Genomic DNA, 283,824 nt, shown 5'->3' on the forward strand with positions numbered 1-283,824 from the left:
ATGATCGTTCAAAAAATAAAATTTTGGGGCACCTGGGCGGCTCCATCGGTTAAGCGTCCGACTTCGGCTCAGGTCATGATCTCACGGTTCATGAGTTCCAGCCCCGCATCGGGCTCTGTGCTGGCAGCTCGGAGCCTGGAGCCTGCTTCGGATTCTGCAATTCTCTCTCTGCCCTTCCCCCACTCGCACTCTTTCTCTCTCAAAAATAAAATGTTAGGGGTGCCTGGGTGGCGCAGTTGGTTAAGCGTCCGACTTCAGCCAGGTCACGATCTCGCGGTCCGTGAGTTCGAGCCCCGCGTCGGGCTCTGGGCTGATGGCTCGGAGCCTGGAGCCTGTTTCCGATTCTGTGTCTCCCTCTCACTCTGCCCCTCCCCCGTTCATGCTCTGTCTCTCTCTGTCCCAAAAATAAATAAATGTTAAAAAAAATAATAATAAAATGTTAAAAAAATTTTTTTTACACAAAAAAAAAATTGTAAAAAAATTTTGAAAACTAAGAAAATGACAAAACCCCTGATCCCCTGTGCTGTCACCCTGAATGGACTGGGGAAGGTGCTGAGTAAAGGGGCTGAGGGAAAGCAAATGAGTTCCTTGCCCCCAACCCATCAGGGCATTACACTTCCCACCTTAAGGACCATACTCCACTGAGAGATGGAGTTAGCCAGGCCAGGCTGGTTCTGGCCCACTAGCCCCTGGAACGAGGAGGTTCAGAACCTTTCAGAACTCAGAGAACTAGACCAACCTCAAAAAATAACAGTCCTTTGGGGTGCCTGGGTGGAGTGTCCCGACTCTCCATTTTGGCTCAGGTTATGATCTTGCAGTTCGTGAGTTCGAGCCCTGCATCAGGCTCTGCACGGACAGGGCAGAACCTGCTTAGGATTCTCTCTCTGTCCCTCTCCTTCTTGTGTGCATGTGTGCATGCTCTCTCTCTCTCCCTCTCTCAAAATAAACAAACATTTAAAAAAAAAAAAAAAAGTAGGATCCCCTGGGTGGTTCAGGTCATGAGCCAGGTCATGATCTCACCGTTCATGAGTTTGAGCCCGAGTCGGGCTCTGTGCTGACAGCTCAGAGCCTGGAGCCTGTTTTGGATTCTGTGTCTCCCTCTCTCTCTGCCCCTCCCCCCTCACACTCTGTCTCTCTCAAAAAATAAATAAACATTAAAAAAAAATTTTTTTTAAGTCACAGTCCTTTAAGAGGAAAGGCCATGATTGTTTCTATTCTTTAGATTTTATTTAAAAAAAGAAAAAAAAAGTAAAGTGCATCTCATTAAAAAAAAATATAAAACCCACATAAACTCAGGGCCCCTGTGTTGGGCAGTGTCCATATACCTTAGAATGGGGGCAGGCAAGGTACAGGGGATGGACTCTGGGCAGGACTAGGTTTAGGGGGGAGTCTGGGGTAGATGTGGGGAAAAGGGACACAGGTTTGCAGGCTGGGGTGGAGGAAGGCAGGCTTCCGAGAGAAAGGCGTCCATCGTCACAAACTCTCTCCCGGGCTCGCGCTGCCCCCTCTCACACGTGGCCACAGCCTGATACAGGCTGGAAAGGTCCAGCAGGTGAGCCGGAGCCCAGGGCCTTGGGAGGGCTGCGGGGGCGGTGTAGCACCCCCCCCTCCCCCCGGTCCCTGAGGTGATGGGATGATGGCTGTAATGGGCCGGCCAGCCGTCGAGGCAGGACGCACGGAGCCCGAGCCGGCCCTTGCCTCGGCAGAGACCAGGGGCAGCCGGTGGCGGCAGGCTAAGGCAGAAGGCGGAAGAGGCCAGCCGGTGGGGGTGCCCAGCTCTGTCTCAGACCACCACTTTGGGCGAATTCCCACGCCTCCGAGGCTGAGGCTGCGGGAGGGGCTGCGTGCGCGCCTGGGGCTCCGGGCTGTCTCCTCCTCACTCCTGTTTCACATTTTCCGTTGTTTAAACAAAGGGCTCAGTTTACACAGGGAGCGCTCTTCTGTCCATCGAGACAGGCCCCCATCTTCAGCTGGGACCTCCGGGGCCGCGGCTGTGGGTCGGAGGGGGCCTCGCTACGTGGCCCGCTCCATCGCTCACGAGGGTCGGGCGCCACAGTTGTGTTCCGCGAGAAGCGGAGGCCCGGCTGACCCCCTCTGAGCACTCACGGCCTCTGAAGCCAAGGTGGACTCCTCTAGAAGTCAGCTCTCACACCACGGAGTCCCGGATCTCAGAGCCCAGGCGGACCCGGGGCCGGGGGCACACCGGGGACACCTCCACAAAGCTGTCCTGGATGCTGAGCGGCCTCTTCTCGGACTCCGTGAAGACGCGGGGCCCCGGGGGGCTGTCTGACAGGGCCTGGTAGCCTCGGTGGTCGAGAGGGGTGCTAGGGGGGCCTACGCCGTTAAGCGGCCGGGTCTCAGGTGGCAGCGCCGTAGGGCGGGTCTTGGGGTGCACACTGGCACACTCCCCCTGCTTCAGGAAGACTTTCATGCCGCCCCGGTGCCGGTAGAGGAAGAATAAAATCAGGAGCACCACAGCGAACACGAAGAGCGCGCACATCACCAGGAACTCGGTCCAGTAGGACTTGTCCGCACCCCAGCTGGCCTTGCCGCCGGCCGGCGCGCTCACCCGCGACGTGCTGATGACGACGGGCACGCCGCCGCTCCGGTCTGCTCGGTCCGCGATCAGGTCCTCTACAACCTTTGGGCAGTAATTGGCCACCAGCTGCCAGAAGCCCTCCTCCAGCGACCAGCACTGGAACACCCCCAGTTCCTGCTGGCTGCCCACCAGCAGCAGGTCCCCAGTAGGTAACACGCGGCAGGAGGCCGAGGCGTTGACGGGGGCCCCGTCGTGGAGCCAGAGCCGGGTGGCCAGGTTGGAGAGGAGGGGGCAGGCCAACGTGTTCACCGTGTTGGGCTGAAACTGGACCCGCTCACACGGCTTCTCGCCTACAGACAGAAGACGCACGGGGTGAGGGGGGGCCCGGCATCCACGGTGGCCCCGAGCTCACCCGCCTCTCCCTGGACTGTGATCCTTGTACCATGATGGAAAACTCGGGGGACTCTGAGTCTGGGACGTGGACAGAAGGAAGGGCATTTATACCCACCGTTGCCTGCAGAAGGCTTCTCAGCGGACTTGGCCCCCACCTCTCCAGCTCGGACAGGGCAGTTTACCTGTTAGTACAGGAGCCGGAAACCGGGCTGAGGACGTGTTGCAGAGGCCCCTGGCGTTCGCCCCCTCAATGTCCTGGATCCACGGCCTGGGGACCAAGAGACAGTCTGGGATAAGCCAGGAAACCACTGTGAGCCTGCATCGCCCCTCCCCGGACCCCCCCCCCCCCCCCTCAGTGCAGCCAGGCCATCACGTGGCCCTGCAGACCCAGGCCTGGCCAAGGGCCTAGGGAGGCTCAGGGACCACCAGGACCAAAGCAGGAGTAAAAAGGCAGCTTCCCCATGCTGATTCCCCACCTGCAGGTTCTGAGCCAGCACCTCCTCTGTTTGTTTATACATTATCTATTCTAAATACAAGTTACCGTCACACTCCCCTGAATTACGAAAGCAATATGAGCTTTTAGAAAACATAAAACGTAATAAAAAATAAAAGTCATTCTTTTTTCTAACCTGTTATAAAAATTTTTAATGGTTTTATTTATTTTTGAGAGACGGAGACAGAGCACGAGTGGGGGAGGGGCAGAGGGAGAGGGAGACACAGACTCTGAAGCAGGCTCCAGGGTCTGAGCTGTCAGCACAGAGCCCGACACGGGGCTTGAACTCGCAAACCTTGAAATCATGACCTGAGCCGAAGTTGGACGCTTAACTGACTGAGCCACCCAGAAGCCCCTTAAAAGTCATTCTTGATATACTCAGAAAACCTAAAAACTCAACCAAGTACAAAGGCTGAAAACACTACGGAAGCCACACACAACCCACCATCTGGTAACCGTGATGGGGAGTATTTGTGGTGCATCCTTCCAGGTGGACATGTGTGTACTCGTATGTGATTCTCTGAAATATAAAATCGGCACCAGGTCTCCATGTGTGTGAAGCAAGGTCACTACAAGGGGGACAGATTCCATCTTTATTTAAAATACATGTAGGGGCACCTGGGTGGCTCAGTCAGTTAAGAGCCAGACTTTGGCTCAGGTCATGATCTCGGGTTTGTGGGTTCGAGTCTCACATTGGGGTCTGTGCTGACAGCTCGGAGTCCGGAGCCTGCTTCGGATTCTGTGTCTCCCTCTCTCTCTGCCCCTCCCTCCCTCACTCATGCTCTGTCTCTGTCTCTTTCAAAGATAAACATTAAGACATTAAAAAAAAATAATAATAAAATAAAATACATGTATTTTGGAGCGCCTGGGTGACTCGGTTGGTTGGGTGTCCGACTGCGGCTCAGGTCATGATCTCACAGTTTGTTGAGGTTGAGGCCCACGTTGGGCTCTGTGCTGACAGCTCGGAGTCTGGGGCCTGCTTCGGATTCTATCTTCCTCTCGCTCTCTGCCCCTCCCCCACTAGCGCTCTCTCTCGCCCTCGCTCTCTCTCTCTCTCTCCCCCTTGCTCTTAAAAAAACATTAAAAAAATTAAAATAAATAAAACACATGTATTTGTATTTTACATATATAGAGAAAAGTCTGGGAGGCTATATTTCCATCAAAATCTCACTGGGATTCTCTCTAGGTGGTGGGATTAGCGACAGTTTTTATTTTGTTTACGCTTCTCTCCACTCTTTAGGTTTTCCGTATGAACATTTTACAACCTTAGTTCTCTTGAAAGCCATTTTTAATGGGTTTTGTTAACGGATTGTTGCGTAGCCCTTATTTTTTGTTAAAGAAAAATTTGCACGCTAATTTTTCATTGCTGCGACACTTCCACTACCGAATGGGTAAGGCAAACATAATTTCTTGCCTAAGCCAGAACCCTTTTGAGAGTCAGAAGGGTAATGTTTAAAAAAAAGAAAAAAAAAAGGAGGGCCTGTGGAAGGTGCTCTGAGGCCAAGGGCACAGGATGGACAAGTGGGACAATGGGAAGGGCCTGCAGAAGCTCTCACCTGGAGGCCGCCTCAGGTTGGTAGAGGCTGACGTGTCTGCAGCTGGAACCGCTCCAAGCACAGTAGGGGTCCCGGGCGAGGACACAGTCCCCACAGCTCTGGTACAGGCTGCAGTTGGCCACAGGCACCTGGACTACGCCTGAGTGGGAGGCAGCGTAGAGCAGTCCCTGCACAGACACGGGGCGGGGGGTGAGAGGCGGGCACGGGCGCCCGGGGCCGCCTCGCACAGCTGCACCTGGCTCGCGTGCCCACCAGAGCCACTCCCCAGGGGGCCTCCTCTTACGCCCCCGGGCACCCCACTTTCCGTTGGCTCATGCCACGAGACTGGAACTTTCCATCCTGCAGGCGCCAGGGAGAAGCTGGCTGGGGCCCGCTTATCGGTAATGAGGGGCACCCGGACGTGCTCCCCGGGCTCCTCCTCCAGCTCACCCTGCTGGCGTCCAGCAGCAGGTTCTGCACGGGCTGTCCTGGCGAGAAGATCTGGAGCTCCTCGACGATGTGCACCCTGGGGCCCACGCCCACCGCCTTGTGCAGCCGGCCATCGCCTGGAACACGGACAGCGCTCAGGCCCACAGCCCCACAGCCGCGTCCCCCGAGCCCGAGCCCGCCCCGCCGCGGGCACTTACTGGTGCCCAGGAAGAGCACGTCGTAGGTGTGGTGCAGGCCGGCCACGCGGTGCACGGCCACGCGCTGGTAGCGGGCGCGGGGCTGCAGCAGCAGCAGGCGGCTGCGGACCTGCCCGTCCATCAGGAAGTGGTCCTTGAGGAAGTTCAGCACACGGTCTGGGAGTTGCAGGGACGAGCTGATCTTCCTCTCCCGGGCACTGTCGGTGATGCACTGAAGGAGAAGGCGGCGGCGTGAGGCCGGTGCCGCTTAGAGCGGCCAGCCGGGCGGGAACCGCGTGGCCGCCGCCGGGATTGCCAGGCCCCGCCCCCGCGGTGGACGGCAGGGCCACCCGCCCGCCCCGCAGACGCCGCTGCACGTCACCCGCGGTGCTGCAGGGAGCCAGCACACCGATCGGGAGGCCCCGGGGCGAAGCCTGGGTGTGGGGCACCCAGGGGCCCTGGCCGGCAGGGTTCCCCTCCCTGCCCAGGCCCCTCGCCCTCCCCCAGGCCTCAGGAAGCATGCCACGCTTCTGCGGCTTCAGCAACCTTTCACCAGTGCCGGAAGGAAGCCTAGGCTAACCAGGGTCTCCTAGTGCGGGGGGCATGAAGGTGCCCTCCCAGGGCCCCAGGTGCCCACGACGGTGACGGCTCGGGGACGCCCTCCGTTGGCTCTGCTTCCTCCTCTAGCTTTCCTATTCCCTCACGGTGCTTCCTGAATCACCTCCCTTATGAACCCCCGGCACTCAAATCCCTGTTTCAAGGTCCAATGGCAACAGGCTGCCATTATGGGCAGCCTATTAAGCTGGATGGAAAGAAGGACGATATCCCCACGGCCGGGCCGCGCGTCACTCAACAGCTAGAGGAGGAGCTCACAGCTGGGCAGGGGAGAGACGCGGGTGCAGGGACAATGACAGAAGCGTGCACTAAGCGTCCCGATGGGCACACACCTGCTCACTCTAGATAGGGCTACGGCATTCCAGCATTCGTAGCCACGTGTAACCCAGTAAGACAAGCAGGCCTGGCTCTTGTCCCCACGTTCAAGAAGAGGAAACAGGCTCAGAGAAGCCCAAGGAGCCCAGCACGGTGTGGGGACCTTTGTCATCCGCACCCCACCCGGGTGCAGAGAGCAGCACTTACCGCTCCGGGACGGGGTGTGGGCACTGGGTGGGTCACAGTGTACCACTGCTGTGTCTCCCGGTTCACCTCCTTGTACAGGCCGTTGAAGGCCTTCTGCACGTCTTTCATGGTGAAGACACACAGGGCGGAGCCCTCCGTGGTCCCCCTGTGCCTACCGTGGAAATGGCTGGATTAACCCAGGAGCCCCGGGGCTCCGCACGAGGCCGGCTTAGCCCCAAGGCCGGCTTTGGGCCCCAGTCCCGTCACCCCCCAGCCGTCCCATCTCTGATTAGGTCCCCGGGGGCCGTACCACTGGGATGTGAAGACCCCATAGAAGAGGGTGTCCCGCCAGTCCTGGGGGCTGGGGCTCAGCGTGAAGACGTCCTGCAGCACGTTGAACGGGAAGCCGTCGTCGGGCCGCGAGCAGAGCAGCTGGGCCTTGAGGAAGGACGTCCAGCGTTGCTGCAGGACCCGCTCGCCGCCCTCGTCACCCTGGGGGAGGGGGAGAGACACTGGGCTCAGCCTGGGCGGGGGCTGGGAGGCAGGGGGAGCCTGGTGCCCCTTGCGGCCCCTCCCCAGTGGTAGTGGTAGCTGACCCAGACCCTGGGAAGGGCAAGCCACGGCTGGGGCCGAGTTCCATTTAAAAGCAAGAAGCGGGGCGCCCGGGGGAACTCAGTCGGTTGAGCGTCCGACTTCGGCTCAGGTCGTGATCCTGAGGTTCGTGAGTTCGAGCAACGCACAGGGGCTCTGCGCTGACAAGTGCGGAGCCTGCTTGGGATTCTCCCTCTCTCCCTCCCCGACTCGTGCTGTCTCTCTGTCTCAAAATAAATAAAGAAACTTTAAATATACAAAATAAATAAACCAAATCAAGAGGACTTGACGGCAATGTCCAGGAGGCCGGCCGAGTAAAGGACAGTTCCCTCACCGTGGAACAGCCAGAAACAGAGCGGGGTCTGCCTACACGCAGGGAAAGAGGTCACGATTCCCAGCAAACACCTAAATACCCGCATTACAGTAGAACTCTTGCTTTGTAAGCGGTGTTTTAATAACGCAAATACGTATATATTTACGCATATACAAAGAAAGATTCCCAAGGGGCGTTCTAAAACGTTAACAGCGTGGTCACTTGTGGTGAGGCAGCAGGGTTCTAACGCTAACCCGGTCCACATCTAGTTGTTGCGTACCACGCTCCTGAGAGCTTTCTGTGGATGGGTTTTACCCAGAGCTTTCTGTGGATGGGTTTTACCCACGCAACATCACTGAACAGACGAGGACGCTGACTGAGAGGGCACGGGACTTGCCCAAGGTCACAGGACCCAGTGGGGTTTGAACCGAGGCAGCCTGGTTTGAGACTATGCTCTGGATCGCGATGGTCCGCTGCCTCTTTACCTTGTAAGTGACTGTTGTGCACACTTTTCTGTATTTCCACATTTTCTTAAATAGGAAAAAAACCATTAAGAGCTATTCTCATTTAAAAGGAGAGAGAGGAAAGCAGTTAGCCAAGCTGTTCCTCCTGGAGGACAGGAGATGCCATCTCCTGGCGTTTCCTGATCCTGTACCCGAGGAGCCTTTGGGGTCTCCGGGGCGGCCCGTCCCTCACCTTGCAGATGCGGGCGATGCGGGACACGATGGTGTTCTCGAAAAACTCAAACTCCTGGCCAGTCTCGCTGAAGAAGAAGTAGATCTTGTCATCGTCCCCCTGCAAACTGCCCAGGCTCTCGGGAACGTAGGCTGAGGCCACAAACGCTGGGTCTGGGGGCCGACGGGGAGCACGGAGTCAGCCCGGGCATCCCGGACAGGCGGGAGAGTGTTCTCGGCCCTGCAGGGAGAGCGCGCCCCTCCCTGGGCTCCGGGGACTGCCCACCGGGTGCGTGGGGAGGACTTCACCTTGGAGCCAGTTGAGGGAGCTCTCGGTCTTGGTCGGGCGGAGGCTCTGGCTCCGGGAGATGGCCGGGTCATTGCCTTGGAAGCTGCTGACTGTTCCAGTGTACAGCTCACCGTCTGCCAAGAGAATGTTCCCATGGGAATGGCCCCTCGGCACGGCCCCTTCCGCCCGCTCAGGGCCCGGAGTGACCCCAGCACTGCCCACCGCGCCTGAGGTGGACAGGGAAGAGAGCGGCAACTGGGAACAGCCAAAGCAAGGGCAGCCAAGGGTCGCCCCGTGCCCCCTGGGAATCAGCATGGCGTGAACCCACCAGCTCAGGCCTGGGGGCCACCCCCCCACCCCCTCACCCCCCCCCCCCGCCCCGCACATGGAGCCTCAGTGAGCCCCTCCTGCCACTCTGCCCCCACCACTCACCAACCACCAGGGCCGTAGACTTGAAATTGGGGTCAAAGGGACATCGGCCCTTGCCATCCTCCAGGAGGATGTTCCCCGCCTCGTCCTGTGCCAGAGTGAAGTTCTCCACACTCTGCAGGGAAGCAGACAGGAGAGCTCAGGGGCTCACCAAGGAGCCTGCGGCCCCGGAGGGAAAGGAGGGAGGTGTGCCCCAGAAGGCAGCTCTGTGGGGGGAGAGGTGGGAGGCAGACCACCCTCATCTCTGCACCGGGGGCACAGTGCTGGCACCGCCTGGCAGTGGCCCTGTGTGGTGGGCCCTACCGGCCCCAGGGGACACAGAGGAGACTAGACGGTACTCGAAGGGGCAGCAATGTGATTCACACCCGGGCACATCTGACTCCCGTGCTGCAACCCGCTGCCTCAAAGTGCCGCCCTCCGCCACAGGCGGGTGAAAAGCAGAAACGCAAGAGTGTGTGCGAGGAGGGGTGCATGAGGTGGGCTCCGGAGCTGAGTGAGGGCAGGGGACGGCTAGAGGAAGCAAGAGGTGGTGTCCTGGGTCAGCCAGGGTGCTCACAGGCACCCCTCCTTCCCCCTGCAGGCCAACCCGGCCACCAGATGTGGGGCGGGGCCTCAGGGCTCTCAGAGCCCACTGTTCCCTAGAAGCTTGGCCCTGGGTCCTGCCCTTGACCAGGGATCGGTGCTGGAGAACGGCTCCTGGCGCGGAGGGGGACACTCACGATGTAGGTGCACACGGGGCTGAAGGCTGCTGTGCCGCAGGTGAACAGGTGGCTGCTGTTGAGCGGAAGGAGGATCTTCACGTAGTTTTGACAGTCGCGCTGGGGGAGGAGGGAGGAGGTTGTCAGGCCCAAGCATGCCACCAGGGGGCACCGCCAGGCCCTCACCACCAGTTGGTGGGGGCGGGGGCGTGGTGGGTAAAGCCTCTGCTCTCGGGTGCGCCTCAAATCCCAGAGCAAAAGAGAACCCAGCAGCCTCCCAGGGCAGGGTAGACTGAGGACCACGGACAGTGTGCACTGGAGGGGAACCCAGGGGCTCCACTAGATCTGTGTTCCGGAAACTTCTCTCCAGCCCGAGAGTGAAGGCACAGGATCCCTTCCTCTTGCGCTGTCTCGGCCCCTGAGGGTCTTCTTTGGAACCTCGGGGAAAACCTCTGGTCCTCCCCACCACCTCGTGAGGAAGCCACAGCCCAGAGCAGGACCCTGGACCCCAGACTCGTGGATTGCCTCTGTAAGGGTGTCTGACGGGTGTCTCCGACCAAGCATCCTGTCGTTCCCCCAAAACTTCCTCCTCTCAGACCTCTCCCCCTCAGCTGTTCAGGCTCCAAAGCTCACGGCCGTCAGCCCCAACTCATCCCTCACACCTCCCATTTCCCCACCAGGAAATCCTGGTGGCTCCATCTTCAAAATACATCCAAAATTTGACCACTGTTCACTCCCTTTACTGGTACCACCCCGGTCTGGTCTCCCTCCCTCTGCCCCTGCCCCAAGGAGACCACTCTCCACCATGGCAGCCAGAGGGACTCTTCCTTTTTTCTTTTTCTTTTTTTTTTTTTTTAAGTTTATTTACTTTGAGAGAGAGGGAGAGAGAGCAGGGGAGGGGCACAGGGAGGGAGGGAGAGTCCCAAGCAGGCTCTGCACTGACCACGCGGAGCGTGACACGGGGTTCTGTCCCATGAACCGTGAGATCGTGACCTGAGCCGAAACCAAGAGTCGGATGCTTAACCAACTGAGCCGCTCAGGTGCCCCCAGAGCAACCCTTTCAAAACAGATGCCACCATGTCACTCCCCTGCCCAGCCCTTTGGTGGCTCCCCAAACACCTCGCTCAGAGTAAGTCCAGTCCTGCCCCTTGTCCAGGAATCCCACAGCTAACTCCCTCAGCACTGTCCAGTCCTGATGCAAATGTCCCTTTCTTAACGAGCTGTGGCCTGACTACCTGTTCAAGCGGCTCAGTTTTGCCTGTTGCTCTTTCTTCTTTTTCACTGTTACATTGCCAGTGTCTAAAAGTACTTGGGCGCAGGGGCGCCTGGGTGGTGCAGTCTGTTAAACGTCCAACTCTTGATTTCGGCTCAGGTTGTGATCTCAGTTCGTGAGTTCGAGCCCCACATTGGGCTCTGTGCTGACAGTACGGGACCTGATTCTGATTCTCTCTCTCTCCCTCTCTCTCTCTGCCACTCCCCCGCTCATGCTCACTCTCTCTCGAAATAAATAAATAAATTTAAAAAAGAAAAAAAGGGGGGGCCACTGGGGTGGCTCAGTCGGCTGAGCATCCGACTTGGGCCTAGGTCATGATCTTGCCATTCTCCAGTTTGAGCCCCAGGTGGGGCTCTGTGCTGACAGCTCAGAGCCTGGAGCCTGCTTCGGATTCTGTGTCTCCCTCTCTCTCTCTCTCCCTCAAAAATAAAAATAAACATTAAAAAAACTTTTTTTCGAACAAAAAAAAGTACTCGGGCATGGACCAAGTGCTTAATAAGTAAACGTTTGTCAAATAAAAGAAGTCACGGGCAGTCAGGACTTGAACTTGTGTCTGAACTCCACTCCGGTGCTCTCTCCCCTTCACCTTAGCCACCCTCTGCTGCACGCAGGGTAGGGAGGTCTCTGGGAATAGTGGGGAGCCCTCCAGGAGAACTCCCAGGCTGGACCAGACCCCATACGCAGTGGTCTGGCCAAAACCCCACCAGGATCTGTCAGCTCTGCTCCATCACACCACCTGTGGGGGGACAGGACTCCCACCCGACCCAATTGTTGCTCTTGCTGGAAGCTGACATTTATTTGGCACTGATTAGGTGCCAGGTGCCTCTTATGTATCAGCTCGCTGAATCCTCACAGCAAGACCTGAGATAGGTAGGCATCACTAGCCCCACTTTACAGGTGGAGACACTAAGGCTCAGAGAGGCAAATCTCCTCATTCAAGGTCACGGAGATAACAAGGACAGGGCCAAACCCAGGTGCGGCCACCTCGGAAGCCTACGCTCTTTCTATCACAGCGGCTCCCACATCCTCCCTCCGTGCCGGGTCCAGTGCACCTCTCCAGCCTTCCTTCAGCCCAGGTGGCCTCCAGGTACAAGCTCACCTGTGGGTCCTTGCCCTTGAAGCTGCACTGCTGTTTCCTGTCTGCATCTGCGCTCCACAGCAGCTGCAGGAAGAAAGAAGGGGAGTGTGGGAGGGGAAGTGGAGGATGTACGTGCCCAGCACCACCACCACCACCCCCCCACCCGTCTGCATCGTCTTCACACCCAGAGGGTCAGTTTTTCTGTTTTCCCCTCTGCCATCCTCTGCCCAGCCTGGCCAGCCCCCGGCATCATCTCACCTCCTGGTACTCCCCGCCTGGCAGGAAGCTGGAACTACTGTTGAGAGCAAAGAGAGCCTCTCGGGCACCCACGTACAGAGTCCTGCCATCCCTGCTCAGCAGAAGGGCCGTGTAGTTGGAAATGTTTTCAGCTTCAAATCTGAGGAACGGCCGCTTTTCAGAGCCTGGGAGAGGAAGACAGACATAAACCTGGGGGCCACACCTCCCACGAGAAACCTCTTCTGCCAACCTCTAGGACGGGCCGATCTGACGGTGAGTGAGCAACGCAGCACACGGCAAGGGGCTGGGGACAGGGGGTCAGGCTTAAGGGGGAACGCCATTCCTGGACTCTCCAACATTATAGAAGAAACAAAGGCACGGAGATGAATGTAAAAGAACATTTATCATGGCACTGTCCCTATGAATGAAAAATTGGAAACAACCTAAGTGTCCAACCACAGGGGACTAGATGAAAACACATCACTGTTAATACTCCACTCAATGGAGTATTATGCAGCTGGGAAAAATGATGTCGTGTTAGAAACACCAGGAAAACAAGCAAACAGAAGCATACAAGAAAGTCATGGTCAGATATGAAGCAAACGAAGATAGAGCACGTAACAGAACAAAAGAGAGGGAAGGAGGTTGAACACCCGCCTTTGAGTGGCATCACACCCAAGGAGAAGGATCTACAGGGCACAGCCCACCCCTACCCCTGCAGCGAACCTGCCCCCTGCCCCTGCAGCGAGCCTCATTTAAAATGGCAGAGGGGGGCGCCTGAGTGGCGCAGTCGGTTAAGCGTCCGACTTCAGCCAGGTCACGATCTCGCGGTCCGGGAGTTCGAGCCCCGCATCAGGCTCTGGGCTGATGGCTCGGAGCCTGGAGCCTGTTTCCGATTCTGTGTCTCCCTCTCTCTCTGCCCCTCCCCCGTTCATGCTCTTTCTCTCTCTGTCCCAAAAATAAATAAGCGTTAAAATGGCAGAGGGATGCAAACATGGGGCACCGGTCTTTACCTCTTTGCTCCCACTCAGTCACTCGTGGAAGATTCGGGATTTTAAATAGAATGTAAATTGTCACTGACCCTGACCTCGGGAACTTGAGTGAACAATAGACACACGGTGATGCTGGCTGCCAGGGGAGTTAAGGGAAAAGTGGAGTCTCTATCTTCTTCTGAGAGCGAAGAGGGCCGCAAGATAATGCCAGTGGTTAATGCAACAAGAAACTGAGGCTCAAGTATAAAATTTTTCGGGGCGCCTGGGTGGCTCAGTCGGTTGAGTGTCTGACTTTGGCTCAGGTCATGATCTCGTGGCTTATGAGTTCAAGCCCCCACGTGGGGGCTCTGTGCAGACAGCTCCAGAGCCTGGAGCCTACTTCGGATTCTGTCTCTGTCTCTCTCTGCCCCTCCCCCACTCATGCACTGTCTGTCCGTCTCTCAAATATAAAAAACATTAAACAATTTTTTAATATAAAATTTTTCTTTAAGTTTATTTTATTACTTTTGTAGTAACCTCTACCCCCAATGTGGGGCTCGAACTCACGGCCCTGAGATCAAGGGCCGACTGAGCCAGCCGGACACCCCGAAGTATGATATTTTAAATTACAGAAGTAACCCAATACGGTGGTAGAAAAACAGAGGAGGTGAAGGGTAATGGGATAGAGAAGGCCTTATTTTTCTCAGCAGCCAATCAGTAAATTAGACAAGCCAAGAAATAGTGGTGTAAGGCACTTCACCACGTGGAGGAAACCACTGTATTAACAAAAGGTCTAAATGACGAAAAGGTGTCCCTTTCTCCAGGCCTGGGGCTGGGGAGGACAGAGGCATTTGCTGCTTTTCACGGTAAGTACTTCCCATACTTAAAAACAAATTATGTGCACATGTCCTGGATATAAACTTTAACTCTTTCTCATTGTTATAAAGTATGCAACACAAGGAAAGATTCTAATGATCTCCCACCAAGTGAAGATGAAGGTTATAGAATAGTATGCCTAGTTAGAGCCTATTTTTTTTTGTGTGGGAAAAATATAAACAGAAAAAAAAAAAAAATCCAGAAGGATGAACCACACAGGGTGCTGAAAACTGGTATCCCTGGTGGGAGTAGAGGTAATTTTCTTTTCCTTTTTCCTTCTCATTTTTTGGATTCTACAACAAGCCGGTTCCTCTTGTGTAATGGGAAAGAAATAGAAGAAAAAGAAAGAAACACACATACCTATCCAACCAGGGTACCGTTTGTGCTTTGAGTGACTCATGGATTTGAAGAGAAATTATTCTAAAAATTCTAAGCAGCCGATAAGAAAAGAAAAACAGGCAGAACTCAGCCACCCTGCCCAAGCTCAGGTATCTCCTAACTGACCAGTCGGTTATGACCACGCACGCAAATATCGTCTCGTGAAGCTGAGGAAGCAAAAAATGCAACATGCCAACAAAGCAGTTGTGAAGATGGCTTTCACGTGGTGAGTGTTTTTACATACCCCCGGCCTGGCTCCACAAAGGGCAAGAAAATAAAGAAAAGGACACAGTGAAACAGAAACACTAAAATCAGGAGTAGGGAGAACGCACACATCTGAAGAAAACACCTAAGCCAGAAAGTAAGGGCATAGTCACATAAGCAGGTCCTGAGAGATCTTCACAACAGCTACTAGGGATGGGGTGCCCATTTAAGGCTGAGCCTCCTGGTGGCCAGGGAGAAAAGGGAAATGAAGTTACCTTGTTCTCACTATCCAAGAGGAGGTACACATAGCGGCCTTTCTGGAGAAACTAAGCTTTCTGCCTCACCACTAATGCTAAAGGAAACCCTCAGGTGGGACGTTCCAGCAAAGCTCACGGGACATGGGATGGATAGCAGCCCGCCAGCAAACAGGATGACGGAGTTCCCAAGGCTGCTCCTCACAATGGCTCCTGGTGAGGGAAGGTGATGACACAAGGTGGCCAGTGCAGGAACGTGTGTGGCTCTGCAGCTAGGAGTCTTGTCATACAGCAGAGTCTAAACTGGGGCGGCACTGGGAATTCATGGGGTAAGTCCTGCCTCACGTCTGGTGTCCAAACTCTGGCACTGAGACCGCAGGACAGCTATGGTCCGGAGAGGTCAGGGCCTCTCTTTGAACTCTCAAGTCCAGAATCGCCTGAGACTCTAGGTTTTTTGCCTCAAATGCCCAACTCCTCATCACTTACCAGCACTCTACACACTGGGAGACCCAAAGAAAGTTTCTAGTCCTAATCCCCCAGTTCTCCCAACCATGAAATTTCCAAACGCAACAGGGTCCAATCATGCGGCTTGTATCGTGCGGTGATGAGCCTTTAGGAGCCCGACATTTCCACGCTCTGCTCCTAGGAAGTCACGCCGGTAAAGGGACCCCTCCCACTGGCCAGCAGAGGCCTGCTCCCACTCCCGGGAGGGTGCAAAGTCGCCCAGGTCTGACCTCCAGGTCCAGGCCTGCTCCAGAGGTGCTGCCGCCGCTGACCTGGAATGGCCTGAGAACGTGCATTTACGAATTGACTCCCAAAGACCATGAAGGATACCACGTAGGTCCCCTGTCGGGCGGCGTAGGCGGCCTGACCTTTAGCGGTCCCCTACATTTCATGGGGATAACAAAGAAAATACAACCCCCAGCGGTCTCACGAGGAGTCAGAGAGTCGAGGGCAAACATCTTCCACGTCCCCTTCATGGTTTTCTGAAAGCAAGGGCTGGCTCAAATTTGCCAACGCTTATCTGCCCTCCCAGGAGGCTCGTTTCCCGCGGGCGGGGCCTGGAAGTCTAGGCAGGAGGCTGTGCTTGGAATCCGTCCAGAAACAGAAACACCAAAGGTCAGAGATAAGGTTGCCGTCCAGGTGGCAGCTCGGCCCCGCTCCGGCCTGGAAGGGAGAGGAAATCTGCCAAGGGTCACGTAGACAGAGCGCAGCCAGGCTGGAAGGACAGCCAGGGCGCCAGCTGCTCGAGGACCCGCCGGGCTGCACCTCCAGTCATGTGGGGAACACGGTCATGGAAATGGCAGACAGAAAATGCCTTGACATGTGGGTGAGGGGCCCCCTATACTATCCATTCCCCTTCTGGGCATTCTCCTCCTTCGTCCCCCGCCCTGAGCCTCTCACACTCAAAGCCATGGCGTCCTGAAGGCCTTGCTTTCTGACGACCTCCCACTTGCCCTGTGGACTTCGTCAGGGCTAGTCAGTGGGGCTGCCTCCCCAACTGGGAGCCTCGACGAGACAGAGATGAAGAGGACAGACTCAGGGGCGCCTGGGTGTCTCAGTCAGTTAAGCGCCCAACTTCGGCTCAGGTCATGATCTCACGGTTTGTGGTTTTGAGCCCCACGTCAGGCCCTGTACTTCCAGCTCGGAGCCTGGAGTCTGCTTCTGATTCTGGGTCTCCCTGTCTCTGCCCCTCCCCTGCTTGTGCTCTTTCTCTCTCTCTTGAAAATAAATAAAACGCTGGGGGGCCGGTTATATTATTAAGGCCAGATTCTTGCCACAAATAGTGTAGTTTTAGCTACAGACTAAAGTCTGCTCTAGTATTAGTAAGGGATATTATTTTAATTTAGGAAAAAAAATTAAAAAGAGAAAAATAAATAAAACATTTCTGGGGCGCCTGGGCAGCTCAGTCAGTTGAGCGTCCGACTTCGGCTCAGGTCACGATCTCACGGTTCGTGGGTTCGAGCCCCACGTCGGGCTCTGTGCTGACAGCTCAGAGCCTGGAGCCTCCTTCGGATTCTGTGTCTCCCTCTCTCTCTGCCCCTCCCCCGCTCACACTCTGTCGCTCTCAAAAATAAAGAAAAACTTTTTTTTTTAATTGAAAAAAGAAAAAAAAAAAAAAAGTACAGACTCAGGACTCAGAGACCTGGGTGCCAATACTGCCCCTGTCACATAGGAGCCACCTGCCACCAGGATAAGCCACTTAACATCTTGGAGCCTCACTTTCCTTATCTGGAAAATGGGGATAATAACCCCTTTCCTCATAGGGTTGTTATGAAAAGAAAGGAGACCGTGTGTGTAAATAACAGACATAATAACCCACGTCTACCGAGAGCTTTACTCAGAACAGCCCTGCACACGTTAGCTGAGTGTTGGCACGGCGTCTGGCACGCGATCAACACCTGAGTGGGTCAAAACCAGAATCCAAAAGCCCTGCAGGAAAATCCAGCCCAGCAAGAGCTGCCAGAGGAGCAGGGCTGTTTGGGAGAGTTGGGCCTCCCTCGTCCTCGAGGGTAAAAACAACTCACACGGGGTGGTTTCTAACCTAGGTCTGTCGCGGTCACTTGGGGGTCTCACCAGGGACCAAGGGCTCTGTAACCGGACCGGTGTACGTGTTGCATGCATGAGCTGGTTCCCGCCCAGGTGCCTGGGGTCACCTCCAGAGTCACCGCACAGACGTCTGTCTGTGTGGGCCCTGCCTGGGCTTGCCTGTGTGCATGTGTGTGTGCGTGTGTCTGTGCACCCGACCACCAGGCTTGTCCGTGCTTGTGTGTTCGCTCCGGGCTGCTTTTGGTGTAGAGGTGACTGGCAGGGTGTTTGTGTTCTCCTTTCCCTGGAAGCCTTAACCATACCTCAGGGTCAGCCTTAGCTTCCAGGCTGTTCTCTGTGTGGCAAAGAGAGCGTCCCGTGTGCTCTCCTCGGCCGCCTGTGCTACTCAGACATCCTCTGCGTCCTCTACCCAGCGGGCTAGTCCAGGACGGAGAAAGCTGGGCTGCCTGAGGCTGTGGCCGGTCTCCCCGGACGGGGTGAAACCTCTCCATCTACCCCGGGCAGGCCCGAGCTGGTGGCTTCTCCAGGACTCCGGGAAGGTAGGATGCTGGAGAGGGCATGCTGGACGGGGCCTGAGGGAACTACCTGCAGGGCCCCCGCTCCCCTACCCCTGGGGCCTGGGGCTCTCAGCAGGAAGTGATGCTGGAACGACTCAGCCCCCAGCCTCAGCTAGAGTTTCTTCCCTTCCCTGTGACTCAGCCGGAAGCCTGGAGCTCTCTGAGGTGAGACGGGAACAGGGTTCGGCCCCGTCCCCACCTCCCCACCCAGTCCAGCCAGCGAGCTGCAGCAAGGCCATGACTCAGAGCACCACCCTGTCTTTCTCTCCACGGTGGCTCCTGGCACCACAGCTGACGCTGACCTGGCCCTAACATCCTGCCCTCCACAGGCCCCGGCAGGATCAGGCCAGGGGACACCAGCTCCTCTGCGGAGTCAAGAGCCGGGAAGGCGCCCCCCCCCCCCCCCCCCCCCAGTGCAGGGAGGTGGCTGGCTGCCCCTCAGCTCGAGTCACAAAGTCCCCAGAAAGGGGTCCGGGCTCCGGGCAAGTCTCCGAGAGCCTCCTAAGAGGCTCTGCTGGAGCATCTCCTCCCCAAGATGTCACACTGGACCCTTGGACCCGGTTCCAGTTGTACCCGCGGGGGCACCACCCCTAGGGCGGGAGCGCTGACTCTGCAGCAAACTGGGGCACGTCCAACGCCCTGGATGCACATCCTCCCTCCCTCCCTCCCTCCACACCGCCCGGTGCTGTGCCAGGGCTGCCTGATGGACTGGAAATGGAGGGCCCAACCGCTGTCACCAGGCCAGTGCCAGGGCAGAGTCCCCAACCAGGGAAGGATTCCTCTCAGCAGGGGAAGAGGCGTTGTGTGCCAAAAGTTCTCCCCATGCTGAGGAACTAAGAAAGAGGTAAGAAGTCAAGGGAACCTAACCTAGAAGCATCCCATGTCCCTGGAGCAGGCACTTAGGGAAGCCCACTTCCCAGATGGCCACTGCTGTGGCTTCAAGCGAGTAAGCCAAGAGCTCCTGCCAGAATCACCAGGTGGCCCCTAGCCCCTCACAGTCGACCCCCCCCCCCGACTCCGCACCCCCCTTGGACCCATCTAGCCACTAGAGCCCTCACCCAGGACCTGTCTGAGCTGCCATCACCTGGGGAGCTTGACCTCCGCCAGGACCAAGGTCAGCTCCTCCAGGCCTGGGCTCAGGGACTGGCTCTTCTGGAACACCCCTCTCGCCTGACTGCTCCAGGGTCCGCCTTCCTCCTTCTGAAGAAGCTGGGACCACCAGGTATAGACAGCCTCAATCTCCCACTGCCGCCCCATCTCCTCAGAGGCCAAGTCCTGTGTCATCAACCGCTCTGCCGCTCAGAAAGCAGATTTTGTTCCTTCAATATCCCTCCTAAAAATCTTTGTGCCTCCCTCCTCCCTGTCACGGCCAAACTCCTGAAGGGAAGAGCCACCCAGTGCTCACCTCCCACTCACCCCTTGACTGGGAGCCAGGCCTCAACCAGCTCCACGCTCGCCAGGGCCCAGTCATCACCCCGCTGCCAAACCTCAGACACTGAGGGGGCACGGCCTCCGCAGCCCCCCGGCCTCACGGAGGTCCCCTGTTCCCCTGGTGTCAGCCACACCGGCCTCAAGGGTCACTTCCTGTCTCCCTCACACTCCTTCTGGGCATCCAAGAGCTAATTTCCTGGAGCACCTACTAAGCATTTCAGACGGATCAGTGCATGAGATCCTGGCAAGGCTGTTGTGACGTCGGTCTCACCACCTGTGGCTTTCAGATGAGGGTTACAACTGATGTGACTGGCCCGCGGTCAGCCGGTCACAAAGAGTGTGGAGCTGGGATTTGAACCTGGGCTAGCAGCTCTAGCGTTTGTGTTCTTAACCTCCCTTCAGCCCCTCCAGGGTTTCCTCTTGAATGTTCCCGTTCCCTGGGGTCTGCCCTTGGCCTCTAGGTCACACAACCACACCCATCGCTTCAACAACCCGGACGCTGGCAACCCCCAAATCTCTCCACCCAGGGCAGATCTTCCTCCAACACGCCAGAGCCCGCTGTGTGGGAGCCCCGCTGTGGGCACCGTCCACCACTGCCCCCTTCCAGACGCACTCTTGGGCCTGGCGTCTTGTATCTCTGTGGGCATCACTCACCCAGGGGAAACCCGGGCAGGTTCCTTCCTCCCTCTCCCATGGACATCTGATCCATAATCGAATCCTGCCCATTTTGACTCCTCAATATTTTCCACATCTATCCCCCTTATGACCCTTGCTCCCATGGTCCTGGATCAGGCCACCACCCTTTCCCACCCAGGACACAGCAGCCCAGCCTCCATGCTGCAGCTAGAGGTCTCTCTGGGAACTGTCACTGTCCTGTATAAAGCCCTCAGCTGTGCCCCACTGTCCAAGCCCCTCATCACCAGCCCTCACCACGTCTCCTTCCCCTGCTGCAACTCAAGGTCCTGTGTCTCCTCTCTCAGCCAGCCCCACCGCCTGGAATGCCCTTCCTGCTCACCAACTCCTTCTCTTCCTGTGAGACTCAGCCGGGTTTCACCTCCTCTGGGAGGCCTTCCCGAATCCCCCGCTGGGCGAGGGCCCCCTCTCTGTGCCCATCATTTCCTCTTCCCACCTCTCAAGGCTCCACCGGTCACATCGTTTGCTGATGGGCTTTCTGTGCCGGTCTCCTCCACCAAGTTGAGAGCTTCCTGAGGCTCAGGACGGTCTTAGTCATATTTGTATCATCTGTCCAGGCAGGTAAGGCCCAAGCTGTTCAATGAACATGCGACTGAACAAATGACTGACAGAATGCTAAGATCCGACTCAGGGTACTCTGGTCCAGGGAAAGGCCCTAGATTCAAAGAGGGCAGCCTAGAGGTCCTGAAGCCTCTCGCTCACAGGAGTGCTGTCTGCGAAGCACTTGCCCCTGCTCTGCCCCCTCCCCAAAGCACTGACCACTCAGTCCTGCAAGCTCAGGGCCCGGACAGAAGTGCGGCGGCTGAAAAGTGCCACAGGGAGGCAAGAGAGAGGTCACAAGGGCTGCGTAGGGAGCCTCGATGCCCACGTGGGAGCTCTGACTTTCATCACTGACCAGCTGTGCAATCCGAACAGGGACCCGCCGTCTCTGACAGGGAGCCCTCACCGCAGCTGCTGCAAAGACCACATAAATGCAGCACGTAGAAGTGCCGAGCCCTGCTCCCAGGTTAGGGGGTCACAGTCAGGACTGACCCTACCCGTGCCCCCAACTCTTCCTACCGTCTTCCTTCCTCCCCACCCCTGCTCTGACTAAACACCCAGCACTCTGGCCACCTCAGACGCCCACTGATGCAGGAAAGAGGAGACGAGGGCAGGTGGGGCTGCAGCCGCCTGGAGGCAGGAGTCCCTCTGACCAGGTGGCTCCAGCTCAGCCCCGGGTGCATTTCGCTAACTGGAATGCGGGCCCAGCCTTGCCAGATCTCCAGAAGAGCTGGAAAACTGGATTTTTACTTAAAATGTCCTGAGCTTTATTTTTTTTTTAATTTTTTTTCAACGTTTTTTATTTATTTTTGGGACAGAGAGAGACAGAGCATGAACGGGGGAGGGGCCGAGAGAGAGAGAGACACAGAATTGGAAACAGGCTCCAGGCTCTGAGCCATCAGCCCAGAGCCTGACGCAGGGCTCGAACTCACGGACCGCGAGATCGTGACCTGGCTGAAGTTGGACGCTTAACCGACTGCGCCACCCAGGCGCCCCAAAATGTCCTGAGCTTTAAAGATCAGCAACTAATTAAAATTTCCTACAACACTTGGAGGCCAAAGAAAATCTATCTCCAGGCTGGCTCTGGCCTGCTGACCCCCCCTCCCCCACCAGTTTCCAAACCTGTGTCTCAGATGTTTGCCCCCCCCCCGTCTCCTGCACACAACATTCCTGGCCAGGTGTGCTAAGCGGGCTGTACTTGCAACTGTGGCCACACCATCAGGGGCTCAGCCCGGGCCCTTGCTCCCATCCAGGGAGTGACCTCAATATATCTCTTTACCAGATGGAAATACATAACCTATCAATTATTCCAGGGCTGAGCCTGGGCCATTTTGCTGCTTTTGTACACTTCACAACTGAAGTACTGGAGAGAATGTGGTTCTCGAGTCAGAGAGCTGTGGCCCAAGGCTTGACCCCAAACCTTTCTAGATGCGTGACCCTGACGACGTGAGTTGGCTTCTCCAGGCCTCAATCCCCTCATACGTGCGAGATGGAACATTACCACCTCCAGAGCCCGGCACACAGCGGGTGCTCCGTCCTGGGAGCGTTCATCAGTGGATGAACAAGGCAGGCCAAGAAAGAGGGGGGCTCATTTGGCCCCTGTTCAAGAGTTATGATAACATGAGGGGTTTCTGTCTACCACCCCCACTGAAAAGCCCTCACCACGGGCCGCCAACCTCTCCGGACCCTACTAAATGTCAAAATGGTCTTTTCAGAGGACCCATGAGTCAGACCAGAGAGATCCCATGGAGAACAGGTCAGATTCCAGGGGGGCAGAGCCACATGCCTTGGACAAAATACTTCACCTCTCGGAACCTCAGCTGTCTTATGTTATAAATAGGGATAACATCACCTATTGTGTAGGTGACACAAGAAAACTAAAAGCCCGGTGCCCACAGTAGCTCTATACTTATTACCTTCCACCTTCTTCTAAGCACTAAACTCTGCAGCATACACACGAGGACGCCAGCTGTGCCACCTGAGGGTGGGGGGTGGTCCTGCCCCATACTGTGGAGATGGTCACATAGGAGTGGCAGCTAGAAGATGACCAGGGAGACTGCACAGGGCTAGGCAGAGAAAACGCTTGCCTGTGGCTTTGAGAATGGCTGGAGATGGAGTAGAGCCTTTACGGGACCTCGGGCGTCTGTCCTAAGACAGCTACCACAGTGTAAGCCACGCTCCATCCTGGACAGACGGGGGCCCGGACGGGAGGATAGAATGCAAGGAGGAGGGGTGGGGAGGGCTGGGGAGGGTCCGGAAGAAGCTCCTCTACCCACCAACCCCAGGGAGGGCCCCATCAGAGGCCTCTCGGCCAATCCTGAGATCCTGGGCACCCATGGCGGTGTGGGGGTCGGGCCACGGCCTCTAAGAAGGGGACAAAGGAAAAGAGTGATTGACAACCTAACCCGAGTCCAGCCTTTTCTCCAGGCTCTGCGTCATCCTGCCTCCCTTGTGTGGAGGATGAACGTGCAGGTGTCTCCAGATGTGCCCCCAAAGTTGTGCAAGCTTAGAGTTTTGCTGGGCTGGCATACAGGCATTGCAACACTCTGCTGAATGTGGGTTATGCACAGGGCAGCGTGGAAGCGGTGAGGGGCAGGGGGCAGGGAAAGGTGCGGTCCGGCCCCAGGCAGGGGAGGTGCTTGGGGCAAAGAAGAATTTCAAAGAGCTGAACCAAGACACTTGAAAAGTGCCCCCAATTCAGCAGGAACCCGCCGGCCCCACACCAGAGGGCAGGATCTGCACTATCCCATCCCCTGGCGAGGGTCTGCGTGTAGGCCGAGCTCGGGGTCAACGAAATTGATGCAAATAACCTCACCAAGCAAGGCAGGCAGGGAATTTCCACCAGAGAAGAGAGGCCGCTACCTTCTTCCCGGGGACACAGCACGTGCCAGGCATGGTGCCAAACGCTTTCCACACGTTATTTCGCGGAACCCTCCCAGAGCCCCGTGAGGAGGGTCCTGCCGTGACTCCCAGCCTGCCCCAGGTGGTGCAGTGAGGAGCCAGGCCAGGCTTCGAGGCCGGGCTATTAGCGCCCATAGTTGCAGCTCTTTCCACTTGGCTCCGAAGGGCCATGAACACGCCAGGCCACAGGCCACAGCTGAAGACAAACGCTCATGTGGAGCTGAGGCCACATCAAGGAGGGAGGCCGGTAACCGGCTGGCAGGACTCTGATAGCAGCCTGCACCGGGGGCTTCTCAGGGCAGCCATGCCCCTGGGGGTCCGCTCCAGGGTCAGAGGGCAAATGACTGATCTGTGCCAATGCCCAGTTCCTCGGCTCAATGGCGTTTTGTTGAGCGCCGTCTGCAGGCCTGTGGCTTTATTTATTTCCAATCTGGTTTGGAAACACTGTGTCCAGAGCTTTCCAGACAGGCACTTCTGGGGCAGGAGGAAATTAATAACTCCTTTTAATTGCCCAAAGAAGGGAACTCAATAAGACTCGTGTGAGCCAAAGGAGAAGGTTTGCTTTGTTCCTTTCCACATGGCCAGGCTGCACTGGCCTTGCAGCTCACACACCGGGGCCATCATTTCCACTCAGCATCTCTCCTCTTCCGAGCCTTCGGTCTTGGAACTCCAAACCGCAGTTTCCAGCGCAAGAGAACCAAAATTCCACACCCTCCTCTGAAGCATTCCTTCCACAGAGACAAGTAACTTCCTCTTAAGGCCTCTCTGCTCGTCCAGCTGGCCCTGGAGCCCCCGGTCCTCCTCCCCCTCCTGACCACTGGATGAGACCACAAATGGGGGATCCCCTCCTTGACAGTCCCAGGAATCCGCTGTAGATCGACAGTAATGAGGGTTCCGTCATCAACTGGATGCTCCACTTCTGGAGGTTTTGTTCCAAACCATAGACATAGCCCACTGTCTCTAGGCATCTGGGCCCTCGGGAGCGTGGGTGGGAATTCAGCAGGAGAGGGCAGGTAGCAGGGGAGGGGGGTGCGGTCTCTACTTCCATGCCTGTCTCCCGGTTCCGTGAAGGAGTCCCCATGGTCACCATGGGCCTACCCAGGATAGGCACACCGCCAGGAACATCTAACAAGCCCCGGGGGATGAGGCAGGAAACTGCCTACGGCCATGCTCAGAGGGGGAGTCCGTTCAGTCACCGGGGCATTCCTCTCTGGGGCTTCCATCCCGGGTGGGGTATCAGGGGCCAGGAGGACGTCCAGGGAGGCCAGCGCTCCGAGCTGTGGTGCACATCGGTGGAGTGTGGATGTGTGCTCACAAATTCAGGTGTAGAGGTGCTGCTAACCTATTCCAGGGCTTTGGAGGGGGGCTAGAAAAAGAGGTCCCCTCGGGCAGACCCAGCCTCAAGAACACAGCAGGACGTTTTTTTCTCTAGGGTCCGCAGCTTGGAGAGCAGAGTATCGACTGCATATCTAGGCCCTCCGAACTTCTCACGGGGGCACCTTTGTGCGGTGCGTCTGCGCCAGTCCTAACAGGTGAACCTGCGTCTCAGTCCCCTGGGAGTTCGGACTTTAACATACGGGTGTGTGTGTGTGTCGGGGGGGGGGGGGGGTGACACAGACATTCCAGACCGGAGCACCGAGTGACCTGCGTAGGGGGTGCTGGTGTGTGACAGGAGCCTGGCAACAGTCAGATTTGTGGAAGTGGCTCAGGGCTGGGAGCTACGTGGGGAACCACCACCAAGTGTTCTAGCTGCTCTTCAGACACAGATTCTCTCGGTTCCCACTCAGAGCTCACCGATCCTGCCTCTCAGTTATCCTCTGAGCGGTCCCCGTCCAGTTCCAGAGCTGGACACCAGACCTGCTGCAGTTGATATGACTCTGTGAGCCAGCTCAGGGCCATAAGCGGAGTCCATCAGAGTATCTGTTCTAAGGGTAAAGGCAATTGTGGCCATAACCCAAAGTGGCAAGGCCGTAGGCCTGGGTCCGGATACACCTGTTTATCCTCACTTAACGAGACACAGCACCCAAGGGACTGTGGTCAAACTAACAAACCAGCGCCGCCCCCACCGCAGGCAGTCACCTGCCTCTGTGCAGCGTGTACAAGAATGAAACCTGTGCTTAACACTTGACAATAACAACGACTAACACTTACTGAGCGGTTTCTATGTACCAAGCCCTGTCCTGAGGACTTTTCAAACATAAACGTATTTAAACCTCACGACTGTGAGGTATGTGCTTTATTATTATCCCATTTTAAAGATGAGGAAATCAAGGCCCAGAAAGGTTCAGTAGCTTGCTCAAGGTCATATGGTTACTAAATGGCCGAGAAGAATTTGAACCCAAGCTATCTCCTGGATACCATCTTGCAATGTTTCAGACAGGGTTACTGAAGGCCAGGAGACCCTGACTTAACCTAAGTGCTGACTCTGCTACTCTTCCCTTTTGTACACAGAATGTTTTCAGGGGTGGGGATGCCATAAAGAGAAGAAAGTCTGGTACGCTTCCAATCTGTAACCTCTAATTTATATGCCTTTTATTCAAATTCTTCCAATGTGACAACAAGTTAAAGGGCTTAGAGAAACAACATTTACTGAGCCCCTATAAACCTTGTGCCCACAGAACTCACCTAGTATTACGAAATCTCCAAGATAACCTTGCAAGGTACCTACGACTGTGCCCATTTTGCAGATGACATAACCCGAGCACAGGAATAAGGGAATTATTTGGCCAATATTAGAAATGAACTTAGAATCCAGGTCCCTCTGATTTCAAAGAGGAGTTGGAGAAGTAGATCCAAGGGGGTAAGAAGAGGGAACAGCCATGGCTGGCAAGGGAGGGGGCCACTGAAGCAGGCGTGAGCACCAGGTGTGGGACCCCACCAATGAGGATGGTACTCCCAGAGCACTCCAAGGAGGAGTCTCTCCCTGGGTTTGGGTATCTCAGAGCTGACCCCATCCCTGGGGTCGCTCCCAGGCCCCCGGAAGGGTTCCCACCCTGTTGGGGCCGGGACTCCCGTCCCGCCGCAGCTGAGGAGTCCTGCTGCGACTTGCTGGGAATACCAGAACCCCAGTGTTTATGGGGCGGCAAGTACGGCCCCCTCCACCCCGCGACGCCCTCGGGGGCGGCCCAGCGGCTGGCTCTGGTCAGCATCAAAGACAAGCAGATGGGCAGGCGGACCAGCGGGTAGCCAGCACCGGGCGAGGGGGGGCGGGGAGCGAAAAGGTTGGCGGGGGGGACGGGGGGCCGCCGCCGCCGAAAAGGGCGCCCTACCAAGGGGCGAGCTGGGACAACAGAGCTGGAGAAAGACCCCCTCCCCGCCCACCAAAAGGGAAGAAAGGGGCCCGCGGCCCCACAGCTGCCCTCTCTGTGCTCTCTCCCTCCCCGCAGCGCTCCGAAAGGAGGAGGGGTCGTAATGGACCCCCAGCCTCCGACAGGCCCCCTCCTCCCTCCCTCCTTTGTCACGGCAGCCTCCGCACTGGCACCTCCCGGCCGCCTCCCCTCCCTCCGACCCCAGCCCGCGCCCCCGTGGGGTCGCCCCAGCGCTCACCCAGCGGCAGGCTGATCCGAGGGGCGAGCGCCCGAGTCGGCGGCGGCGGCGGCAGCAGCAGCAGCAGCAGCAGAAGCAGCAGCGGCGGCCAGGGCGGCAGCGCTCTCCGCTGGGCGGGCGGTCGGCTCCCCCGGCCCATCGCGGCGCTCCGGACAGCGGGGAGCAACGGCGTCCTCGGGGCTCCGGCTCAGGTGGCTCGACTTGACTCGCGGGTGGCGGCCCCGCCCCGCCGTAGACGGCCCGGGTCTCTCGACCTGGGCGGGGAGCTGCGGTCACGTGGGCCGCCAGCCCCCTCCCCCCCACCCGGCCCCTCCCGGACGGAGCCAGCCCCCGAGCGGAGGGAGGGGCCGAAGGAGGAAGTCGGGCGCCCGGCCCGGCCTCTCCCGCTCCGCTCCCGGCCCAGCCCGCCCCGCCTCCCTCCTCCCACCTCTCACCTCCCACCTCCCCGTTCCCTCCTCCCTCCCGGCGCGGGAGGCCCGAGCGGCGGCCGCGTGCTGCGCCCTGCTCTGTGCGCCCCGGGAGCGTGCTCCGCGCGCGCGCGGAGCAGAGCGGACCCCTCGGTCCCACCCGGCCCCCGCCCCGCGGGCCCTGCCGCCGCCGCCCCACCCCCTTCCTGCTTTTCCACGACCCCCTGAGCGCGTGGGGTTGGGAAAACGCGTGGGTCTCTCCCTGGGCGCCTCCCGAGGGTCGAGCCTTGGTCTCTCCTCACCCCCCACCCCCGCGCTAGTGCTCCTAGCACCCACTTGCCCGTGACCAAAGGAATCGGCCGAGCTCGTGCTGACGACCAGGCCGGTTGCTTCCGAGTCTAATTTCTGCACCGGTCAACCCACCTGGGGTCTTGGCAGGGCGGTCACTACAGGCTCTGCGCCCGCTCTAGGCACCCTGCGCGGCCATCCACGTCTAGGATTCTGCCCACACGAAGCCGCATCTCGGATGGGGGGCGGGGGGGGCGAGGCAAGATTAGCCTAAGTGGGGTAACGGGGAATAAGGTAGTGCCAGGGGCGTCTGAGCTCCTCCACAGCCTGCACGTTGCCTGGGAGGGGAAAAGACTCCCTCAGACTGGAGTGGAATCCTACAGGCACCCACTGGGAAGAGGCAAGGTCCACCCACCCGCAATCCTCCTGGCTCCTAACATCCTCAGGGATGGAGCTTAGTTCTGCCGGGACCAGGGCTGTCAAGCTGCAGACTGGGCCTCCCAGTGGGTCCTGGAATCAACTTAAGGGGTCCCTATTAGCATCAAAAAAGAAGCGGATGGGGCACCTAGGTGGCTCAGCTTTAACTTCTGACTCTTGATCTCAGCTCGGGTTTCGATCTCAGGGTCCTGAGTTCCAGCCCTCTTTTGGGCTGGGGGGGGAAGGGGGGAGAAGAAAAGCAAATATGGAAGTGCAATGATGACGGAAGGGATAAGAAGGTGTGGGGAAACGTGTTTCACCTTTTCCTAAATGTGCACAGGATCACAGCAAAATGGAATTCTTCCTGTACTTCAGGTCAAAGGGAGTTTGAAAACCTCCGCCAGGCTGGTCATTTCCAGGGCAGTGGTGCAGGTTTCTCCAGGAATTAGCTGGAAAGTTCCTCTTCACCCCCTGCCCAAACTAGCTTCCTCAGAGCCACCCGCTTTTGCTCTCAGCCCACCCCCAGGGCTCGCCGCACCCTCTCCCACAGGGTGGCTGTCAGGAGATGGACACAGTACTCACACAGCACCAGGTCTCCTCTCAAAGGCAGCCCTTCCTCATGCCCCGTGATTTCTGTACCTCCCATCATCCCGACACCCTTCTGTGGACATGGTCCAGGCTAACAGCACCCCTTTATAAAGGGGCTTCCAGCACTGGACACAGAATTCCACACGGGGCGTGGACAGCACCTACCACTCGGGGCTCTAGCATTGCCCAAGCCTTGGACACTTCACCTCTATTAATGGTGTCAGTCTGTCTGTAGCCAGTTATGTTATGTCCAAGCTTCTATCTGCAGCCACGACCTCTGTCCCGAACTCCAGATGGCCTCAACATTTCTACGGGGCTGTCTTGTCTGACAGGCATCTCATATCCAGCATGTCCTACACTAAGCTCTCCCCCTCCCCAAACGGGCCCCTCCTATATGAGCTTTCTCCATCTCATTTAAATTTTTTTATATTTATTTATTTTTGAGAGACAGAGACAGAGCACAAGTGGGGAAAGGGTAGAGAGAGAGGGAGACATAGAATCCCAAGCAGGCTCCAGGCTCTGAGCCATCAGCAAAGAGCCCAACGCAGGGCTCGAACTCACGAACCATAAAATCATGACCTGAGCTGAAGTCGGGACGCTCAGCCGACTGAGCCACCCAGGCACCCCTCTCCATCTCATTTAAAGGAACTCCATCTTCAAGCTGCTCAGGTTAAAAACCTTAAACTACTTTCTTTCCTCTGGTTCCTCACACTTGACCCCCTAGCAAGTCCATAATCTGACCATTTACCACCTCCCCAGGGGGTGGGGGGGTGGCAGTCAGCACCCTCTTTCTCTTGGATACTCTGAGGTCCTCCTAATGGCTGCCTCTGCTTCCACCCTGGTTCCCCTGCAACCTGATCTCAACTCAGCAACGAGAGTGAGTCTTTCGAAACCACAGTCAGGTCATGGCACTCCTCTGCTCGACACCCTCCAGTGAGTCCCCGTCTCGCTCAGACTAAAAGCCCAAGACTTAACAGTGGTCTCCAAGGCCGTGAGTCATCCTCACCCCCACCTCGCCACCATCTACGCCAGGCCCGCCCCCAGGCCAAGCACTCAGGGTAGGACCTTGGCCCTGGCTACTCCCTCTGCCTGGAACACTCTTCCCCCAGACAGCCAGTGACTGAGTCCCTTGCTTCCTTCACATCTTTGTTCAAAGATCACCTTCTTGGAAGAGTCTGAACTTCTCCCCAGATTCCCTTGACCCTGAGATTTTTTTTTCCAAAGCGCTGATCACTCTTGTTTAGTGTTTCCTCATTGTCTGGAATCCTCAGCTGCCCCCACTCCCCAGCACCAAGAATGTTGCCTGAGGAAGGCAGCGGTTTTGCTTATTGAGCTAGTTATTTATTTTTTAAATTTTTTTTTTCAACGTTTATTTATTTTTGGGACAGAGAGAGACAGAGCATGAACGGGGGAGGGGCAGAGAGAGAGGGAGACACAGAATCGGAAACAGGCTCCAGGCTCCGAGCCATCAGCCCAGAGCCTGACGCGGGGCTCGAACTCACGGACCGCGAGATCATGACCTGGCTGAAGTCGGACGCTTAACCGACTGCGCCACCCAGGCGCCCCTTGAGCTAGTTATTAACTAACACGGCCCAAGCAGTGCCGGGCATATGGGAGACCCTCAGTAAGTCGTGGCTACATGAATGAATGAATGAATATGACCTAAGAGTCACGGAATACTGCTGGCTCATGTCAACAAACCACCAGAGCTACTTTTTTGATATCAACTTTGCTCTAGTAAAGAGTTCCCCCCAAACCTCAAATTACGCAATTTAACATTTTCAACCTAAGCACAGGACTTCATATGGATCTCCTTTAATTGTTTAAAAAAATTTTTTTAAGGTTTATTTATTTTTGACAGAGAGAGAGAGAGAGACAAGAGTGTGAACAGGGGAGGGGCAGAGAGAAAGGGGGAGACACAGAATCTGAAGCAGGCTCCAGGCTCCGAGCTGTCAGCACAGAGCCCGACGTGGGGCTCAAACTCACGAACCGAGAGATCACGACCTGAGCTGAAGTTGGATGCTTAACCGACTGAGTCACCCAGGCGCCCCCCTTTAATTTTTTTTTTTAAAGTTTGTTTATTTATTTATTTAGAGAGAGAGCACGAGCAGGGGAGTGACCGAGAGAGAAGGAGAGAGAAAGAGAATCCCAAGCAGTCTCTACACTGTTGGCGCAGAGCCTGATGGAGGGCTCGAACTCAGGAAGTGCAAGATCACGACCTGAGCCAGACGCTGAGCCAGACGACCGAGCCACCCAGGCGACCCACATTGATCTCTTTGAATCTACTGGTTCTGGTCCAGATTTCATCCTACTGAGGTCATCTTGTGCATTAACTCTGTTATCACACATTTGGATTCTCTTTTCAGTTCGGAATCATCTGTAAATTTGATAATAACTTCTTAGCCTTTATTCAAGTCATTGATAAAAAATATTGGGTGTCGTGATGCCTGGCTGGCTCATTTGGTGGAACATGAGGTTCTTGATCTGGGGGTTGTAAGTTCAACCCCCATGCTGGGTGTAGACACTACTTAAAAATAAAATCTTAAAAAAATATATTGGGTGAGCAATCCTAGCACCCAGCTCCTGGTTCCTAAATAACACTCATTTATAAAAGGTACTGGGACTCCTTGGGGAAATGAATGGGAAAGTACAAGGCGAGCCTGGGACATTTCGTTGGGCTAGAAAGCAAGGAAGTTATTAAAGATTAATGGGATAGCGTCAAAAAAACTTTGACCCCGCTTGATGACTAAACTTGAGATAATCTGAAAATCAAAAAGCATACTGAAGTAATGGGTTCTAATGCATCAAAAGAAAACAATCCATTAGTCCACAGTGAAACTGAGGAAAACACACAGAGAGAAAAAGAAAGGAAGCTTGTCTTTACAAAGGAATGTTAGCTGATGAAGAAGAATAGACTTCAGAAAAATCTTGATTCAAGCGAAGGTAATCAATGGATGCTAAGCCATCGGGTGGAAGGTAATCAATGGATGCTAAGCCATCGGGTGGAAGATTGTTAGCAAACCGCGGGTTAACAAGGTCTCAAAGTCTGTCGTAACAGCGACTTTACTAATTACGGAAGGGAAATTGGATCTCTGAGGGACAGCACTGGCTGCCACCATCCTAACCAAGCGGTCTAAAGTAGCATCACCAGTAAGGCGACTAGCTGACACAGTTTCCCCCCCAGCATGATGCGGTAAGACATGCAAAACATTAGCAGTCCTCGGAGCACATCGGTCAATGCTGATACATTGATGATACATCCAGCATCTACATTCTAGGTTGGACTCTTCCAAAAGGTCAGTCTGGGGACACCTGGGGGGCTCAGTTGGTTGAGCTTCCGACTTTGGTTCAGGTTATGATCCCATGGTTCATGAGTTCCAGCCCTGCGGCTGTCAGTTAGTTCAGGGCCTGCTTCAGATCCTCTGTCCCCTTCTCTCTCTGCCCCTCCCCCGCTCATGCTCGCTCACGCACGCACTCTCTCTCTCAAAAATAAACCTTAAAAAATTTTTTAGGGGCACCTACGTGGCTCAGTCGGTTAAGCGTCCAACTTCGGCTCAGGTCACGATCTCATGGTTCGTGGGTTCGAGCCCTGCGTCGGACTCTGTGCTGACAGCTCGGAGCCTGAAGCCTGCTTCAGATCCTCTTTCCCCCCTCTCTCTGCCCCTCCCTTGCTTGTGCTCTGTCTCTCTCAAAATAAACTTAAAAAGTTTTTAAAAATAATGTCAATCTGGTGAAAGACAAAAAAGACAAGGGGACTATTTTAGATTAAGAAACTAACAAGACATGGGAATGCAAACTGGTGCAGCCCCTCTGGAAAACAGTATGGAGGTTCCTCAAAAAATTAAAAATAGAACTACTCTATGACCCAGCAATTGCACTACTAGGAATTTATCCAAAGGATAAAAAAATGCTGATTCAAAGGGGCACATGCACCCCAATGTTTATAGTAGTGCTATCAACAATAGCCCAAGTATGGAAAGAGCCCAAATGTCCAACAACTGATGAACGGATAAAGACGTGGTATATATACAATGGAACACTACTCGGCGATGAAAAAGAATGAGATCCTGCCATTTGCAACAACATGGATGGAACTGGAGGATACAATGCTACGTGAAATTAGTCAGTCAGAGAAAGACAAAAATCACTCATATGAAGACTTTAAGAGACAAAACAGATGAACATAAGGGAAGGGAAACAAAAGTAATATACAAACAGGGAGGGGGACAAAACAGAAGAGACTCAAATACGAAGAACAAACTGAGGGTTACTGGAGGGGTCCTGGGAGGGGGGGATGGGCTAAATGGGGAAGGGGCACTAAGGAATCTACTCCTGAAATCACTGTTGTACTATAGGCTCACTAATTTGGATGTAAATTAAGACAAATAAAAAATTAAATAATAATAAAAAAAAGAAACTAATAAGGCATGATAATCCATGAAATATGTGAAACTGATGGGATCTTGAAAGAGAAAAACAGAACGCCAAACAGAATCGGGAAAATGTTACGAAGCACCGTGTGTCAGATATTATGGCACTAGTGGTCACTTTCTTAGGGATGATAAAGGCATTGTGGTTTCAGGAGACTATTATCATCCTCCAGAAATGCCTGCTGAGGTTTTGTAGAGGTAAAGTGTCATGATGTCTGCAACCTACTTTCACATGATTCAGCAAAAATAAGTGTGCTGTGTGTGTATGGGTGGGTGTTAGAAACGGTGTGACTGCAACTGTCACAAAGTTTTAACCATTAATTAATATAGAAAAGTTACAGGTGTGGGGCGCCTGGGCGGCTCAGTCAGTCAAGCATCTGACTCTTGATTTCAGCTCAGGTCATGATCTCACAGTTCGGGAGGTCGAGCCCCATGTCAGACTCTGTGCTGACAGTGCAGAGCTTGTTTGGGATTCTCTCTCTCCCTCTCTCTCTGTCCTTCCCCCTGGAGTGCTCCCACACATGCTCGCTCTCTCACTCTCTCTCTCAAAATAAATAAATTAAAAGAAAAGAAAAGAAAAGAAAAAAGAAAAGAAAAGAAAGGTTACAGGTGTTTGTGTATTAGTGTTTTGGAAGTTTTGGGGGGGGGTGGGAACTGGGTAAGATGGGGCCAAAAGCAGAGCCCAGCACCACTACAGACCTCTATCAGGGTGAAACTGATCAACATCCTTTGAGGGCTGAACAAAGAGCTGTGTCCTAAGTGCCCTCCTTCGCCCACACTTCTCCATAGTATCCACAAGAGTATTATGAAAAAAAATTGCAAGAAATCTTGCTGACATCAAAGTACCAACTACCTTGGCGCAGCATTTCCTTCTACCGTCTGCCTACCATTCTAACCCAGAACAGGGCCTGGGCAGCGGCACGTGCTCAGTTGGTATTCGTTGAGTGCCCAAATCCCCGTGTCACCTAGCTCCCCAAATGGCAGCAAGGCTGGTTTGCCCTAGTGTCTTGGCAACACAAGGGTTGTCTGCCTGTTCTGCTCATCCCCGAGGAGAGGAGGCAGGGGCTAACGAGGCCTCGCCGGGTGGTTAATTATGCCCTGCTCACGGCTGCCGAAATGCTTCAAGTACGTCTTATGCCAACTGGGTGGCAAGCCTCTTGGGGAGAGTGACCAGTCTTGTCTTTGGAACCCCCACCGCCTAGCACGGCGCTCTGGTAGGGCTGACAAAATGAGGGGCCCAACTTTGGCCCGGAGATGTGTCCTCCAATCCACACCCCACCCTCAGCTCTCGTGGGCTTCCCTGTCTTCCGTCAGCGTGCTAATTTGTTCTCCCCAGGCTGGAAAAAACAGGAGGACGATGGACTGAGAAAAACCTCATTTGAGCTGACTTCCTGTGGGCTCAAGAGTGGTTCCCAAGCCAACGCTGTGTCTCCTGCTCCCCTATGCCACTCTTGGACGTAGGCGAGTCTTTCTCGGCCAGTACATCGGTGTTTATAAAGAGCTCAGGGGCGGCTTGGAAAGACAGCATAAAAAGAGAGAAGAGAAAAGCAATGCTTCTGTGTAGCCCCCCCCCCCCCCCCGCCCACTGCCAGCAAGATGAAGTCGTCAAGCCTGGACCTCTCTTTCCCCATCCGCACTCACACAGCCCTGGCCCTTCCTCTTCCCATCCTGACCCTGTTCCCTTCTCTCTGCCTCTGTGTTTCTCCCTCCCTCTCAATCTCTCCCTTTCTCGCCCACGCTCTAGCACACAGACACACACACACATACACGAGAAGGACAAAAACGCACAAATGAAAGGTAAACTGCGCGTGGGAATACACACAAAGGGGCCAAACAAAACTCCTCTATGGTGAGAGATGTTCGGACAAGGGGCCACGTGCCTAGTATAGGCAGACGAGGAAACTTTAGGGATGACCCAAATATTCTCTGTCTCAAGCTGGGTGCCGGTATCCCAAGTGTATACAAATGTTAAAATGTTTTGAGTTGTACACTTAAGATGTGTGTGTTTTCCTGTAAGTTCATATCTTACACCTGTTCTCATGGAGGAAAAAAATCACAAAGAGGCCAAAAGGTTAAACAAAACAACTTGGGGGGGGGGAGGGGGCACCTGGGTGGCTCAGTCGGGTTAAGCGTCCAACTCTTGATTCTGGCTTAGGTCATCATCTCACAGTCATGAGATCAAGCCCCGAGCTGGGCTCCACACTGGGCATAGAGCCTGCTTAAGAGTCTCAGTCTCTCTCTCTCTCTCTCTCTCTCTCTCTCTCTCTCTCTCTCTCTCTCTCTCTCCGTCCCTCTCTCAGAAAAACCCCAAGTCACCTGTAGGATCAAGTGGGGGAAGAACAAAGTGAGAAGAGCGACAGAAGAGGGAGAAAATGAAGAGAAATAAGAAAGGCTACAAGAGAAGGAGGAAATAAAGGGAAGCCCGGGGAAAAACACAAAGCGAACCAACCCACGTGCCCACCGCCTCTCTAACCCGCTCAGCACAGAGGAAAACGGCAGGTAGGCACAGGGCAAGCGCTGGCAGTGGGGTGGTCAGCCCAGGGCGCAGCCGGCTTCCCCAGCAATCACTGTTCATTAATCACCTATCGGTACGGCGCTTGCGCAGGTGCAGGCGGTCCACGACCTCGGGCACCGACGGCTCCCGCCGGGGGCCCCCCACCCCCGTCCCCACCGCGGCCAGGCCCGCCTGCTCTCATTCCCACCCAGGGCAACCTTGCTTTCCAGCTCCCACAATTCTGCCCCGGGAGTCACTGCTTTGTTTGCTGGCCACGGGGAGGGGCCTCCCGCCAAGCCCAGTGGAGCCTGAACCCAGAGGTCGCATCCGCCCCTCCCGGAGCGGCACCGCGCTCCGCCCCGTCCTGGGTTCCGCTGGCAGGCCGCCCGGCCAGGCCTCACAGACACGCACTGGCTGCGGCCCAGCTCCCCGGGGCCTTGGCCCCCCGCCACCGGCCCCTCGTAGCCCTGGGCCCTCCTCTCGTGCCAACCTGCAGCTGCAGCTTCCCCACCCCCCACCCCTGCCGGGGCTGGGCACCTCCCCGGGGGCCGGGCAGCGGTTCAGCTGCGGCATCAATACGTTTGGATGAGGAAGCGACACCAGCCGGCACACCCTGCGTGTGCTTTCAAATCTGCCAACGACTCCAGCTCCTGGGGGCTGGGAGCGTCCTCCCGGGCCGCAGCCTCTGCGGCTGAGGCCACTCACAGGGTGGGCGCCAACACTGCCTTCGGATCCCCTAGGCAGCCTTTAACCAGAGTCTGGCAAAAAATGCCGGTTGGGCCCGTGGCCGTTCCCCGCTCCAGTCGGACCCCTCCACCGGTGCCTGGGTCTCTCTGGCGCCGGTTAAGCGCTAGAACCCAGTGGCCAAGCACGCCAGCTCTTCTGTCCCAAGGAGAATCTCGGCCCCACCCGTTACCCTGTGGGCTGTGGGCACGGCCACACCCCACGCCGACGTCTCTGCACCTCGGCTTCCTCCTCTGTGAGACGGGAGCACTAGCAGAACCTCACGGGGCTCGGCGGGAGAGCGAGCACACGGAGTGACCGGCAGCGCGGCACTCGGTGAATAATCTGCGAACACAGCCAGGCCTCTTATGGGGGCGGCTCGCCTCGGTCTACCTGAAAGTTGGCACGACCTCGGTCACTTTTAACCACCTTCTGTGCCCAGGCCCGAGGACCCCCTTTCTGGCCTCTCCCATGGGGCTCAGCTGCCTCCTGCAAGCCCAGAGCCGAGGCTGCACCTCTCGAAGGGGGAAGGAACTGGCCCGCCCAGCCCAGGCCCCGGCCGCGCCGACTGTGGCAAAAAGCCTGCCACCCGCTCCGGTGCCAGCCCCGCTGGGGCCTGTTGGGGCCTGAGTCGGCCACTCCCTGGGAGGGGATCCCCTGCCCCACGGGGCTGTGGTGCAACCAGCAGGGCTCAACCTGTCCCAGTCCTGACTCGGTAGAACATGAAGTTGCCACTGTCGCTGCCCTGCCCCCGACAAGTTCAGGAGGGGCTGTGTGCCTGTGCCTGCGGGCCTGCTCACACAGGGGGCCCGGAGGGCCTGGGGGACGCTTGGTACCTGCCACCCGGAAGGGGCACAGGGACCCTCCTTCTCTGAAACCACTGTGGCCACTCATAGGTGGGAGGTAGATGTTCTAAAGATCTAGGGAAGTCTGGTTTCCAGTTTGACTCGTCAGGCCTGGGGCCCCTCCCTTCCCCAGATCCCAAGAAGTCAGGAATCCATTTCCCCATTTGCAACCAAGTTCTTCCTCCTTGAATCCCACTCTGGGCTCCAGACTGCTGGCCACCGGCCCACGAAGGGAGAGAATGGCCCGGGCCAGCGCCCTTCCTCCACCCCAGGGAACTAACCTCCTTTCCAGAAGCCTAAGGCTCTCCCTTCCCAAAGATGAGGGGCTCTTTGACCCCTGTGGTCTCCCGGTCGCCTCAGGTCACCCAGTTATCCCCCAGAGAGACGACCTTGCTCTTGGTTCCCGTGCTTCCTGCAGGGTGGACCGAGGCAGGCAAGCCCACCAGGGTGATGCGGGATGGACCCGTGGCTTCCACGGATTACCTGCAGTTCCAAAGGCCGAACCATTGCCCTGCTTTGCCCGGGGGGAGGGAGGTGGACCCACCCACCACACCCTAAAGCAGTGGTGTCAGGAGACAGCATCACAGAAAGCAAGATCCGCGCTTGGACAGTTATCTTGCATACCAGTCACCCGGCCCATGACCCCGGCAAAACCATTGATGCATTGTGAGTACGCCCTGGGCTAGAGTACGCTATGAGGCTCCCAGGGGGCCCAGCTTGTCCCAAGCAGAGGAGGGCTTCTGAGGGCCCTGGGCCTGGGGCCTGGACCACCCAGCTGCGTAGGCATTGCCCCAGCTCCCCCAGCTGTGCTTTCCACAGGGACCCCATAAACCCCCTGAATGAGAGCAAGACCCACCTTGATCTTCCCAGGAGCTTGTTCTATAAGTGTTGCCTTAGTTCTTTCATTACAGCTTATGAGCAGCAAAGCAGAGCGGGGGGGCCCCTTAACCCCAAGGGTGGGCTTCAGGGAGCTGAGAACCCCAACAATGAAACGTTGTTTCTGGTGAGAGGGATCAGAGCTTTCCTCTGATTTTAAAAAGATCGCTATTCCCTTGGGGCACCTGTGTGGCTCAGCTGGTTGAGCCTCCGACTCTTGATTTTGACTCAGGTCATGATCCCAGGGTCGTGGGATCGAGCTCGGTGCTGGGCTCTGCCCAGAGCATGGAGCCTGCTTAAGGTTCTCTCTCTCTCTCTCTGTCCCTATCCCCTGCTTATATTCTCTCTCTCTAAAATAAAACAAAATATAATAATAAAAAATCCCCCTCCCCGCACACAAAAAAGAACCATTTCCACGAGATGTGCTAATCTGCAGACACAGGGACCTTCCAAAACCAGCCTTTATCAGGTAAGAAGAAATTATATCTCATTTTGAAGTAGTTTTATAACTTTGACACGAATTGTTTGGCAAACTATTCCCACGTGAAGCCAAGTTCTACCTATAGTTAGAATTGCAACCAGGGTTTTGTCTCAAGGTACAGCCATCCTCCTCTTGATAATATAAGCCACTGTCCCTTTCCCTTCCTCCTCTCTCCCCTTTTCCTTCCCTCTTCCCTTCCCTCCTTCTTTCATTCACTCAACAAAGTATTGCTTGTGCACGTGCTACTTGTCAGCGCTGATGACACTGAAGGAAACTGACATGGTTGCTGCCTTCATATTGCTTACAGTTTACCAGGATCCCTTAAACTGTTCTTTCCAGGGAATACCCATCCTGGTCCACATTTGTCCAGACACTTTCACTCACTCCTTCCTTTGTCTCCCAACAAAGGTATCAGCCAGGGCCCCCTTGGCAGAGCCCCAGAAGTGCTCCCAGGAGGCGCAGGCTAGACTCCTGGATGTTTTCAGCTGATTTCTGGAGCTGCCCCTCTGGGCTCCTGCTGCACTGTGCTCACTTTTCCAAAAAGGCACTCACTGTGCTGTGGTGAAACGCTCACCGGCACATTGCATCCCTCTCTCGCCACCTCTTCGACAAGCTTTCTGAATGTAGGGGCCAGGCCTGCCTAACTCAGGTTTTTAATCTCGAGCTCCAGCGCAGAGCTCAGAAGAGCGGGTACCCAGTAAATGTTTAATAAATGAACAAATCAGTTTTCTGCTCTAGCTGACTGCCTCGAATCACTTCCAAATGATTCATTCAAGTGTTCCTTCCTGGATCTCTTTTCCCACCCTCCTCTCAGGCTTTTCAAAGGAAAAAGCACCTCACTGATGTGGGAAGTCTTACTTCCCTGCTTTAGGGCAGCCAAAGGGTTTCTTCCTCATCTGTCTGAACAGATTTGTTGGCTTCAAAAGACATGGTGTTTTGGAGAGCTGCTGAATGCTTGGCTCCTGGAGGTTTATTTCAGGCAATCATGTCAGATATCGCATTAAAACAAGAGCCCAAGGCACAGGACCTACATGCACGAGGTAGAGAGCAGTTCTTTCCACTCTCCCCAAGGCTCTAGCCTCCGTGGTCCATCTTTGGATCACCTGTCAACAAAAGCTTGAGCCCTGGGTTGCAAAGACCCATATCCCAGATTTCCCTGAGCTTCAGTAAAATAACCACCAAAGGCGACAACCACGGGCCTGCAGGTCAGGATACTGGGTTCAAACGGTGACCTTCCCAACCCACTGTCATCCTGGGAAGTAATTTAACTTCTCTGGGTCCAGTTTCTTTTATGAAAATGAGAGCATGGAATCAGATGGATTCCTAAACCTCTTCCAGTTCTAAAGCATCAACGGGGGGGGGGGGGGGGGGGGCACGCCTGGCTGGCTCAGTCGGTGGAGCATGTGACTCCTGATCTCAGGGTCATGAGTTTGAGCCCCATGTTGGGTATAGACATTACTTAAATAAACAAAACGTAACAACATAAAAATAAAAAAAAAATAAAGCATCAATCGGAAACATAACTTTTTTTGAATCACGAGCTTCACCGCTCTTGTGGCATTGGACGCTTACCAGAATCCTGTGACTCCTAAATCGAATTACCTACTCACATTCGTGTTAGGACACGTGAGCAGTGGGCTCACGACCTTCCCCAGGTGATCCAGAGCTCCTGGGTCTTTTTGCCAGACCAGAATGACGGCACAGTGGCCACCAGAGCCGCCTCATTTCCAGGATCCCAGCCAACCGTCTTTCCTTCCTAACCCCCACATCCACGTGTCACTCAGAAACAGCCATGACAAAAACCCTAACTCAAAGGCCACTCGACTTCCATTCTGAGGAGGGACCCGGGCTTTTTCCAAATCCCAAACGACTTCCCTCCCGCCAGCGCTCCGGCCTCTCTTTCCATTCCAGATTTGGGAGCAGGGAGCAGGGGAGCAGGAGTAAGACACCGATTAAAAGGCCTCCGCGCTAAGGCCCCAGGTGGCCATGGGAACGAGGGCCCAGCCTCCGGCGCTGCCATGGCAACGCGCTCCCCCAGTGGCCGGCGCCAGTGCCCATCAGAGCGTGCAGGTGGCGCCCTCTCGGGAGAGGGGCCCGGCGGGAAGCGGGGGCGGCGGCGGCCTCTCGGTCTCGCCCGGGCCCGCCCCCTCCCGGGCCCGCGGCTCCCCGCCGCCCCGCCCCCTGCGCCTACCTGCGAGGGTCACGGCCCCCGCGCGACCACCGCCCACGGCAGGGCCACCTCTGTGCCGCGGCTCCTCTTCCCGAATCGCCCTCGAGCTCGCCCCGCCTGCCCGGCCGGGCCGACGCACTGCCCGCGGACGCGGAGTGACCCCCCGAACACCTCCGTCCCGCGCGGCGTCCCCGGAAATGCGGGGCCGCGGCCAAGCCCCGCCCCGCCCCGCCCCTGTTTATGGGAACTGTCCGGAGGCGCCCTCGGGGGATCGCCCGCTGCCCAGCGGGGCCCCGCCACTGCCACGCGCCCCGGGGCGGGCGCGGTCACTCTAGACTCGCCGCTGTACCCGTCTCCCCCGGTCGGGATGCCTCCACTTACAGCTCGTCAGCCCAAGGAGGCCGCGGGGGCTTCGGGGGCCGCGGAATTGCGCCCTCCCTGACCTTGGGAAGCCAGGCCTCGCTTGTCCTGGGCCCCGCCGCCGGGGACGGGCTCACTAGCTAAACCGACGGGCGGGAGTTGGGGTCCTAGATCTACTACCAGCTAACTGGCTGTGTTACCTAGGACGGGATCCTTAACCTCTCTGAGTGGGCATCAGTACCGTAGAGACCTCACAGGGTTGTGGTGAGAAGTGCATTTATGTAGGCACACACCTGGCGCATGGTCAGCTCTCAATAATGGCAGTATTGTTTCCAACGAGAGGCAAGTGAGAGCCCGGCGCAGAGCCACCCTCCACGAAACCACCCACGTCTCTGCCCGCGGTACACACTGCTCGCAGCGTCCCTTGACCTGCCTTGGGCCACGCTGTGAAAGGGAAACGAAAAGAAACGAGATCTGCAGGAGGGGTGAGAGATACAGTTATAAATATCCAGCATTTATCAAGTGACCTTGGCTCGTCCCTCTCCAGCCCTTGCATCCTGGCTGTCCTGTCTTCCAGGAAAGCAACAGCAGTTCTCAGGGCGGTTCCTGAAATAACCAGTTCTGGGAGTGTAAGTGGCTGAGCCGGCCAGAGCTGGCTGGTCAAGGGGATGGGGAAACAGGAAGACAAGTGCCAGCCTTTCCCCCTTCAGGTGAGGCCAGGCCAGGCCTAAGTGCCTGCGCACTGCTCCTCTGACCTCTTCCCTTGTGTTCCCTCAAAGGGACGGCCGGACTCCCGCCGACAGTGCCCCCCCATAAAAAGATAGAGTGGTTATTTTGTTGTCTGTCTACAAAAGTGAACACATATTTACTGCAAAGATGATGGAAAACAGAAACACAATGAAAAATACCCATAATTTCACCTGCCCGGAGACCACCAGGGTTAACATTTTCTAAAGTTTTTTTTTTTTTTTTAAGTTTTAGAGTGAGAGTGTAAGTGGGGGAGAGGGGCAGAGGGAGACAGGGAATCCTAAGCAGGCTTGCCGCTCAGCCCTGCGGAGCCAGACCTGGGGTTCAATCCCATGACCTTGGGATCATGACCTGAACCGGAATCAAGAGTTGGTCACTCAATCCACTGAGCCACCCAGGCTCAGATTTAATTTCTATGTAATAAAGATTTAATTTGTATGTAATAAAGTGTACAAATCTTAAGTCTACTGGTGTTCATATTTTGGTGACTATCCTAGCTCTTTTCTATGCACAGTTTACATTTCAAACTTTTAGTAAAAGGATTATTCCGTGCATAGTCTTCTGTGATTTCTCCTAGGATGACAGTATATCACAGACACTTTTCTCTAACATTAAAAAAAAAATCCTTGCATATTTTTATTTATTTTTTAAATGTTTATTTTTGAAGGAGAGAGAGACAGAGTGTGAGTGGGGGAGGGGCAGAGAGAGAGGGAGACACAGAATCTGAAGGAGGATCCAGGCTCCGAGCTGTCTGAGCACAGAGCCCGATGCGGGACTCGAACCCACGAACCGTGAAATCATGACCTGAGCCGAAGTCGGATGCTTAACCGACTGAGCCACCCAGGCGCCCCGACATAGCTTTATTTTTAATGTATTCTATCATGTGAATGTAGCATACATTTTTAACCAGGTCTACTACTGGGTATCTATCTCCTTTCCAATTTGTTCATTTTGGTAAGTAATGTGCTATGAGCATCCTTGTCAATAAACCTCTATATACTTCCTCAATAATTTCCTTTTGTCTTGTATTCTTCCTTCCTCCTCATAGTCTCCACTTAGTAGTAAAACGTGCTGCATTTATAGCGAAGGTAGCACAGTTCATTTGTGCAAGACCTTAAACCGTGTTCATTAGTCTTAGGAGCGCTGCCTTCCCAACAAGCTGGGGGGCGGGGCAGGAGGAGGTGCTAAAATCCCACCACCGGCACCAAGAGCATTTTGCATCCTGCTGAGCCAGGGCCCCGCGGAGGAGTTCCTGGAGTCTAGGCCTCCCCCATGGGGCCTCAGAGCCCCGGAGGGCTTAGGCAACGGTGACCCATTTGGTCCCCAGACCAGCCCTGAGCCCTCAGGAAAGGGATCCTCCCCACCACCTCCCCTCCCTTCCTTTTCTGTCTCTACCATCCCTTCTAACTTCCTCTCCCTCCTCCCTTTTCTGCCCCTTCTCCCCATCCCCCTTCCCCGCCTCCTCATCTCCAACCTTCTTCCAGCCTTCTAATGAAAAAAAGGGAAAAATCTTTAATGCATTGAGAAAAGACCTTATCTTTAATGTTAGTGATCCGCCTGCCCCGCTCCCACTCCCTTTCCTGGCTGTGGGACCTCAGGTGCAGAAAGCCCTGAGTTAATCACCTCGGTTCCCAGCACAAGGTCCCCATTGGTCGGCACATGGTCCCTTGATTAATGTAGCTGTTCATTTCCTTTTATCCGCTGCACTCCTCCTCCCCCTCCCTCCCCTCCCCACCCCGCAGGCTACTAAGGTGTTTAATATACATGCCTTTGTTCCTATGCATTCTTGCAAAATGTATTGTAGAATGGTATGCATATGCTTTTTAAGAAACTTTCGTATTTTGAAATGATCATAGACTCACAGAAAGTGACAAAAATAGTACACAGGGTCCTGTGAACACTTCCCCCAACTTCCCCCGATGGTGATGTTACACAGCTGTAGTATACAAGACCCAAACCAAAGAAACTGACATCCATATAATACTGTTAAATAGATGACAGACCTTACCATTCAGTTCTCACCAATTATTATAACGATCTTATTTGCGTGTGTGTGCGTACGTGTGCATAGTTTTACACTATTCGACCCCATGAATGCCTTTGTGTAGTCACCACCACAGTCAAGATACAGAACTGTTCCAGCACCACAGAGGATCTCCTTTCGTAGCACACCCTTCACGGTCACATGCCCTCCTCCACTTGGTCCCTGAGCCCTGGCAACCACTAATCTCTTCACCACCTGTATAGTTTTGTCATTTCAAGAATGTTATATAAATGAAACCTTTTAAGAATGGCTTTTCTTACCAACCATAATGCCCTCACGATACATTCAGGTTGTGTTATATATTGATAGTTCTTTCCTTTTTCTTGCTGAGTAGTAGTCCATGGCATGGGTATTCCAGGGTGCAACTATCCACCCCCACGAAGGATAGTTGGGTTGCTTCCAGTTTGGGGCTATTACAAATAAAGCTGATTTGAACGTTCACGTACAGGTTTTGTATGAAAACTTCATTTCTTTGGGATATATGCTCCAAGGCTGCCACTGTCTTGTGGTAAGTGAATGTTTAGTTTTACAAAAAATTACCACGTTATTTTCCAGAGTGGCTGTACCATGTTACATTCCCATCAGGAATGTATAGAGGTTCCAGTTTTTCGACATCCTTGCCAGCATTTGGTGTTATCACTGTTTTATTTTTCAGCCATTTTAATGGGTGCATGGTGACAGCTCGTTGTGGTTTTAATCTACATTTCCCCGATGGCTGATGATGTTGAATGTCTTTTCATTACTAATTTGCTATCCATATCTCTTCTTTGGTGAAATGTCTATTCATGTCTTTGGCTCACTTCCACTTGGGTTGTTTTGCATTTTTAATTTACATAAATGACATTTTGTTATATACCTCATTCAGTTTCTTAGTTTTTTTATTTCTCAGACCCATCCATGCTGCTGTGGGTACATCTAATCGATTGCTCCTAGCTGCTGCAGGGTACCCCAAAGTATCCATCCACCTTTTATCTGTGTATGTCCCCAGGAATGGACACCCGAATTGTCTACAACTCCCCGACCCTGAAAATAACTCTACAGTGAATGTCTTCTTGCTTCTCTACCTTACAAGAATCTCTTTGACATCATTCATAGGGTATGACTTGCTCTGGGGTCACAGGCCACCCTCTCCACAAGCTCACCAGCTGAGGACCCCTGAGACCATACAGTATGTCCTCATTGGTGTGGGACTGCTTCTACTCAGCATGATATTTTCGAGAGGTCCAGGGTTGTATCAGTAATTCATTCTTTTATATCATTAAGTAGTATTTATTGTATGAATACTAATTTGTTTCATCTATTGATGAGTATTTGGGTTGTTTCTTAGTTTAGGAGGTATGGGCTCCTATGACTAACATTGCTAACAACTGTTTTAATTTGTATTTCTTTTTTTTTTAATGTTTATTTACTTGCTTGTTTATTTTTAACATTTATTTGTTTTTTCAACGTTTATTTATTTTTGGGACAGAGAGAGACAGAGCATGAACAGGGGAGGGGCAGAGAGAGAGGGAGACACAGAATCAGAAACAGGCTCCAGGCTCTGAGCCATCAGCCCAGAGCCCAACGCGGGGCTCGAACTCCCGGACCGCGAGATCGTGACCTGGCTGAAGTCGGACGCTTAACCGACTGCACCACCCAGGCGCCCCAACATTTATTTGTTTTTTGAGAGAGAGATAGAGAGCACAAGCAAGGGAGGACAGAGAGAGGGGGACAGAGGATCTGAAGCAGGCTCTGTACTGACAGCAGGAAAGCCTAACACAGGAGTTGAACTCACACACCTTTAGATCACAGCCTGAGCCAAAGTCAGACGTTTAACCGACTGAGCCACCCAGGCGGCCCTGTGTTTCTTGGATTTCTAATACATCTTAACATCTCCTATGTGTATTGCCTTTTATATTTCTCCTTGTGTAAATCACCTATTTACATCTTTGTTTCCCCCCATTTGAGTCCCATCTTTTTCTTATTGACTTGCAGAAGTTTGTGGCATATTCTGAATCTAGACATTAGTCCCTTGTCAGCTTTACAGATTTTATTTTTAAGTAATCTCTAACCCCCACATGGGGCTGGAGCCCAACCCCAAGTTCAAGAGTTGCATCTCTACTGACTGAGCCAGCCAGGCGCCCCCTCTGGTCAGCTTTAGATGTCACAAACATATTCTCCCAAACTTGCCACCTGTTAACCTTGTCAGTGGATCCATCATCGGGCAGAAATCTTTAGTTGGGATTAATCGAACTGATCCATCTTTTCTCTTTGCAGTTTCTGCTTTTGAAATTTCAAGAAGTTCATTCCTGCCCCAAGGTCACAAACATATTCTTCAACATTTTACATTGTTAACTTCAGAGTTCTCTGGACACAGTTAGGCTTTTAATCCATATGAGGTCCGCTTTTTTCATGTGATGCTAGGTTTGGAATTCAGTTTTATTTTTTTCTGCCAAGGGAACCACGTTTCCCAAAGCTAGAGTCCCGTGGGCCTCAAACTTGAGCCTCTATCAAAATCAGGAGAAAGCTTGTTGAAGCACAGATTGCTGGGCCCCACCCAGCTGATTCAGTAGACCTGGGGTGGGACCTGGAATCTGCATATCTAATAAGTTCCCAGGTAATGAGGTGACGCCACTGGTGGAGGCAGAGGAAGCACACTTGGAGAACAACTGCCCTCCACAGAAAACCTTGAACCTCATGGATCCCCATGAGGGGATCACTGGCATCCCCACAGTGGCCTACTTCTTGACTGTGTTCCGTCCTGCACTCCTCCCCTACCTTCCCCAGGTCTCCCCGGACGTGGGACTCCATCCACACGTTACGACCACATCCCCGTGCTCCTCCTGAACCACACTCTTCCAACCTCTGGCAAAAGCCTTAAGGTTGTCCGCCTCCTTAAGGTTGGCCGCTCCCTTGTAGTCGCTGGACACTTTGGCACAGGGCTCCCCATCCTTGTTTCCAGCTAAAGCCCTGTCTCTGTCTTGGGTGACTTCGGCGTCCACATGGAAGATACGTCCTACGTCTGGTTTCTCAGGTCTCCAGGGACCTCCCCCACCTCACCCCGACACCACCTCCTTTTTACCATCGATAACAGCTCCATCACCAAGATCCCAAAGCCAGGCATCTCTCTCCCTGGCCACAATCTCTGTTCCTTCCAACTTTCTGCTTCAACACGCTCCCTCTCACCTTTTTGGGACCTCACCAGCATCTCTGCCTTCTCCCGACCCATTAGCCTTTCCCCTTTTCCATTCCCTCCCTACCCAACTTAGATTCACCATTGCAACAACCTTCCCCAAGCTCCCTCGCTGCCATATTTTCACCGCTGGGCCAAAGCCCTGCATCGGCTGTGGGCCCTACCTTCCTGCTACCTCTTCCTGAGCGGTAGCCAGGAGCTTCATTCACAGGGGAGGCTCCGCTGCCAGTCCAGGGGCAAGTGCACGCTGCCCGCTGTCCTACTGGGTTCTCTGCTCACTTCTCTGTGCCGCCGTCTACAACGACACCTCTCCCTCCTCCCCCTGCTTCCAACGTGCAAAACAGAAGTCAGCAGAGGGGGTCTCCCTTCTCTCTTTCCTATTTGCAGAGAGCAAGACCCGGACCACTTTCACGAAGAGGGTGATGGTCTTGGGACAGAGAGCACGCCAAAACCAGGTTACGAAAACTGCAGCTATTTTAAATGTCCAGGCACAACAGTCAGTGCTTTTCAACACGACCACGCAAATCCAATGGCTATAGGTACAGATACACTCGACCGTAATATGCAAAGTCTAAAGCTGAGGCCCTTCCTGAATGGGAGAACCAGCTGAGGGCCCTCCTGGACGCTGGGTAGGCTCCCTCTTCCTCCAACCTTCTTCAGGACTTTCTCTCCTGGCCTTTACCCCACCACTGCGGAGGAGCCCTACCTTGGCTGCACTTTGCCATCATTGGGAAGCTGGCTACACCTGCAGTCTGCCTATCTATCTATCTGCCTACATATCATCTATCTATTATCTATCTGCCTATCTATCTATCTATCTTTCTATTTATAACTTTTCTTTCTTTCTTTCTTTCTTTCTTTCTTTCTTTCTTTCTTTCTTTCATCTATCTATCTATCTATCTATGTGTTTGTCTATCATCTATCTATATTTCTATTATCTATCTATCTATCTATCTATCTATCTATCTATCTATCTAAAGTAAGCTTTACGGCCAACATAAGAGCTTAAACTCAAGACCCCAAGATCAAGAGTCATATGCTTTACCCACTGAGCCAGCCAGGCACCCCACCTGCAGACCATTTAAAGATGACTCCTTGGGGGCAGGCCCACATCAGTCTTGTCTCAAGCTCCTGGATGACCCCAGCTGACAGCTGAGATTGACAAGCTGCCCTATAGGAAATGCTCCTCCTCCCGGCATCCCCTCCCCTGTTCTTTGTGTCCCACGCCCACTCTCTCCACTGGTTTGTTCCTAAAAGCTTTTCAATATGCCCAAATCTCTCCCATTTAAAAAAATAAATACACACACACACACACACACACACACACACACACACACACACAAATACTCCTTGACTTCCACATTGCGCTGTGAGCCCCTTCCCACCCCAGGGCTCTTACCTAGAAGGTTCTCTTCTGGTCTCCAGCTGGACCTAGACTGGTAACTCCTCGTTCAACCCTTAGCACTGCTTTAGTGTGTGCGCAGATCACGTGGGAGAATTCGCGTTAAAACGCGGGTTTAGGCACCGCAGGTCTGGGGTGGGAAGGCTCTTCATTGTGCTCAACTTCAAGTGGCAAAGCTTCGACCCCTGCTCACATCCTCTCCTCCGGAAAAGCTCCCCGGACCTCCCTAAATTAAACCTGCCCATCAGATGGGATTAAATCCGCTCCCCCCCGCCCCCCTCCCCCGTCCCGCTCTGCTGATCTGTTTCTCCCAGCACTTATCTACGGCGTTTGGTAATTGTGCTTGGCATTGTTTGTTCACAGTCTACTCCCCCATGAAACGAGCATGGGGCATACCGATCTGGGTATGCTGGTGTCACCAGAGCCTCATACAGTGCCTGGCACATGGCGGGCCCCCTACAAACCTCTGTAGGATGAGTGAAGGAATACATTAACCAGTCAGTCAAAGGGGGGACAGAACTGGGGTGCCCGGGTGTCTCAGTTGGTTAAGCATCCGACTTTGGCTCAGGCCATGATCTCACAGTTCGTGCGTTCAAGCCCCGCGTCGGGCTCTGTGCTGACGACTCAGCCCTCTCTCTCTGTCCTTCCCCCCCCCTTCTCTCTCGCTCTCAAAAATAAATAAACGTTAAAAAAATTGTTTTTAGTTAAGAAAAAAAGTGCAGAACTGCTCCTGTTCTCACGTGGGGCGTGGGGGCCTCCAGGGGGCCTTTTGCCCTGAGCTTGTGGGGCTGCCTGTTCCCCCTTTCAACACCTCTCCTCCCCCTGGGCCTCTTGTCCCCGAGACCAGGAACTGAGAAAGTGGGCTACATGTCTACGTCTCCAGGGGTGATCTGCCCATTACTGACCCCCCAAAAGGAAAACAGGCGCAACAAATCCTTCTAGTTCCTTGAAGACGGATCTGTTTCTCTGTTGTTGTTCAGTGCCGTGTTCAAAGGGTTAAAGCATTTACAGAAAGGGAGGGACCTCCCTCTGGCCCTCCCTGACAACTCTTGAGATGCTCTGCAAAAGGTCAGATGTTTCCAGCATCTCAACAGACAGCCTGTGTCTGTTTAAAGGGAAGACAACGAGTTCCCGGCCCTCCGCCAGCCTTCGCGGGCAGTTCTTGCCCGGTTCTGCAAGGCAGCCGGCCAGAAAGCCCTTCCTCCCCCTCGAGATGGCCATGGGCAGACCAGAGTTCTCCAAACTCCGGCCTGGAGTCCCGCCAGCCTGCCGAAGGCTGGCATCCGACCAACAGGGCACACACACCAACTGCTTGGGCCTGTGATGCATCAGGCATGATGGGGGCAGGGAGGCAATTTCCTGTGGACATTGAATATTTTCAGTGGGAAGGACTGTATTCTGACCCTGTCATTTAGCGACGAGGCTCGGGCAGTGGTGGCTGTCATGTAGTATAGAAGATCCTGGACCGGGAATCAGAAAACCTGTGTTCAGGGGAGCCTGGCTGGCTCAGTCCGTGGAGCATGCGACTCTTGATCTCGGGGTCAGGAGTTCAAGCCCCCACAATGGGTGTAGAGATTGCTTAAAAATACTTTATGGGCGCCTGGATGGCTCAGTTGGTTAAGCATCCAACTCAGTTTTGGCTCAGGTCATAATCTCACGGTTTGTGGGTTCAAGCCCTGTATTTGGCTCCAAGTGGGGCATGAAGCCTACTTAAAAAGAAAGAGAGAGAGGGAGGGGAGGGATGAAGGAAGGAAGGAAGGAAGGAAGGAAGGAAGGAAGGAAGGAAGGAAGGAAATCTGTGTTCAAAATCCCAATCCAGTTCTGGGACCATGAGCTGTGGGCTCTTGGACACAGAGTGGGTCCTTTCTATGTATCTGTGTCCATTAGTAAAAAGTGGGTACAAATACCCTCTCACTCCTGATAGCTTGCTAAAGGTCACACACAATACAACAAAGGTTTCCTGACTCCTGGCCACCGGTCCCAGGTCCCTCTAGAGTTGAGCAGATTACTTTGAGCATTGATAGAAAATAAAAAGTAGCTAAAGACACATCTAAATGACCTTTGGCTTTTGTTACTTAATCATATTCTTTTGTAGAAAAATTAGCATACAAAAAATTCATATCTCCATTCCCTAGAGTTAATAACTACTACTCATATTCTGGCATTCGTTTGTTCATATTTTCAATGTATAGAGTATATACTTTCAGGCTTTTTTCAACAACAAGATCATAGAATATATAGATTTTTAGATACGCATCGTTCTTTTCTTTTTTTCTAATTTTTTTTTTCTCAACGTTTATTTATTTTTGGGACAGAGAGAGACAGAGCATGAACGGGGGAGGGGCAGAGAGAGAGGGAGACACAGAACCGGAAACAGGCTCCAGGCTCCGAGCCGTCAGCCCAGAGCCCGATGCGGGGCTCGAACTCACGGACCGCGAGATCGTGACCTGGCTGAAGTCGGACGCTTAACCGACTGCGCCACCCAGGCGCCCCCGCATCGCTCTTTTCTATACAACATTTCATTGGACAATTTACAGCATTTTTTGTCTAGACATAGTGAGACAAACAAAGCATTCTATGATTTGTTTAATCCCCTCTCGCTAGACATGTAGGCTGTTTTTAATTTTTCGTCATGAGCAACAAAATTCTACCTTTATTCACTTGTTTTATTTTCTCAAGATGAATTCGTCTCAGTGGACAGTGGAATCAAAAGGTCTATTTTTTTTTTTTTTTCTTTAAGTCATCTCCACCCCTGGGACGCCTGGGTGGCTCAGTTGGTTAAGTGTCTGACTCTTGATTTGGGCTCAGGTCATGATCTCACGGTTTGTGGATTTGAGCCCTGAGTCAGGCTCTGCTGACAGTGCAAAGCCTGCTGGAAATTCTCTCTCTCTCTCTCTCTCTGCCCCTCCCCCCAATAAATAAATAAACTTAAAAAAAAAGTAATCTCTACCCCCAGTGTGGGGCTTGAACTCAAGACCCCAACATCATGAGCCCCATGCACCTCCAACTGAGCTGGCCAGGTGCCCCTGAAAGATCTATATATTTTTATTTTTTTAATGTTTATTTATTTTTGAAAGAGAGACAGAGCATGAGCAGGGGAGGAGCAGAGACAGAGGGAGGCACAGAATCCAAAGCAGGCTCCAGGCTCTGAGCTGTCAGCACAGAGCCTGATGGGGCTCGAACCCACGAACCGTGAGATCATGACTGTGCTGAAGTCAGATGCTTAACTGATTGAGCCACCCAGGTGTCCCAAGATTTTCTTTTTCCTTTCTTTAAAAAGATTTTTTTTTATGTTTTTATTTTTAGAGAGAGAGACAGAGTGCAAACAGGGGAGGGGCAGAGAGAGAGGGAGACACAGAATCCAAAGCAGGCTCCAGGCTCCGAGCTGTCAGCACAGAACCTGATGCGGGGCTCAGACTCACAGACCACGAGATTGTGATCTGAGCCAAAGACGGACGCTTAACCCGCTGAGCCGCCAGGCGCCCCTATTTTTAAGGCTTCTGATGCATGCTGCCAGATTGTCCTCTAGAAATGTCACGATTGTTGTATCTTAAAACAACATATTTATATATGAAGACTGCTCTTTTCACTAGAAAACTGTTCTCTTTAGGGGGCCTGGGTGGCTCGGTCAGTTAAGCATTCGACTTCAGCTCAGGTCATGATCTCACGGTCTGTGAGTTCGAGCCCCACGTCAGGCTCTGCGCTGACAGTTCAGAGCCTGGAGCCTGCTTCGGATCCCGTGTCTCCCTCTCTCTCTGCCCCTCCCCCGCTCATGCTCTTTCTCTCTGTCTCAAAAATAAATAAAAACTTTAATTTTTCTGGTTTATAATATTTAATTTTGTCCTACCGTATATGACATTTCATTTTTGTGAAATGACTATGTATTTCTTTAAAAACACTTGTGAGGGGTGCCTGGGGCTCAGTCGGTTGAGCATCCGACTTTGGCTCAGGTTCTGATCTCACCGTTCATGAGTGCGAGCCCATCAGACTTGCTGCTGTCGGTGTGGAGCCCGCTTTGGATCCTCTGTCCTCTCTCTGCCCCTCTTCTGCTTGGGCTCTCTCAAAGATAAATAAAAACATTAAAAAAAAAAAAAAAAAGAATGTCTAATTTTATTTTTAAGTAATCTCTAATCTCCCCACCCAACATGAGGCTCAAACTCACAACCCCGAGATCAAGAGTCGCATGCTCTCCTGACTGAGCCAGCCAGACACCCCCAAAACGACCATTTTCTATGTCACTTTACATAATCTACTTCACTCTTTTTAGTACCTCCATAGTATTCTGTTCTCTGGATACAGACCACTAACGCCTGACATGTGGGTTAATTCTGATTATTCACAAAATACCTCTCATAAGGGGCACTTGGGTGGCTCAGTCAGTTGAGTGTCCAACTCTTGCTTTCGGCCCAGGTCAGGAGCCCAGGGTGGTGGGATAGGAGCCCCCCCTCGGGCTCCACCCTGAGCCTGGAGCCTGCTTAGGATTCTTTCTCTCTCCTGCTCTGCCCCTCCCACCCCCCAAATAAATAAATGGACTTAAAAAAATATACGCTCTAAGCTACAGCTAGACTGTTGCAACATTTATGGGAAAGGAAGTACTAATATTTCTTTTTCTTTTTTCGGTTCGTCTCTGGCCGTGCAGAGCCTGAGCGCGGCACCCAAGGGGCCCGTGCACACCCCCCGGGGGCGAGTGAATAAGCCGGGCGCGCCTGCACCCGCACCCTCGCCAGGACACGCGGCAGGGGACGGGCGGCCGGCCGGGGCCGGTGTGTGTGCAAGGGTGAGGGCTGGGATGGGGCCCCCGGAAGAGCAGGGCAGGGAGGCATGTAGGCACCACACTCAACGGGGGCGAGATGACCCTGACTCATAGGTCCAGGCGTGGAAGGTAACGGCCGGGAAACTCCGGGGCTTTGAATGAGTTCTGACTCACTGACGTCTCACTTCTCGGTTCTCCTCCAGCGTCTCGCTGCACAGTCTCCGGGAAGGGCTTGTGACGTTAATCACTGGGATCCTGAGAAAGAGGAGCACTGCCCAGAGACAGGGGGCCGAGGGGATGATAATGATGGGCCTCATTCATAGAAGAAGTCCAATCAGCCCTTGTTACGTTAATATTTTGAACGCCCCCCCCCCCCCCCAGCGGCTGACTCCGATTGTACCTGCGGGACGTCCCCCTGAGTGATCCGACTGAAAACACCGATCACGCACTTCATAAGCACTCTTCCCCTTCCTTTATTTCTACTCAGGGGCTGTCTTCCATTCCTTTTCAAGATGAAAATGACTCTATTTATTTCTTTTTCTGATTATAAAGGAAATGCTTGCTCATTATAAAAAAAAAAAAAATCAGTTCCAAAAAGCATAAAGAAGAGACTGAAAAACCACTCAGAAGGCCATCCCCAGGGACGCCACTATTGGCATTCTTCTTCTTTTTTTTTTAAGTTTATTTATTTATTTTGAGAGAGAGAGACAATGTGAGTGGGGGAGGGGCAGAGACAGAAGGAGGCAGAGACTCCCGGGCAGACTCTGCACCCTCAGCGCGGAGGAACCCGATGTGGGGCTCGAACCCACGAAGCCGTGAGATCATGACCAGAGCCGAAACCAAGGGTCAGATGCTTAACCGCCTGAGCCACCCAGGCGCCCCAGGTCCCTGCTGGCATTCAAAGCACATCCTTCAGGACGGTGCCTAGGTGTCCCTGCACACCCACGCAGGCTTATCTTTGCCAAGTTCCCAGTCAGTATGGATCTCTGCTGTCCTTTGAGAAGTTTCCATGCACGCCATCACATGGGCACAGCTGGGAGCCTCGCCTCCCTCTCCGGCTGCAGGATCCAGCGGAAAGCCAGGGCAAGACCTCATAAGCCCTTAATGAGCTTAATAAAGGCACCTAAAGATGCCATTACGATTTTAACAATTTAGACCATGAAGAGCTCCACCCCCCCGGCAGCTGGAAGTGAATCCACGTACAGATGCGCGTGGTGAGCCGGGCGGTCGGGTTGGAGTCCGACCAGAGGGTTCTGCAATGGAGTTCTAGACCCGCCTTCGCCCTTTCCTGGCGGCTGGGTCCCTTCGCCTCCAAGCCTGACCTGCCGCCAAATATCCGTGAACCTGAGAGGGCAGAATGCTAGGTACTAAGTACTCTGTGCTCTTTAGAGGTCCTGCTCTAAATCTAAGGCCCGAGAGCAGAAGAGAAAGTGGGATGTCCCAGCCATGGAAGAGAGCAAGCGTTTTAGAGTTTCCCTGGCTGAGACCTAAAGGTAACGCCTGCATCAACAGAGTCCTAGAACAACCCAGAGCCTACGAGAATCTCGGAGATTAGAGTGCTACCGCCCCACACCCCAATGCAGTGAGTCTGAATATACGCACATCTGTAACATGACCCAGTGGAACAACGGGTTTGAGTTGTGAGATGAGGTACCAACGAGGCAGTGCATTTATTTGAAAGTGCTTTGGGAATCTGAAGTGCGTTCATACCCGCAAAGCTGCCTCCACAGAAGTGCGGACGGGAACAGACACCAAGACCTTCATCCCAAGGCGGGCCTCACGGTTGGTGACAGCTACAGGGAGTACCCGACTGTCCACTGCTAGGCCCAGCTCTGGAGACGGTGGAAGGAAAGACAGAGAGGCCCTCCCCTCAGGGGGCGTAGATTCCAGCGGAGAGGCAGACGAGAAAAAGGGAGACAGGGGCGCCCGGGTGGCTCAGTCAGGGTTAAGCACCCAGCTTGGGCTCAGGTCATGATCTCGCGGTCCATGAGTTCGAGCCCTGCATTGGGCTCCTCTGCTATCAGCACGGAGCCTGCTTCAGATCCTCTGTCTCCCTTTCTCTGCCCCTCCCCTGCTTGTGCACACACGCTCTCTCTCTCAAAAATAAAACAAACATTAACAAAATTAAAAAAAAAAAAAGGAGGCCATTTGCAACTACGTGGATGGAACTGGAGGGTATTGTGCTAAGTGAAATTAGTCAGAGAAAGACAAATATCATAGGACTTCACTCATATGAGGACTTTAAGAGACAAAACAGATGAACATAAGGGAAGGGAAGCAAAAATTATATAAAAACAGGGAGGGGGACAAAACATAAGAGATTTTTAAATACAGAGAACAAACAGAGGGTTACTGGAGGGGTTGTGGGAGGGGGGATGGGCTAAATGGGTAAGGGGCATTAAGGAATCTACTCCTGAAATCATTGTTGCACTATATGCTAACTAACTTGGATGTAAATTTAAAAAATAAGTTAAAGAAAATACAAAAAAAAGAAGGGAGATAAATCAGAACAAGAAACTTTGAGAAGGGCGCTTGGGTGGCTCAGTCAGTTGAGCGTCTCACTTTGGCTCAGGTCACGATCTCACGGTTCATGGGCTCGAGCCCCGCGTCAGGCTCTGTGCTGACAGCTCAGAGCCTAGAGCCTGCTTCAGATTCTGTGTCTCCCTCTCTGTCTGCCCCTCTCTCATCGTGTGCTCTCTCTCTCTCTCTCTCTCTCTCTCTCTCAAATAAATAAACATTAAAAAAAGAAAAAAGAAACTCTGAGGGACGGAGGTGAGTCCTCTGAGGGTCAGAAAACAGGATGAGGTTGAAAGTGAGGGACAAGGCAGGGGCTGGTTCAGAGGGTGACAAAGAAGGCCTCTCTAAGGAGGTAACATCTAAGGGCTCAAACCTGAGCGACAAGGACAGCCACGTGGACACCTGGAGCACACTGTGTTCCGGGGCAACAGGACAGCAAGTGCAAAAGCCCTGAGGCAGGAATAAACTCCCGGTCGAGGACCTTTCTTTAAGGTTCTGACCGAGAGCTGCCGCGCAGGGAGGGGGGTGGGCAGCCCGGGGTTGCGGTAGGGGTGAGGCAGAGGGAGACAGGCCCCAGTTTGTGTTACGCTAGGATCACCCACCACCGGGTCTGAAGCTCCGTCTCCTACAGGCAGTGTTGGGGGCCCCAGGGAATTGTTAGGGCTTGCAAGGGCTTTCTCCATGAACCGGCACAACCTTCTGAACATCCTTGCCAGGAAAACCGAGAGGCAGAGAGAAAGACAGGTTGCCTCGGGTTGCGGCTCCATTCTTGGGCTGGCATTCAAGCCCCAGGCTCTACCCCCAGGGCCACCCCACCTAAGGAGGATGGGAGGGGGGCTCACTGAAACCACAGAGCTGGAGGGAGGGCCTGGTGTCTCAAGGCTTCCTGCTTCAGCCAGCCAAACTCCAAGGTTGGGCTCTAAAAAGGAAGTGCTTTGCCCAGCTGGGCCCCGTCCTGCATCACCAGGCCCGGCCCTCAGCCCTCGGCTGGCAGGGGCGGCGGCAGGGGCAGGGGCAGGGGCAGGGGCAGGGGCAGGGGGGAGGGGTCAGCTCCCGGAGCCCAGCCAGCCAAGAGCAACCTGATCGAGCAGGAAACAGGCATTGAGCCAGACAAAGCTTCAGCCGAGCACCTGGAGCCTTTGTTCCCTTTATTCCTGTCGCAGACTTTCCCAGGCACCTGCGGCTGGGCCTCGGGAGCACCTGGGCCCGGAGGGGGCTCCCACGGGATCTGGTTCTCCCACCACAGGGAGTGGTCCGACTAGTGATCCTGAGGGAGGTCTTGCAGGGCAATAACAAAAACAGTGACAATAGCGTCCACTTACAGAGCTCTTACTGCAGGCCGGGTGTCATTTTTCTTACCCCCCCCCCCAACACCATGAGGTACGTACTGTCATCACCCCCATTTTACAGATTCGGCAATGGAGGCACAACAGAGACCAAAGCCACAAGTGTAAGGAAGTGAAAATAGTAGAGGGACGCTGGGGTGGCTCAGTCAGTCGAGTGTCCGGCTTCAGCTCAGGTCATGATCTCACCGCTTGTGAGTTGGAGCCCCGAGTGGGGCTCTGCGCTGACAGCTCGGAGCCCGGAGCCCGTTTCGGATTCCGTGTCTCTGCCTCTCTCTGTCCCTCCCCCGCTCACACTCTGTCTCCCTCTCTCTCTCAAATATAAATAAACACTAAAAAAAAAAAAAAAATAGTAGGGACTTGGAATCAACAAATCCCAGGGCTCACTGGCCTCTATGACCTTGGGCAAGGCATTTACACTTTAGCAAGCCTGTCACCTGCTGTGAGGATGAAATGATCGGAGGCAGGCAAAGCCGCTGGTGCACGCTTCCTAATCCAGACGCGTCTTTCTGTCCTCCCTACTTCCTATAGCTCCGTGACCTGGGCGTGTACTGCTGAGCCTCAGTTTCCTCATCAGAGAAACTAGGTGAATAGTGTTACCTAAGAGGGCTGTTGAAAGCCTGAAGCGCCTCTGGCAGGAACGCCTGATTTTTCAAAACAGCCACACTCCTGGGACCGTCCGAGGAAGACGCCATCGTCCAAAACTTCCCTCTTGCTCTCTACCGAAATAAACAACAACAACAACACAAATAGAAAAAACAGCCTTAGAGCCATTCCCCCTGCAAAACAAAAAGCCAGTATTACGCTGCTGGGCTCAGAAGATTTTCTCAGGAGGAAATCCAGAAGCGACAGCTTAAGCCATAATTCTCTCTAGATCCACACCCTGAACAGACGGCCTCACCCACAGCAGCCGGGACAAGAAGGACAGTTGTAGGTTCATGCAAAGTGTAGGGGAGATCCACCCGAGATTCCACCACCCAGACACACACACACACACACACACACACACCTTCCTCTCCTATAAATCAGCCTGTATTCATCAAGTTCTCGTCTTCAGCAAGGGCACCATGGGCATGTACCGTCCTTGTCCTCAATAACAGGGAATAATCACAAAACGTATGTGCAGTCACTGTCATAAACACACATCAGGGTGGTGGCCCCAGCTCTTCTGAGTGGCCACGTCTGTTTCTCTCATCCACACTTTGGGGCTCAACTGCTCCTCTCTCGTCCAACTCCGCCATTCAGGTAGGAGCTGCCGATTATTCTACGTGTCTGCCTCTGGCCACGGTGGTTGGTGCAAGAAACAGGCATGAGATCCAGAAAAACCAAGCCCTGTTGAAGTTTTTGTCAGGATTTTAAAATCGGAGCTGGAGGGGTGCCTGGGTGGCTCAGTGAGTTGAGCGTCCGACTTCGGCTCTGGTCATGATCTCACGGTTCGTGAGTTCAAGCCCTGGGTCAGGCTCTGCGCTGACAGCGCGGAGCCCGGACGGAGCCTGCTTCGGATTCTGTGTCTCCCTCTCTCTCTGCCCCTCCCCCGCTCACACTCTGTCTCAAAAACGAACAAACATTAACAAAAGAAATAAAATAAAATAAAATAAAATAAAATAAAATAAAATAAAATAGGAGCCAGGGAGGAAAATCCTATTCCTCTTGGACTAGCGAGCGCAAAGGATGTGAATCTGGGCTAGCTGACAGTCATTTTTTGGGTGGAGAAAGCCAGTTTGCAGAAGCAGGGATAAAGACATCAAAGAGAGAAGCCATGATGAGCGGCAGGGCGTCCTGACATAATCCCAGGTTCCTGTTGTCCCTGAAGCAGGCTCAACCCTTCCTGCCTATCCCCTGATGGTGTGGTTCAATGAGCCAATAAATTCCTTTCTGGCCCTTCCAGCTCGAGAGCCCTGCCTAATCCAAACAGCAAGCATCCAGTGGTAATAAACACAACAGTTCAGTAGGACAGATGTCACAGGCGGGACTTGACGATGTGCCAAGTGAAAGTTTTGGGCAATCGTAGCTGTCAAATCAGGGGTGCCTGGCTAGCTCAGTTGCTGGAGTGTGGGACTCTTGATTTTGGCTCAGGTCACAGTTTCGCAGTTTGTGGGACGGAGCCCTGAGTCTTCTTGTCGTGGAGCCTGCTTGGGATCTTCTCTCTCCCTCTCTCTCTGCCCCTCCCCTGCTTGTGCTCTCTTTCTCTCTCTCTCAAAATAAATAAACGTAAAAAAACACAATAAAATGGGGTGCCTGGGCGGCTCAGTCGGTTAAGTGTCTGACTTTGGCTCAGGTCATGATCTCGTGGTTCATGGATTGGAGCCCCTCATCAGGCTCTGTGCTGACGGCTCAGAGCCTGGAGCCTGTTTCGGTTTCTGTGTCCTCCTCTCTCTCTGCCCCTCCCCTGCTCGTGCACATGCATTCTCTCTTTCTCTCTCTCTCTCTCTCAAAATAAATAAATAAACTTAAAAAAATAAAATCTTTTAAAAAAAGCTGTGAAGTCACACAAGATCGCCTCATTCGTTCAAGCGAATACATACTTACCGAGCCCCCACTTGTGCCAGGCATAGTATTAGGCGCTGGGGATATAACCGTATATGGGGCGGACTAGATCCTTTTCCTCACTCTGGAGTAATCAGAGGGGGCTTCCTGGAGCTGGTGAGGCTCCAGGGCCTCACTGAGGCATGGTGAAACCTGGACGGGCTGAGAAGGGCGGGGAGAAAAGCATGAGTAAAGCCACGGAGGCGTAAGACTAGCGGCTACAGCGGGCGCTCACCAGTGTTGGGTGCGTGGATGGGAGACGGACGGAAGTCCCCCGGGGGAGGAGCGGGTCACCGGGCAGGAGAAGAGCTCCTCCCAGAGAAGGTAATGCTGAGGAAGGGAGACCAGACCAGACCAGGGCGGACCTCGCCGCAAAGCAGGGACTTCGCCCGGGTCGCACCACACGATGCCCCCCACCTCCACCCCCGCGTCTCTGTTGTGGTTGCCACACCCACGCTCTCCGTGGCCTCGCCGGTGGGACTCTGCCCAGCGGCCCATCCAGCACCACAGCCACCCGAGGTCATGCCCCAGACACCACCGCCTTCCTGGCTCCTGGGCGAAGCCGCCAGCACAGCACTCCCGCCCAGCCTGTAATTTAACGTGACCTCCTCCCGGCCTGGCCGCTCCCGGCCTTCTGCACCCCAGACGTACCCGCTGCAGGGAATGCCCAAGTGGGAGAAGAGGCCTGGTGCCCACCTGGATCCCCGGGCCCGGGCTTCGCGGAGGGGGCTGCGGGCCGTGTGGCAGACAGTGCGGGGCGGGCTGCGGTCGCCACGGTTGGCTTTGCAGCCGAGGACCGGGGAGACCACGCCCCCTGGTGGCCAGGAGCCACCCCGCACCTTGGTCTTCCCGCGACCTCTACAGTTTGCGCCCTCCCTTCGAAGTCGGTGTTTTTCGTTGTTTTGTTTCAAGAAATACCTTTCTGAAAAGCTGACAACCCGAATAAATCCTTTAAGTTGGACGGGTCGCCATGTCAAGGAATCTCATAGTAAGAAGCTGTCTTAGATTTTTCCTGGGTTGTCTGGAAAAAAGCTGCCTTAGATTTCGCCAAGCCATAGCAAAATGTTCTGATTCTAATTTCTTGTGCACTGATCTGCTATGGCAGGGTGATGTGATGGCTGGCAATTGTCGTTCCCGCTATCGGCCAGGTCTGTGAAGAATCTTCCCAGGTGCATGTGTCCCATGAGGCTATGGGACACGCCTCCCAATTTTTTTTTTTTTTGGTAATTCTGACAGCCCTCTCGGGGCAAATAGATGCCTGGTCTGTTCTTAACAAAGAGCCCCTCTCTACATGTTCCTCGGCTCTGACCCTCAGCTTTCCCCTCCACAGTGTTGGTTCACAGTGGGGGTGAATCTCGGACTGTCAGTAATGGTAACTTATTCACAAGCATTTTTGTCTGTGTTACGTAACGCCCCGTAGTAGGTCTTAGTTCTTATTGGTGGTGGTGGTGGTGTGGTTTGTGGAGGAGGGGGATGGTGATTCACAAAAACTAGAAGACAGACCTTGGTCTCAGGGGCCTGTATCCAGGGTAGACATAACATACACACATGACACAACCTGCAAACAATCACAAATGAACAGCAGGGGACAAACTAAATATACGTGTGCTGACAGCAGTGATCGGAGTGCTATGACGCTGGTGGCGGGACGCTTGCCGGAAATACGGCTCGAGGGGAGTCTGGACGATTGCCACGCCCACAGACTGAGCCCTTCTGGGGGCTAGAAGGATGCCAAGGAAGAGGCCAGCATCTACCCAACTTTGGAGATACAGCCATCACGCCCCCAAGGCATGGTGGCGCTCTTGGCACCTGCTTTCTGTTCTGTCCTTGCGGAAGACCCTGCATTCCCACCCACCTCCCTGCTCCTGTCGGGCTGCGACGTGATCACACAGGAACCCCACCAGGGATCACACTGGCCCACTTACCCACCTCTTACTGCCCCTAGCTGTGGGCATCAGAATGTCCGTTGGCAGTATGACCTCAATGAGGGTTTCTTGGTTATGCCTTTGTTCTGGCCTTGACTCCACCTTAGAAGGGAACAAACCAAGTCCTTTGGATCCCCAGGGCCATGAAGGCTCCCATCCTCAGAAGCCAGGTATCCTGGCTCTCGCCTGCCTGACACCTGGGCAGAACTGATGCAGGCCTACACATGGATAGGGCTTCACGAGTGGCTACCAGCTACTCTGAATATTCTGGAAGTTTGTCCCAGTCATTGGTGTTCAGTACAGAGGGCACGGATTTTGAAATGCAGCATATGAAGCGGTGTAGTCCGAGGGCACGAGCCATCCGTCTTTAACCGCATCTCAGACTAGGAAGGTCATGAGTGAGGAATGTTGGATGGGAGGATGAAGGGATTCCACCGGGCCTGTCCATTCTTCACGAGCAATTTTTCAAAAGACAAACAGAATCCTAATTTCTTCACTTGCCACACAATTTGGGAATACTCAGGAACCAGGAGGTTGCCCCGTGAATAAGAAATGCAAATAAAGGCAATCCAAGAAACCAAACAGCAAGCTAGGACATCGGGTCAAGCAAGACCAAGGCAGCCCTCTCACCACCTCAAGGTCCAACTCCTTAGGGCATTCCCTACAATTTGGATTCCAACAGGACTTTCAACCACTCAAGATACAGCCCCTCTCATGACCACACGGGTTAGATACTACCTTAGGCACTTACCCACCCACTGATTTGGGAATAGGCTCACGGCCCGTTCTCCGGGAGAATTCTTCTGTCAGCAATGAGCTCAGCTTTTGGATCCGTACCTGCTTGGGTTTGGCTAGTCACTGGGTGACCCAATGAGATTCCATGATCTGGCTTCTGGCCAGAATACCTTTGCTCCTGGGCTTCAGGTGGGAGGCAGGGGCATCATTTGGGATATCGCGGGTTCTGGGTAACAAAAACTCTCCTCAAACGGGCTTAATCAGTGAGGACATTGATCGTGTCACTCACCAGGAAGTCCCACAGGAGGCTGGGCCCCAGGTCAGTTGATGTGGCATCTTGGTGAGGACATCAAGACCCTAGTTCATGCGTTCCTTTATCCACTCTTTCGCCACCACAGGAGATCGTGCTATTTTGCCCTTCACGCAGGAGAATGCCTGTCTCCCCACAACCTTATGAACAGAATGTGTTGTCAAACATTTGGATTTTTGCCAATCTGATAGGTAAAAAGGTAGTATCATGGTGTTACTTCGATTCTAATTGCTCTTATGAGTGAAGCTGGGCATTTTTTCACATGCTTGAGGGTTACTTTTTCCTTTCTCCGTGAATGGTGTCTTCACCTACTTTGTTCACTTTTCATCTGGGCTGTAGGTAGGTTCCTTCTATCTCTCTGCTCTGGCCAGAACCAAGATGGCAGCAGGTGGTTCCAGACACCGGAGGCTTGCTTCCTGGGGGTAGCTAACCTAGTCCCGCTTCCCAACCCAACGTCCTCTTCATTTCCTGTTTCTTCTATAGGCAAGAAGAGCCAAAAACTCACCTTCCCAGTCTGCCTTGCAGCTAGAAGTGGCCAGGTGACAGTCCTGTCCCAATGGGATGAAAGTGAAAGAAAGCCAGGGCATTTCTGGGAAATCGTTGATTAGAAAAGGGACAGGGTTCAGTCCCTGACAAAGTTCCTTTCTTCCCAGGCCTCAACATGGACATAACGGCTGGAGTGGCAGCCTTTTAAACACCATTAATGAAAGAAAAAGAGAATCACAGAGATGTTGATCCTAATATTATTTGAGACACCAATGCCAGGAACCACCTACCTCCAGACTTTTATACTGAGCTCGTTAAATATCTTCACTCTTAAACCGTTATTTGTCAGTGTGTGTGTGTGTGTGTGTGTGTGTGTGTGTGCGCACGTGCGTGTGAGTGTGTATGGGGGGTGGTTCCGTTACCTGCTGATAAAAACATTTCTAACTGATATACTATGGCCTTCTCTTAGGAGGGAGAAAACTTCCCAGTCCTCCCTGGACTTCTCAGGATATTTGTCAGACTGGGTCATATGCCTTTGCCTGAACCAACTGCCCTCAAGGGGAACAGAATTCCCCTCAGGCCAATGGGGTGACTCTTGAGGTATGGGGGTCAACCTTCCCTGAGACAAATGGATGCAAGGAAGAAAAGTGCTCGGTGTAGGGGGGAGATGTGGTACTTGTAGAAAGGAAGAGGTGAGGGGCGCCTGAGTGGCTCCGTTGGTTGAGCATCTGACTCTTGAATTAGGCTCAGGTCATGATCCCAGGGATTGAGCCCCACATCGGGCTCCACACTGTGCATGAAACCTGCTTAAGGGCCCCTCTCCCCCACTTGCACTCTCTCTGTATATAACATTTTAAAAGGTGGGGGGCGCCTGCGTGGCTCAGTCGGTTGAGCGTCCAACTCTGGGTCTTGGCTCAGGTCAGGATCTCACAAATCGTGAGTCCCAGCCCTGCGTAGGGCTCCGCGCTAACAGTGTGGATCCTGCTTGGGAGTCTCTGTCTCCCTCTGTCTCTTCCTCTCCCCTGCTTACACTCTATCTCTCTGTCTCAAAAATAAATAAATAAACATTAAAAAAAAATAATGAAACAATAAAATAAACTAATAACAAAATAAGATAAAGAAAGGAAGAGGTGAGAAATGGCTGCTGGGGAGACAGCCAGCAGGGAGCCCCGCAGTGACCGAGTGCCCTACCTGTGGGCCAACAAGGTCATCAAAACCACTAATGGACGGTGACAAGAGCTACTCCTCTCTCGATTGGGTCCAAGGAATAGGTTTTTTCCCTTTAAGATAGAAACAAACTTGCTTTAATGAATGAATAGATGACACTAGAGTATCAACTCCATGAGGGCAGGCGTGTATTTTTCTTGCTTTCCACTTCATCCCTAATCCTTAGCGATTGATAAGGAACCTTGAACAGGACAGAAATTTTCCACACAGACCTACAGACCTGCCTCCCGTTTGACAGTGATCCCCTGGTTTTGTGGTCACGGTAACTCAGTCTGCTACCATCTGACCTAACTGTGCTAACGGCTGCTCCATATTTCCCCATCTCGACTCCAGGGTCACAGCCGACCCTCATCTGGAGCTGGTGAACCCATTCTGATTCCCAGGAGTCATCGCTTTCTTTCCAGGGCGTCCATACCCCCCCCCCCCCACCACGCCTTTATCCTTGTTCAGCTCTCTGGCCCAATGTCTGAAGTCTCCACGTCCTTCCCCTTCAAAAAAACGAGAATGGCCTTTTGACCCTCGTCCACCTTCCAGCTTGTTTCCACCGCAAGTTTCCAAAGACCACGGGCAGCGACTCAGCATCTACTTCTCAGCAGCTGGGATATAATTAGTCCAGACCAAAGGACTTTATTTTAAGTAGCCAGGAGCTCATTTGCACACTCGCAAGCCACCTTGCACGGGCTCAGAGCTGGCTTCTCCCTGTCACGCGTGCGCTCTTCTCTGCCACGTCCGAGGGGCACAGGGCCAGCGACCCGGAGCACTTCCGTCTTCCCCTGTGGCCCCGGCCAGCGTCCCTCCCTCAGCTCCTGTGGCAGCTGGCTCCCTCTTTCTTTCCTCCTCTGGCTCTGAAAGGAGCTCAGGGTTCCTTTTGATCGTCCCCTTTGGCAGTGTTCTATTACAGTTCTTTATTTCCCCCGTTCTAAAAAGTAATATAAGCTCATGAGAGAAAATGTAGAAAATCCAACCAAGTAAGAAGATGAAGTGAGAAAAATAACTTTCTGCCCCATTGCCTACGCTCAAGCCTGGTTAACGTGTCAGAAGCCACTCTGACGGGTTTACTTAACAGTGCCTCCTTTTTAGAATTTCCTAACACAACTAAGGGTGCGAGAAGAGAGCAAAAGAAGAGAGAAACGGAGAACTGCAAAAACAACCATAAAACAAGTAACAAAATGGCATTAAATACATCACTATAGAATTTCCTTATTTAAAAAAAAATGTTTTTAATGTCTATTTATTTTTGAGAGAGAGACAGAGTGCAAGTGGGGGAGGGGCAGAGAGAGGGGGAGACACAGAATCGGAAGTCAGCGCACAGTGGGGCGCCTGGGTGGCTCAGTCGGTTAAGTGCCCGACTTCAGCTCAGGTCACTATCTCACGGTCTGTGAGTTCAAGCCCCGCGTCGGGCTCTGTGCTGACGGCTCAGAGCCTGGAGCCTGCTTCAGATTCTGTGTCTCCCTCTCTCTCTCTGCCCCTCCCCCGTTCATGCTCTGTCTCTCTCTGTCTCAAAAATAAATAAACGTTAAAAAAAATTTAAAAAAAAAAAAAAAGAAGTCAGCACACAGCTGTCAGCACAGAGCCCGACGCGGGGCTCGAACTCACGGACCGCGAGATCGTGACCTGAGCCGAAGTCGGACGCTTAACCGACTAAGCCTACCAGGCGTCCCTAGAATTTCCTCTTAAATCTGAGCTCTAATGGTTCACATTTTCTGGAGCCTTCAAGAAAACAATTGAGTCAGTGCGAAGGTGCACAAGGACTTAATTCACAGCACAAGAGGTGTGCTCCCTAGGAAGCCAGCATGAACAGGTAGAGGGGTGTGGGGACAAGGACGTTCCCAGAAGCAGCTTGTGCAAGCACAGAAAAGGTTTGAATGGACATGACCCTATTATTATGAAACTTCATTACGGGTGTTCTTTGGGGAGGAGGCAATGGAACTGTGGAAAGAGAGGAAAGTTTTCACTTTTTTTTTTTTTACTGTACACACTTAGAGAAAGAGAATGATTTTTTACAGAGATTCTTCCATTAATTTCTCCATTTCTGAAGTTTCTACATTTTCTACAGGAAACGTGTGTTATTAAAATTTTTTTAACGTTTATTTATTTTTGAGAGAAAGAGAGAGACAGAGCATGAACAGCAGAGGGGCAGAGAGAGAGGGAGACACAGAATCCAAGGCAGACTCCAGGCTCTGAGCCATCAGCACAGAGCCCGACGCGGGGCTTGAACCCACAAACCGCGAGATCGTGACCTGAGCTCAAGTCGGTCGCTCAACGGCCTGAGCCACCCAGGTGCCCCTTGTGTGTTACTTTTATAATCACAAAAATGTTAACATATGTGTTATGGGATAAATTGTGTGCCCCCAAAATTCATATGTTGAAATTCTAACCCCCAATACCTCAATGTGACTGTATTTGGAGACGGGGTTTTTAAAGAGGTGATTCGATTAACCTGAGGACATTAGGGTCTGTGCTAATCCAGTATGTCTGATGTCCTTATAAGAGGAGATTAGGACACACAGACACCCAGAAAGAAGACAACCATGTGCAAGCTAAGAAGGACCCTGTGGACACCTTGATCTTGGACTTCCGGAGCCCAGAACTGTAAGGAAATAAATGCCTGCTGTTTAAACCACCCAATCTACGGTTCTTTGTTAGGCAGCCTGGCAAACTAAAACACCATGTAATTAAAAAGACACAGGCAAGCAGATACAAGCTCTTGGTATTTCAAGTTTTCACACTGAAACTTTTTGCTGGCCACGAGAAACCCAGGGGTTCGGGAAGGAATTTGTAACCCCCCTCCCCTGCTCTTTGCAGCTAGAACTTGAGCGCCAGCCTGTGGGGCAGGGGGTGAGCAGAGGATACGGGCCAAGGCCAGGCCTCTCTGCCCTAAGCTGCCACCAGCCACCGCTTACACGAGGGAAGAAAGAGGGGGAGGAGTCAGAAGGGGTGGTTCTTGGCCAGAAACGTCTGCAAGGGAGCAGACAGTGCAGTGTCCAATCGGGTGGCCATGCGGGCCCAGCACGTGCTCTAGGTGGGTCCCTGGCCCTTTTGCAAACGGAGTGAAAATAAGCAACCTCTCCCTGCAAAGATGCACACGCATGGATTTCGCACGCTCCTCAGGGCTTTGTGTCCTGGCCACTCCCAACATTTGTGGACCCTAAATTAAAAACCTCTGCTCCAGTGGAAAACGTAAAAAATTAATTTACGGGACTGTGTCGGTAGGACTCTTGCAGGGCAAACACGGCGCCCCCAGTAAGAGAGAAGACCGAATGGAAGGTAAAAGGACAGTCAGATATAACCTGGGAAGAAGCCAGGAACCTGCACAAACATTTCCACGAAGCAGAAGGGTGAAGGCTCCACGGGGCAATAAATGGGACTTTGCTGAGAGCAGAGGCCAGACGGAGGAGCTGAAGCATCTCGTTGGGGCGACTGGGTGGCTCAGTCGGTTGGGCACCTGACTCTTGGTTTAGGCTCGGGTGGTGACCTCAGGGTTTGAGTTCAGGGCTCTGTGCTGACAGTGCTGAGGCTGCTTGGGATTCTCTCTCTCTCTCCCTCTATCCCTCCTATGCTCTCTTCTCTCTCTCCAGATAGATAAATAAACTTAAAAAAAAAACAAACCTTGTTGCATAATCGTGCCCAGGAGGGTCAGCCCCAACCAATTGGTGTGGCCTCAGAACTGTTTCTTCCTGAGCAGAGGCTCATCAGAGGGCAGAAAGATAGGTGGAACCGAGTGTTGGGTGCAGATGAACTTGGCCCGTATGACAAGAAAGTGAACATATGAACCTAAAGCACCAGGGTTTAGGGGGACCCGTTCAGGGACTCTTCTCTGCAGTTGGGGTCAGGCTTGGGGGTATTTGCCCACTCTCTCCTACACTCTGTTTTTTTTTTTTTTTATGTTTATTTATTTATTGAGAGAGAGAGAGAAGGAGCAGGGAAGGGGCAGAGAGAGAGGGAGACACCGAATCGGAAGCAGGCTCCAGGCTCCGAGCCGTCAGCACAGAGCCGACATGGGGCTCGAACCCACAGACCGTGAGATCATGACCTGAGCTGAAGTTTGGACGCTTAACAGACTGAGCCGCCCAGGCGCCCCTCTCCTACACTCTTTGAACACCAGACAATAAAGTGGCAGAGAATGAAAACTTCTTGGCTGTACATTGAATTACTGGAAACAATAACTTGCAAGAATGGTCATTGCAGGGCTATTTACAATAGCGAAACATTGTCCTTGCATTGGGACTGCTGAAATGAATTACGATGTGTTGTTTCAGAGACTATAGAGGCTCCGGGCTGGCTCAGCCGGTAGAGCACACAACTCTTGATCTCAGGGTTGTGAGTTCAAGCCTCACGTTGGGCATAGAGTCTACTTAAAAAAATAAATAAATAAATTAGATGCTGGTTGTAGAAGATGGTGCAAACACCTCTTTCCCCTCCCAGTTCGAGCTTTGGGGTCATTGTTCCTTTGAACTCTTCAAAGCGGACCTAACCTTGAGTGTGGGATGCGGGTCGCCGTGCCAGCCCTTCCTGGCACTCACTGAAGGATGAGATGGCCACCCAGTTTTCACTCCACGTGGGTTCAAATCCCAGCGGGACCATCTACCGGGCAAGTTCTTTTTAGCTTCTCTTACCTTCAGTTTCTCTTGTGTCAAGCAGAGGTTAGCTATAGCAGGTGGAATTTTTCAAGGGAGCGGAGCCCTATAGTGATGGCAGCATGGAGTGGTGGTTAGGAGACCAGATTCCGGACCCACGCTTGGCTGCGCTCGGTGGTTCAGACCCCAGCTCAGACATTTTCTTTCCGTGTTTAATTTTTCTCATCTGTAAAGTGAGGATAACAAAAGCATGGTTATGGGGCGCCCGGGGGGGCGGGGCTCAGTCGGTTAGGCGTCTGACTCTTGATTTCAGCTCGGGTCATGATCTTACAGTTTGTGGGTTTGAGTCCCGTGTTGTGCTGACCCTGCTTGGGATTCTCTCTCTCTCTCTCTCTCTCTCTCTCTGCCCCTCCCCTGCTGAAGCATGGGCAAACAAGCTCTCTCTCTCTCTCTCTCTCAAAATAAACATTAAAAAAAACCCCAAAAGCATATTGAATTAATATATCTAAAGTGCTTATATTTACCTTATTTTTTAAATTTTTATTCAAATTCTAGTTAACATACAGTGCAACATTGTTTTCAGTCCTTTTTCTTCAATGTTTATATTTGAGGGAGAGAGAGAGAGAGAGAGAGAGAACAAGTGGGGGAGGGGCAGAGAGAGGGGGACAGAAGATCGGAAGCGGGTTCTGTGCTGACGGCAGAGAGCCCGATGCGGGGCTGGAACTCACAGACCGTGAGATCATGACCTGAGCTGAAGTCGGATGCTCAACTGACTGAACCACCCAGGCTCCCCTAAAGTGCTTACATTTAGAATTAATGTGTCTAAACTACTCTAATAGAATTGCCATCAGGCACATGTACCTAGAGTGCATCTGAAATGTGGCTCATCCAAACTGAGGTGTACATTAACTGTAAATTCACGGCAGATTGTGAAGTCTTAATATGGAAGGAGAATGTAAAGTATCTCACCAATAATTATATGGGTTACATGTTGAAATGAAAATTTGCATCTGTTAGGTTAAATAGAATATATTTTATAATTAATTTCACTACATATGTATATTTTTTACTTTACTTAATAGTTTTTATTTTATTTATTTATTTTGCAACAGAAAATCCCAAGCAGGCTCTGCACTGTCAGCACAGAGCCCGACGCGGGGCTTGAACTCACCAACCCCGAGATCATGACCTGAACCGAAGTCAAGAGTCAGACGCTCAACCGACTGAGCCACCCAGGTGGCCCTATTTTTTTTACTTTTTAAAATGCAGGAGTTACTCATTTCTCCCTGGACTATCTCCCATGTTACATTAGGTATACATGTAATGCACTTGTGTTTGTTGGTATCTTCCTTCCTTCTTCTTCTTTCTCTTCTTCTCCTCCTCCTCCTCCCCCTCCTCCCCCTCCATCGTTAATTTGGGAGACAGCATACACGAGTGTGTGTGGGGGGGAGCAGAGAGAGAGAGAGAGAGAGAGAGAGAGAGAGAGAGACAGGATCTCAAGCCGGTTCCATGCTCGGTGCTTAGCACGGAGCCTGAGGTGGGGCTGAATCCCACCACTCTGGGATCATGACCTGAGCCGAAATCAAGAGTCGGCCACTCGACCAACTGAGCACCCAGGCACCATTCTGTTTTTTAATATCTGTATTTTAATAAATATTCTGTACTTTAATAAGCAAATAAAATACAGCGCAGCTCCTAGAATATTCACAATTACGTATGTGGCTGGCACTGTGTGTTTACTAGAGGGTGCTGGCATGTAGGAAGAGTAACTAACTACTATCAGCATCGAGTGCCTGGCACACGAGAAGTGCTTATCTGGTGGCAGTTTTTGTCCCGAAGGCTCCTGGCTGTGCCCTCTCTGGGCTCTGCACGCAGATCAATGCCTAGAAAGCATCGTCTGTTTCCCCGCCTGCCTTGTCATTCTTATTCACCCACAGTAAGAGCTCCTGGCCTTGCCTTTCGTCTTCCCCAGCTCCGAGGCCTCCCTAGACGCATCACACACATGTGCACCTACGCGTACACGCACGCGCGCACACACACACACGCAGGGTTTCTGTGCAGAGGCGAAGTTTCTCAACATCCAGTCCTCCAACCCCTCCCGTCTCCCGGTGGCTCTGGACCCCAAGCACCTCCGTTCCACTGAGGTCACCATACCTCGGCTTGGCGAGCGGTCCTCGCTGTCATCCTCCATCTTCTCCTCGGGCCCGCACATCTGAGGCTTGATCTACGTGGCGCTCAGGCAGACGGAGCGGCGCGGGAAGGGGCTGTCGGCAGGCTGCCAAGAGGCTGCCCAAAGCGGCCCTTACGCTGACAAATTCACTCCTGGGACCCCGGGGTCTAGCCTCAGCCTGGCAGCTGGTGGAGAGGAGCTCTGAGTCTCAGCTGCGGGCTTGGACTCCTCAATTTCTCAGGAGACCAGCGTATACAGCAGATGGCATGTTTTCGATGCATTTAGCAGGGTGAGAACAGTTTTGTTTAGGAAAACATCTTGATGAGCCGCTTTGGTCGAGGAAGGGGAGGGCGGTGCCCGGGACATGGTTGAAGGGACGTGGTTAAATAAATACACGAGGGACTCAACGGCTTTACCAGCGTCATAACGGGAGCTTAGGGAAAAGGGACCCCAAGGAGAGAGAAGACAGGGAAGGTCGGAGAAATGAAATGAAGTGGGTGGGGGCACAAAACAAGATGGCAGGAGCCACAGCCTGGCATGAATTCCAGTGAGAAATTTCCAGTGGCAGGGACACCGAAGGACAGATGGACTTCCTTATTTGTTTACTTTTCAGCAGGCTCCACACCCAATGTGGAGACTGAGCTCGGGACGCTGAGCTCAAGAGTCACATGCTTATCGACCGAGCCAGCTGGGAATCCCCAAAGGATTTTTTTTGTTTGTTTAATTGGGGTAGGGGTACCTGGGTGGCTCAATCGGTTAAGCATCCGGCTCTTAGTTTCCACTCAGGTCGTGATCTCATGGTTCATAGGTTCGAGCCCCAAGTTGGCTGGGGATTCTCTCTCTCTCTTTCTCTTTCTCTATCCCTCCCCTGCTCAGGCTCTCTCTCTCTCCCTCTCCTAAATAAACTTCAGAAAATTGTGGTAAAATACACATAACAAAATTTACCATCTTAATCATTTCTAGGTGTGTACTGCAGGGACCTTAGGTACATTCTCCTTATTGTGTATCCATTACCACCATCCTTCTCTAGAACTTTCTTCATCTCCCAAATTGAAACTCTGTATGCATTAAACACTAACTCCTCATTTTCTCCCCCCCCCCACCCCCACCCCAGCTGCTGACAACTACCGTTCTACTTTCTGTCTCTATGAATTTGACAACTCTGGGCACGTCATGTAAGTGGAATCATACGGTATGTGTCCCTTGGTATCTGGTTCATTTCACTTAGCATAATGTCCTGAAGGTTCATCTATATTGTAGCAGATGCCCACGTTGCCTTCCCTTTTGAGGCTGAATAATATTCCATCGTATGTTTATACCGCCTTCTGTGTATCCGTTCATCCGTTGGTAGACACTGGATGCTTCCACCTTTCGGCTATTGGGAACAATGCTACTGTGAACAGTGTCCGAACATCTCTTTGAAACCCTGCTTCAACTCTTTTAGGTATTCAGCCAAAAGTGCAACTGCTCAATCATATGATAATTCACCGTTTTACATTCCCACCAACAGGACACGAAGACTCTAGTTTCTGTACATCCTTGCCAACATTTGTTATTTTCTGATTTTTGTCTTCCTCTTTTTTTTTGGTAATTTTCTTTTTTATTTTAAGTTTACTTATTTTGAGAGAGAGAAAGAGAGAGAGAAAGAGCAAGTGTGAGCAGGGGCAGGGAGGGGCAGAGAGAGAATGAGAGAGAATCCCAAGAAGGCACCATCAGCTCAGAGCCCGACGTGGGACTTGAACTCATGAACCTTGAGATCATGACCTGAGCTGAAATCAAGAGCTGGACGAATGGGGCGCCTGGGTGGCGCAGTCGGTTAAGCGTCTGACTTCAGCCAGGTCACGATCTCGCGGTCAGTGAGTTCAAGCCCCGCGTCAGGCTCTGGGCGGATGGCTCAGAGTCTGGAGCCTGTTTCTGATTCTGTGTCTCCCTCTCTCTCTGCCCCTCCCCCGTTCATGCTCTGTCTCTCTCTGTCCCAAAAATAAATAAACGTTGAAAAAAAAAAAAGAGCTGGACGATTAACCGACTGAGCCCCCCCAGGTGCCCCTGTCTTCTTCTTCTAATTGTAGCCACTCTAATGACTGTGAAGTGCTATCTCACGGTGGCATTTCCCCAGGGACTATTTACGTTGATCGACTTTTTCTTTGCTTGTTAGCCACTTATAGATCATCTTTAAAGGGTGAAGGGGAGCGGGAGGTACAGGCTTCCACTTACAGGATGAGTTGGTCACGGGAGGGAAGATACAGCACAGGGAATACTGTCAGTGGTATTGTAGCAGTGCTGTGTGGGGACGGGTGACAGCTACACTTGTGGTGAGCATGACATCATGTACGGAGCCACTGAATCACTATGTCGTACACCTGAAACTAATGTAATATTGTTATGTTGTGTGTCTATCCTTCAATTTCAACAAGGAACAAAAATCGTCTTTGGAGAACTGTCTATTCAAGTCCTTTGCACATTTTTTAACCGGTTGTTTGTTGTCCCACTGTTGAGTTGTAGAAGTTATTTCTGTTCCCTGGTTATTAACCCCATATCAGATCTCTGATCGCTAGATATTTTATTCCATTCTGTGAGGTGCCTTTTCATTCTGTTAATTGTTTCCTTTAGTGCACAGATTTTAATTGTGATGTAATCTGATTTATCTATTTCTCCTTTTGTGTCCTGTCATGTCCAAGAAATCACTACCAAATCCAATGTCATGAACCTTCTCTGCTATGTTTGTTTTACGAGTTTTATAGTAGTTTTGGGTGCCTGGGCGGCTCAGTTGGTTAAGTGTCTAACTTCAGCTCCGGTCATGATCTCAGGGTTCGTGGGTTCGAGCCCCCCATTGGGTTCTGTGCTGACAGCTCAGAGCCTGGAGCCTGCTTTGGATTCTGTGTCTCCTTCTCTCTGCCCCACTCTTGCTTGCACTCTGTCTCTGTCTCTCTCTCAAAAAGTAAATACACATTAAAATAAAAAAAAAGAGTTTTATAGTTTTACTTCTCATGTTTAGGTCTTTGATCCATTTTGAGTTAATTTATGCATATGGTGTGAGGTAAGGGTCCAACTTCATTCTTTTGCATGTGGATATCCAGTTTTCCCAACACCATTTGTTGAAAATCCAGTCCTTTCCCCATTGCATGGTCTTGGCACTCTTGCTGAAGATCATTTGACCACACACACAAGGGGTTATTTGTAGGCTTTCTATTCTAATCCATCGGCCTACATGTCTGTCTTTATGCCAGTAACACGTTGTTTTGATTACTATAGCTTTGTAGTAACTTTTGAAATCAGGAAGTGTGAGACTCCAACTTTGTTCTTTGTCAAGATTATTTTGGCTATTCAGTGTCCTTTGAGACTTCATATGAATTTTAGGATGGATTTTTCTTTTCTTTACTTTTTTAAAAGTGTTTTTATTTATTTTGAGAGAGACAGCATGAGCAGGAAAGGGACAGAAAGAGGGAGAGAAAGAACCATTGTCACGAACGCTGAGCCAAAATCAAGAGTCAGATGCTTACCAACATCAGCTCAGGTCATGATCTCCTGATTCATGAGTTTGAGCCCTCCAAAGTGGGCTCCATCATGGAGCCCACTTTGGATCCTCCGTCCCCCTCTCTCTCTCTGCCCCTCCCCTGCTCTTGAGCATGCACATGTGTGTGCTCTCTCTCTCTCAAAAATAAATATTTATTTATTATTATTATTTTTTAATGCTTACTTATTTTTGAGAGAGAGGGAGACAGAGCGTGAGCAGGGGAGGGGCAGAGAGAGAGGTTGACACAGAATCCGAAGGAGGCTCCAGGCTCCGAGCTGTCAGCACAGAACAGCTGTCAGCTGTTCGACGCGGGGCTCGAACCCATGAACTGTGAGACCATGACCTGAACCGAAGTTGTACACTTAACCAACTGAGCCACCCAGGTGCCCCCAAAATAAATAAACATTAAAAAAAAAAAGTCAGACACTTAACCAACTTAACCACCCAGGCAGCCCTTTTATTTACTTTTTCTTAAATATTTTTTTTAAGTAAACTTTATACCCATTGTAGGGCTCAAACTTACAACCTTGAGATCAAGAGTCACATGCTCTACTAACTGAGCCAGCCAGGTGCCCCCCAGGATGAGTTTTTTTTTCTTTCTTTTCTTAATGTTTATTTATTTTGAGAGAGAGAGAGAGAGAGAGAGAGCAAGAGTGAGCTCATGCGCCAGCAGGGGAAAGGGACAGAGAGGGAGAGAGGGAGAGAGAGAGAGAGAGAGAGAGAGAGAGAGAGAGAGAATTCCAAGCAGGTTCCATGCTGTCAGCGCAGAGCCCAATGTGGGCCTCAGGCTCAAGCTCATGAACCGTGAGATCATGACCTGAGCCAAAATCAAGAGTTGGATGCTTAACCAACTGAGGGGCCCAGGCACCCGCACAACAGGACTTTTAGGCCAGGGTCTGTAAGGTTCCATTTCGAACGGGTTGTACTGGTACCACTAGGTGTACTCCTTTATTGCCCCAAGCTGTATCTTGCGTGAGGAGGGATCTCAAACTTGAGACTCACGCCGAATCTGGGATGGCGCACAGCGAAAGGAGGAGAAGGGACCTGGACGCGAGAGGCAGGGTCTTAGGGGGTCAGGGGCGCACGGCTCTGGCCAGAGGTACTGGAAAACAAGGCCTCCTGAACCCTGGGAACAGCAAGGAGGAAGCTGGGAGTCCCACTGCCCGTGGGACAGGAGTGGGAGGAGATTCTATTTAGATCTCAAAAGGCCAGGGCCACCCCAGCTGGCCTTACCACATGGGCCCGGGCCCAGGGAGGAAGGCAGGGCAGCGTGGATCTTGGCAAGAGGCCACATGAGGCTGCGTACCGGGTGAGTCTGGCTGCAGTTGGGTGAGGTACACCCGCCCCCATGCCCCTCCCTGAGCAGACACTGCCACCTTGTGGCTCTTTGTTGACCCACTGCCCCACCCCATCCCAAGAAGAGCTTTCTGCTGAACAAGAAACAAAAGATGGAACGAGGTTGCCTTCACCTGCTAACAATCCTTTTCTCCTGGGGCCGCACCCAGGTCACCTGCGTTAGAGTCTGGCTGGTCTCAAGCGTCATCCCTTGGTCTCTTCCCATCGGTGGCTTAACACAATCCTCACTACCTCTCCACAGATGGTTTATCTGCCTTAATTTTCTGTTGATTAGGGGCAGGGCCTCACTGTGGGGGGCTGGAACCGCTGGGCTGGGAGGCATCCGGGTCACAACACTGCTGAGGCCCTTCTCCATTGTTTCTCTGTTGGATGGTGGGTTGTTTTTGCTAGAAATCCCCAGCACCTCCCAACTATTGTTCCTTCCTAGGCAGGCTTGGTGGGATCCCCGTGACCAGTTAACCAGGCTCTGGAGTTTGTCAAGGTGTTTTTCTCCCTCCCCTTCTACAGTTCGTTACCTCCCTCTCTCTCTCTCACCTCAACTGTGGGCTCTTTCCTCCTGCCCCTCCCCCTCCCTGGGAATTTCTATGACTTGGCCCAAAGCCCTTTGTTTTGATGTCTCAAATTCAGTGCTAAAGCTCAAACTCTCCACCAGGAGGCACTGTCAGGAGACCCAGATCTGGATCTGCCGGCTTCCCATTCCCTGGTCCCAGACGGGGAAGTGAACGTGGGTCACCGTATTGATTGGTTTCTTGCCTTAGACAGGACTCCAGGGGGCTACAGAGTTATTGTCCTGGCCTTGTCCCGGGGAAGGCCCTTAGTTCCCTCAGATTCATCAAGAGATGGGGGGATAGGGAGTGGGGAGTGGTGGAGGGGCTCATCCCTCACAGGCCCCCACCTCCTCCCCTTTCCCTGGGCTTGAAGACCCTCTTAACCATTCCATACCTCCCTCCGCCCTGCCCCCCTTCCTCACAGGGCGGACCTATTCACTGGGCACCTCCAAGGTTCCCACGGAGATCAGCCTTCCGGACGCCCAGGACTTAACAGCCTGAGGAGGAAGGACACCACAGAAAGGCGCAGAGAGGACTCACCTTTCTTTCCACTCCAGGTGTGGCTGTCAGCTATTCTGGAAACAAGAGTGCTCATTCCTGAGGTCCCTATGGGTTGCTAGGGCATCTTGAGGTTGTCTCTATTCCATGGGTTTTGATGTGGTTTGAAGTGTTGGGGTTCGGAGCCAATGGCCAAGAAAGAATTCTTGAGGGGCCCCGGGGTGGCTCAGCGGGTGTGAAGTTTTGGGGTGATGGTGGGGCTCAAGGCTGCGCTGTGCCATTGGCGGCCACGTTGTGCCACACTGTGGCTTGCCTTGCGGAGAAGGCCATGAAAAATCCATTGTTTTTAATCCATGGAAAACACTGGAGAAGTTTTACAAAATTACCCAATTCTGCAGTTGAGGGCAAGGACAGAAAACAGTAAAGCTAGAAATCCATCATGATTTAAGCAACATTCCAACACACGTAGTCCTTACAGCCGCCTTCCTAGGAAACGGTCCCCAGTTGAGTTTTAATTCAATCTGGTACTGGTCTTGGGCAGCTCTGAGCGGCCACAAGTGGCTAGACCAGAGATGTCGAGGGGATCGCGGTAGACTAATCAGGAGGAAACCTCACAAGTCTTCCTTCCTTCCTTCCTTCCTTCCTTCCTTCCTTCCTTCCTTTTCCTTCCTTCCTTCCTTCCTTCCTTCCTTCCTTCCTTCCTTCCTTCCTTCCTTCCTTCCTTCCTTTCTTTCTTTCAAATGTTTATTTTTGAGAGAGAGACAGAGCACAAGCAGGGGAGGGACAGAGAGAGAGGGAGACACAGAACCCCAAGCAGGCGCCACACGGGGCTTGAACCCAGGAACTGCGAGGCCATGACCTGAGCCCAAGTGTGACCCCTAACCGAGCCGGCCACCCGGGCGCCCCTCACACGGGAGTCAGATTTGGGAGCCGTGCCACTACCAGGCCCAAGACAGACAGCTTGGTATAAGGACAGAACAAAGAGAGGGCATCATGTTTCTGGGTCCTATTACCGGTCTGGCCGGGGTCCCAACTTCCAGCCAAAAGGCAGGCTTTCTCCTCCCCAGAAGAGGAGCCACGGGCTAGAGGATTGCAGCCTGAGCGATAGACATGAAAGTGTTCCTTTAAGACCATACTTCTCAGAAGGCCCCTGAAATGAGAGTTAAGGAAGAAAAGAGAAAGTACTCACCAAGTTTGCACCAAAGCTCAGAGTCCAGATGAAAAGACTCATGGCCTCCCGTTGGGGTGTCAAAAATGATGAGTTTTTTGCGGGGTGATGGGGGTTTGGAGCTGACGGCCACGAAAGAATTCTCGGTGCAGAAAAGTGAGTTTATGAAAGCACGGGGACAGGACCCGTGGGCAGGAAGAGCTGTGCTGGGGCTGTGAGGAGTGACTGGTTATACACTTGGGAGGTGGGGGAAGTAAAGGCAAGAAGTTTCCAACGAGATTTTCATATACTGAAGAGGACTCCCAGGATCCTGGAGGCCCAGCTATTGTCAAGCTAAGGTTGTTTTTCCCTCTAGCGAAGCATTAACCTGGACAGTAGGGACAGTAGGGACGTTCTACTCTGCCCGCCTCAAGTAGTTGTTAATGGGCGGCAGGTTATAAGGAAATTGAATCTTACCTGCCACTTCCTTCTGCCTCTGTTTCCCACATCAGGTTAAGCATCCGACTCTTGATTTTGGCTCAGGTCATGGTTGTCACGGTCATAAGATCGAGCCCCAAGTTGGGCTCCACGCTGGGCGTGAAGTCTGTTTGGGATTCTCTCTCTCCCTCTCTCTCTGACCCTGCTCCGCTCACCTTCACACACTCTCTCTCAAGGAAGGAAGGAAGGAAGGAAGGAAGGAAGGAAGGAAGGAAGGAAGGAAGGAAGGAAGAAAAAGTTCTTGAGATGTTTACGGGGCAAAAAGGCAGGTGTTTCATTTTGTTTTGAGAGAGAGCACATGCACAAGCAGGGGAGAGGCAGACAGAGAGGGAGAGAGAGAATCCCAAGGAGACGCAGGGCTCCATCTCACGAACAGAAAGGTGAGATCACGATCTGAGCCAGATACTTAATGGACTGAGGCACCCAGACGCCCACGCCCCAAGGCGTTTTTATTGTAGCACAGGGACAGGACCCTGGGCACAAAGAGCTGCCCTGGGGCTGTGAAGAGACACTGGTTATCCACTTTCGAGTTGGGGAGGCAAGACAAAGAACAAAAGGTTCCACGTGTTAAGAAGACAAAGAGGATCCTCGAGGCCTAGCTCTGGTCCAGCTGAGGCGGTTTTTCCCTCCGGCCAAGCATTAACATTAAGACAGCTGGCAGTTCCTGGAGGAAAATCCTACTCTGCCTGCCTCAAGTATTTGCCAATGGGCTGCAGGTTGTAAAGAAATTTAATTTTATCTACATTTCCTTCTGCCTTTGTTCCCTACATCCTCTACATTGGTTTGATCTGGGAAGACTCCTCCTCCTTCTTTTAATGTTTATTTTTTATTTTTTATTTTTTAATTTTTTTTTCAACGTTTATTCATTTCTGGGACAGAGAGAGACAGAGCATGAACGGGGGAGGGGCAGAGAGAGAGGGAGACACAGAATCGGAAACAGGCTCCAGGCTCTGAGCCATCAGCCCAGAGCCCGATGCGGGGCTCGAACTCACGGACCGCGAGATCGTGACCTGGCTGAAGTCGGCCGCTTAACCGACTGCGCCACCCAGGCGCCCCTTTTAATGTTTATTTTTGAGAGTGAGAGAGAAAGAGAGCAGGCATGCACAAGGGTGGGGGAGGGGCAGAGAGAGGGGGACCTAGGACCCAAAGGGGACTCTGCGCTGACAGCAAAGAGCCCGATGTGGGGCTCGAACTCACGAACCATGAGATCATGACCTGAACCGAAATCGGACACTTAGCTGATAACCAACTGAGCCACGCAGGTGCCCCAGTGACCTGGGGCTCCTGAAGCTGCCCAGACGCGTGGGGTCCAGCGACGCAAGTAGGGACTGGCCCTTTAGTTCCCAAAGTGCTCTGGGGGGTGAGCGCGGGTGACGCCGGGAGGCTTATGCGAGGGAGGCTCTGTAGGACATGGGAGGACACAGCCCTTCCCTGATGACTGTCCTTCATCAAGGACCACGTTCTGCTGACACACCCCCACTTCCGCCTGCCACTCTCTTTCTGGAAGTTTGTGCAAGCCATTCTCCAGACACCACCATACTGCTCTTTGCATAGTTAGCCTCACGGAAAAGCCCTTGAGGACTTCCTACAGATCCCGGAGTAATGGTGTCCTTACCTGGTCTTCGAGGCCCAGCGTGAACCCTGCCCATTCCACTGGAGGCACCACGTCCCCCTTTCCTCTGGCTTCACTGCACTCCAGGTGCACTGATCTTCCCGGGCCGGGCGCATCCCAAGCCTGCCTCAGCCTCTGAGGCCTGTGCACTGCTGTTCCTTCAGCTCAGAATGCTCTTCACACGGATCTCCCCGTGGCTGGTCGCTTGTCCACTTTCCCTGACAACCCCCGTCTAGAGCACTCTCCGTTCCCTCGTGCTCTACCCCCTCATCCTAGTTTTTTCTTTCAAGTTTATTGATTTATTAAAATTTTAAAATATTTATTTATTTTTGAGAGAGAGACAGAGCGTGAGTGGGGGAGAGGCAGAGAAAGAGGGAGACACAGAATCCAAAGCAGGCTCCAGGCTCTGAGCTGTCAGCACAGAGCCAGATGCGGGGCTCGAACTCATGAACCGTGAGATCATGACCTGAGCCTGAAATCAAGAACTGGACATTCAGCCGACTGAGCCGCCCAGGGATCTGACCCCCACCCCTGCTGCCCCACCACATCCCATTTTCTTTTCTTTTCCACGCACACCCCTTTTTGAAGCTTTAGCTTCAGGGCCCCCTCCAAGGGTCAGTACCTAATTTTGTATTCTTTTCTTAAAAGGAGCCCTCTGCCTGGCTGACCCAACTGTGCGAGCTTCAGGTCTCACGGAATCTAAGTCCGTTTTGTAGCCAGAGCGAAGGACTAGGCTGCACTGGGGACGCCCTGTGCCTACCTCTGGCTGGAAGACAAACTCAGCATTCCTCCTGCCAAGCTATTTTGACAGGCCCTTCCCCGCCCCCCACCCCCCCCATCTCCTCAGGCCTGGGTGCCAAGAGTAAGCCTTGCCCAGAAATCTTGGTAACGGCCCTGCTCACTGGGCCCTGGGCTCAACAGGGTGGGGGATATAAAACCCCAAGAGCTGCTGCCGAATGTCCTTCTCCCTTCTGGACCCCCCCCCACCCCCACCCCCGCCTTGACTCCCTGAATAGGCATAACTATTCTCAATCGGCAGCCATACTCCTCCACACTGCTCAGCCAGGAGACAGAAACCAGACTTCTCTGGAATCTCTTCCCCTCCCAAGCTTTTCTGCAAAGCTCATCTTTACAGTTTGTCACCCACCCCACCTCTTTACTAGTTTGGGCAAATATTTAGCATACAGGATTAACTCTCCCCCTGCCTTGCCCTTGGCAGACCTGGCTAATTGATCCCAGAACGCTTTCCAGATGGGCTCCTGTGTAGCCACTCCCCACAGATCAGGGGGGAAACCTATTTGGCCTCTTCCTGAAAGTCAGGTCTAAATTATCGAAGCGGTAAATCTGTTCCAGAGGAAAAGGGCTGGTGCTTGCAATGAAGTGAAGTCCCGAATCTAGGTTGAGACCAGGAGGCCAGTTCCAAGGACGTATTTTCTGTTTGATCAAGTACCACCTTGTGGTACATCCCGTGACACAGTGGAAAAATCACTGACCTTGAGCTGGAAGTCCTGCCCTGTTCTGGGCAAAACGACTAACTTCCTCATTGTGCACACGGGGCTACAGGTGAGGCTGCTGCAGCGGGTTACCGTAGACTGGGTGACGGCAACAACAGACATTGATTTCTCACAGTTCTGAAGGCAGGCAGGTCCACAGACGGATCCTGTGTCTAGTGAGAGCCCTTTTCCAGGCTGCAGACTGGTAGCTCCCACCAACTTCTTGTAACCTCACATGGTGGAAAGAAATCCTCACTTCTTTAACTTTTTTAATGTTTATTTACTTTTGAGAGAGAGAGAGAGCACGAGTGGCGAGAGGCAGAGAGAGAGAGGGAGACAGAGGATCCGAAGCAGGCTTTGCGCTGACAGCCCAGAGCCCCACGCGGGGCTCGAACTCATGAACCGGGAGATCATGACGTGAGCAGAAGTCGGAAGTTGGACGCTCAACTGACTGAGCCACCCAGGCGCCCCAAGAATTCTTGCAGAGGGGCCGTGGTGAGCTGTCCTTAGAACCTGGAGAAAATGTCACCTCCTGGGGGCGAAAACAGCCAGAAAGGAGGTGAAGAATGAGTTTGATGAGCTTACAGACCATAGACATACACAGCATCCAGAAGGAAGTCCAGGTATAGGGCTGCTGGGCGATGACACTTAGAGGGACTATCCTGCTGCATATGTGCATTACTTCCTACTTCAGCTGCCTCTCCCGGCAGCCTCCCTGCGCCGTGCTCCCCAACACTCCCCTCGATGCCCCCAACTATTCATCCCCCTCACTCATCAGAAGGACTAGAGGCCACCAGGCAGCACCCACTGCAGCTTGCTCCTCCCCAGGCGCCGGGGTGGATGTTCCCCCATCTGCAGCCTGGACCCCGCAGCGCGAGGCCTCAGCTATCTCCCGCCATCACCCTCTTCTCTCGCTGGCATCTTCGGCCTCGCCTCTGCCAGCTCCTTTTGTTCAGCATATAAATTTGCTAAGGATATTCCCAGTTTAGAACAACAACAACAACAGGGGCGCCTGGGTGGCTCAGTCGGTTAAGCGTCTGACTTGGGCTCAGGTCATGATCTCGCAGTTCGTGGGTTTGAGCCCCGTGTTGGGTTCTGCGCTGACAGTGCAGAACCTGCTTGGGATTCTCTGCCCCTCCCCTGCTCTCTCTTGCTCTCGAAAATAAATAAACATTAAAAAACAACAAACTAAAAGCCACACCCCAAAAGCCCTCCTTCCATCTAGCATCTCTCTTGTGCGTTCTTGCTGGAAGAGAGGTCTATACTGGCGGACCTCACTGCTACCTCCCAGCCTTTCTTCAACCCACTGTGATTGGGTTCTTGCTTGTCCTGGTCCCGCCTCTTCACCGGCTGGTATGGAAATAAAGAAAAGTCCCCTGCCAAGATCAGCGATGGTTTCTGGATCGCTAAATCCAGAATTTTGGTGCCTATTTACTCCTCCACTTTGTAGGTCCCCACCGCGGACCATCGCCTGGACATCTGTGACAGCCCTTCTGGGTCCTCTCTTCCTCAGAGGCCCTTAAGTGTTGGTGGCCCCCAGGGTCTCATCACGGTCCCACCCCCACCCCCATTCCGCAGCTCACCTTCTCCTGAGCAATCTTTTCAGACCCATGGCTCCTACTACTGTCTCTACGCCTGAGAATCCTTAGTAGTAAGCAGTATGTGAAAGAATGTAAAATAATCGTGCACGAACTGAGGAGGATACCATGTGAAGGAAGACATTTGAGGGAGAAAGGAAAAATACCGGGTCCTTTCCAGACTACCGTGGGCAAGTTAGCACACCATCCCAAGCTCTGACTTCTCATCCACAGGACTTGGGACAAGAATAGTACCTACTTCATAGCGTTGCTATGAGGCTTACGTGGGATAATTCAAGAGCACGCTCCCAGAGCACATACTTGTCAACATTGCAACGGTCTCTGTGACTTGCAGGGGTAGAGGCACCATGGGGAGAAGAGGAGTCAAATGAGAAATGGTAGTTTAGATCCAGGTTTTGGAACGTACAAGGGCAGCGGACTGATGAGGTCTATTTGTCGAGGGCATTCCTAACCCACGTCATGGGCTGAGAGCCGAGGAGCAGGCTGTTGTTTTCCTTCCGGCCGTCCGGATGACCTTGTGAGCACCTGACCTGGGTTCAGTGAATGGCTGGCCATCGCGCCCTATGTGCACGTCCCAGGCATTCCTGAGATGGTCTGTCCTGAAGTGTGTGGGGGGGCTGCTGGTGGTTCGGGATGATAAACAGCTTAGAGACAGGGAAGGAAAAGGTCACCTACTGGGCTGTGTCGTGGGGGAGGGAACACAGTTCCCAGGGGAACGAGCACTGGTATTTAAGAAGTACACTGAGCCTGTTCTTAACACGTGTCCAGGGCCAGGTTCTGAACTAAACATGAATGTTTTTTGTCCATAATTATAGGCTCCAGCCCTGGGGACTAATTCAGTGGTGGCTGGACCCAGTTTACACGGACCCATGAGAGTCAATTATTAAATGTGCAGGAATTTTGCAAGCCAGTTGTTAAACACAGCCATTGTTAAAAACTAAGTTACACAGGGGCGCCTGGCTGGTTCAGCTGGAGGAGTGAGAGACTCTTGATCTCAGGGTCATGGGTTCGAGTCCCATGTTGGGTGTAGAGATTCCTCAAATAAACTTAAATAAAATTAAGTTATAGGTGTGCCTGGGTGGTTCAGTTAGTTAAGCAACCAACTTCAGCTCAGGTGACAATTTCAAGGTTCATGAGTTCGAGCCCACATCGGGTGAGCTCGAGCCCCGATTCAGGCTCCATGCTTTCAGAGTGGGATTCTCTCTCTTTCCTTCTCTCTCTCTTTGCCCTTCGTGAGATTCTCTCTCTCTCTCTCTCTCTCTCTCTCTCTCTGCCTCGTGCTCACTCATGCTTTCTCTCTCAAAAAAAAAAAAAGACCTTCATTTAAAAAAAAGAAGTTATATAAACTTATAATTAAATAAATTGTATTTAGGAAGCACGTGGGTGGCTTAGTCAGTTAAACGTCCGACACTTGGTTGCGGCTTTGGTGACGATCTCACAGTTTGTGCGTTTGAGCCCCGCATCAGGGCTCTGCGCTGACAGCACTAAGCCTGCTTGGGATTTCTCTCTCCCTCTCTCTGGCCCTCCCTAGCTCTCTCTCTCTCTCTCAAAAAATAAACATAAAAGATTTAAAAAATTATGTTAAAAAAACCAAAACTCATAGCTTCTTATTTAATTTCCTATATTTTACTAGTATCCATTCCCTTGAGGACATTCACACCTGTTGCATCTGTATGATAGAAACACCATGTCATAGAAACACTATTCGACTCTGATCAGTGCTGTCATATCTAGAATTTGAAATTGGCCGGGGCTGAAGTATTTACGTCTGGAAATCAGGGCACGTACACACACTGCCTCCACCATAGCGCTGGTCGTCAGTAACATCTGCCAGCACCTCGCCGGACAAACCGGGGTCAGGAATTCTGTCTTCTCATCAGTTCCAACATTCTCGATCTGCGCCAGATAAACACAGTCCAGCCTTTTGGGTTTCCGGACTCCAGGTTTGGAGGCAGCCGCCCCAGAGGGCCGCGTCTCACCCGTCCCCCACCACGGGTGTGACCATTGGTGGCTACTCTGGACCCTGGCCCTCGCTGCGTCCTCCCTCAGCTAAGCACTCACTTGACTCTGACAACACTGATGGGCTGGTATTGAACTTTGACTTGACCCATTTTATAGATGACAAAGTGAGCCACAGAGAAGTTAAGCAACTCTCTCCTGAGGCCGTCAGCCAAGAAAAGTTGGAACCCTCTCACAACCACTAGCTCTACAGATAAAGAACAATAATCCGATGAGCCGATAAGGGGATGCGATTAAGTGGCTCAGTTACCATTCCTTCACAGCTGCCAACGCTGGCTTTAGTTTCCAGCTACCACGGGGCATTGATTCTGATGTACTTGTACTGTCCTTAATCACATCCAATAAAACAGTGGACTTACAAAATTCGGCCCATCCCAGGTCTTTAGGAGACTTTAATGAGTAAATAAGACTGTTCTAGAGTTAATGATCCATTGTTTCAGTTGATGGCATGCTTCTAAGTCAATCAATTATTAATTAGGAATTGAGATCTGACTACATACCCAACTCAGCTCAAGATCTGGACGCTTCCCATGAGAGCTAAAGCCCGGAGCGTGTAAATAGCTTGTTGAAAGTTACACAGTTTGGAAGAGATTAGGACAGGATATTCACCACACTTGTCTGATTCCAGAGCTCCTGTGCCAGGGAGAGCCATGTGATGAGTATTCAGCAGCTATTTAAAAACACCTCTTGGGGCGCCTGGGTGGCTCAGTGGGTTAAGCAGCCTTGATTTCAGCTCAGGTCATGACTTCATGGTTCATGACTTGGAGCCCCACGTCGGGCTCTGAGCTGATGGCTCGGGGCCTGCTTGGGATTCTCTCCGTCTCTCTCTGCCCCTCCTCCACTCACGCTCTATCTCTCTCCCAAAAATAAATAAATAAACATTAAAAAAACACATAACATTAACAAGTCAGGCAACAACAGGTGTTGGCGAGGATGCGGAGAAAGAAGATCTCTTTTGCATTGTTGGTGGGAATTCAGGCTGGTGCAGCCACTCTGGAAAACAGGATGGAGGTTCCTCAAAAAACTAAAAATAGAAGTACCCTACGACCCAGCAATTGCACTACTAGGCATTTATCCACGGGATATAGGCATGTTGTTTCGAAGGAGCACACGCACCCCAATGTTTATAGCAGCACTACCCACAATAGCCAAAGTACGGAAAGAGCCCAAATGTCCATCGATGGATGAATGGATAAAGAAGATGTGGTGTATACATACAATGGAGTATTACTTGGCAATCAAAAAGAATGAAATCTTGCCATCTGCAACTACGTGGATGGAACTGGAGGGTATTATGCTAAGCGAAATTAGTCAGAGAAAGACAAATATCATAGGACTTTACTCATAGGAGGACTTTAAGATACAAAACAGATGAACATAAGGGAAGGGAAGCAAAAATAATATAAAAACAGGGAGGGGGACAAACATAGACTCATAAATATGGAGAACAAACAGAGGGTTGCTGGAGGGGTTGTGGGAGGGGCGATGGGCTAAATGGGTAAGGGGCATCAAGAAATGTATTCCTGAAATCATTGCAGCACTATATGCAACAACTATAACTAACTTGGATACAAATTTAAAAAAAAAATTAAAAAGAAATAAATAAAGGGCAAAAAAACCCCACAAACCAACACATACACACATAGCAAACTCTTATAGGGGCTCCTGGATGGCTGGTCAGTTTAGTGTCTGATTCTTGATTTTGGCTTAGGTCATGATCTCACGGTTTATGGGACTGAGCCCCACATTGGTCTCTGTGCTGATGGTGCACAGCTTGATTGGGATTCAATCTCTCCTTCTCTCCCTGCCCCTCAAAAGAAATAAATAAACTTAAAAACAATCCTCTTATAGAAGAATACTTAATCACAGAGAAAAACGCCCATAAAGGATTTGGTTAAAAAATGGAGGTGAACACATTGCTGTATTTTATCAATTTTGCATACGTGTTGCTTTTCACCTCTTAACATCTGAAACAGGGTGCATCAAAAAACTAATTCCAGGGGCGCCTGGGTGGCGCAGTCGGTTGGGCATCCGACTTCAGCCAGGTCACGATCTCGCGGTCCGGGAGTTCGAGCCCCGCGTCGGGCTCTGGGCTGATGGCTCAGAGCCTGGAGCCTGTTTCCGATTCTGTGTCTCCCTCTCTCTCTCTGCCTCTCCCCCGTTCATGCTCTGTCTCTCTCTGTCTCAAAAATAAATAAACATTAAAAAAAAAAATTAAAAAAAAAAAAAACCTAATTCCAGGTGAATTATAGACATTCATGTGAAAGGTGAAATAATAAAGCTTCTAGAAGATACTCTAGGAGAATATCTTCATAGTCTTGGGGTAAGAAAAGACTCATGAAACAGGAAACAAAGCATACCCATAAAAGGCCAGTAAGTTGGGCTACATTAAAATTAAGGAATTTTTGTGCATCAAAAGACGTATTAAGAAAATAAGAAGGTAAGCCCCTGGGGCATGTGGGTGGCTCACTCAGTTAAGCATCCGTATCTTGATCTCAGCTCAGGTTTTGATCTCAGGTTCCAGAGTTCAAGCCTCGAACTGGACTCCACACTGGGCATGAAGCCTATTAATAAATAAATAAATAAATAAATAAATAAATAAATAAATAAATAAATAAATATTAAAGCCACTGAATAGGAGAAAACTTTTACAGCGTATGTATCCAAAAAAGGGAACTCATACCAGAATATATATCAAACTCCTACAAGTCACAAACGGGCAGAATCCAATGGGGAAAAAAAAATGCACAAGACTTGAGACAGGCACTTCATAAAAGAGAATAATCAAATGAATATTAAGCATATGAAAAGGAGCGCAGTCCCCTCAGTTTCCAGGGAAATGAAATGTACAACCACCACAAGGGGCGCCTGGGTGGCTCAGGCTGTTAAATGTCAACTCTGATTTTGACTCAGGTCATGATCTCACGGTTTGTGGGTTCGAGTCCTGCATGGGGCTCTGTGCTGACAATGTGGGGCCTGCTCGAGATTCTGTCTCTCTGTGTCCCTCCCCTGCTCATGCTCTCTCTCTCTCTCTCTCTCTCTCTCTCTCTCTCTCTCTCTCAAAAATAAATAAATAAACATTAAAAAAATAATAAGGTAAAACTTCCATGAGTTACCACTGTACACCCAGAAGAATGACCAAAATCGAAAAGAACAACAGTGCTGAGGGTTAGCGAAAATGTGGCGAGACTGACATGAGAGACTGAAGGTCCCATAGGCTGCTGGTGGAAAAGAAATGAACCAATCCCTTAGAAGACCATTTGGCAGTGTTCGTGAAAGATGAACACTTACACAGTAACTTGTGAGCCATTAATTCACTCCTAAGTGTCGTCCAACGGAATTTCATACATACGTGGAGCAAAAGACAAGGCTAGAACATTCACCATGCCTCATTAAAATAGCCCCAAACCAGAAAAACCCCTAATGTCCATCAACAGTAGAACAGATCCGGGGCGCCTGGGTGGCTCAGTCGGTTGAGCAACCGAGTTCAGCTCAGGTCATGATCTCAGGGTTTGTGAGTTCGAGCCCCGTGTCGGGCTCTGTGCGGACAGCTCAAAGCCTGGAGCCTGTTTCGGATTCTGTGTCTCCCTCTCTCTCTGCCCCTCCCCCACTCATGCTCTGTCTCTCTCTCTCTCTCTGTGAAAAATAAATAAACATTAAAAAAATAAAAAAAAACCCCAGTAGAATAGATCCATAAATTGTGGCAGATTCATAAAATGGAGTGTCAGACAGCAACAGAATAAATTATAACTATTTTATGCAAAAGCATGGATGAGTTTCACAGACGCAATGTTGAGAAGTAAGACACAGCAGAATACATGAGAATACATGCGTCTGATTCCATTTCCATCAAAACAAAAATAGGCAAAAACCAGTCCATTTTAGTAGGATTTAGGATGGCAGTTACTTTGGGAGAAGTTGGGAAAAACAGTGCCAGGAGGTGCATGAGGAGGGTTTTTGGGGTGCTGGTGATGTTATGTTTCCTGAGCTGGGCAGTGACTGGGGGAACATTCATAAGTTATACATCAGTAGTTTGTGTACTTTTCTGCATATGTGAATACATAGATTATGCTCCGGTGAAAAGTTTAAAAAAAAAAAAAAAGGAGGGAAGATAGAGACAGAGTTGGACAGAGGATATTAATTACTCACAGACCTTTGTTGAAAGACCTGTTCAATGATGCCTGTCCAATGATGGAATACAAGACACTACCCCGAGCTAAGAAACTGGCAAAACGTGCTGATGAATCTACTGGAAAACATGAGGGAACTTAGAAAACTTACTGGAACTAAAATACTATGGAATAACAACATGGAATATAGCAGAGAAGAAATTGGAGAGAAATCATAGAAGTTTCTCGTATTTCTAAGACCCAGAAAGAAAATTATCAGTTTTAAACTTTGTAAAGTCAAGTTAAGAATTTAATTTCTAGGGGCGCCTGGGTGGCTCAGTCAGTTGAGCGTCCGACTCTGGCTCAGGTCATGATCTCACAGTTCATGAGTTCAAGCCCCACATCGGGCTCTGTGCTGACAGCTCAGAGCCTGGAGCCTGCTTCGGATTCTGTGTGTCTCCCTCGCTCTCTGCCCCTCCCCTGCTCATGCTCATGCTCATGCTCATGCTCTGTCTCTCTCTCAAAAATAAATAAAAAAAAAAAAGAATTTAATTTTTAGGGGCACCTGGGTGGCTCAGTCGGTTAAGCGTCCAACTCTTGATTTCAGCTTAGGTCATGATCTCATGGTTCATCAGTTCGAGCCCCATGTCCGGCTTTGCACTGAGTGTGGAGCCTGCTTGGGATTCTCTCTCTGCCTCTCCCGTTCTCACTCTCTCTCTCAAAAATAAAATCTGAAGGGGCACCTGGGTGGCTCAGTTAGTTAAGTGTCCAACTTCAGCTAGGGTCGTGATCTCACGGTTTGTGAGTTCGAGCCCCACATTGGGCTCTGCGCTGACGGTGTGGAACCTGCTTGGGGCTCTCTCTCTGCCCCTCCCCCAATGATCGTCCTCTCAAAATAAATAAACTTCAAAAAATTAAATATTAAAGTACATATATAAAATCACAATCAAAAAATTCTCAAACATAGAGTTAGTCATAACTAAAATAGGACGCATGAACATCGGGCTTCCTGATGGGGTGCATTGGGAGTGACACAATTTATGTAAAATTCCTGTTAAAGGTGTTTAACTTGAATCCAGCGATAAGGAAACCATCAGACAAAAGAAACAATGTAACTGTTAGGATATTCTACCAAACAGCTGACATGGCTTTTTCAAAAATAGCAAGGTTATAAACACCTCCCACCCATCCACACACAAAAGGACAGGGTAGTGCTTTGGGTTAGAGAAAACTAATGAGGCATGACAACCACAGCAAGGCATGATCTTTATTGGATTCTGGATCCCTGATTTGCTCCCTAAATTTCACGAAATTGAGACAACTTGGAACAAGGAATATGGACTACCTGTTACACAGCATTATTGCATCAATGTTAAATTTTTTGTGTATGATGATGTGGTGCCCGTTTTTGTTGACTCACTAGTGCTTTCCTCTAGCATAATTCTCAAACTTTTGGGATTTTAGGACCCCTGTACACTCTTGGGAGCTGTTGAGGACTCCAAAAAGCTTTGTTTATAGGAGTTATACAAAACTACATTTACTGAGTTAAAAGTTAAAGCAGTTTTTTTTTTGTTTTGTTTTTTTTAGGTTTATTTATTCAGGGGCACCTGGGTGGCTGCCGGTTGGGTGTCTGACTCTGGATTTCAGCTCAGGTCATAATCTCAGGGTCGTGGGATTGAGCCCTGTGTCAGACTCTGCACACTGGGCATAGAGTCTGTCTGAGATTCTCTCTCTCTCTTCCTCTCCCCCTCTCCCCTGCTCATGCTCTCTCCCTAAACAAAAACAAAACCGAAACCAAAACACTACATTTCTCACCCCCCCCCAAAAAAAAAACTTAGTGGGGAGCGTTGTTTGTTTTCATTTTTGCAAACCTCTTCCTGGCTGAGTTGATGGAAATAGCTGGATTCTCATCTCTGCTTCTGCATTCAGTCTGTTGTGCATGTTGTTTTGCCTGAGGAATATGAAGGAGATCCGGCCACACACAGATTTATATTTGGAAAAAGGAAAATGAAGGAGGATTAAAAAAAAAATTTTTTTTAATGTTTACTTATTTTGGAGAGAAAGAGAGTGTGAGCAGGGGAGGGGCAGAGAGAGAGGGAGGCACAGAATCCACAGGAGGCTCCAGGCTCTGAGCTGTCAGCACAGAGCCCTATGCAGGGCCCTGAGATTATAATGAACCTGAGATTATATCCTGAGCCGAAGTTGCCTGCTTAACCGACTGAGCCACCCAGGCACGCCACGAAGGAGGATTTTAACAGTTTTTCGTATATTGCAGATAATCTCTCCCCTCCGATTATCAAAGACCACTTAATTTTTATTTTTTAAACTTACTCTATTTTTAAAAAATCATTTTATTTTTTTAAGTAAACTGCACCCAACATGGGGCTTGAACTCATGACCGAGAGATCAAGAATCACATGCTCTTCCGACTGAGCCAGCCAGGCACCCCAAATGTTTAATTTTTAATTTAATTTTTAATTTTTTAAAAATTAATTTTATTTATTTTTAAATTTACATCCAAGTTAGTTAGCATATAGTGCAACAATGATTTCAGGAGTAGATTCCAGTGACTTATCCCCCAACCGTTTAATTTTTTTTTTTTAATGTTTATTTATTTTTGAGAGAGGCAGAGACAGAATATGAGTGGGTTGGGGCAGAGAGAGAGGGAGACACAGAATCTGAAGCAGGCTCCAGGCTCTCAGCTGTCAGCACAGTCTGAGGCGGGGCTCGAACTCATGGAGCTGAGAGATCATGACCTGAGCCGAAGTCGGACGCTCAACCGACTGAGCCACCCGGGTGCCCCCCAACTATTAAATTTTTAAGGATCCACAATACCAAAAGCAGACAATGGAGTGGAAGAAAGCAACACATGAGTTTGAAAAAATTAACAGATGAGGGGCGCCTGGGTGGCGCAGTCGGTTAAGCGTCCGACTTCAGCCAGGTCACGATCTCGCGGTCCGTGAGTTCGAGCCCCGCGTCACGCTCTGGGCTGATGGCTGGGAGCCTGGAGCCTGTTTCCGATTCTGTGTCTCCCTCTCTCTCTGCCCCTCCCCCGTTCATGCTCTGTCTCTCTCTGTCCCAAAAATAAATAAACGTTGAAAAAAAATTAAAAAAAAAAAAAGAAAAAATTAACAGATGAGACAGCAGGGCCAGGCACACACAGGTCAGAGGAGCCAGCATGCCGTCTGAAGCTCCCCAGGTTTCCCTGCACCAGGAAGGAGACCAGACACAGGTGACTTTTTTTTTTTTTTAATTAAGTCAGTTGCAGGTCCTTGATATTGAACAAGAAAGCAGCAAGAGGCATCAGCAGCTGAGAGCGTGCTTCTAATATGACAGCTCTTCCCCCCTTGCCTCTCCATACCGTAAGGTACAATTTGGGGAGAAAAAAAAAGTGTGCTATACCTAGTTAGTTATGGTATCTACTAGTACACGTTTCTAGTTGGTCTTCACACAAGCAATTCTCCAATCCTCGCAGGACCGAATGTCCTACAATTTAACTCAATTCTGACACCACCTGCCTGGAGACAGCATCAGATCCCACAGGGGAAGGGCTCCTTCCCGTCAGACTGATGCCAGCTGCAGATCTGGGACACTTGCACTTTGGACCAATCGGCTATAAGTTGGGGATTCCCAGGACCCTCTCCTCGGGTCCCATCATCTGCTGGAATAGCCCACAAATCTCAGGGAAATATCGATTCACATGTATCGACTTATTATACGGGATATCTAAAGGATTCCGATGGACAGTCAGATGAGGTACATTAGAGTGAGGTCCAGAAGGTCGTGAGCAAAGGAGATTCTGTCCCAGTTTATAAATAATGAAGGACACTCCTGTCACTCAGCAAATTCCAAGGGGTTTAGGAGTTCTGTGCCAGGGACTGGGGACAAAGACCAAAAATATTTCTATACCACAACTTTCTTATAAGACAGGCAAGGCATTGATGGATACATCTGGCTTAGAGTTGAAGAATCATGAACAGAACATCTAAGAAGTTACATTTCAGGACATGAGACTTCCACTTGAGTTAAAGTTGAATGCGTGTCTCAACCACTGATCTTGACTGGGTTAGAGAAAAAGGATTGCGGTTTTCCAAATTTCCACAGTTGCTTCTGTGTCAAAAATTAGCTTTATAGCTTCTTTCATTAAAACATGTTTTTTTTAAATGTTTATTTATTCTTGAGAGAGAAAGAGAGAGAACACAAGCAGGGGAGGGGCAGAGAGAGAGGGAGACACAGAATTTGAAGCAGGCTCCAGGCTCTGAGCCGTCAGCACAGAGCCAGATGTAGGGCTCGAACTCATGAACTGTGAGATCACGACCTGAGTCGAAGCGGCCTGCGCCATCCAGGTGCCCCAGAACACATTCTGATCAAATAATCTTGCAGAGGAAAGATAACCTAGCTTCAAGGCTGTGATGTGAAAGCAGAGAGAAAATGATAGATTTTCTGCCCAGTTATCAGGTTTAGGATCTTTTTAAGAAGTGTTCCCAGAAGCACCGCTATGTTGTCTGTGCCAAAAATTTTATGTACTGTCCTTGAGCGTGAAAAACAGCCAACTGGCCGGTTGTATAGAGTCCACGCCGGTCCTCCCCCCAAGAGCCTCGTGACTGTCACATGCCTGTTTTCATCCTGTGTGAGGCAGTGATAGATTCCTGCAGGAGGAGTTACTGGAATGTCGTCATTTTCTATGAAAGCCTGGATCCCCTCGTCCTCTTTACCTCTTACATCAAAGTATCCACTGACAGCAGAGGGGTGGTGAATCTTACATCCAAGCCCAAGCTCCTTGCCACGTGCCTTCATCTTTTCTCTGTTTCTTCCAGTTTATCTTTGCATATGGTTATCACGTGCATCCAAGAGTAGTTTCCCTTATTGGATCCCTTCTCATTCTGGGTCACGCACACATTTGTCAGCTTTCCAGTAAAGGACGCGGAGTTGGCGTGGCGGCTCCAGACTGACCCAGCAGCCGGGCTCTTGGGCGGCGAGGCCACCCTGGGTCATCCTGGGACTCACCTCTGTGCTAGGCCTGCACCACGGTCCTTCCCCGGGGGTGGGTACGGCAAGCATCAGGGCCACCCCAACTTGCACGGCCAACCCGGCTCCTTGATCCAGAAAGGCCCAGCTGGCCTTTCTGCTTTGCGTATCTGGGCGCTCCACTGCCCAGCCTTGGTTTCCTGTGTTTCCTGGTTCCTGAGACTGGGTGAGACCCCACCTGGGGATTCTTTTATTATAACAAAACATACAAGTGGTAGTTTCTTAAAAGTTAACTGTAACGTGGACTCCAGAACAACGTCAATGTGCCTCTCCTACTGTTACATTCGTATCTGTTACATTCAAATGCATTCATTTAAAAAAGATTTTTAAGCTTATTTATTTATTTTGAGAGAGAGAAAAAGAGCAAGCAGGGGAGGGGCAGAGAGACAGGGAGAGAGACAATCCCAAGCACGCTCTGCGCTATCAGAGTGGAGCCCGATGCGGGGCTGGAACTCACGAACCGTGAGATCATGACCTGAGCAGAAACCAAGTGTCGGGCGCTTAACTGACTGAACCACCTAGGTGCCCCTCAAATTTATTCTTGGACAGATTTTTTAACCCATGCATAACATTTTAACATCACTACTGGTCACCTGGAAAATACTGGATTGCTGAGTTATACAAATCTTCTAAAAACTGATACATTTCACTACACAATATGAAAAAAATCACATTTGGAAATGCCACCAATCTCATTAGCAACATCCTTAAGAACTGGGAAGCTCTCAAGTTCAGGGGATATGTACAAGTTTCACAAAATTTTAGTTTCCCTTGAAAGCTTAAATGCTGGGCCCCTGGGTGGCTCAGTTAGTTGAGCACCCCACTTCAGCTCAGGTCATGATCTCGCTGGTTGTGGGTTCGAGCCCCACATTGGGCTCTGTGCTGACAGCTCGGAGCCTGGAGCCTGCTTCAGATTCTGTGGCTCCCTCTCTCTCTGCTCCTCCCCTGCTAATGCTCCATCTCTCTCTCAAAAATAAACGTTACAAAAAAAAAAAAAAGCTCATATGTTATCATTGACAACAAATACTGTCCATTACTTCCTTGAAATGACTAATTTCATTCATTTTTGAGATAATATCTGCCAGATATTCAAGTCTGAAAAACTATAGTTTCTCTATCAGTTGTTCTTTCCAGTTAAAATAGTGATGGGGCGCCTGGGTGGCGCAGTCGGTTAAGCGTCCGACTTCAGCCAGGTCACGATCTCGCGGTCCGGGAGTTCGAGCCCCACGTCGGGCTCTGGGCTGATGGCTCAGAGCCTGGAGCCTGTTTCTGATTCTGTGTCTCCCTCTCTCTCTGACCCTCCCCCGTTCATGCTCTGTCTCTCTCTGTCCGAAAAATAAATAAACGTTGAAAAAAGATTTTTTTAAAATAGTGATCTAGGGGCGCCTGGGTGGCTTAGTCGGTTAGGCGGCCGACTTAGGCTCAGGTCATGATCTCGCGGTCCGTGAGTTTGAGCCCCGCGTCGGGCTCTGTGCTGACGGCTCAGAGCCTGGAGCCTGTTTCAGATTCTGTGTCTCCCTCTCTCTGACCCTCCCCTCTTCATGCTCTCTCTGTTTCAAAAATAAATAAACATTAAAAATAAATAAATAAATAAATAAATAAATAAATAAATAAATAAATAAATAAACATTTAAAAAAATTAAAAAAAAATAAAATAAAATAGTGATCTATGGGGGCGCCTGGGTGGCTCAGTCAGTTAAGCTTCCGACTTTCGATTTTGGCTCAGGTCATAATCTCATGCTTCGTGAGACTGAGCCCCATATGGGGGTCTGTGCTGACATTGTGGAGCTTGCTTGGCATTCTCTCTCTCCCTCTCTCTTTGCCCCTTGCTCCTTTCAAAAATAAATAAATATTTTAAAAAAATGGTGTTCTATGAAAAAAGCAACTCAAATAAGCCTTTAAATGCCTTTCCAGAAGACAACCATCTTACCTGGGTCTCCACCAGCAGCCCTTTCTACGCACTTCCCACTTTCATTATGTAGGCTATTTGAAAGAGGTATACCCATGAGTAAATATTTAATATAGTTATTAATTTTTACTGCTTTATTAAGGATACCTTCATACTGTCTCTTAAACCCAAAGAATGCATGAGGTGTGCAACCAAATCACTGCTACCAGAGTTTGGTGCCTGTGTCTGATTCCTGGTAAATTGCCAGCAGTTTTCCCCAGGTGCGCAAACATTAACACTGAGAAAGTAACTTCTCAGTATCGTTATGATAACAGTTTTGCCCTCCAGGATAACCCCATCCTTCCCCCTTCTGGGTCTGAGGGCCGCACTTTGAAAACCGAACCACATCCTCCTCTCCTCTCCACCGGACTTTACATTAAGTTCTTATCTTTCGTGCTCCTTGCTCCCAGGAACAGGGCAGCTCCACCCCCCCCCTTGCCACTTCCTTCCCCCCCCCCTTCCCTTCCCTGCTCACTAGCTCTGCTCCAGCAGGTGGCTGCTTTCAGCACTGGGGAGTGGCCAGCTGCCCTTGGTGGGGATTGCCTGAGAGCCCCTCACCCTTCTTTCCTGACCTCACTCCCTCTTCCCCTCCCCCAGGCTCATTAACCCTTCACTTCCCCCCAAGGGTGGAAAGGAAGCCAGAGGAAAAGCCTCAATATTGAAGGACACAGCCAGAGTGAGTCGTGCCAGGACTTGGGACACTGTAGAGCACCCACGTTACTGTGGCAATTTGTTTTAGAAATGAAAAAAGTAGGGGCGCCTGGGTGGCTCAGTCGGTTGGGCGTCCAACTTCGGCTCAGGTCATGATCTCGCGGTCCGTGAGTTTGAGCCCCGCATCGGGCTCTGTGCTGACAGCTCAGAGCCTGGAGCCTGTTTCAGATTCTGTGTCTCCCTCTCTCTCTGACCTTCCCCCATTCATGGTCTGTCTCTCTCTCTGTCTCAAAAATGAATAAATGTTAAAAAAAAATAAAAAAAAAAGTATATATCTTGATTGTTCTTTTTCTGGTTATAAAATAGATGCTTGTTGCGTAATATTCAAACCACCCAGAATTGTATACAGTAGAAATTGAGAGTCTCCCCTAATCCCCCTCCCCCCATGCTCTCTCTGGTTTAGGAATCTTCAAATTTTCACATATATGTATTTTTCATACATATGTATGTATATGACAATGGGATATTTCTCTGCAACTTTCTATTTTCACTTAATGTATTGTAATACAGCAATAAAAAAATAAATAATAATAAATAAAAAATCAGCAAATTAAAGATCTACTTCATTTTTTTAAAGTTCATTTTACTTAATCTTGGGGGGGGGGGACAGAGAGAGAGAGGGAGAGAGAATCCTAAGCAGGTTCTGTGCTCAGTGAGGTGCCCTATGCAGGGTTCGATCCCACGTGGGATCATGACCCGAGCCAAAATCAAGAGTTGGACACTTAACCGAGCCACCTTGGTGCCCCAAGAGACTATAAACAGTGCTGCAGTGAAAACCTTCCTCTTATACCCCTGAGCATCTTACGGTGAGTATTTCTATGGTATCCAGTCACTCAAAGTGAAATTTCTGGATGAAAGGGTATGCCCGTTTTATAAAAGGATGTGTGCCACCCAACTGCCCTCCAAAGAGATTATACTAGCTAACACTCCCTCCAACCACATCCACTGTATTTTGAAATGACCTCTTTATACATCCATTTCCCTGATACCCCCAGTGAGCTGAGGTCCCTTCAGGAATTGGAATGTGCCCTCTTTTCTATCCCTGGGTCACAACTGTCATGTCACAGGAGCTCATTCATGTGAATGAACGGATGTGGATGAATGAATGGACAATATGAACAACACCACTGTTAAAAAAAAAAAAAAAAGAGAGAGAGAGAGAGACAACAGGGGCACCCATGTGGCTCAGTTGGTTGAATGTCTGCCTCTTGATTTTGGTTCAGGTCATAATCCCAGGATCCTGGGATGGAGCTGTGTGTGGCTCCAAGCTGAGTGTGCAGCCTGCTTAAGATTCTCTCTCTCTCTTGGGGCGCCTGGGTGGCGCAGTCGGTTAAGCGTCCGACGTCAGCCAGGTCACAATCTCGCGATCTGTGAGTTCGAGCCCCGAGTCAGGCTCTGGGCTGACGGCTCGGAGCCTGGAGCCTGTTTCCGATTCTGTGTCTCCCTCTCTCTCTGCCCCTCCCCCGTTCATGCTCTGTCTCTCTCTGTCCCAAAAATAAATAAACGTTGAAAAAAAAGATTCTCTCTCTCTCTCTCTCTCTCTCTCTCTCCCCCCTTCTCCCCCACTTGTGCTCTCTCTCCCTCAAAAAAAAAAAAAAAAAAGGAAAGAAAAGAAAAAAGACAACAGGCCCCCCAAATGCCAAAAATGGAGTTACTTGTGCTAAGTCCGGTGTCAGTAAACCAAGACTTAATACCTAACTTAATGGCTGTTTCAGTGCCTCCCAGGGATGTGAACTTTAACCAGTCAATCTGGAATTACCTGTTCAGCCCTAGTAAGGTAATCCACCTGATAGACCCCTTGTGTCCTCCATAGGAAGGTAACCTTGTCTGGAAATAATCCACTCTTTGCTAGCAACTTCTTTGTCCTGCTCCCTTCTGCCTATTAAAGCCATTTTATTTATTTGTTTTTTACTTTTTTTTTTAATCTTTATTTTTGAGAGAGAGAGAGAGAGAGAGGGAGAGAGAGAGAGAGTGCGAGCCAGAGTGTGAGCAGGGGAGGAACAGAGAGAGAGGGAAACACAGAATCTAAAGCAGGCTCCAGGCTCTGAGTTGTCAGCACAGAGCCTGACACGGGGTTCAAACTCATGAACCGTGAGTTCATGACCTGAGCCAAAGTCGGTGCTTAAATGACTAAGCCCCCCAGACGCCCCCTATAAAATCCATTGTTATTATATTATATTATATTATATTATATTATATTATATTATATTATTACTATATTTTGGAGAGAGGAAGTGGGGGAGAGGGGCAGAAAGAGAGGGAGAGAGAGAGCCTGGCACTGGGCTCAATCCCACAACCCTGGGATCGTGACCTGAGCTGAAACTGAGAGTTGGATGACCAACTGACTGAGCCATCCGGGCACTCCAAAAACCTTTCATTTTGTACAGGTCTTTGGAACTCCTTTCTACCTGCTAGACAGGATGCTGCCCAGTTCATGAAATGCTGAATAAAGCCAATACAACCTTTAAATTTTACTCAGGTGAATGTCAAGACCGCCAACAGGTTTCTTGCCTGTGCGTCAGGCACCATTTTAAGCATTCAATCTGCACAAATTTCTTTAATCCTCATAACTACTAGGAGTGGGTGCTGTTATTATCCCCATTGGCAGATGAAGAAACTGAGGCTGGGAACTTGAGTGGCTTGCCCAGGCAATGAGCCAGTCGACTTCCGCAAACAGGCAGAAACCTTTACCCTCCAGGAACGATTACCCTCCAGTAATGACGCCTCCGGTTCCTTTTTAATGCCTTTTTAATCATTTCTCCTTGCCCCATCTTTTGGATCTCCAGTTTTCTTAGGGATTAACTGAAGCAACCTGAGAGAATATTTCATAAAGGTAAGTAGTATTCTGGGGTGCGTGGGTGGCTCCATTGGCTAAGCACCTGACTCCTGACTTCAGCTCAGGTCATGATCTCACCGTTTGTGAGTTCGAGCCCCATGTCGGGCTCTGCGCTGAGGGTGTGGAGTCTGTTTGGGATTCTCTCTCTCTCTCTCTCTCTCTCTCTCTCTCCTCTCTGCCCCCACTTCTCAAAATAAATAAATAAATAAATAAACTTAAAAAAGTATTAAATAGTATTCTGACATCTTCCAAATTTGTGTCGTCTGGACCCTGCCTGTTATTATCCATAGATTTGTTTTACAAAGTTAAAACCAGAGTAGCATAGCGTGTGCTCTTTCATCGGGAGGGGGTCTGGGGAGTTGTCTGCCCTGCATGATGACTTAGGTGGAGATGCATGCTGTGTGCCCCCTGCCCCCCCAGTGCAAGCTTGAAAAGGTGGGCTTGGCCACCTGGGAGTGCAAAGAGTCTACCTGATGGGAGGAAGGGGCAGTGCATAGAGTCAGGGACTGTTTGGGGGAACGGCTAAATTTAGGGTTCTTGGGGAGAGGAAACAGTAGAAGAGAAAGACGGTGAGGAAAGTAAAGGCCAGGAAATGTTATAAGCTAATTCAGACTCGACTGTATCAGGCGTGGGGAGCTAGTGCAGGTGTCTGGCTGTGGGGTAAAGCTCTCGGGGCTGTGCTTCAGGGTGGCGTGGTGGGAGCAGTGGTCAGGTGACTGGGAAGGGGCGGGAACAGACTGCTGGCAGGGAAATCAGTTTAGAAATGACCATAAATAGCTCTGCTATCAACACCCTCCCCTCCCCCCACACACAGACACTTACCCTGCCTTCTCCTCTTTTCAGATTTCTAATAATGGCATTCCTATTCTTCTAGCCCCAGGGACCCAGGGATGGAAGTCTGAGTCACTCTGACTCCTCTCCCTGCCCAAGTCCTGCCAGCTGCAATTTCTGCTGATTCTATCTCTACCCGGTCTCTGGAGTCTTAAGGGTCCTGCCAGGACGTTATGTCAGGCCTGCGCCCGGTTCCGTGACTCTTGGCCTCCCTTGCCCAGTCCTGATCCTCTATCCCCCAACACCTCCTCACGGCTACTGTCAGACTTTACGCCCTGCCTGCAAACATACCAGGAAACTAATGCTCAGGTGGGTGAAGTACAAGCCCCTCACCTCTCCCAGCCTTCTTGTCCAGCCTTCTCCCAGATCTTAAATATCTTTTTTTATTAAAAAAATTTTTTTTAATGTTTTATTTATTTTTGACAGAGAGAGAGAGAGAGACAGAGCATGAGCAGGGGAGGGGCAGAGAGAGGGAGACACAGAATCCGAAGCGGGCTCCAGGCTCTGAGCTGTCAGCACAGAGCCCGACGTGGGGCTCGAACTCACGGACTGTGAGATCGTGACCTGAGCGGAAGTCAGACGCTTAACCGACTGAGCCACCCAGGTGTTCCCAGATCTTAAATATCCTTAAGGGCCAGCTTGCTGGATGCTCTGACCCTACGCTCACCAGGCTCTCCCTCATCAGAAATAGTTTTGGCTTTGAGAGATGCCTCACTGTCATCTAAGCTCTTCTTGGGACACTTGCCTCTTGAGCCTGGTTTGTGGTGATTGCACACATGTGTGTCTGGCTCCCAAAGGGATTGAGCGATGAGCATTTTTGTGCCCCCCACAGGAAACTTGCATATGACCTAGACTCAATAACTAATTGCAGTTTGATTAAAAATATGGAAGGGTATGGGGTGCCTGGGTGGCTCAGTCAGTTGAGCATCTAACTCCTGATTTCCGCTCGGATCATGATCCCAGGGTCTTGGGATTGAGTCTCAAGTTGGGCTCCATGCTAAACGTGGAGCCTTCTTGGGATTCTCTTTCTCCCTCTGCCCACCCCTCTCTAAAATACAATTTAAAAAAATTTTTCAAAAAACATGGAAGGGTGGAGTTTCACTTCTGCTGACCCCAAACTGGAGGATCTGAGCATTTTTCCTTTAAACACTATTTTTCTATGAAGTGGCTGTCAGGGCCAGTAGTTATGACCACCAAGAATTCCAAGCAAGTGTAGGGGTGCCTGGGTGGCTCAGTCGGTTAAGCGTCCGACTTCGGCTCAGGTCATGATCTCGCGGTTCGTGAGTTCAAGCCCCGCGTCAGGCTCTGTGCTGACGGCTCAGAGCCTGGAGCCTGTTTCAGGTTCTGTGTCTCCCTCTCTCTCTGACCCTCCCCCATTCATGCTCTGTCTCTCTCTGTCTCAAAAATAAATAAAGGTTAAAAAAAAAAATTAAAAAAAAAAAAAAGAATTCCAAGCAAGTGTAGTTAATAGGGATTCTGTTTTCTCCTTCTTTCTTAAAAGAGCGATAGACGATGAGCCACATACATGGGTAGGAACTAGAGTTCTGCTACTTCCTGGCTCTGTGACTTTGAGTAAGTGTCCTAACCTCTCTGAGCCAAAGGAGTTGACACCAGCTGCCTCGCCAAACGGGCACTGTATGGGGAAGGCTGGCATGGAGCTGGAGCCCTGGGAGGCAGGGAGAAAGAAGCAGTTTAATCTCAAGACTTTGCCTCAACTGCCCTGGGCCGCTACTGTATTTGCGAAAAACACATGTGCCCCCACCCTGATCCCTGTGCAGGTGAGGGCTGGACTCTGGAACACACCGAGGCTTCCGTGCTGCCTCTCACTGGGGCCTCTGACACCCTGGTCTACCATGTAAAGGAACAGATGAGCCCCTGGGGACAGGCAGCAAATTCTTCCTGACCTTTTCAGAAGTGGTAGTCTGGGTAGTTGACATACATTAACTGAATCTCATTGTTTGGGCCAGAAGGATTCTCAGGGGGTCCATTCTCCCCGTTGACAGGTATGGACACTGAGGCCCAGGTGCCTGATAAGGCCAGGATGGCATAAATCCAAATACCAGAGGCCTCCAAGGTCTTCGATGGTGTTTTGAGCAAGAGAATTGGGAACGGAGTGAAAGGGATTAGGAGTCATTCTGGGACACGCTGGCCCAAGATCAGGCCTCTGACTGAGACCTCAGACTTTGAGGGGGTCCAAAAGCAACCTCCCCTTGGACCCAGTCTGCTGGATCTCAGGGCCAAAGCAGTAGCTCTGTCTGGCTGGGACAGGGAGAAGAAGCACTCAAGTCGGTAATCCAAGGTCGCTTTCCTGGCCCAGCCCCATCTGGCAATGTTGACTGTTGAGGCAATGTTAGGGGAGAGCTGGGGACACAGGGCAGAACGTTGGTTGCTAAGGTTCGGAGTGAGATGGTGTGACCGGGACAGTGGGGGCTGGGGTCAGATTTTTCTAAATAAAACCCAGCCCGGGCTGGTGTCCCATTTCAAGAACATGGGTGAGGAGAGTTTAGTCGCTGATGACAGAACCAATCAGTATGGTCTTGTGCGTGTAAACAGACAAACATGGACCTGTTTGCCAGGGTGGGGGCTGAGCTCGCTCATTCAGTCCAGGCTGCACGAGGACTCATCTGGATCGTGATAAGCCATCAACTACAACCGCTGAGCACAGGGTGTGCTCGGAGCCTTTTTACTTACGTTATTGCACCCACGTCTCCTGGGAGCCCTGTGGCTGTTACAATTGCCATTTCGGACGGGGGGAAAAAACAGACTCTGGCTATGCCGGATGACTTCGAGGATTAGCCGCTTGACCTTCTGGGGAGAAGCAGAGGAGAGAGTTCGGCTCTTGACTCCGGACAGTCTACGCAACCCGTGGAGGGGACAGGAGTATCTGAGAGCGCACCTGAAAAGAGCCGACGTGCCCGTGGTCTCAGTTCAGGAACACGGAACCCGCGCTTGGTTAAGGCGAAGGAGTTTCCGCCCAGCAAACGCCAAGGGCGCGGGAGTTTGCTCACTTTGGGGTGGTTTAAGATGATTCGTCAGCAACTGACACCCTGGCTTAAATAGGGCGTCCTGGAGAGAGGGGCTCGGCCTCGCTACCTGCTGCCCTGAGCCCCCAGCTCCGGCCCCCGCTCGCGGGCCGGTGCGCGTCTCCCCCGCCTCTCCCCGGCAGTTCAGCGGGGCTGCGCGCGGCGCCAATGGCAGCGCGGGCTGCGCGCTGGGGCGGGGTCGGGCCTGCGCGGGGGCCTCCCGAGGGGTCCGGCTCGGCCCCGGCCCCTCCTCCTCCCCGGCGAGGCCCAATCGGGTGGCGGCCCCCGGCAGCCCCGCCCCGCCCCTGCCCGCGCCCGGGCGCCTGGAGGGCCTTGGCAGCCCGCCGCCAGGCAGCCGGGAGCAGCACCGGCGCTCGGATCTCGCCCGCCGCGGTCGGTTCGCTCGCCTGCTCGGCGGGATGGCTGGCTACCTGCGGGTCGTACGCTCGCTCTGCAGGGCCTCCGGCTCCGGGCCGGCCTGGGCGCCGGCAGCCCCGACAGGCCCCAACTTGCAGGAGCAGCCGCGGCGCCACTGTGAGTGCCACGAGGAGGGTCCGGGCGGGGCGCGCGCCCGGCACCGCGACGTGGCGGCCTCCCGGGCGGGGACCCGGGAGCGCGACTCGGGGCGATCGCGGGCCGGGGACGGCGGGGTTGGCACACAAAGAGCCGGGGGGGGGGGCGGGGACTTGAAGGACGGTGGCAGCTGGTGGCCCGGGAGCTGCTGGTCCTGCGGCCCTGCGCGGGCGGGGATTCCGGGCTGCTCCGCGCCCCCCCAGCTATTCCCGTGGCGGGTGCTGGGGGTGTCCCGGGCCCGGAGGGTGACCTGCGCGCCCTGCGCCCCGGGAGGGGCCAGGCCAGCGAGTAGGGGGCTGGAGCGCCAGGCCCGGTCTCCCCGCGAGAGGGAGGGTCTCGGCGCGGTCCCTGCTCAGACAAAGGCGGGGAGACGGCCTCCACTTCCCTTTCCTTTTCAGCCGGGCGCGCTGTAATCCCTCCTCGCTGTCAGGCCCGCGTCAGCTATTTTTGGAGCCTTTTACGCGACAGCTGGAGGAGCGTGCTTTTGATTTTCCCTTTTGTTTGGACACCCCCCACCCCTCCCGTCGCACTTAAGTCTCCATCCTGGAGCCTCTCCTTGGCCTGACCTGCGTTTTCTCGCCAGCCGGTTCCTACGCTGCTCCGCCGGACTGCCAGCCTGGGTGATTGGGCAGCTGCTCCAAAATGTCACTTTCCCCACTAGTGACTCACTGCTTCTGTGGTGCCCTTCGCACCCTGCTTAGGAAAGAAGACAGTAGTCGGGTCATAATAAGCAGGATTAACCTGAACCCCCGTTACCCTCGCAGGCTGCCCTCTGTGGCATGTGGCCTGCACCCGTGGCTCTCCATTGCCAGCGACAAAAGGCAGGGAGAATGTAGGTCCCTTGGCCCTGTCTCTTGCCTGTTGCCACGGAAACCCCTTTCCTGACCTGGCCTGGAACCCCTTGGAGTGAGCCAGGACAGTGAGGAAGAGGGAGTGGGGCCCAGGCAGCCTGGCCTTACTGTTCCGGTAGGTAATCTTTAACTAGTGTGGGAGCAGCTGACCAGAATTGGGGAGGGGAAGGTGGGGGCAGAGCTTGGGCCCCAGCCCCCACCTCTCCTGCCAAGGAGAAAGGGACATTTCTGCTTTTGTACTTCTGGGATTTGTCTTGTCAGTGGTTAGCCCTGCAACTCCAGGGTTCCAAGTGCCCCCAGGCCCCAAACCACCTCTAGCAAAACAGCGTGAGAGGAAAGATATTTTCTCCCTTCGTGCCCCCTGCATTGATGGTAAAAAAAAAAAAAAAAAAGAAAGTTCTTTTAGCTGTAGGTCCTTCCAGAAGTTCCCAAGCTGGTTGGGTTATTAATGGGGAGAAGGCTTAGTGTTTGAGTTGGACATGAGACTTACAGCTGTGGCCTCTTCGACTTGTCACCCAGCAACACCACCGGAGGCAGAATATTTGGCATTCCCCTTGATGACAAGGAACGGATACGTTTCTTTTGGCTAAAACACTCTGGTGTCTTTGCTGCTTGGTAACGCCACGGCTCCTAGTTTTGCATTTCCTAGGCCTCCAGCGACGGCTGGTGGCGGTTCTGATGAGCCAGATGTCGTGGAGGGGAGGGTGGGCTGTGCCCAAGCCCTCACTGTGAGAGCGACTTATCTGGCCTTCCCTAGCTTCACTCCTTGCCTGGCAACTTCTTTTCTCACGCTGCCTCTTCACTTTACAGATCTTGGTGACTTGCCTGCACTCTCAGATTCAAGGGCAGATTATTATTTATAATGATTGTTGAAAGTTCTGGAGGCCCGCCTGGGCAGTTATTATGTGTTCCTCCCCGAGGCTTGTTTCAACTGCATCAGATAAGAACAGGGCTGCCCCATCAGAGGTGTTTTGGGTGGTCATGTTTAGGCCTGGAACGTTTGGAGAAGTCTCTGGAAAGCCTGGGGCCCGCCCCCAGAGGCTCCAGTTGAGCTGGGAGCCTCTGGCACTGGTTCCGTTCAGGGCATGAGGTGCTGGAAACTGCCTTCTGGTTATTGGAAGCCGGGCTCTGTGACCTGCCCTGGAGTTGACACTTGTGTACACGTTTAAAATGCCAGTGGAGGGGCGCCTGTGTGGCTCAGTCGGTTAAGCATCTGACTCTTGATCGCGGCTCAGGTCCTGATCTCACGGTTCGTGGGATCGAGCCCCGTATCAGGCTCTGCACTGACAACTCGGAGCCTGGAGCCTGCTTCGGATTCTGTGTCTCCCTCTCTCTCAGCTCCCCGCCCCCCACCCCTCGCTCACTCTCAAAAATAAACATTAAAAAAAAAACCAGTATAAATTGTGAGCTTCTCAGGGCAAGTTGCCCATTGCCTGGCAGAGACCCCTGTCCCATACATACATCTGTGCTGGTCTGGTACAATCCGATGGTAAGAACTCAGTGGCCTCTGTGTGGCAGTGCATCCCAGGAGCACATTTCATCCCAACAGGACGTGGGGGCAGGGCAGCCCTTACTATAGACCAAATAGACTGTAACTTGACATTCATCTGTGACTTCAACAACTGTCGTGCTTCTGCTGTGTGCCAGGCACGTGAAGGTGCTGGGGACAGAGCCAGGAGTAAGGGGCAAAGATTTCTGCCCGTGTGGAGCTTAAATGCTAATGTGGGGACTGTTAGTAAAAAGGTAGAAGTTGGCTAGCATGGCGTTTGGAGAACAAAGAGGCCAGGAAGGTGTGAGTGGAGGTTTGGAGTTGGGGGGGGGGGCAGGAAGCACAGAAAAGACCTCCTTGAAGAGTCACCGAAGGAACAAAGGAAACAGGCCATTTGGTTATGGTCAACAGGTGCCAAGGCCGTGATGGAGGAGCGTCTGATAGAGGAGAGGAATGTGTGATGGAGGAGTGCGTGATGGAGGAGTGTCTGATGGAGGGGTGCGTGATGGAGGGGTGCGTGATGGAGGAGTGTCTGATGGAGGAGTGCGTGATGGAGGAGTGTCTGATGGAGGAGTGTCTGATGGAGGAGTGCCTGATGGAGGAGTGTCTGATGGAGGAGTGCCTGATGGAGGAGTGTCTGATGGAGGAGTGCGTGATGGAGGAGAGCCTGATGGAGGAGTGCTTGATGGAGGAGTGTCTGATGGAGGAGTGCTTGATGGAGGAGTGTCTGATGGAGGAGTGTGTGATGGAGGAGTATCTGATGGAGGAGTGTCTGATGGAGTGCGTGATGGAGGAGTGTCTGATGGAGGAGTATCTGATGGAGGAGTGCCTGATGGAGGAGTGTCTGATGGAGGAGTGTCTGATGGAGGAGTGCATGATGGAGGAGTGTCTGATGGAGGAGTGTCTGATGGAGGAGTGCGTGATGGAGGAGTGTCTGATGGAGGAATGCGTGATGGAGGAGTGTCTGATGGAGGAGTGCCTGATGGAGGAGTGTCTGATGGAGGAGAGGAGTGTCTGATGGAGGAGTGCGTGATGGAGGAGTGTCTGATGGAGGAGTGCCTGATGGAGGAGAGCCCGATGGAGGAGTGTCTGATGGAGGAGTGTCTGATGGCGGAGTACACCTTTGCTTGTGGGAGAAGCAGAGAGGGAAGAGTCCTGAGCCAGGCAGAGGTCAGGGGAAGGGGGTCAGTGACAGATGAGGTCAAGTGTTGTGGGGACCACACATTTTTGAGGACTTTGGCCTTTACTCTGACTGAAAAGGGAAGTTTTGCAAGGTTTTGAGAAGGGTATTGTGGCCTGATTTACATTCTTTTAAAGCTCTTTTAATCTTTAAATTATTTTTTTAATGTTTATTTTTGAGAGAGACAGAGACAGAGGGTGAGTAGGGAGGGGCAGAGAGAGAGGGGGACACAGAATGCGAAGCAGGCTCCAGGCTCTGAGCTGTCAGCACAGAGCCCCACATGGGGCTTGAACCCACAAACTGAGAGATCTGAGCCGAAGTCCATGCTCAACTAACTGAGCCATCCAGGAGCCTCCCCGCCGCCCCCCTCCCCCATTTACATTTTGACAGGCACATTCTGGCTTCAGGGTCCTGGTGGGAGGGTGTAGTCATACTCTGGCAAGGTTATTGGCCCTGGGGGTGGTAAGAAGTGGTTGGATTCTGGATGCATTTTGAAGGAAGAGCCAATAGGATGTTTCAATGGTTGGCACGTGCGTGTGAGGGAATGGGGAGGAGTGAAGGATGACCCCAAGGAAATCTCTTCCAGATTTGCTGCCCTGCCTTCTTGAGCTCCCAGGAACTGGGGGCTTCTCCCCACATGCTGCTGGGCCACGCCGGCTTGGCAGCTTCTTGGCCGACAGCCAGGGCAGGCGTGTGGTTACGCACTTATTCTTGGGGGTGGCCATCTTGGGAGGGACCTTTAGCCTTGAGTTTGGAGCAGCCAATCCTGAAACAGGCGCCGGGTTTTGAAATCCTTACTTGGAGTTGGGTGCTCGGAATCCCAGACCGGGAGGAGAGTTGGCCTCCCGGACTCCCGGAGGAGAGTTGGCCTCCCGGACTCCCTGTGGCCTGGTGTAACTCCATCCCACACTCTGGCCAAGAGGCCAGTGTGCAACATGTCATCTGAAAATGTCACGGTGGCTGTCCCTTGGGAGCTTTCAGGGAGACCCCTGTGCTGTTCCTTGGGTTTCAGATTGTTCGTCATCTCTTGTCACCCAGAGAGGGGTGGATGATGGGGGTGGCTCTGCCGTATTGGCTGAACCACACACAGGGTCTCCCACTCTGGTGCCTTGGGGCCTGTGTCCTCTGGAGGGTACGCGATAGGCCTGGAATCTTTGTGTAAAGTCTCCTGGGTTGCTTTTGTTTTGAGTGGTTTAGATTAAAATTTTTTAAGCATTTATTTTATATTTGAGAGAGAGAGAGAGAGAGACAGAGTGCGAGCAGGGGAGGGGCAGAGGAGAGCCGGAGACAGAACCTGAAGCAGCCTCCAGGCTCTGAGCTGTCAGCACAGAGCCCGACGCAGGGCTCGAGCTCACGGACCGCGAGATCACGACCTGAGCCGAAGCGGGTCGCTTGGCTGACGCAGCCACCCAGGTGCACCCCTTGACTGATTTAGATTTTTAAAAACTTAAAAACCGTTATTTCTTATTTTTATTGTGGTAAAAATAGTGCATAACACAAATTTCCTGTCCTAGCCATTTTGAAGTGTGCCATTCAGTAGGGTTAAATACTTTCTCACTGTTGGACAGCCAACCCCCAGAGCTTCAGCATCTTGCAAAACTGAAACTCTGTATGCACCCGTTAAAAACAGCTCCCCATTCCCTCCTCCCCCAGCCACTGGCAACTACCATTATACTTTCTGTTCCTGTTTATCACTGCTTCTCATTTATTTTAAGAGTTCAGAAATGTTCATCGTCGCTGGATTGGAAGTGTGTGGGAAACGTGGCCGTGTTGCTTATATAAGTATGCCACAGTATAGGTCTGCTGGCCATCCCAAGGGCAACTGGTTTTGTGGAATTTGAGACGAAAGAATGAGCAGCCAACGCTACTGAGGAAGGTCCAGATCCCTCGCTCTTGCTCACAATGGCGGCACTTCCTTTTTCAATTTCCTAGCAAGCACGTCCACATTTAAGTGGCGGGGAGCCCAGTCTGGGAGAAGCTCGAAATTGTGAACATCGTTTAACCTTTTGGAGGGACGTTTTTCTTAGCCGTCCTGGATCCGTTTCCAGAGTCCTGTTCTCTCGAAGGCTCATACCACATTCTGTTTTTCCCTTCGTTCCTTGAGGGACCCTGGAGTTGTTTCCACCTCTTGCCTATTGTGAGTAATTCTGCTGTGGACGAGGGTGCACAGATGTTTCTTTGAGACCCTGCTTTTACTTATTTTGGATAGATATCCACAGGTGGGATGGCCGAACAATATGGCGGTTCCATCTTTGATTTTTTGAGGAAGCACCACACCGTCTTCCGTAGCAGCTGCCGCACTGTCCATTCTCACCAGCTGTGCGCAAGGGTTCCAGCTTCTCCACATGCTCACCAACACTTGTTGTTTTCGGCTTTGGGGTTTTGGGTTTGGTTTTGGTTTTGTTGGCAGCCGTCCTTGTGGGTGTGAGGTGGTATCTCATTGTGATTTTTTTTTTTTTAATTTTTTTTTTCAACGTTTATTTATTTTTGGGACAGAGAGAGACAGAACATGAACGGGGGAGGGTCAGAGAGAGAGGGAGACACAGAATCGGAAGCAGGCTCCAGGCTCTGAGCCATCCGCCCAGAGCCTGACGCAGGGCTTGAACTCACGGACCGCGAGATCGTGACCTGAGCTGAAGTTGGACGCTTAACCGACTGCGCCACCCAGGCGCCCCTCATTGTGATTTTTGATTTGCATTTCCCTAACGATGAGTGCTGTGGGACAACTTTTCATATGCTTATTGGTCTTTCATATATCGTTTTTTTGGAGAGATGTCGATTCAAGTCCTTTGCCCATTTATTAATTGGTTTTTGTGGTTGTTGTGTTGTTGAAATCGCCTGATTTTAAAACCTTGGTCACCAATGCATATGCTTTTTTTTTTAATTTTTTATTTTTTTTAATGTTTTTATTTATTTTTGAGACAGAGAGAAGACAGGGCATGAGCGGGGGGGGGGGGGGTGGCGGGGCAGAGAGGGAGGGAGACACAGAATCGGAAGTAGGCTCCAGGCTCTGAGCTGTCAGCACAGAGCCCAACGTGGGGCTCGAACCCACCGACCATGAGATCATGACCTGAACTGAAGTCAGGCGCTCCACCGACTGAGCCACCCACGCGCCCCTGAATATGCTTCTTTAAAATCGCTGCATGAGCCAATCAGGAGTCTCTGCTGCTTTGGCTTCTGTGCCCCCCACGCCCCCGGTTCTGGGAAGGGCCCTTTCAAGGAGGCTGTGCTCCTGACTTTGATAACTGGGCTGCTTGCTCTGTCTCCGTTATCTGTAGGTTTTCCCTTTCATACTCACTCCTTTAGGCCAGGAACTATTATATTTTTTGGTGTTTCAGGAAGAGGTGCTTAGCACCTGGTTGTAAATAAGTGGGCCCTGTGGTCTCTGAGGGTTTGACACCTGCAGGCACCACAGGGAGGGCTGCCTGCTATGATCGTGACATTGAACTCCCAGATGGAGCAGGTGTGGAGCCCACAGCCCACAGGCTGCTGGGTCTGAAGCCCAAAACTTGAGTGGAGCCCAGCGAGGCAGAAACCTTTAAGACTGGCCACAAATGAATTCTCCTTAGGGGTTATGATTATGGTAGCTTCAGTACATTAAAACAACCTTGATTAGCCCTCATGACATTAACTCATAGGAGATGCTCTTAAAAACTAAGCTAGCTTGGGGCACCCGGGTGGCTCAGTTGGTTAAGCGTCCTACTCTTGATTTCAACTCAGGTCATGGTCTCACGGTTTCTTGAGTTTGAGCCCCGCATCGGGCTTGGCACCGAATCTCCTTGGCGTGGAACCTGCTTCGGATTCTCTGTCTCCCTCTCTCTCTGCCCCTCCCCTGCTCATGCTCTGTCTCTCTCAAAGATAAACATTGAAAAAAAAAATTAAAACAAAACGAAGCTAGCTCTTCAGTGGCCCAGTAGACTTTCTGCGAGTCCTAAAGCCCTTTCCACTCAAACTTCCAGCCTGGAAAGGTGAAGGAATTCTGTGGCTTGGGTCCAAAGGCCGCTATGCCTCCTGGAAAGGGGGGCGGAGAGGTGCTGGCTGAGCTCACCTTGTCCTCCAGGGAATAGAATGTTTGGAGTCTGTGTTTGCCTTCTGCTTCTCCATACGTGACCCCCGAGGGTGTCCGGAGGCCACACTGGGGCCAGAGACCCGGGATCAGTCCTGACATTGACACAAGCCACGCTTCCTGGGTCTCATTTGTCTTCCTAAGTAACCTCCAAGATTCCTTTTAGATTAAGAAAAGAAAAAACAAAAAAACCTGTTTGCACATCTTTGGGAGATTATTTTTAGATTAAAAAAAAAAATCTGCGCACGTTTGGATAGTGAATCATTTCGCTGCACGTAATTCACCTTTTTCTTAGTGGGTTGGGGATGTCAGCACGAGTCATGGCTGTGGTGTGTGTTGTAGGGCAGTGATATGTGGGGGATCTGTTGGGTTTTGGTCACTTCTGTTTTAAAATTTTTTAATGTTTATTTACTTTTGAGAGAGAGAGAGAGAGGGAAAGAACATGTGCGCACGTGTGCGTGAGCGTGGGAGTGGGGGGGGAGGTTAGAGAGAGAGGGAGACAGAATCGCAAGCCGGCTCCAGGCTCCGAGCTGTCAGCACAGAGCCCGATGCGGAGCTCGAACCCATGAACTGAGAAATCGCGATCTGAGCTGAAGTCAGACGCTTAACCCGACTGAGCCACCCAGGTGCCCCAGTCACTTCTGTTTTAAACGTGCTTAGGTGGTCATGCTTTTTCAGTGTCAGGGCCTGCTTTTCGTAGACGTCCGTCCCTTGCTGTCCACCTAGCAGATGTCGCTTCTTCTGACCGTTGGTGTTTTTAAGTGAACATCCTAATCCTTTCTTCTGATTCGCCGTCTCGTGTCTGGTGAGGCGGAAGATCCACGACGACATCTGTAAGGATTGTGCGTAACCTAAGAGTAAATGGGCCCTAAGCGAGGGCGGAGGGGGCTCTGCTGGGGACAGAGCCCAGTCAGTTCTCAGCTGTCTCACTCCGGCCCGGGTGTCAGCGGTGAGCGAGCCTTCTTCTGATGGTCGAGGCCCGGCTGTAGGTTTTGCACCTGTCTTGTTGCCCTCCCTACTCTGCAGGGGCTGTTTCTTCCCAGGCCGTGGGTACCTCCGTGCTACAGGCTAAGGTTCAACAAGTCTCGCTCAAGGTAGCCTGCACTGATTTAATTGGATGGGTCATTTTCTTGTTTTCTCGGGAATTCACTTCCCAGACTGTTGGTTTTTCTCATGAGTCAGACTTTCCTTGAAGAGCCTCCCCCGCCCGGCTCCTGTCCTCCTCCACTGTCGCTTTGCACCTTTGATGCTTCTCCGGCAGGACTGGCCAGCCTGCCAGCTTGGATCAAGGGTTCGGAGTCTTGTTCTGGGTGCCCTAAGCCTCTGCTTGCCGCTGAGAAAGTGTGAATCCTGGTAGCTCTGTTGTCCTCAAGCTGTGTCACCTTTGGCAGGAAGCTGGCAAACTCTCTGAGCCTCAGTTGCACCACATTAAAAAAATTTTTTTTAATGTTTATTTTTGAGAGACAGAGACCAGAGCACAAGCAGGGGAGGGGCAGAGAGGGAGAGGGAGACACAGACTCCGAAGCAGGCTCCAGGCTCTGAACTGTCGGTGCAGAGCCCGACATGGGGCTCCAGCCCACGAGCCGTGAGATCGTGATCTGAGCTGAAGTCAGACGCTGAACCGACTGAGCCACCCAGGCGCACCCAAAGTGGAGATAGCCATATTCCCTTTGGGAGTGGTTTGAGGATGAAAAGGAATCACGCAAAGGGGGTAGGGGACCACGTCAGGCACAGAGGAGGTGCGAGTGCAGTTGCCGTCCCCACTTAGATTTAGTCGGGCTCTTGTAACAAGGTTACGAGGAAACTCGCAGAATCGCTGGGGTTGGGCCACAGCGCCTGCCCTCGGAACTGGGTGGCGACAGCCTGTAGGCATTCCCTCCCCTGCCTGCTCCCGGACAGGTGGCCCTGCTTGGCTCTGGACCTCTGGCTCTTGGGCTCCTCTGCCTTCAGATTCAGGCCACCATCTTTCAGTCCTAGCTGGCCATCCTCAGTGGGGGGGACCCGGACCCCCCGCAGGCGGCCCGGCCCGGGAGCTGGTCCTGCCGAGGGGCAGTGAGTGTGGGTAACCGAGCCCTGGCTGACACCGCTCTCCTGGGTGAAGGGCAGGTCCCGCGGGGGAGGAGAGGAGCTCGCCCAGGACGCCCCCCCTCCCCCAGAGGTATGATGCGCCGTGTTGCCCGGTCCTAGATGCCGACAAGAGGATCAAGGTGGCGAAGCCGGTGGTGGAGATGGACGGCGATGAGATGACCCGGATCATCTGGCAGTTCATCAAGGAGAAGGTAGTTCCCTCCCAAAGTGGGCGTTCAGCCCCCCCGCAGGCCCCCTCGTGCCCCTGAGTCAGTCATCTGGGCTGATGCCTTGCCCTGGTCATCTGTTTCTAGCTCATCCTGCCGCACGTGGATGTCCAGCTCAAGTATTTCGACCTGGGGCTCCCAAACCGTGACCAGACCAACGACCAGGTCACCATAGACTCCGCACTGGCCACCCAGAAGTACAGTGTGGCTGTGAAGTGCGCCACCATCACCCCCGATGAGGCCCGTGTGGAAGGTGTGAGGGTGCGGAGGCGGGTGGGCTGGGGGCGTGGGGGCCGCGACACGAACCCCGTCTCCCTGCGACTTCGTGGGAGGCGTTGGGGCCGTGGGGTTTCCTGCAGAGGAGGCTGGGAGGGCCGGTGAGGGGCTGGCACCCACGTGGGGTGTGGCAGGGCGGAATCCAGGCCCGTGGCGTTGCTGCTGTGCCGCGCGGCTCTGGCCGGCACCGGTAGGTGTCGTGGGCCACAGACACGTTGCTGAAGCCGTCAGAGGAAGGGCGGCCTCCTCGGGCGCCCCTCTCGCCTCCTGGACTGTCCTGCAGGCAGGTTTACAGAGACACCTCGGGGCCACCTCTGGCCAGCGGAGTGCCGCGTGTCAGCTTGTATCTTTCAGAGCTGCAGCGGGCTCTAGGGAGCGTCGCTAGTGTCTTGCCGCTGTCTTGGCCTTGCGGGTCTGTCCCCTGCCCCCTGCAGCCGCGGAGGAGTCTCAGAGAGGTGCGCTCACCAGGCTTGGACCGGCTGCCGGTCCCTGCTTCTGGGGAGCACTTTTGAGGGTTTCCGGAAACAATGGCACCAGAATGTGGATAAAGGGGCCACGTTTGGAAAATTCGAGAAAGGGTCGTTCAGGGGTGTGCAGAGCTCTTTCTCTCTGCCTGCGTCCTACGGCACGAGGGAGCTGGAAGGAAGCATTCGAAGCACATTTCCAAACACTCCAGACCTTCTTCCGTCTTTCGGGTTTGTACCTGACCCTGGGACGTTGGGATCATTTAAGTGCTAAGCTCTTCTTTGTGGGGTTTCTTTTCATTTCTCCTGAACCCTGGGATTTCTGTACCCCTGTTTTCTGGAGAAGGAAGTAGAGAGCCAACAGTCCCGGTAACGTGGGCTGGACTCCACGGTTCGTGGCAGTACTGAGGCCTGCCCTCTGGTCTTCTGGCCTCTGTCCAGCGAGACACCATACTGCCAGAGTTCGTCAGACCGAGCTACGTCTACGCATGACGCGGGAATAATACACTAGCTGAAGAAGCCCCGATGTGCCAGGCACTGTTCTAGGCACTTTCCATAGAGGTTTATTTAATCCTGACAGCAACCCAAGATGCGAGGTATTTTTATCAGTAATTTCATTTTATAGCTCAGGTTAACTCACTGGCATAAAACTCACAGTTACAGGTGGTGGAGCTGGACCTTGAACCCAAGAAATCTGATCCCAGAGGGGCGCCTGGGTGGCTCAGTCGGTTGAGTGTCCGACTTTGGCTCAGGTCATGATCTCACAGTTATGGGTTCGAGCCCCGCGTCGGGCTCTGTGCTGACAGCTCGGAGCCTGGAGCCTGCTTCGGATTCCGTGTCTCCCTCTCTCTCTGCCCCTCCCCTGCTCTCACTCTGTCTGTCTCTCTCTCAAAAAGAAATAAACATTAAAAAAAAAAAAATAAAAAAGAAAGAAGTATGGTCCCAGAGCCCACATACTTATATTTTAGACTTTCCCCAGGGTGATTTTTAGGGCTCCCATCTGGCTGCGTTCTTGCTCAGGGTTCAGATTTTGGTTGGAAGGTGGGGGCTGCAGTGGGGTCCCTTCACCTCTGTCCTCCTAGAATTCAAGCTGAAGAAGATGTGGAAGAGTCCCAATGGAACCATCCGAAACATCCTTGGGGGGACCGTCTTCCGGGAACCCATCATCTGCAAAAACATCCCACGCCTCGTCCCCGGCTGGACCAAGCCCATCACCATTGGCAGGCACGCCCATGGCGACCAGGTTGGCCACGGCAGGAGGCGGGACTCGGCTCTTCCTGGCCTGGGCCCCTCGCTCGGAACCCCGGCCCGAGCCGCGCTCTTGTCTCTGCAGTACAAGGCCACAGACTTTGTGGTCGACCGGGCCGGCACGTTCAAGATCGTCTTCTCCCCGAAGGATGGCAGTGGCGCTAAGGAGTGGGAAGTGTTCAATTTCCCTGCCGGCGGCGTGGGGATGGGCATGTACAACACGGATGAGGTGAGGCCCTGGCGGGTGGCTCCTGCGTTCCCTCCTCCCTCTGGGGCCGCTTCGGGTTGGTGATGCTCACTACTCCCGCGTCAGTGGCTTGAGGAAGGTCCGAGGCCCGTGAGCCAATGCATCTTGGCTGTGTTTCGGGGGGACCAGTGCATCTTGGCTATGTTTCGGGGGGACCTGCTGTGGACCTGGTGTGGAGTGAGGCTGGAAGACAGACCCCCGCTTAGCCAGATGCCCCCGCACTCACTCCCCGACACACCTCTGGGGGCGTGTTAGTTGTCTGGACTCTTGGCTTAAGCGAGCTGGATAAGCAGTCTTTTCCCCCTCCCCGTCTCTTGGCTTTCGTTCCTTCTGTGGTTGGCCTCATTCTCAGGCTGTGACAAGTGACCACCGGCAGCTCCAGGCTTACCCTTGCCGACTTGGTTACCCTGTCAGAAAAGAGCCTCTTTTGCTCCTGGTTCCAGTGAAAGTTCCAGGCCTGGGTCACATGACCCTCTCTGAGCCAGTCACGGAGGGCTCAGAGAGGATAGGCTGGGACACACCGTCAACTCTAGAGACAGGCAGGTGGGCTGGGGGAGTTAGCTTTACCCCAGCCATACGGCCTAAGACCTGGGGAGCCCAGGGGGGGCTGGTAGCCCGCAGGCCGGCCGGGCCCCACGCCAGGGACCTCTCTCCCCCCGCAGTCCATCTCGGGTTTTGCGCACAGCTGCTTCCAGTACGCCATCCAGAAGAAGTGGCCGCTGTACATGAGCACCAAGAACACCATCCTGAAAGCCTACGACGGGCGCTTCAAGGACATCTTCCAGGAAATCTTTGACAAGTAACAGCCTCTCCCTTTATTCCTTCCCAGGGATCCCACAGCCCTTCTCTCCTGTCCCCCCGGGCCCCTGTCCTACGGGGTGGCCGCCGTCCCAGTGCTTTTGGCTCGGCTGGGGGAGAGATCCTCAACCTGTCAGCCTCCTGCCCTCTCCCCACAACAGGCCCTTTTGCTCCCAGGCACTATAAGACCGACTTCGACAAGAATAAGATCTGGTACGAGCACCGGCTCATTGATGACATGGTGGCCCAGGTCCTCAAGTCTTCAGGCGGCTTCGTGTGGGCCTGCAAGAACTATGATGGAGACGTGCAGTCGGACATCCTGGCCCAGGGTATGCTGGGAGCACCTGTTCCCCAAGGGGTGGATCGTCGGTCTTCTCCGGCTGGGGGGATTTTCAGACCCCCTTTGTAGAAAATGTGTCCAGCGTGGCAGCAGGACTGGGGCCGGCCGCCGCATTGCAGGGTTCCCCGTGGACAGCAGGGGGCAGGAGCTCGCCGGCATCTGAGGGAGGAAGGGTCACAAATTAGGTTTGGACTGGTGTATTACTAAGGCCGCTGTTACAGAAAAAGGAGAACCTAGGAATTCAAGTTCTAAGGGGCCAGGTGCGTCAGCTGTGAGGTTGTTCCTGTCCACGAAGCCAAGCGACTGTGCCTCCAGGTTTGGGCCAGGGTTGGCTCCAGTAGAAAAATGGTTTTGAGCACAACCGGGTACTTTTCGAATTACAGAGAATTCGTTTTGCACAGTCAACCTGTTGGCTGTAGGAGAACACTGGGGAAGATGGCAGAGCCCCAAGCCCTGGACGTCCTCTAAGAGATAATTCACATTGCAACATAAAGCATGGACGAGACCCTTAGAGAAGTAGCCGTAAGAAATAGCCCGATTGTGCCCGGCTGGCTCAGTCGGAAGAGCAGGCAACTCTTGATCTCAGGGATTGTGGTTTCCTGCCTCAAGTTGGGTGTAGAGATCACGTAAGAAATAAAATCTCAGGGCGCCTGGGTGGCTCAGTTGGTTAAGTGCCTGACTCTTGATTTCATCTCAGGTTATGATCTCACAGTCGTGGGATCGAGCCCTGCGTCTGGCTCCACGCTGGGCCTGGAGCCTGCTGGAGATTCTCTCTCTCTGCCCCTCTCCCTACTTGCGTGCACTCTCTCTCTCAAAAAATAGAATAGAATAGAATTCTAAAGTAAAATCTTAAAAAAAGAAAAGAAGAAATAGCCCAGTGGTGTTGGGCACAAGAGCAGCGCCCCACAAGAGTAGGGAGTAGACAACGTGTAGAGCAGAGAGCGGAAGAGAAAGAAGGGTACGTGAGATGGTTTGAGGTCTAGCTCCCGAGAAGGAAGGTGACGCCCACCCCGGGGTTGCAAGGAGAATGCATAAGAATTCCTGATGTTTCATAAAACCTTGGCCTTTATTTCATTACGTGTGGTAGTGGTCCTCGTACTAGAACAATTCCTAGCTCAAATGGAAGGATGAGAAGCCATAGCAGACAAGAGAGAGGCATGAAAGTTGCCCTTAAGTAAACAAGGACTGGGTGAGTGCGAAGGTCCAGGAAACATGGAGAAGGGACCCCTTCCCGAGTCTCAGCAGCAGAACTTCCCAGACAACGAATTTTCCTGGAGAAGTTTTTCGCTTTTTCTTTCTTGGGACTTAACACAGTTCTTATTTTGGTGCCACGGGGTGCTTTTGAAGCCCAGGAGACCTTGACAATAGAGAAACGTTGACATCTGGATTTGGGAGAATTTGGAGATAAGTCACAAAGCTTTAAAGGAGCCTGCAAGAGAGGCAGACAGAGGGATCGTGGTGAGATAGCTGGTGGCAGGCTTTCTGCTTTCTGCGTGAACGAACCGTGCGGTCGCGAGCCAGGCTGGGTGGGCAGAAGTCCTGGGGTCTTGGGCTCTGGGGGCCCCAGGCCCTGGGAACCCAGATGTATGTTAATAGGCTGATGATAGCCACCTTTGAACGCCCCCCTGCCCTGTGCTGGGCTCTAGAGACCCACGACAAGGGTGGGCAAGCCCGAAACAGTGGCTGTCCTCCTGGGTGCCGTCGGGGGTCACGAGCTGAGGGGGTCTCCTCCCAGCAGAAGGGCAGGGGGACTCAACCCCGGTGGTCTGAGGAGGGTGGGTGCCGGCACCGAATGGAGGGTCTTTCCACTTTTCAGGCTTTGGCTCCCTCGGCCTGATGACGTCTGTGCTGGTCTGCCCAGATGGGAAGACCATCGAGGCTGAGGCCGCTCATGGGACGGTCACCCGCCATTATAGGGAGCACCAGAAGGTGAGTGTAGGGACCGTGGTCGCATGCCCATTTGTCCCGGGGGCTCAGAACCCACTGGCTCTGAGGGCTGGGGGGATGGGACTGACCCATCAGCCTACGGGTGGGCGGTCGCGTCCGGGTGGCCCCCTTGTCGGCCGGTTCGGCTCCCGATCCCCCTATGACCTCCGCCCCCAGGGCCGGCCTACCAGCACCAACCCCATCGCCAGCATCTTTGCCTGGACGCGTGGCCTGGAGCACCGGGGGAAGCTGGATGGGAACCAGGACCTCATCAGGTGAGTGGAGAGGGAGGGGCCTGAGCTGGCCCAGGGCAGCTTCTGGGCGGGCTCTGTATCGCCGGGGCCTCACTCTGGCCCGTCCCCTGCAGGTTTGCACAGACCCTGGAGAAGGTGTGTGTCCAGACGGTGGAGAGCGGAGCCATGACCAAGGACCTGGCGGGCTGCATCCATGGCCTCAGCAAGTGCGTGGCTGGTGGCAGAGGGAGGGGCTGGCCTTCTGGGAGCTTCTTCCCTGGGTGGGAAGAAGCCAGAGGACCCTCTTAGAGGCACCTCCCCCCCTCCTCATCCTCAGGTCAGCTTAGCTGCCAAGGGCCTGGGGTGGGCCAGGTCCACAGCCCTGAGACCCTGTGAGTTTGCCCCCGTCCCCGAGGCTAGGGGCTCAGAGTCTTGCCGTCCCCGTCTGTACAAATGTCTGAAGTTGTGTGGCCCTTTGGCGACGGGCCCTAGGCAACCTTTGACGCGCAGCCTGGGCGTGCCACGCCCCACGGGCACGGGAGGGCAGCTCCTCGGGTGCCCAAGTTCAGGCTCTGCCCGGACCCAGGCTGGAGCCGCGCCTCACGTGAACGGTGTTCTCTCGGCAGCGTGAAGCTGAACGAGCACTTCCTGAACACCTCGGACTTCCTGGACACCATCAAGAACAACCTGGACAAGGCCCTGGGCCAGTAGTGGGCGCGGGGCGCGGCCCGCAGCGGGCGGGCCGGGGTGGGGGGGGGGGGCAGCGGGCCGCGGCTGAGCCTCCCGGCCCCTCTCAGGAGGCCTTTCTAGGGGACGTTTTTTATAAGCAAGATGTTTTTAAGAATATCTGTGTGTTTCCCCTCATGGTGATGTGAGGCAGGAACAGCGTGTTTTACCTCAGCCAGTCAGTGAGTTTTGCATACTGTAATTTATATTGCCCTTGGAACACATGGTGCCATATTTAGCTACTAAAAAGCTCTTCACGAAACCGTCTGCTGTGTTTGTGCCCGAGGGAGGAGGCAGCCCGGCCCGGGCCCCCAGAGAAAGAGGCCCTCAAAGGGCCGGTGGATTCCACCCACGTCCCAGGCCTCCATTCACAGGGGCCACCGTGAGGCGAGGGGACCGGGCAGCAGTGTGAGTGTCCTGAATTCTACAGGAGCCGCCGGGCCAGCCGCTGGGCCTGTGCTGTGCAGGCCTGAAATTACCAAACACGATCCGGTTCCTATACGCTGATCTCCACTTGGCGATTGTTACCACTTCCTGGTAGATTCTGGTTGCGTTGCCATTGATGGATTGATTTTTTTTGCTTTGTTTTAACCTCCTAAAAATCTCGAGACCTCTTTATTTACCCTTTGCTTGGTCCTCAGAATGGGTTCCACACAGCCGTGGCTTCACGGCCCTCTGCACGGCTGCCTGGGGCTCGGGGCTGGGACCGTGAATGGAGGTCCCGTGTAGTCTAGGCCCATCGGGTCCCTAACTTGGGCTCCTCCTCGCCATTCTTTGGCAAAACCAGAAAAGTAAGATGGAAAGTTGCAGTGAAGCAAAACAGATCCAACTTGAAGGGCTATCTTTTCATGCAGGGGATATATTCTACTTTTGGGGTCTCAAAGCCCGGCGGGGGGGGGGGAGGGGGAAGAGTTGTGCCATTTTCACCTGATCTAACAGATACTTGGCGACCCAAAGTCCATTTCCCCAGTTTCTAGGGTTGGGGGCGGGGGAGACCCTCATGGCTCTTGAAACTGGGCAGCTGGGACCTCGGTAGCTCGGAGCTGGGTTCTAACCGCCCCTCACCCTGGTGGCCTCCGTGTATTTGAAGGACTCCCAGGGCTGTGGGAAGAAAAGCTGGTGTGCTGGCTCTGCTTAAGGGCCCAACTCCTGGGGCAAAGCTCAAGGTTTCCGGCCCCTTCTTGCCCGTCAGCAGGAAGGGCTGGCAGCCTCGGAGGCGCAGTCTGGCGTCGCGAGCTGGCTTCTGTCCTGGTACCCTGTCGGTGGGTCAAGAGGAGAAGTGGCTTTTCTCTGCAAGTGGTGGGAATTCTGGGGCCTTGGCCGCAGCCCTCCTCTCTTGGGCTTGGAGCGGCTCCCCGTAGGCGCCTGGCCCTGCAGGTGGCCATTCCAATGCCAAGGATGGTCTGAAGGACGGTCTGCGTTTCTTCCCCCTCCTCGGAGAGCAAGCGAGGGATGCCCTGCCGTGTGGGGCAGGGCAGCTTTGTTGGGAGTTCCTTCTGGGGGAGGGGTGAGGACCAAGTCCCCAAGAACCACGGGAAGAAGCACTCACAGTCACCTCGCTAAAGAATATTCATTTATTTATAATTATTGCTAAGTAAACTTCTCTCTTAAACGGGAACATAAAAACACAGTAGGGCTTTGCACAAGTGGAATTTCTAAACGGTTGGTTCGTGTACACGTCAAAATAAGTTAGAATGGAATTCGTCCAGGAGTTTCCAAGTCACCCAAGAGGCCGCACGCCTCTCTTGAGAGGTTGGGGAGGGGTGAGGACAGGAGCCTTGCCGAGACCACCCCCCAGCTCAAATTGTTTAAGTTGTGCTGTTTCCTTCTCTTAGCTTTGCCTGGGTCCAAGGCACAGGGCAGGGGGCGTTCAAGTATTGAACCTCGCAGAGGGCCGAGCTGATGGCAGGGCTGGGGGAGGAAAAGAGAGCCCCGCCCTGGGGGCCAGACCGTCTCCCTTGGGTTTCCAAGACCAAGGCCACTGCGCTGGCAGGAAAGAGGAGGAGGAGGAGGTACAGGGTTCTTTTTGGTACCAGGGGAGAAAGACATTGTGGGAAGAGGTAGTTTGCAGGGGGTGATGCTTCTGCTCAGCAGGAGAAAATGTCTTCTACAGTGACGGGGGTCACTGCCACCTGAGGGTCATCATGGCGGGCACCTGGGGGGCTGGGGGGGGGCCTCGGGGTTCTGGAGGGGAAAAGGCTCCTTGGAGCCCCCAGTCCTCTCGTTTGTTGCCCCTTAGCATGAGCTTAAGCAGAGAAGGAAGGGGCACCTGGCTGCCTGATCCCGAGGCCACCTTGTCCTCCCCTCAGTCCTGATCACAGCCACCCTGAAGCCTGGCTTGGTCCTTCACTAAGGGTATAGCTTTGGGGGTAGTCAGCTGCATTTCAAACTGATCCCCCACCCCCACCCCACCCTGGCTGTTCCCCCTCCTTTCCTGGTTTCTGGGCCGAAGTTGGTGGCTTCACCTCCTTCGTGCCTTTGGGGACAGCCCTGCCTGCCCCTCTCCACTGAGGCCTCAGGAGGCGAGTGGGCAGGAGTCCGGGTGCCCTAGCATTCCTGAATGTACGATTTCATGCCCTGGGCCTGTCTTCGGTTCCCAGGGCAGGAGCTGGCGCGGGGACAGAGGCGATGAGAGTAGGCAAGCCAGGGAGGGAGCTGTCGGCTGAGCAGAATCGAGCAGCCTTGGCCGCTGAGGTGGGTGGTGCAGAGCGAGTCACTGGCTGGAGAGGCCGGGCAGGGGCGGAGGGCCTGCCCAGCTCTGCGTCCTGCCTCTCGCCAGGGCCCGAGGCTCCCTGCCAGCCCCCCTCCGCGCCGGAGTCCTGCCTGGAGGGCCACCGGAGCTTGGGGAGGCGTGAAGCGCTCACGGCACACAAGGGAGCTTCCATTTGGAAAAAGAAAATGATCTCCAGCAGAAAAAATAGGTGACAGAGTTGGAAAGGAAAAAAAATAATAAATTACCTTCAAAATACCCCTTTTGCTCAAAATTTTTTTTTTCTCTATGGTCTTTTCTTTTTAACTATGTTGTTCTTTCTGGGAACCTGTTGAGTCTTGGCTGTCCCCATCCTCAAAATGGATACTTGTTGATAATAAAATACTCCAGCCCCCCCCCCCCCCCAGGTGGTCCTTGGCCTCCTCTGGGGACAGCCCCTCTCGGTCCCCGTGATCCCTTCGCTGTGCCCTGCCCCTCACTCGAGGGGGCCCCCATCTGTCTCAGTGTGTGCCCAGCGAAAGGCACATGCCAGCTTTGTTCACATCGGGGGACCCTGGCGCGGGGACCAGTTCAGCACAGAACCGGATGCCATTTGTTGAAATCCACTTTAGGGACACCCACTTTTAAATGGCTGGAGGGGGGCCTTCTGGGGGTTGGCTGGAGCGGGCATTCGCCGGGGGCTGGGCTACACCCTGCTTTCCTAAGGCCAGGACCGGGGCGGCATGCATGCCTGGCTGGAGGAGAGCGCGGGAGGCACCAGGAGGTAGAAGGCAGAGGGCCCCGCCTGGCTGTTTACGGACAAGGTGGGGAAGGGGGGCTCTGGGGCCTGGGCTTTTGGCGGCCCAGGGGCTGGTGAGGGATCAGGGGGGGCAGTGCTGACCAGCACAGGAGCTCAAACATCCCTAGAGGCAGGAGTTGGTCCAGAGGAGAAACGAGGCAAGACTCACGTTCTCTCTTCCTCCGGTGCCGGGACCCCAGGAGGAGCCGACAGGAAGCGCATCAAACCCCTCCCCACTGGCTGCCCCCGCTCGGCTGGGCCCCCGGAGAGACCCACGGACCCGTGCCCCTGTGACCTATCCCCCAACGGCCCCGATCAGCATTCCTCCCACCCTCCCACAGCAGCAGGCCAAGGAGACCCAGAGCTGGGCCTCCTGTGCTCCTTCCTCCCCCAGATGCCTGGGGCCTGGTGGGCCTGGTTCACAGCTGAGGCCAGTAGTACAGTCTCCATTTGGTCTACGGGTCCCGAGGTGGTGCAAACGACTCCGTGGGAGGGGAGGGCTCGGGACAGCGGGGCAGTAGCTTTCTCAGCCGCGGGAGGTGCGCCCGCGGCACGTGGGTCTCCCCCCGCGTCCCAAGCCCTCCTCGCCCTGTGGGCGCCCGGCTTGTGCTATAGCACGTTGTAGTAGGCCATCTCCTTCATGGCCTGCTCGGTGAGGACGCTGGCCTCGGTGCTGCTGTGCACGCCAGCGTACGTATAGGCGTTCTCGAAGTCTTCCGTCTCCTGCTGGCTGTCAAGCTCCGAGGGGTCCGTGCCCGTCAGCTCCATCATGGGGTCTGCAAGAGAGGCGCGCGTGAGGCCCAGATGCCGCCTCGTGGGAAGAGCCAGGCCCTTCTACACGGAGGCAGAGGACCTTCCTACGGGATTTCCTAGTCCTTGCTTCCAGAGGATTCTCAGCTGCCTCCCTTCCTGCACGGAGAGGCCCCCAGGCTCCCTGTGGCTTCTCACCTGGGTCACCAGACCTGAGCCCTAAAGTTGTGTGGGTGGGTGCAGGGCTGGCCTTGAACTTTTCTTTGTCATGCCTCTCTTGCCCCTCCTAGGGGTCCTCTGCAGGATCTCTTGGCCACATGCAAGCCTGCTGCTCTCTGTCATGTTTCTGCAACACCACTCGCTTAGCACGAACTGCATGCGTGGTACTTCTCACGAATACTCCCAGCAACCCCGTGTAGGAGGTCAAAAGGAAGTTCAGAGAGGTTAATCAACTTGCCAAAGGGCACCCAGCAAAAGCACTGTTGTTTTAATTTTGTCTGTTTATTTTTGAGTGAGCGAGAGAGACAGAGTGCGAGCGGGGGAGGGGCAGAGACAGAGGGAGACGCAGAATCCGAAGCAGGTTCCAGACTCCAAGCTGTCGGCACAGAGCCCGACGCGGGGCTCGAACTCACAAACCGTGAGATCATGACCTGAGCCGGAGTCAGACGCTTAACCGACTGAGCCATCCAGGTGCCCCGAAAGCACTGTTGTTTTGATCCACTGTTCTGCTCTGCCTCAAATGGCAGGAGGGAGGGGCGCCTGGGTACCCCAGGTACAACAATCAAAAATGTCTCCAGACTCAGCCAAACGTCGGCAGACTCACCCCCAGTGGAGAACCAATGGTGTGAGGGTAACCTCACCCCTTACCGACGAGCGGTTCAGGAATGAATTCAGGCCAGTGAATCACGAGGAAAGGCCTGTGTGTGAGATCTCTGAAGTCACCCAATTCTCACTGGTTTCCTAGAGCAAAAGGGAAGAGGCTCTGACTCTCCCCACTGGTTGTGCACAAGGAAGCACACTGCCCTGACGACTGTTGGCAGCCATCTTGTGACCATGAGGAAAATCACAGCTAATGCCTCAAACAGACGGAGGGAGCCTCCCCGCCCCGTGTCATTATTATGGGGCCGAATCAGCCAGCTCTGAAGAAGGCCAGCCTGAGTGTGCGTGTGTGTACGTGCACCCAGAGCATCTGACACACTGTGGGTCTTCCTGACTGTCAAGCCTGAGCTTCTCAGATCAAGGTTATATGCGAGAGGCAGGCTGGCTTGGGTCCCAGCCATTCCAGGGTCAATCACCTTACTCCCTGGTGCAGCCAGCAAGAAAGCCGTCCTGCACATTCCTGGTGATTGACCTCACGGGACAGAGTCTGTGCCTTCACCACCTCCTGGGGTCAAGGTGTGCAGAGACCTGTTTCCAACGGGAAGAGTTCTTCTCCGCTCCCTCTCGGTAGGTTAGATGCATGGCAGGTCTGCGGGGGGCAGGGGCTCTCAAACTCTACCGCACAGAGAATTATCTCAAGTGCTTTAAAGTGCTGGCACACCTGGGTGGCTCAGTCGATTGGGCGTCTGACTTTGGCTCAGGTCATGATCTCACAGTGGGTCAGTTCGAGCCCCGCATCGGGCTCTGTGCGGACATCTCGGAGCCCGGAGCCTCCTTCAGATTCTGTGTCTCCCTCTGTCTCTCTGCCTCTCCCCTGCTGGTGCTCTCTCTCTCTCTCTCATAAATAAATAAACATTAAAAAAAAAAACCAGCCTATAAAGTGCCTTAAAGTGCCGATCCTAGGCCGTATGCCCGATCAATTACATCTGAATCTCTGGGGTTGCGACTCCGGCATCAGCATTTAAAAAATTCCCCGGGTGCTTCCAACGTGCAGCCAAGTTTGCGTGCCAGTCCTTTTGGAGTCTAGATCGAAGGTTCTCAAGGGGAGGTCCCTGATCAGCAGCCTCGGTATCCCCTGAGAACTTGCTGGAAATGCAAATTCTGCAGCATGACCCAGACGTACAGATGCAGACATGCTGGGGGTGGAGCCCAGCCAGGTGTTTTAACAAGCTTCCAAGCGTTTCCAGTGAATACTAATGTCTGAAACCACCACCCTAGCTCCTTGCTTCTGAAACCCCACCGTGCAAACAAACCGCCCTGAGATCTTTTTGGAAATGCAGGTTCTGACTCAGCAGACCTGGGGTAGGGCTGAGTCTGCGGTTCTAGCGAGATCCCAGGTGATGCCCGCCCGTATGTTGGTTCTCGTGCCACACTTTGCGTAGGAAGGGGCTACAGAGGGCACCGGCCTGCAGCCAACAGGGTTTCATCCTTGCCCCCAAGAACAGAAAACTGAGGACGCCTGTTTCTGCCAGAAAACCCAGGCCACTCCCTGGTTAGCTGCTGCAAAACCGAATCGGGATTATTGCAGGCACCCCCCAGCATCTGACGGACTGCTCGTGAGTTAAGTCGGGGCAAGTCAACTCACCCCTTCTTGTCCAGGCATGTTCCCGGCTACCTTGTCTCAGAAGGTGCACCAGAGAGTCAGAAAGCTCCTGACTGTATAAGGAACCTCCCTGAAGCGCCATCATCTCTTGCTTCCGGTAGAAGTGCCTCCTCCCCTCAGTAAGGCCCGAGAGACTAATGTTTTCCACTACTGACAAGTGTTGAGGGGAGAGGCTATCACTAACCTTACGGATGTGACAACAAAGAGCCTATGAAACCTCCACCCAGCGCAGGGGTGAGGCCCCTTACCTGAGTACGTGGGCTACGTTCTCTTTGGCAAGCACTACAGGAGTGTGATGGATCGCATTACACTCTTTGCCTTGGCTGCTGGGATGCTCAGAGCTCCCCAGATAGGTCCACTGACCCTCCCGTGGTACATCTGGAGTTGTGACCTCACCTGGCTTCCCTCATCTTTCCAGCGGCTATTTTCCCTTTTGTTAATTTCTTCCCCCTCCATTTATTTTAAATGTCATCTTCTAGTTGTCAACATAAAAGTGTCTGTCACCTCCTGTGTGTTGTGATCTTGCATGAGTTACCTAACTGCTCTGTCCTCCAGTCCCTGCATCTCAAACATGGGGATAATAACAGAGCCAACCTCACCGTGAGGACCATGTGAGTTAATAAAGGCCTGGCACGCAGTTAGCACTCGATCAATATCACTTATTATTTTTGGGGTGCCTGGGTGACTCAGTCGGTTAAGCGTCCGACTTCGGCTCAGGTCACGATCTCACGGTTCGTGGGTTCGAGCCCCGCGTCGGGCTCTGTGCTGACAGCTAGCTCAGAGCCTGGAGGCTGTCTTTGGATTCTGTGTCTCCCTCTCTCTCTCTCTGTCCCTCCCGTGCTTTCTCTTTCTCGCTCTCAAAAATAAATTAAACATAAAAAAAAAAAAAGGTTATTTATTTGTATTTATTATTGTTTATGTGGGCCCACTTAAGTCCTCTGAAGAATACATAAATATCCCATCATTATCACCGTGACGACCTTCCAGGGTGCCTCCTCCCTAGACCTGAGCGCATCCCAGTGAGGTCTCTGGCCTGGCCGGCCTCCCCACGCCCCTAACCGGCCAGGAGGCTCCTGAGTGTGCCGTGACAGCGCTGCTCCCGCTCCGTCCGCTGCGCGTGGCCCACCCACCTTGGCTGTCCAGGCCGATGTCCATGACACCATGCTTGACCTTCATGTGCCGGCTCAGGTTGCCCTTGAGGTTAAACTTGCTGGAGCAGTAGGGGCACTTGAAGGGCTTGCTGCCCGCGTGCAGGTGCATGTGGCCCAGCAGGTTGTACATGCGGTTGAAGGACTTCCCACACACCTGGAACACACCGACTCCTGAGCCCTCGGGGAGCCCGCCATCCCCGAACCCCCTGCCCGCTCCCGCCTCCCGGGCGCAGCCGGAGTCCCCATCGCTATGCACGGCACTCACTCTGTCCTTTTCCCCTGTGACCCCAGGGGCCTGTGAGACAGAGTGGAAGCCGCTCCTTGCTGGTCACTGTACCACCCTCCCTCAGCTGGGGTTACCAGAAGCCCAGGGCCCGGCTCTCCGACCACACAGAGTCCCACGCCTGGGCTCTTTCCCTGGGGCTGTGCGGGGACCTTCACCCTCTCCCCAGCTTTGAAAAAAATACAACCGCAGCAGCTTGTAGGCTCTGAACCCTGGCATTTTCACCCCAAGCTGGGCTCCCCTGCTCGTGCTGGCCAGGCCAGCTCTGAGTGGGTCTCAGCTGCGGCCGTCGTGCTGACTCTGGGCCGCCCGTGGGGACATCCCGCCTTGGGGCCCCGACAGCCTGGTACCTTGCATTTGAATGGCTTCACAGGCGAGTGTACAATCATGTGCGTCTTGAGGGTCTGCTTCTGCACGAAGGTCTTGAAGCAGATGTGGCACTGGTAGGGCCGGACGCTGGTATGGATCAGCATGTGTCGCTTCATGTTTGCCTGCAGGGTGAACTCCCGGCCGCACACCTCGCACTTGAACTCCTTCACGCCCTGGCGGGGGGTGGGGAGGAAGGGGTGATGGTCAGGGCCACACGACGGGCACAGCCTCTGGAAGTGTGTGTGTGTGTGTGTGTGTGTGTGTGTGTGTGTGTGTGTGTGTGTTTGTGTGTGTGTACCATAGTGTCTGAGTGAAATGACTTCCTGGGGTGTTCTGAACAGGGACCATGTGTTTAAAGTGGGGGAATGTTGGGGCAGGACCACTTACTCCAGGAAGTCCTCCAGTCATAGGCAGAGACTGGCTGGGCCTCATGGTTCCTGCCCACACACCCGCTGTTTCCCGCTCACCTTGGCAGGTGTACCTGTAGGTTTGCACCAGCACACCAAGGCGAATGTGTTCATTCATTCATTCGTTCATTTCATTCATTCATTCATTCATTCATCCAGCAACTATTCCCTGGGCACCTGCTACAAGCCAGCATCACACACGCCAGGCGCCAGGGACCTGTGGCCAAGAAGGCAGCCGTAGCCTGGTGGACTGTCCTCAGGTCAAGAGCCTGTGTATGCGTCTTCCCCCTCAGTCCCATCCTTCAGTGGTCTTTCTGGTTCACGGACCCCTTTGAGAATATGATTAAAAGCATGGACGCTCCAGGAAAAATGACACTCGAATCTGAGTACAAGAGTTCCCAAACCTCTGGAGCCCATCCACTTGACCCCATGAGAGTTCTGGAAGCTTCCCTGGTGATAAGAACCACCTGAAGTTCTCGTTACCCATACAGCCTCTCAGGAGATTCCTCCCTGGAGATCCCGATCCAGTGGGCCCAGGAATTTTTAGTCTCGGCAGGTCCCCCAAGTGACTCCCATCACTGAAGGAGTTTGGGACGCTCGGCCCCAGGAGACAAAAATTCCAGGGGAAAACCCTCTGGTTTGACTGTCAACATGGTCTTTCGCGGTCTGCAGGTGACCCCCAGTGCGGGACAGGGTGCTGTGGGCACAGGGGGTCTGATGTATTGTCCGAGGAAGAAAGGACAAAAGTTGGGGGCTCATCTCTTTGCTGAGTCAGTAACTTAGAAGATCCCCAGTAGGACAGACACATGTCTGTGGTCACAGCTGCTGTCCCAAGTGCTTATTTGGGACAAAGTTTCGTATCATAATGTAACGGTGCCTGTGTCTCTTTCTTTTAGCAGACGGGGACACGTCATATCGCGGGTATGCTTGCTGGACACGCTGAAGAGGTGTCTGACCACCAGGGGGCCCTGCCCCGGGCCGCCTCCCGCCCAAGGGCATGTGGCACCCGTTGTGCAAACTCACGCCCATAACAGAGCTATGTGCGATTTTCTTAGCCTTTGATTCTTGTTTTCAGTTTTGCTTCACAGTATTATTTCTCTTTGGACGCTCTGCAGACTCGTGGGGGTTTTCGGTAGAGGAGAAAGACGGTACGAACGGGGCACGAGTGCGTATCCCTCTCACCCTCACCCCTGCTCTGCTTTTAAGGCTGAGCTCAGACTCAGCTTCAGAGTCCTTCTTAACACACTTCCGCAGCTCTACCAGCTGACTGGGGGGGAACAGCTGCCATAAAACCTACAAATCATCTCTGCGCCGGTAGAAAACGGTCCCGGGGCAGGGAAGGCCTGACAGGCCCTCACTCCCGCACTCACTGCCGTGTGCACAGGAGAGGCGAGGACACAGGCTGGCCCTGGGGTGTCCCTAAGGCTGCCACGAGGGAAGGTGGGAGCTGTGCGCACACTCAGCGTCAAAGCGTGAAGCTGGTCGGATCTGGGGTAGAAACGATGGGGCAGCCTGAGCGCCAGAGAGGGGCTGGGGGACCCGAGAGGCCTCGTTCCGTCTGCCTGGACAGAAGGACCTCTGGGAGGGGGGGCAGTGGCTGAAGGGACGGGAAGGGCGGCAGGGGACAATGGGTCAAAGTTACGTCTAAGGGACATAGTGGAGCAGGACGGTGTGTTCCATCTCCTAGCCCCACAAACCGCTCTGCCTCGTTTGGCCACACTGGACTTCTCCGTAACAAGTATTTCCCCTTGCATCTGCTCTCTTTCCAAACGAAATGTATTTTGGGGCACCTGGGTGGCTCCGTCGGTTAAGCGTCTGACTCTTGGTTTCAGCTCAGGTTATGATCTCACGGTTTCACGGGTTTGCGTCCCGCTCAGGGGGGCCACGTAGGGCGGCTCAAAGCCACACTCTGGGGGCCAAGCCTCCGGCTCAGGAAGCATGATGCTAGGTTCTGGGGCCAGGTCTGGGAAGGGGTGGGGGTGGTCTCAGCTCGGGCTGAGAGTGGAGCCTGCTTGGGATTCTGTGTCACTTGCTCTCTGCCCCTCCCCCACTCACGCTGTCTCTGTTGCTCTCAAAATAAATAAACTAAGAAAGAAAGAAAGAAAGAAAGAAAGAAAGAAAGAAAGAAAGAAAGAAAGAAAGAAAGAAAGAAAGAGATAATTAAACTTTTCCTAAAGGGAAGGCACAGGTTTTGATACACTTTTGTAATTACAAGGAGAAAGGAAACCCTCTGTATTTCTGTCATGTCCGTTGCCTTGGGGCCTCCTGGCCTCGACCCTCCAGTCTAAAATAGGAAGGAAGGGCAGGCTGCTTCAGTGATTCTCCAACTGTGTTCCCCGGGGCCTGCAGGGGTTCCTCAAATATTGCATTCAAAAATTTTTATTTTATTTATTTTTTAAAAACGTTTATTTATCTTAATTTTTTTAACGTTTATTTATTTTTGAGAGAGGGAGCAGGTGAGAGTGGGGGAGGGGCGGAGAGAGGGAGGCAGAGGCTCTGAAGCAGGCTCCAGGCTGTGGGCACAGAGTACCCCCGGGGGGGGTTTTCCACAAACCCGGGGATCATGACCTGAGCTAAAATCAAGAGGTGGATGCTTAACCGACTAAGCCACTCAGGCGCTCCCAAAAATGTTTATTTTTGAGAGCGAGAGCGAGAGAGCGAGAGAGCGAGAGAGCGAGAGAGCAAGAGAGCGAGAGAGCGCGCGAGCATTAGCAGGGGAGGGGCAGAGAGAGAGGGACAGAGGATCTGAAGCGGGCTCCACGCTGACAGAGAGCCCAATTCTGGGCTCCAACCCGTGAACCATGAGACCATGTCGCGAGCCAAAGCTGGCTGCTCAGCGGACTGAGCCACCCCAGGTGCCCCTCACTCAAAACTTTACAAAGTAAGTTTTGCTATTAAAAAACCCCCTAATTTCAATTGTATTTTTTCTAATACTCATCCAAATAAACACGTAACTACAAACATAAGAAAAGTTCATCTGCGTTCCATCTATATTAGCGCCTAGATGATCTCAAGCACTATTTTGTAAGCACCGGGTGGAAGACCTACAGGAGGGACCTCAGATCTGGGGCAGGGCCCTTGGGAGGGGCCCTGGGGGGGTGAGGCGACCTGGGAAGGAGAGGGGAAGGGCCCTCCGAAGGAGGGGATGGGTCCTGGAGGGTAAGGGGGAGGCGCCCTGGGGGTGAGAGGGGCGGGGCCCTGGGAGGGTGGAGGAGGGACCCTAGGGGGAAAGGGGGGAGGCGCCCTGGGGGAGAGGGCGGGGCCCTGGGAGGGTGGGGGAGGGGTCGTGGAGGGTAAGGGGGAGGCGCCCTGCGGGGGAGAGGGGCGGGGCCCGGGGGGGTGGGGGAGGGGCCCTAGGGGAAAGGGGGGAGGCGCCCTGGGGAGAGGGCGGGGCCCTGGGAGGGTGGGGGAGGAGTCGTGGAGGGTAAGGGGGGAGGCGCCCTGCGGGGGAGAGGGGCGGGGCCCTGGGAGGGTGGGGGAGGGGCCCTATGGGGTAAGGGAGGAGGCGCCCTGCGGGGGAGAGGGGCGGGGCCCTGGGAGGGTGGGGGAGGGGCCCTAGGGGGTAAGGGGGAGGTGCCCTGGGGTAGAGGGGCGGGGCCCCGGGCGGCGAAGGGGCGGGGTCCCGGGGGGGAGGCGCCAGCCGGGCCGGCCCTACCTTGTGGGTGAGGGAATGCTGCTTGAGGTGGTGGATCTGGCTGAACTCCATGCCGCACTCCGTGCACACGAAGGGCCGCACGTTCTGGTGCTTGAGCATGTGGTTCTGCAGCTGGCTGCGGTAGTGGAAGGACTTGTCGCACTCGAGGCACTGGTAGAGGGTGGGGCCCTGGTGGGAGGCCAGGTGGCGCTTGAGCTGGGTCAGGGTGGAGAAGTCCAGGCCGCACTCGACGCAGACGTGGCAGCGGCCGCTCTCGTGCTTCACTTCGTGGGCCTTGAGCTCGCTGGGGTAGGCGAAGCCGCGGCCGCAGAAGTGGCAGCTGTACGGCTTGACCTCGGAGTGCAGCAGCATGTGGCGCTTGAGGTGGCTGGTCTGCGTGAAGGCCTTCTGGCACACCTGGCACTTGTGGGGCCGGGTGCCCTGGTGCGTCAGCAGGTGCGTCTGCAGGTGGCTGGGCTGCTTGAAGAGCTTGCTGCAGTGCGGGCACGAGTGCGGCTTGATGCCGTTGTGACCCAGGATGTGCGTCACCAGGTTGTACTTGGACGTGTAGGACTTCTCGCACATGCGGCACTGCCAGCGCTTCTGGCGGTCACCCGCCTCCACCAGGTAGGAGTCGTCGATCTGCACGTTGATGTCCAGCCGGTCCAGCTGGGCCTTCTTGTGGCGCTCCACCGTCGAGCCCGCCGAGTCGGCCTCGAACTCGCCCGCCTCCTGCCACACGAAGCCCTGCTCCGGCTTCACGGGCTCCGGGGATTCCATGGTGGGGGCCTCGGGGTCGCTCAGGGGGGCCAGGTGGGGCGGCTCGAAGCCACACTCCACGGGCAGGGCCTCCGGCCCCGGCAGCGCCATGCCGGCTTCGGAGAAGCCGTCCCGGGCCGGGTCTGGGAAGTGGGGGTCGTAGGGGGCCGCGTCCAGCTCCGGCCTCGGGGCTCGGGGCAGGTGCCGCAGCGTCCGGGGCTTGCGGCTGAAGGCGCTGAGGTCGATCATCTTGACGGCGCTGCTCTGCACCAGGGGCTCGCAGCCGCCACTGGCCGCCTCGGCAGGGGCCTCCCCTGGGCCTGCATCCTTGTCGTCACCAGGCACAGACACCTCGTAGACCTCCTGCTCCTCCTCCTCCTCCACCTTCTCGAACTTGACCTTGGGCACCAGCCGCACAGGCGGCCGGGTCTTCCGCCGGGTGTGCTTCTCGAAGGCCGCCTCCACCTCCAGCACCTCCTCTTCCGCCGGCTCCTCCAGGGCCCGCCCGTTGCAGGCCAGCTGGTAGATGTCAGGGCCCGGGGGCCCGGGCTCCCCAATGGCCGCCCCGGACAGCTCAGGCCCCAGGTCCGGGTAGAAGGCTTCGGCGCTTATGGTGGCTCCAAAGAGCTCATTTTCCGAGACCAGGCCCAGCACGGCGGCCTGAGCCAAGGACAGCACCACCACGGCATCCGTCTGTGTCCCTGAGTCCATGAAGCCCTCCATCCCGTGGCGGCTGGCTAGGAGGGCATCGCTGCGGGAAGAGAAGGGAACGTTAATGCCACACGCACAACACCCAGACACGCATTCGGCGAGCGCTTGGCCGATCCGGGGTGTGTCTGTCCCTGACGTCTTCCTCCTCCTGCCCTGGGAACAGGACACACTTGTAATTACCGGGAGCAATGACACCCTCCGCATATCTGACCATCTTCTCCATCTCCCTGTGGGATCCTGGGTAAGCCCTGCCCCCTTGTTGGCCTCGGTCTTCCCACCTGCCACAGGAGGGTCGAATTGCCTCGGCGCTTCTTAAAGTAGGTTCCCCACAATGTCTTTCCAAGAGCAGCTCAAAAATTGGATTCAAAATCGCAGAAAGTAAAGTTCTATTTTAAAGTTTATTTATCTTGGGAGAGAGCAAGAGAAGGGGAGGGGCAGAGAGAAGAGAGAGAGAATCCCAAGCAGGCTCCGTGCAGTCAGCATAGGGCCGCCCCCCCCCCCCCCAGGGCCTGGATCCCACCTACGGTGAGATCATGACCTGAGGGTTATCAAGATTCTGACGCTTAACTGAGCCACCCAGGGGGCCCCCCTCTATTTTACAAATCAATTTTGGAAAACCCATCTCCCTACATGTAATATATACCTCATTCCAGCACATTCTGTAGCTCCGCTGGCTTTGTTGCCAAGGCAATTAATTTCGCACAGACCCTCAGACTGTACGGTGAGGTGTTAAACAGCTGTCACCATTTGTAATGGCTTGACCATATGAGTGAGGTGCTTTGGTTAAAAATAAAGAAAGAAAAAATAAATAAGGAGCCGAGGTCGATCTGTCTTTCAAGCCTGATGCTCTAAGACTGTGTCTGTCACAACAGGCTACTGTTCTGGATTAGCTAAGTATAATACATTCAGATATCCAAATGTATGCCAATTAAAAATACAGCTCTTGGGGTGCCTGGGTGGCTCCGTCGGTTAAGCGTTGGACTTGGGGTCAGGTCATGATCTCGCGGTTCAGGGGTTTGAGCCCCAAATGGGGTTCTGTGCTGACAGCCCAGAGCCTGGAGCCAGTTTCTGATGCTGTGTCTCCCTCCCTCGCTGCTCCTCCCCCCACTCGCCCTCTGTCTCAAAAATAAATAGACATTAAAAAAAAATTTTTTTTTTAAATACAGCTTTTATCTGATTTGTACAACTGGAACCTCATGTGAGATCTGATTTGAAGGAAGGGCCTCGTGATGGCTAACATGTTTGAGAGAAGGTCTGAGGAGCCAGCTCCCGGGTTCCCAGGCACGCTCTCTGACCTACCAGGTTCTTTCACAGAAGCCAAGGCACCCACCTGCCCGGTCCAGACCCCGGGTGCATTGGCCTTCCTAGGGGCGGAGTAGCCGGCCTTGCACAGGGTTCTCGCACCCGCACCCGTGCTGAGCACCCAGCCCCTCCCGCCGGCCTCCCAGGCTTTCCTCAAATTCCACCTGTTCCTGGGACTTCCCGGCCCTCCCCGCCCACCCTGGCGCCCTCTCCGGGCCTCCCCGGGACCAGGATGTGTGCCCCGGATGTGGGAGGGCACGGTTAGAACGCCCACCCCGCTCAGCGCCTGCTCCAGGCGAAGGGGAAAGACATTCCTGGGGTGGCTCCCGCCTGCCTTGCCTGGTCTGGTCTCAGGGTCACGGTCAGGCGCATGGCGCGGGCTGCGGCCTTTCCTCAGGAAGCCGGCTCCGAGCCTGGTGTCTCCCTCCCCCCACAGGCCGGTGCAGCTTCCCCTTCCTGAAGCGGGCTAAAAATAAAATACCCCAGACAGGAATTTAGCTTCCTTGAAACAGACACTACAGATTAAACTATTAATCTTCAAGGAAGGCTCTCGTGGAAGGGGTCAGATGAACAGAACCTGACACGGGGTTCAGGGTCCACCTGGAACAACAGGCTGGAGGGGCTACACCTGATTCAGCCCACCCCCACTTCCCCTGCTGGAAAGGGCACGGAAATGGAGGTCAGGCAGCTCGGCCCCAAGTCCTAGCTCTGTCACTTACAAGTGACAAGAGTCACTCTGAGGAGAGTCACTTCAAAGTCACCTCTGCACCTCAGTTTCCCCATCTAAAAAATGGGAATGGAAACACCTACCCCTGCGAGGAAGGATTGCAAGGGCCCAGGTCATAACTCGGTGAAGGGGGGGTTAGTTAATTATAAAGGCCTCACCAAATGTAAACAATTAACTTCGTTATTTGCCCAGACCTCTGGAAGAAGATTTTCCTGCTGGTAAGGCCACAGAGCCTAGAGATTTCTCCATTCCAGGGCCCCAAATTCTGCCAAGGTTGGGGTGTTTCTGGGACAAGAACTCATTCATTCTAGGAACTAAGAACTCATTCATTTTCTAGCGCGACAAAAACTTTGCTAAATCCCTGCTATGGGTTGGGCCTTGCGCTCAGACATTCGAGGGAGGCGAGGCAGGGTCCTGCCCTCAAGGAGTCCTCAGAGGAGACCACTGTGCCCCCTAGGGCCACCCGGTGGGGCAGTATCCTTGCCTTTGCTCTCAGTGGCCAGTGTGACACAGCTCAAGTGACAGCCTTCACGCCCCGTTGTGGGTTTGAGCGAACCACAAACGCAGCACTTTCTAGACTGCCCTGAAGTCAGGGCCAGCAGAGGGAGGAACCCATCCCCAGCAACGGAGCCTATGCTAGGTTTGGAGTTCAAATTCGCATTTTGCCCTTTTCTCGCTGGGGCAGATCCCACAGTGTCCCGAGCCTCAGATTCATTTCTGTGGAGGGGACGCAGTGCCTGGCCGTGGGGTGGTAAGGACAGGTAAGGACGTCAGTTGCAAATGTTCGTTCCCTCGGGGCTTGAGGGTCTGACTCTTGATTTCGGCTCAGGTCGCGAACCCAGAGTCATGGGCCCGAGCCCTGTGTCGGGCTCCGTGCTGATGGCATAGAGCCTGCTTGGGATTCTCTCTCCTGCTCTCTCTGCCCCTCCCCTGCCTGCACTTGCTCACATGCTCTCTCTCAGAATAAATAAACTTAAAAAATAATTTAAAAAAAATGTTAGTTTTCTCTTTGTCTTCCTCTCCTCAACCCCAAAGCTGGCACCCTCCCTTCCTGGCAACCTCAAGGGACCTAGGGAGCGGGAGCAAAGAAATCCTCACTGGCGGCAGAGGAGCCATGGGGAGCCGGAGCTCAGGTCTGGTGTGGTCCCCCCCGAGGGGCGGGTCACCGTACAGGTGACCATCCTGTCAGGAGTGACCTTTAAGACTGAAAGGGGCCACTCCTAAGGATCACCCCAGCCCCTGACCAGGCAGGCGTCCCCTTCCCGGGGGGAGCAGGCAGGCAGTTTTGACTTGGGGGCTGCACTCCAGGTTTCTGTGACAGGAGCCCATGCCTGGGTGTAAAAGGAGACCTGCTCAGGGGTCTGTGCCCACGCGGGGCGGGACGCAGAGGGGCCAACAAGCCACAAATGTGGGCAAAAGGGCTACAGGTCTGGCTTTGCCGAGCGCTCAGAAGGTCCCAGGTGAGTCATTTAATGCGAAAAGCCACCCTACGGGGAGTGGGGGTGGGGGTCGCACGCACGCCGTTTCACAGCCCAGGATCCCTGCGCCTAAGTCACATGCTTAGCGTCCTGTCGGGGCACAGCTGGGTCTGCGGGCAGGCCTGTGGGCCCTCCAGCCCGGCCCCCTCAGGGTCCGGCGTGCCCAGCTCGGTTCCTTTGCCTGTGCACCCTGGCAGGTGGCATCAGGGGTGTGGGCCCGGCCGCCGCTCCCAGGTGCTGCCCGGGGGTCCTCAGGTCCCGGGGAGACAGCAGGTGCTCCTGGGCCCTGGGCAAACTGCGACTGGGAAGCCTCGGGGCTATTCCTGTCTGGCTGCTCCGGGGTCCCCTCTAGGGCGGCCAGGGGCCCCTACGGGTCTGCACCCCGACCGCACTTCCTCCTGGAGTCCGCACGAGCCCCGTGCCCGCCTGGCCAGGCCAAACCCTGCCTTCCACGTACACGGGACAGACACTTGCCTGAGCAGAACACATACCACCCTGCGCATGCGCGTGCGGGTTGCGCAGGGGCCCCGTGTGCGGAGACAGAGGCCCCGAGAAAGGAGACAGACGGAATCTGATCCCCCTGCATTTCACGTGCGTGTTCCGATCGGCCACACAGAGAAACGGGTAGTTGGGCAGGCGGGGGCTCTGCAACCCAGTGTCACTACTTCTCCTCCTCCTGGGCCACCTTTTAGGTCTCCCCTCCGCACACACTGGCTCCGGCCCTTGTGTTTAGGCCCCAGCTTGAGGCTACCCAGGGCGGGAGCAGAGCCTGCCAGGTGCGCACCACCTGGGAGCCAGGCACCTCCCCCAACCCAGGACCCTTGTGTCATCTGCCTGGAGCCCCCTGGTGGCGCTCCCCTCTCAGGGCAAGGCCTTTGCCCCACCACTTGTGCCGGGGCTCAGAACAAAAGCTCACCAGTGTCCAAGAGAGAGGGGAACTGGAACCTTCGCGGGCTCTCCACAGACTGCTAGGAGGAGAGGGGCATCCATCCGGGTAGGATGGAGTTCAGCCTCCTGCCAGGGTACCCTTGGTTCCCCAGGGTGCAGAGAAAGGACATGGCTCCGGCAGGGAAACGAAGGGGAGCTTAAACCCTGGAGCTGGGAGTGGGGGGAAGGGAGGCCACAGCAGAAGTGGGGAGGCAGAGGAGGTGAGAGGGGAGAGAAAGGGGGAGGGAAGAGTGAGAGAGGGAGACTTAGAGGGGGAGAGGGGAAGAGGGGGAGGGAGAGAGGGAGAGATGGAGAGAGGGAAGGAGGGGAAGGGAGAGAGGGGGAGGGGGAGGGACGAGGAAGTGGGGGGAAAGGGGAGGGAGAGGCTGTGGAGGTCAAGAAACAAAAGCAGAGGAAGGAGAGGGAAGGCGCAGTCCTATTTCCCAGGGTGCTAGCCCCCTTGGGAGGGCCCCAAGCCACACCCCTGAGGCCCAGCGGGAGGCCTTCCCCAGCCAGAGAGGGACCCGCCCCCCCCCCCCCCCCAGCGCTGTTCCTGCTGTCCCTTCACCTACTGCATACTACAATGGTCCCTATAAACACGGACACTCTTGTCAAATGCATTAATGAGGGACTTGCTGTGTGACCCCGGACAAGTCACCTGACCACACAGGGTCTCGGTTTCCTCATCTGTCAAAAGGGCACAAGTGGCTCGTTGGAACCTTGAGCACGGGTTAATCCTTGGCCTACCTGCCCGTCACCCAGCATCACCACTGCATTTCTTCTCCCCACACTGCTCTGAAAGCACCTTTCCTGTCAGGGAGTCCCCCGCCCTGTGCACATTCCCCTCTGAGAGCAGGAGAGGGCTGGGGCACTTGGGGTGGCCAGGGTCCCCAAAACACAGACTGTGGGGCGGAGTTCGGGTGGAAGATGTGGGAGGCCTGGACTGGCTTGGGGCTGCTGGGATAGAAGCCTTTGTGAAAGAATGGGGGGGCGCCTGGGTGGCGCAGTCGGTTAAGCGTCCGACTTCAGCCAGGTCACGATCTCGCGGTCCGTGAGTTCGAGCCCCGTGTCAGGCTCTGGGCTGATGGCTCAGGGCCTGGAGCCTGTTTCCGATTCTGTGTCTCCCTCTCTCTCTGCCCCTCCCCCATTCATGCTCTGTCTCTCTCTGTCCCAAAAATAAATAAAAAACGTTGAAAAAAAAATTTAGAAAAAAAAAAAAGAAGCCTCTGTGAAGGAAGTGACCACTGGCTTATTCTCGGACTAAATTCTACCACCGGGACATCGTCTCAAAATCCAACTGCCGACCTAGGAATACCCTAGGCCTTCTGCCATCCCAGCCTTGGGATGTCCCCACGCGCCCACGATCAGTTCACTTTGATGACTGACCGCCCGTGGAGGGTCTAGTAGGTGTCAGGACCTGTGCCCTGACCCGGGCTCCACAGAGCTCCGGGCTTCTGCTGGGAGGGCAAGTTTACCCCCTGACCCCTTCATGTTGGCCTTGAATCACCAGGTGGCCCAGAGGCAGTCTCCAGTCCTGCCATGGAACCACTGACCCAGCTACAGCTACTGGGGACCCACAAGGTGCTGGGTACCAGTCTCGGTTGTAGGGATACTGTCGACAGCAAAATGAAGTTCCCGCCCGCAAGGAGCTGCCCTGGGCGGGCTCTCTGGGTTGGGGGGTGCAGCCCTGGGGGTGGGGCCCTGGGGAGACAGTTCGGGGGCCAGTAGAGAACAGAGGATGGTCTCACTCCTCCATCGGGCATTCCCACCCCGTGGCATCCGGCTCCTCTTTCTGCCCCCGTCACCAGCTGTACTGCTGGGGCTCTATGTGCGTCTGGGCCCCTGGGTCCAGAGAGGCTGAGCCTGGCGTGCGCGCGACAGGTGGCTTCTCCAGGGAGGAGAGAGGGCGGTCCCAGGTGTAAGCACTCATGGACTTCAACTTGTGGCAAAGCCGCCCCTCCATTTCCCCAGCCGTCTCCCTCACTGAAGACTTAAAGGTAAATCCGCTCACGTCCCCAGAAAGGAAGAGGAAGCAGAAGCCAGAGCTGGAGTCTTGTGCAAACCTCGGGGCTCCTTGCCACAGTCTCACTTCTGCCAGCCCCGGGCCTCACTGGACTCAGCAGCGTGAGGCCCGCAACGAGGGAGCAGACGGGGGGTGGGGTGCGGCGGCCAAGGGGGAAGTGTGTGAGTCTCCCTTTGTCTCAGCTTCCCCTTTTCTCCGTGGACAGATTTGCTGAGCCCGCCTCCAGGAGTCAGAGTGGCTGGGCCACCAACACAGTGCCACCGACCCACAAACCACACGTACACCGTGCCCGACCACTTCTTTTTACAGATGAGGAAAGGGAGGCCCGGGGAAGGGACTGGTCCAAGGTCACACAGTGAGAGGGCAAGGCAAAGACAGGTTGTGGCCCCAAGCCCACCCTCAGCCATGTGGCCTATGGGATAAAGTCCTCGTGCCTTAGCTGAGTGCTCGGTGCTGTCCCCAGCCAGGCTCTGCCTGACCCTCCACTAAATCTTCCTGTACCTCTGCAGTGTGCGTATGCACAAACACCTGTTTCCTACCTCAGGGCTTTTGCACAGGCTGACCCCTCTGCCAGGCCTGCCCTTCCCCTGCACTGAGTGAAAACCCCCTCATCCTTTAAGGTTCATCGCAGGCACCGCCTCCGGGGAAGCATTCCTCAGCCTGTGGGGCAGGGCGAGGGCCTCTTCCACAGCCTGAGACCCTCAGGTTAATTTTACTGTACATTTGGCCAGGCCGCGGTGCCCCGATGTTTGGTCAAACACCCATCTAGATGTTGCAGGGAACTATCCTGTGGGTATGATTAACATCGTACGACCAGTTTACTTTAAGCAAAGCGGACTGCCCTCCCTAAGGGGGGCAGGTCTCATCCGGTCAGCTGAAGCCTTACGAGAACATCGGAGGTTTCCCAGGGAAGAAGGAATTCTGCCTCAAGACGGAATCCTGGAAATCCTGCCCAAGTTTCCAGCTTGCCAGTCTGCCCTGCAGATTTCGGACTTGCCAGCCCCCACAATTGGGTGAGCCAATTCCTTAAAATAAATCCCTCTCTCTCTTTGTGCATATATATATATATATATATATATATATATATATATATATATCTCCATCCTACTGGTTCTGTTTCTCTGGAATAGTCTATACGATCACGCTGATTCATAACTGTATGTTTATGATCATCTCCCCTACCAGACAGCCCACCCAGAGGACAGTGACGGTGGGGGAACACGGTGGGCCCAGTGGGGGAGAGTGCTGACAAAAAGACACCGGGGTAGGCAGGCCGGGAGGAAAGAGCCCACAGTCACTGAGGGCTCTGGAATGAACGAATGAAGGAATGAGTGGGACCCGGGGGAAATCCTTGCCAGAGTTCCACAGATGCTTTGCTCTTCTCTGCCCCTTTACCTGCCTCAACCTCAGGACAATCCTGCCTCTTCCGCAGGGGGGGCCTCCAGGCTGCACAGACGAGGCCTTGCTCAGAGTCCCCAGGGGTTCAGGCCCAGGAGCTCTGAGTTATTCCTACCTGGGACACCCTGGCAGGCAGGACAGTTCCTCCCGCAGACCTGTGGCAGCAAGGCCTGGTCTGAAAGCCCTTCCCTGTTTGGCCTCCCACGCCTGGGGGCACCCAGACGCACCCACGTTGGGAGTCACACCTCTGCTTTACAAGCTGAGGGCTGAGGAGGGCCTGGCTGCCCTAGAGTGGCCACTGTGTGAGGCTCCCTCCTCCAGGGAGGCCACGGGGACCCCTAAATTCAAGAAAACAAGGGATGGAGCCCCTGTGGCAAGAGGGACAACCTTGGGCCCACTGTATCTGTGTGACCTCTCTGCCTCAAACTCTCCCAAGGGCAAACATCCTGCTTTCACAGGGTCCAAAGGCATCGTTTGGTTAAGAGTGCCAGTGCCCGGGCCTTGGGTATCTGGGAATGGGGCCCGGGGAGTTATTTTTTTTTTAAGTTTGTTTGTTTGTTTATTTATTTATGTATTTATTATTGTTACTTTTTTTTTAGAGAGAGAGAGATACAGTGTGAGCTGGGGAGGGGCAGAGAGAGAGGGAGACACAGAATCAGAAGCAGGCTCCAGGTTCCAAGCTGTCAGCACAGAGCCCGACGCGGGGCTCGAACCCACAAACCGCGAGATCACGACCTGGGCCGAAGTCGGATGCTTAACCGACTGAGCCATCCAGGCGCCCCTATTTATTTATTTTTAATAATTGCTACACCCAACGTGGGGCTCGAACTCATGACCCAGAGATGTCGCGGGCTCTTCTGACTGAGCCAGCCAGGCGCCCACCCTACCTTACTTACATGTAGAATTTAAGAAACACAACAAAGGGGGCAAAGGAGAAACAAAAAGAGAGAGAGACAGAAACCAAGAAACAGACTTCACGCTAGAGAACACACTGCGGGCCACCAGAGGGGAGGGGGATGGGAGGGATGGGGAAACAGGGGATGGGGACTAAGGGGGGCACTTGTGATGGGCACGGGTGATGTATGGAGGTGTTGAATCACTGTATCGTGCACCTGAAACTAACGTAACACTGTATGTTAACTGTACTGGAATTAAAACAAAGAGTACTCTACCTTCCTGAAGCTGTGACAAACCATCCCACGTGGGCTCCTTCCTCCCCCTCCCCTGTGGGCAGCTGCCTCACTCCCAGCCTGGGCCACCCAACACAGGCAGTTCACACAGGAGCTGGACCCACACCTTGGCCTGCTCCTCCCGTGCCCCAGATGGACTTAGGCGAAACAGGTTCCTCTTCTGGAAACGGGGCTAGGCGCCAAGCCTCACAGCCTCACCCACAGGAGCAGACGTACAAGGAACTCACGAAGACATGCCATTAGATGGAGTCAGGCCAGGACACGAGGGGGCAGAGATCCTGAGCAAGACTGGGGTACGGTGAGTGGGGGCTGGGGAGGAGAAGGAGGCTCCCCTCCAGAGGAGCGAGGCCCTGGTCAGAGATGGACTGAGGCACCTTCGGGAGGGCCCGGGGAGCCCTGGTCGCTGGATGGGGCCAGCCCCTGCTTCTAGCCTGGGGAATCCCTGCCGACAGTCAACCCCGTTTGTCCTGAGGGAAGGCAGGTGGGTCTCTGATCCTTATAGAAATGAGCCTAAATACTAACCGGGCATCCGATGCACAAATTATGGGGGCAAATGCCAGGCCGCCTGCAGAGCTGTCCACAGGACACAGGGAAGCTTCCCCTTGATGCCAGTATGGGAATGATATGGTGTCTTTGATCTGAAGTCACCAGGCCCCCAGAAGCCGTGGGCCTTGCGTCCTCCTGGCTGACACCCCACCGGCTCCCTGGCCAGATGCGTCTGTTTCTTTACCACAAAGCAGGAAAGATGGGTTCTCCCACAGCAGAACAGTGGTTCTGCTGATGGCCCTTGGCCTCGGCCACTTGGGCTGTGTACCCTCAATGCTGGCTTTGGAATCTTCATTGGCAAGGCTGGAAGGAACTTTGTGGACCTTCTTGTCCAATGCCATCGTTTAGAGATGTGGGAACTGGGGCCCCAAGCCCCCACCCCACAACAGACCCTGATTCCTGATACATTTCTGTCCCACCACATCAAACATGGTGGCCACTCGTGCTCAGGCTCCCCCGCCAGGGTGTCTGCCTTCCATTGTCTGGTGGCAGTGAGGGTGGGCACGGTGGGACTGGGCAGCAAGGGATTCCCACCATTCAACCAGCCTGCAGGAAGTGTCCTGAGCTCTCAAGAGTTCGGCCTCACAGCTGCCTCTTGACCTTCAACGCTAAAACACTCCTGGCTTCTCCCCTTGCCGAGAACCCCAGGCATTTCCACTGCTCCCACAATCAAGAGCAAACGCCTCAGCCAAGGGCTTAGAAGAACTTGCATGATTGGTCTCTGCCCCTGTGGCAACTTTACAGCGAGCGGCAAGTCCCCTTAACTAATCACCCTCCAGACACGCGGCCTTTTTTCCATCTTCTTTAACAGACTTGCCTGAACACGCCTTTTCGCATGCTGTTCCCCGTGCCTGGAATGCTCTTCCCGATTTTTCACCTTTCAGCTCGCAGACCTGCCTCGGGAAGCCTTCCCTGACTCCCTCCGTGTCCCCAATCAGGCCTGCAGCCCCAACTTCTAAGAAGTTATGTGTTGAATACTCTCCCTTTCTCTTCCTGGACCTTATTACAATTTTGAATGATATACTGATTTATACAGCTGTTGGCTTACTCTCTGGAACTCCAGTTAGATGACAGACTACAAAGGTGGGGCAGGGAGCTTGTCTCTGTACCCCCCCCCCCGCCCCCCTCCCCGCTCTGCACTCCCATTATCTGCTGTATGTGTACATACAGAATACAGGTTGTCCTTTTGAGAACACCCATATTCAAATGCAAAGAAAAATAGAGGTCCCTTGCTGAGCCCCAGGTGGAACCACCCTCCTCCCCTGAGCCTTGACTCCCTTCCTTGAGCTTCAGGACCACCGTCTGTTCCCAGGGGAAGGGACAGCTGGCCTCCTGTTTCCGGAAGACTCCATGTCTTTCCTCCGATCCCTGAAGCAAAAAGCACATGTTGCCCTCCAAACAACTATACTACGCGGGACCCAAAGATCACCAGTAACAGGGGAAAACAAACGAACAAAGAGAAGAATCACAGCTGAAGGAACGGGCATTCACTGGGCCTGAACTTCGTCACACGCAATTTCTAGGCTTCCAGGTGGCCCTCTGGGGTTGGGAGGACCGTTTCTGTTTTACAGTTGTGGAAACTGAGGCTTGGAGAGAGGCAGGCCCCTGCGGGGTGGGTGCAGCCGACTCCAGCCGGGTCTCCCCAGGGCCCAGGCCAGCCCTGGGCAGGGATGAGCTTTCTGGGGCGTGTGTTTTTCCCCTGCCAGCCTCAGTTTCTCCTCCAGGGCCCAATTCAGCCCTGGGAGCCCCTCGTGGCTTTCCTTCCTCCTCACCAGGCCCCGCCCTCACTGAGACCTCAGCTTTCTCCATCCCGTCTTCCTCTCCCTCCATCCCTCCCCTCCTCCTGTTTCCGTAGCAACCTCATCCTCCGCTCTGCCACTTGGTCCCGCGCTCCCATCTCTCCCATCTAGTTCTTTCCTCTTTCATCTCTCCCCCGAGCGCGAGCGCAGGGTAAGGTCCAAATGCCCCTCTGTCCTTTGCCTCTGGTCTCTCACCCCCTTTTTGCCATGCTTTAACCTCCTTCAATGTTCTCTTGTCATCTCAGGGCAACGTCTATTTACCTCTTGCTTAAGAAAAAGGAAAAAAGAAAAAGGAAGGAAGAAAGGAGGGAAAAGAAACCCCGTTTCGCCAGCAGCCCTGGCCTCTCCATTCAGTCCCAGCCACCATTCTCTTTCTTAGGTAGCCCCCAGACGCAGACACAGACGCGGACACATCCTGGAACGGGCCCCCTGCCTGCCACCACGCAGGCTCCTTTCTGGCCTCACCCGTGGAAGGGAGGAGGCAAAGGCACAACTCAGGGGGGACAGCTGTGAGGGGCCCAGGTGAGGGCTCACTGGGGGCAGGCACTCCAGGGGGCTGGGGGAGACGCCAGAGGCCTCCACCCCCCCCCCCCCCCCCAGGATGAAGCAAGGGCAGGACCTAGAGTGCGGGATAAGCCAGGTCCAGAATCCCAGCAGCCCAGGGACCACCCCGCCCCCCCTCGGCACACGGCAGGGGGGATGTCCAACGTACCAGGCCCTCCCCCTCCAAACAGGATGCTGGATTCATTCATTTGTCAAGATTCACTCTTCACCATAATCTTAAATTGCCTCTGAGATAAGGAAGTGTCCACTCTTGTAACCAGGTCTGCCCAGGGAGATGGGCATTTTAATTTTCACTTTACAGATGGGCAAACCGACGCTCGGGAGGGCTGTTACTTGTCCAAATCACACAGCCAGTAAGAGGTAAAGGGGGGCTTTGAATGGATCATAATCATGTTTTCCCCCTTTGAACGTCCCTTCTTCCCATGTTCCCAGCAGGGGCAGGTCAGGCCGCCCCCTGGCCCAGCCCCCCTGACCTTCTTTCTACATTTCTGTGTTTAATCTGGAGTGATCAGAAATGACAGGAGAAACAAAGAGGTTTACCACAGAAATTACAAGCAAGCCGATTATCACTGTGGCCCCAGCGTCTCAAAGCGACAGACAGAATAGACGCAGGGCTGGTGGAAAATGGTATTACTCCCCCGTGAGACAAGAGTCACATGGAGAAAAAGGGGTCCTGGGTCTTTGGGAGCCCCGCAGGCTTGTGAGCATCTACGGGAGCTGTGACCAGTTCCTGGGCCAGGGCATTAGTCCTGGTATCGCTCCCCTAAGCCCTGGGACCAAGCTGCGGGAGCAGGTCCCGGCGGTGGCCTGCCCTATCGGCTGCAGCTGGCAGGGCCTGGTCACAGAGGTGTCAGTGACACAACTCAGCTTCTCCGCCCAGAGGCTGGCTTAGCACCTCAGGAACCCCACGAGCAAGGCCTAAGGAGGAAGACACAGGAAGGGAAGGACAGGTTTCGGCTCTGCAGAGGAACAGAGGTGAGGAACCTGGCTCTCAGTCCGGCAGGTCTGGCTTGCACCCCTGTCTCTGCCACTTATGAGCTGCACGGCCTGGGGCGATTTCCTTGTGAGCTGGAGTAGGCGTCTGGACAGGATCTAGCACGTACCGAGGTTCTTCCTTCATTCGGGTCAGGCTTGTCCCGGATGAGATCGTGTATAGAAAGCATGGAATCCTGATAACAGAACCCGCTTTACAGAGGAGGAAACCCGGGCACAGAGAAGTTGAGCCACCTGTGCAAAGTCCCCAGATACGCCCAAGAAAGCTGGAGTTTGGGTTTCCGCTCTTGGGTCTCACTCAAATGCTGGCGCTCTTAAGGTCAAGGAGACCAGGGAGATCGAATTTGACAACACGGCCGGGGCACAGGAAGGACTCAGTTTCTAGGAGCTCGCATTCTCATTCTTCCTATCCCCATCCACTCTGTTGGGGCCAGGCCAGTGCCGGGTGCTGGGGGGACCCAAAGATCCCCACTCTCAGGGACCTCCCGGTTTGGCGAGAAAGACAAGACGAAGAACTACGAAACCGTAGAGCAAAGCAGCAGACAGGAAATAAGCAGTAACGTGGGGGGCACCACAAAAGGGACGGGGCTACTTTGCTTTTTTCCTCCGTTTCCACCTAAGGGGTCAGGAACATTTCTCCTTGTAAGCTGGCCCTTCAGAAGGCGGCCACAGACGCGCAGGGAGTGGACCACAGAGCCGGCCGCATCCCAACACGTTGGTTTGCGTGCGTGCCTATCCCCTCATCTGCGACAACCATCTCCCCGGCAGGTTTAACTGAGCCCACCAGCCCAGTGAGCTTGATCCCTGGTGCTCAGTACACAAAGGTCGGCGGTGGCGGGGGGAGGGCTGGGGAGGCCCAGAGCCGGGGAAGGCTGAAATGCAGGAGAGCCGAAGAGGGCCCGGCCAGCTGGAGGCCCAGGATGGAGGAGGGGAGAAGAGTAGCGGGCAGAGAAGGTGCGGAGGGGTGAGGATGGGGGAGGAGCGGGGCCTCCTCTTCTTTCTCACGGCAACCCGTGTGAGTCGCCCCAGGGACTCCATCCCGGCAGAGCCCCTGGCACGCCTGCCTGCTGATGCCCATGCCGTAATCAACATTTATTTTGCAGTCACCCACACGCCCGACTCGAGAACAGATTTATGCCAGGAGAGGAGGGAAAAAAAAAAAAATGCCTCTCTCATTCACGTAATGCCTCCCTGTATCTCCTGGGGGGAGGGACAGCTGGTGCAACACTTAGGCTGACAGTGTGCGTGCAGACATCAGGCACACACGCCGTCCACACAGGCTGGAATCAGCGGCAAGCCGGAGCAACTTGCAACTCTGTTCTCTCCTTAGTCACCTTCACGCGGCGAGTCGGGGGACAGGACCCACGCGAGGAGCGGGAGCCCATGTGCATACTTGAGGACCCCGCGGACTGGCCCGGGCGGGGGGGGGGGGAACACACGCACAGGGCGGGTGGAGGGAACCCACAGTGCAGCTGTGAGATAAGAAGTCAGGCGAGGGGCGCCTGGGTGGCGCAGTCGGTTAAGCGTCCGACTTCAGCCAGGTCACGATCTCGCGGTCCGTGAGTTCGAGCCCCGCGTCAGGCTCTGGGCGGATGGCTCGGAGCCTGGAGCCTGTTTCCGATTCTGTGTCTCCCTCTCTCTCTGCCCCTCCCCCGTTCATGCTCTGTCTCTCTCTGTCCCCCCAAAAAAAAAAAAATTAAAAAAAAAAAAAAAAAAGAAGTCAGGCGAGAGACTGGCAGGGAAGGCAGGAAAGCATCCCAGCCGGGTGCTGCTGGGTCCATACGGTACCGGGAGCTGACGGGGCGCGCCCCGGGGGGACTCATCTACGGGCTGGAGGAGAGGTGGGGGGGAGTCCTGGAGGACAGGGAGAGCCAGGAGAGGGGCCTGGAGGCCAGGTCCCCAGAGGGGGGCGGTTCCACAGACTCAGAGGAGGTGTCCCAAGCGGCCAGCACAGCCCAAGCGGGACCCGGGTTCCTCTTCAATCCAGATCGCTTCAGAGACCTCATCTGCGTAGGGGGGGGCCCCAGGTGCTGCAATTCAAACGCACGTGGGGCCGTAACCCAAGGGCCAGAGTGATTTTAGTGGAGGCGACAATTATAAAACGAGCAAATATCTGCCTTCCCCAGAGGTGCTTGTGGTCCAGGTTGAGGACGACCACTGTCCCTGCCGTTGGGAGTCAGCCTACGGGGGCGGCAGTCAGCCTGGCCACCACCTGCTTCATCTCTCAGAGCCTCAGTTTGCCCAACTGTAAAGTGGGGATGCCAGCTGCCTGTTCCACCGAATGATGGAGAAGATTAAAAAAGAACCGAGTCGGGGCGCCCGGGCGGCTCAGTCGGTTGCGCATCCAACTTCGGCTCAGGTCACGATCTCACGGATCCTGAGTTCAAAGCCCGCTTCTGATCCTCTGTCCCCCTGCTCTCTCTGCCCCTCTCTGCTCACGTTCTCTCTCTCAAAAATGAATAAACATTAAATAAATATATATATATGTGTATATATATAACTGAGTGAAAGTACCTGGCATACGGGGCTGGAATTTGGTAAACGGTGATTTCTTGGTTTCACCAATATATATGTACAAGACATGTACACACACAAGGTGAATCACCTAGGACCCTAAAATATTTGGCATATACTTATTACTACTAAAAATATGCTCTTACCACTCCCATGAATGAGTATGACCACTTGGAAAAAGCAGCTACGATTCTGAGGAAGAAAAAGTAGCCATATCAGGTGCACAGGGAGAGAGGCTGGAAATGAACCCGACCCTATGGAAGATTCTAGCTTAGTCGTCAGCCCACAAAGGAGCCCCTGCTTGCTTGGGGCTGGACGTTCCCAACCCCATGCCTGTAGGGCCATGAGGGTCCCTCGGGGCCCAGGACGTAGCGTGGAGCCCTGGAGAGGCAAGAGTTGTCTTTCCTGGCAGGATGTGGAAGCCGTCCTCATAGATGCCACACATCATCTCTTCTATGGAACCCATCAAGGCGGCTCAAAAGGCCAAATTCCCGAGGCACTAGGGTGGCTCAGTCAGTTAAGTGACCGACTCTTGATTCTGGCTCAGGTCATGATCTCAAGGTTTGTGGGTTTGAGCCCCACATCGGGCTCTGTGCTGGCAGCACGGAGCCGACCTGGGATTCTCTCTCCCTCTCTCTCTCTCTGAAAATAAATTAATAAACTTAAAGAAAAGACCAAATTCTGAAACAAATCACAAAACTCCACTCTCCTCACAAGTGTAGCCCGCTTCTGGGGCTCCAGGGCACTTTCTCAGCCTCCAACAGCTGGGATGACCCACCGTCCACAAACACAGCCCCGGGGGGGTCACAAGGGGAAGGGAGAATTCGAGAACGAGATCCCCAGTGCTTTGCCCGATTCCCTGAAACAAAAATGCCCGAGAAGTTTCTCGTGTGAGAACCACATGAACTCACACGTGCACAGGCCAGGGGGCAAGGGTCACCCTGCTCCCCGCGCTGCAGCAAGGCCTGGCTGGGCAGCGTCCCAGCTCAGAGCAAGCGCTGCCTCCGGGAGGCCTGGCGCAGTCCCTCCCCCATACGCCCCCAGATCTGGGCACCAAGCACATGATGGAACACAAGCTTGTCGGGGACTCAGGCCGGGGAGTGAACTCGCCCGCTCACGCAGGCACAGCCCTCTGCAGTTTACAAAGCCCTCCCAGGCACAATGCCATTGGATCCTCCCTGCTGGGTGCCGATCTGGCTGGCATCTGTATGGGCATCTCCTCCACTGGACAGATGGGGGATGACGACCCTGATGTTAGCAGACCGGCTGGCGGGTGTCGGTGCCCGCCGGGGCCAACTCTACGCGCATTACCTAAGTCAGTACTGACCACTGTCTGTGTGCACCATCACCCCCACTCTACGGATAAGGAAACTGAGGCACGGAAAGATTAAGAACATCTTTAGAGCAGTGCTCCCCGTGACTGCCTCCATATTGATGCCTGCAGGAAGCATTTAGAAGCTTTTACAGCAACTTGAAGTTGCCAGGATGGGGCGCCTGAGTGGCTCAGTCGGTTAAGCGTCTGACTTTGGCTCAGGTCATGATCTCACGGTTCATGGGTTCAAGCCCCGCCTCGGGCTCTGTGCTGACAGCTCAGAGCCTGGAGCCCGCTTCGGATTCTGCGCCTCCCTCTCTCTCTCTGCCTGTCCCCCGCTCACACTCTGTCTCTATCTCTCAAAAATAAATAAACGCTTAAAGAAAAAAAAAAAAGGAAAGAAATTGCTAGGACATCCAGGCAGGATTGAAAAGGTGTCGGTCTGTGAGGATCACAAATACTAGGAGTTTTAAAAGTAGAAGCACTCACGTAGAGCCCAGACTGGTTTCCGAAGGCCTGATTCAGTCTGGCCTCTGCTCCTTCCCAGAGGTGTGATTATTCCTTTTCTCTCTCTTTTTTTTTTTTTTTAATTTTTTTTTCAACGTTTATTTATTTTTGGGACAGAGAGAGACAGAGCACGAATGGGGGAGGGGCAGAGAGAGAGGGAGACACAGAATCGGAAGCAGGCTCCAGGCTCCGAGCCGTCAGCCCAGAGCCCGACGCGGGGCTCGAACTCACGGACCGCGAGATCGTGACCTGGCCGAAGTCGGACGCTTAACCGACTGTGCCACCCAGGCGCCCCTCTCTCTCTTTTTAAAAACGTTCAATGTTTATTTGTGAGAGAGACAGAATGTGAATGGGGGAGGGGCAGAGAGAGACAGAATATGGATGGGGGAGGGGCAGAGAGAGAGAGAGAGAGAGAGAGAGAGAGAAAATCCGAAGCAGGCTCCAGGCTCTGAGCTGTCAGCACAGGGCCCGGCGTGGGGCTCGAACTCACGAACTGTGAGATCATGACCTGAGCCGAAGTCGGAGGCTTAACCGACTGGGCCACCCAGGTGCCCCATATTCTGTTTCTCTTTACTAAACTGGGGTGGTTCTGACAGCACCTGCTTACAAGTTAACAAATTCAAGGTGCTCACAGAAGAACCCGCCACGCCTATTTGCTACTATAATTAGCGCCTGGCAAGCTGCTGGGGGCCATACTGTGGGTCACTGGAGGTGCTGTGGTCCTTGATGTAGCTCTTGACCACCAGCTCCTCTGCTGTCCTGGTAGCTGGGGGCCCATGAAACACGCCTGCCTCCGAAAGCCTTTCCCGAGAGGCAGACCCTCACCCCTGCCCCCTGCCCCCAGGATCTGCTCCCCTTTCATCTGTAGGTCAGGGTGGCTGTGGGGGCCTTAACAGGGTGTGAGGAGATGTTCTTGCCCAAACCGGAAATACCTGACGGGCAGCCAGCACACCTAACTCTTGCAATCTCCAGGTTTGCCAGCAGGTGTCTTGAGAAGCAGGTGAGGTCAGGGAGAGCAGTGGTGGTGGCCTCCCCGCCTGGCCCCAGTCTCACACGTCTCTCTGCAGCGGGGACAGCACCTGCCCCCCAGGCATCTCCGTCCTTCCCCGGAGTACAAATCCCAAACTTCCCCAGATAACCACACTGCCTGCTACCTTTCCCCGTCGTCCCCCAGGCCCACAGGGAGGACACAGTCCATGCTCCAGGCACATTTCCTGAATAAACCACCCTTCAAGGGGTTCGGATGGACCTCGGCTGTGTGCTGTGCGGTAACCATTAAAACATCTGCTGAGGACAAATTCAGTTCACACTTCAACAAACATGTATGCGGCATCGTCCGTGGGCCAGCTGTGCGGGGCGCGGCAGAGGACACACACAGAGCTCGCCCTTGGGAGTCACCCCCTCGCCCAGGCCTCCACTTTGGCCTCTCGGCTATGCCAGCACCCTTGCTCTGCATCGTCCAGGCCACCCACACCCCAGGGCTCCTTCCCAGAGACGCCCGTGTCCCCCGAGCTGTCCTAGCCGGCTGCAGCCCCTGGCGGTGCCCAACTTCTTGCCTTCTCTCTACCCCCGAACAGGGGGTCAGGTGCTCCACCCCCTCTTGGACCCCTGCTCTCCGTTCCCCCCACTGGACGCCATAGGTGACCACTTCCAAACACAGAGGATCCGGGGTTCTTCCCTGACCAGGCAGCAGCCCTGCATCTTCCCTGGGCTCCAGGCCGCTCACGGCTTCCTTCTACCTCTGTTCCCTCAGCTCAGTGGCCTCCGCTTTCCCATCTTCCCAGGGCTTCCTCCGACTCTCCCCTCCGTGCTGACATCACTCGGCCTACACCTCTCCTCCCTGCCCCCCCCCCCCCCCCCCCGCGTTTCCTGGGTGTCGAACCTTCTGTCAACCATCCCTCTAAACTCCAAGGATCCTCCTCTCCAGTTCCGGTTTCCCAGCCTCCTCTCCAGGACTCCAGGTCCAGCCCAGGCAGGGTCCCCCGCCCCCCGGGGGCCGAGGCCACACCGGACAACCGTGGCTCCGTGTGGAACCCGGCCCTCTTCCCGATGCTCAGCCTACGCACGGCGTTCCCACGGCCTCCACCGGGCCCTCCCTTGCAGGAGAGCGAGGCTCCCACAGAGCAGGGTGGTTTGGTGGGGAGGGGGGTCCGCATCCACCTCGGACCTTGACCCTCACGTCAAGGCCGCCCCTAGGGCCAGGCAGAGAGGGAGCAGGTCCCCAGGGTTATGTCTGAATCCTGCACAAGGCAGGACCAGGCCAGCCCCTGGTGACAGACTCTCAGGACTTCCCAGTGAGAACCATCTGCCCGTGAGTGGCTCCCTCTGGTCTGGTGGAGCCTCTTTTCCAAACACCCTTCCCTCTCGGAGTGGGAGCCTGGAGGAAGCCATGTCCCGCATGGGGATTGATTTTTTTTTTTTTTTAACACATTTGGAGCCACGGAGGAAAATGAACACATTCACATTCTCTCTGCTCAAATAAACCGACTTCTCTGTTCGTTCTCTCCCTTGAAAACAGAAGCACTATTCAAAAAGAGAAAGGAAAAAGAAGAAAGAAAGAGGCAACAAGAAAAGAAGTGAATAGAAGAGGAAGAAGGGGAAGGAGGGCGGGAGGAGCGCGTCCCCGAGGGAGCCGGCGGGGCTCAGAATGAAAGGCAGAGCGTGAAGGGAAGGAGAAGGCACAGACAAAGCAGGAGAGAAAGACAGGAGCTTTGAAAGGAAGAGTGTTCCTCGTGAATACGGCGTGCAGGGGAGAGGGAGCACTTGAAAAGGAGCAGCCGAGGCAGTGACCCCTCATTCACACTCGGTGCCAATCACGGCGACAATGCAGACCCTTTCTTCTTTTCTCCTTCTCTCCTTTCTGGGGAGAAAGGGAGGGAGGGAGAGGCTGAGAACTGCAAGTTAATTCCTAAAAATACAAAAAATAAATTCAGTTCCACTGGAGAAGCATCAAAGAGCGGCTTGAAAGGCTTTCCCCGAAACTCACTACACCCGCGAGGGAAGTGCTCCCTCTCGGGGAGCGGGGGGCACAGGCCGGTGGCCGTCGGCTTTATTCCAGGGTCGGCCTCCTCCCATTGGGTCCTGGGTGAGCCAAGGTGGAGAGGGGCCCCGGGCTGTGACACTGTCGGGGAGGCCCGGTCTCCGCGGGCGGCTTGGCCCTCGTGGCGGAGAGCTGGCTGAGAGCTGAGGGCCCAGGCCCAGGGCGACAGAGGAGGGTCTGCGCCGGGCAGCTGTTCTGGCTGGATGCCGGCCTGGGCCGCACAGCCGTGCAGGAGGCACATGCGACTTGTGGAATGAATGACACTGGCGGCTCAGGCATGGGGCACCCTCTCCAGGGACCGCGCCAAGGAAGCGCTGCTCAGGCCTGCTCGGGTCAGGCCTCTCGTTCTGGGAGGGTGAGAGGCGGGTGGGTCGTTTTCATTAGCTGCCGGCGGCGGTGGGATCACTGTGTTTACAAGGGAGGGGCCTCCATGGACACATCACAGATCAGCACTTTCCTGAGTTAGCCAAGACCCAAACACTGCAAGATATACGGGTGCCCCAAGAAGCCCAGGTCCTGGGGCGCCTGGGTGGCTTAGTCGGTTAAGCGTCCGACTCTAGGTTTCGGCTCACGGCTGGTGAGATAGAGCCCCACGTCGGGCTCTGCGCTGACAGCCTGGAACCCGCTTGGGATTCTCTGTCTCCCTCTCTCTCCTCCCCTCTCCTGCTCGCACACACACACTCTCTCTCTCTCTCTCTCAAAATAAAGATCAATTAAAAAAAAGAAAAAACTCCGGGTCCCTCTTTCGGAACAGTCCGAGATCTGGGCTTCTGTCCTTCCCTCCTCCCTGCGGTCAGACATCAGTAATGACTCGCGCCTACTGTGTGCTCAGCTCCAGGTAACACAGCGCACAGGACTGTCCCTACTTGTACACAGTCCTCAGTCTAGTGACCAAATGGCTCCCAAGATGTCCCTCTGAGATCACAAGTGAAGACCCCTGGTCCCCCTTTCTTTGTCTTTCCTCGCCTCGCTCTCTTCCTGTCTTTCAATACTCATGGAGTCATGACAAAACCCGAAATGGGGTCACCTTTACGCAGAGGTTCCTTTTTCCCTTCTGATCATCCAGACGCTGGATAATGAGAAATGCCTGGGAACAGAGAGGCTGGGCGCGGGAAGACTGATTGGTTTATTGACTGATTGATTGAGCGAGCCTCCATCTCACTTCTCCACTGAGCCATCAGTCTGTGCCGAGCTCAGTGGCGTGGGCTGGGATTAGAGAGTGACAAGGACCAATCAGAGGCCCTGAGATGCTTGAGGCCAATCTAGTAGGGGGTGGGGGTGGGGTGCACCGCAGAGCTGGGAAAGGAAACCCTGCCTTTGCTAGCTTCATCTGGGAAGGGCTGTTCAGTTGGAACGGGCCCAGAAAGGCCTCCAAACCCAACAAGGAAGCCGAGAGAACAGGCACCGGGAAAATGCAAAGGAGCGCAGGGTCGGAAATTTCACTGAACCGCCAGGAGCATATAATTACTCTTGCATTGCAATCCAACAGATGCAAATTCCAACAAATATTTATTGAGCGCCTGCTATGTGCCAGCCAGCTCTTGTGCATTTCTAGGGAGGAGGCAGTGAACCCGACCAAGGCTTGCCCTGGAGAACTCACGCTCATGGTATATAGGGGGCGCGTCAGGCAATGAAACAGGTGATTACAATTTAGGGTGAGGGGGCTGTGGGCGCCCTGAGGAGGGGCAGCCTCGGGGAGCTGGGGGTTCAGAGAAGCCTTTTCAGAGGAGGGGGCATCGGGTTATTGTAATACGTTCCCATGAACTAGATTTTCAGTTGTCTTGAGAAAGCTTTAAAGAATTTCACCGGCGAGATACCCCAGTGCCTAGGAAAAAACCAGAATTGATCAATGAGCTATAGATAAAAACACCTGATAGATGTTTTCTCAATCCTTTGGTGCACTGGGAAGAATGAGTAATAGACCCAGAAAACCAAGCTGCCGAGAACAATAATTAACTTTTTTTTAAAAGAAGAAATAGAGCTCAGCGCTCGGCTTAGCCGTGAACAGTATGAACATTGTGAGTTTAACCCCAAATCGTGATAGAACAATATTGGCAGGAAAGGCAAGAACGTGGAAGCAACAGATAATGTCCCAAATTGCTAAATGGAGAAGTGGTAGGATAAACACAGCCTTTCGAAATATGGAGGTGAACAACAGGAGACATATAAAAGAGCTGAGAGACTGTTTATGGGTCTGGAGGGCTGGGGTGGGCGAGGAGGTGGGTGGGGCCCGTGGCTGTACCCTTACCAGACCTCCAGTATTGTTTGACTTTAAAAAAGACGCATATGCATTCGTTTGAGAAAAAACAAAACCAAAAGCAAGCAAACAAGCAAAAAAGGCTTGGCAGAGGACTCGTTGTTAAGTCAAATTGGGATCTTTCTGGAGGACTCAGCCAAGAGAGACCCGGAAAGGGCACCATGCGTATACATTTATGAGAACAGAAATTTCTCCGAGAAAGAACAGAATTCAGCGGGCTCCTGCCCAAGGTAACATAATTAGACAGAACAGAATGGAGGGAAAGTGCCTTGGGAGAGAAATCTGCAGAATATTGGCATGTGGTTTTAAAAACAAGATCCAAAGCACCAGGGATCCTTCCCTGGGGGGGGGGGGGGGTAGCGGCGAGGAGATCCAGAGACCCAGACATGGCTTTCCTGCAGGGGCCTAGATCCTCGGGAAAACTGGGGTGCGTGTTAATACAGCCCACTGGGGCAAGGGCAGCACGATCTATGCGCAGGGAGGGTGGCGGTCGGGACACACTGGCCTGAGCCCTGGGACCCCCTCACCACGCCCCCGCCCCTCAGCATCGAGGCCACCGTGCCCTCCTGTTCTGGCCCTCACACGTGCATGCTGTTCCCACCAGCCACTATGCTGTGCCTTACGGTCTTTGGTAGGCCTTTTTTTTTTTTTTTCAACGTTTATTTATTTTTGGGACAGAGAGAGACAGAGCATGAACGGGGGAGGGGCAGAGAAGAGAGAGGGAGACACAGAATCGGAAGCAGGCTCCAGGCTCCGAGCCATCAGCCCAGAGCCCGACGCGGGGCTCGAACTCCCGGACCGCGAGATCGTGACCTGGCTGAAGTCGGCCGCTTAACCGACTGCGCCACCCAGGCGCCCCTGGTAGGCCTTTTAAACTCGAAACACATAACAGCAAAACCCCACTTGTCCAGAGGTCCCTTCTCCGGCAATCCCGCTTGTCAGAGCAGACCAGACAGCTCAGAAGGCGCAGAAGTTGATCTGACGGGCGTGCCTCCGAGAAGAGTCTGTGCTCTTCCCTCCTGGACCACGCCCCTCGCTTGCAGCCTCTGGACCCAGTTCTAACAAGCTTGTGTATCTGGCTTCCCAGGCCGGCAGATGCAAGCTGCAAATGAGGAGGAGCGGGGAGGTGGATGGGGTACCACTGCTGGAGGCTGTGACGGCGAGGGCGCAGGACGAAAACTACCAGCAGGCAGTGTGGGGCCAGCCAGGGTGGGACAGGCAAGTTCGGCGTCTCCGCACCCACATCACTCACTAAGCTCACGACCGTCAAGACAGGGTAGATCTGGGGCACCTGGGTGGCTCAGTCGGTCAAACGCCCGACTCTCGATTTCGGCTCAGGGCGTGATCTCAACGGTTCGTGAGCTCGAGCCCCGAGTTGGGCTCTGCGCTGACAGCGTGGAGCCTGCTTGGGATTCTCTCCCTCTCAAAATAAATGAATAAACTTAAAAAACAAAACAAAAGACAGGTTAGATCCTATTAGAGTATATCCAACATTCTGTTTGGCCCTCAGGGATGCACGTGTTGGGTCCAGGGCTGAGGTTTGGGGATAACACCTTGTCACTTAGCCAGTCTGGAGCAAGCAAAGCACTGCCTCTGCCCAGTCTCCCAGCTGCCACCTCTGTGCAGAGGCACAGGAAGCCCCAAGGCGGGTCACAAGGGCTGGGTTCTGGTCCAGGTCTGCTTACCGCGTGGACCTGTGCACAAGCTCAGTCTCTCAGAATCCCATCCACCAACTGTGGATAGAGAACGCCTGCCCGCTCCGGCCGGGCTTGGCGGGGATCAACTGAAATAATCTTGACAGCCAGCGGAAACATTTTATAAATATAATGTAACGTTGCTAAAGCCACCTCTTTTACTGGTGGCTGGACGGGGCATCCCATGACTCACACAAGGTTAGGGGACAAAGGGGATACCCTGGCCCGTACCCTCTGCCTTAGAACTTTCTGAGACACAATGAAGCAATGATCAGGCCAGTTTCAAAACCACGCAAACTGAACTTGTACACGCTCGATCGAAGACAAAGCCGGAATCCGTTCTACAAGACGGCTGGCCTGCCTGGACGCTTCAAAGCCACTGGCCCACGCAAGGCACAGGGGGACTGTCCGAGATTAAAAGAAGTTTAAAGAAAAATAACCACCGAACATGATGCGCGAGCCTTTTGGGATCAGGAAAAGAACCTAAAAGACATTTTTGGAGGTCAACGGGGGAATATTATATTATGATATATGTCACACTATATTATTGATTAATGGTAATTTTTGAGGTATGATAATGGCATGGCGGCTATACAGGGGAAAGTCCTTGCTCCTAAAAGCCACCTGCCGAGGTGCTGAGGGGTGAAGTGTCAGGCCGCCTGCACCTCACTTTCAAATGATTCAGCAAAACCATCTCAAAGAGAGCGAGATAAAGCAAACGTAGCAAAATGTTAACAACTGTTAACAACTGGTGAACCTAGATGAAGGTTCTTAGCTTTTCTGTGAGGCTCGACATTTTCAAAATAAAAAGTTATGAGGAAACAGAACTTCGCCCCGCAGGCGGAGTGTGACTTTTTCTTTGCAGGCGCTGGGCCAATCTTTGGTTGGTTACCCAATCTGCCCGATGCAGAAAGTGAGGTGCTCGTGGCGAGGACGGGGCCATGCCTTGCTCCCCGATCCGCACGCACACGCAGAAGACACACGGACCGTGCACTGGAGTCCGCAGGCAAGCCGGCTTACAACCCGCCTTGGCCCCAGCTACCCCGGCCCTGCCCAGCCCCGCTGCTTGAGGGCCGAAGGAAATTCAGTGCCTGGGCACAGCTTCCTCTCGGGTCCGCCCCCAAGGAGCTCATCTCTTCTCCCTCAGGCCCATCTCCTGTGTGTCCAGATTTCAATATTTTATGCCCGGGGCCCATCGCCCCCCTGGATCCCGAGTTCTTACAAATTCTTTCAGGCCCAGATCCTGCTGCTGAAGATGCTCTAACAGTCAGAACCACAAAGTACTTGCCGGAGATCATTTTGACTGTGACGTACTAGCTCAGCCCTCACTGCACCGTAGCCAGGCCGTGGCGAAGGCCGGAAGCCCCCAGGCTCTGCTACCCAGGGGTGATGCTCACTGGTGATCGGGCCTCCGTTTCCCTTTCTGAACATGGGTCCTTCCAGCTGACTCTCTAGGGACCCCAGCTCTGCTTAGCGCTCTCTTAGTTCATTCCGGCTGGAGGCTCGGGGCTGGTTGGGCAAGGCAGCCTTCCCATCGCCGGAGAAGGGTCCTAGTGCATTCTTGCTTCGGTCAGGACTGGCAGCTGGCTCCTGCCACCTTCCTAAAGTGCTCCCAGGGGGTTCCCGGACTCACCGCCCTGGGGGAGTAAATGAAAACACCCAGGACGAGCCCATCCCCAGAGGCTCTGGTGATTTTCGAAAGCCCTTGGGTGATTCGAATGTGCATGAGGGTGGAGTACAGCCCCCCCAAGGAAGCCGATCAGAGCGAAGACAGACCTTCTCCCAGTCCTGCTGCCCTCCTCCCCAGCCATCCTAGGATTCCACCTTCCGCCTGTCCTCTACAGGAGCCGTCCCTTCCTTGTAATGTCCCCTCCCATCCCCACCTCCCCAAACCTCTAGCATCCTTCAAGGTGGGGCTCCAGTCTCACTTCAGCAACTCTGGGCTGCCTGCTTCTTCAGGAGGACAGGGCCCTGAAGGCAGCACAAGGGTCTGGATGCCATTCTCAGGTATCAGGAAGCCAGGGGAGGGTTTCGGGCAAGGAAGGATTGTGATCCAATGGCTGTGTGCAAAGTCCTTCTGGTTACAGTGTGACGGAAGGACACCGTCGTGGCTTATCTGTTTAAGTCTTTCACAGTCCCCACCCCTACCGCTCTCGGCTCTCTCTCGGCCCCCCTGGAGGAAGCCTGGAAGCCTCCAACTTTTGGAGCCGTGGCCAGATTTGTCACCAGGGCTCATGGGGTGTCACAGGGAAGAATGGAGCAGGCTTTCTCGCCACCATGGCCAGTAGGGCTGACAGCTGAATGTGGGGAGGCCGTGGTGAGTGACAAATGCTAACAATGAGAACTCATTCCAGGCTCCCAATGGGCAGAGACCATCTGGACAGAGCCAGAGGCCACCGAAGGGACATCCCTCAGTCGGGGAAGGTGGTTGCTTGAGCCACTTCGGGGAGGGGCTTTGGAAATCCAAGGAGCGTTCGCGCTCATTCAAAGGGAGGTGAAAATCAAACAGCACCAAAGGAATGGTTGGGAGATGCTAGACAGCAAACACGGGAAGGGTTTTGCCCCAGACGAAAGCAATGGGGAGAGGACGAGGGCAACAGAGGCGGAGGGAGGGTGAGAAGGCAAGGAGGAGGAATGGGAGGGAGGGTCCAACGTTTCTGAGTTTACCAAGAGAGGGGGAAACAGGGTAGAGAAGAAAAAGAGAAGTGGAAGTCTCTCCAACCCTTGAGAAAAGCTGGCCCGCCCGTGGGACGGGGTGGGGAGAGCGTGTCTCAGAGCTCACAGCTGGTGTGGCAGTAAAGTCCCTCTTCTTCCAAAGAGAAGCCCGGTTTGGTCACCCCAGAAGCATCAGAACTCCATGAGGCTGGGAAATGCTGACCTCAGGGTGTGGTCCCCCCTGGGGCACCCGGCTCCTGGGAGGGCCAGTGCTGGGTCCACTGAGCTCTGCTGTAGCCATCTTGAGACTCTTACTAATTTTCACACACGGGGCCCTCGTTTTCATTTGGGAACAGCAAATTATGTGGCCGGTCCTGGCTGACCTTTCCAGAGGACATTTTTGCTGGAAGGGCAGGGAGCAGGAAGGCAGTGGGCCGGCTCCAGCTGCAGCTCCCTGTTTGCTAACCAAATACACAACCTGGCCTTGTTGACTCAGCCAGCAGCTATCAGCAAGTACAGGGCTTCCCATCCCTGGCCTGACTCCTAGGGAGCGTGAGAGGCTGGGGGCGCTCAGGGTCCGCCATACCCTGGGCACAATACGGTCCTGACCCCATCCCTCGGTGTAAGAGGCGCGGGTGGCACTCAGGCGCAAAAGCCAGGCTGAACGCCCGCCCAGTCCTGGGGAACTGTCGTCCGCAGTCGGCCAGCGGCCGAGGGTCCACATCCGGGAACAGCTGGGCTCCTCTGCGCACAGTGGAGACGCCACGTCTGTGGTTGCTGAGGGCTCCATGCAGGGAGCCGGAGAGCTGCGGTGTTTGGGGACAAGGCCACGGCTTCACGCGCGTGGCCCCCACACCATTCAGGGGACCACCGTGTGGTCACGGAGTCTCTAAGTGAAGTGGCAAGGGGGCGCCTGGGTGGTTCAGTTGGTTAACCGACCGACTTCGGCTCAGGTCACCATCTCGCGGTTCAGGAGTTCGAGCCCTGCATTGGGCTCCTCACTGACAGTAGAGCCTGCTTGGAATTTTCTCTCTCTCTCTCTCTCTCTCTCTCTCTCTCTCTCTGCCTCTCTCCTGCTTGTGCTGTTTCTCTCAAAATAAACAAACTTTAAAAAAATAAAATAGGGGCGCCTGGGTGGCACAGTCGGTTGAGCGTCCGACTTCAGCCAGGTCACGATCTCGCGGTCCGGGAGTTCAAGCCCCGCGTCGGGCTCTGGGCTGATGGCTCGGAGCCTGGAGCCTGTTTCCGATTCTGTGTCTCCCTCTCTCTCTGCCCCTCCCCCGTTCATGCTCTGTCTCTCTCTGTCCCAAAAATAAATAAACGTTGAAAAAAAAAATGAAAAAAAATAAAAAATAAAAAATAAAATAAAATAAATGAAGCGGGAAAGCAGATCCAGCCCAACATGGTGACCACAGGCCTGACCCGAGCCCAGCTCGCATCCAAGCTCCCCTTTTCTGCTAGTCCTTCACTCAAGGGCCAAGGTGCAGACCAGGGACCCCAAATCCTAACACACTGGCCTCTCCCTGCTGCCAGAACTTTCCTTCTGAAGACCAAAGGCATACACTCCAAACTCCCCTTCTACCAGGAGGGAAATCCTAGGGTCTCACCGCTCCCACTTTGGTGCTTCTCTGGAGCCCTGGCCTTCAGCCTCCTGCTCCCAAAGGGCAGAGGACCCCGACAGCATCATTTCCAAGGGCTTGCAGTTCAGATGATCAAAACCTCTCGGGCCCGACCTGGGGCTGACATGGAAGCAGCCTATGTCCCCACAGGTGACAGGTGTGCAAAGGAAACACACCCTGGGACAGAACTCCAGGCAGCTGGGGCCTGGGAGCCCCACCCACGGCCAGGACAAAGCCAGGCTCCAAAGACCTGCAAAGGTTGTCCTGGGCCCCAGGGTGGCAGGAGGGCAGGTGGGCCTCTTAAAAGGGGCCAGGAGAGTGGAGGCAGGAGGCCGGGGCCCCTTCACTGCTAGGGAGGGCCCTCCAGGAACTGAATTAATCAGCAGGAAACTGATGACTGTTTCCCCGGACCAAGGGCACAACACACACACACACACACACACACACACACACACACAGGAATTCAGAAACAGGGAGGGCAGCTGGCAACTTCCTGGAGACCCACAATGCAATCTACTTTTTCAAATAACACAGACAAAACAACACAAAGAACCCATCCCCCGTTCTCAAGCGCGGAGTCCCTTGTATTATCTCATTTTTATCTCGCACGAAAGCCCTTCCAGGAGAGACCGCCACTCCCCATTTTCTGAACCCCTGAGACACGGAGAGAGAAAGCCAGTGGGGCCAGAGTCCCAGCCGCCAGTGCCTATTTGCAAAGCCAGGCCTGCAGGGACTCCCAGGGCCATCTCCGAAACCACCCCGCTCTACCCCTGGACAACACGTCTCTCCCGCAGGCTCCCCGACCAGGCTGTACACAAGTCCTCTGGGGCAAGTAGAAGGGCTCACAATGGAGCGGACAGCTGGTGTGGCAGCCAATCGCCTTCTGCATGAACTGGCTTGCTGAGATCCCTGGAAGGACTAAAGCTAGGGGCGCCCGGGGGGGCTCGGCTGGTTAAGCGTCCGACTTTGGCTCAGGTCACGATCTCATCGTTTGTGGGTGCAAGCCCCGCGCTGGGCTCTGTGCTGACAGCTCAGAGCCTGGAGCCTGCTTCGGGTTCTGTGCCTCCCTCCCTCTGTTCCCACCCCCTCCCTGTTCTGTCTCTCTCTCAAAAAAAAACAAAACAATAATAATAAAACATTACAATAAACAAATAAAGCTACCGGGCGGCCTCCTCCCTGCCGCAGGAGGCCAACGACGCCCACAGTGGTTCAAGACACAGCCATAGGCCACCCCCCGGGATGTCATCCAGGTAGCATTGCACAGGACAAGTTGCTAAACCCCATTCTCAATTCCTCTTGGCCAGGTGACACCCTACAGAACAGCACACCCTCAGCCCATGGCCTGTCCTCCTGTGTGGCAGCGGCCTGAGAATGTGTGACTGTGCTCATACACTTGAGAGATTAAAGGTAGATGTGTATCTTTGCTCTCGTGCGAACGGTGCTAGGTGAAGAGAGCCTCCAATCTGCCCTCTCGAAGGTCATCTTGGCGGCCCCTCCTGTTTCTTCAAAACAGAAAAATAACAAACGTTTAAGTGTTCTCGGAATTTACATTCAACTGCACGTGGCCTGCTGAGCTCCATGGAGCCGAGGTTTGAAGAGAATGTTCTGTCAATGGGAAATCCACAAGCGTTCAGTCCGAGTATGAAATTTGCAATTCTTAGCCGCGTTCATTGCTCCGCTGGGTTCCTCCAGAAGGAAACGGGCTCCGGTGTGGACTAGCCCAAGCATTCGCAGGTTTACTCACAGAAGGAAAAGGCCACTGAACAGTTCAAGGTTGGCCCACGTTGGCCGTAACAAGACTGGCAGGTAGGAACCACCTGACGTTATTTCAAGATGTGGTCTCGTGGGGGGGCTGCCTGGGCTTGGTCAGTTGAGCGTCCGACTTCGGCTCAGGTCATGATCTCATGGTGCGTGGGTTCGAGCCCCATGTCCGGCTCTGTGCTGAGAGCTTGGAGCCTGGAACCTGCTTCGGATTCTATGCTCCCTCTCTCTCTGCCCCTCCCCCACTCGCACTCCGTGTGTGTGTGTGTGTGTGTGTGTGTGTGTGTGTGTGTGTGAAAAATAGATACGTCAAAAAATTTTTTTTAAATTAAACACAGAAGAAAAGATGCGGCCTCTTGGGCCCTGCCGGGATCCGGTGGATTGGGGGCGGGATGCAGGGAACCGTAACGTAACAAGTTCCCGAGCAGTGTATAACAAATGGTGTGGCCACTGAACACGCCCCTGTTGTGTAACAACCGGGGGTTACAGGGTGTCACCAGGGGCTAAAAAGTTTTGGCCTTGTGAACGTAAGACAAGCTCAAACGAACAGGACCAACTGGGTTGACTGCACGGGGGCAGCGTCCGTCCCTGGCATTGAGAGACCAGTGGAATAAATCCAGTTTGTTGGTTGAAGGCGGCCTCACAATCTCGGCTCCGTGGGCCTGGAACAGAGTAAACGCTCAACTAATGTCAGCTGGTGCTGTTCATAAACAAGGGAACTGAAGCCCAGAAGGCTTGTGATTTGCTGAAAGTTCAGTTCCTGGCAAAACCAACACTCGCCCTGGAACTCATGCCTCGTTCCCCTGTGCCTCAGTTTCTTCATCCATAGAACGGACGTAATATAGTTCATAATCCTTACGTGGCTAGCACTCAATAAACAATAACTGCCCATATAATCCTTCCTATCCATGTTGAAAGTCTGAGAAGGACATAAAATCTGTTTCTGTCTGACCGGAGTTTGTTTACTCTGCATGGATATTAGCACTAAATGCCATGGTGATGCTGAACGGCCCAAATGGCCCCTATACCTTGACGGGGGCCCTTTCTGGTTGCACCGGGAGATCTCCCCACCCTGCAAATACACCACCCCGTGACACATGCCTGGTCTGTGGCTGCTCTTGGGGAGGCCAGCTGGCGGAAATTGCAAACGCGTTCCGGGCCCTGAGAGGTCTCCCAGTGGGCACTCTTCCTGCACACTTATTATGTCTGTAATATGCCAGGTGTGGGCCTGGGCACTGGGAAATAAAAGAACAGCAATACACAGAGCAGAGCCTTCCCCTGCCATGAACTTACAAAACTGGAAAGTGGGTACAAATTTCTTCTTCTGATGAAAAATTTCTATTATAAAATTGAAAAAAAAAAAACCGAAACAACCTGCCCGTTGCAAAGAGTCTGAAAAAGATGGAAGAGGAAAAAAAAAAAAAATTAAGGGTCACGTGGATGGCTCAGTCAGTTAAACTCTGACTTCGGCTAAGGTCATGATCAGTCTGTGAGTCTGAGCCTTGTATTGGGCTCTCTGCTGTCAGCACAGAGCCTGCTTCGGATCCTCTGTCTCCCTCGCTCTCTGCCCGTCCCCCGCTTGTGTTCTCTCTCTCTCTCTCTCTCTCTCTCTCTCAAAAGTAAAGAAACAGGGGCGCCTGGGTGGCTCAGTCGGTTAAGAGGCCGACTTCGGGTCATGATCTTGCGGTCCGTGAGTTCGAGCCACACGTCGGGCTCTGTGCTGACAGCTCAGAGCCTGGAGCCTGTTTCAGATTCTGTGTCGCCCTCTCTCTGACCCTCCCCTGTTCATGCTCTGTCTCTCCCTGTCTCAAAAATAAATAAAACTTAAAAAAAAAAAAGTAAAGAAACATTTAAAAAAAAAAAAAAAAGATGGGGCGCTTGGGTGGCTCAGTTGGTTAAGCTTCTGACTTTGGCTCAGGACATGATCTCGTGGTTCGTGAGTTTGAGCTCCATGTCCGGCTCTGTGCTGACAGCTCAGAGCTTGGAACCCGTTTCGGATTCTGTGTCTCCCTCTCTCTCTGCCCCTCCCCCACCCATGCTCTGTCTCTCTCAGTCTCAGAAATAAATAAACATTAAAAAAAAATAAAAAAAAAATTAATACTCCTTCTGGCCCTAACCCAGCCACTTCTTGCGAGTTCCTTCTAGGTCCTCCCCAAGCACGTGGTTTTCGCAAGGCGTTGATCATGGCGTATACAACCTGGTGTATTGCTCGTGGCCCCTCACCTGGACCACCGAGCAACTTTCCATGTTGCGCGTTCATTACAAAAATTGACGTTCATCGACACAGCACGTCCGCATGAACACACAGATCCCCCCCCTTCGCCTGTCCACACCCACACCGAAGGGCACTCAGATTGCTTCCGGTTTGTCCACACTGCCCACGAGATGCCTTCCTACATTCATGCAGAGGGAAGATAAAGGGAAGAGGCAGACGTGTAATTCGACGGTGTCAGATGGGCCTGGGTTGAATAATGCCACGTGTGAACTCAGACAAGTCACTTAACCTCTCTGAGCTTCAGTTTCCCCGAAAATGGGCATAATGCCCCCTTCGTACAGTTGTGAAGACGTTAAAACTGGAGGCCGTCAGTAAAACACCCAGCGCGGGGCCTGACAATTACGCACTTTCTTTTCTCTTAAGTAACAGAAGGTCACAGCTGTGGCTCCTGAATGCCTTCTAGGACAATCTGCAGAGACACCCTGGGAGGACGGTGCTCCCAGATCCTCTGCACAGCTAGCTAAATTCTGGGAAATTTGGGATTCACAACTGAAGTAACTTGTTACTTCAAGAACAAGTTGTGTTCTGCAACTCACTTCAAAACGGCTCAGAAAAAAACCAAACACACACACACACACACGTGTACGTATGAGGCAAATAAGGCAAATGTCAGTATCTGTTCTCTCTAGTCCTGGGTGTGTAAGTATTTCCTGTACTATTCTTTCAACTTTTCTATAGATTTGCAATATTTCATGATAAAACCTTGATGAAAACTCCTGCTTTAAATTTAAACGGTAAAAAACCGTATAATACTCTAAGAAACCTTGCACTGCATTAATTTATCTAGAGAACTGACCTGGTCCCTGACCTCACAGAGCTTACTTACCACACAGCATTTCTTCGGGCAGCGTACTTTCTTGCTAATTTTATGGGCTGTTCAGTTTTCTCTTCAAGCTTAAATCTCGATTTTTCTTTTTTTTAAACAAACATATGAATGATCTTAGTAGAATAGAAATTTTAACCCTTTAGGTATCTCATGATAAAATCTTTTCCCCTGGGCTGTCGATTGTTTTGTAGAATTCACATAGTACTTACAATTACTTTTAAGTTTATTTATTTATTTTGAAAGAGAGCAAAGGAGGGGCAGAGAGAGAGAGAGAGAGAATCCCAAGTAGGCTCTGCTCTGGCAGCACGGAGCCCAACTTGGGGCTCAATCCCACAAACCATGAGATCATGCATGACCTGAGCTGAAATCAAGAGTCCCATGCTCAACTACCTGAGCCACCCGGGCCCCTCCCCCCATTTTTTAAATGTAGTCAAGTCTGTCGGTTTTTTGATGACTTTTTTATTTCTAAACTTTGGAAATCAACCTCTAGCCCAAGACTTGGTGCAGGGTAAACTGTACATACGAAACGTTTACTTCTTCTTTATTACGTATTTCTGTTTCAGTATTATTGTATTGACTAGGATTTTAAAAGCGAGGTTCAACGGTGAATATGATGGCGGGCCTCCTTAGTTTGTTACTAGTTTCAACAGGGATGCCTCTAGTGTTTCACGGTTAATAACAACATTGGCCATCAGTTTGAATTACATCTTTTTTTTTAAATGCTTATTTATTTGTTTTTTAATGTTTATTTATTTTTGAGAGAGAGAGACAGACAGAGGGTGAGCAGGGGAGGGCAGAGAGGGAGACACAGAACCTAAAACAGGCTCCAGGCTCTGAGCTGTCAGCACAGAGACCGACTTGGGGCTCGAACTCATGAATTGTGAGATCATTGTGAGCCAAAGTTACACGCTTAACGGACTGAACCACCCAGGCGCTCCAATGTTTGTTTATTTTTGAGACAGAGAGAGTGTGAGAGGGGGAGGGGCAGAGAGAAAGGGGGAACAGAGGATCCAAAGTGGGCTCTGTGCTGACAGCAGTGAGCCCAATGCGGGGCTCGAAGTCGGGACCCTCGAGATCGTGACCTGAGCCAAAGTCAGACGCTCAACCGACTGAGCCCCCCAGGTGCCCCTGAAATAGATATTCTCAATCACGCTATGAATGCACCCTTCTATTCCTTTTTTGGTGTATTGATTAGGTAGAAATGGTGGTTCGACTTTAATCAATTTCCCCCCCACATATATTGGAATCAATTCGGTTGTACTTCTTTAACCCATTAGCATGACGCGGTTACTATATTAAGCTTTCCTGATATTGACAATTGCCCCACTGGGTTATGGTGGATGACTTAATACATTATTGAATTTTATTTCCGACATAACATTTCCATCCTTTAATATGGTTTCTTTGCCATGCTTAATATCAGGCTTATTTTCCTTTGTAGAATGAATTGGATCGTTCCATCAATCTTTTGCTAAGCCATGGAAACTGCTTAATGTTATCAGTACCATCAAATTTAAAATAATTACCTAGCAAAAAACACTTGGGACCGGTGTCTTCTTTGGGTAAAGGGGGCAGTGCTTTGATAACAATCACAAATTTTTTTCTGATTTAGCAACATATATATTTTCAGAGAAGCCTCCATTTAATTGAGATTTTCAAACTTAAGGCAATTGTGCTTATATATACATATCCGTATTTTTAACTCTCTATTGCAACGTTCCCTTTCTTATTCCTCCTATTTTTTTCTTTTCTTTCTTTCATTTCTCAAGCCGATTTGCCAGAGGTTAGTCTACTTTATTGTTTGTTTAAAAACAGAATCAGCTCTTGGATATATTTGCTAATTTCACTGTGTTTCTGTTTTCTAATTCATTTATTTCTGGCTTTATTCTCCGTTTCTCCCCGTTTTCCTTAGGGGCTGTTTTTTATTCATTTTTTTTTTTTTCCTCTAAGATCTCAGGCTAATGCTTGGCTTATTCCCTTTTTCTGTTTCCCTTCTTAATAATAAAAGCATTTAGGTCTATGAGACTAGCTGCAGCTGCCTCCCAGAGGTTTGGTAATGTGGCATTCTGGTTTTCGGTGCTTTCTAAATATTTGTCACTATATTCTTTATTTCTTCCTCGACCAAATAGCGGTTGAGGAGAGGGTTTTAAATTGTTTTCAAGCGGTTGGGTTTTTAGTTTTAGTCCGTTTAAATGCACAATTATTTTGGCTACGTTTACTGCCTGGTGATCAAAGGACTCCCCAACTGGCACAATTTCTGTTTTGGGTGGAACGTGAGTTCTTACAGTTGGTTCCTGGTGGCTGACAGAAATGTCTGCAAAGCATATGCTCGCTTGCAAAGCCCAAGTGCGTTTTAAAAGTTCTTGCTTGCCATAATGTTATGTCAAATGAAAAAGAAAGAGGATATGAGGTTCAATGTGTTTGTAACCATGTTTAAAATACAGTATATTTACATATGTGCACTGAAAAAGGCTGCGAGGAAATACATAAAGGTACTCAACGGTGTTGGTAAAAGTCTACTTGAGGAGATTAGGGGCAATTTTTACTCTTTACACTTTCCTGTATTTCTTTTAAAAGCTTATTTATTTATTTTGAGAGAGAGGGGGAGAGAGAGAGAGAGAGAAAGAGAGAGAGAGAGAGAGCGCATGAGGGAGGGGCAGAAAGAGAGGAGAGAGAATCCCAAGCAGGCTCCACACTGTCAGCGCAGAGCCTGACGTGGGGCTCGATCCCACGAACCTGGAGATCATGACCTGAGCCGAAACCGAGAGACACGGGGCTCGATCCCACAACCGTGAGATCATGACCTGAGCTGCAATCAGGAGCCAGATGCTGAACCAACTGAACCATCCAGACGCCTCCACTTGTCTCTATTTTTAAAAGTTTCTATGTACGTGTAAGAATTACTATTTTACGTTTATTTATTTTTGGGACAGAGAGAGACAGAGCATGAACGGGGGAGGGGCAGAGAGAGAGAGGGAGACACAGAACCGGAAGCAGGCTCCAGGCTCCGAGCCATCAGCCCAGAGCCCGACGCGGGGCTCGAACTCAGGGACCGGGAGATCGTGACCTGGCTGAAGTCGGACGCTTAACCGACTGCGCCACCCAGGCGCCCCAAGAATTACTATTTTAATAAGATTTCTTTGAATGCTTATTTGCCTCAGGTTTGGGGACAGAAATGCTCTGTGGCTGAAACTGATTTTGCAAAGCTCCCCCCGGCCAGACTGAAGGAGATCACCATGGAGAACCAGAGGAATGGCTGGATTTGGACCCCGAACACAGTCACGCTGGTGCTGGAGGTCCCCTCTGGAAGAGGACATTCATTCCCAGGGGGCACCCAGGAAGGCCACCCTCATCCTTTGCGGTCCCCACTCGCATATGGGCGCCCCTCATTACTGTGATGGTGGAGCCATCCCTCGAAGGAAAAAACAGCAAAATCCAAGTACCTCAACATGATCTCAAAGGCCCACTCCCACCCCGCCCCCCACCCCCCAAAATGCATTTTCAGCCCCACGTCAACTCCCAGAGCTGAATTCGGAGCAACTCTGGCCAAACCCCTCCCCCACCCCCACTCCTATTTGAGTCCTTGGAACTGGAAAAGGTGGCCGACCTCCCCCTCGACTATCCCACCAGCTCCGCGGGTCACCCCAATACCAGCGGCTCTGGAGACTGAAAGATCCGGAGAGATCCAGAAGCCTGCTCCGTGACTGCCCACCCTGACAAGGAAGCAGGGAGGGGAGAGGGAGTTCAGGAGTTCCTGGGAGAACCACCCTTCGATAGCCGTGGGCCAGTGAGCGCACTGCACAAGCACCCCAGCCCAGCCAGCCACCCGGGCTGACTCCCCTCTCTCGTTCATTACCTGGAGTTGCCTCACACTGGGGTCTTTCTCCTGTTTCCCTGCCCTCCAATCCCGCTGACCTGAACCCTCTGCCCTGGAAGACAGCGGCAGGGAGGAGGGAGAAAAGCGTGCTGGGGAGGAAGGGGGACCGGGAGGACCTTCAGATGTCTCGCCTGGCTTCCGACGAGCTGCTGCCCAGTCTGGTGGGTAGTCTGGGGTCACCTGTCACAGGGAGGAGACACTTAGAAAGCCGGGGAAGAGAATCCTGAGGGAGGTGCCCTTCCCCACCGGGAACGGATTAAGGTGGCCAGCAAAGACGGACTCGGGCAGAGAGACGCGGGTGTGCCCTGCTCCCAGCAGCGTCGTCTCTGGGGAACACTCGCTGCCTGGCTTTGGCTCAGGTAAGGGGTGTGGACGAGGGTCCCATGATGCCACCGGGAAAAAGAGCCAAGAACATCCTTTCTCCAAAACCCCGTCCCACTGTCACTGCCTCTGTTCCTTCCTCTGTCCAGGCAGTTCTGCCCGCCACCCTGGAGGTTCTGGGCAGTGACCTTCAAACAGGTCTACGTTCAAAACTGACTCCACTTCCAGGCACCAACTTCCTGCCCTCTGCTCCGTGCAGCATCTACACGGCAGGCTGAAACACCCAAATCAGAGTGCAGCCAAGGACTTGCAGCCACGGCCTTCTGGAAGAGTGCTCTCCAGGAAAACTGTGTTCTTGCCACATCAGCCAGCAGAAGGACTTACAGAGAGAGAAAGGGAGTGAGCTCGTGGTTTCCTGTTTGTTTGTTTGTTTGCTTTTTACATTTATTTATTATCTTGAGAGAGAAAGGGCACGAGTGGAGGAGGGGCAGAGAGAGAGAGAGACAGAGAGAGAGAGAGAGAGAGAGAGAGAGAGAGAGAGAGAGAATCCCAAGCAGGCTCTGCACTGTCAGCACAGAGCCCGATGCGGGGCTCGATCCCATGAACCGTGAGATTGTGACCTGAGCTAAACTTAAGAGCTGGATGCTCAACTGACTTACCCACCCAGGTGCCCCTTGGTCTAATTTTTATCTAGAAGTCAAAAGGCTCTCCAGTGGCTGATCTGGCCCAGCCTCTACATCTCCTGCTTTACCGGTCTGTTATGCCCTAGGGGCTGGGTGGCAGGGTGGTTCAAATGGATGGAGTGTGGACTCTGGACTCAGTCACACCGTGGGTTCAAATCCCTTACAGGTGCGAGCCCTTGGGAAAGTGACCACCTTTGTGAACCTGTTTCCTTGCCTCTGAAATGGGTCTGGAATGCTGTTTCTCGCAGGGTTATTGAATTCAAAGAGTCTAGCCCCATGCCTGGCCCAGAGCAGGTGCTCAACAAACATTGGTTTTCTCTTTCTTTCTTTTGCCAGATTCTGGGAACCCGAGCCTGAAGATCTCATGCACTCAGGCAACATTTCAAAAGATCTTCCTACATTCTCAAATCAACTTGGTAACTATAAATATGTATTAGGAACACACCCTGGTGGAAAAATTTTACTTGGGGTTATTTCTTGATGAGGGTTTTTTTTTTTTTCTTTTTAATTTTTTATTCTTTGCTTTCTTGGTGAGTTTTAAGAGAAACAACGAAGCATAGAGAATGTACTTTTGTAAATGATCTGTAAACAATTGGCACAAAGCTGAAATTGTAGGTGAAATGAGAAGGAATTCAGGCAAAAGTGCCATACTTATTCCTCTGAGGGGTTTCTCAACTCTCAGATCAACATTTCCAAGGGGATTTCCCCACATGGAGTTTTAACAACAACACAAGCCCCAAGTCCCCCTGGTTTATGCCAGTGATCTGTCATGTTGCTTTTTTTTGCTCAGAACCCACCGGGGGCTCTGCCTGGCCTCTGGATTAAGTCCAAGCCTTTGGACACATTCCCAGATCGGCCCCGACCTACACCCCCGGCCCCATCTTCCAACATCCCACCTGCACATCCTACCTTCCAGCCACACCAACACCGCCCCCCCCTCCCCTGCCCCGCCCGAGTCTTCAAACGTGCCTGTTCTTTCTGCCTTTGCATGTTCTAGTTACCCGGTGGAATGATCTTCCTCCTGCTCCCGGTCTGCTGGGACCCTGCTAAATACCACCTCCACCAGGCAGTCTTTGCACACACCCCCGCCCCCACCACGTTCCTCACTTCCTGTTCTCATGTCTACTTCTCTAATATTCCTTCTGGCTGAGGGTTTGCTGGGGACAAAAACCCTGTCGTTCCCCTTTAGATCACAGAGTTTAGCACATGGTAGGTGCTTGGTAAATGTTTGCGGATCTGATGAAGGAATAAAGAAACGAATGAGATTTGTAAGAGAAAAGAGAATCCAGGGTGGCGCAGGCCTCTCCTTGGACTTCACAGCCCTTTGGTACCCAGGTAGTAATGATAACCATGTGTTACACAGCACAGAGCACAGCTATAAAAAAAAAAAAGTAGGCTCATAAACCCATTTCACAGGCCATGAAACCAAGGCTTGGTCATGGAGGCTGTGCCTCACTGGGGCTAGGAGATGGTGAGTCATGCTTCCTGTGATCCTGAGTCCTGTGGGTTGAAGTAACGTCCTCCCCTTTGCCTCTGAGCCCACTTTGGTGGGGAGCCTGTGGGAAAAAGAGCAGCTCTGTGTTTCTGTGGTCCCTTAGGCCGAGAAGGTGTCAGGGCAGAAGCTGGACCACGCACGGGAGCAAACCTAGGACTCTCTGAGGCCACCCGGAACCGAGACCCCCACCCTGGGACCCAGCACTCTCCACCTGCTAAGGGTGGGCTTCCACACCCCCTCTAACAGGACGCCAAAGTTGCCCACTCCTTGCGCCTTGGGTGAATCCAACATCATCAAAAGCAGACCCCCGTCTTCCCCGGATCTTAATCGGCTAAGAAGCAAAGTGACAAGTTTCATCGTATGTGAGGTAGCAGGATGGGATCTAACCATGTGTCACCAGTCGGAGAGTGGGGGATGGCAATGGGCCATTCAGCGAAGAGAGGCAGGACCGGGCAGATAAGAGATCTCATCCACCAGACAGATAACGGGGCTAAAATGACAAAGGACCTAGAAGCCATCGCTGATGGGTCGAGAGAGAAAGGAAGAGCATATTAAATTTTAAACAAAGCCCACCCCGGGGAAACCTCCAGCCTCCCTCTCCCAACCCACGCCTCTCATTTCCAGAACAGGTTCACAGAGACGGAAACGTCTGTCCCTCCTCTCAAGGGGGTGAGTTTCGTGTTTTTGTTTCTTTGTAACCCGACGGGCAGCAGCTGGCATGCCGTGTCTCTGGGTGGGGCGGGGGGCGCAGCCTGGGCCTCCAGGAGCCCCGGTGGCCTTCCTGCCGGGCCTGGGAAAGGAGGGCAGGCTGGGATCGGGCCTCGGATGGGACTGGAGGGTGGAGGGCGGCTGGGAGCCACAGCAGAGCAGGTGCAGGGAAAGAGTAGTGGTCAGCCTGCATGTGCCAGATCCAGGAGGTGGGCACCAGCCTGGGTGTCGCCAGCGGCGAAGAGGAAAGCTAAGAAGTCGGGAAGGTCCTCAGCGGCCACACCAACTAAAACTACCATAAAGAACATGCTGACACGGAGGAGGAAGAGAGCCGAAAAGGGGGAAGAGTGTGGAGCTGGAACAGGAAAGCCCGATTTAGCCTAAGCAAATGCTACTTCCTCAGTAATTCCATCAAACCTCCCTGCGGTGTCTCCCCCCCCACCCCCCACCCCCTGCCATGGTGGAGGAGTCAGGCTGCCAGGGCCGAAGGTCTGGGCAGATGCACTCCCTCCGGGACAGACTCCGGGGCCTGGATAGGAAATCCCCCCCCACCCGCAACCCCAAACCCCAACCCAGGTCAGGACGAGCAGCCTTGGTCTCTGGCGTTAGGGTAGGATGTTTGTTTTATGAGCATCCTCTTAGAAGAAAGGCTTCGAGAAATTTCCCCAAGAGACTCCGGAACCCTCAAAGCCAGCACTGTCCCGGGCATTCTAAGAATGGGCATCTTGGGGCTTCCCACCTGCCCAGATGCCTGCAGTCAGAGACTCTTAAGAAAGGCCTCAGCCCTCGAGGATGGGAGGGCCACTTACTCTTAACAAACAGGGGCTCAACATTTGGAAAGGGATGTCGGAAAAACACACAGCCAGGGTTTAAAAGAGAATGACTTAAGTCTTCACCCCAAAGGAGTAAAATCTGCATTCGGTCTTTCTGGAGGGCAATTTTACCTTCTAAATCAAGAGCCTTTAGAATGGGTCCTCGGCCCAGGGATTCCTTCCTAGAAACAAGTCCCAAGGAATAATCAAGGCCGTGGGCAAAACTGCCCAAGGACGTTTGCTGCAGCGTTCCTTAGAAGAGAGAAAAAGGGGAGAGAATGTAAATGGAGGAGTCTGCTTATATGTATCATGGTCTGTCTGCTCAGAAGATAGCCCTTTAAAGTGAGCTGGAGGGGAGGGGCGCTCTGCAACGTATCGATACGTGGAATCACTATATTGCATACCTGAAGCTAACACAACACCATATGTTAACTGTACCGGAACTGAAAATTAAAATAAAAAAATAATGTGACTTGAAGGAAGAGGTTTAACTCAATGAAAATTTTAATCACATATTGTTAAGGAAAAGCAAAAGATGGGAATGCCAGCTGGTGCAGCCACTCTGGAAAACAGTATGGAGGTTCCTCCAAAAACTACAAATGGAACGACCCTACGACCCAGCAATGGCACTACTAGGCGTTTATCCATGGGATACGGGTGTGCTGTTTCGAAGGGACACACGCACCCCCCATGTTTCTAGCAGCACTATCGACAATAGCCAAAGTACGGAAAGAGCCCAAATGTCCGTCGAGGGACAAATGGCTAAAGAAGATGTGGTATATATATACAATGGAGTATTAGTTGGCGATCAAAAAGAATGAAATCTTGCCATTGGCAACTGGACGGAACTGGAGGGAATAATGCTAAGTGAAATTAGTCAGAGAAAGACAAAAATCATATGACTTCACTCATATGAGGACTTTAAGGGACAAAACAGATGAACATAAGGGAGGAGAAACAAAAATAATATAAAAACAGGGAGAGGAACAAAACAGAAGAGACTCATAAATATGGAGAACAAACAGAGGGTTGCTGGAGGGGTTGTAGGAGGGGGGATGGGCTAAATGGGGAAGGGGCACTAAGGAATCTACTCCTGAAATCATTGTTGCACTATATGCTAACTGATTGGGATGTAAATTAAAAAAAAAAAAAGATGCATATGCTTTAATAATTAAAAAAAAGAAAGAAATTGGCAGAGTGAATAAAGAAAACAGGACCCCCCCCCAAAAAAAAAAAGGAAAGAAAGAAAAAAAAGCAACATGAAGGTACATACGGTATGATCTCATTTGAATTAAAAAATATATGCTGGGGGCGCCTGGGTGGCGCAGTCGGTTGAGCGTCCAACTTGAGCCAGGTCACGATCTCGTGGTCCGTGAGTTCGAGCCCCGCGTCGGGCTCTGGGCTGACGGCTCAGAGCCTGGAGCCTGTTTCCGATTCCGTGTCTCCCTCTCTCTCTGCCCCTCCCCCGTTCATGCTCTGTCTCTCTCTGTCCCAAAAATAAAAAACAAAAACAAAAACAAAACAAAACAAAAAAAAAACGTTGAAAAAAAAAAAGAGACCTCTCATTCCTTGGACATGGAGTGGAATTGAAAAAACAAACAAACAAATAATAATAAAAAAACCCCAAACCCTGAATGGAGACATCTTAAAACCACCTAAGAATATTTTCAACAAGGGGTAGTTTCCAGTGAAGGGGAATGAAAATCTCCAGGAGGCCTGAAGGAGTACAGGGAGGGTGTGAGTCATAAGCAAAGAGCCAACTCCCCCAGAATAGCCAGAAGTCCACTTTCCTGTCTAGCTCCTTCAAAAAATTGTCACCAGGGGAGGAAGAGGACTGCAAGCCGAGGGGCCAAGGTGCGAAAAGGCAAAACAAACGTTACTTTTGTCCTTCATGGAGGACAGGGCAGTGGCCATCTCTTGAGACAGTATATTCAAAAAGGAGAGAGAGAGAGAGAGAGAGACTGAGAGAGAGAGAGAGAGGCCAGTTCCTGAGCCGAGATTTGTTAATCTACCTGGTGCTAGGGAATGAATTTTGACCACCCAGGTACAAAAGCTCTAAAACAGGGGTTTGGAAGAGAAATTCTCACAAGCCTTTGTAACCAAAGCAAAAGAACTTGGCTGACGTTACATGGAAGTTTTTCTGGAGAATGAGCTAGAACACAGGCAGATAATGGACGGGATTGCTGGGGAGAGTCAGAGCACAGAGCATACCATTTACAGAAGTTGGCCTTTGTCTAAAGAGAGATGACCTACAGCGCAAGGAAGGAAAAACTCCATGGGACACAATTATTCAAGAGTCAGGAAAATCCACGGAAGCATAATGGCAGACATCTACGTTTCTCGAGTCCTCTTTATGATCGAAAGCTTTAAAGTCTACCTCCAATATCAAAATGTGTCCATTTGAGGAACGTTTACCGGGCGCCTCCTATCTGTTCCCGCGTTCAGCAAACAGCTGGGTATGAACTTCACGTGGGGACAGCTCTGTGACGTTCAGGGCACTTCCACGTCCGCCCGCCAGACAAACAAAAACGGACAGGGTGGGTCATTAGGATGCATCCCTCGTAAAGACGCCAAGTAGCACAGTGACAGGGAGTTGGAAGGTCGGCTCAGACCCCGGGATCCCGAAGACTTCTTACCCCCACGAGCCCTGCTTTTTCCTTAAGAAATGACGACTCCAACTCTGCAAATAAATATGACACCACACCCCAGGACAGGTGGTGCTGGATGATTTTTGTATCTCTTAAAGACATCAAATTCTTCCCCCGGGTGAAGCCGTACCTATAAATTACAGCCTCGTATTATATACGGCCAACACCTTTAGCTTTGTTCTCCTACAGCATTTCTCCTTGACAAAAAGGAAGCAGTCAATACTCTACTTTGAAAACAGCAGAGGAGGTGTTTCTGTGAGACAAAAAAAAAAAAAAGAGAATAAAGCGAGCAAGCACTTTTCCTTCCCTTTAATTAAAGGGATGCCATCCCATCGCACCTCTCGATAGAAAAGTTGAAACAGAAATTTTTTTTTCTTCCAGAATCTTCTAAGTACCCAGTGCCTTTAGCCCGAAAAACTTCTCTGCCATATAACAAAGCGAAGGCACCAGCTTAAGGCACCAGGAAGTGTTCCCTCGGCACCTGGCAGCAGCTGGTACCTACCTGAGGCCAGTCCACAGACAGTAATAAAAGCTCCCTTGAAATAATGTGAAGGTTCAGACACTCTGATAAAAGCTGGGAACTTCAAAGGTAGGACTGCAAAGCCCATCCCTAATCCTCCTCGTTGTGTCTGATGTGGCTGGCTGGGTTCTGGGCTGGCTCCACCACCTACTGCCTGAGCTTTGCCCCATAGGCATTTGTCAGCCAGCGAGCCAGCTGGGGGAGGTGGGACAGAAGTGCACATCCACTCCCTCGGGAGGGGTGGGCCTCAGGCCACGGTGTACGGGTCACTGGGCTTTGACCAATGAGATGGCACCTCGAAATAAAGGACGAAAACCAGAAAAAAAAAAAAAAAACCCAAAACAAGAAGCTGATCTACAGACAGGAGCCCAACGGTTCTGGAGTGAGAACTGGACTCAAGGCCAGTTTCCAAGCCTCTGTCCATGAACTTGGGCAAGTCATTTCGGACTTCCAGCCCTCAGTTTCTTGGTCTATAAAAATGGTAACCTCACTGGGGGTTGCTGAGGGGAGTAATAACTAAAACAGCCTAAGTGAAAATGCAGAGCAAAGGTGAGATTCTTCTCCCCTCCCTTCTTTCTTTCCTCCCAAACTTCTTTCTTTCTTTCCAAATACATTTTTTTAAGTTTGTTTTTGAGAGAGTGTGCGTGTGTGAGAGGGGAGGGGAAGAGAGAGAGAGGGAGACTGAGGATCCGAAGTAGGCTATGCGCCGAGGGCAAAGAACTCGCAAACTAGGAGATCGTGACCTGAGCCGATGTCAGACACGTAACTGACCGAGCCACCCAGGTGCACCTCATGCACTTTTGATTTTAATAAATATCATCTCTATACAACAGAGACTTTTGAATAAAAATCCTCTCTGTATACTGTGTGCTCTATCAACAGTTGTCAGAATATCTGTTCCCAGTGTCACTCTCCATAGTAGACTTCCATTTCTCTAATTAGTAGTGGGATGGTTAAGTGCCATTTGTATTTCCTTTTCTGTGAACTGCCCATGTTCTTAGCTTATTTTAAAAATTGAGTTGCAGGGCTCCTGGCTGGCTCACCTGGTGAAGCATGCAATGCTTGATCTTGGGGTCGTGATTTTGAGCCCGACATTGGGTGTAGAGCTACTTAAAAAAAAGATATAAAATATAATAAATAAATAAACAAAACATTAACAAATTGAGTTGATGGTCTTTTTCTTAATGATTTGTAGGAGTTCTTGAGATATTAAGGAAACCAGTTCATATCTACGACCTACGTTGCAAAAACAGTCCCCTAGTTTTGCGAACTAGCAGACTCTTTTGACTCCATTTATGATGATGTTAGCCACACAGAAATTTTTTCCTTGCATACAAGTATATTAATCTTTTCCTTTATGACTTCTGGGTTTTAAGTCACAGTGTTTTCCTGAATTCATTTTTTATATTTACCATCTCTAAGCCATCTGAAATATACTGTGTTATAATGTGCTCGTTTTTTTAAATTTTTTTTTTTCAACGTTTATTTATTTTTGGGACAGAGAGAGACAGACCATGAACGGGGGAGGGGCAGAGAGAGAGGGAGACACAGAATCGGAAACAGGCTCCAGGCTCTGAGCCATCAGCCCAGAGCCTGACGCGGGGCTTGAACTCACGGACTGCGAGATCGTGACCTGGCTGAAGTTGGATGCTTAACCGACTGCGCCACCCAGGCGCCCCTGTGCTCGTTTTTTTAGAAGGCCATCAAGTTGTTGTCCCAAGTCACAAATTTTAAAATGCCATCTTTATGTCATATTAATTTACCTTTAATTGACCTCTAAGTCCCTTGTCTTTTTTCTCTTCCAAATCCTGCCCAATTGCCTCACATCATGCTCTTTCTCTCCATGGTCCTCACAAGCCTTCGTTCCGTTTGTGAGCCAAGGGCTGGTCCACATTATCATGACTGATAACCATACAAGTGGTGGTGAATTTCGGCATCTTAGAACAAGCAGAGACCTTAGAAGCATCCTTTCATTTCATAGGTATGGACGCTGAGATCCAAAAGGGTGAACTAGACTTGTCCAAGATTACAGGGTGGGTGAGCGCTTGGATTTTTTTTCTTTAATTACTACCCAAGAAGAGGAGAAGAATTGATTTTGCCATAAATTCTGCTCAATCAATAGGGATCTACTAAGCCACTACCACGACCAACAGGGAACTAGGCATTGGGGCTCCAGAAATAAATAACAGCTCTGAGTTTTCAAGAGGGTCAGAGTCCAGCATGGGGACTAAACACACACACCTATAGACTAAGCAGTAAGGGAACAGTGGCCAATGGATGTGGAAGAACAGGTCAGTTTTGCAAGGGACGGCATGGGGAAGGCTCAGAAGATTCACCGTTTTTAACTGGGCCTGGCGTGACCAGGACTTGTCCAAATGTGAAGTGAAAGTATTTGGCAATAGGGGAACAATGAGACAAAGTGGGGTGTCTGGTGGTATACAGTCAGGAGGGAAGTAATCAGGCTTAGCGTTAGCTGTGGGTGGACTTTCAAAAAAAGTTCCTCTGAGGATCTGTGGTCATTGGCAGGCCCTCAAAACTACACGCTAAGGATTATAAATAAATGGACCCATCTGGAGGGCCTGAAGGTGTCTGTTGTAGAAGGCAGCATATCCTCTGTGGAAGAATGCACTTTCATCCCATACCTTGGAGAATTCTCACAGATAGAATTCTAACAAACATAAACTTGCAATCAAAAATCACGAGACACATACGGAAGCAAGCCCTCAAGAGTGGGCATCAGCAGAAGCAGCACACAACAGAACTAACTATACCTGCAAACACTTCAGGTATTGGAATTACTGGATACAGAGTACAAAATAAGTATGTTTAATGTGATCAGTAAAATGGAGAATTAAAAACACAACTAAGGAGTAAGAGATTATTTAAAAAACACAAATCACCAGGCATATTAGGAAAGGACAGAATAGAAACACAGCGATAAAAAAATATAATCATCCAGGTTAAAAACCCAAAGCCAAGGGGCACCTGGGTGGCTCAGTGGGTTACGCGTCTGACTTTGGCTCAGGCCATGATCTCACGGTTCATGAGTCTGAGCCCCACGTCGGGCTCCATGCTGATGGTGAGGAGTCTGCTTGGGATTCTCTCTCTCTCCCTCTCTCTGTCCCTTCTACATGTGCGTTTGTTCTCTCTCTCTCAAAATAAAGAAATAAACTTAAAAAAAAACAACAACTCAAATCATGAGCATCAAAAATAGTAACTGCAATGGAAACACATCAAATATATTACAATTTGTGAGTTAATACTGATACTAAAAATACCTCTGTGGGTGGACCAAACAGAAGATTAGAGATAACTAAAGAGAGAATTAAGAAGCTGGAAGACAAGTAAGATATTCCCCAGAAAACACTACCAAAAACCCAAAAGATTGCAAATGAAAAAGTTAAGAGACATATAGAAATAAGATCAAAACACATCTAGCTGGAGTTCCCAAAAGAGAGGCCAGAGAGAGATAATGATGGAGAGACAATATTCCAAGAGCTAACGGCTGAAAAGCCTCTAGCACTGATAAAAGTCACCAATCTTTGGTTTCAGAAAACCCAACGAATCCTTAGCCAAATAAAATCTAATCCACTCCTAAGTAAATAATATTGAACTGCAAAACATACAAATGAGCGCATACCCACACACATGTAAACCACCACCACCACCAACAACAACCAGGGAGAAGAGATTACCTAAGAGGAACAATAATTGTGCCACCAACTTCTCAACATCAACAATGGCCAGAAGACAATGGGAAACTATCTTTCAACACTTAGGGAAGATAACTGGCAAGCTAATGTTTTATACCCACTAGAACAGTAACAGTAAGGATGACATAAAACGTTAGCCAAACAGGAACGAGAAGTTTACGATGAGAAGATCTTCACCATATGTTGTGATATCAGAACGTAGGTCTGAGATGCAAGGAGAAACGTTAAGTAAGCAAAATGGAAAATATGCAGAAAATGAAAGCAAAGGCTAACTGTATAGAACATTAAAAATAAATGCCCGGTTTGTGGAACTGAAGAGAGAAACACGATGCAGCTAAACCACTGGGTGACGACTGCATGTGTCACAACAGTGACTTTACAGAAAGCATTCCCAAGGTCCTTGCATTATTTGAGAAGAGATAGACACCAACTAACTTTGAATCTTCTGCAGTCTGCAAGCATCAAAAGAATAGAAACAGAGTGTGTAAGCTGCAAAGCAGTAAAGAAAAAAAAACAGTGAAGGAAAGAAAGGGAAAAAAAAAAAAAATCTTTTCATCAACTTAAAAGAATGAACAGCCCGGCTGGCTGAGTCAGCCGGTGGAACGTGCGACTCTTGATCCTGGGGCTGCGGGTTCGAGCCCCCTGTTGGGTGTAGAGATTGCTTAAAAATAAAATCTTTTTTTTTTTTAAATTAAAGAATGAACAAAGAATCCGGAAAAGAAGAAACAGAAAACACAAAATAAGATGGTACAAAGAAATCCACATGTATCCAAAATTATAACCAATGTAAACCCAGCTCTGAACTGTGTATAGGAGACATGAAGACAGAGATAGATACGGGACGAGAGTCCTGGCCTTGCAGACTGAAACCATAAGCACCGAAGGGGAAAAAGTAGCAGAGAACCATGGCCGAGGCACCCAAGTGTTGGCAGGAGAGGAGGGAATGGCAGAAAACAGTAAGTCGTAAGAGGAGGGCCCAGAGCGACGTGCCAGTATTTGCCATGGAGAAGTCAAGTAAGCAGAGGCCACAAAAGGGACTGCCGGGCATTCTCAGGGGGTGGGTCAGGGGCCTCTGCAAGAGCAGGTAGGAGTGGGGGTTGAAATACTCTGCTGTTTTGGATCTGGAGAGGAGAGAGGGAGAGGAAGCAGGGACAGAAAGGGTGAACTCTTCTCTGTGAAGTTTTGGGTGGAGTGACACGGGAAGTGGGTTGGGGAGAAGCAGGGCCAAAGAGGAGGGAGACAGGTGTGTCTGTATCTGTAGGCAGGGAATTAGGGCACAGGAGGATGTGGGGTGCTCAGGCCCAGGGGGCAGCCAGGGCAGGACACAGGGGATCTAGGGATGGGGCTGAGGGTAGACATGCTGCCCCGGTGGGTAGGCATAGGTTTCCTAGCTTGGCGCAGGGGTGTTCAAGGAGGGAAGTGCAGTGGGGAGATGGGGAGAGTTCAGAATTTCAGAGGTGACCTGCTTCCCGGTAATATCAAGTCCACAGCGCACTTGTGGTCTGTGGCTAGTGAACGGAGCCCTGACGGGAGAGGAGGCATGTGAACTCGGGGGCCCCAGGATCAAACATCGCAGGGTGGGGCTGACCTACCAGCACCACCAGCTTCCAAAGGGAACCTGATGCTTTTCAAGAGGCCGGCCTGGATGTGGTCCTTTTGAGGACATTCTGATGTGGCGCATAAAACCACCACTGAAGTTCGGCTATTGTTTCTGACCGAACACCTGCAGGATAGCCTCCCCATCTGGAACCCCGTTCCTCCACGGCTGCCCCACTGGGAACGGGATGGGGTCATAGATGGCATTCGGGCATGACCAGAAGACAAGCCACACTGAACCAAGAGTCATTACAGAAGCGATGGTTTCCCCTGTCAATCTGGAGGGTGGACATTCCCGCTTTCTGTGGCGATCCTTCCTACCTGACCTTGATTCCCTATTTATTACACGCTGAGGGTATGGAACGAAGAAAGGGAAGGTGGTCGGGCTACATTGGGATTCCCCGGTCTCAGCTTCTGACTTTACTGAAAATCCTCCCGCTTCCAACACCTCTCTCAGTATTCCCAAAATATACACACAATAGAGCATATATATTTAATATCACAGACGCCTTTAGGATGACGGTTATAGAAGACAGAATTAAAACCCCCCTAGAGGTCAACCCACTTCTAACAGTCCTTCCCTCCATTTATAAGTATATAAATTATAAAGATCACACACACTGATAAAAATTCAAACAGCACAGAAATGAATTAAAGAGAAAACACAAGGCCTCTGCACTTGGGGGTAAGGCATTAGGGATGGGGGAAGGGTCAGGTCTGTGAGCTACACGCATTAATTAGTAAGTAATGAGAAACAGTCCATTTTGCCTTTGGAAGCTGCCGATTCGACATACATTTTTGGCCCTGCTTTGGCTTCTAATATCCTTTAATCCCCCTTTCAAAATCTGTCCCAATCTCCTGCTACCACCCCACCCCTTATTCGACAGTGCACTTCTTCAAGCGTCTTCTGGCCGAATCTAGAATCTTTCATTTAGCTTGCAGTGCTGCGGCTGTCTTGTTTCCTAATTCTTTTTTCTAAGCAAACAAAATGACTTCGGCCCAAGAGTGACACAGACTCTCGTGGGCTAGCCTGGCAACCTGGGGAAAAACTTTTCTGTCTTATGCACGCGCAGTTGGGAGACACCTGGTGTTTTGTTTTTAATTTATTTTGAGGGAGACAGAGAGAAAGTGGGGGAGGGGCAGAGAGCGAGGGAGAGAGAGAGAGAATCCCAAGCGGGCTCCACGCTGTCAGCGCAGAGCCCGACGTGGGGCTCGAACTCACGAACCGCGAGATCATGACCTGAGTTGAAACCAAGAGTCACGGGCGCTCCACTGACTGAGCCACCCAGGCGCCCCTGGGAGACACTTGCTTGTAGCCTAGGGACCTTTGTCATCTCAATTTCCATTCTCCTAAAAGTGCAATGAGAGAGTTGGGTGCAATGAGCTAACAAAGGCATTTGCCCCTAGTTCGGGCAAGTCGCAGGTCCCTCTGAGGCCGGCAAAAGCTCCGGATGTTCTCCCCAGCAAAGCACGCACACGTCCACACAACACTCTGCACGGCTGCACGTGCACAAGCGAAGCCCTCCCTCCCCCACCCTCCCCAGACTGCAAGGCTCAAGCACCACGGGCCTTGGCCCTCTGGTCCTCTCCACACTGATGTGAGGATCTCAGGCACAACACTCCGTGGCCATTCTTAAAGTATTATGTTCACAGGCAAGGAACTATTGAGCAACTCCCTCGTTTTAGGTTCCGCTTTGGGCAGAAATGGTATACCTTTCTTCCCCAAAGCCCTTCTGACCCTTGAACAGTTTTTCTCTCGATTCAGGCCAAATCCTCCCTGGGTCACCTTAAGACAATCTCTCTGCGGGCAACAAAGCCCCACACGCTCTTTGCGAATTATTCTGATCCTTCCCCAAAGCTCTGCCGGTCTGGCCGCTCTGCAGCATTTATGGGAAGTCAGACCACCACACGGACTAGCGCCTTCCGGGGGGGGGGGGGGTGGGCCCACCAGAGGCACCACAGAGGTGGATGCTGTGGACGCCCAGGCCCTCACTCTTAATAAGCTTGGAAACAGCACACACCAGCAAAAGCCAGAGATGACAGAAGCCAGAAGGAACTTTGCGAGATGATCTAATTCCCTCATTAACCAGAGAAGTGACTCTCCCGTGGTCATCCAACTCATTCACAGCCAAGTCGAGAATCCCCCCCCTCCCTCCCCGTTCAGAACTTTGATTCCTTTGGCATTTCCCAGACTTTACCACGCAGGTGAGTCGTGTTAGAATGCGGATTCAGCAGGTCTGCTGAGGGCCGGAGATTATGCATTGCTAACAAGCTCCTGGGCGGACCGGGCAGACGATGCTGGTGCTGCGGGTGCAGGGCCCGGGGTTTACATCAAGGTTAACGGACTATCCCACCCTGGCTAAGGCCTCTTCACCCACCTTTTTCCTGTGGCTGTTTAAATGCCCTTTCTTCGGGAAAGCCTCCCTTCCCTCATCCTCCCTGATTATCAGCTCCCATGGCCTCTGTACTTTTCCCTTTGAAGCGTTTATAACAACTGTAATTAAAGAGTATTTGTGTAATTATTAGTTCAGTGTCTGTCTCCCAGGGAGACTACAAGCTCCATGAGGTCGGGCCCAGCACAGAGGCTGGTAAATCACACCGTCAATGAAAGGGTAGCTGTTGTGGTCTGGAAGAGCCTGGACCAGCATCCTGGATCAGGAAGGGAGGGTTTACACGTGGGGGAAACACTTTCTGGAGCCCTCAAGGCCAACAGCGACACTTCTAGCTTTAAAATCCCCGCCGGGGGCGCCTGGGTGGCGCAGTGGGTTAAGCGTCCGACTTCAGCCAGGTCACGATCTCGCGGTCCGTGGGTTCGAGCCCCGCGTCAGGCTCTGGGCTGATGGCTCAGAGCCTGGAGCCTGTTTCCGATTCTGTGTCTCCCTCTCTCTCTGCCCCTCCCCCGTTCATGCTCTGTCTCTGTCTGTCCCCAAAATAAATAAACGTTAAAAAAAAATTTAAAATCCCCGCCGGTTTCAAATACATGCCAGCCAAAATTGAAGTCGAAAAGCATGCTTAAGAAAAGAAAAAGTCTCCTAAATCTTTATCAAGTGCAAAATAGTCCCGACCTGGCGCTAGCCACTCTGCTCGGGGCACAGGGAGGCCTCCCAAAGAAGCATCCCTTCGAGTCTGCGTTGGGTGACTGGTCTCCGAGCGCGGTGCGGGTCCCGGCAAAGGGAAGCAGAGGGCAGGCTCCCTGACCAGCCTCGCTCCACTGCAGACCAACAATTTCTTTTTCAGTGTTTCTGCTGCCATCCTTTCGAGGAACCCCAAAGCTCTGAATGCTCAGCTCCTTGGTGTGGGCAGGGATCCCTGACCTCAATTGTCACTGTAGGGAGGCAAAACCTGAAGTCAGTCAGCCTGGGTTCAGGTATCAGCTCCGTGCCCCTGGGCAAGTTATTCAACTCCTCTGGGCTCTAGTTTCCCCATCTGCCAGATGGGAATAACAATTTACTACCAGCACCTGCAAGGACTAAGGGACACGATATACACAAAGCATGTAGACAAGCCCGGCCCAAGATACCCTGATTATTATTACTCTCCCTCGATCCAGTCCAGTTCAAGATGTCTCTATTGTTCTGCACAATCTCCACCCAGTGGCTCCACCCATGCAGGATCGACTCTTCCCAGCTGCTCCTGCCTTACCTGTCTGGAGCTTGTTTGAAGCCATGACTCACTGCAAAACTCTGCAGGTCCCATCAATCACCTCCCTGTCCCCACCTCTGTGTGTCACTCGTGGGTTCCTACTGGGAGGGAGGTCTTTTCCCTAATGGCCCGTCCACTTACTTATTCACCAAGGATTATCGAGGGCCCACCACGTGCCAGGCCCTGTTCTGAGCACAGGGGCTTAGCCACGAACACAGACCTCCTACCCTCACGAGCTGACATTCCAGTAGGAGAGCTAACCCACGAAGAGACATCGGTTCGGGTCTCTGACTCTTCCTTACACCCCCGTTCTTCTCCGCGGACCAATCCTAAATAAATCACACACAAGAACAGGGCACGAAGGAAGCATTCCGGATCAAAAAGTGCCGAGTGTGACTTGGGAACATCCCGAGAACTAAACCGCTTGCCTCACTGAACTGGCAGACTTTGTTCCTGCTGTCCCTTGGTAGTCACACTGGCCCGTCAAAGCCTCTGGAATAGTATGTGTGTAACAGAGCCGGACAATAAAGTGCCCTGTTTACCCGTCTCATGCAGGGAGCATACGCCCACGGTTTCATGGTCTGGGAGCCCCACTCTCTGGACAGAGCCTGATTCGGGACCCCCAGCGAGAACAGAGGCCAAGGCCCTGTGTTTAAAAGCACCGGAAATGGACTCTCAAAGTTCTGGTTCAGGTACTGGCATTGCCACTTAGAGCACAGCCCCAGGCACGGAGCTTTCCTCATGCCTCAGTTTCTTTTAGGCCATCTCTACAGTGTCTTCCGGCTTTGAAGTCTCAGGGTTGAGACCAACCCTCATTAACAGGAGCCTCAGCAGATGCAGAGATTCCTTCAGTCAGCAACATGAGCCCCTGCCCTGGGACCTGGTGGGGGAGCAAGCCCAGTGAGGAGCCTGTGGGGAGCATCCTCCGGGATACACTTGACTCCTCCTCTGTTTACTTCCTCCCTTCTACCTTCGAACTTGAGCAAACTCAGATGGAAATATCTCCGGGCCGCAAGGCAAACCTAAAATAGAAGTCGTGCAAAACCTCTGGTGGTCCCATTAGTCTCCCTTCTGTCCACTCGGAAACCATCCCAGACCTTGTCTGTCTCCTGGTCTCTAGACAGCGAGCCTAAAATAAGTCTCCCCGGTAGGAAATGCCTGGTCGGGATGGAGGTGACCCAAGTACAGAACAAACGGCCTGCTGGCCGCACACCACAGGACAAGGACTCACCTAGGAATCTGCCCAGAGAAGAGTGAGCATCTGTTCTCACTTCAACTCACTGCGTCTCCCTCCAGGCGAGCCTGGAGGAGAGAAAATGTGACCCAAATGTCCAACACCCCCCTACTCAAAAGAGAGCAGCTCTCTCCCACTGCCCTCATGTGAGGAAGCCAGGTCCTGCAGGTTTCTGGAGCACTAATGCAGCTGGAACTATAGGTGACCAGCTAGGGCTCAAACAGGTGCTTGGCACAGGGTGACATGTGGCCCATGGGCCGGTTGACAAAACCACCAAGAAAGCTCTAGAAAACAATATTCACTTAAAACAAACAAGAAACATACAGTCATGCTAGGTCTCAAAAATCAAAACCAGACAGGCCCATGGCTTGATCGCAAACACTAAAAATACATGTTCTGATGTCTAATGGCAATTAGGGGTGGTTTTCTTCCCTTCTCCCACAAGACCCGGCAGGTCTTTTAAAGGCCCCTGATAAGAGCACGACAGGGATGCAGGCCCAGGGGCCCTCTACTTGGCAGAAATGAACTTTGACTGGTTTTGCTTACACGTGTACAAAGGCAGGACTCAAAGAGTAGCTTCAAAGTTGGCTGGGTGACCCCCCAAGGGTGCAAAGTCCTGCTTTGCACACCTGTGGGGGAATTTTTTGTGACTCTCCCAGGCACCCACGGGACCCGGCTACCGTCCCCTCCAGGTCGACACCGGCTAGGAGTTTCCATTTGCCCAGAAATAAAGGCGTTCAGAGTGCCCTTAGCAGTTAGGCGCTCGGCCCGGCAGCCCGAAGGTGGGCCACCAGGATGGCCATTCACTGGCCCGCTCCGACGGGGAAGGACGGGCACCTCGCAGTGTCCCAGTGAAAACGCACCCAGGCTACGGCTCTGCCTTCGCCCCAACCAACGCAGAGCTGAGAGGCAGATACATTAAGGACCGTTTCGGGTTAGTTAAAACCCACGCAAGCACCGCCCTGGCCTCTTAAATCTTCCCAAAGTACAGCTCAGACTGGAGGGAAGCAGTTGCTGCGACCATAAAAGTCATCTTAAAAGGCAAGTTGGAAAAAAAACCCCGATACGCACTAGTTAGCAAGTCCGCAGTTAGGGGGGCGGTGGCACTAGGGCCGGGTCTGTGGGATCTGCGCGCCTGCAGGGGCTGCCCCGTCGGTACCCGGGTCCCCGCGCCCACCCGGCAGCCTCGGGCCCCCCCCCCCCCGTCTGACGCCGGCGATCACACCCCACAGCTCCGTCCAATTAGGAAAATGACCGCGAGGAGACGGCGAGTGGGCAACGAGGAAGGGGAACTGAGGCTAGGGAGGCTAGGGACAGGCCGTGGGGACCCCGCCAGCCGGCGAGCACCTTCAACAGGTCCCCGGCCCGGGGCGCCCCGACGCCGGCCAGGCGGGGGTCCCGCAGCGCACGACGTGCGGCCGCCGGCTGCCCTCGGGGGGCACCCCCAGCCCCCCCCCTCAGTCCGCTCGGCCCTCCCCCGCCACCACCACCCCCCCTCCCGGGACGGCGGGGACGCGCCGTAACCGTCCCCCCACCCCCCCCCCCCCCCGCACCGGAGAATAAAGTTTGTGGGCAGCCGCAGGGGCGGGGCGGCGCGGCGAGGGGGTGAAACTTTGAGTCCCGGGCCGGGTGCGGGGGGAGCGCGCGGGGCGCCGGGACACCCACGTGCGGGCCCGGGAGCCGCCGCCGCCGCCGCCGCCTCCCCGGCCTCCCGCTCCGCCGCCGCCGCCGCCACCGCCACCGCGGCGCTTTCCTTTCATTTCTGCTTCTCTCTCTCTCTCTCTCTCTCTCTCTCTCTCTCTCTCTCTCTCTCATTCGCGCGCTCTCCTCGCTCTCGCCCTCTTTCGCTCGCTCCCTCCCTCCCTTCCCCCTCCCCCCCCCCCCCCCCAGACGCCATCTCTCCCTCTTTCCCCGGCTCTCCCTCTCTCCCTCCAGCTCCCCGGCATGAGGGAATGTGGAAGTGAAAGGAAAAGACGACATGTTTGCAGCGCGGCGCGGGCCTGCGCGCGGCCGTCCCCGGGGAGAGGCGGGGGGCGGGTCGGCCGCCGCCGCCTCGACCCACCCCCGCGCCCCCCGCGCCCCCGCCGGCGCGCCGCCCGGGGCTGCGGGGCCGGGGGCCGGGGGGCCGCGCGGGACACTCACCCTGGTCCGGGCGCGGCTCCTGCGCTGGGGGCCCTCGGCGGGCCGGGGCCGGGGCCGGGGCCGGGGCCGGGGCCGGGCCGGGGGCTCCTGGCTGCCCACCGCCCGGGCTGCTGCTGCGCGCCCGCCGCCCGCCTCCACGCGCGCCCGCCGCCTGCTCCTGCCGCCCTCCCTCCGGCTCCTCTCTTTCTCTCCCTCTCTCTCTCTCTCCCTCTCTCTCCCCCCCTCCTCTCTCCCTCTCCTCTCTCGCTCTCTCTCCCTCCTGCTCGCTCTCTCGCTCGCTCGCTCTCTCTCCCTCCCTGGAAGAAGGGAATGAGGCAGGGCTGACGTGAAGGGATGCAAAACAGCTCCTCCTAACCCAGCTCGCAGAGGAAGAGAGACAGAAAAGCAGCCCTTTTATCTCTCTTTTGTTTTCTCACTTCCTTCCACCCCCCCCTCCAGCACCCCCCTCCTGTCAGCCCAAGTTTTCTTTTCTCTTTCTACCGCAGAGAGGATTTTTCTTCCTTTCTTTCTCTTTCTTTCGGTTCAACTCTCCCACTCAAATTGAAAGCCCTGGAGGGTTTTCTTTCTCCTTTTTTTTTCTTCCCTCTTTTCTTCCTTCTTCCTCCTTTCTTATTTCTCTAAAAGGGTTTTGTTTGCTGTGGGAGTTTCGTTTGAAAATCAAGTCACGCCTTTTTTCCTCCTTTTCTTTCTCTCTCTCTCTCTCTTTTTTTTTTCTCCTCTCAGCAGAAAAGGGGAACAAAGATTAACTGAAGCGGGGGAGAGGGGGAGCGTCTGAACCTCGCATGGAAATGGGGGGCCCGGCCCTGCCCCGCACAAAGGGGGCCCGGGGGCTGCGCGCCCCCTCCCCCCTGGGAAGCCCGGGGCGTCCTCCCGAGAGGAGGGTCGGCGGGGGCGGGGGCCGCGGCGGCGGCGGCTGGGTGCCGGCTCCTTCCGAAGTGCGGGCGGGGGCCGCCGAGCCCGCCCCTCCCCAGCCAGGGGTGGAAGGCTGGGTGTGTTCTTTACTTATATATTTTTAAAGTAGGCAGATGGGCTTGGAACAAACATCCCCGCAGAGCACTGAACTGTAAAAGAGCCTTTAAACAGCTGTTTGCAGAGCCCTGGACGGCCAGACTCGAGGGAGCGGCGCGGGCTGCGAGCGCCGGGGCCGGGGTGGGAAGGGGCTCGGAGGAGGCGCTGGGATCGCCCCCCCCCCACCCCCACCCCGTCCCCCCGCCCCCGAGGGCTCTCCGATCCCGGGGCCTGGGCCGCGCCCCCCACCCCCACCCCGGGAGCGAGGCTGGGGGGCGCCGAGGCGTGGCCGTTCGCGGCGCGGGGGGTCGGGCCCCAGGCGCCTCCCCGCGGGGCCGCGGGCTTTGCCACCGCCTGGCCTCCCCCCGTCCCCCCCCGCCCCCCCAGACCCCGCTCCCCGGGCAGGCCGGACCTTCGGCTTCCAACCTCCCGAACGCCCGCCACTCGGAGCCGCTTCTCGACTCCGACGCTTGGGCCGGTCTGGAGTCCTCGGACTGAGCCGGGCAGAGCCGCCAGGAAGGGTCAATTATTCATGGGGCTCCTGGGCGTGCTCCCAAGACCTGCTCTGCCCTCAGCTTCTCCGGAGAAGTGGGGAGAAGGCAAGGGAAAAGTTCCCTGAGCAAAGTTGGCCACATTTCTCATTTTCCCAAGTAAGCGTTGAGCACCTGCTGGATGCCTGACCCACGGACGGGGGCTGCCGCCAAGGGGCTGGGGAGAAACGTGAGGTCTCCGTGGGCCCCCAGGGTTTCCGCAGGAAACAATGCCGGAGCGGGCTGCAGCCCGGGACCGGGTCATCGAGAGGAAGGAAAGCCTGAATCCTCACCCCTCCCTCTTCTCTTCCTTCCCCTTCTCTTCCTTCCTCCCGGCTGCTTCTCCTTGGCTCCACCCCTTCTCCTCATCAATTCCTCCCACACTTCCCTGCTCTCCCTGGCTTTTCACTGGAGGGTCCCTTCTCCCAGCGGGGAGCAGATGCTGAGCCCCATTGTCTCTCCCCCAGTGACTGCAGCCTCCCGGGGACGGGACCTGCCACTCTTCACCCCTCCCCCCCAGCCCAGAGGCCCGGGCCTTTAGAGACTGGAGCCCCAAGGCCACTGCCCCTCGCCCCACCCTAAACCGGCTCCCGGTGTTGTGAGCAATGACTCCAGTCGCTCAGAACGTGGTTTGTTTCTGACTGGGAGTGAGAAGACAGTAGCCGGAGACTGCTTCAGCCAGGGGGACACCATGGTTTTCACATCAGGGCACTGAGCCCGGGATGACCCCAGCGCACTGGCCCACTAAGCCCTCTAAATAGGATAGAAGGGAAGCCACATTGCTGTCATTATTTATATACTCCCCCCTCAGCGCACCTCAGCTGTGTCCTCCAAACAAAGCAAAACGCAGCTCCGATAATCAAACATTCATTTAACAAATGCTTACCGAGTCCCTACTCTGTGCCCGCTCCTGTGCTGGATGCTGAGGACCTGGCCGCCAGCACACGTGGCCCTCGCTTAGGCTTTGTAGACCCGCAGGGGAGGGGAAGAAGCCAGGAGGCCGGCAGCCGCAATGCCATGAATGAACCAAGGAGGCACCACAGAGCGTTCTTGGAACCGGGGTGATCAGGGGTGGCTTCCTGCGGGAGGTGACATCTAAAAGTAGGCCTGTGCCAGACAAACGCATGGGAAGGCACAGCCTGTCCAAAGGCCCCAGGGCAAGAGAGCACATTCTCACAGATTCTTGGAATAGCCACAAGTATTTGCTGCAGTGTGGAGTACAGTGGGGGAGTGGGGAGTGAGGAAGGTCAGGGCACACAAGTCAGGGAGGGGCGAGTGGGGACCGTGTCAGGGCACGAGTCAGGCAGCGGGGCCCTATCAGCGAGATGTTCAAATTTTAGCTTCTCCCACTTGCTAACTTCAAGAACTTGGGCGAACAACAGTCTCAGTGAATAACGTAGACTCGGTTTCCTCACTTATAAAATGGGGTCAAGAAGTCTTGCGCGGTGCAGAGACGGGGTCTTGTGTCTTAAGGGCGGGGGGCTCACTGGCTGCATTTCCTGGGCAAGTTGATGTAAGTTTCCCATCTGTAACATGGGGATGAAAACACCTGACCCCCAGGGTTGTTGTGAGGCTTAACTGAGCCCATGCCTAGCGTGTGGTGCATAAGTGCCAATACCTGGTGACTTTTATTCATTATTATTATAAATCGGGGAGTGACTGCCAGGGAGGTGCCCTTACAACCTGGGAATGACTTTACGTTCTGGGCCGAAACCAAAATGACTCACCGTGTCAGAAACGTGATGGGCTGTCTGTGGAGGAAGCATTCCTTCAAAGATGCCGTGTCCCAGTGGGTTCACTGGGACTGGGGAACGCCTAAAGCCTGCTCAGGACGGCCAGGACATCCTGGATGTCTCGGAAATTTCACATCCTGGAAATGGGAAGACTGCAGTTGCAGAGGCCTGGCCTGCTCCGTGGAGTTGTGGCCTGCCTGAAGAACAAACAAGAATTAGAAGAGGGAGGCCTCATAAAATCCAGGAGGGCCCCTCTGAGCAGACACCTGGCTGTGTTTGCTCAGCGAAGAGAAGTAGACACAGAAGTTCACACTGAGGGGGGGAGAGGGAGAGAAAGAGATTATCGACTCCTCCAGAGCCCGAATTAAATCTCTTAAAACCTCTCAGGCCTTTGCTTGGGTTCCTCATTCCCCCAGCAACCTGCAGATGAACTTGGCACCAGGAAAACGCCCCCCGGTTGGAGGCAGACACCGACGTTCCAGTTCCTGCATTGTAAACATTTTATACTTCTATTATTTCTCTGTGACACAAGTTCATTGTGAAAGAATTTGAAAATCAGCTAAGCCAAACTGAGAAAGAACCCCCTGTAGAGACATTATATTTTGGTGTATATTCTTGGGTGTTTTATACCCACATATCCACATGTAAATGCACATCATAATAAAACTCCAAAGTCAATCTTGTTAAACAGATGAATGATTACACATGTAAATATGTTATTTTCACAAAATTAACAAAAATGGCATAACCCTATACCAACTGAATTACAACCACTTTTTTTTTTATTTTCTTTAATGTTTTATTCTTGAGAGAGAGAGAGAGAGAGAGAGAGACAGAACACGAGTGGGGGAGGGGGCAGAGCGAGCGAGGGACACAGAATCATCGGAAGCAGGCTCTAGGCTCTGAGCTGTCAGCACAGAGCCCAATGCGGGGCTTGAACCCACGGGCCTTGAGATCATGACCTGAGCCGAAGTCGGACGCCCAACTGACTGAGCCCCCGGGCGCCCCTACAACGATATCTACCCAGTGATAGGCCACAAATATCTCTCCCTGTTTAGAAACACAGGGTCACTGCTAATGAATGATGCCATTCCATATATACATATATGCATGTATCTTAATTTGTTTAAACAAATTAATTGTTGCACTGTAGGATGTTTCCACTTTTATGAACCTACTATGATAAACAGATTTCTACAGGCACCTTTACGCCAGGTAGATGTCGTATTCTGGTCATCCTTTTGCATACGAGGAGCCTGACGCACAGAAATGTTACAAAAAACCCACAAAACTTCCCAAGGTCACAGCTATGGAGCGACTGAATCAGAGTTTCTAGTTAGGATTTCTTTCCAGCAAGTCTGTTTTCTCCTTTTCTTCTTCTTCTTTTTGTAAAGTTTATTTTGAAACGGCGGGGGCGGGGGGGGGCAGAGAGAGAGGGAGAGAGAGAATCTCAAGCAGGCGACGCACCTCCAGAGCAGAGCCCAACGTGGGGCCCGAACCCATGAACTGTAACATCGTGACCTGAGCCGAAATCACTGAGACACTTTTAACCGACTGCGCCACCCAGGCGCCCCGTTTTCTCCCTTTCTTTAGAGTAACTGTGCTCTCCACCTACCTCCCTGATACCTTTTTCTCTCACGGATTGCCGGTGAGAACCGGTCTGGGCAGGTGACCCATTTCCTTCTCTGGCACCTTTTTAATTTCATTAGGGTCCACGTCTGGGGGTAGTTGGGAGGCACGAAAGCAGGTCATATGTGAGACGGGGCCCGTGGCGCTGTAGTTCATAAGTTGTAAAGCTTATGTGAATGTCAGGAGCTACCAGCAAGGGCCTAGATACACAGTCCGACAGCTGCCAAGACTGTTCAGCCAAGTCCCCTCTACTTCCCCAACCGAGCGAGGAACGCCAGATTCCCACGAGAGAGGAAGAAATCAGCAGTTGTGAGGCAGACTCAGTAAACGGAGGCCTCTCCTGGGCATGCCATGGTTGCCTGCCTAGAGCTGAAATGGGAAGGAAGGTTTGTTATTATAAGGTTTACTAATCCTCATGATCTCCCCGAGGGAGGATGCATTCATGCCACAGGCCTTCCAGAATGTTCATGCCCATCTCCGAAAATCTGAGGGATCTTGTAAGCTGAGAGAAGGGATGAAACACAGCTCTCCAGTGTCTCGATTGATGTGTTCGCCAGAGTAACCGCTTGGAGATTAGCAGGTGAATATTAAAATGTTTCTTTCATTGACAGAACAGACATTTAAAAAATATATCAGTGCCTTTGCAGTGTTCAACATCTGGATTTTTAGTATCAAACCTCCCGACTGGAATCCCGCCAATGGAAGGCGTAGGACCCCAGGGTTGAATTAAAAGGGACTGCGGAGAGCGGAGGTGGACGGACGGGCTGGATGCCGGGAGACCCAGAACGGGTGGAGGGTCACTGAGAACGAGGCTAGGGACTGACGTCCCACAGAAAATGGGCACCCACTCACGGTCCTCAGAAGTATAGTAATAATTTAGGAATCACCAGGGTTTGCAGGGCAAACCCAAAGAAAAGCAAAAGTCTGTGTGGACAGGTGGGGGCAAACATCTGACATTTGCAAATTATTTTCCCAGGAGGAATGACAGGGTGCCATCGAATAATCCAGCTCCTCTGACCCCTTCCTTGTGACCGATGGTGCACATCTGCGTGAGTTAATTCCCATCATCACTTGGATCCATAATTTCACTGGCCTTATTTGCAAAAATATAAGAATAAAAATATGCCCAAAGAAACAAAGGCCATCGACCATAAACAGGAAACTGCCAGCTTCACCAAACAGTTAAAAACAAATACGTAAAAGCCACAATGACGACACGTATGGCTATGGGAGGGCTAATCAGTACACAGCCTGGAAAATAGACAAGTTTCAAAGCTACTTTAATTCAGTAACTTTCATTCTAGAAATCTGAGAGAAATGGGTGCATGGGTGTCTTAGTCATGTTAAGCATCCGGCTCTTGATCTCTGCTCAGGCCTCAATCTCAGGGCTGTGAGTTCAAGCCCTGAGTTGGGCTCCATGCTGGGTGTGGAGCCTACTTAAAACAAAACAAAACAAAACAAAACAAAACAAAACAAAACAAAACAAAACAAAACAGCACACTGGTGTCTAGAAATCTGAGACAATCAGCAGGGTGGGGGATGCCTGACTGGCTCAGTCAGAAGAGCCAAACTCAAGTCATGTGACTTGAGTTTGAGCCCCATGTTGGATGTAGAGATTACTTAAAAATAAATAAGTGAACTTAAAAAAAAAAAAAAAGAATCAGCGAGGTGGACAAAAATGTATGTTAAGGGTGTTTATCAAAGTATTATTTATGTTGGCAAAGATTGCAGACAAAAAAAATAAGGAGAAGGGAGGAAGTAACCTAAGTATTCAACAATGAGGAAATGTTTGAAGAGCCTATGGCATGCACATTTGATGTAGTACTTTTTGGCTATTAAAAACCATGTTTTTGGGGCGCCTGGGTGGTGCAGTCGGTTAAGCGTCCGACTTCAGCCAGGTCACGATCTCGCGGTCCGTGAGTTCGAGCCCCGCGTCGGGCTCTGGCCTGATGGCTCAGAGCCTGGAGCCTGTTTCCGATTCTGTGTCTCCCTCTCTCTCTGCCCCTCCCCCATTCATTCTCTGTCCCAAAAATAAATAAACGTTGAAAAAAAAAATAAAAAAAAACCACGTTTTTGAAGAATATTTAATGACATGGGAAATGTTTGTAATCTGCGCGAGATACAAAATTGCATAGGCATCAGAATTATATTTTTGTACAATTTTGCATATACATATAGATTTATCCCAAAAAACACATATAAAATGCTGGGAAGGAAACACAAACAACTTTCGAGAGTTATTTCTGTCTGTGGGAATTATAGGTGATTTTTATTTTCTTCTTTTTCTCAGTCTGTTTGCCGAATTTCTATGCTGATAATAATCTTATTTTTTTTAATGTTTTTTGGGGGGGAGGGCAGAGAGAGAGAGGGAGACAGAAGATCAGAAGCAGGCTCTGCGCCGTCAGGGCAGAGCCTGATAGGGGGCTCGAACTCACAAACTGTGAGATCGTGGAATCGTGACCCGAGCCGAAGTCGACGTTTAACCGACTGAGCCACCCAGGCACCCCTGATTGTATTATTTTAAGCAATGAAGATCTCTTCTCCTTAGGCGGCAGTGAAAAGACCCAGGCCAGACCCTCAAGGGGCTTCCAGTCCCTAGAAGCGACAGGCGAGCAAACAGGAAGTTAATTCTGCAGGACGCAATTAGGTCTCCTCCCTTGGGAACGTTCGAAGACCTAACGGTAAAGAGGAACTAGCGTTTTGGTTGCTGCTGGTTTGGGCTCCGGGCTGAATAGACTATCTATTGTGAAAGTGTATTGTGCACAAGGAGAATGGGGCTTTTTATGAAGGGAAATCAAGAGGGTGCCCGGTGGTAGGGTGGTAACCGCTAGGCGCGGGGAGGAGGAGGCAGGCCTGGGGGTGGTGGGTGGGCCGTGGGCAGGGCTGCCCTGAAGGCCTACGTGCGGGTCACGGTGTCCAGGACTCGCCGAGTCCTTGGCGCTGTGTTCATCGACAGGAGCTCAGCAAATGTCTACTGTCCCTCCTAAGAAAAGATGAACGAATAAGCATATGGCATCAGGGATCACGCTCGTGAATTTCCTTTAAGGCATTAATTAAACATGTTGTCTGGAAAAGAAAGACTCCATTGTGAAGCCATGATGCCAAGCAAGACAGGAGGCGAATTTATAGTCTTCACCAAGGCGGCAAGGGGTGTGTGTGTGTGTCTGTGTCTGCTTTCACATCAGGAGGGACCTGAGTTCAAGTTTGAATGCGGCCACGACTTGAGTCTCAGGAGCTCTTGGCTGTGGCAACTTGCCAGCTGTGTGACCTTGGCCACACTCTGCCTCTGAAAGCTTCACTGCTTGGAAAATGGGCTGAGGGCAGCCTAGGCTCAAGAAGGTCAGATGAGATGATGCCTGCAAGGTGATGCTGTGTAGACAGCAAAGCACTCTGCAAACAGAAGGGGCTTTTAATGTTAGCATGATTACCTGTAACACCCCCAGGCATCACCTGCTTGGCAGGGACAGGGGAGGGGTACCTCAGGGTGATGGCTCGGCTGTGTCGAATCTTCAGACACGAATTCTCTTCTTGGTCTCCTTCTTCTGCCTTTAATCTTCGCCTCATCAACAAACATTTACCGAGAATCTGCCCTGTGCCGGCCACCCTCAAGAGTCTCCCGGGCAACCGAGGGTGACGCGTGTAAGACTAGTGATGACTTAGGCAGGAACAGGAGAGCCCAGCTCTTGGCTTTGGGAAGACTTCTTAGAAGCGGTGACGTTTGAAAGGAGTCTTGAAAGAAAGGCGGGAATCCGCTCAGCCAAACAAGGGAAGAGTCTGAGCAGGGAATAGACTTTAGGAAGTTCCTTACCCCCCAGTTTCCTGCTCTGAGGCATCCTACCTCACTGCTGAAGGAGACAATCCATGCAAAGGGCCTTTCCCAGAGCCTGGCCCCTCGTTGCTCCCGAAAAAAAGCCCGTTCTTTGTCCTCTTGGCATCAAAGTCACTTCCCCTTAAGCTTACTTCTTGTTCACAGACTGCTCTTTTCTCCCAGTTCCTGGAGGTACTGACTCTTGGCTTGGGCTGCAAGCTCCTCAGCCTGTTTTCCAGGATCCACAAAATACTTCTAAAAGTGGAATTTTCGGGACACCTGGGTGGCTCGGTTGGTTGAGTGTCTGACTCTTGATTTCAGCTCAGGTCACGATCTCTCGCTTGGTGGGATCGAGCCCCAGGCCTGCCCTATCAGCACAGAGCCTGCTTGGGATCCTGTCTCCGCCTCTCTGCCCTTCTCCCAGCTTACAAACTCTCTCTCTCTCTCTCTCTCAAAATAAATAAATAAACTTAAAAAAAAAAAAGGAGTTCTTTTTGCTTTTTACAAAAATGTTTATTTAGGGGCGCCTGGGTGGCTCAGTAGGTTCATTGCCTGACTTCGGCTCAGGGCATGATCTCTCAGTCTGTGAGTTCAAGGTCCACATCAGGCTCTGTGCTGACATCTCAGAGCCTGGAGCCTGCCTCGGATTCTGTGTCTCCTTCTCTCTCTATCCTTCTCCTGCTTACACTCTCTCTCTCTCTCTCTCAAAAATAAATAAAAATTTAAAAACTGTTTATTTATACTGAGAGAGAGAGAAAGCGAGACAAAGAGAGAGAGAGAGCACGCACAAGTGGGGGAGGGGCAGAGAGAGAGAGAGAGAGAGAGAGAGAGAGAGAGAGAATCCCAAGCAGGTTCCACAATGTCAGCACATAGCTGATCATGGAGCTGGAACTCACGAACAGTGAGATCATGACTGAGCCAAATTTGAGTTGGAGGTTCAACTAACTGAGCCACCCAGGGCCACCCACCCCTCCCACAACAAACTGGAATTTTCAACCTTAAAGAAAATTCCAATAAATTTGATTTTTTTAATTGAGAGAGAGAGAGAGCACAGCGGGGGAGAGGGGCAGAGGGAGAGAGAGAGAGAGAGAGAAAATCATAAGCAGGCTCCATGCTCAGTGTGGGGCCTTGATATGGGTCTTGATCCCATGACCCTGGGATTATGACCTAAGCCGAAATTAAGAGGCAGACGCTCAACTGACCGAGCCACCCAGGTGCCCCCTTCAATAAATTTGAAATAGAGACATCATATGGGCCACATCGTTTGTTTACGATATGCTAAAAGTAGACATAAATGTTAATTGACAATTTAAAATTCTCCACAATAGCTCTTAGATAAAGGAGAAAACGAAGAATAAAATGTTCGTTTGGAAGATAACAGGAAGAACCAAATCTACCAAAACCAACAGTGTGTGTGCAAAGCGTTACTCAAAAAGTTATTTAGCTTTTAAGATGATTTTACTATTAAACTCAGAAAAAGTTAAACGAAACACTCATCACACAATTTAGAAACATTAAAAAACAAAACCCCAAACAAAAATAAGGAAGCGATCGGGAAAAAAGCCAAAAAGAACAGGAAAATGGAAAACGGTCCCATTGATGCATGTGTCCTTGAGTTGGTTCTCTTTGTAAAAGTGATCTGAAAAATACAATGGATAAACATCACAAAGAAGAAAAAGAAACACACAAGAACACAAGGTGAAAAATGGTGGGAATAACAAACAGATCTTAAAAAGAAAAATATAAAAGGATCTTACATGAAGTTGCTGACAAATCTGAAAACTCCAATGAAATAGGTAATTTTCTTTCTTTAAGTTTTTTTTTTTGTGTTTTGTTTTGTTTTGTTTTGAAAGAAAGAGAGAGAGAGCGCGCACAGGGGACAGGCAGAGAGAGAGAGAGAATCCCAAGCAGGCTCCACACTGTCAGCACGGAGCCTGATGCGGGGCTCGAACTCACCAACCTGGAGACCATGACCTGAGCCGCGATCAAGAGTCGGACCAAACCAGGCGCTTAACCCACCTAGCCACTCAGGCACCCGGAATAGGTAATTTTCTGGGGAAAAGAAAAAATGGAGAAGTTCCTCGGTTTGACAGAATCAAAAGTAGAAACTCTAAAGTACCTCCTTCAGTTTCTGCTCGGAAACACCCTGGACAGACAGCGGTCCCCAGGCCCACTTTCCAAAGCCCCACGCCCCCCACCCCCCTGTGTTTCCATTTTCCCCACAGCGTTTCACACCATCTGATATGACATATGCCTAATTGCTTACTTGTTTCCCTTCCTCTCTCCCCACTGGAATAGGAGCTTCCTGCGAAGAGAGAATTTTTTTTTTTAATTAAACTTTTTATTTTGACATAATTGTGTTTTTTTTAATTAAATGTTTTATTTTGAGATAATTGTAAGAAAACTGTGTGGCTTCCTGCTGTATACCTACTGCACAGAACCTGGGCCTGGCACGCAGCAGGCATTTGAAATAAATACTACTTTAATGAATAAATGCATTGAGGAAGGATTTAGGAAAGGTATCAAGAACACTCTCCCCCAGAGTTCTCAGTCCAGAGGGTTTTACTGGGGCGGGGGAGGGTGTCTTTTATAGTTTTGAGGCGTGAGGAACCCCGTGTTCTATAAGTCAAACCAGAATATAGCATTTTCTATGTGAAGAAAACTGCCTTTTTTTTTTTTTTTTCCAAGAGAATACTTGAATAGGGAGAGACAGACCCCGCACCTGAGGTAAAGGTTGAATAATGTGCATGTAGAAAGGTCAAGTGAATTTACAAGCTTAGCGCAAATCTGAATGTGATTCTCTTTCAAACTTTTACCAAAAGATTATAAAATTCATTGAGCAACACAAACAGGTAGAATTTCAAAGACAATTTTGTACAACGCGAGTAAGAATGGAGGGAACAGATCTCTATATAAAACATATTGGAAAATTACAATATTTAAAATTGGGTGCTATTAGGGCAAAGATGTCGTTATTTTATTATTTTTTTGTTTAAGTTCTTCTTGAAAGGGTGTACAATTATTTTAATAGGTTAAAGTAGGTAGCTCAGAAGACAACAATCCACGGACTAATTTAACAGGTCACCAAGTACTGTCATCGGAAGAAGAGGGTTATTGTTATTTTTACTTTTAAAGTTTATTTATTTTGAGAGAGAGAGAGAGAGAGAAAGAGAGAGAGAGAGAGAGAGATTTCAGGAGGGGCAGAGAGAGAGGGAGAGAGAATCCCCAGCAGGCTCTGCACTATCAGCACGGAGCCCGACTCAGGGCCGGAACTCATGAACTATGAGATCATGACCTGAGCTGAAACCAAGAGTTGCTCACTTAACGGACTGAGCCACCCAGGTGCCCCCAAAAGAGGGTTATTTTAAAAATTATTTTGGACTGGCATGCCTGGATGGCTCAGTTGGTTAAATGTCTGACTTTGGTTCAGTTCATGATCTCACGGTTTGTGAGTTCGAGCCCCACGTTGGGCTCTGTGCTAACAGCTCAGAGCCTGGAGCCTGCTTCAGATTCTGTGTCTCCCTCTTTCTCTGCTCTCCCCTCCTCACCCAGTTGTACTTGGTCTCTCTCTCTCTCTCAAAAATAAATAAACATTAAAAAAACCAAAAAAATTATTTTAGGCTAACAGCAGTTGAGGTGGGGGGGGATTCTATTCTTACCTTACATAATAATACAGCAAATAGCTTCTATTTGGACTTTAATAATAATAGTAATAATAATAATAGATCAAACCATTAAAACATTAAAGGCACTTTCTTTTTTCTAAAATTTTTTTTTTAACGTTTATTTATTTTTGAGACAGAGAGAGACAGAGCATGAACGGGGGAGGCTCAGAGAGAGGGAGACACAGAATCTGAAACAGGATCCAGGCTCTGAGCTGTCAGCACAGAGCCCGACGCGGGGCTTGAACTCACAAGCGTGGGATCGTGACCTGAGCTGAAGTCGGACGCTTAACCGACTGAGCCACCCAGGCGCCCCTTAAAGACACTTTCAAACAGCTGGGGAAGGAATAACTTTTCAAGCTTAGGCTCAATGGAGGAAATCAACAGAAAAAAGAACATTTTTGGTGACGTAAATAAGTCAAACTTTGCCATGCTAAGAAAACAAAAATTTTCTCTAAGATCTATTAGTAAGTGAAGAAATCAAGTTGCAATTAGTATAATGTTCACAAAAGGAAGAAAAGTGCACACAAAACAAAGCTATATATTTCTGTGCAACTATACCATGTGTATAAATGTCTAGAACATGGTGAGAACAGACGTCCACAAACAGCATTTGGGGTGTGGAGTGGATTGGAGAAGAGGGTGGGCCAAGGGGACATCTGCTTTATTTGAAAAAAAAAAGAAAAAAAGGGGGCGCCTGGGTGGCGCAGTCGGTTAAGCGGCCGACTTCAGCCAGGTCACGATCTCGCGGTCTGCGAGTTCGAGCCCCGTGTCGGGCTCTGGGCTGATGGCTCGGAGGCTGGAGCCTGTTTCCGATTCTGTGTCTCCCTCTCTCTCTCTCTGCCCCTCCCCCGTTCATGCTCTGTCTCTCTCTGTCCCAAAAATAAATAAACGTTGAAAAAAAAATTAAAAAAAAAAAGAACCTCCCCCTTTTTTTTTTTAAATGTTTATTTATTTTTGAGAGAGAGAGAGACAGAGCATGAGCAGGGGAGGGGCAGAGAGAGAGGGAGACACAAAATCCAAAGCAGGCTCCAGGCTCCGAGCTGTCAGCACAGAGCCCCATGTGGGGCTCAAACTCATGAACCTGAGAGATCATGACCTGAGCCAAAGTCAGATGCTTAACTGATAGAGCCAGCCATGCACCCCATATCTGCTTTATTTGAAGCATGGGAATTTAGATTTTTTACATCAAGAATAGGCTCATATTTGCTTGTGTAATTTTTTTATTTACCTATTTATTTATTTAAGTTTATTTATTTATTTTGAGAGATGAGCGAGAGCGTGAGCAGCAGAGAGTCAGAGAGAGAGAGAGAGAGGAGAGAGAGAGAATCCCGAGCTCTGACAGTGCAGAGCCTGACTCAGGGTTTGAACTCACCAACCGTGAGATCATGACCTGAGCCGAAATCGAGAGTCAGATTGATGCCTAATCGACTGAGCCACCCAGGCACCCCTGCTTGTGTAATTTTAAAAGATAAAGTGAGGACAAAAACAAAAAGGTAGACTGTGAAATATTTTTAAATATTTTAAAAGCCATCTCTAAAAATTATATAAAGAGCTTGTATAAATGATTTTTTAATTAAAAAAGGCTTTTTTAAACATTTATTTTTGTGAGAGAGAGAGAGAGAGACAGAGTGAGCGGGGGAGAGGCCGAGAGAGAGAGAGAGAGAGAGAGAGAGAGAGAGAGAGAGAGAGAGAGGGAGACACAGAATCCGAAGCAGGCTCCGGGCTCTGAGCTGTCCGCACAGAGCCCGACGTGGGGCTCGAACTCACAAGCGTGGGATCATGACCTGAGCCGAAGTCGGCGGCTCCACTACGGAGCCCCCCAGGCGCCCCAAGTTTTTTTAACTGTAAAATCCCAATAGATAAATGATGAAAAGATACCATGAGCCAGGTCGCTCAAGAGAAAACACCAGAAAACAAAACTAGAAGAAACCGTTCACACTCACAGCTGTTTCAACTAAAGGCTAGCATGGCTGGTTCCGATTCCAGCTTGCCTTCTGGGCCCCAGGGCCAGCTCCATCTTGGGACGTGGGCACGTTGGGGGAGCCTGCAGCAGAGGGAGGAAAGGGGGCAGTGCCAGAAGGGGGCCCCCTGCCCAAATCCTCCTAGCTGGAGATTTTGCCAGAGTTGGCCTCCTGTGCAGCGGGCGGCCCTGTCCTGCCTCCGCACGGCCTCCCTGCCTTTTCTGCGACAGGGCCCCGTGTGGGGAGCAGATCTGGTGGGATGGCCAGGCTCAGACAAAATAGAATTCCTTGCCGAGGGCTGACCACCTGAGAATGGGGAAAGCTTGGCTTTGGGGCTTCCCAGAGCTAGGAGGAAACCAGGGGACAACGCGGGCAGGCTGAAGAAGACAAAGGGATTTTGAGTGTTTTGTTTTGGTGCTTGAGATACAGTGCGCTTGCGTGTGTGGGGGAGGGGCAGAGAGAGAGGAAGAGAGAGAATCCCAAGCAGACTCCGCCCTTTCAGCTCAGAGCACCAATGTGGGGCTCGAAGTCAGGAACGGTGAGATCATGACCTGAGCCAAAGTTGGATGCTTAACCGACTGGGCCCCCCGGGCTCCCACGGGCCTGGGCCAGCTGCCCTGTAAGAGCCTTCTGACCCTCTCTCTGTGTCCACCCTGGAGCCCTCTGACCAGTCTTTAAAGTCTTACTGTCTTAAATCCTTTTAATGGATGTCTATTGCTCTCAGGATAACTCAAGGTAAAAAGCGACATTTATTAAGCAACAACTGTGTGCCAAGCCCTGTGCTTTATCTCCTTCAGCTCTTGCAACCCTGTTAGGCAGATACCATTACTTCCAGCTGGCTGGGCCACCGTCAACGAATTCATTTAGTGACTCAGTTTTATCACCTGCTAAGTGGGGATAATACTTTATCTCACTGGGTTATCGTGAGGATCAAATTAGTTACATCACGTCAAGTGCCTAGAGCGTGCCCAGCAGGTCGCAAGTGCTTGTTAAATTTAGCTAGGTGTTCCAGAAGGTGCCCCCTTTTGCAGCTAGGGAAGCAGAAACAGAGAGGTTAAGAGACTTATCCAACCCACCCACCCCCCGGTTGCTAACTGACCCAGTCGGGATTCACACCCAAGCCTGCTGACTCTATCACTGTGCTGGGTTTTCAAGGAGAGTCCCAGGGGCCCTGCTGTCATTAGACTTTTGCATTCTTTTCCTTTCCTCTCCTTTCCTTCCTTTCTCTCTCTCTCTCTCTCTCTCTCTGTTTTTCTCATTCTTTCTGATATCCAAGACCCCCCCCCCCCCACATCTTGCTTCTCTTGATGCAATCCCAATATTGCTTGGAGGGCTCCCCCTCCACCGTTCTAAGGCCATGCCTGGGTGGGTATTGACCCCACCCCAAGGGTGGCATGTGCCCAGCCAACCAACACATGTTTCCCTGCGTCAGTGTTGAGCCAAGTCAGGCCAGCTAGAGCCAGTGAGACTCAACCAGTCGTCTGACTTGTTGGACTACCTTTTCCCTCCTCCGGAGAGGGCAAGAGGTTTGGGGCTGTGGCCGCCATCTTTCCATGATAGGAAAGTGAAGCCATCATGGAGGAGACCAGAGGCGAGGAGCTGGGATGGGACTCAGCCTTTGATCCAGGCTGCGCTGGAGGTTTTGCTCTATTAGCCATAAACCCATTTGGCTTAAGCCAGTTTGGGTTGGGTTTTCTGCCACCTGGCAACCAAAAGAGCCCTCACTAGTTCTCTCTCTCTCTCTCTCTCTCTCTCTCTCTCTCACGTCCACTGGTCTCTTCTGCATTAGTGGGCCTTCTGGCAGATTCGCCTGGGGCAGAAGCAGGGAGACATGAACCCAGGGTGTTCTGAGCCTCCCGCTGGCCAAACTGACCAGACCTGCCTCTCCTGCCCCTTCTCTGGAGGCAGGAAGAATTCGCACCGTGTTTGGAAGAATAGTGAACCCGGCTTTTAGGAGGGGAGGGAGGTGGGGAAGGCATCAGCCAGATCTGGGTCCAAATCCTCATCTCACTGCTCGCAAGCTGTGTGCCAGGGGCACGTTACTGAGACTCAGTTATCTCATCTGTAAAATGGGGAAAGCTGTCTCCCCCTCGCAGAGCATTTGTGGGGACTGAATGACCTAATGGGGCAAAGCACGATGCCTGAAGTAAGCGGTCAGCACAGAGCCCGACCCGGGGCTCAAACTCAGGGACTGTGAGATCATGACCTGAGCCGAAGTGGGACGCTCAACCGACTGCGCCACCCAGGTGCCTCTCTGAGTGCCTTTTTCTGAGCCTCCGTTACCCCATCTGTAAAACGGGCAAGTGGAAACCCATCTCCGAGACGTGTGAGGAAGCAACGAGCTAATGCGTGCGCCTCTCTGGCACCTCGTTCAAAGCTCGGCAGGCAGTAGGGTACCCCTCGAGCGTGTCCATAGCTGGCTCTGCAAGTGATGGTCCGTAATCATGTGAGCACAGGAACGAGGCTGCTGTTATCTTTATTTAAGCGGAATTAATTATTCCTTAGACAAGGGATGTAATTTACGGTGAGAGACAAGGGAGAGAAGCAAAAGGAGGAAGAATAATGAGAAAACAGCACGTGCTAGGGAGGAAGAGCCACGCGAAACGCCGCTGTCTGGAGATCTTTATGCCGACCCTCTGCCAGCCGATGCCAGGAGCGCTGGCCCAGGTGTCGGGGAGCTGGGTCCCAGCCTGCGGCAACCCCTCCAGAAACTCACATCCCTTGAGTTCTGGCTGAGATGCTTTCCTCAACTGTGTGACCTTGCGTGGGTCACAGCTTCTCTGAGCCTTGTGTTATATCTGGAAAATGAGGGTAAGACGCTTGTCTCTTTCAACAGGATGGATGTGGGGACTGGAATGTGGAATGTGGAAACACTTGTAAAATTCCCTAGAATCCTAATATGGCCCCAGATGGCCTAAATATTCTATGGTTTGGGTCCTGCCATTTTCCAATGCACATTAAACAAACGTTTTTAACATACTTTTTCTACATCTGTTTCGGGCCCTGGAGGATGGGTATGGTGGGGACAGGGCGGGGAGGGCCGCAGCACAGAATCGGGCTTGGGCTGGGCTCCCTGCTGGAGGAGGTGGTTGGGGGTGGGGGCTGTTAAACGGGGCAGGGCCTCAAGTGGGAGAAAGGAGGCAGGCTAGCCACTTAGGGGTCAGACGGACCTGAATCTGAATCCTGGCCTCCCTCTGGGAGATTTGGGACAGATCACCTCTGAGCGTTCCAGCCTCCATTCATGGTCATGAGAACGTTACTGTGCAGACAGAAAGAGAAACGTGTAAAACACTTAGCACGGTTCCTGGCGCCTTTTCAGTCTCCCTGAGTTTTGCTTTGTTACCAAAGGAGGAAAAACTAATCAGAAACTCAGGAACCCCCGAGTCCAGCCTGGGTTAATTCGGAAATGAATACTTAACCCTCCAAGGGCGAGTCTGATTTTCAAATGTACTGGTCTTCCTTCATCGAATACTACTTGACTGGCTTAGAATGGCAGCGTGCGGACTCTCACGGTTGGAAGGGATGTTAGCAGGGCCTGCAGCCTTGGCCCCAGGGATCCTGGGCTCTGCAGAGTTGCATCAGTGCCAAGAAGGCCCAGTCGGCAGGGATCCAGGCTGTGCTGTTGAAGGAGGTTTACAAACCCCAGGGCTCCGTGCGAGAGTCCATTACGGGGCTCCCCCGGTGAGGCTGAGGCCCCTCTCCGAAGAATCCTGCAGGAGTAGACTTCATTCAGTACCTTGCTTTACCGGCGCAAGAGTCTAGTGTCCCGTCACGGGCAGCCGTGTCCAATTTTATTTTATTTTTTTCACGTTTCAGATATTTATGTATTTAAAAGTTGATTTATTTATTTTCAGGCAGCGAGAGAGAGTGCGTACCCACGACCGGGGGAGGGGCAGAGACAGAGGGAAAGAGAGAATCCCAAGCGGGCTGGATGCCGTCAGCGCAGAGCCCGACTCGGAGCTCGATCCCAGGAACCGGGAGATCATGACCACAGCCGAAATCGAGCCAGATGCTTAACCGCCTGAGCCACCCAGGCGGCCCAAGTTTCAGCTCTGTATTAATCCGTGTACAACCCAACACATACGAGCACCGTGTTGTGCATTTGGAAGGGACGGATTTCCTTGTATATGTGGAAAACCGTGTGGATGGTTTCTGGAAGAGCTTCATTCTAAGCAGCTTTACAGTGAAACACGTTATTTAGAAATCTGGACCTTCCTTCTTCAGTTTGCTGTAATCTACATGCCCTGAATAAAACTTGTATTGATCATTGGAACCCAATTTGTTCAGAGTTCTGGGTTATTTTTCTGATCCTAACTGACGTCTGGAGGCCAGGCACAAGTCATACGGTACTGCCCCGGTACCTCCACCTCCAATAAATGTGAGGAGGGAGGTCAAATTCGGATGCTTCTTGGCCTGATTGAAGATCTGGCATAACGTGGTTGTGGCAGGGGCCTCAGGTCCAGAAGGAGAAAAGATCAAATCTGCAAGGCCAGGCACTAACTGGTCTCTACACCCTGTGTCCAATTTTAGATAGATTTCTCGAATTCTCCATTCCTAAGGAGCAGGCTCCAGCATAACCTACCAGGAGCTCCAGGATTCTGCCTGATAGGCCCTCCTGGGGATGAGCTGGCGGGGCTGAAGGCTCATGCTGAACAGCCGAAGAAGGAGAGATTCCAGAATCCTTGAGAAGTCAATCCTTTTGGCTGGACTGTCTGGGCGCCAGAGGCCAATGGAACAAAGAACACTGTCCTGAAACCTTACGCCGTAATTAATATCACTGAGGCTCCGAAGGACATCCCATCGTTCTAATAAAAAATGAAAGCCAAGGAGGCTCAGTGCCCAGACTGGCCGGCAGACACTTGCCAGACCAGGCGCCTCCAGCAGAGGGCGCGCTCAGGGATGGGAGGTGCCCCCAAGCCCTGTGCCTTCTGATCCGGCTCAGCCAGAGCAGGGCAGATCCCAGGAGACCCGCTGCCCAGGGATACGAGTCATTCAAAGGAGAGGCCTGGGAGTGTTGGGGGTGGGGGAGATAGAGAATGGGGCACCTGCTTCGGGGGTTGACCCCAACTTTGCACATCTCTTTGTCACTCATTTGTCCCTCATTTCGCACTGACTGGGTTTCCACTTAGTGCAGGGCACGGTCGGGTCTTTTCCGCACACAGCTTCCAGGTTCGGCTGCTAAAGACGCCACTCGAATCACACGCTTCCGCTCCAGGACCTGTAATGACTCCCCATGTCCATGGGTATCACGTGATGTCTCTGCCTTGTGTCAAGGCCTTTGATGGCCTGCCTTCTCCCTTCCAATGTATGTGCACCGTTTCCCTCAGGCCGACTGGGGCCCTCACTCATTCTTCCCAAACTGCCACCTGCCTTCTCGTCCGTAAAATGGCACCGGCAGGCACCACCCCCCCCCCCCCCCGCCCCCCGCCACAGAGTCGCTGTTGTATGGGTTACATTAGAGAACACGAGTGAACCACATGCCTGGCACACAAGGGACATTTATAATAAACGACCGTGCTGATGATAATGATACTGCTGCTAAACTAATTCTTTCCATTTTTAACATCCTCCCCCTCCTCTCTGCCCAACCCAAACGTCTCTGCCCTTTGCAGCCCCGCCTACAGCCACCCTTCTTTCCAGAAGCCACGCAGAGTCCCTTTGGGCCAGTGGTTTGCAAATCTGGGGCATTGGGACTCACCTGAGAAAGTCTTTTTTTCTTTGGCATGGCTTAATTTTTTTTCTTTTGGTGGCAGAAACGCATAATATGAAATTTACCACTTCCACCATCTCTAAGGGCGCAGTGCAATAGTCTTAAGAGTATTTACGTTACTGTGCAACAGATCTTTTGAGCTTTTTTACTTGCAACAGTGGCACCGTATACATTAAACAAACACTCCCCACTTCCCGCTTGCCCCAGCCCCTGGCACTCACCCTTTAACTTTTGTCTCTGTGAATTTGTCTACGTTAGATCCCTCGCATAAGAGGAGTCGTACAATATTTGTCTTTCTGTGACTGGCTTACATCCCTTAGCCTGATGTTCTCAAGGTTCGTCCGTGGTTAGCGTGTCACAGGGTGGCCTTTCTCTTTAAGGCTGAACAACGTTCTAACGTATAGCGTATATACATACACGCACACACATATTTGTAAACCGCATTTGGTTGATTCAATCATCCACTCACGGACGTTTGGGTTGCTTCCATCCTTTGGCTCTTGTGAATAATGCTGTCGTTGACAGGAGTGTACGAATATCCGTTTGAGTCCTTGCTTTCAATTCTTTTGAGTCTTTACCCTGAAGTGGGACTGTGGATCTAAATGGTGCTTCTCTTTCATTCTTTGAGGAGCTGCCCTCTGTCCTCCTTGGCTGTTGTGCCATTTTGCAATCCCACCAACAGGGCACAGGGTTCCGATTTCTCCACGTCCTCGTCAGCACTTGTGATTTTCTGTGTTTTAAATGGGTGTGCGGTGACAATCTTCATCTGTCTGCTTTTGCTTTTGTTTTTGTAGTTTTGGTGCCGTGTCCCAAAAAGTCATCGCAAAATTGAGCGTCGCGAAGCTTTTGCCTGATGTTTCCTTCAAGGGGATTTGTAGTTTGGGGTCTTACGTTTAGGTCTTTCATCCATTTTGAATTAATTTTTGAATGTTTTTAATGTTTATTTACTTTTGAGAGAGAGAGAGAGAGAGAGAGAGAGAGAAACAGAGTGTGAGTGGGGGAGGGGCAGAGAGAGAGGGAGGCACAGAATCGGAAACAGGCTCCAGGCTCTGAGCTGTCAGCACAGAGCCCGGGGCGAGGCTCCAACTCCCAGACCGTGAGATCATGACCCGAGCCAAAGTCGGCTGCTCAACCAACTGAGCCACCCAGATGCGCCTGAATTAATTTTTATATGTGGCATGAAGTAAGGATCCACCTTTATTTTTTGACATGGACATCCAGTTTTCCTAGCACCATTTGTCGAAGACGTGGTCCTTTTCCCACTGAGAGGTCCTGGCATGCTTCTCAAAGATCATTTGATCATACATGGCTATCCAGTGTTGCTAGAGATCCCAAGTGAATTTTAGGATGGATTTTTTTTTTTTTTAATTTCTGCACACACACACAAAGTCATTGGGATTTTGAGAGGGATCATGCTGATCTGTAGATCAGTTTGGGTAATAATGACATGTTAACAATATGCAGTTTTCTTTTTCTTTTAAAAAAAAAAGTTTTTGTGTTTATTTATTCATCTTGAGAGAGAGAGGAAAAGCACGAGCAGGGGAGGGGCACAGAGAAGGAGAGACAGAATCCCAAGCAGGCTCCACACCAGCAGAGCAGAGCCTGGCATGGGGCTTGAACTCACAAACTGCAAGATCATGACCTGAGCCGAAATCAAGAGTCGGAAGTTTAACCAACTGAGCCACCCACGTGCCCCAACAATCTGCAGTTTTCTGATTCATGATCACAGGACATCTCCACTTACTTGTGTGATCTTTGCATGTTGGACCATCTTTGCATTCTGGGAATAAATTCCACTTGGTCATGGTGTATAATCTTTTTTAACGCGCAGTTGAATTTGGTCTGCCAATGTTTTGTTGAGGATTTTGGCATCGATATTTATCAAGGATATTGGGCATGGTTTTCTTTTCTTGTAGTGTCTTTGTTTTTTTTTCTTTTAAATGTTTATTTGTTTATTTTGAGAGAGAGAGAGGGGGCTCGTGTGAGAGTGGGGAGGGCCAGAGAGAAAGAATTCCAAGGAGGCTCCGTGCTGTCAGCACACAGCCCAACATGGGGCCCCATCCCACTAACCGTGAGATCGTGACCTGACCCGAAATCAAGAGTCAGTCGCCTAACTGACTGAGCCACCCAGGCGCCCCATGTCTTTGTCTGGCTTTGGTATATGCTTAACTCTGGCCTCATAAAACAAGTTGAGGGGTGTTCCCTCCTCTTCAACTGTGTTGGAGAAATTTGAAGAGGATTTGTGTAAATAGTTCTCTAAATATTTGGTAGCATTCTCCATGAAGTCATTTAGTCCTGGACTTTTCATTATTGGAAGGTTTTTGATTACTAGTTCAAGCTCCTTGCTGCTTATAGGTCTGTTAAGATTTTCTTTTCTTTTCTTTTCTTTCTTTATTTTTTTAAAATGTTTTTATTTATTTTTGAGACAGAGAGAGACAGAGCCTGAGCAGGGGAGGGGCAGAGAGAGAGGGAGACACAGAATCCAAAGCAGGCTCCAGGCTCTGAGCTGTCAGCACAGCGCCCGACGCAGGGCTCGAACTCACAGACTGTGAGATCATGACCTGAGCTGAAGTCGGACGCTTAACCGACTGAGCCACCCAGGCACCCCTCTTTTATTTTATTGAAGTGTAACTGACATAGAACATTATATTAGTTTCAGGTGTACAACGTAATGATTCAGAATTTGCATAATTGCAAAATGATCACAATAAATCTAGTTAACATCCATCGCCATACATGGTTATACACTTTTTTCTTGCAAAGATGATTTTTTTAATGTTTATTTATTTTGAGAGAGAGGGAGAGCACACATATTAGCGGGGAGTGGCAGAGAGAGAAGAGAGAGAGAATCCCAACCAGGCTCCATGACTCGGGGCTCAATCTCAGGAACCATGAGACCATGACCCGAGCCAAAATCAAGAGTTGGATGCTTGACCAACTGAGCCACCTAGGCACCCCAAGATCTACTCTTTTACAACTTTCAAATATGCAATACACTATACTCATCATGCTGAACATTGCATTCCTCAGATTCTCTTTTTTATTATTTATTTATTTGTTTATTATTTTTTAAAGATTTTATTTTTAAGTAATCTGTATGCCCAGTGTGGGGCTTGAACTCACAATCCCGAGATCAAGAGTAGCATGCTCTACCAACTGAGCCAACCAGGTGTCCCTCAGATCTTTTTTTAACAGTTTTTATTTATTTATTTATTTAGAGAGAGAGAGAGAGAGAGAACGAGAGAGAGTGTGTGTGCATGAGTGGGGGAGGGGCAGAGAGAGAGGGAGAGAGAGGGAATTCCAAGCATGCTCTGCATTGTCAGCACAGAGCCTGCAGGGCTCGAACTCATAAACTGTGAGATCATGACCTGAGCAGAAACCAAGAGCTCAACCAACTAAGTGACCCAGGCCCCCCAGATTTTGTTTTTTATGATGATCCAGTCTTTTTATTTTGTTATGTGTTTTTCAAGAATTTCAGTTTAATTAACATACAGTGTTATATTAGTACATTAGTACAACATAATGATTCAACAATTCTGTACATCAACCTAGTGTTCATCACAATGACTGTATTCTTAATTCCCTTCATCTATTTTGTCCCATCCCCCCTCCCAACCTCCACTCTGGTAACCACCAGTTTGTTCTATGTATTTAACAGCCTTGTTTTTTGTTTGTCTTTTTCTTTGTTCTTTGTTTCTTAAATTCCATATATGACTAAAACATACGGTATTTGTGTTTCTCTGATTGACTTATTTCACTTACTGTTGTACCCCCTAGATCCATCCATGTTTTTTTAAGTGGCAAGATTTCATTCATTTTTATGGCTGAATAATATTCCTGTGTGTGTGTGTGTGTGTGTGTGTGTGTGTGTGTGTGTGTGTGTATCACCTCTTTATCCATTCATCTGTTGATTGGCACTTGGGCTGCTTCCATAATTTGGCTGTTGTAAATAATGCTGCAGCAAACATAGGGCTGCATTATCTCCTTTTGAATTAGCGTTTTCATATTCTTTGGGAAATACCCAATAGTGGAATTACTGGATTATATGGTAATTTTATTTTTAATTTTTTGTGGCACTTCCATACTGTTTTCCACAGTGCCTGCACCAGTTTGCATTCCTACCAACAGTACATGAGGGTTTCTTTTTCCCCGTATCCTCACAAACACTTGCTGTTTCTCATATTTTTTATTTTAGCCATTCTGATAAGTGTGAAGTGATAGCTCATTGTGGTTTTGATTTGCATTTTCCTGATGATTGGTCATGTTGAGCATCTTTTCATGTGTCTGTTATCCATCCATAGGTCTTCTTTGCAGAAATGTCTATTCATATCTTCTGCTCATTTTAAATTGGATTTTTATTATTATTACTATTGGTGTTGAGTTGTAGGAGTTCTTCATATATTTTTATACTAACCCCTTATCAGATATGTCATTTGCAAATATCTTCTCCCATTCAGTAGATTGTCTTTTAGTTTTGTTGATGGTTTCCTTCACTGTGCAGAAACTTTACTTGGATGTAATCATACTAGTTTTTATTTCTCTGCCTCTGCTCTAATCTTTATTATTTCCTTCCATTTGCTGGTATTACATTTTGTTTGTTCTTCTCTTTATAGCTTGCTTAGGTGTATGTTTAGGTTGTCTATTTGAGATTTTTCTTGTTTCTTGATGTAGGCCTATGTTGCTATAAACTTGCCTCTTAGAACCCTTTTTGCTGCATCCCCAAAATTTTGGACGATTGTATTTTCATTTTCATTTGTTTCTACGTAAATCTGATTTCTCTTTGATACCTTGTTTAGTAGCATGTTATTTAACCTCCATGTAGTTGTGGTCTTTACAGATTTTTTTTTTTGTGGTTGGTTTCTAGTTTTATGGCATTGTGGGTCAGAAAAGATACATGGTATGACTTCAGTCATTTTGAATTTGTTGAGACTGGTTTTGTGGCCTAATATGAGATGTATTCTGGAGAATTTTCCATGTGCATTTGAAAAGGATGCGTGTTCTTCTGTTGTAGGGTGGAATTTTCTGAATATATCTGTTAAGTACATCTGGCCCAGTGTGTCATTCAAAGCCACTGTCTCCTTGTTGATTTTCTGTTTAGATGATCTGTCCATTGATGTGAGACGTTAAAGTCCCCTACCCATATTGTATTACTGTTGATTAGTTCCTCTGTGTTTGTTATTAACTGCTTTACGTGTTTGGGTACTTCCATGTCGAGTGCATAAATATTTACAATTGTCATATCCTCTTATTGACTTGTCCCCTTTATTATTATATAGTGTCCTTCTTTGTCTCTTGTTACAGTCTTTGTTTTAAAGTCTATTTTGTTCTATATAAGTATTGCTCACCCATCTTTCTTTTGACATCCATTTTGCATGATAAATGTTTCTCCATCGCTTCACTTTCAATCTGCAGGTGTCTCTCAGTCTAAATTGAGCCTCTTGTAGGCAGCACACAGATGCGTCTTTTTTTGTGTGCACTCTCTCACCCTGTGTCTTTTTATTGGAGCATTTAGTCCGTTTACATTTAAAGTAATTATTGATAGATCTGTATTTATTGATTTTATTACTTGTTTTTTGGTTGTTTTTGTGGATTTTCTCTGATCCTTTCTTCTCTTTCTGTCTTTCATGGTTTGTTGGCTTTCTTCAGTGATAAACTTAGATACCTTTCTCTTTATTCTTTGCATATCTGTTACTGGTTTTTGATTTGTGGTTACCATTAGGTTTGTAGATAACCTCTTCTACATGTAACGGTCTATATTAAGTTGATGATCACTTAGTTTGAACCCATTGTTTATCCCTCCCCTCCCCTCCCCTTAGGTATGTGGTATCCTTCACATCCTTTTATTTTGTGAGTCTCTTAACTTATTTTTACAGATACACTTATTTTTACTGCTTTTGTGCGTCCAACATTTGTACTCTCATTTATGGTTTTTCTTTCCATTCAGAGAGCCCCTTTGATATTTCCTGTAGGGCTGGTTTAGTGGTCATGAACTTCTTTAGTTTTCGTTTCTGTGAAAAACTCCTTATCTCTCCTTCTACTCTGAATGATAGACTTGCTGGATAGGATTTTCTTGGCTGTAGATATTTCCCTTTCAGCACTTTGAATATACCATGTCACTCCTTCTGGCCTGCAAAGTTTCTGCTGAAAAATCTGCTGATGGCTTTATGGGGTTTTCCTCGTATGTAACTATTTTCTTTTCTCTTGCTGCTTCTAAATTTTTTTCTTCAGCACTACCTTTCGTCATTTGAATTACTATGTGTCTTAGTGTGGACCTCCTTGGGTTGATTTTCTTGGGGGTTCTCTATGCCTCCTGGACCTGGGTATCTGTTTCTTTCTTCTGATCAAGGAAATTTTCAGCTATTGTTTCTTCAAATAAATTTTCTGCCCCCTTTTCTTTCTCTTCGTCTTGGATCCCTATAATGCAAATGTTATTACACTTGATAGATCACTGAATTCCCTAAGTCTATCCTTGTTTTGCATAATTCTTTTTCCTCTCACTTGCTCAGCTTGATTACTTTCCATTCCTCTGTCTTCCAGGTCATTAATTTGTTCCTCTATTTTCTTTTTTTTTTTTTTTTCAACGTTTATTTATTTTTGGGACAGAGAGAGCCAGAGCATGAACGGGGGAGGGGCAGAGAGAGAGGGAGACACAGAATCGGAAACAGGCTCCAGGCTCTGAGCCATCGGCCCAGAGCCTGACGCGGGGCTCGAACTCACGGACCGCGAGATCGTAACCTGGCTGAAGTCGGACGCTTAACCGACTGCACCACCCAGGCGCCCCTGTCCCTCTATTTTCTGTAGCCTGCTACTTATACCATCAAGGGCATTTTTAATTTCAACTATTGTGTTCTTCATCTCTGATTGGTTCTTTTTTTTTTTTTTTAATCTCTTTGTTAAGGTTCTCGCTGACGTCCTTCACTCTCTTCTCCAATCCAGGGAGTATTTTTATGATCATTACTTTAAATTCTCTTTCGGGCATATTACTTATGTGTTTTGCTTAGGCCTCTTGCTGTGGTTTTTGTCCTCTTCTTTCATTTGGGACAGACACCTGTGTTTTCTCATTTTACCTAACTCTCTGTGCCTGTTTCTGTTCTTAGGAAAGTCAGCTACATCTCTTGCTATCATAGTAGTGGTAGTGGTGGGCGGGGCATCCGTTTTTAACAAGTCCTCTTCCACAGGGGACACACAGCTACCGCAGTGACCAGGGTGGCCGTGGCTGCACCTCGAAGCGGATGTGGGTGGGTGGGTGGGTGGGGCAGTTTTAACAAGGTGCAGGTGTCCTCCTAAGGAGGTTGGGAGATGCAGTGTTGGCAAGGTTTGCACCTGTATTTTGGGGGAGGGGACCTGCAGACCTCAGACTGAGGCAGGTGTGGCCGAAGGAGGCAGGACACAATGTAAGCAAGTTACTTAGTGAATGCCAGGGTACCCGTACTGGTTCCTGCAAGTGGTTGTGTGTTTATGCTGGGAGGCAGGGGAGGGAGATGGCACCTGCCAACTCCTTTATTCCTGGAGAAGTCCCTCAGGGAACTCTGAGATCAGTGACTAACTCTCCCTCCTCTGTGCTCCAGGTGGTTTTTCAGACTGCTGTCCCTTTGCTGTATCTCTGCAGGCTGTTTGTTGTGCTTTGTCTTTAAGGGTGGGGACTCAGCTTCCTCTTGTCCTCAGGGCTCCCTCAGAGCTGAGCCCACTGCTTTTTCAAGTTCCAGGCTTTGTGTCCAGCTGGTTGTAAGAACTCATGAAATTTGGCCCCTCTGATGTTTAGTGTCAAATGCTATGCGGATTCGTCTTTCCTGTGCAGGGTCCCGGTGTGATAGCCTGCTTCTCACCCTTCTCTGGGCCGGGCCGTGGTTCCCCATCTCTGCTGGCCAGACCCATAGGGTTTAGCTCTCTGCCCTTCCTGTCCTCTTCTCTGTGGCCTTTTTTCTACATAGAGTTGTGGAGTTTGTTCTGCCAGTCTTTGGGTCATTTTCTGGGTTGTTTGCACTGATGTGAGTGTTAGGTAGTTGCATCCATGGGAGGAGGTGAGTTTAGGGTCCTACCACTTTGCTGTCTTCCTTGAAGTGACTCTTGCTTTTTTTTTTTTTTAATTTTTTTTTCAACGTTTTTATTTATTTTTGGGACAGAGAGAGACAGAGCATGAACGGGGGAGGGGCAGAGAGAGAGGGAGACACAGAATCGGAAACAGACTCCAGGCTCTGAGCCATCGGCCCAGAGCCTGACGCGGGGCTCGAACTCCCGGACCGCGAGATCGTGACCTGAGCTGAAGTCGGACGCTTAACCGACTGCGCCACCCAGGTGCCCCTCTTGCTTTTTTTTTTTAAATCCATCCCGTTGCTCTACTTGTTTTGATCAGAGTGTTTAGTCCACTTACATTCCAAGTAATCATGGATGGGTGTGTACTTCTTGCCATTTTGTTACTTGTTTTGTCATTTTTGTAGTTCTTCTCTGTTTCTTTCTTCTCTTGCTCTCTTCTTTCATGGTTTGCTGGCTTTCTTTAGTGATATACTTGGATTCCTTTCCCTTTATGTTTTGCGTATCTATTACCAGTTTTTGATTTGTGGTTACCATTAGGTTTGCATATAGCATCTTCTGCATCATCTTCTATTTTAAATTGAATGGTCGCTTCAGCTTGAACCCATTCTAAAAGCACTAAAGTTTTACTCCTCTCCCTCCGCATTTTATGTATATGGTGTGATAGTCTACATCCTTTTATTCAAGAGATTCACAATCTCTTGACTGATTTTTATAGATATACTTAATTTTACTGCTTTTGTGCTTCCTACTTTTCTTACTCCTATTTATGGTCTTTCCTTTCCAGTGAGAGTCCCCTTTAACATTTCTTATAAGGCTGGTTTAGCGGTGAAGAATTCCTTTAACCTTTATTTGTCTAGGAAACTCTTTTTTCTCTCCTTTTTATCTGAATGATAGCCTTACTGGATAGAGTATTCTTGGTTGCAGGTTTTTTTCTTTCAGCACGTTGAATGTATCATGCCACTCCCTTCTGGCCTGCAACATTTCTGGTGAAAAATTTGCTGATAACCTTATGGGGTTTCCCTTGTATGTAGATGTTTTCTCTTCTGTTGCTCAACTTAAAAATTCTCCCTTTGTCACTACTTTTTGCCATCCTTTTTAAATTTTTTAAATTTTTTATTTATTTTTGAGAGAGAGAGAAACAGACAGAGTGCACGCCGGGGAGGGGCAGAGAGAGAGAGAGAGGGAGATGCAGAATCTCAAGCAGGGTCCAGGCTCTAAGCTGTCAGCACAGAGCCCAACACAGGGCTTGAACCCATGAACTATGAGATCATGACCTGAGCCAAAGTCAGACACTCAACCGACTGAGCCACCCAGGTGCCCCCACATTTTGCCATCTTAATTGCTTTGTGTCTTGGCGTGGATTTCCTTGGGTTGATTTTGTTGGGAGGGGGTGTCTGTGCCTCCTGGAACTAGATTTCTGTTTCCTTTTCTAGTTTAGGAAGTTTTCAGCTATTATTTCTTCAAATAAATTTTCTATCCCTTTTCTCTCTCTTCTTCTCTTCTCCCTCTGGAATCCCTAAAATGCGAATATTGTTACACTTGATGGTGCCATGGAGTTCCCTAAATCTATTCTCATTTTTTATCAGTCTTTTTTCTTTCTCCTGCTCAGCTTGTTTTCCATTCCTCTGTCCTCCAGGTCACTGATCCATTCTTCTGCTTCCTCTAGTCTAATATTTATTCCATCTAGTGTATTTTTAATTTCAGTTATCGAGTTCTTCATCCTCTGAATGGTTCTTTTTTATGTTTTCTACCTCTTTGTTCAGGGTCTCACTGAAATTCTTCACTGTTTTCTCGAGTCCAGGGAGTATCTTTATGACAATTACTTAAAATTCTCTATGAAGCATATTACTTATCTCTGTTTCATTCACCTCTCTTGCTGTGGTCTTGTCCTGTTCTTTCATTTGGGACATATTCCTCTCTCCCCTTTTGTCTAACTCTCTGTGTTTGTTTCTCCGTGTTAAGAAAGTCAGCTACATCTCTTGCTCTTGAAAGTAGTGGGCTTACAAGAAAGAGGTCCTGTAGTGCCCTGCAGTGGAGAGTCCCCTGTGTGTCTTCCATGCACCCTACTGTTGTGACTGAGCTACAGTTGCCTTCGGTCTAGTCACCTGCGGCGGCTCTCTTGGCCTATTTTGGCAGAGTACTGTCCTTATGTTGTTAATGGGCCAGTCTGGGGCTGCTGTGGGCTTGAGTTGGGTCAGACCAGGCATCTGCCAGAGCTGGGTTGCACTAAACTGCAGGGCACTCTCCCTTGTTGTCCCCTGAGAAGGTTTCATTGGTAGGTGGGGCCTGCAGTCAGAAGTTCATGACCCATTGTTGATAGGTGTGATTTTAAGGAATTTATCCACTTCCTCTAGGTTACCTAATTGGTTGATGTACAGTTGTTTACATTATTCTCTTATGATAGTTTTGATGTCTGTAAAATCAGTTGTAATGTCTCCTCTTCCATTGCTGATTTTAGTTATTTGAGTCTTCTCTCGTCTTTTCTTAGTTAATCCAGCTAAGGGTTTGTCAATTTTGTTGATCTTTTCAAAAAGCAACTTTTCATTTTGCTGATGCTTTTCTATTGTTTTTTTTTCCTATTCTCTATTTCGTTTATCTCTGCTCTAATCTTTTATTATTTCCTTCCTCTGCTAGGTTGGGTTTAGTTCATTTTTCTTTTTCTGGTTCCCTGAGGTATGAAGTTAGATTGTTGATTTGAGATCTTTCTTCTTTTTTCACGTAAGCATCTACAGTTAGAAACTTCTCTCTTAGCATTGCTTTCACTGCCTCTCATAAAATTTGGTATGTTGTGTTTTTGTTTCATTTGTCTCGACGTATTTTCTAATTTCCCTTGTAATTTATTCTTTGACCCATTGGTGATTTAACAGTGTGTTGTTTATTTTCTAGGAGTTTGTGCATTTTCCTTCTGCTATTGATTCCTTCTTTCCCTTCCATCGTTATTGGAAAAAGATACCTTCTATGATTTCGATCTTTTAAAATTTGTTAAGATTTGTTTTGTGGCCTAACATGTGGTTTATCTTGGAGAATGTTCTGTGTGTACTTGAGAAGAATGTACATTCTGTTGTTGTTGGGTGTTCTGTATATGTCTGTTTGGTCACTTCGTCTACAGTATCATTCAGGTCCTGCATTTACTTAGTGATCTTCTGTCTGGTTATTCTATTTCTTTCCTTTAAAATTTTTTTTATTATCTATTGGAATGTAATACATTCAGAATTTTAAAATTATATGAGGTCCTTCCATTTTTGTCTCCTAGTTCTCCTCCTCAGAGGCACCCACTGTTATCAGTTTCTTGGCTCTTTTTGGGGAGCTTTAAACAAAGTATATATTTCTGGGCCCTTCCTGGAGTTTTTGATATTATAGATCTGGAGAGGGGTCTGGAAAAATGTACTTTTAATAAGCCTCCAAATAAGGTGATGCTGCCACTCCTGATTTGAGGATTACCGCTCTAATCATCTCTCAAATAAATGAACATAAGGCGCAGGCATTTAATTGAAAAGGACTAAGGCCCTGAGCAGGATGGGGTACTCAGGGTAGATAATTGAGCAGCAGAAAATTTCGAAGAATAAGAGGCCATCAAAAAGAGCATTTTGCCGCTGGACAGTGGTATGGAGTAATGGAGAAAAGGCCAGCCTGGAATTAGGAGCCCTGAGTTCTCCTCCCAGATTTGCCACCAGTTGCTGGGGATGTTGGACACCAGTCGGTGCCCTTCTCTGTCCTGGGTCTCCTGCCCATGAAGTGAAGAGATTGGACAAGAGTCCCCAAGAGCTCTTTTCCCTCTGGCTCTATCTTCAGGGAGATTCTAAGCCTCTGCTTTCCCATAGCTTTTCCACATGTTTGTCACTGTGTTTCAGAATGCTTGCATCCATATTCATCGTCCCCCCACCCCCCGCCCCCGGACGTGTACTGAGCTTGAAGAGAGAATTGTATTTTCTACATAGAGGATATGGGAAGGGGATCCCAGGCAGAGGTATTAGTGTGTGCATGAACACATGGTGGCAAGAAAGGGCATGGCCTCTCTTTGGAGGCAAGTGGCTGCAACAGACTCAGCATAAGTGGGATGGGAGGAGTAGGGAGTGTATCCCGGGAACCTGATGGAAAGGTGGGAGCGTAAATGTGTGTGTGTGTGTGTGTGTGTGTGTATTTACTGTGTATTTATTTTTGAGAGGTAGAGAGAGACAGAGCACGAGCAGGGGAGGTACAGAGAGAGGGAGACACAGAATCCGAAGCAGGCCCCAGGCTCCGAGCTGTGAGCACAGAGCCCGATGCGGGACTCGAACTCACAAACCGCGAGATCGTGACCTGAGCCGAAGTCGGATGCTTGACTGACTGAGCCACCCAGGCGCCCCCCCAAAACATGTTATTTTTGACAGAAGATTGGCAGCATTGTGAGCTGCTTTTGAGGTATGTCTCCCCTTCGTGAAGCCTGTGGGATTGACTTAGCTTGGCAGAGCAGTGACACTCGCCGGGGGACCCCCATTGCTGACTTTTAAGGGGGAAGGGAGCCTGAGAAAGAGTCTGAGGGCCATCCGAGGTCACATGACTCATAATAAAATGCACCCGCACCCCCAATGAACTATATCTAATTACATAAGAGTAGTATTGCACTTACCCGTTTGCCAAACGTTACATTTTGCAGGCAGACGTGTATTAATTGTGAGTGTGCTATTTTTAGTCTTTGAAGGCAATCTTTTTTACTTGCTCGTCGGTCGCTTTTTAGGCTGCAGACATTGTGCTCAGCCTCGGCCCCGCGTGAGGCGGCGTGGGGTGTGCCGAGGCCAGCGGGTAGCAGTTTCGGGGAGCCTTGCTGCGCCAACAGCAGGAGCTTCCTCCCCACGAGAGAGCTGCGCCCCCAGAAGAGCTCGCTGCTCCTGGAAGTCCTTTTATTTCGGGCCAACTACCGTTCACTTAGCACCTGGTACATGCCAGGCGCTGTCCCGCCATCGGTCAGGCTGCAGGAAGGATTTCTGGCCTTGATGGGAAGCAGGAAAGCACGGTCTCTGGAGTCCCTTCGTGTGTAATGACTTCATGGCTATGAAGGCAGCCCGCCATTCAAAGTGTGATTCCTGAGCCAGCAGTATTGGCTGGGAGCTCGTTAGAAATGCGGATCTTGGGGCGCCTGGGTGGCGCAGTCGGTTAAGCGTCCGACTTCAGCCAGGTCACGATCTCGCGGTCCGTGAGTTCGAGCCCCGCATCGGGCTCTGGGCTGATGGCTCGGAGCCTGGAGCCTGTTTCCGATGCTGTGTCTCCCTCTCTCTCTGCCCCTCCCCCGTTCATGCTCTGTCTCTCTCTGTCCCAAAAATAAATAAATAAAAAGAAAAGTTGAAAAAAAAATTAAAAAAAAAAAAAAAAGAAATGCGGATCTTGGCTCCCCACCCCCCACTCCCATCCCTAGGAATCAGAATTTGCATCTCCCAAGATCCCAGGTGATTCGCATACACAGTTCAGCTCCAGGAGCGCTGCTGCCCTGGTCCCCTGACAGCCTCCGTTCTCTCACCAGCAGTGGCCTGTCCCGGGCTGACCGCAGCTATCCACTCACGAGTTTATTTGTAACGTGGGGTCATCATGAGCTGATGGTAGCAAATGCATCCCCAGCCAGCAACTCAGGGCCACAGTGGGGGCTGGCTGGCTGCGGGCTGTGGGCTGTACAGAAGCTTGTGGAGAACACTCAGGCAAGGGGGGGGGGCACAGTTTGGGGTCTAGGCGAGGAGTGGGTCTGCTGAGGACGCGCTGCCAGTCTCAGGGCACCCTCCGGTACCCGAAGAAGCTGATCCTGTCTTGCACGATGAGTCTCCTTGGCTGACCTGGGACTGGCATGGAGCCACGTGGGACTTCCTCTGATGTGCAGGTCAAGGATGCTGCTGCTAGGGGGGGATGTCTTTGGGGAGGACAGAGCGGCGCCCACACGGGCCCTGGGCAGGGCTGGGATTCTGATTTTCTTTCCTACGACCTGGGAGTCCGGAGGCCACGCAGTCACTTACCCTACCTAAGCTTTTGCTAGCCACCCATCGCGTGCCAGGCACTTTGCAAACATCTGACTAATCCGTGCCCCGATATCTCCAAGGGGTGTGTTGGCGGCCGAGGGCCAGTCTCGTGGGGTGGCGGCTGGCCCAGGCTGCCCAGTGTGCTGCCTTACAGGTCTGTCCTAAGACAGCCAAGGCGTGGGGCCTGGCAGGCTGGACAAGCGACAGGAGAGTTACGGGTCTAGCGGGGACTGAAGCCTGTGACGCCCGTCACTGGCCCTCACGCGGTTTGCAGTCCTGGGAGGTGTTAGGCAAATGCCCACACCGCGCTGAGGTAGGGTGGGGGATCCCAGAAGACGAAGCCCAGGCTGCTGGGTGGCCTCAAGGTTGCCAAAGGGCCTGTCGCCTCTCTCCCAGGGAGCCCTTGTGAAGCCCTGAGCTCACGGGGTTGCTCCTGGACCTCAGCCGGGGGGCTGGAGGGGAGGGGGTCCCCTGCCTGCCGGACCTGCATGGAAAGTCACCACGGTGCTGCTTTCTAGTGCTCTCTCCGGCTCCCGATTTCTAATAGCTTAGCTTATTCTCTTTTATTATTTTAGTGGATAGATTTCATCCTTCTGACTTGTATTCTTCCCAGTTATTTTTTCCCTTTTAAATGGTCTCATTTCACCTTCTCTTCTTTCAAACCTTTTAAGCCTTCTGGTTTCTTTTCCCATGTTCCCTTTAATTATCTGTTTTTATTGTTATATTTCCCTTCAATTTAAAAAATCATATTTTTCTGACGCGAAAGGGTAATGCATTTTTATTGCTAAATGTTTGGAAAATATAGGAAAAGGGTATAAAGAAGAAAATTAAACCATCCCATTAAGCTCTGCTCTAGGGGGATGAGCTCTGTTGTTTTATTCTAGTCTCTTCCGACTACTTTTTCTCTCCACAAACACTTACGGGGTAGCCCTTTACTGTCACTCTTTGGCGCATGTGGCATGAATATTTTCCCATGATCGGAGGTTTGTTGAAAAGCATCTTTCTTTTCTTTTTAAAAAAAACTTTTTTTTATTTTAAGTTTTTTTAAAATTTTATTTTTGAGAGAGAGAGAGAGAGAGAGAGAGAGAGAGAGAGCACGAGTGGAGGAGGGGCAGGGAGAGAGGGAGACACAGAATCCGAAACAGGCTCCAGGCTTCGTGCTGTCAGCACAGAGCCCGACGCGGGGCTTGAACCCACGAACCGTGAGTTCATGACCTGAGCTGAAGTCGGAGGCTTAACCGACTGAGCCACCCAGGTGCCCCTAAAATCTGTGTTCTTAACTGCTATGCTGTTCTACTCCCCTAGCTAGTTTATAATGGTTCTGGGTTTATTTACGTCATCAGGCATCTGGATGCACGGGTGTAGACACTGACGCAGTCCCACAGCATCCTCGTTTATCTCCTGGGTCAGGAGGCCCAGGCCGGTCTGAACAAGCAGCCACACCTCATAGGCTGCCAAGGCCCCGGCACAGGACTCGAGGTAGAAGGTGGGCTGCTGCACGTAGCCAGGCTGAGTCTGGGAATCTGCCAGCCCCCAGGTAAGGGAACCTGAAGGACATTCAGAGCCCAGTGTGAGGCACAGCCAGGTGGCCCCCAAGGCAGCCTGGGAGCCACCAGACCGCCAGGGTGATCATGGAGGGCAGCGTAGGGAAGGGCAGGCATGGGCGTGTCCATTTAACACAGTAACCTCACCCCTGCTTAACAACTCCTCCTCCAGGCTTGGGGGTGTGTGGAGAGGAAGTGGCCGAGGATTCTTCCCTGCAGGGAACAGTGCATGCAAAACCTACACGTTCTTTTCAACCGCGGCACATCTCGCAGTCAAAAGGCTCAATCTATTCACGAACATGTGGGCACACACGCTCTCTCTTTAAATATAAGCAAAGCTCAGGGAATAAATCCCACTCCTTCTACCGAGCTCTCGGGCTTCTTTTATGTTCTCCAATAAAGTTAAATAGTTTTTGTCATATAGGAATTCCGCGTTTCTTGGTAAACTTATTCCTGGGCATTTTTACGGCTGTTATTATGTTGAATGTATGGTGTTTTTTTTTTTTTTTTTTTTTTTTTTTTAAATTTTTTTTCAACGTTTATTTATTTTTGGGACAGAGAGAGACAGAGCATGAACGGGGGAGGGGCAGAGGGAGAGGGAGACACAGAATCGGAAACAGGCTCCAGGCTCTGAGCCATCAGCCCAGAGCCTGACGCGGGGCTCGAACTCACGCACTGCAAGATCGTGACCTGGCTGAAGTCGGACGCTTAACCGACTGCGCCACCCAGGCGCCCCTGTATGGTGTTTTAAAGCATACACGTCTATATGGTGCTCGTATATTTTTATATTGTCAAATCTGTCCACCTTTTCCTTCGCGCCTGCCAGCTTTCATGCTAGATTAGAAAGGTGTTCCGCGCTCCAAGATTATGGAGCCATTTGCTTAGGTTTTCTTCTGAAATGCTCATGTTTTTACCTAGTATGATAAAAAGTTTTGTGTTTGCACTTAAACAACGCAGGGGTTGATTTAGAATATCCAGTAGGAGGTAGAACTCAACTTTATCTCCCGGATTGTTAGCCAGTCGAACCGGTGCAATGTCTTGAGTTACCCATCTTTTCCCCATTGATTCAAAATCGTACCTTTATCACACATCAAATTCTTACAACTGTTGAATCTCCTCAGTTTTCTATTCTGGTCTATTGATCTGTTAGTCTATTCCTGGGCCAATATTACAAAATGACTTTATTTCTTAGCAAAACAATAAAGGCTTATTGCAGAAAGGTCAGAAAATACACAGACACAAACAAACAGAAAACACTCGTGGTCTCATCCCAGGATGACCACCACTTTACCTTGGTGTCTATCACTCCAGCTCATTTAATTTATATAAACGTGTACACATATATTCATAGAGTAAAATTAAGACGATGCCATATAGTTTTGTAGACTTTTTTTCACTGTCTGATACTTTAAGCATGTTTCCTTGCTAATAAATACTCGTTTTAGGGGCACCTGGGTGGCTCAGTCGCTTAGGCGCCTGACTCTTGATTTCAGCTCAGGTCATGATCTCACGGTTTGTGATATCAAGCCCCACATTTGGTTCTGCACTCTTTTTTTTTTTTTTTTTAATGTTTATTTTTGACAGAGAGAGAGAGAGAGAGAGAGACATAGCATGGGCGGGGGAGGGGCAGAGAGAGAGGGAGACACAGAATCTGAAGCAGGCTCCAGGCTCTGAGCTGTCAGCATAGAGCCCAATGTGGGGCTTGAACTCACAGACTGTGAGATCATGACCTAAGCCAAAGTCAGACGCTCAACCGACTGAGCCACCCAGGTGCCCCATTTGCATTCTTAATGCAGAGCCAGCTTGGGATTCTCTCTCTCCCTCTCTTTCTGCCCCTCCCCAGCTCATGTGTGTGTGTGCATGAGCATGAGTGCTCTCTCTCTCTCTCTCTCTCTCTCTCAAAATAAATAAACTTAAAAAGTATATTATTTAAAAAAAAGTACTCTTTTTAAATCATTTGTATTAAAAAGTATAACACACATACAGAAAAGTACACAAAACACACGTTTAACTGAGTGAGTTGTTGCAAAGTGAACACCCCCAAAACCACCACTCAGGTGGGGAAACACAATATGTCAGTACCCCAGAAGCCCAACCTACACGTGCTGCCAGTGCAGAGCCCGATGAAGGGCTCGAACCCAGGAAGCTGTGAGATCATGACCTGAGCCAAAACCAAGAATCGGACACTTCATGGACTGAGCCACCCAGGCACCCCAACCACCTAAGCTTTTATCTCTAAACATCATCGTTCTGTCTTGCCTATTTTTGAACTCTGTAGAAATGGAAAAAGATGCTCTATGAGTTTTTTTTTTTAATTTTTAAAATTGCTTTATTTGTTTTTTTGAGAGAGCTCAAGAGAGGGGAGGGACAGAGAGAGGGAGACAGAGGATCCGAAGCGGGCTACGCGCTCTCAGCGTGCGGACTTGAACCCGCGAACCGTGAGACCATGACCTGAGACAAAGTCAGACACTTAACCGACTGAGCCCCCGGGTGCCCCTCTATGAATTATTTTGTGACTCACTTCTTTCACTCAACGTTATGTTTACAACCTTCCATGTTGGTTATTGTTGGTTTTTTATGGCTGTGCAGTGCTCCATTAGAAGACTATTCCACTATTTATTTATTTCTTTATTTACGGGTGGTCATTTCCTTGAAGAAGTGACCGGAGCTCAGCACAGGGCTCAATCACAGACCGTGAGGTGGTGACCTGAGCCGAAATCGAAAATCAGATGCTCAACCAACAGAGCCCCCCAGGTGCCCTAAGATTTGTTTCCAAGGATTTTATTTTTTGAACTAAACTCTACATCTAATATGGGGCTCAGACTCACTACCTGGAGATCAAGAGTTGCCTGCTCTATGGACTGAGCCAGCCAGGCACCCTTGGATTGTGTCCAGTTTTGAACTGTTATGAATAGAGCTACTATAAATTTTCCTGTATGTATCTGTTGGTGTATCTATGCACATGTTTCTAGCAGTTGTGTTCCTAAGAGCAGAAGAGCTGGGTCACAGCCTTGGCACGTGTTCAACTTTCATAGATACTGAAACAGTTTTCCCAATAATTGTACTCTTTTGCCAGCTGCCCATGAACATTTTAGTTGCTTCATGACCTTGTTCATTCACTTATTTTTGTTTTAAGTTTATTTATTTATTTTGAGAGGGAGAGAGAAAGAGTGAGCAGGGGAGGGAGGGGTAGAGAGAAAGGGAGAGAGAGTCCCAAGCAGGCTCTGTGCCATCAGCAGGGAGCCCAATGCAGGGCTCGATTTTATGAACCGTGAGATCATGAGCTGAGCTGAAATCAAGAGTCAGACGGTTAACTGACTGAGCCACCCAGGAACCCCAATTTATTTATTTTTTAATTTAAAATTCTTTTTAGGGGCGCCTGGGTGGCTCAGTCGGTTGGGCGTCCGACTTCGGCTCGGGTCACGATCTAGCGGTCCGTGAGTTCGAGCCCCGCGTCGGGCTCTGGCCTGATGGCTCAGAGCCTGGAGCCTGTTTCCGATTCTGTGTCTCCCTCTCTCTCTGCCCCTCCCCCGTTCATGCTATGTCTCTCTCTGTCTCAAAAATAAATAAACGTTGAAAAAAAAATAAAATTATTTTCAGCTTTATTGATGTATGACTGGCAAATAAAAAACGTATACATTTAAGGTGTACAATGTGATGTTCTGATGTGTACGTGTGTGTGTGTGTGTGTGTGTGTGTGTACACACACACATTGTGAAGTGATCATCACAGTCAAATTAATTTACTTTTTTATCACCTCACATAGTTACCTTTTAGAGGGGGTGTTGTTGAGAACACTTAAGATTTACTCTGTTAGCAGATTTCAAGTATATAATAGAATGCGGTTAACTATAGTCACCATCTAGAACTTATTTGTGTGGCATTACAAACTTTGTACCTTTTACCAACATGTCCCCATCTCCTCCACCTGGTTCCCAGGTCCTGGCAACCACCAATCTACTCTCTGCTTCTATTAATTTGACTATTTTAGATTCCACAAATAAGTGAGATCATGCAGTATTTCTCTTTGTGTGTCTAGCTTACTTCACTTAGCATAATGTCCTCAAAGTTCATTCATATTGTCGCAAATGGCAGATTTTCTTTCTTTTTTTTTTTGAGACTGAATGATATTGTAATATAGCATATTCTAATATGTTGCATTTTCTTTATCCGTTCATCTGTTGATAGACATGAAGATTGTTTCCATTTCTTGGCTATTGTGAATATTGCTTCAAGGAACATGGGAGTGAAAATACCTCCTTGAGATACTGATTTCATTTCCTTTGGATATACACCCAGAAGTGGGATTGTTGGATCGTTTTTTAATTTTTTAAGAAACCTCCACGCCGTTTTCCAAAGTGCTATACCAATGTAGATTCCCACCAACAGTCTGTAAGAGTTCCCTTTTCTCCACATCCTTGCCAACACATCTTTTGTTTTTTTGATACAAGCCATTCTAACAGGTGCGAGGTGATACCTCATTGTGGTTTTGATGTGCATTTCACTGATGATTTGTGACATTGAGAAGCTGTATGTGTACCTGTTGGCTGATTGGTTTGCTAGTATTTTATTTAAAAAAAAAAAAAAAACCTCAGGGGCTCTTGGGTGGCTCAGTTGCTTAAGCAGCCAACTCTTGGTTTTGGCTCAGGTCATGATCTCTGCTGTCATGAGATCAAGCCCTGAAGTGGGGCTCTGCACTGAGAGTGCTTGGGATTCTCTCTCTCTCCAATTCCCCCATTCGCAGACATTATCTATAATTTTTCTTTCTGGTAACGTCCTTTTGGTATCAAGGTCATATAGAACTCATAAAGGAAGTTATAAAGTATTCCTTTTTTTTTTTCCCTATCCTCTGAGTTTGTATAAGATTGAAATTATTTTTTCAATAAGTATTTGGAAGCAAGTAACATCAGATTCAATTCCTAGTTTGTTCTAAGACTGTTCAGATTTTCCATTTCTTCTCATATCTGTTTTTGGTAAAATGTTTTTTCTAGGAATTAGTACGTTTTTGGATTTGTTTGCATAGCTTTTTATAGTTTCCCCTTACTATCTTTAAGTCTTCTGATTCTATAATGATATTCTCTTTCCAATTCCTTTTTTGAAATATAATTTATTGTCAAATTGGCTTCCGTACAACACCCAGTGCTCATCCCAACAAGTGCCCTCCTCCCTGCCCATCACCCACTTTCCCCTCTCTCCCACCCGCCATCAATCGTTAGTTTCTTCTCAGTATTTAACATCCTCTTATGGTTTGCCTCCCTCCCTCTCTGTAGCTTCCCCCCCTTCCCCTCCCCTCTCTTTCCAATTCCTGATATAGATTATCTGTGTTCTCCCTCTCTCTGGAACAAAGCTCATAGACTTTATTTGTTTTTTCAAAGAAAACAAAATTTGTCTTTTATTTTATTACTTTCTCCTCTTTATCCTTTTTTTTAATGTTTATTTTTGAGAGAAAGAGAGACAGAGCATGAGCAGGGGAGGGACAGACAGAGAGGGAGACCCAGAATCCGAAGCAGGCTCCAGGCTCTGGGCTGTCAGCACAGAGCCCAATGCGGGGCTTGAACCCATGAACCGTGAGATCGTGACCTGAGCCAAAGTCAGACGTTTAACCGACCGAGCCACCCAGGCACCCCTCTCCTCTTTATCCTTTTTTGGGGGTTTTATTTGTTGTTCTTTTCTAGTTTTTTTTAAGGATAGATACTTAGATAATGGATTTTTTTTCTTTTCTAGCACATGCCTTTAAAGCTATACATTGTTGGGGTGCTGGGTGCTCAGTGGGTTAAGTGTCTGACTCTTGATCTCAGCTCAGATCTTGATCTCACGGTCGTGAGTTCAAGCCCGTGTTGGGCTCTGTGCTGGGTGTGAAGGCTACTTAAAATAAATAAATAAGGGGCGCCTGGGTGGCTCAGACGGTTAAACGTCGGACTCTAGATTTCCGCTTAGGTCATGATCTCGCAGTGCGTGGGGTTGAGCCCCAAGTCAGGCTCTGTGCTGACAGTGCAGAACTTGCTTGAGATTCTCTCTCCCTCTCTCTCTGCTCCTGCCCTGCATTCTCACTTTCAAAATAACTAAATAAACATTTAAAATAAACAAATACGCTAATTAATTAATAAGAAATAAAGCCATACGTTGCATTGTGTTCATTGCTTTTTTGGCTGCCTCTCACAATTTTGAGGTCGTACTTTTACTATCCTTCATTCAGTTCAAAAGATTTTCTTTATTTTTCTTTGCGATTTCTTCTTTGCCTCTTGGGTTATTTGGAAGTATACTGCTTAATTTCCACACATTTGTGGATTTTCTAGCTGCCTTTTCTGACTGATTTCTGGCTTAATTCCACTGCAGTCAGTGAATGTATGATATGATTTCAGTACTCGGGGATGTGCTGAGACTTGCTTTATGGCCCAGTCCATCACCGGTGTTAGTAAACATTCCATTTGTGCTTGAAAGTAATGTGGATTCAGTGACTGTTGCAGGTAGTGTCTTACATATGTCACCTAAGTCAGGTTTGCTAATAATACCCTAATCTTCTGAATTATTATGGGTTTTTAGGCTTTTTCAGGCAAAGATGGGGGACAACAGAGTATGCCACTCCAAACTATGCCATTCCTGATCAAGATGAGTTTGAGCAAAAGGCAATAGAAAAGAAGCAAACACGAGAAAAACTCTCTGCTCCCCCCCCCCCCCGCCACCCCCGCCAGGAGGGACAGGATGATTCGCAACCAACCGAGACAACTCTAGAATCTTTTCGGTCTGGAGACAGAGCCAGAGGAGTCTATGCAACAAATCCCACTCCCCCGTGTATTTATTTTCCCATAATTTGCTGTCCTTAGAAGCTCAGAGTCCTTTTCTTTTGTTTTGTCACTGCTCTGTAATTTATTACTCTTTTGTAAAGATGCCGTGGAAGCCCAAGTTCTAACCAGCCCTTTGAGTTACTCATCGTGAAGACCTCTGTGTATGGGTGGTGCAGATTTTAATCAACTTCTGTCTGTCTTCCTCCTGTTCATTTGTCTTTTTCCAGTCTACTTTGCAGGCCCCAACCAAAGAAGCTAAGGGGCGTAGAGGAAAAACACTCTTTTCCTCTCCAACAATTTTGGCGACTCTGAAGGGACCGTAGAAGCCTGGGATGCCCTACTAGCTCTGGAACCTGCAGCTGAAATCCTGGAACAACAGATAAAGGCTGGCGAGAGGTAAGAATTCATTTGTCAGGTCAACCTCCTGGATGTCTGTTTGTGGTCGCTGGTGGAGAGAGGAAGGTAAGAATTCCTTCTTGTCCTCCCCCCGCCCCGGCCCGCCCCCCCCCCCCCCCAATTTAGGGAGATAACATTTGTGTGAGAGAGTTCTCTGGGTTTCTGCCACTTTGGCGATTTGATATTGATCCAATTCTCTCCCAAAAGCAGACGTTATTTTCCTTTGTCTTTATCTTTTGTGTCATCTGTCATAGCGGGGAGAATCGCAAGACGAAACATAAGCATAGGTCCCATAAGCCTCTTGTCTGAGTCGGCCTCACAGGTTGGTGAGTTTATGTCTCACTGGACTGACATCTATTTGGACAAATTATGCTGGGGGGTCACCACTAAAAAAAGACTAGATGAAATTTTCCTCTGTCTCACTTTGAGAGTCCACTTTCCTTGTTTTTTCTGCTTCCTCAGGACGGCAGGTTATTGGGACCTGTATCCATACGTGGCAAGCCTTCGGGCGGGGAACCGGAGACATGTCCTGACCAACTGTGCCAGCCATCAGGGGCATTTGCCTGGATGAGGGATCACAGACCATAGGCACCCTTTGTAGTCTTTACCCCCCACTGCCTTGTCAGTGCTGGGACAGTCCCAGCCCAGCACAGCCTCCCTGGTAGTGCAGATTAGTGGGTCCGCAGTGAAAGACATCTAACTTTTGTCGGACACCGGAATTTCCTGCATGTGACAAGGGTCTTTGCTTCCTTTGACAATCCCTGGGAGAGACCTTTTTGGATCACGGGGGCTACATCATCTGCACCTGGTCTGGGGACTCATCTTGAGTCCATGGTAAAAATTTACTCTACGCCTGAAAAGTTGCCTTTGGGTTTTTTTCCCTTAAAAAGGCTTTCTGGGGGCGCCTGGGTGGCGCAGTCGGTTAAGCGTCCGACTTCAGCCAGGTCACGATCTCGCGGTCCATGAGTTCGAGCCCCGCGTCAGGCTCTGGGCTGATGGCTCAGAGCCTGGAGCCTGTTTCTGATTCTGTGTCTCCCTCTCTCTCTCTGCCCCTCCCCCATTCATGCTCTGTCTCTCTCTGTCCCAAAAATAAATAAACGTTGAAAAACAAAATGTTAAAAAAAAAAAAAAAAAGGCTTTAAAAAAAGGTGGGCTTTAAACCCACCGAATGTGCACCACCAAAGGGAACTCTAGTGTAAATTATGGACTTTGGGTGATTATGATATGTCAGTGAAGGTCCATTTATTGTAACAAATGTACCCTCTGGCAGGGGGGAGGCTGTGCGCGTGTGGGGACGAGGGCTACATGAGAAAGCTCCATACCTTCGTAAGTTTTGCTGTGAATCTAAAACTATCCTAAAAAATAAAGTGTATCATGGGGCGCCTGGGTGGCTTCGTCGGCCAAGTGTCCACCTCTTGATTTCAGCTCAGGTCACGATCCCAGGGTTCGTGGGTTCAAGCCCCACCTCAGGCTATACGCTGACAGTGCAGAGCCTGCTTGTGATTCTCTCTGTCCCTCTCTCTCTGCCCCTCCCCATCTCTCAAAATAAATAAATAAACATTAAAAAAATAAAGTGTATTAAAAAATGTTTTTTAATGACTCAAAGCCTCCTCACCAACCACGGGAGCTTTCTTATTTAGCTCAGGACATTGCAGATACTGTAAAAAGCCAAAACGCGGGGAAAACAATTGTCCTACGGGTAAGAATAAAAGGGAGGGGGAATTAAGTAGTAATTGCCCTAGATTTCTGATAATAGATGAATGGGCCCCCTGAATTCCTTCTTAGAGAAAATCAGCATCTTTTCCCTGTCCTTTGAGATGTAAATGTTACTACACCTTTGAAATATGAACATCCAAGGAGAGAACTCTTGGCTACGCAGCCTCCTGAGACGGAAGGAAATAAAAAGGGGAGAGAGAACCGCTTGAAATCAACTGCCACTTGGTGTTTCCAAGAGGGCCCCTGGCCCAAAAGGTAGTCCCCACTCCGGAATACTGCATTTCAGGGCAAATGAAAATCCTAAAATTCTCTGCAGGTATTAGGAAAACGCTTTAGCCCTCGCTGAGCGGGTAAGCTCAACGTGTTCCGTCTGCCAGAAACATAATTCTGACAAAAACCAAAATAAGGCAAGGATGAGACTCAAGTCATAAAAATTAGTGAAATTCATGTTTCTGTGTTTATACCTAATTCATAGCTAAAATTGAGAATAAAAGCTGTAAGATCTCTGTTTGCCTATTTAGGTATTTATGTTGTGTACGTGTGATATCATTCTAGGTCTGGATGGTATTGCCCAAATTAATTTGTAAGAAAGTTCTACTAATTGACTTTAGAAAGTTGGGGCGCCTGGGTGGCGCAGTCGGTTAAGCGTCTGATTTCAGCCAGGTCACGATCTCGCGGTCCGGGAGTTCGAGCCCTGCCGTCAGGCTCTGGGCTGATGGCTCAGAGCCTGGAGCCTGTTTCCGATTCTGTGTCTCCCTCTCTCTCTGCCCCTCCCCTGTTCATGCTCTGTCTCTCTCTGTCCCAAAAATAAATAAAAATGTTGAGGAAAAAAAAAAAAAAAAAAAAAGAAAGTAAGTGATTGGGGATCCTGGGTGGCTGGTTGGTTAAGCATCCGACTCTTGTTTTGACTCAGGTCATGATCTCACAGTTGATGGGTTCAAGCCCTACATCCGGTTCTGTGCTGACGGTGTGGAGGCTGCTTGGGATTCCCTGTCTCCCTCTCTCTGCCCCTCCCCCACTCACACTATCTCTGTCTCTCTCAAAATAAATAAATAAACTAAAAGAAAGAAGGAAAGAAAGAAAGAAAGAAAGAAAGAAAGAAAGAAAGAAAGAAAGAGGGAGAGAGAAAGAAAGTGATTTGGGGGGGCACCTGGGTAGCTCAGTCACTTAAGTGTCTGACTCTTGATTTTGGCTCAGGTCATGGTTGTGGGATCAAGCCCCTTGATGGGGGCTTGTTTAAAGATTTTCTCTCTCTCGCTTGCTTTGGTTCTCTAAGAAAGAAAGAAAAGAAAAGAAAAGAAAAGAAAAGAAAAGAAAAGAAAAGAAAAGAACAAAGAAAAGAAAGTGATCGGGGATGCCTGGCTGGCTCAGTTGGTGGAGCCTGGGACTCTTGATCTTGGGGTTGTGAGTTCAAGCCCCTGTTGGGTGTAGAGATGACTTAAAAATTAAAAATTAAAAAAACAAAGTAAGTACTTGTGTAAATTGAGTCTTCCTAACACTTTAAAAGAATATTAAAACTGACCTCAGTGTTTTTCAAGTTCACACGATGTGGGATAACCTTTGGTCAATAAGGTTAGTTTAAGATTGTTGGTTAAACGAAAGTCAGTGTGCCTTCAGAACTGGCAGCACTAGACAGAATGCAGATGTACAATTTTATTGTGCCTGGGTTTACTAGTCAAATGAGCTTACGCTCCCTCTCCAAGATGTTCAAGATTATAAAATTATAAATTCAGCCTAAGAATAACATATACAATAAAGATGAATTGCTTGATGTATGTCAAGCAATTTTAGATGGCAGTAAAAATAAAAACAGGGGAGAAGAGAGAGACATATGTTTAATTTTTAGGTTTTTTTGCTTCTGTGATTTTTTTTTTCTTTGTGATACTTGCCTGATTTGTCAACAACAAAAAACCAGGAAGATGGCTAGATTTATTGAACGTCCCAGGAAGTTTTCCTGAGCTCCCCAAACATAATTGTTAAGACAAGTGAATTAAATAAATATAAGTGGAATAAATGTTTATAAAATTTTTTTTTAATCTTTATTTTTGAGAGAGAGAGACAGAGTGTGAGCAGGGGAGGAGCAGAGAGGGAGACACAGAATCCGAAGCAGGCTCCGGGCTCCGAGCTGTCAGCACAGAGCCCGACGCGGGGCTCAATCTCAGGAACTGTGTGATCATGACCTGAGCTGAAGTCGGACGCTCGACCGACTGAGCCACCCAGGCGCCCGTGGAATAAATGTTTATAAATGAACTTTTTAACAATAATTATGTTTTATAATATATGCACTTAAAAAATAGTTTCCAAAGTCTTTTTGGTAACTTAAAACCTTAAGTTATGCTAAGTTTAGTTAAATGATAGATATTCATTGACCATCTAGATCATTTCCAAAACAGATAAAATACTGAAATATTAATTGCTAAACATAAATATAAGTTTACCTACCTTGGCTTCTGAATTTTTACAGAGGGGCAAAGGATACTTGGATCTGTTAATGTCTTTTTTACCACACTGAGAAACTATACTCTGGAAAAAAAAATCTGTAGGAATTATGAAATGGTATATAAAGACATTTATTAATCTGAAGAATGCTGATGTATGACAGTTCACAGTTGTCTGCTCCCCAGTTTTCACTGGAATTAAAGTCAGTAAGATTTAAGAATTTTTTTTTTTTTAAGATTTAAGAATTCTAATCAACATGTGAATAAGCTACAAGGATGCTATGCTTAAAGGAAAAAGCCCAATGTACAGAGTATGCAAGGAAAGTAAGATAGGTTAAAAAAAATGTTTATTTTTGTGAGAGAGTGAGTAGGGGAAGGGGCAGAGAAAAAGGGAGAGAGAGAGAATCGGAAGCAGGCTCTATACAGCTGTCAGTGCAGAGCCCCACATGGGGCTCGAACTCATGAACCCGTGAGATCATGACCTGAGCCGAAATCAAGAGTTGGACGCTTAACCAGCTGAGCCACCCAGGTGCCCCAGGACAATAAGTTTTTAGGGAAAGATGTGAGGTATGATGGGTGCATCGTTTTTAAAGATTTTGTGCTTAAGCAATCTCTGCACCTCAAGAGTTGCGGGCTCTACTGACTGAGCCGGTCAGGTGCCCCCTGATGGGTGCATTTTTGTTAAGGGAAAAGAAAAGTAATTTGTCCTCATTTAGAGGCTATTCAGGGTTGTTTCAGAATGACAAAGAGGAGAATCAAGGTCAAAATCATGAATGGACATAGAAAGTTAAAGAGAGAGAGAGAGAGAGAGAGAGAGAGAGAGAGAGAGGGAGAGAGAGAGAGACTATCCTACCTTATGCTGTCAAGCTGGCTAAAATTGCATGGATTTATTATAAGGGTTTAAAGAAGCTTTAATATCAAGAGAGCACCAGTGCAAAAGCAGAATTTGATTTTCTTTCTCTGTTAAAAAGGTTTTCTAGGATTATTGGTCTGTTCCTTATTTTAAATAAAAAACAATGTTTTTAATGTTTATTTATTTTTGAGTGAGTGAGCACCAGTAGGGGAGGGGCAGAAAGCGAGGGAGACACAGAATCCGAAGCGGGCCCCAGGCTCCGAGCTGGCAGCACAGAGCCCCATGCGGGGCTCCAACTCACAAACCGACGTCAGACGCTTAACCGACTGAGCCCCCCGGGCACCCCTGGTTTGTTTTTAATAAAAATTGCAAAAGGCGTTTGTTTTGTTTTTCAATCGACTCAGTGCTATGGCTAGGAAACGAAGACTGTTTGATCAAAATAATTTCCTGGGCTTTGCGTTCTATCAAGTCTTCGATTCGTTAGGAAAACCGCGTCTTCCCAATATTAAAACAGCTAAGGGTTTTTTTTTTTTCCTCCTCCCCTCAGGTTTGTTACTTCCCACCTTCGTCTTTGAAACGTCTTATTGTCACTTCGGTAAGTAAGTTGCTTCGCAGCGATCTGCAATCCTAAGTCCTCAATTTACTATGGGGTTATGTGCCGACACATCCACTGTAAATTGCAAAATCATACGTTGAAAATGCCTTTAATGCATCTAACCTATTGAACATCAATAGCTTAGCCCCGCCTCCCTTAACTGTGCTCAGGACACTTGCACTAGCCTGAAGCTGGGGAAGATCACCTAACACAAAGCCTGTTTCATAATCAAGGGCCGAATATCTCATATACTTTATCGAACACGGCACTGAAAGTGAGAAACAGAATGGCTGTGTGGACAGAGAACGGTTGTCACAGTGTGTCCGTTGTTCACATTTGTGAAGCTGTGGCTTCCTGCCTGTCCCCAGCGTCACCAGAGATTACCGTGCTGCATATCGCTAGCCTGGGAAGAGATCAAAATTCATGATTTGAAGTATAGTTTCTTTTGTTTTTTTTTTTTTTTCCATTTTTTTTTTTCCAACGTTTATTTATTTTTGGGACAGAGAGAGACAGAGCATGAACGGGGGAGGGGCAGAGAGAGAGGGAGACACAGAATCGGAAGCAGGCTCCAGGCTCTGAGCCAGCAGCCCAGAGCCTGACGCGGGGCTCGAACTCACGAACCGCGAGATCATGACCTGGCTGAAGTCGGACGCTTAACCGACTGCGCCACCCAGGCGCCCCTGAAGTATAGTTTCTACTGAATGCGGATTGCCTCTGCACCGCTGTAGAGTTGAAAAATCCTCAGTCAAACCGATATAAGTGACAGCTGCAATCGAGTGTTCAAAACTTTGGTCGTTTTCTACAAACTGTACAAATCAAATTCTAAATAAAGTCTTTCTGATTTGAAACTAACTTTGGGATTTTTTTTTTTCTTGGAGGGAAATCTCCAAGGATTTGTTGTCTCACCTGGTAAAAACGGAGATGTTAAACTGATTGGGTTTATTTTATATGTTAAATGACACGGGAAGCATTGTCAAATACAAAGTGGTTTAACCTTCTTTAGGTGGTAATTGTATGGATATGTGTTATTAATATACATGTGTTAGCAATTGCAAGAAATTCCTAGAAATGTGTTAATGTTCTTACTATCTTGTCATTTCAATTGAAATCTTGTATGCCACAGGAGTTACAAAATTTCCTTGTCAATTGAATTATAATGAACCCTCATCAGACATTTAACTGTGGAATTTTAAGTCTTTTGTCATTCATAGGCAATTATTGTTTTAGTCAGATGCTTTCCTGAAGTCTTTTATAATCAGCTACAATCCAAAACCTACAATCCAAAGAGGTTCATGGAGAAGCTTCTGACAAATACTCTGGAGTCTAGTTTTCTGATAACTTTGAAACTTTGCCACTGGACTGGGTAAAAATTTCCAGAACTCCAGTAAAGAAACTGAAGTCTAACTCAAGTTCAGGCAGAACAACATTATTTACAATAGTCAAGTTATGGAAGCGGCCCAAGTGTCCCTCGATAGACGAGTGGATAGGGCGCCTGGGTGGCTCAGTCGGTTAAGCATCTGTCTGGCTTTGACTCAGGCCAGGATCTCGTGGTTTGTGAGTTTGAGTCTGGCACTGGGTGAGCTCAAACGCCACATCAGGTGAGCCTGGCTTCTCTCTCTCCCTCTCTCTTTCTCTGCCCTATGTGAGGTTCTCTCTCCACCCTCGCTCACTTGCACCCTTTCTCTCTCTCTCTCTCAAAAAAAAAAAAAATAGATGAATTGATAAAGAAGACAGGGTGCATATGTCTTGGAATATATCATATGGAATATTATTCAAGCCATAAAAAAAAGAATGCAATCATGCCATTTGCAATGACATGGGTGGAGCTAGAGTATTATGCTAAACGAAATAAGTCACGTGTGGAATTTAAGACACAAAAGGAAAGAGCAAAGGAAAAAAGAGAGAGAGACAAGCACCGGCTGATGTATGGAGGTGTCGAATCACTACATTGTGCACCTGCAGCTAATATAACACTGTATGTTAACTAACTGGAATTAAAATAAAACCTTAAAAAAGATCAGACAGAGCAAGAATTAGTTATGGAGGACTAAATAAGCTGATGAACATGAGATTATACATTTTTTATGGCCTTTTTGTTTAAGTTTTTGCTGGCTCTTTAATGTTCTATTTTCTGGATATAGGGAACACTTTCTTTTCTCATAAGCTATTTACAACTTGCAGCAATGCATACATAAATTTTAATAAAACATTAATTAATCAATCAATTAAAGCATTAAATTTTCTCCCAACCTGAGAGACTGAGATTCCCAGTGAGATGGTGTTTACAGGTGGGTCTTAGGGAGGGGATCAGGCGTTGAGGTGGAGTCTTTACAAATGGAAATAGTGCCCTTTTTTTTTTTTTAATTTTTTTTTTTCCAACGTTTATTTATTTTTGGGACAGAGAGAGACAGAGCATGAACGGGGGAGGGGCAGAGAGAGAGGGAGACACAGAATCGGAAACAGGCTCCAGGCTCTGAGCCATCAGCCCAGAGCCCGACGCGGGGCTCGAACTCCCGGACCGCGAGATCGTGACCTGGCTGAAGTCGGACGCTTAACCGACTGCGCCACCCAGGCGCCCCAATAGTGCCCTTATGTAAGAGACCCCACAGAGCTCCCTCACTTCTGCCGCGTGAAGGCTCCATGAGAAGACAGCCATCTAGGAACTGGGAAGTGGGTGCTCACCAGACCCTGAGCCGGCTGGCAACTCGCTCTTGGACTTCCCAGCTTTCAGAAGTGTGAGAAATAAATCCCTATTGTCTGTAAGCCACCTGGTCCGTCAGGTACTCTTCTAGCAGTCTGAATGGACTAGGGCACTGCCCGATCCCTCTAGAATTCGGAAATTGTTATCGGGCCTTGTAACCAGTATACCGTGGCAACGATGAAGCTATGGGATTTCCAAGGCTAGGTCAGAGGTTTTGCGGTCCCTGCCTTGTTCTCGCTCTCCAACACTCTGTTGGAGCCTGGAGCTGCTGTTATCGAGAAATCTCCTCTGCTGGGAAGAATACGCGGAGGGATCCCGAGACTATAGTGAGAGGGGGAGGGGCTAAACTGAGCCGATATTTTCAGTTATTTTCTTCTCCAAACACTAGGCACGAAAAGGAAGCCTTCTTGGATGTCCCAGCCCAGCCAGCTGGGTGGGGACCACCCAGCAACCCTTGTCAATGTCCTGTGGAAGCTGAAGAATCAGCCTTGTGCACATTCTTGACCCCGAATATTGTGAGATACTCACGGTGCTTTTTTTTTTTTCTCAAGGTTTATTTGTTTATTTGAGAGGGAGAGAGAGTGCGTGCACAAATGCCCATGCATACGCGAGCAGAGGAGGGGCAGAGAGAGAGAGGGAGAGAGAGGATCCCAAGCAGGCTCCATGCTGTCAGCACAGAGCCCGATGTAGGGCTCAATCTCATGAATCGTGAGATCATGACCTGAGCCGGAATCAAGAGTCAGACACTTAACTGAACCACCCAGGTGCCTCCAGGGGCCCCCCCCTTTTTTTTTAAATCACTAAGTTTCAGGCTAGTTTGTTATGCAGCAATAGCTAGCTGGAACAATACCAATACACGTCAAACACCTTTATTCTATTTACTTATTTGTTTTATTTCAGGTGCACAAAATTTAGATTTTCTTCCTCTTCGGTCTGTGTAAATTCTCTTTTATTTTATGATCTTTTTTCTTCTATTCTTCTGTCCTTGTAGGGATTTAATATAGGTATTTAACATATACCCTCCCAATCTACCACCTCTATTTAGACATATGTCTCTTCTTTTTTAAAAAATTTTTTTAACGTTCCTTTATTTTTGAGAGAGAGAGAGAGCATGCACAAGGGAGGGTCAGAGAGAGAGGAAGACACGGAATCCGAAGCAGCTCCAGGCTCTGAGCTGTCAGCACAGAGCCCGATGTGGGGCTCGAACCCATGAACCGCAAGCTCAAGACCTGAGCTGAGGTCGGACACTGAACCAACGAGGCCACCCAAGCTCCCCGATATGCATCTCTTAAAAACATAGGAAGTCCCGTTCTTTTGTACCTACCTTTAAAGTTACATAATTGGGGGGCGCCTGGGTGGCGCAGTCGGTTAAGCGTCTGACTTCAGCCAGGTCACGATCTCGTGCTCCGTGAGTTCGAGCCCCGCGTCGGGCTCTGGGCTGATGGCTTGGAGCCTGGAGCCTGTTTCCGATTCTGTGTCTCCCTCTCTCTCTGCCCTTCCGCCATTCATGCTCTGTCTCTCTCTGTCCCAAAAATAAATAAACGTTGAAAAAAAATAAAAAATAAAATAAAAAAAAATAAAGTTACATAATCGGTATTGTCCTATAAATCACGTTCTGCTTTTTACATTTCTGCGCTCAATTTGCAAGTTTCTCAGAGCTCACAATGTTGCTTCATGGAATTCAGGTTGTTTTTCCTGAAGGCTGCCTAGCATTCCCCTGAAAACGTGCTCCACCGTTCCCTCATCCATCCCGACAGTATCGGACCCCGCAATTTGTCATGGGACACATTGCGTTGTTGTAAAGGTTACAGGCTTTTGCAAGCCAGCGTTTTGAGAAGGAGGGGAGAGACCGTCCTGTCGTAGACGGTGTGTGTCTTTATTTCACCAAGTACTCTCATATGGCGTTCTAGTCATACCAGTATCACCTGAGGGGCTTTTGTTCCCCGTCTTCTCCAGAACTTGATAACATCTCACTTCCTGATTTTAGTGAAGTGGCGTCTCTTGTTCTGATTTGCGTTGCTCTCATTACTGGTAAGATCAAATGCTTACCGGCCCAGTGCGTTCCCCTGTCAGTGAATTCTCTGCCAAATCCTTTGCCCATTTGAAAACTTGGGTTTCTTATCTTTTTCTTGCTGATCTGCAGTTCTTGAATGTTCTAGCCATGACTCTGTTCTTGGCTTTGTACCGATTTCTCTCAGGCTGCCATTAGTCTGCTCGTCTTGTCTACGGGGCACTCTCTTGAACTCAAATCTTTAAGTGGTCAAATGCATTGATTTTTTTTCTCTTTATGCAATTTAAAAATCTTGTTTCAAAGATCCTGCCTCCCTCCTCACCCAAGGTGATAAAGCGGTCTTTCTGCTTTCCCCTGATAGATTTTCCCCTGAACCTGCCCCCATGCCATCGGAGACTCGGGGCCTCTCACCAGCAAATGCCCGGGCATCTTCGACCTTTTGTCTGAACGTTCCTTTCACCCTCACCTTCTTCTTCTTTTTTTTTTTTTTTTTAACATTTTTTTTTTTATAACGTTTATTGGGAGACAGAGAGAGACAGAGCATGAGCATGGGAAGGGCAGAGCGAGGAAGAGAGACAGAATCTGAAGCAGGCTCCAGGCTCTGAGCTGTCAGCACAGAGGCGGACACGGGGCCCGAACTCACAAACTGTGAGGCTGTGACCTGAGCCGAAGTGGGACGCTTCACCGACTGAGCCACCCAGGCACCCCCACCCTCACCTTCTTGCTCTGGAAGAATCCTGGCTTTCCCCAGGAATCCTACTGAACCCATGGTCATGGGCTCAATTGTAGAGTGCTTTGGGGTAAATTAGAAAAAAGCACCCCCTCTGGGAGGCAGAGCCCCCAGGCACAGGGGTGGTGAAGGGAGTGAGGACCCGGTCTCCTCTCCTGCTGACCCCCTACGCTGCACACCCGTGCAGGGCATACGTCCGGCTGAGTGTGGTTTTATTCTCACCCTCATTATCTTTCACCTCCAAAAGTTCAATTCTTAGGGCATCTGGCTGGCTCAGTCACTAGAGGATGTGACTCTTGATCTCGGGTTTGTGAGTTTGAGCCCCACGTTGGGTATAGAGATGACTTAAATATAAAATCTTGGGGGGAAAAAAGCTCAATTAAAAATATATAGTTATTTATTTATTTTGAGAGAGAGAGAGAGAGCATGAGCACGCATCGGGGAGAGGCAGAGAGAAAAGGAGAGAGAGAAAAAAACCCAAGCAGTTTCCATGCTGTCCGCACAGACCCTGACTCAGGGCTCAATTTCATGAACTATGAGATCATGACCTGAGCCCAAATCAAGAGTTGGACACTCAACAGACTGAGCCACATAGGTGCCCCAAGAAAGCTCAATTAAAAAAAAATTTAATGTTTACTTATTTTTGAGAGAGAGACAGAGAAAGAGTGTGAGTGGGGGAGGAGCAGAGAGGGAGACACAGAATCCGAAGCAGGCTCCAAGGCTCTGAGCTGTCAGCATAGAGCTCGATGGGGTGCTTGAACTCATGAACAGTGAGATCGTGACCTGAGCTGAAATCGGCCGCTTAACCCACTGAGCCACTCAGGTGCCCCAAGAAAGCTCAGTTCTTAAACATTGTCCTCTCTGATCACCTCCTCCCATATTTCCTGCTCCATCCGTGCCCCGACTCTGTGGGAACCTCCCGTACACAGACGAGCATTTTCTCAGTGTGCACCCACCATTCCTTCTCTGGGCCCCCCCCTCCCGACTACCCCGCCACTCAGCTCAGCTCCCGCCGCTACATCATTGTAACCATGCCCTTGGACCTCCAACGTGCCTGGCAAAATTCTGCCCCAACTGACCTCCAACCTTCCACTAACTCTGCAGCGACACACGAACTAACTGCTGGGAATTCGTGATGATGCTTGAACCATCTCAGTTTTAATTAATGACCCAACATCTCTGAGTCTTACTGACTGTTCCTTCCCCGAGGAATGATATTCCACCGGAGACTGAGTGGCTCACTCCATTATTTAACTTAGGTCTCTGCTCAGATCACCCCTTCGGAAAGGCCCTTATCACACTATATAGAATTCCCCTCCCCCGGCCCCGTCTAGGCCCCCGGACACGGCTTTATTTTTCTTCCAAGCATATGTCATCTCCTAACATAATATTGTTGTTTATCTTGCCCTTCCCCTACTTGAATGGAAGCTCGATAAAAGCTATTTGCCTATTCTGTTCGGTGCTGTGTCCCCAGCCTGAAACCCACAGGAGGCATTTAATGAATATTTTTTGAAATGCATGATTGAGTGGCTCCAGGATGGATGTCCCCAAAGTGTTTAAAAAAAAAAATTGACATGTTATCTGACACGTGTGATAGTATTGAGAGGAGTTTTGGAGTTCTGGTGGAGAATCTGGGTATGCATTAGTGACGGGCGCATGGAAAACAAGCAGATTTAATGTTTTAAAAATGTCTATTATTTTTGAGACAGAAAGAGCTCAAGAGGGGGCGGGGCAGAGAGAGAGGGAGACACAGAATCAGAAGCGGGCTCCAGGCTCCGAGCCGTCAGCACAGAGCCCGATGTGGGGCTCGAACTCATGAGCCTCAAGATCATGACCTGAGCCCAAGTCGGACGCTTGACCGGCTGAGCCACTCAGGTGCCCTGGAAAGCAAGCAAGCAAATTTAAAAATAAAGCGATTACTAATTGGGGAAAAAAATAACACAAGGTTGTTTCCAGTAAAGAAATAGAACTATAGAACCATACAGGGCTGAGCTATGAATGTTCACGTAGTCATAGTAAGGTAAGCATTGAACGATGATTTAACTAAAAATTGTGACATACCCATTTTGGCTCCATGGCAAGCCTGCTTGGGATTCTCTCTCTCCCTCTCTTTCTCTGCCCCTTCCCCACTCGTGTGCACATGTGCTCTCTCTCAAAAATAAACATTAAAAATTTTTTTAATGAAATAAAATAAATATTAAGTTCTGTCATAATCCAATTGTGCTTTAATAAGTTGATCCCAATAAAATTCAAATGGTATTGTTCTATAGACGTATAGAAACTGTCAACTTAAACTTTCTGGGTAGAGTTTTTAAAGTATAAGATTTCTCTATTATTGACAGTAATTTAATATATTACGCTTATATTCACTGAATTTTATTTTTTGACAATCTTCTGCTCTGGGGATTTCAGACAAAAACAATACTGACAGTAAAATGATCTCATCATGGGCCGCCTGGCTGGCTCAGTCAGAGGAGCATGTGACTCGTGATCTTGGGGTTGTGAGTTCGAGGCTCCCGTTGGGCATAGAGATTACTTAAAAATAAAATCTTTAGGGCCGCCTGGCTGGCTCAGTCAGTCGAGCATCTGACTCTTGATTTCAGCTCAGGTCATGATCTCTCTCGGTTTACAGGATCGAGCCCCATGTAGGGCTCTGCACTGGCAGCATGGAGTCTGCTTGGGATTCTCTCCTTCCCCTCTCTCTGCCCCTCTGCCCTCCCTTCCCCTCTCAAAATAAATACATAAACTTAAAAATTGTTTAAATAAAAATAAAATCTTTAAGAAATAATACAAATAAAATAAAATTATCTCAGTTTGTCCAAAGACTTGTGATCAGGTGGAGTTTAACAGAATATTGCCTGTGATAAAAGAGAATGTCGTAGATAAGTGTACACATTCAATTTGAAAAACAAGTCTGTATTTACCTCTACAACCTAAAAAGCAAAAGGAAAATTATGCCGATACCTCACAAGTACGTACTTCTCTATATTCCAACTTTTATTACTCTCATTGAACTCTATCAACAAATAGGTATTCTCCCTAATATATCCCTCAGGGTATATTAAGACTCCTTTTCTTTTAAAAATAACCAGTGTTGGGTTCACAATAGTGCTGATCATGACAATTGTCTAGATCTATATACTCGAAATCAGTATAAACATGTGACCCTAAAAGGAAGGGAAAAAGGACTTGTGGCCATAACACAATCCCCACGTGAGATCTAATTCTGTATTTTTGTCTAATTTTAAAATAAACTGGTTCTTCCTAAACCCCAAATGTTATTAGGTACTCACTAGTAAAATAATTAATGTGTCATAGGGTTGATACTATAATTTTACCATAGAAGATTTGATTATGTTTTAAAATTACAGTTTTTAAAGCTGTAAATGAGATAATAATTCAATATAGTTTGCTGTAACAATCTCTCATACATATGTATACTTATATGCATGTGAAATATATATATTTATGTGTATATATATATATATATATAGAGAGAGAGAGAGAGAGAGAGAGGGAGAGAATAAACTTACCTTGCATTTATCACTTCCTATTTCCTGAACTATTAATTTTTAAAATTTCTGAGGCACCTGGGTGGCTCAGTTGGTTCAGTGTCCGACTTAGGCTCAGGTCATGATCTCACGGTTTGTGAGTTCTAGTCTTGCATCGGGCTCTGTGCTGACGGCTCAGAGCCTGGAGCCTGCTTCGGATTCTGTGTCTCCCTCTCTCTCTGCCCCTCCCCCGCTTTCACTCTCTCTCTGTCTCTCTCAAAAATAAATAAAACTTAAAAAAAAAATTCAAATTTCTGCCATAAACCCACATCCATTTACAAAGCTTAATTTGCTATGTTTTATAGGTATGGTTGTATACACATATATGTGAGTCAGAACTAAAAGAAACAACAAAGAGACAAACAAAAGTCCTGATCGGTCAGAACAGGAGGTGTGGCGGGGTAAACAGGGTTTGCTTTGGTAGACAAGTGGAGGTGATCTCACAACAACTCTCATGTAGGAAATTAGCACTCGCAACCATCACTGAACTGGAGAGGGGCCGATCCAAGTTCTTGTACCTGATGGTGGCCCACGTTTTTCACCCATTTCTTTTCATGCTAGCAGCTAAATACATCTGCCAAGTAAGAGGTAGAAATTGTAAGTTGCTAGAGCACTCTCACCTTTCATTGGAAAATAAATGTAAACAACTGGATCAAGCTCTCAGATGTTTATACAATCGTAGCAGAATCGGGAGTTATTACCAATACCTGTCACCAGGTTGATAGATTCACCATAAGGCCGCCAAGGACAGCTATACTATTAAATTTCAATACGCATGCACTAGTTACATTTTAGGTGCTGATACTACATTTCATCTCAGGATGAAACAAACCAGCAATTATAGTTTTCGCCAGGAGTTTTATTTTATTTTTTTCAATGTTTATTTTTGGGATAGAGTGCTTAAGTTGGGGAGGGACAGAGAGAGAGAGAGAGAGAGAGAGAGAGAGAGAGAGAGAGAGAGAATCTCAAGCAGACTCCATGCTTTCAGCACAGAGCCCAACTTGGGGCTTGAACCCACGAGCTGAAGTCTGATACTCAACCAACCGAGCCACCCAGATGCCCCAGGTCCAAAGTTTTAATTAAGGCTTACTACTTTATCAAAGGAAAAGGGAACCAAATCGAAATGACAAAAGACTTGAAAGATCCCATCCCCCAGTCAGAATGTATTTGTTCATTGACGGTGGTATCAGGGTCACAAAATTTATTGGCCAAATTACGAAGGGAGTCTGCCTCACCTGGGTTGAGCAGGGACTTTGGAATACAATATAGGATTGAAAAAAAAATAAATGGGACAAATTTTGCACAGATTTGCACTAATTCACATGGCCAGATGCTTTCTTCACTCTACAGTCAACAAAACGATGGAATTCTCCCTCTGCAGAGTCAGGATAAGGCCCCTTTGATATTCTCTGCACATATTTATCAAGGGTAACCCGTATTTATTGATCTATTGAACACACTCTTGCATGTGTTTTTGAACACACTAAAAGGGTTTTGTTTGGATGGGTTGATTATATTTGAACATGACTATCTTCACAAGAACCTTAAACCACCCCATGAGAGCCCCCACCTGAGGAACGTAACATTCTTTTTGTTAAATCATTTTTTTAATATTTATTTATTTTTGAGACAGAGAGAGACAGAGCGTGAGTGGGGGAAGGGCAGAGAGAGACGGAGACACAGAATCTGAAGCAGGCTCCAGGCTCTGAGCCATCGGCACAGAGCCTGACGCGGGGCTTGAACCCACAAACTGTGAGATCATGACCTGAGCTGAAGTTGGACGCACAACCAACCGAGCCACCCAGGCGCCCCAGGAACGTAACATTCTTTAAAAAATGCCACAAATATATTCCCTATGCCTGTGTTTGCTTAGGCCAAAACAAGGAATAGATGAGCCACAAAATAAATAAAATGATTACCTATAGGAGAGGAAGGAAACAGAGCGGAAGGGACAGGGATAGAAGACACTTCTCTGAATCGACCTTGTTTTGTAGATTTGACTCTCAAATTATGTGAGTGTTTGGCCTGAGAGTAAAACAAACTTAAATCAAAATGTATTGGCAATTTGTGTCTTCCTTTCTTTTTTCTTGATCAGTCTGTCTAGAGGTTGATCAATTTTATTGACCTTTTCAGAGAACCAGCTTTTGGCCTCATTGATTTTCTCTAATGTTCTCTAATGTATTGATTTTTGCCCTTATCTTATTTCTTTCCCTCTACTTACTTTGAGTTTAATTTGCTCTTCTTCTAGAAGTTTCTTCTTTCTTCATACATACTTGCACGGCTATAAATTTCCCTCTAAGGATGCCGCGTGTGTGTGTGAGAGAGATTTTGCTTTTAAATTACAAATCCAATTTCTTTAATACACACAGGGATATTTAGATTGTCTATTTCTCCTTATTCTGAGTTTTGCCATTGGTTTTTCTTGGTGACTTAAAATTTTTTTTAATTTAATCATTTTTGAGAGATAGAGACAGAGTATGAGTGGGGAAAAGGGCAGAGAGAGAGGGAGACACAGAATCTGAAGCAGGCTCCAGGCTCCGAGCTGTCAGCACAGAGCCCAACGCTGGCTCGAACCCACGAACCGTGAGATCATGACCTGAGCCAAAGTCAGAAGCTTAACCGACTGAGCCACCCAGGCACCCCTTCTTCATCTATTTGTAACGAAAACCCTGAGTTCACATGATACCTCCAATTCCAATCCAACCCGAGTGCACTGGAGTGCCCCCCCCCCGCCCCCTGTGCATGTTTGGAACCTGCTTCTCTGAAACTTGGTTCCCATTGTCTTTGCTATATTAAATTATATAATTAATCCCCTTGTATTGCTGCTCTCCCCCATGAATGCCTCCCTCACCCCTCTTGGGCCTTGTCTCCCCCATGAAGAGTCACCTCCCCCAGATGAAACCCTTCTCACCCTTTACCTTTGTGACCCTCTAACCCTGTTCAGACTCTGATGCCCTCCGTGGGAGCACTCCCCTTACCCTGCCTGTGCTCCCCCTTCTCCGCGACACACTCTTACCCCCCCCCACCTGGCCTCCCACACCCCAAGCCAAGCTGCCCATCCACGTGGACTTTGTTCTGCCCATGCAAGCTTTTTCAGGGTACAGAAGGCTGTTCTATAATGTTTGATACCCCTGGAAAAAACATTTTACCTTGTTATATCTTCCAAATAGTTATTCCCAAATAGTAGTAACATTTATAGTTGGATTAATCCTTATCCTTGGTTCCTAACACATTCTCCAAGAAGGGCCTTTCTTTATATACTTAGTTTTTTTTTTTTTTAATGTTTTTATTTATTTTTGAGACAGAGAGAGACAGAGCGTGAGCAGGGGAGGGGCAGAGAGAGGGAGACACAGACTCCGAAGCAGGCTCCAGGCTCTGAGCTGCCAGCACAGAGCCCGACGCGGGGCTCGAACTCACAGACTGTGAGATCATGACCTGAGCTGAAGTTGGGCGCCCAACCGACTGAGCCACCCAGGCGCCCCTATACTTAGTTTTAATAAAAAAAGTAAGTATTCGTTAACCCATCACCTGAAACAAAAGCAAAGAACCGTGGCAATATTTTATATCTAACATATGTCCTCGCCGTACCTCCCTTCCAGACTTCCCCCAAGATGAGTATCATCCGTCCCACTATAGTTCATTCATCTGAGTACTAGAGATATTTGATTGAATGACTTTACCATCGTTAATTCATCTAGTCCCCTGTTAATGGGCATCTAGGTTATTTCCAGGTTTTGTTTGTTTGCTTTATAATTTTCCTCTTTTTCTTGGAATTCGGAAGCTCCTTCAGGGTGTGACAATGTGTGAATCTTTTCTCAGAAATTGTCCCAGCACCTGGAGGATTTTTTCGAACTTGACCCCTTTTATCTTTTTCAGTGTGAAGGATCCCGTCATGATGATTTCCAAGTTTTTGATATTTTCAATAATGCTGCCATCAACATTGTTTATGTGTGTCTCTGGGTGTGTATGTGTAAGAGTTTCTCTTGGATATATATCGAAGAGTAGACTTGGTCATAATAACTTCACTGTTTTCTAAAGTGATTGCTTCAGAGGTGCCTGGGTGGCTCATTATGTTGAGCGTCAGACTCTTGATTTCTGCTCAGGTCGTGATCCCAGGGTCGTGGGATCAAGCCCTGCATTGGGCTCCATGTTAAGCATGGAGCTTGCTTGGGATTATCTCTCTCTCTCTCTCTCTCTGCCCCTTCCCCTGTTTGCGCACTCTCTCTCTCTAAAATAAAGTTAAAACATTTTTTTTGAATGATCACATTAATTTACGGTCCCACCAGCAATGTTTAAGAAATATTAAAAAAAATTTTTTTTAATGTTTATTTATTTTTGAGAGAGAGACAGAGCATGAGTGGGGGAGGAGCAGAGAGAGAGGGAGACACAGAATCCAAAGCAGGCTCCAGGCTCTTGAGCCGTCAGCACAGAGCCCGACGCGGGGCTCGAACTCAGGAACTGCGAGATTATGACCTGAGTCGAAGTCGGACGCTTAACTGAGCCACCCAGGCGCCCCAGGAGTGTCTTATTCTAATGAGGGGGACTCTGGCTGGGCTCCTGGATGGGGGCCGGTCACCAGGAAGACCAAGCCATGACTACAAGCCTGGAATTTTCAGCTCCCCATCCTCACCCCCCACCCACGTTTTCTTGAGAAGGGAAAAGGTTCTGGAAACCGAGCTCACGATCAGTCATGGGCAGGAGATGAAACCCCATAGAACCCGGAGTTACGGGGCTGGAGGACTTCCAAGTAGGAGAACGCAGCAGGTGCTAGGAGGGGGGTGCCGGCCGCGGAAGCCGTGCGCCCCTTCTCTCTACGTCGCCCTGCACGTTTCTTGCCTCTGACGTTCGTCTGTATCCTTGATCATATCCTTTTATAATAAACTGTAAACCGAGCCATCTGTTTCCCTGAGCTCTGAGCCGCTTTAGCAAATCGATCGAACCCAAGGAGGGCTCCTTGGAACCTCTGATCACTGGCTGGTTGCTCAGAAGCACAGGCGACAACCCGGACGCCCAATTGGCCTCTGGAGCGTGTGCCTGGCGAGGGAGGGGGCAGTCTGGGGGCCCGAGCCGGTAACCCGCGGGGTGTGACCCTATTTCCGGCTAGACAGTGTCGGAAGTGAGTTAACCCTGTAGGACTTCCGCCTCGTGTCCCGGAGAATTGTTTCGTGCGGGGAAAACCACACACGTTTGGTGACCAGAAGTATCCCAAGCGAGAGCGCTTCGTGTGGATGATGAAGGACCACAAGGAAGGGACAGTAGGGAAGTCGTGTTTGTTTCCCGCCACCCCCCTCCCAGGACGTGGAAAACAGAGTTTTTCCTTTTTAACTTCTAAGTTATCAGAGTTTTGCTCAGGGATTATGATCTATATGATACCTAGGCATTGGCAGATATATCGAGGTTTTCTTGATCAGTTTTTTTTTTAATGTTCTTTTGTTTATATATATATATATATATATATATATTTATTTATTTATTTATTTTATTTTGAGACAGAGAGAGATAGAGCATGAGCAGGGGAGGCGCAGAGAGAGAGACACAGAATCTGAAGCAGGCTCCAGGCTCAGAGCTGTCAGCACAGAGCCCGACATGGGGCTCGAACTCACAGACTGTGAGATCATAACCTGAGCTGAAGTCAGATGCTTAACTGACTGAGCTACCCAGGCGCCCCTCTTGATCAGTTTTTGTCAGCGTTTCACGTGTGATTGCAAGACAAGACTTGCGTTCTCTCCTTGTGGGAGGCAAAACTGTCTCTAGGCTCATGAGATCAAATCTGTTCATTGTGTTGTTCAGACCTTTAACATCTTTGCCGAATAGTTTTCTGCCTGACCTATGGATAGTCAAGAGGGATGTGATGAAGTGTCCCACGTTGATGGAGGTACACTTAAGAATTTCTCAATCTTTATCAGTGTTTGCTTTATGTACTTTATTAGGTGCGTATATGTTTTAAATTGCTACGACTTCTTGGAGAATTATGTCATTTATCCTGACACAGTGACCTTCTCCACCTCTGATAATGCTCTTTGTCCTAAAGACTATTTTACCTGGGGCACCTGGGTGGCTTGGTCAGTTAAGCATCGGACGCTTAATTTTTTTTTTTTTTAATTTTTATTCATTTCCTGAGAGAGAGAGAGACAGAGTGTGAGTAGGGGAGGGGCAGAGAGAGAGGGAGACAGACACAGAATCTGAAGCAGGCTCCAGGCTCTGAGCTGTCAGCACAGAGCCTGACTTGGGCTCAAACCCACAAACCATGAGATCATGACCTGAGCCAAAGTCATACACCTAACTGACTGAGCCACCCAGGTGTTCCTCTTACCTTTTTTTTTTTTTAATGTTTTTTATTTCTTTTGCAGGGGAGAGAGAGCACAAGCAGGGGAGGGGAAGAGAGAGAGAGAGAGAGAGAGAGAGAGAGAGAGAGAGAAGCCCAAGCAGGCTCCACACGGTCAGTGCACAGCCCCCGATGGGACTCGATCTCGTGAACCGTGAGATCATGACCTGACCTGAAATCAAGAGTTGGACACTCAACTGACTGAGCCACCCAGGCCCCCCTTAAAATTTTCTTAAGACAAGTTCGATCACTTTCAATTCTTATCTCTCTTGAGGCATCTATTAGATTTGTGTCTCCTATTCGAACACTTTATGCCAAAGTATTTCTAGCATGAAACTTTCTGTGCCAAAGCATCTCAGGCCTGGTGTACCTGATATTTTTTTTTTTTAATCATGCCTGTCTATTTGAATGGAAGTTTGGCTGGATGTAAAATTTTATGTTTCTAAATCCTTTTCCTTCAATAGTTTGAAAAGAAGGTTCTTTTGCCATTTTGCATCCAGTACTGGTATTGAAAAGTTGATGTAATCGGGGCGCCCGGGTGGCTCAGTCGGTGAATGTCTGACACTTGATTTCAGCTCGGGTCATGATCTCACAGTTCATGGGTTCGAGCCCCACATCGGGCTCTGCTGACAACACGAAGCCTGGTTGGGATCCTCTCTCCCTCTCTCTCTGCCCCTCCCCCTGCTCTCTCTCAAAAATAAATAATAAAACATTTTTTAAAAAGTTGATGTCAATGTGATCTGGGTTCCTTTGATAAAATCTGTTCTTTTTCCTGTAAAATTTCAAGTTTCTCTTTGTCTTTGACGTTCACAAATCTCACTATTACTTCTCTAGGTGTGGGTTTTCCTTATCTCTCTTCTGTGGCCCTCGTGGCCCACTTCGCTCTGCAATCTTTCTTCTTAGTGTAATTCCAATGAATTTGTCTTTCTTATTTTTGTTTTCAGTTATTTCCTCCTCTCTGTTTTCCCCCTTTTCTAGAGTTTCACCTATTTTTTTCTGTGTCTGTTTTCTATGGGCTGTACTTTTTTGCAGCGGGCAGAATAATGCCCTCCCAGAGACAGCCACCTAATCCCCAGAACCTGTGACTATATTACATCCCTCGGCACAGGGGAGTTAAATCTGCGGATAGAATTCAGGTTGCTAATCAGCTGATCTTAAAATAGGGAGATTATCCTGGATTATCCAGGTGGGGGCAATAGAATAATGTGGGCCCCCAAATGTGAAAGAGGGAAGCAGGAGAGGCGTGTTGGAGTGATGAGGCGTGAGATAGACTCAGTCACGCTGGCTCGAGAAATGGAGGAAGGGCCACCAGCCCAGGACCGGGGTCGCCCCTCCAGGCTGGAAAAGGCAAGAGAGTGGATTCTACCTTACAGCCTCCAGGGGGCACGCAGCTCTGCCCACATCTTGATTTTAGCCCAGTGAGACCCATCTTGGACTTTTCAACTTCTGGAACCGTAAGCTAACACATTTGTGTGTTTTAAGCCACTAAGTTCGTGGTCATTTGTCACAGCCACAATAGGAATCTAATCTACCTAAAAAAAAAAACCCCAGCAACGACACAACTAATACACTTAAAAAATTGTGTTTCTTGTTACTTTTTCTTTCTTAGGGAAATTTACTAATTTAAATGTATTATAGGGGCGCCTGGGGGACTCAGTGGGTTGAGCGTCCGACTTTGCTCAGGTCATGATCTCACGGCTCGTGGGTTCGAGCCCCGCGTCGGGCTCTGTGCTGACAGCCTGGAGCCTGGAGCCTGCTTCGGATGCTGTGTCTCCCTTTCTCTCTCTGCCCCTCCCCGGCTCGTGCTCTGTCTCTCTCTGTCTCAAAAATAAATAAACACTAAAAAAAAAAAGTATCATACATTTTTTAATTTTTTTTTTAGTAAGCTCTACGCCCTGTGTGGGGTTGGAACTCACGACCATGAGGTCAAGAGTCTCACGCTGTACCTGTTGAGCCAGCCAGCTGCCCCTCTTGCTCATGCCCCTCTCTTTTTCTACCATTTGTTGGCTGGATCACATTTCATTTATTCCCTTCTTTTCTTACTGATGGTGCGCGAGACCTAGATCCTGTTTTTGTAATTCTGGCGGTTAACCCTGACGTGTTCACCTCTCTGTAGCGTTGTCTACGTGCTTCGTGTTAGAGTCCTATCCTTGTGCAAGTCTCGTCTAAAAAAAACAGCCCCCTCCCCCTCCCCTCCTCCACCGTTTCCTCCCCACCAGCGGAAACCACTTTCACTCCTGTAGCAGATTCTTCTTATACTCGCTTTATCTCTCGATAATATGCGTGTACCGCTCCTTCGTGATTTTTCAGTTTTGGTCATCATCTGTTGACTCTCCACCGGAGAGGATAGAGATTGGACTCTCCCCGCAGGGCGAGTACCCCCACCCCCGCACACACCCCTCTTCCCAATCTCCCGAGCTGGTAGGAGGTAGAAGAATGAAAGAATAAACTTTGGTTATGTTCTCATAGCCATGGAGATGAATGAACTATAGCTCCAGGCAACGACGGGCCTGAAGCTCGACAGCCTAATAATTAGTAGAAAAGCACGTCTCAGACGACTGCACAGAGTGACGGTGTTGTTTTATGTAAGATTCTAAACTAAGTGAAACGGAACCATCTGTTGTTCGGGCACCCGTGTATGTGATAAAGCCTTTTTTTTTTTTTTTAAGTTTATTTATTTATTTTGAGCGAGACAGAGACAGTGTGAGTGGGGGAGGGGCGGAGAGAGAGGGAGAGAGAGAATCCCAGGCAGGCTCCAAGCTGTCAGCGCAGAGCCCTGAGTGCAGGGCTCGAACTCACGAAACCACGAGCTCATGACCTGAGCCGAAACCCAGAGTCGGACGCTTAACTGACTGAGCCGCCCAGGCGCCCCACTGATGAAACCATTTTTTTTTAAGTTTATTTATTTATTTTGAGAAAGAGAGACAGCATGAGCAGAGGAGGGGCAGAGAGAGAGGCAGAGAGGGAGAATCCCAAGCAGGGGCTTGGAATTGTCAGTGCGGAGCCGACGTGGGGCTCTAACCTCCCAACTGTGAGATCACGGCCTGAGCTGAGACCAAGACTCGGGTGCTTAACTGACTGGGCCGCCCAGGCGCCCCAATAAAACCATATTTTAAAAAGCAAAGAATGACAAACACGAATTTCAGGATGGCAGCTACCTTTCATTGGGGGGTGCCGGGGGATGGGAAAAACAAGGAGGCTGCAGACAGTTGTTGGCCTCCGGCTGCTGGGTCTACGGGAGTTCATGATGAAAACGGATGCAAACTGCACACGCAAAATGCAAGTCCAAGAGAACCACGTGCCTGAGGTGTGCGAGGATAGTGTGTTCTTGGCTCTGTGAAAGTGTTCGCGGCGGTACTGTGCTTCTCAGCAAAGCTTCTGGAACATTTCATCAAGTTACATTGTTTTGTAGATAATTTTCACTCTTCCATTTTCTTAGTTTTCTCTGCCTGGGCTAATTGTGGGACCGTTGGATCTTCTGGATTGATCCTCTGGGTTGTATCTTCTCTCTCCTTGTCTCTTCCTCTGTTTGCTAGGAGATTTCTTCGACCTTTATTTCTAACTCTCCACCTCTACTGTCAGGTTTTTTAACTTCCAGAAGCTTATTTTTTATTCCCATTACTTTTTTATTCTATGGTGTCCTTTTTCCTTTCCTTTCTTTCTCTCTCTTTCTTCCTTTCTTTCTTCTTCTTCTTCTTCTTCGTGGACCTGGTTTTCCTCTCTTTAAGGATTTTAATTCTTTTTTTTTAATGTTTAATATTTTTGAAAGAGAGAGGGACACAGAGCACCAGTGGGGGAGGGCAGAGAGGGATTGGGAGACACAGAACCCGAAGCAGGTTCCAGGCTCTGAGCTGTCAGCACAGAGCCCACACGGGACTCAAAGCCACAAAGCACGAGATCATGACCTGAGCTGAAGTCGGACGCTTAACCGACTGAGCCACCCAGGGGTCCCACTTTTTGTTTTTTATCCTCGGTGTCATGAAATATCACCACACTGCCTCTAAGTGTAGATAATTTTTTTCTTCCTTTTTGATTGGTTTGTCTTTCTGCTGTATGCTTCACGTTTTAAGTGTGTCCATTCTGACTTTGAGGGTTGTTTTTTTTAACGTCCGATTTACCTTTTAGCCAAAATCTCTAAGTATTATTTTTGAATGCAAATTTCTCCTTTAATCTATCTGAGGGTATTTTACGTAAGTAATCTAAAGTCTTATGGTTTCTTCTGCTTGTTGGGTTTAGGATCTGTGAGTCGATATGTTAATTCACAAATCTTTTTTGACTCTTGGATGTGTGATTGTCTTTGTGAAGTTCTCCTTTTGGCTTCCACAGAAGACTCTGGCAATGGCTACCGATAGACGTTCCTCACTTCTTGCTTCCTAACAAAACCCTGACGGTGTTTGGGCAGTCATATGCCCAACCAGCTCAGGTGACAGATCCTGATTGTACTAAGTCACCTGGGATTCCAGTGCCTCTCTTTCCCAGCCTCCCTTGCAGCTACATCTGGCATGTGACAAACTTCTAGCCAATGAGATATAAGTGGAAACCTACCGAGAGATTTCTGGGAAATCTTTCACTTCACTGTAAAAGGGACACTTGTGTGAAGAAAAGCCAACGATACTGCCTCTTTCCCTTTCTTCCTTCCTTTGACGTAGATGTAATACCCGGAGCACAGCAGCCATTCTGCGACCATGAGGCAGCTCTACCCTAAGGATGGTGAAGTGGAAAGTCTGAAATCTATTTTGTGGATAGCTTTAATTGAGTCAGAGCTGCCAAACCCCAAACCACCTTGAGACATCCTGTGATGTGATTTACTGAAATGTCTTTTGTCTTGAGCCACTAGTAGTCATATTTGCCGTTACTTGTTAAAGATTTGTGACAAACGTGGCCAATGTGTGTGAACACTAACTGTTTCCTACATCCCAAATCCAGGGATTATGGTGGAGGAATAAAAGACTCTACTGGGTGGGGTGAACCAGGAGCCTATGTCTATGACCAAAGAGGCTCCTCACTCCCAAGTATTGGCGGACTTCCTGATCACAGCCATCATTTGGAAGTTCAAGTGCCCACCTGACTCTGTTGTCCTCTCCTTGGCACAATAAGGGGGAGGAAACAGAGAGCCAGCCTCCTGTTCTTACTGTGGGGCTGCAACAAACCACCTTCGAGTAGTTCCTGGGCTGCTTTCTGTTTCCTGTCTCTGCCATTTCCGAGCCTGGAGCCTCTCAGCTGCTCTCGACTTCTATAGCGGTCTTCTCTTGCATGTAGTTTATGCTGTGGTTTCCTCCTTCAATCTAGCCTCATTCTCCTTCTGTCTCTCAAAGAGTTCCTGATCATTTCTGGTCTACTGAGAGCACCCGTGTTCCACCGCCGCCACAGTAGGCGCGTGTGTGCGAGTGAGTGTGCACCCGTGTCTGTCCACCTCACGCCTGATCCAATAGTGATGGTGTATATTGACGACAAAAAAAAAAAAAAATAGCCTCACTGTTAAATATCTAAACCCTCTCCTAGAACTCTCTCTGAAGAAATAGCAGAATTGCAATCAAAGTTTTCTATTCAAAGAGTTTCTTTCCAGCACCGTTAATAAAATCAAGAGGATTAAGGTCTCAGAAAGTGTTAGAATCTTTCCAAGAACATGTGACAGCACAGAGCCCGCTTGGGATTCTCTGTCTCCCTCTCTCTCTCTGCCCCTCCCATTCTCGCTCTCGCTCTCTCTCTCTCTCTCGAAATAAAGAAATAAAGTTAAAAAAAAAAAACTTGCAGGATGGATGTCAGCAGTGTGGAAGAAAATTCCAGAGGCTCTGACAGATCTCTTACTTAATCTCTGCATTAAGAGATCCTGTGTCAACAACACTCTTCATGCAGAGACAACTTTGAGTTGAAAAGGGATTCCAGAGGACCCTCTGCAACAGTCTCCTCGGTAAAGAAGTTTTAGGAGCACTTGCCAATTTACTCCCCTTCTATTCTCCCTTTGACCTACGCACGAGAGCGATATATGATAAAAATGCATGTCTACGTAAGTCTAACACGAGCTTTTTCAAGAAGTAGAAACCCAAATTCTAAATTATAAGAAAGCGTCGTCCGTAACTTAATTGGGAGCTTGTTTTTCTTTCTCGGGAGCACCTAAAATAACAGTGCATCTTACAACCGATGGCATTCATTTCAGCGAAATGCAAAATTACAGAAAGAATGAAGAGAGAAGGAAGGAATTACTACCCAGCTCCTGACATTCAGAATAGAATTACACAGCAAGACATGAGCCTTGCAAAACAGGAGTCTGTCTTTAAAGAAAAGATCTTCTAAACTATTTTCTTTTGATCCTGGGCACCCCTGCAACCCCCTGCTTCAGCGTTTCAACAGCCAGGCTCAGAAGACTCAGCCAGTGGGGTCCTCCCTTAGCGGAGGAGATAATCCTTCCAGCTCTGGAAGGCAGGCTGGAGGCTTCCTGCTCTAGATGGCGGGACGGTGGGGGGGTGGGGGGGGGGGGAGGGAGTCTGCCTGTGTTGGGCCCTGGGAAAAACAGGAAAATGAAAGCAATGGGGGAAGAGAGCCCAGGCAGATAAGTCAGCAACTCAGGGCACCCATGATGGAGGGGGCTTTGCCCCTCTTTCTGCTTGGAGTCCCGGGAGGAGGCCGCCTTACACCCAGCCCTGTAACTATCCCAGGTGGGGGGCCCTGCGTCTGACTCCCCCAGCCCCTGTATTGCCCCCAGATGGGGGGTGGTGGACTCCTGGCCACCTTTTCTTAGACTGAGCCTCACAGATGAGGATTATTGGATAGGACTAATAATTGAAAGGTCACATTTTTCCCCACGCCAGCCAGAGAATAGGACACGGGGAGACCAGAAAAAATGAAAGAGCTACATTTTTTCTTCACCGTCCCCCCCCCCCCCCCAATATAGTTGCATTTCAGGACGCCTGGGTGGCTCAGTGAGTTGAGCATCCAACTCCATTTCAGCTCAGGTCATGATCTCTTGGTTCTTAGGATCGAGCCCCACGTCAGGCTCTGTGCTGATAGCGCGGAGCCGCTTGGGATTTTCTCTCTCCCTCTCTCTCTGCCCCTCCCCCCCCCCAAGAAATAAATAAACATTAAAAAAAAAAAAAGACCCTGCTACATTTATAAAAATGAGAGCTAGAAAGAACTTTTTTTTTAAATTTTTTTTTTAACATTTATTTATTTTTGAGACAGAGAGAGACAGAGCATGAATGGGGGGAGGGCCAGAGAGAGAGGGAGACACAGAATCGGAAACAGGCTCCAGGCTCTGAGCCGTCGGCACAGAGCCCGATGCGGGGCTCGAACTCACAGACCGGGAGATCGTGACCTGAGCGAAGTCGGAGGCTCAACCGACTGAGCCACCCGGGCGCCCCAGAGAGCTAGAAAGAACTTTGATGTACTGCAACAAAAGGGTGGTTTAGCAAGTTATTACAGGTGCATAGAACGTAACTTTACTGAAACAACCCCCCCCCCCCAAAAAAACCAAAAAACTTTACGTAGTTATTAAAATGGTCTTCGCGGACTGTTTTAATGATACAGTAAGTGGGAGTCAGGAAATAAATGTGTATATACTGGAAGATTTCAGTTATATATAAAAAAACAGGCTGGAGAAAATTCACTAAAGTGTTAACAGCGGTAACTTTGAATGGAGAAGTATGGGTGATTTTAATTCTTTATACTTCTCTGTATTTTCTAAATTTTCTGCAGTGAGTATGTAGAGCCAGAAAGAATAATAAAAACATTTCAAAACAAAATCTTGCGTAAAAAAAATTTTTTTAATGTTTATTTATATTTTGAGAGAGAGAGAGAGAGAGAGAGAGACAGAGTGTGAGTGGGGGAGGGGCAGAGAGAGAGAGGGAGACAGAATCCAAAGCAGGCTCCAAGTTCTGAACCGTCAGCACAGAGCCCAACGTGGGGCTCGAACTCACAAACTGTGAGATCATGACCTGAGCCGAAATCAAGGGTCTGACACTTAACCAACTGAGCCACCTGGGCGCCCCAAAATCTTATTTTTTTAAATGTTTGTTTATTTTACCTGGAGAGACAGAGACAGAGCGTGCATGTGTGTGTGAGTCAGGGAGGGGCAGAGAAAGAGAATCCCAAGCAGGCTCCCTGCTCCCAACGCAGAGCCTGACGCGGGGCTCGATCCCACCAACTGTGAGATCATGACCCCAGCCGAAATCAAGGGTCTGACACTTAACCAACTGAGCCACCCGGGCGCCGCTCAAACAAAATCTAACACAGCAAATGCCACAAACGGGTTTCTGAAGCCCCTCGCTCTTCTCAAACGTAACCCAACGGCACCAGGATGTGGACAGTTTGGCTGAAGGACAGACTGTGGCGAATGATCACGTCTCCCTGCTCCCTACTATTCGGTCCAAGTACGACAGTTTGCGGGGTAAAACTGACAGGCTGTTTCTGTAACACTCGCCCTCAAAGCAGAAATATAGCAGTAGTTTCTCCCAGATTGTTCCCAAAGCTCACCATTTAACACCGGCCATTTCTTTATGAACACGGCAGTGAGGAATGTTCCGTTGACACGGGGACCCGCGCTGGCAGCTCTCGGAGGACCCCTGACTCTGGCGTTCTACTCCCCAGAGACAGTCTACCTCTCCGCAGGCACCTAAGACAAACACAGATGTAAATACAAGCAAAATGTGACAATATGGAGAAGACGGCCTGTCTGTCTGGTCAGGTGGAACAGTGTCCAGTGGTCAGAGCAGGGGAGCGTGGCAGAGGCCCCTGAAATGACTCTCCCGGGAATCGCCCTGACCCGTCCTGCCTCTGCTCTGTGAAACGGTTTCCTTTACAGTCAACATGACGTTTGCGACTTTGAGTCTGGGGATATTTATTCTCTAAAGCCCAGCATCTTGCAAACAGCGTCAAGAAGGAAAACAGGGGCGTCTGGGTGGCTCAGTCCGTTGAGCGTCTGACGCCTCATTTTGGCTCAGTTTGTGAGTTGGAGCCCCGCATCGGGCTTCTCACCGTCAGCAGGTCATACCTGCTTGGGATTCTCTCTCTCCCTCTCTCTCTGCCCCTTCCCGGATTGATGTCTCTCTCTGTCTCAAATAAATAAACATTAAAAAAAGAAAAGTAAAACAAAACACAACAAAACAAAAACACCAAACCAACCCAAGAGCTAACACTGCATCGGGAAACTCAACACCATGGTTCTCCTTGACACGCCTGTGCCCAGTATGGGGGTTTCTAGTCTAGGGAAGAAATAGGTTTATTCCCTTCCTAGAAACAGGCATGGTTTAGGTGCTCTGGGCAAATCAATCACCCCTGGGGGAGCAGCCGGGGCTCATCCGTTGGAAAAGGACACCCTTTACTATTCTGGAATGTGAGTCTGGCGATAAATGGGAATCTTAAGGACACCTTGCTTCAAGGTTGGGGGTTGGTTACTGTCACTCAGATTAGCCTGGAGACTCCTGCTGGTCAGAGACAGGCTTGCCTGGGAGCCCAGCATCACCATGCCCTAAGCCTTGAAGGTCAAGGGTCACCCCAGGGGCTCTAATCTGTCTAGAATAGGTGGATACACCTGGGAAAATAAGTGTGGGAGGAAACTTCAAGGTTAAATTGAGACGAGTTACAAAGCGGAACTTGCCCTACTGCTTACTGGACTGTCTTATGGAACTACAAACGTTAAAATGGGGCGGTACCACAGGGACAGATCAGTGGGCCGGAATAAAGAGCCAAGGGAGGGGCACCTGGGTGGCTCAGTGCTTGAGCACCCGACTTCAGCTCAAGTCATGATCTCACACTTTGTGAGTTCGAGCCCCACGTCGGGCTCTGTGCTGACAGCTCAGAGTCTGGATCCTGCTTCACATTCTGTGTTCCCCTTGCTCTCTGCCCTTCCCCCACTCACGCTCTGTCTCTGTCTCACTCTCTCTCAAAGATGAATAAACATTAAAAAAAATATTTTTTTTTAAAAAGAGCCAAGGGGGGAAAAAAAGGAAGAAAAAGCCAAGAAATATTTGCAAGTAGAGTATCCATATTAAAAGAAAAGGAAAGGGAAAAAAAAGGATAGAACCAAGGTGGCATTTCAAATAGGGATGTATTTTGTTCTGAATATAATGACAAATTGGGGGTGGGCCTTATCAGGAGCTGCTATAGATGAGTAAGAATTAGCTCATATTTAGTAACTATGGACTCCATGGCTTACCTACATGGTTTCGAACACCCTCCTGGCTTTGGTCTTCTGTTCTAGTTTATTTTGGGTCTGGATTTTTAAATTTTTACTTCCATTTTTTTTTTAAACCCATGGTAAGTGCTTTAGTTTTTTCTTTTTAAAATCATCATCATCATTATTATTATTATTAATCATGGTAAGAATACTCTTTAATTCCCATCCCCTACTTCCCCCATCTCCCACCCACCTCCCCTCTGGAGGGCTCCCCTTTCTCCACATCCTTGTCAACACCTGTTGTTTCTTTTGTTGTTGACTTTAGCCCTTCTGACAGGTGTGAGGTGATATCTCAGTGTGGTTTTGATTTGCATTTGCCTGATGATGAGTGATGTGGAGTATCTGTTCTTGTGTCTGTTGGCCATCTGGATGTCTTATTTGGAGAAATGTCTGTTCATAGTCTTCTGCCCATTTTAAAATTAGATTATTTGTTTTTTGAGGATTGAGTTTTATAAGTTCTTTTATTTTATTTTTTTTTAATTTTAATTTAATTTAATATTTATTTATATATTTATTTATTTATTTATTTATTATTTTTTAAAAATTTACATCCAAATTAGTTAGCATATAGTGCAACAATGATTTCAGGAGTAGATTCCTTAGTGCCCCTTCCCCATTTAGCCCATCCCCCCTCGCACAACCCCTCCAGTAACCTTCAGTTTGTTCCCCATATTTATGAGCCTCTTCTCTTTTGTCCCCCTCTCTGTTTTTTTATGAATTTTGTTTCCCTTCTCTTAGGTTCATCTGTTTTGTGTCAAAGTCCTCATATGAGTGAAGTCCTATGATTTTTGTCTTTCTCTGACTAATTTCGCTTAGCATAATACCCTCCAGTTCCATTCACGTAGTTGCAAATGGCAAGATTTCCTTCTTTTTGATTGCCAAGTAATACTCCATCGTATGTATATACCACATCTTCTTTAGCCATTCATCCATCGATGGACATTTGGGCTTTTTCCGTACTTTGGCTATTGTGGATAGTGCTGCTATAAACACCGGGGTGTACGTGTCCCTTCGAAAGAGCACACCTGTATCCCGTGGGTAAATGCCTAGTAGTGCAATTGCTGGGTCGTAGGGTAGTTCTATTTTTAGTTTTTTGAGGAACCTCCATACTGTTTTCCAGAGTGGCTGCACCAGCTTGCATTCCCAGAGCTTTATAAGTTCTTTATAGATTTTGAATACTAACCCTTTATAGGAGATGTAATTTGCAAACATCTTCTCCCATTCAGTAGGTTACCGTTTAGTTTCATTGTTTCCTTTGCTGTGCAGACACATTTTATTTTGATCTAGTCCCAATAGTTTATTTTTGCTTTTGTTTCCCTTGCCTCAGGAGACGTATCTAGAAAAATATTATGGCCAATGTTAGAAAATTATTGCCTGTGTTCTCTTCTAGGATTTTTATGGTTTCAGGTCTCACATTTAGGTCTTTAATCCATTTTGAGTTTTATGTATTGTGAAAGAAAGTGGTCCAGCTTCATTCTTTTGCATGTGGCTGTCCAGTTTTCCCGACATCCGTTTGTTGAAGAGACTTTTTCCCATTGTATATTCTTGCCTCCTTTGTTGAAGCTTAATTGACCATATAATCATGGGTTTATTTCTGGGTTTTATGTTTTACTCCATTGATCTGTGTGTCTATTTTTGTGTCAGTACCATACTGTTTTGGTTACTGTAGCTTCATAATATAACTTGAAGCCCGGAATTGTGATGCCTCCAGCTTTTGCTTTCTTTTTCAAGGCTGTTTTTGGGGTCTTTTGTGTTTCCATACAAAGTTTAGGATTGTTTGTTCTAGTTCTGTGAAAAATGCTATTGGTATTTTGATAGGGATTACATTAAATGTATAGATTGCTTTGGGTGGTGTAGACATTTTAACAAGGCTTGTTCTTCAAGGGCACCCAGCTGGCTCAGTTGGAGGAGCATTCAACTCTTGATCTTGGGGTTGTGAGTTAAAGCCCCGCATTGGGTGTAGAGATTACTTGAAAATAAAATCTTTAGGGAGCTTTCCAGAATGCTCGGTGAGAAGTGGAGGAACAGTGGGCGCCCAAGCTGTGCCCAGCCATGCGCTCCTTTCTGCTCCCCCACACTGGCCTCGGCCCGCTCACCAGCTATAGAAAATGGTGAGAGATAGAAACTACTTATTATGTTTTGGGGGTCAAACCCAATGCCACCACCCAGGAAGAAATGGAAAAGGCTTACAGGAAACCGGCTTTGGAGTACCACCTTGATAAGAATCCAAATGAAGGAGGGAAGTTTAAACAGATTTCTCAAGCTTACGGAGTGCTCTCTGATGCAAAGGAAAGGGAATTATATGACAAAGGAGGAGAACAGGCAATTAAAGAGGGAGGAGCTGGTGGTGGTTTTGGCTCCCCTGTGGACACCTTTGATAGGTTTTTTTGGAGGAGGACGAAGGATGCAGAGAAAAGGAGAGGTTAGCTCGCTGTAACCTTAGCAGATTTACATAATGGTGCAACAGGAAAACTAGCTTTTCAAAAGAACGTGATTTGCGACAAATGCGAAGGCCCAGGTGTTAAGAAAGGAGTGGAAGAATGTTGTCCCAACTGCTGAGGTACTGGGGTGCAAATAAGAACTCATGGGGGAGGACTTGGAATGACTCAGCAAATTCAGTCTGTGTGCATGGACTGCCAGGGCCATGGGGAACGGATCGGTCCTAAAGATTGATGTAAAATCTGCAATGGAAGGGAGATGGTTTGAGAAAAGAAGATTCTAGAAGTTCATATTGACAAAGGCATGGAAGATGACCAGAAGATAAACATTCCATGGTGAAGGAGACCAAGAACTGGTTCTGGAACCAGGAGATGTCATCACTGTTTTAGATCAGAAGGACCAGGCTGTTTTTTCCTCGGCGAGGAGAAGATCTTTCCATGTGTGTGGACATCCAGCGGGTTGAAGCACCGTGTGGCTTTCAAAAGCCCACATCTGCTCTGGACAGCAGAACCATTGTCATCATCTCTCCTTCCAGGTGAGATTGTCACGTACGGCGATGTTAAGCGTGTGCTAGACAAAAGGCGTGCCAATTTATCGTAGACCATATGAAAAGGGTCGCCTGATCATCGAATTTGAGGTAAACTTTCCTGAGAATGCTTTTCTCTCTCCTGATAAACTCTCTCTGCTGGAACAACTCCTGCCTGAGAGGAAGGAAGTGGAAGAGACTGATGAAATGGACCAGGCAGGACTGGTGGACTTTGCTCCACATCAGGAAAGATGGCACCATTACAATGGAGAAGCATATGAGGACGATGAACATCATCCTAGGGGTGGTGTTTGGCGGTCAGACCTCTTAATGGAGCCAGTAAATAGCACCGCTGGCATTTTATAGGCGGTATTGAGTTAATGAAAGACTACAATCGTAGCTCATTACTTGCTATTGCTTTTGCTTTAAATATTCAACTATAGGGGCACCTGGGTGGCTCAGTCAGTTAAGCGTCCGACTTCAGCTCAGGTCATGATCTCACAGTTTGTGGGTTCAAGCCCCGCATCAGGCTCTGTGCTGACAGCTCAGAGCCTGGAGCCTGCTTCCGATTCTGTGTCTCCCTCTCTCTGCCCCTCCCCTACTCGCACTCTGTCTGTCTGTCTGTCTGTCTCTCTCTCTCTCTCTCAAAAAAGTATAATAAACATTTAAAAACATTAAAAAGATATTCAGCTATAGTAGTGTTTTGGAAGTTAAATGAATAGTAAACTTAAATAAAAAGCTCTGACTCTGTGCTGTGTGTGTGATGACTTCAGTGTGCAAGGTAAGTTTAATACTTGTAAAAACTACTTAAAAAAAAATCTCGGGGCGCCTGGGTGGCTCAGTCGGTTGAGCGTCCGACTTCGGCTCAGGTCACGATCTCGCGGTCCACGAGTTCGAGCCCCGCGTCGGGCTCTGGGCTGATGGCTTGGAGCCTGGAGCTTGCTTCCGATTCTGTGTCTCCCTCTCTCTCTGCCCCTCCCCCGTTCATGCTCTGTCTCTCTCTGTCTCAAAAATAAATAAACGTTAAAAAAAAAATTAAAAAAAAAATCTCCCCTAGCATTTATTATGTCATACCTTGTGATTGATCTCAGCTCTATGGACATGAAACAGCTTAGACTGAAATGCTAGGTGTATGTATGGACTTCAGTGTGTGACCCTTAATTGTTAAGCTGTACAGTTAAAACTTGTGTTTAATTGGCAATCAGAAAAAGAACTTAATTTGTAGAGAAGTGTTGGTCTGTAGTTCTCTTAAGTGGGATTCATTGTGATGCTTCTGCATTTCTTCTGTTGCCTCAACTGTCTGTTCGTTGAAGTTGGCATGCCGTGTAATTTGGCCTGTGGTATCAGTGATAGAAAGGATACTTTGCTTTTTTTTTTTTTTTAATGTTTATTTATTTTTGAGAGAGAGAGAGAGAGTGTGTGTGTGTGTGTGTGAGCTGGGGAGGGGCAGAGAGAGAGGGAGACCCAAAATCCCAAGCAGGCTCCAGACCCCGAGCCGTCAGCACAGAGCCCGACACGGGGCTCGAACCCATGACCATGAGATCATGACCTGAGCAAAAGTCAGACACTCAAGTAACTGACGCACCCAGGTGTCCCAGAAAGGATACCTTTTTAAGAAGGAGTTTATAATATGCTGCTGTTTGAGGGCTTGCAATTATAGAATTGCATTCCCTTCTGCTATGTCATTTTTAACATATATATATATATATATATATATATATATATATATATATATATATATATGTAATCAGTCCTGTTTACACTTTTTTTCCTTCTCTCTGGACCATGATAAGCCTCAGAGTGGTGACTTCGGGAGTAGGGTAACTGAGAGTGAAGAGGCATTGACATGGAGAAGTTAATTTGCGTGTATGAGATAGGAAGGTGTTTTTTAGCTATGTTACAGGCTTACTTTAAACCATTTAACTTACACTCTGAAGTAACTTGCAATTTAATGTTGGTAGTGTAGCAAATTATGGTGAATAGCTTTAATTGTATGTTCAACAGTTATGTTCATAAGCTTAAATCTGGATATCAGAATTCAGCAATTCTTGAAACGTTTGAATGTCTCCTTAATATACCGATTACAGGGGCGCCTGGGTGGCTCAGTCGGTTAAGCATCTGACTTCCGCTCAAGGTCATGATTTCACAGTTTGTGAGTTTGAGGCCTGCGTGGCCTGTGCTGACAGCTCAGAGCCTGGAGCCCTCTTCGGATTCTGTGTCTCCCACTCTCTCTGTCCCTCCCCACTTACAATCTGTCTCTCTCTCAATCTCAAAATAAATAAACATTAAAAAAAACTTTTAAGAAAATATCCTGATTCTAAAGCAAAATAAACAAGTAAAATCTTTAAAAAAATTGTTTTGTCCTTCCCACCCATGAACACGGAATGTCCTTCCATTTCTTTGGGTCATCTTGAATTCCTTTCATCTGTATTTTATAGTTTCCATACGGAGTACAGGCCTTTCACATCTTTAGTTAAGTTTATTCCTAGATATTTTGTTGCTTTTGGTGCAATTGTAAATGGGATTGTTTTCTTTTTTTTTTTTAATTTTTTTTTTCAACGTTTATTTATTTTTGGGACAGAGAGAGACAGAGCATGAACGGGGGAGGGGCAGAGAGAGAGGGAGACGCAGAATCGGAAACAGGCTCCAGGCTCTGAGCCATCAGCCCAGAGCCCGACGCGGGGTTTGAACTCACGGACCGCGAGATCGTGACCTGGCTGAAGTCGGACGCTTAACCGACTGCGCCACCCAGGCGCCCCAATGGGATTGTTTTCTTAATTTCACTGTCTGCTGCTTCATTATTCATGCACAGGAGTGCACTGGGTTTCTGTACATTGATTTTATATCCTGTGACCTTACTGAATTCATTTATCAGTTCCAGTTGTTATTTGGTGGAGTCTTTAGGGTTTTTCTGTGTAGACAATCATGTCATCGGCAAATAGAGTTTTACTTCTTCCTTACCAATTTGGATGCCTTTTATTTCTTTTTGTTATCTAAGTGCTGTGGCCAGGACTTCCAGAACTACGTTGAACAACAGCGGTGAGAGTGGACACCCCCGTCTCGTTCCTGATCTTAGGGGAAAAGCTCTCAGTTTTTCACCATTCAGCACGATGTTAGCTGTGGGTTTTTCATACATGGCCTTTATTATGTTGAGGTATGTTCCCTGTAAACCTACTTTGCAGAGGGTTTTTATCATGAACCGTTGTTATACTTTGTCAGGTGCTTTTTCTCCTTCTGTTGAAATGATCACATGGTTTTTATCATTTCTCTTATTGATGCGACATATCACGTTGATTGTTAGGTGGATCTGAAATCATCTTTGCATCCTGGGAATAAGTCCCACTTGATCATGGTGTATGATTTTTAAATATATTCTTGGATTCAGTTTGCTAATATTTTTTTGAGGATTTTTGCATCCTATTCGTGAGAGATATTGGCCGGGTAGTTCCCTTTTTTTGCAGTGTCTTTGTCTGGTTTGGGTATCAGGGTAATGCTGGCTTCATAGAATGAATTAGAAGTTTTCCTTCCTCTTGTATTTTTTGGATTAGTTTGAGAAGAATAGATATTCACTCATCTTTAAATGTCTGGCAGGGGCACCTGGGTGGCTCAGTGGGTTGAGCGTCTGACTTTGGCTGGGGTCATGATCTCACGGTTCGTGGGTTTGAGCCCCTCATCAGGCTCTGGGCTGACAGCTCAGAGCCTGGAGCCTGCTTCAGATTCTGTGTCTCCCTCTGGCTCTGCCCTTTCCCTGCTCGCGTGCGTTCTCTCTCTCTCTCTCTCTCTCTCTCTCAATAATAAACATTAAAAAAAAATGTTTTGTAGAATTCTCCTATGAAGCCATCTGGTCCTGGACTTTTGTTGGTTGGGAGTTTTTGGATTACTGATTCAATTTCATTGATGGAGATCAGCGTGTTCACATTTTCTTTCTTCCTGCTTTAGTTTTGATTTTTATTTTTTTAGTGTTTATTTATTTTTGAGAGAGTGCAGGCAGGGGAGGGGCAGAGAGAGGGAGACGGAAGATCTGAAGCAGGCTCTGCACTGACAGCAATCAGGCAGATGTGGGGCTCGAACTCACGAACCATGAGCTCATGACCTGAGCCAAATTCAGACGCTGGACCGACTGAGTCACCCAGGTGCCCCTAATTTTGATGGTTTCTATGTTTCTTTGTTTTGAGGAATTTATTCATTTTTTCTAAGTTGTCCAATTTATTGGCATATAGGTTTTCATGATATTCTGCTACAATTGTTTGTATTTCGGTGATGTCGGTTGTTCTCTCTCGTCTTTCATTAATAATTTTATTTATTTGGGTCCTTACTCTCTTTTTTAATGTATCTTGCTAGAGGTACATTAATTTTATTAACTTTTTTTCTTTTCTTAACTTAAATTCTAGTTAGGAGCCCCTGGGTGGCTCAGTCAGTTAAGCCTCCGACTCTTGATTTCAGCTTAGGTCATGGTCTCTCCGGTTCGTGAGTTCAAGCCTGTGCTAACAGCACAGAGCCTGCTTGGGATTCTCTCTCTCCCTCTCTCTCTCTCTCTCTCTGCGCCTCCCGTCCCCCCTCTCAAAATAAATAAATACACTTTAAAAAATTCTAGTTAGTTAATATATAGTGTAATATTCGTTTCAGGAGTACAGTTTTATCATTTCTTTTCCAGGGACAAGCGTCTGGTTTCATTGATCTATCCTATTGTTTTTTTTAGTTTCCATGTCATTTATTTCCGCTCTAATCTTTTGCCTCACCCTTCTGTTGGTGTTGGGTTTTGATTGTTCTTTTTCTAGCTCCTTTACATGTAATGTGAGGTTGTTGATTTAAGATTTTTCTTGCTGTTTTGAGGTAGGCCTAGATTGCTATAAGCTTCTCCCTTAGAGCCACTTTTGCTGCATTGGAAAGGTTTTGGACCATTGTGTTCTGACTTCCATTTGTTTCTACGTATTTTTTATTTCGTCTTTGATTTCTTTCTTGATTAATTCATTGTTGGGTAGCATGTTATTTAACCTCCATGTATTTGGGCTCTTTGCAGATTTTTTCTGGAAAGAAGCTGATTTCTCAACTTTTAAAAAATGTTTATTTATTTTCGAGAGAGACAGAGTATGAGTGGGGGAGGGGCAGAGACCGAGGGAGACCCAGAATCTGAAGCAGGTTCCAGGCTCTGAGCTGTCAGCACAGAGCCAGACACAGGACTTGAACTCACCAACCGAGAGATCATGACCCGAGCTGAAGTTGGCTGCTTAACCGACTGAACCACCCAGGTGCCCCTCTAGTGGCTGATTTCTAGTTTCATAGTGTTGTGGTTAGAAAAGATGCATAGCATGACTTCAGTCTTTTTGAATTTGTTGAGACTTGTTTTGTCACCCACTATGTGATCTATGCTGGAGAATATTCCACATACACTTGATAAGAATGTGTATTCTGTTGTTTTATGATGGAATGGTCTGAACAGATCTATGAAATCCGTCTGGTCCAGTGTGTTATTCAAAGCCATTGTTTTGTTGTTGATTTGCTGTTTGGATGATCTGTCCATCGATGTAAGGGGGGTGTTAAAGTCCCCTACTATTATTGTAATACTATCAATTATTTTCTTTATGTTTGTTGTTAACTGTTTTATGTGTTTGGGTGCTTTCATGTTGGGGGCGTAAATATTTGCAATTGTTATATCTTCTTGTTGACTTGTCCCCTTTGTGATTGTATAGTGTCCTTCTTTGTCTCTTGTTACAGTCTTTGTTTAAAGTCTGTTTTGTTCTTTTTTTTTTTTTTAAGTTTATGTATTTATTTTGAGAGAGCAAGCACGGATGGGGAAGGGGCAGAGAGAGGGGGGCGGGGAGACAGAATCCCAACCAGGCTCCATGCTGACTACCATGAGGCTCGATGTCACAAACTGTGAGGTCAGGACCTGAGTCGAAATCAAGAGTCAGATGATTACCGACTGAGCCACCCAGGTGCCCCAAGTCTATTTTGTTCTACAGAAGTATTGCTAACCCATCCTTCTTTTGACATCCATTTGCATGATAAATGTTTTCTGTCTCCTCACTTTCAATCTGCAGGTGTCTTTCAGTCTAAAACGAACCTCTTGTAGGCAGCCTATAGATGGGTCTTTTTTCTTTAGACACTCTCTCACCCTATGTCTCTTGTTTGGGGCATTTAGTCCATTTATTCAAAGTAATTATTGATAGATATGTATTTATTGCCATGTTGCTACTTGTTTTGTGGTTGTTTCTGTTCACTTTCTCTGATCCTTTCATGGTCTGTTGACTTTCTTTAGCGATACACTTGGGTTCCTTTCTCTTTATTCTTTGCATAGCTATTACTGGTTTTTGATTTGTGGTCAGCATTAGGTTTGTATGTAACCTCGTCTGCATGTAGTGGTCTGTATTAAGTTGATGCAATTAGTTTAAAGCCCATTCTTTACTCCTCTTCCTCCCACATTTTAGATATAAGACGTCATATCCTTATATTTTGTGAATCCCTTGACTGGTTTTTACAGAAATGTTTATTTTTACTTCTTTTGCATACTTTTACTCTTTCATACTGTCACTTACGGTCTTCCTTTCCACTCAGAGTCCCCTTTAACATTCTTGTAGGACAGGCTTAGTGGTTATGAACTCCTTTAGTTTTTGTTTGTCTGCAAAACTCCTTCTCTCTCTTTCTATTCTGAATGATTGCCTTTCTGCACAGAGTATTCTTAGCCGTAGATTTTTCCCTTTCAGCACTTTGAATATACCATGCCACTCCCTTCTGGCCTGCAAAGTTTTTGCTGGAAAATCCAATGATAGCCTCATGGCATTTCCCTTGTTTGTAACTGTTTTCTCTTTGCTTGCTGATTAAGATTTTTTTCTTTCTTGTTACTTTTTGCCATTTTATTTATTTATTATTTAAAAAAAAATTTTTTTTTTCAACGTTTATTTATTTTTGGGACAGAGAGAGACAGAGCATGAACGGGGGAAGGGCAGAGAGAGAGGGAGACACAGAATCGGAAACAGGCTCCAGGCTCTGAGCCATCAGCCCAGAGCCCGACGCGGGGCTCGAACTCACGGACCGCGAGATCGTGACCTGGCTGAAGTCGGACGCTTAACCGACTGCGCCACCCAGGCGCCCCCATTTTATTTATTTTTAAGTAAGCTCTATGTGAAAAGTGTGCTGGAACTCATGACCCTGAGATTAAGAGTCACATGTTCTCAGGGTGGCTGGGTGGCTCAGTTGGTTACACGTCTGACTCTTGATTTCGGCTGAGGTCATGATCTCATGGTTCCAGGGATGGAGGCCCACCTTAGGCTCTGTGCTGACAGTGCAGAGCCTGCTTGGGATTTTCTCTCTTCCTCTCTCTCTGCCTCTCCCCACCTCTCACAATAAATAATCTTAAAAAAAGGGAAGAGGCACATATTTTACCAACTGAGACAGCCAGACACCCCACTCTTTTTTTTTCTTATTTATTTCAGAGAGAGAGAGAGAGAAGGGGGAGAGAGAGAGAGAGAGAGAGAGAGAGAGAGAGAGAGAGAGAGAACCCAAGCAGGCTCTGTACTGTCAGTGCAGAACCTGACATGGGGCTCAAAACCACAAGCTGTGAGATCATGACCCGAGCCAAAACCAAGAGTCAGATGCTTAGCCAACTGAGCCACCCAGGTGCCCCCTGGCACCCTACTTCTTGCGATTTTAATTACGCTGTGTCTTGGTGTGGACCTCCTTGGGTTGAATTTTTGGAGGTATCTTTTGGGGTATCTCTGTGCCTCCTGGAGATCTGTTTCTTTCCCCAGATTAGGGAAATTTTCAGCTCTTCTTTCTTCAAATAAGTTTTCTGCCCCCTATCTCTCTCTTCTTCTGAGATCCTTATAATAGGGAATGTTATTAAACTTGATGGCGTTCCTGAGTTCCTGAAGACTATTCTCAATTTGTATAATTTTCTTTCCTCTCCTTTCCTCACCTTGGTTCCTTTCCATTATTCAGTCTTCCAGGTCTTTAATTCATTCTTGGGCTTCAACTAACCTGTCAAGTGTATTTTATTCTATCAAGTGTATTTTTAATTTCATTTATTGTATTCTCAATCTCTGATTGGTTCTTTTTATCTCCGTGTTAAGGGTTTCACTGGTTTTCCACTCTTTTCTCAAGTTCAGTGGGTCTTTTTATGATCATTTCTTTATTTTTATTATTATTATTTTTTTTTAATTTTTTTTGACGTTTATTTATTTTTGAGACAGAGAGAGACAGAGCATGAACGGGGGAGGGTCAGAGAGAGAGGGAGACACAGAATCTGAAACAGGCTCCAGGCTCCGAGCTGTCAGCACAGAGCCCGATGCGGGGCTCGAACTCATGGAGTGTGAGATCATGACCTGAGCCAAAGTCGGTCGCCCAACCGACTGAGCCACCCAGGCGCCCCGATTTTTATTATTATTTTTTATTTTAGAAATTGAGAGATAGCAGGGAGAGGGGCAAAAGGAGAGAGAGAGATTTTTTTTAACTTATTTTATTTTTATTTATTTATTGAGAGAGAAACTTAAGCAGGCTCCATGCTGAGCGTGGAGCACCATGAGGGGCTCGATCCCATGACCCTGGGATCATGACCTGAGCTGAAATCAAGAGTCAGACTCTCAACTGACTGAGCCACCTGATACTTTAAATTCTCTATCGGGCATATTACCTACCTTCATTTTGCTTTGGCCTCTTGCTGTGGTTTGTTCCTGTTCTTGCATTTGGGATGGGCATATTCCTCTGTCTCCTCATTTTGTCTGACTCTCTGTGCCTGTTTCTGGGTGTTAGGAAAGTTAGCTACTTCTCCTGCCCTTAACAATAATTGCCTTATGAGGAAGAGGTCCTGGAGTGCCGTGCAGTGCAATGTCCCCTGTTTCCCGGGACCTGGCCCTTCAGGGAGTGTTTCCCGTGTGTGTTGCCTGTGCTCTGCTGCCGAGTCTTGGCCTCTTTTTCCTTCAGTCCAGCTGTCTGCTGAGGCTCTTTTTGCCCATTTGGGCAGCAAGGTGTGCAGTGGTCTGACTGCAAAACGAGACTTGCCCCCACCACTGCCAGAACTGAGGCCCTCTGTTTTTGTGTTCTTATAAGCGCTTCTACATCTTTTGGAGAGCAAGACTAGGCATAAATAATTAAAAGCCAAAAATTTAAAAAGGTAGTTATGGTAAGTACAAAGAACTATGTGTGTTCAAGGGAGTGAGAAATCACATTTGCCTTTGGGGGTTGGGAGAAGCATTAGGGATACGGTGGCATTCTAGGTGAGTCTATGGTGAGGGAATGGCATTCTAAGTAGAGGGAACCGAAAACACGAAGATACGGAGGCAGACAAGAAGTAGGTGTTGGGAAGCACAGGGAGTGGTCCTGTGTGGAGTGTGTGTTCATTCATTCCCTTATTCCAAAATATTTGTTGAGGATTTAATATGTGCCGGATACTGGCTTCTAGAGTTGGCTCGGCAGCTCAATTACACGATCCAAGACTTTAGTCCCTTATAGATTGCTAATTGTTGATATTCTGTGTGTCCAACAACATTTCCTGCCGGGACACCATGTGTGTAACAGCTCCTAGTACCAAATCCTCATATGACAATGTGTGAGAAAGCAGTCTCCTCTCACCTGGCAGTTAACGTTAAGGAGGAAGCTTCAGGATCCACTGCAGTCTTCCCTCAGGCCCAAGGCCTTGTTTCTTTTTCCAGCTCCATTTAGTGCTTCATCTGTTCTTCACATTCCGCCATGCTCCCTCTGATACTTGCCGATAATTGGACTTGGACAAATCAATTATCCATATGGGACAAAATGTAATAAACTGCCTCTCTCCTTCCTCAGATCAATATGGAAATCAACTCTGGGTCTATTACAGATGTACATGCCAGAAGTAAAACTCGAAAACTTCTAGAAAACAATGTAGGGAACATCTTTTTAATTTTAGAGTAGGGAAAGAGTTCTTAAACCAGATGCCAAGAAGCTCTAATTATAAAAGAAAAGATTTATACGTTGCATTTAAACTAAGAACGCTTATTCAACAACAGACAATGTAAAAAAGTGAGGGAAAAAGGGAGAAAATATTTATAACTTATGCACCTAAACAAAGGATTGCTATCAAGAATGCATAAAGGATGTCTTCAAATCTATCAAGAAAAAGATCAACGACCTATCAGAACATATGCAAAAGGGATGAATAGGCATTTCACAGAAGAGAAAATACATATGGCTGATACGTACCTGAAAAGATGCTCAATCTCCATCATAATCAGGGAAATGCAAATCAAGACCACAGGCAGATACCATTTAACATCCATGAGATTGACCAAAATTAAGAAATCTCACTCACTGTACTTGAGTGTTAGAGAAGATATAGATTGATGAGAACTCATAAACATTGCCGGTGAGTATGTAAATTGATTCAACTACTTTGAAATAGTTTGGCATTATTTTGTACATTTGAACATCTTTATACCCTATGGTCCAATGAGAAGACGCTTATATACATGAACAAGAGACACTATGAAGGTGTTCATTGATTATTGTGCAAAGTGACAAAACCCTGGAATGGATGTAATACCCATTGGTAGGAAAATGAATCAATACACTTTGGTATATTCACACAGTGGAATAATATACAGCTCTGAAATTTCACACAATGAAAATAATATATAATAACAATAGGTATGAATCTGAGTATATAATGATGAGTGAAAAAAAAGGAATTCTTAAACGACCACATGGAGTCTAATACACTTAAAATTGTTTTAATTATTTAAAAAATATTTTTAACATTTATTTAGTTTTGAGAGACAGAGATAGAGCACGAGCAGGGGAGGGGCAGAGAGAGGGGGACACAGAATCCAAAGCGGGCTACAGGCTCTCAGTTGTCAGCACAGAGCCTGACACGGGGCTTGAACCCACAAACCGTGAGATCATGACCTGAGCCGAAGTCAGATGCTTAGCCAGCTGAGCCACCCAGGCACCCCTTAAATTATTATTATTAAGTTTATTTATTATGAGAGAGAGAGGGAGAGACAGAGTGCAAGCGGGGGTAAGAGCAGGGAGAAAGGGAGACCCAGAATCCGAAGCAAGCTCCAGGCTGTGAGCTGTCAGCACAGAGCCTGACACGGAACTTGAACCCACAAGCCATGGGATCATGACCTGAGCCAAAGGTGCCCCTACGGTACACTTTTTATAAGACTCTCTAAAACAAGGAAAACAAAACAATACATTGTGTAGGCACTCATATGTGACAAAACCATTTTTAAGGGCTATATGGATGTGAGACCAAAACTACAGGCAACACAAGAAAAAAATAGATACATTGGACTGCATAAAAATTATAAACTTCTGTGCGTCAAAGGGCACAATCGACAGAGTGAAAAGGCAACCCACAGAATGGGAGAAAAATTCGCAAAGCATATATCCGATAAGGGATTAATATCCAGAATATATAAAGAACTCCTACAACCCCAAAACAATGACTACAACCCCCCCCCACCTGATTAAAAAATGGGCAAAGGTCTTAAATAGACATTTCTCCAAGGAAGATATGCTAATGGCCAACAAGATGAAAGGTGTTCAACATCACTAATCATTAGGAAATGCAAACAAAATCCACAGATACCTCCTCACACACATTAGGATGGGGATCAAAAAAACAAACAAACAAACAGAAAATAACAAGTATTCATAAAGATGAGAAGTTGAGGGGCACCTGGATGGCTCAGTTGGTTAGCCATCGGACTCTTGACTGTGGCTCAGGTCTTGATCTTACATTTTGTGTGTTCAAGCTCCACATCAGGCTCCGTGCTGACAGTGCAGAGCCTGCTTGGGATCCTGTCTCTCTCCCTCTCTCTCTATGCCCTTCCCACACTCACTCTCTTTCTCTCAAAATAAATAAATAAACTTTTAAAAAAGAGATGAGAAGTTGAAACTTTTATACATTACAATAGACAAAATTGTGACAGAAGCAACCCAAGTGTCCATTGTGTTTGAATGGATAGAGAAAGGCGATATGTAGCTGAAGTCATCACGCTAGGTGAAATTTGCGGGTCACAAAATGACAAAATATTGTACCATTCTCTTATATGAGGTATGTAGAGGAGTCAAATTCCTAGAGACAGAAAGTAGAATGGTGGTTAACAGGGGCTGGGGGAAGGGAGAAATTGTTTTCCTTAATAGATACAGAGTTTCAGTTTGGGAAGATGAAAAAGTTCTGGAGATGGAGGGTGGTAATGGTTGTGTAACATTTTGAACGGTTTTTTTCTATTTATTTATTTATTTATTTATTTATTTATTTATTTATTTATTTATTTATTTATTTATTAAATATACATCCAAGTTAGAATATAGTGCAATAATGATTTCGGGAGTAGATTCCAGTGATTCATCCCATACATATAATACCCAGTGCTCATTTCAACAAGTGTCCTCCTCAATGTGCCTTGCCCATTTAGCCCATCCCCCGCCACCCACCCACAACCCCTCAAGCAATCCTCAGTTTGTTCTCTATATTTAAAAGTCTCTTATGTTCCATCCCCCTCCCTGTTTTTATATACGTTTTGCTTCCCTTCCCTTATGTTCATCTGTTTTGTTTCTTAAAGTCCTCATATGAGCGAAGTCATATGATATTTGTCTTTCTGTGACTGACTAATTTCGCTTAGCATAATACCCTCTAGTTCCATCCACGTAGTTGCAAATGGCAAGGTTTCATTCTTTTTGATTGCTGAGTAATACCCCATTGTATATATATACCACATTTTCTTTATCCATTACATCTGTTGATGGACATTTGGGCTCTTTCCATACTTTGATTATTGTCAATAGGGCTGTTATAAACATAGGGGTGTATGTGCCCCTTTGAAACAGCACACCGATATCTTTTGGATAAATACTCAGTAGTGCAATTGCTGGATTGTAGGGTAGTTCTAATTTTAAGTTTTTGAGGAAACTCCGTACTGCTTTCCAAAATGACTGCCTCAGTTTCACCAGCAGTGAAAAAAAGATCCTCTTTCTCTGCATCTTTGCCAACATGTCATTGCCTGAGTTGTTCATGTTAGCCATCCTGACTGGTGTGAGGTGGTATCTCATTGTGGTTTTGATTTGTATTTCCCTGATAAAATGAGTGATGTTGAGCATTTTTTCATGTGTCAGTTAGCCATCTGGATGTCTTCTTTGAAAAAGTGCCTATTCATGTCTTTTGCCCATTTCTGCACTGGATTGTTTGTTTTTTCGGCTGTTGAGTTTGATAAGTTCTTATAGATTTTGGATACTAACCCTTTATCTGATATGTCATTTACAAATATCTTCTCTCATTCTGTTGATTGCCCTTTAGTTTTGCTGGTTGTTTTCTTCGCCATGCAGAAGCTTTTTATCTTGATGAGGTCCCAATAGTTCATTTTTGCTTCTGTTTCCCTTGCCTCCAGAGACACGTTGAGAAAGAAGTTGCTGCAGCTGAGGTCAAAGAGGTCTTTGCTTACTCTCTCCTCGAGGATTTTGATGGCTTCCTGTCTTACATTGAGGTCTTTCATCCGTGTTGAGGTTATTTTTGTGTATTGTGTAACAAAGTGGTCCGGGTTCATTCTTCTGCATGTCGGTGTCCAGTTTTCCCAGCACCGTTTGCTGAAGAGACTGTCTTTATTCCATTGGCTATTCTTCCCTGCTTTGTCAAAGATTAGTTGGCCCTACGTTTGTGGGTCCATTTCTGGGTTCTGTATTCTGTTCCATTGGTCTGAGTGTCTCTTTTTGTGCCAGTACCATACTGTCTTGATGATTACAGCTTTGGAATACATCTTGAAGCCCAGAATAGTGATGCCTCCAGCCTTGATTTTCTTTTTCAGGATTGCTTTGGCTATCCAGGGTCTTTTCTGGTTCCATACACATTTTAGGATTGTTTGTTCTAGCTCTGCGAAGAATGCTGGTGTTATTTTGATAGGGATTGCATTGAATATGTAGATTGCTTTGGGTAGTATCAGCATTTTAACAATATTTGTTCTTCCAGTGCATGGGCATGGAATATTTTCCCATTTTTTTGTGTGTCTTCTTTGATTTCTTTTATAAGCTTTCTATAGTTTTCATTGTATAGATTTTTCACCTGTTTGGTTAGGTGTATTCCTAGGTATTTTATGGTTTTTGGTGCAATTGTAAATGGGATCGACTCCTTGATTTTTCTTTCTGCTGCTTTATTATTGGTGTATAGAAATGCAACCGATTGGGGCGCCTGGGTGGCGCAGTCGGTTAAGCGTCCGACTTCAGCCAGGTCACGATCTCGCGGTCTGTGAGTTCGAGCCCCGCGTCGGGCTCTGGGCTGATGGCTCGGAGCCTGGAGCCTGTTTCCGATTCTGTGTCTCCCTCTCTCTCTGCCCCTCCCCTGTTCATGCTCTGTCTCTCTCTGTCCCAAAAATAAATAAACGTTGAAAAAAAAAAAAAAAGAAATGCAACCGATTTCTGTGCATTGATTTTATACTTTGAGACTTTGCTGAATTCATGGATTAGTTCTAGCAGTTTTTTTGTGGAATCTTTTGGGTTTTCCACATAGATTATCATGTCATCTGCAAAGAGTGAAAGTTTGACTTCCTCCTTGCTGATTTGGATGCCTTTTATTTCTTTGTGTTGTCTGATTGCTGAGGCTAAGACTTCCAACACTATGTTGAGTAACAGTGGTGAGAGTGGACATCCTTGGTGTGTTCCTGACCTTAGGGGGAAAGTCTCAGTTTTTCCCCATTGAGGATGATATTAGTTGTGGGTGTTTTGTATATGACTTTTACGATCTTGAGGTATGATCCTTCTATCCCTGCGTTCTTCAGGGTTTTTATCAAGAAAGGATGCTGTAGGGGTGCCTGGGTGGCTCAGTGGGGTAAGCATCCGACTTCGGCTCAGATCATGATCTCGTAGTTTGTGAGTTCAAGCCCTGCATCTGGCTCTGTGCTGATAGCTGACAGCTTTGGATTCTGTGTCTCCCTCTCTCTCTGCCCTTTCTCTGTTCACACTCTGTCTCTCTCTCTCTCTCAAAAATAAATAAACATTTTTAAAAAAATTTAAAAAAAGAAGGGATGCTGTATTTTATCGAATGCTTTCTCCGAATCTATTGAGAGGATCATGTGGTTCTTATTCTTTTTTTTATTAATGTGATGTATCACATTGATTGATTTGTGGATATTGAACCAGCCCTGCCTCCCAGGAATAAATCCCACTTGATCATGGTGAATAATTCTTTTAATGTATTGTTGGATCTAGTTGCTTAGGATCTTGTTGAGAATTTTTGCATCCATGTTCATCAGGGAAATTGGTCTGTAGTTCCCCTTTTTAGTGGGGTCTTTGTCTGATTTTGAGATCAAGGTAATTCTGGTCTGTATAATGAGTCTGGAAACTTTCCTTCCATCTCTATTCTTTGGAACTGCTTCAAAAGAATAGGTGTTAACTCTTCTTTAAATGTTTGGTAGCATTCCCCTGGAAAGCCATCTGGCCCTGGACTCTTGTTTTTTGGGAGATTTTTGGTTACTGATCCAATTTCTTTGCTGGTTATGGGTCTGTCCA

At 50.4% G+C, this 283,824-nt stretch overlaps 3 protein-coding genes, 3 long non-coding RNA genes and 1 pseudogene across 17 annotated transcripts; 4 read left to right on the plus strand and 3 right to left on the minus strand.

Moving 5' to 3' along the window:
• Positions 1–1,205: 1,205 nt before the first annotated feature.
• Positions 1,206–41,062, minus strand: SEMA4B (semaphorin 4B). Of its 2 annotated transcripts, none has more exons than XM_045058780.1 (15): positions 40,926–41,062; positions 27,186–27,439; positions 12,306–12,469; positions 12,069–12,131; positions 9,718–9,816; positions 9,002–9,113; positions 8,590–8,703; positions 8,303–8,454; positions 7,013–7,194; positions 6,724–6,874; positions 5,608–5,818; positions 5,411–5,526; positions 4,982–5,148; positions 3,115–3,200; positions 1,206–2,889 (listed from the first exon to the last, which is right to left on the minus strand). In XM_045058780.1, exons 2-15 carry the CDS (start codon positions 27,322–27,324, stop codon positions 2,147–2,149), a joined length of 2,499 nt encoding a protein of 832 aa, XP_044914715.1. In that variant the 5' UTR covers positions 27,325–27,439; positions 40,926–41,062; the 3' UTR covers positions 1,206–2,146. The 2 variants fall into 2 exon arrangements, with proteins under 2 accessions (XP_044914715.1, XP_044914714.1); XM_045058779.1 differs by lacking the exon at positions 40,926–41,062 and adding an exon at positions 28,016–29,254.
• Positions 41,063–52,742: 11,680 nt separating this feature from the next.
• LOC102899539 lies at positions 52,743–71,992 on the minus strand. Of its 3 annotated transcripts, XR_002742771.2 has the most exons (6): positions 71,183–71,992; positions 69,068–69,254; positions 59,772–59,930; positions 57,843–57,961; positions 53,783–53,885; positions 52,743–53,653 (listed from the first exon to the last, which is right to left on the minus strand). It is a non-coding gene; the product is annotated as an uncharacterized LOC102899539 (long non-coding RNA). The 3 variants fall into 3 exon arrangements; XR_002742768.2 differs by lacking the exons at positions 69,068–69,254; positions 71,183–71,992 and adding an exon at positions 60,420–64,009; XR_002742769.2 differs by lacking the exons at positions 53,783–53,885; positions 69,068–69,254; positions 71,183–71,992 and adding an exon at positions 60,420–64,009.
• Positions 71,993–104,293: 32,301 nt separating this feature from the next.
• On the plus strand, positions 104,294–120,940 carry IDH2 (isocitrate dehydrogenase (NADP(+)) 2). 2 transcript variants are annotated; one of them, XM_023254911.2, is made up of 11 exons: positions 104,294–104,501; positions 114,314–114,405; positions 114,508–114,673; positions 116,243–116,403; positions 116,494–116,637; positions 117,318–117,454; positions 117,631–117,782; positions 119,610–119,722; positions 119,897–119,994; positions 120,087–120,179; positions 120,579–120,940. In XM_023254911.2, exons 1-11 carry the CDS (start codon positions 104,387–104,389, stop codon positions 120,661–120,663), a joined length of 1,356 nt encoding a protein of 451 aa, XP_023110679.1. In that variant the 5' UTR covers positions 104,294–104,386; the 3' UTR covers positions 120,664–120,940. The 2 variants fall into 2 exon arrangements, with proteins under 2 accessions (XP_023110679.1, XP_023110680.1); XM_023254912.2 differs by lacking the exons at positions 104,294–104,501; positions 114,314–114,405; positions 114,508–114,673 and adding an exon at positions 115,287–115,390.
• Positions 120,941–122,234: 1,294 nt separating this feature from the next.
• ZNF710 (zinc finger protein 710) lies at positions 122,235–193,561 on the minus strand. Of its 8 annotated transcripts, none has more exons than XM_006932256.5 (5): positions 193,184–193,561; positions 133,264–134,752; positions 129,183–129,374; positions 128,529–128,703; positions 122,235–124,942 (listed from the first exon to the last, which is right to left on the minus strand). In XM_006932256.5, the coding sequence occupies exons 2-5, from the start codon at positions 134,722–134,724 to the stop codon at positions 124,776–124,778; spliced, it is 1,995 nt and encodes a 664-aa protein (XP_006932318.1). In that variant the 5' UTR covers positions 134,725–134,752; positions 193,184–193,561; the 3' UTR covers positions 122,235–124,775. The 8 variants fall into 8 exon arrangements, with proteins under 8 accessions (XP_006932318.1, XP_019687432.1, XP_023110678.1 ...); XM_019831873.3 differs by having other exon boundaries at positions 192,931–193,561; XM_023254910.2 differs by lacking the exon at positions 193,184–193,561 and adding an exon at positions 191,511–191,640.
• On the plus strand, positions 143,657–145,334 carry LOC109500490. The gene is made up of 2 exons (XR_002158054.2): positions 143,657–144,055; positions 145,115–145,334. It is a non-coding gene; the product is annotated as an uncharacterized LOC109500490 (long non-coding RNA).
• A 2,692-nt stretch (positions 193,562–196,253) lies between the features above and the next one.
• LOC109500489 lies at positions 196,254–202,527 on the plus strand. Its single transcript, XR_002158052.3, has 4 exons — positions 196,254–196,990; positions 197,387–197,459; positions 198,959–199,091; positions 202,072–202,527. It is a non-coding gene; the product is annotated as an uncharacterized LOC109500489 (long non-coding RNA).
• Positions 202,528–267,387: 64,860 nt separating this feature from the next.
• On the plus strand, positions 267,388–268,716 carry LOC101089361 (annotated as a pseudogene).
• Positions 268,717–283,824: the final 15,108 nt, after the last annotated feature.

Source organism: Felis catus, chromosome B3 (assembly GCF_018350175.1).
Source record: "Felis catus isolate Fca126 chromosome B3, F.catus_Fca126_mat1.0, whole genome shotgun sequence".
In the NCBI taxonomy this organism is placed as follows: domain Eukaryota; kingdom Metazoa; phylum Chordata; class Mammalia; order Carnivora; family Felidae; genus Felis; species Felis catus.

Bases quoted from the DNA above. Each gene is read 5' to 3' on its own strand.
- SEMA4B (XM_045058780.1), bottom strand. From the start codon at position 27,324: ATGGGCCGGGGGAGCCGACCGCCCGCCCAGCGGAGAGCGCTGCCGCCC. The intron at 9,114-9,717 runs GTGAGTGTCCCC...GCTTCCCTGCAG, and splicing joins GCCCCGTGTGCACCTACATC to AGTGTGGAGAACTTCACTCT. The intron at 5,149-5,410 runs GTGAGCTGGAGG...GTGTCTGTGCAG, and splicing joins TGCTGCTGGACGCCAGCAGG to GGACTGCTCTACGCTGCCTC.
- IDH2 (XM_023254911.2), top strand. From the start codon at position 104,387: ATGGCTGGCTACCTGCGGGTCGTACGCTCGCTCTGCAGGGCCTCCGGC. The intron at 117,783-119,609 runs GTATGCTGGGAG...TCCACTTTTCAG, and splicing joins GTCGGACATCCTGGCCCAGG to GCTTTGGCTCCCTCGGCCTG. The intron at 120,180-120,578 runs GTGCGTGGCTGG...TTCTCTCGGCAG, and splicing joins TGCATCCATGGCCTCAGCAA to CGTGAAGCTGAACGAGCACT.
- ZNF710 (XM_019831872.3), bottom strand. From the start codon at position 134,916: ATGCGGAGGGTGTCATTGCTCCCGGTAATTACAAGTGTGTCCTGTTCC. The intron at 129,375-133,263 runs GTAGGGCCGGCC...ACCCCCCGCCAG, and splicing joins AGCATTCCCTCACCCACAAG to GGCGTGAAGGAGTTCAAGTG. The intron at 124,943-128,528 runs GTGGGTGGGCCA...CCTCTCTTGCAG, and splicing joins CATCGGCCTGGACAGCCAAG to ACCCCATGATGGAGCTGACG.